Source organism: Chiloscyllium punctatum, chromosome 3 (assembly GCF_047496795.1).
Source record: "Chiloscyllium punctatum isolate Juve2018m chromosome 3, sChiPun1.3, whole genome shotgun sequence".
NCBI lineage: Eukaryota > Metazoa > Chordata > Chondrichthyes > Orectolobiformes > Hemiscylliidae > Chiloscyllium > Chiloscyllium punctatum.
Genome location: NC_092741.1, coordinates 100199606 through 100487963, shown reverse-complemented (window position 1 = coordinate 100487963; position 288358 = coordinate 100199606). Strand labels below are relative to the sequence as shown.

The window sequence follows — 288358 nt, the reverse complement described above, 5'->3', positions numbered from 1 at the left end:
TAAATTTTACTTTATAGTCCGTGCCCCATTTCAGAAACCCTAATCTGTTTTAGTTTTTTTATAACTTTACCTATCTGCACTGCAATTTCACTCAATATTTTTATCCATAACTCTAGAATTTGTTCTAAACAATCCTTGTTAATTGGCTGCAGAGTGAATTCACTGTCTTTTACAATTAGATTATTTATCAGGAAATCAAGCTCTGCCAATAATAATGATGCCATGTATGTTTAACTATAAAGACCCACCTTTAACTGCCTATTAATCTTTGGCTTTTAGCTGCATAATACCAACTTGGCTCCAATTTCAAAGTTTTTTTATATCTGAATGATATTTTTCTTATCTCAATGACAAAATTCTTTCAGATATAAAAGGGAGCAAATCAACTCCAACGGGTATGCAGAAATCATGAATGGAACTTCAAAATAAAATAGATAAACATACACCCAGTGCTGAAAATCTGAAACTGCAGCAACAAGTATTGTAAATAAAGAGTACATTGGTCAGCAGCTGTAAAAAGAAACAACCAGTTAATGCATTATGAATAATAACTCTGAAGCAAGAGGGAAGAGAGCCTCTCCACTCATGGAAACTGAGTTAATATTTTGATTACAAATTGCTGAACAGAAAACTATAAAATGATACAAGGTGACAGAAAATCATTAAAGGGCTGTCTCTATCCATACAAAGCAGCGCTAATAAGAAATCCTACAGCCTCTATTTTTCCATTCAAGTAATTTCAAATGAATAAGAAATCATGCACTGATATCCCTATAATCCAGAAATTGAACAGCTCCTAACTATAATATTAATATTTATTTCTGTGTCACCCAGAGTCTGAAGCTTCCGTTGACCTTCATCACAATTTATTTAGTTAATTAATTACTTCTGTCACTTGCTACAGGAAATTATTTCATCTGCACACATTTTCTTTTCATTCTTGCAAAGATAAACAAAGAACAATTTGTCCAAACGTGGAATCTCTGCTTCAGTTTAAGAAATATCTCCCCACCACCTGCACCCCCCCCCCCCAACTTCAATTTAGGTGGAGAATGGCTATCTGCATTTTATTCTGTTCAATATTTATCAATGACACCTTTATTCAAGGCTGCAGTGACTTTTTAGTTTCCCAGTTATCAGTTACCTATGCTTATTGAACATCAAAAAATTAATTAGCACAAAATAAAGGTGTTGGGATTAAAAACGTACTCCAGTGCTGGATCACCAAATCATAATATCAAATAATTAGATCATTAGTTTCAGATGTTGACTGAGCATCAAGCAGTAATCTTCTGATGCCTATCCAAAAGGTCCATGGATTTTTTTACAGCTCACATGCGAGGACATATGGGGCTTCAATTTGGCATCAAAGAACTCTAACAAATTTATAAGGGATGATCTGCCATGCACAAAGCCATGCTGACTACTTCTAATCAAACCATGACTTTCCAAATGCATACATATCTTATCCCTCAGAAGCTTCTCAAGTAACTTACCTACCACACACACAGATCTTAGACTTACTGGTCTATATTCTCCGGTCCTTCTTGAATAAGGGCTACCCTCAAGTCTTCCAGGACCTGACCCATGGCTAACAATGATGCAAATATTCAGCCAGGGACACCGCAATTTGTTCTCTAGCCTCTCTGTGTTATTGGATATATCAGGTCAGGACCAGGAGATTTATCCATCTTCCTACATTCTAATGTATCCAACCACCTTCTCTACTGTGATATGGTCTGTCCCCACTAACTTCCCCAAGTTCTCAAGTCTTCATGTCTTTCTCTGCGGTAAACACAGAAGAGAAATAATCATTAAGGACTTCGCCCATCTCCTGCAGTTCCACACATACATATCCACTTTGGTCCTTGAGGGGTCCTATTCTATCTCTAGTTATTCTTTTTCCTTTAATATACTTAAAGAACCTCTTTGGATTCAGTCTAATCTTCTCCAGCAAAGCTATCTCATGCCCCCTTTTTGCCCTTATGATTTCCTTCTTCAACAAACTCCTGTCTCCCCTGTATACCTCCAGGGAATCCGTTGGTTCCAGCTGCCTGTATCTGAGCCATGCTTCCTTTTTTTTAGTCAAAGCCCCAATATCTCTTGTCATCCAAGGTTCCCTATTCCTGCCAACCTTGCCTTTTACCCTTATAGGAACATATAGATCTCAAGCTCTCGTTATCTCACTTTTAAAGGCCTCCCATTTGCCAGAGGTCCCTTTGCCTGCAATCAAACTACTTCAATCAACCCCTGCAAACTCCTATCTAATTCCATCACATTTGCCTTGCCCCAGTTTAGAACTTGAACCTGTGGACCAGTTTTGTCCCTCTCCATAACTATTTTAAAATTAATAGAACAATGGTCACTGGTCCCAAAGTGTTGCCCCACTGTCACCTCAGTCACCTGTCCTGCCCTATTCCCCAAGAGTAGGTCAAGTTTTGCCCTTTCTCGATTGGGACCCTCTGTATGCTGCTTCAGGAAACCTTCTTGAACACACTTAACAATTCCACTTTTTCTAAGCCCTGAATGCTATGGTAGTCCCAGTCTCTGTTAGGAAAATTAAAAACCCCTACTATGACAACTCCATTGCCCCTGCAAGTCTCCCCAGTCTCCCTGCATATTTCTTTCTCTAATTTCCATTGACTATTTGGGGCCTTATAGTACAACCCCAATAACGTCACCATCCCCTTCTTATTTCTTGGCTCCACCCACAAAGCCTCACTGGATGATCCTTCAGTTATTTCATCTCTGACTACTGCTGTGATATTCACCTTAATCAACAATGCAACTCTCCCTCCCCTCTTTCCACCACCTCTGTGTGCCTAAAGCACTAGTACCCTAGCACATTAAGCTCCTAGTCCTGTTCCTCTTTTAGCCATGTTTCTGTAATTGCTATAATACCCCAGTCCCACATTCCTATCCATTCCCTGAGTTCAACCTTACCTGCCAACCTTCTGCAGTGAAATAGATGCAGTTTAATCCAACAGGTATTCCAGCTTTGCACTTGCCTCCTTGCTGTTGAGGATCTTACCCCCCTTGCCAATCTAGTTTAAAGCTTCCCTTGCAGCACTAGCAAACTGGCCGCCAAGATATTGGTCCCCTTTCAGTTCAGGTGCAAACCCATCCTTCTTGAATTGGAGACCTCTGCCCCAGAAAAGATCCCAATGATCTAAAACTCTGAATCCCTGACCCCTGCACTAATTCTTTCGCCACACATTCATCTGCCATATCTTTCTGTTCTTACCCTCACTAGTATGTGACACTGGAAGTAATCGGGAGATTATCACCATCAAGGTCCTGGTTTTTAACTTTCTACCTCGCTCTCCATAATCACATTGCAGGACCTCATCCTTATTTCTACCAACATGCACAGTGACTTCTAGCTGCTCAAAATCTCCCTTCAGAACATTCTGCAGCCGTTCCAAGACATCCTGGACCCTGGCACCCAGGAGGCAATACACCATCCTGGATTCCCATTTGCGGCCACAGAATCTCCCGTCTGTCCCCCTAACTATCGAGTCTCCTATCACTAAGGTCCTGTTTACCTTTACCCTTTCTCGCTGTGCCCCAGAACCAGTCGTAGTGCCTCCAACCTAACTACTGCTGCTTTTCCCGGAACGGTATCAAAAATGAAATACTTGTTTCCAAGAGGAATGACCACAGGGAATTCCTGCAATCTCTGCCTACTCCCTTTACCTTGCCTGGTGGTCATCCAGTGACTCTCTGCCTGCATCTTAGGTGTGACCACCTCCCTAAAACTCTTATCTATGAAGCGCTCAGCATCTCAGATGGTCCTGAGTGCATCCAGCTCCAGCTCCCTAATACATTCTCTCAGGAGCTGCAGTTGGGTACACTTCCCTCAAGTGCAGTCGTCAGAGATGATAAAATTCTCTCTGAGCTCCCACGTCCTTCAGGAGGAACGTGCCAGTGCCCTAACTGCCATCTCAATTGCTCTAAGACTAAAGAGGAAAGTTAAAAGAACTTTTCCTGAGATCACGGAAGCCTCTCGAGCTAAAGCCTTACTTCTTACTGTGCTGCCAACAAGTTTTCCAATAGCACGTCTCTCTGCACCCCCTTTTTTTATTTCAAAAATATACTTTATTCATAAAATATTTTGATGATCTGCACAATTGGTCATGCTATACATACGTAAATATTCCATTTCTTTACATACAGAGATCAGAATTTATCATTTGTATATACAGGTCTGTACGTTTACCAATCATATATCCATATGTTTAGCTGAGGCTTCAGTGAAGCCCACTTACTGCATGGGCCCCCTGTTCTTTGGCAGGCAGACGTTACACGGTGGTCTTTCCCCACTGAGCCTTGGCGGCAGCTGCCCCAAGCTTCAGAGCGTCCCTCGACACGTAGTCCTGGACCTTGGAACGTGCTAGTCTGCAACACTCAGTCGGGGTCAGCTCCTTCAGCTGGAAGATCAACAGGTTTCGGACAGACCAAAGAGCGTCCTTCACCGAGCTGATGATCCTCCAGGCACAGTTGATGTTCGTCTCGGTGTGCGTCCTGGGGAACAGACCGTAGAGCACAGAGTCCCGCGTCACGGAGCTGCTTGGACGAACCTCGATAAAGACCACTGCATTCATCTCCAGACTTCCTTTGCGTAGGCACATTTCAGAAGGAGGTGTGTGACAGTTTCGCCCCCCCCCCCCCCCCACGCCCCCCAGCCACTTCGAGGGCAGCATGCGGTGCGACAGAGTGTCCAGACGTGCATAAAGGATCTCACCGGCAAAGCCCTTCCCACCACCAGCCAAGCCATGTCTTGGTGCTTGTTGGAAAGTTCTGGCGATGAGGCATTCTGCTAAATGACTTTGACAGTCTGCTCAGGGAACCGCTCAATAGGATCCACCCTCTCCTTTTCTCGAAGAGTCTCAAGGACACTACTTGCTGACCACTTCCTGATGGACTTGTGGTCAAAGGTGTTTTTCTTCATAAATTTCTCTACGAAGGACAGGTGATATGGAACGATCCAACTACTTGGAGCGTTCTGCGTCAGTAAGGCCAGGCCCATCCTTTGCAACACCGGGGACAGGTAGAACCTCAGTACGTAGTAACACTTTGTGTCTCCGTACCGGTGATCCACACACAGTTTGATGCAGCCACACACAAAGGTGGCCATCAGGGTGAGGGTGGGATTTGGTGTGTTTTTTCCCCCGTTGCCCAGAGCTTTGAACATCAAGTCCCTTCAGATCCTGGCCATCTTTGATCTCCATACAAAATGGAAGATGGACCAGGTGACTGCGACGGCACAGGTTCTGGGAATAGGCCAGACCTGTGCCACATATAACAACACTGACAGTGCCTCACACCTGATGATCAGGTTTTTACCCGCAATGGAGAGCAACCGTAGCTTCCATCTGCCCAGTTTCTGCCTCACTTTCTTGATACGCTCCCCCCAAGACTTGGTGCATGCCCCAGCCCCTCCAAACCCAGCACCTTCAGGTGGTCAGTCCTGATGGTGAAGGGAATGAAGGATTGGTCGGCCCAGTTCCTGAAGAGCATGGCCTCGCTCTTGCCTCGGTTGACCTTGGCCCCCGAGGCCCATTCAAACTGGTCACATATGCACAAGAGTCTGTGCACGGACAGCAGATCCGAGCAGAAAACGGAGACATCATCCATGTAGAGGGAGGCCGTAACCTGCAGGCCCCCGCTTCCAGGAATAGTCACCCCTCTCAGGCTCGCATCCTTCCTGATGGACTCGGCGAATGACTCTATGCAGCACACAAATAAGGCAGGAGAGAGAGGGCAGCCCTGCCTGACTCCAGATCTGACTGGGAAGCTAGCTGATTCCCACTCATTGATTAAGACTGCTCTGACAATGTTGGTGGAGAGCAGTCTGATCCAACTGCAGATTCCCTCCCCAAAGCCCATTTTGGAGAGAACATCTCTCATATACGTGTGTGATATCCTGTCAAAGGCTTTCTCTTGGTCCAGGCTGATGAGACAGGTGTCCAATCCCCTATCCTGCACGTAGGCGATCATATCCCTGAGGAGTGTGAGACTCTCAGCGATCTTCCTGCCTGGTACAACACGGGTTTGGTCAGGGTGGATCACCAATCCCAGAGCAGACCTGACTCGGTTGGCAATCACCTTTGCCAAGATTATGTCATCTGCATTTAATAGTGAGATTGGTCTCCAATTTCTGATTTCCTCCATCTCCCCCTTCCGCTTGTAGATGAGGGTGATGATGCCTTTCCTCATGGATTCACTCATGGTACCTGCCCAAAGCATGCTGACATACACCTCCAGCAGGTCCTGGCCGATCAGGTCCCACAGAGCAGAATAGAGCTCGACCGGTAAGCCGTCACTTCTGGGAGTTTTATTCTTTTCGAAGGGCCTTGGTCAGCTCGTCCAGAGATAGCGGCTGGTCCAGCCTCTCCCGTCTTCTGTTGTCTAAGACCTCCATGATAGAGGACAAGAACGACTGGGAGGCTGCGCTGTCGGTTGGCTTCGAGTCATATAGACTGACATAGAAGGATTTGCTGATTCTCGGATGGCACAGTGGCACAGTGGTTAGCACTGCTGCCTCACAGTGCCAGAGGCCCGAGTTCAAATCCCTCCACACTGTCTGTGTGGAGTTTGCACATTATCCCCGTGGATGCGTCAGTTTCCTTCGGGTGCTCCGGTTTCCTCCCACAGTCTAAAGATGTGCAGGTTAGGTGAATTGGCCATGCTAAATTGCCCGTAGTGTTAGGTGAAGGAGTAAATGTAGGGAACGGGTCTGGGTGGGTTGCTCTTCGGAGGGTCGGTGTGGACTTGTTGGGCCGAAGGGCCTGTTTCCACACCATAGGTAATCATGACATCAGCCTGAGATGATGTTATTGAGCCATCTTCTTCCTTCAGGCTGCTGAGCACGGAGCTCTCTTTGTGCACCTTCTGGAAGAAGAAACGTGAGTACGTCTCGTCCTGCTCCACAGAGCGGACCCTGGACCGGAAGATTATCTTGGAGGCCTCCGAAGCAAAGAACGAGGCTTGCTGGCCTTCACGTTCTGGAGGTCCTCCATGACATTGACCTCCATCGTCTGCAGCAGGAGCAGGTTCTGCATACTTTCCTGGAGTTGGGACTGTTTTCCCTGCCTCTCTCTCACCTCCTGAACACCTTTGAGGATGAAGAACCTCTTGATGTTCCCTTTTACTGTTTCCCACCAATCTGCTGGAGACTCAAACAGAGGCTTAACGGTTCTCCAAACTGCATAATCCCTCTTGAGCTCCTCAATGTTTCCCGGAGTCAACAGCTTGGTGTTCAGTTTCCATGTTCCCTTACCAGCCTGCTGCTCGTCCTATAGGTGACAGTCAGGCAGCAAAAGGCAGTGGTCAGAAAAGAACACCGGCTTGACGTCAGCGGATCTGACCGAGAACGTTCGGGACACAAACAGGTAATCTATCCTTGAGCGTATAGACCCGTCTGCCCGTGACCAGGTGTATCTATGCTACACTCCGTCTGCAGGGGTGCTGAAGACGTCGTGCTGCTTGGCATCTTTGACCGTTTCCATCAGGACTCTGGACGTGGTGTCCAGTTTACCCCCCCCCCGCCGGATCGTCCATCTGCATCAGTGATACAGTTGAAGTCTCTGGCCAGAAGGACCAGCCTGGACGTAGCCAGCAACAGTGGAAGCTGCTGCAGGTCGGCCATTCACTCTTACCCGTTGGGGCATACACATTAATCAGTCTCAGGGGAGCGTTTCTATACATGACATCAGCGACGAGGAGGTGCCCGCCCATCACCTCCTTAACCTCAGAGATGGTGAAGTTGCCTCCTCGCAACAGAGTGCCCAGGCCACAGGCGCGGCTGTCGTTGCCCCCCAACCAAACTGATGGCCCATGGGCCCATGAGTTCGACCATCCCCTGTAGCTGCTGAGGTGTGGTATCCCACACTCCTGCAGAAACAGGACATCGGCTTTAACGTTGGCCAGGAAAGCCAACATAGAGACACATCGCGCAGCAGAGTTAATGCTACACACATTAAATGGCAATTTTAACCCCATTTCAACAGTTTATCAGGTTACCAGTGTCCATTTGCTGTTGGTCCAGCCTCTCTGGGGTAGCTATCTGCATTCCTGTGGTGAACACAAACTGCTGGACACTCGCAGAGCTGAGGTAGCTGTCCGGCTCCATGCTGCAGGCGTTTCCCTGCTCTGGTGTCTTTGGGTCGGGACCAGGGTTCACACAGTCCCAGTCTCTGTCTGACATCGGGGCTGTCAGAGGATCATTGCTCCCAGTTACCTGGAGCTGGGGGGCGGTGGGTACCTCCTTTTCTCACCGGGTGAGGGGTGGTCTTCACCAGCCCCCTCAGAGGGTTTGTCATTTTCTGTCTGGGGTGTGCCTGCCCTCCTTTCTCCCCGCGGCACTCTGTCTCTTCCTCTGTTGGTGACCCTCCTTACACCCGTCCTCACCATCTAAAGAGCTGCCTGTATCCTCCTCATGCAGGTGTCATTTCCCCCTTTGTTGGGTGGCTTTGGGGGCCTGGCGAAGTTTCCTCTTCCTGGTTTTTACAAGAATCCAGTCTTCTGCCTCCTTGGTTTGCTCCTCCTCCATCTTTTCCATCTGCTCTGTGGGAGCTTGGATTGGCTGCTGCACCTCCCCGCTGGCTGCCGTCTGCTCTGCTCCATCCTTCTGGGTGCCCCCAGACACCGTCCCCCTGGTACCTGGTTTGTGGTACCTTGCTCGCCTTTTGTGGTTCACAGCTCATATTGCCACTTCCAGCCATCTGTGCGTAGGTGGTGGCCCCTCGTCTTGGGCAGGCCTTGTACACGTGGCCCGCCTCTCCACACTCCTGTGGCCTCTTTATATTCCTTGGTCGGGTGACCCTCCTTCTTGCAGTTCTGACAAATAGTGACCTTACAGTCCGCTACCATGTGGCCTGACCTCCTGCAGGTTTGGCACACTTTTAGCTGCCCTGCGTACGTCAGGTACCCTCTGCTCCCTCTGATTGCAAAGCTGGAGGGTGGGTGGAGGATGTTCCCACTGGCATTGACCCTGAGAGTTATCCTGACCTGCCATTTGCTGGTCCATATCCCAAAAGGGTCGATGACATTGGTGCTTTCTCTCTCAACCTGGACTTACCTTCTCAGGAAGGTCAAGACGTCAGCTGCTGGGATGTGGGCATTGTACATATGAATCGAAACCACCCGACTCCTCTGTACAGGAAGCACACACAACGGGACTGCCGACAAGATGGAGAACAGAGGCTCCCCTTCCTTCTCCTGAAGGTCACATCAAAATAGCCTGCCCCAGGGAAATCCTGCAGCTGGTATACGTCTGCTGCATTAAACCCACAACACTCCAGCAGAACCTTCTTGACGAACACTGTCCGATCGACAGGTGTACTATCTTCCACTTCCTTCACAGTCACTCGGACTGTGTTGCGAATGCCCTGGCCTGGGCTGCGGGCGGCTGCTGAGGCCATAGCTCTGAGGTTGGCTGGTCCCTGAATTGGCGTTAGGCCGGAGCCAGCATAAAGATCCACCAAGAGCAGGTCAGTACAACCAAACGATCCTCCAACGTCCAATCACGATCCAGTGATGGTCTCCACTAGCTCTGATGATTCAAAGCTCCACTCTTGATCCTGGTAACTCCCCTGCCAGGTAAGTATCACCCCTTTTTTTTGGATTAGAGGGGGAGGGAAACACCACAGTGATGTAGTGTTTGGCCCTTAGGTACACCTTTATACCAGGCCCATGACAATCCACTCTTCAGTGCAGGTGACTGCTTCCAGGCTCAGATTTCTTCCTCAGATGGGCAATATCAGAAATAGAACAACGTATCAGTGACTGTACTTTTGAACCCTTTCATCAATAACTATGAAGTGACATTTTATGCTCTTATACAATATGGCAAGGAATCTTCACAAGGAGACTAATGTTATGCCTCGATGTGGATTCTGAGCTAGATAACCTTATCCAGATGAATTTTGCACATCCAACTGCTAATAAGACCAAAGACTATAATACATAGGAGCAGAATTAAGCCACTTGGCCATTCAGCCCATCAAGCCCCCTCTGCCATTCGACCATGTCTGATGTGTTTCTCAACACCTATCTTCTCCCCACAACCCTTGATCGCCTTACTAATTAAGAACCTGTCTATCTCTGTCTTAAAGACAGCCTTCTGCAACAATGCATTCCGCAGATTCAATACCACTTGGCTGAAGAAAGTCCTCCTCATCTCAGTCTAAAGTTGCCCCTTTACTGTGAGGCTGTGTCCTTGGGTTCTCGTTTCTCCAACTAGTGGAAATATTTTCTCCATGTGTGTTCCAAGCAGGCCTCTCAGTATTCTGTAAGTTTTAATGAGATTCCACCCCACACCCTCCTCCCTCCCCCACCCACCCTGGCAATCTTTCTAAATTCTTAATGAGAACTCAAGTTATCAACCGCTCCTCATATGACAAGCTCTTCAACCCCAGTATCATTCTTTTAAACCTCCTCCAAGTCAGCATATCCTTCCTGACATATCGGGCTCAAAACTGCTCACAATATTCCAAATGTCTGATCAGAGCCTTACACAGCATCAGTAGTGCATTTCTGTTCTTGTACTAAAGCAGAAATTCTGCTGAAAGTCAACAGGTCTGTCAGCATCTGGGATGCAGCAGAGGTAACATTTTGAGTCTTGTGACTCTTCTTCAGAACTGATAGGAACTAGGAGAAAGTGATATTTGTGATGAAAACAAGGGGGTTAGAGGGGTTGGATGTGAGCAGATAGGTGGAGATGGTGTCTAGAAGAGATAGAGACGGAGAGAGAGATATGAACAGGATAGACTGACACGGAAAATATTGATAGTCAGCCCAGGAGTCAAGAAAAGCTGAATAAGTGATAATGAGGGCTAGGAATAAGAGAGAATGAGTAGGCTGTCAAAGCATGACCAGGATGTGGAGATGGGTAAAAGCTATGGAAGGACTTTCACAGGTTCTCAAATAATTGAACTCAATGTTGAGTCCTAGAAGCTGCAAGTTCCCCAAACAAAATGAGATGTTACTTTATGAGCTTGTGTTGAATCTCATTAGAGCACTGCAGCATGCCTGAGACAGAAATGTTGGCTAGGGAACAAGGTGGTGTGTTGAAATGGAAGCTCAGGGGTCATTCTCACAGAAGAACATAGGTGTTCTGCAAAGTGATCAACCAGTCTGCGTTTCATCTCCCCAATGTAGACAAGACCACATGGTGAGCAGCAAATACAGCAAACTGGATTGAGTGAAGTGCAGATAAATCGCTGTTTCGCCTGGAAGCTGTATCTGATGCCTTGATTGTGAGGAGGGAGGCTGTAAATGGACATAATTTGTATCTTCTATGATTGTAGGGGAAGGTGCCTAAGGTGTGGTGAGTGGGGGTATTGGGTGTGAGGGAGGAGTGGACCAGGGTGTCCTGAGGGGAAAGGCCTCCGCAGAATTCTGACAAGGGACGGGATGGGAACATATATCTGGTGGTGACATCATACCGGAGATGGCAGAAATGGCAGCTTATGATCCTTTCAAAGGGGCTACTGGTGGGCTGGAAAGTGAAGACCAGCAAGACCCTCTTAGGGTTTGTGGGAGGGACAAGAAAAGGTGATGGCAGAAATGTGGGAAATGGGCCAATAACGGATGAGAACTGTGTCAACCGTGGCAGGAGGAATCTTCAATTGAGGATAAAGGTGGATATTTCTGAGGGCTCCCCTACAGAAGATGGCATCATTGGAGCAAATGCAATGGAACTGGGGAAACTAGGAGAATGGGATGGAGTCCTTACAGGAAGTAGAATTTGAGGATGTATAGTCCAGGTAACGATGGGAATCAATGGGTTTGTAATGGAGGTTATTGACCAGCCTATCCACAAAAGTAGAAATAGAGATGTCAAGGAATGGAAAGAAGGAGTCAGAGATGGATCACATGTAAGTATATTTTCCAATTCTAAAATAAGAGAGAGAGAAGCAGCACCAATGATGTCATCAACACTCTGCAGAAAGAGTATTGGGTAGGATTGGAATTGTTTTTGTATTCTAGCCCTCTTGAAATTAATGTGAATATTACATTTGCCTTCCTAACTGCCACTGAACCTGCATGTTAATGTTAAAAGAATCTTGAGCTAAGACTCCTAACTCCCTTTATGCTTCAGATTTTTGAAGCTTTTCCCTGTTTAGAAAATAATCTGTGTCTCTTCTTCCTTCCAACATGCACGACCACACCCTTTCCCATAATGTATTCCATCTGCCATTTCTTTGCCCACTCTACAATGCAGGTTCTTCTGCATCTTTCCTCCTTTCCCAAAATTATCAGCCATCCATGTCCTCTGTACTCTTAGCAATGATACTCTCAGTTCCTTTGACAAGATTATTACCATATAATGTGAATAGTTGTGGTCCTAAAACTGACCCCTGTGGAACTCGCCTAGTCACTGGTTCCCATTCTGAAAAGGACCCTTTTATTCCTACCCTCTGCTTTCTGCCACTCAGCCAATTCTCGATTCATACCAGTATTTTGCCCTCAACATCATAGGCTTAGTATCTAATTTATCAGATTCTTATGTAGCATCTTATTAAGAGCCTTCTGGAAATCCAAATAAATCACATGTACTGGCTCTCCTATGTCGAACTTGCTCAAAGAATGCTAACAGATTTAGCAGCCATGACATCTGCCTGAGTCAGCCTTATTTTATCATGAACTTCTAGGTATTCTGCAATTTCATCCTTAATAGACTCTGTAATCTTATCAATAACTGAGGTCAGATTAGTTGATTAGATTTGATTACATTACAGTGTGGAAACAGGCCCTTCGGCCCAACAAGTCCACACCAACCCGCCGAAGCGCAACCCACCCATACCCGTACATTTACCCCTTACCTAACACTACGGGCAATTTAGCATGGCCAATTCACCTGACCTGCACATCTTTGGACTGTGGGAGGAAACCGGAGCACCCGGAGGAAACCCACGCAGACGCGGGGAGAACGTGCAAGCTCCACACAGTCAGTCGCCTGAGGCGGGAATTGAACCCGGGTCTCAGGCACTGTGAGGCAGCAGTGCTAACCACTGTGCCACTGTGCTGCCCATTATCTGGCCTATAATATCCCATCTGCTTTCTAGAGGTGTTACATTAACCATTTTCCAGTCTTCTAGGACAGTCCCTGACTCCAGTAACTGAAAAGGTCACAACCAATGACTCTACAATCTCCTCAGCTATCTCCTTCAGAACTCTTGGGTATAGTCTATCTGGTCCAGGTATTTATCCACCTTCAGATCTGTTAGCTTCCCTATACCTTCTCTCTAGTATTGGCCACTACACTGGCCTCTGCCCCCTGACTCTCTTGGAGTTCGGGAATTTTACAGATGTCTTCTACCATGAAGAATGATGCAAAATACCTATTCAGTTTCTTTGCTATTTCTTTGGTCCTATTAGTATCTCTCCAGCCTCATTTTTCAGTAGTCCAATGTCTACTTATGCTGCTGTCTTACCTTTTATTTATGTAAAAAAAACTCTTGCAATCTTCTTTTATATTACTAGTTAACTTACCTCATTATTCAATTTTAATCTTATTTTTGTAGTTGTCCTCTTCTGAGTTTTAAAGACTTCCCATTTCTCTGGTTTCCCAGTAACCTTCACCACATTGCTTTGCCTTTTGTTTTTCTGCTGTCACCGGCTTCTCTTGATAGTCATGGTTGCCTTCTTCTCCCCTTTGTTTGATTCTACTTCCTTGGGATGAATTTCTGCTGTGCTTCCCAAATCAACCCAGAAACTGCTGTCATTGCTGCTCCACTGCCTTCCTTGCTGGCTTACCATTCAATTAACTCTGGCCAGCTCCTCCCTGATGTCTTTATTAGAATAGAATAGAATAGAATCCCTACAGTCTTTGTAGCTATTTTATACGATGATAATCCTATTACATCTGAATTAGGCTTCCCTCTCTCAAACTGTAGGTTGAATTCTATCATATGATGGTCACGGCCCCCTAAACGTTCCTTCATCATAAGCTTCTTAATCAATTCAGCCTATTTCACATCACCAAATCCAAAATTGCCTGTTCCTCAGTGAGCTCTACCATAAGCTGCTCCAAAAGAAATCTTGTAGACATTGCACAAATGCTTATTCTTGGGATCTGCTACCAACCTAATTTCCCAGTCCACCTGCATATTGAATTCCCCCATGATTATTATAACAGTCCTTTCTTTTATGTATCTCTTCTATCTCTTGATTTATTTTCTTTTCCCACATCCTGACTATTACACAGAGGCTGTACATTACTTCCATCAAGATTTTGTTTTTCATTTGTGGATCCTCAACACTCCCCACACAGATTCTATGCCTCTGACTCTATCTAACTGTTTGCTATCAACTTAATTTCATTTCTTACTAACAAGACAACTCCATCTGTCTATCTGTCTATCCTTTCAATACATGTATCCTTAGAGATGTACTTCCCAGACCTAATCCCCTTGCAGCCGTGCCTTTGTGATGTTTACAACATCGTACCCACCTATTTTGGTTTGCAGTAAAATCTTATTTCATATACTGAGTGCATTTACTTACAACATCTGAAATCCTGAATTGACTGCCCCTCTTCTCATAGCTATCCCCTTACCTGTTGTACCTGAAGGTCAATTCCTGACTCTTTCCGTTGTGTGATTTTTAATTTTGTACACCACAGTCCAACACCAGCATCTCCAAATCTTGACTTCTTTTATTTGTTCTGGAAATTTTAATAACCTCTCATGAGCCCTCCTCCAATTAAAAAATTTAAAGTCCTTGTGATCACCCTATTTAGCCTTTCTGCTAGGATCTTGTTTCTGATCAGTTCAGCTGCACCCCTTCCGATGCTACAATTCCCTTCTGTCCAAAATAAAACCCTTTTTTCATGCACCACTCCTTTATTAACACATTTCCTTCCTTTCCTTTTATGTCTATGCCAATTTGTACCTGGCTAGGGTAAAAATCCAGACCTTATAACCCTTGAGGTCCTATTCTTTAAGTGCGTACCTAATTCTTGATATTCCCCAACTAGAACATCTTGTTTGCTTTCACCTATGTTGTTAGACCCTATGAGGACCACAACAATTGGATCCTCCCCATTCCATTCTTCTAATATCCTTTCAAGCCAGTTCAAGATGTATCTTTTCTTGCAACCAGACAGGCAACAAACTATGTGGGACTTTTGAACCTGCTTTTAAGGGATGCTAGCTGTCTGCCTGATGCTAGAATCCCCTTCCACTACCCCCTTTCTTGTTGCGTCCTCCCCTCTCTTCCCCACGCACCCCCCCCCCCCCCCCCCACCCATTTGAATAGACCTCTGTGCCATGGTGCAGTGGTCAGTTTGCCTATCCTCCCTGCAGTCCTTTTCCACATCCAGCAAGTACCTCATACCTGTTGAACAAGGTCAAAAGCTAAGGTCCCTCCAGTGCTAACTTCAGGATACCTTGACCTGCATCAGTGACTACCTATAGTCACACCCTTTTATCCCTGACTACTGACCAAATCTGAGGTACTTAACCTAGAGGGTGTGATTGCCTCCTGAAACACAGCATCAAGGTAAATCTCCCCTTCCTTGATGTGTCAATCTGTTTGAAACTCAGACTCCTGTTCATCACCTCTTAGCTGCAGTTGCTCAAGCAACTGTATCTTGTTACTGATATGGTCACTATGAACCACAATGAGGTCCACCAGCTCCCAGACCATGCAGGTATAACACATCGCCTGGCCTGGCAGCTCCAAATTGCAAATTAGTTTTTTAATTATATATTTATATTTCATACTGGGTAATGCTGTATTAGGGGTGTGAAATTCAGGTACTTATCTACCATAATAGTATCCCTTGCCCCCAAAAAACTACAGACTATGTACCTGCATACATACAATTAGGGGTGAGAATGTGGCAGCTCCTAAGTGTGGTGCTCCAGTATCAGATATGAAATACAAAGCAGAATTGGCAAACACAGGTGAGACATTTAAGTCGCAGGTGCATAGTTGTGTCTGACAGGACAAAGGATTAATTGTTGTAAAGTATGTAATGGCCATGATTGCTTGAGGCCATAATGTGTAATGTTTATGGCTCCCAAAAGAATGGCCTTCCAATTAAATCCAATTTGATGGATGTTTGATCAATACTATTGTCTCTAGAAGAAATTATACTCTGCACAAAAGAGGAAACAGTAACTTTTTCCACCCATTCTTCATGTGATGGCAGTCATTTTGTCTTCTATTGTGCAATTGAGTTTGGTGCAAAATGGCAAGATTTCAACTTGTCCATTTGATGTCTCCTCTCCTTCAAGTTCTATTTTTTTGTTACTGTCCCTACTTCACTGATGAAGCTTCAGCCATGCCCTGTTACAATTCAGTCACTTTATACTATGGTCAATGATCCATATTTACAATGGCTTCAAGAGTTGACATGCCCTTTTAGTGGGCGGCACGGTGGCACAGTGGTTAGCACTGCTGCCTCACAGCGCCAGAGACCTGGGTTCAATTCCCGCCTCAGGCGACTGACTGTGTGGAGTTTGCACATTCTCCCCATGTCTGCGTGGGTTTCCTCCGGGTGCTCCGGTTTCCTCCCACAGTCCAAAGATGTGCAGGTCAGGTGAATTGGCCATGCTAAGTTGTCTGTAGTGTTAGGTAAGGGGTAAATGTAGGGGTATAGGTGGGTTGCGCTTCGGCGGGGCGGTGTGGACTTGTTGGGCCGAAGGGCCTGTTTCCACACTGTAAGTAATCTAATCTAATCTAAAAAAAACAGTTGAACCAGGATTAGGAGTAGGCCATCTGGCCCTCAAGCCTGCTCTGCCATTCAATAAGATCATAGCTGATCTTCTTGTGGCCTCAGCTCCACTCACCTGCCCTCTCACATATTCTTTAATTCTTTTACTGTTCAAAAAATTATCTATCTTAGCTTTAACAACATTCAATGAGGAAGTCTCAACTACTTCATTTGGCATGAAATTACACAGATTCACAACCCTCTGACTGAAGAAGTTCATTCTCAACTCAGTCATAAGTATGTTCCCCTTAATTTTAAGGCTATGCCCCCTTGTTGGAAACATCCTCTCTACTTCTCTCTTACCTATTCCCTTCTTCATTTTATATGTTTCTAAAAGAAACCAATGAATATAATCCCAGTCTCTCCTCATAAGTCAACCACCTCAACTCATAGCAGTCAAAATGACAAACGTGTGATCCCCCAATTAGTTTTATCTGACTGCACGACTGTCTGTGGCCCAATCCATGGACTTCAAGGAAACCAATCCTCCAACATCTGGTAGAACCAAGCACCTGGTAAACCCACTTGGACTGAGGTCAGATGAGCCTCTTGACTGACTGTGGTCAAATTCTCTGACTTATTATGGTCCCCCTTTCCTCCGCTGAAGACCGGACCTTTTTGACATTCAGAAATGACCACCAACTTAAAGAACATGCAACGTGGTTGCCATGTAAGTATTATGTTTGTGGTGCACTAGAATCATAAATAGAACATGAGATAGGTGGAGGATAAACTTGAACAGGGAATATATTGTTGTAGGTTTTTCAGCTCTATAGTCGATATATAAATACCAAACAACAGTTGAAATAACTCCACAGATTCTGGTATCCTATCCCCAGTTCATCCTTTAGTAACACATGGAGCGTCCTTGACACTGATCCAGCTTTCGCAGAGCCAGCTCTCAGAGTGAACAGGATATCTGACACTCCTGTTGTCTGTCAGCCAGGGCTCACTGATTGGACCAGATTAACAGCCCTAGTCAGGGAACTCACATTCTATGAGGTCCACCTGGCTGACCTCGTAATAATCACAATGTCTGCCTCCAGATCATCTGACCCACTGTCTTAAAGGGGCAACATACAGCCAACTATGTATCTAACACATACCTCTCCATTATTTCAGTACTCCCTTATTAATATACACATACATCAGCATGTTTTGAGAAGATTTATAGCTCAGTTTGAGGTTCTGGATATAGGTTTGCTTCCTGAGCTGGAAGGTTCATTTTCAGACGTTTCATCACCATACTAGGCACATCTTCATTGAGCCGCCAGATGAAGCACTGCTGTTGTTTCCTGCTTTCTATTTATATGTTTGGGTTTCCTTGAGTTGGTGATGTCATTTCCTATGGTGATATCATTTCCTATGATGGCATTTCCTGTCCTTTTTCTCAGAGGGTAGTAAATAAGATCCAAGTCAACGTGTTTGTTGATAGAGTTCCAGAGGTTGATGGAGTTGATGGAAGCTCACAGAAGATGTTACCTAGTATGGTGATGAAATGTCTGAAAATGAACCTTCCAGCTCAGTGAGCAAACCTACATCCATATACGTACATCCAACAATTATAATGATTATACAGGCATTGTAGCTAACACATGTGCATTGTCAGGAATCTTTAAAAAATGGAGAAATAAAATGATCCTTCTATAGTTAACATTGACATAATCAGTCTCTCATGGGGATGGCAATTCCTAGAAGACTGTCGCGTCTTCTCAAGAGCCTTTTCTAGTGTAGTCTCCCAGGTCTCTGGAAGCTCCTATTGTTCAGCAAATATGTGCCTCTCTGATTGGCTGTTGTTGCCCTTTGAGGCTGCTGATGTCCCTCCCAGGTTATGACCAACCCTGGCTTGGATACACGTGACTTTGTTAGACCCCATCAGGCCAACACAATCTCTCCTCTTTGGAATATCATTGGCCTTCTGGCCATCTGTCATTCTTGATTTTCTTCTAACAATTTGCTGGTTTGTTCTGGCCGCAGTAAGTCAAACGTGGCTTTCAGCTAGCAGTTGATTTTTAATTTTGTTTTTATTGTCACATGTAGTCAAGTGCAAAAGTACAAGAATATATTGAAAATATGTAATGTTGCCACACAAGTACAAGTACCTAGGTACAGAATTGTAAGAACAAGGTAGAAAGAAAGAACAAAGTTAAAATTTAAACATTGCACTTGTTATGGTAAATGACACCTTCTTACTTTTAAATAGAAAATAAGGAAATAACACTGGAAGTTCAAACTATGTATCTCACACTCTTCCTACTTTATTTCAGTACTCCCTTGCCAATATATACCTACATACAACAATTATAATGATTTTGCAGCATTGTCACTAAAATATGTGCATTGTTAGTCTTTCTTAAGTGCTTAGACATACTTCAAGGAAACCTTGAGATTGGAAGTCCATGCTGAGGCCACGCTGGGCCACCAGACTGCCATGACAGATCAGGAGGCCATCATGCCAGGCCAGGAAGTCATCCCACTAAGCTAGGAGGTCCCCCTGCCAGGCCACGAGGCTGCCGCACCAAGCCAGTAAGCCACCATCAGTGGGGCTGCATCGAGTCCGCGCCAGGCTGGGAGTCCATGGCCATGGGGAGAAAGAAGAGAGAAGGAAGAAAAAACACAGCAAAGAGAAGAAAAAAGAAAAACAGGAAAGGAAACGGATGGATTGGTCAGCTCCGTCTGAAGTGTCCTACTCCACTGCTATCTTGGACATAATTAAACAATGAGGACACCAGTGAACACTGGGTGAAGCATGTGGTGTGCTTCTGTACACACTGAAGAACTTGTTGATTTGCCATCCTAGTAAACCCTCCTGCTGTGAGGCCTTTTAAGTCAACTTGAAGGTTTGTACAAATCTCTCCATCTGGTCATTTAACACATGGCAATATAGAGCCTATCACTCATGTCTGACTCCATGATTTTCCAGGTACTCCTCGAACCTTTGTGCCACAAACTGTGAACCATTGTCACTCATGATTTCAACCACTAATAACATCTATCCCTCTATCAGTCCCATGAAATCGACGTGAATCCATTGCTGCTGTGATTGAGGCCATTGCCATGGGTGAAGGGGCAACAATGGCCTCAACCCTTGGTGCACTTGTTTCAGCATCTTTCCTCTTAAATGAGGAGGGATAGCAACTCTTATTCCCCACGCCTCTAATATGGACAATCCCCACCTCCTGGGTGGGGAAAGGCATAATTCTGGGCGGTTTCTATGAGAATTCCTTCCTATCAGGACCAAGTCCACTACTAGACTCAAGACAGGGTCATTCCAGTCAGCATTACACACCTGACTTGCTGACACTGGTACCTTGTCTTTCTGGGATAAATATATAATTTTCAGGTTCCATTCGAACACATTCTTATTTCCTAATTGCGGTAACCTTGACAGGCCTTCTGCATTGCCGTGCTTCTCTGATTCTTGTTATCTGATCTCATATGAGTAGGTTGACAGAGCCAGTGCCCATTTCTGCAGGTGAGCTGCCGCCATGAACGGTATTCTTGTATACGGCCCAAAAATGGATGTTAGCAGCCTGCTGTCTGTCAGCATTACAGGTCAGTCTGCTATAACGTGTGTTTTGTTCTCGCAAATTCACTATAATGTGATTGATGAATTGGGGCCACTGTTTCTAAAGCGCAAATTTTTAAATGTTGTGTTAGCTGTAACACGATTACATCAGCAACACCTTAAGCACTGTTTCTAAAACATGATTTTTCGACAAGGGGTTGCAAGAACACAACCATCACATTATAGGAGAGCTACCTGTACAAACTGCTTGTCGTAAAGAAAATGGGAAATTCTTAACACCAAACACGATGTCAAATTCTTCTTTTTCCACTTGGGCTTATTTCTCCTCCATCTTTGTTACGACCTCAGTACGAATGTAGTGGGGCTTTCCTCTCCATTTAATAAGATGTGTGATAGTGCAACTCCAATCTCATAAGATGAGGCGTTGCACATTAACTGCAGTTGGGTATGAAATTAACATGGAACATAGAACATTACAGTGCAGTACACACCCTTCAGCCGACCTGTGAAACCAATCTGAAGCCCATCTAACCTACACTATTCCATTATCATCCAATGACCATTTAAATGCCCTTAAAGTTGGCAGGTGTACTCCTGTTGCAGGTAAGGCATTCCATGCTACTACTCTATGAGTAAAGAAACTACCCCTGACATCTGTCCTGTATCTATCACCCCTAAATTTAAAGCTATGTCCCCTCATGCTATCCATCACCATCTGAGGAAAAGGACTCCCACTGTCCACCTACCTAACCCTCTGTTCACCCTATATTTCTCATTTAAGTCACCTCTCAACCTTCTTCCTTTAACAAAAACAGCCTTAAGTCCCTCAGCTTTTCCTTCCATACCAGGCAACATCCTGGTAAATCTCCTCTGCACCCTTTACAATATTTCCACATCCTTCCTATAATGTAGTGGCCAGAACTATATGCAGTACTCCAAGTGTACTGGCTCCAAAAACTCAACCCCTCTACCAATAAAAGCTAACACACCGTGCGCCTCCTTAACAACCTTATCAACCTGGGTGGCAACTTTCAGGGATCTATGCAAATGGACACCGAGATCTTTCTGGTCATCCACACTACCAAGAAACTTATCCATAGCCCATAACTCTGTATTCCTGTTACTCCTTCCAAAGTGAATTACCTCACATTTTTCCATATTAAACTCCATTTGCCACCTCTCAACCCAGCTCTGCAGCTTATCTATGTCCCTCTGTAACTTGCAACATTCTTTTGCACTGTTCACAACTCCACCAACCTTAGCATCATCCGCAAATTTACTAACCTATCCTTCTACACCCTCATCCAGGTCTTTTGTAAAAATGACAAACAGCAGTGGCCCCAAAACTGATCCTTGCAGTACACCACTAGTAACTGAACTCTGTCTTCTCACAACTAGCCAATTTCTGATCCAAACTGCTAAATCACCCTCAATCCCATGCCTGTGTAATTTCTGCAATAGCCTACCATGGGGAACCTTACCAAACATCTTACTGAAATCCATTTACACCACATCAACCGCTTTACCCTCATCTACCTGTTTGGTCATCTTCTCAAAGGACTCAATAAGATTTGTAAAGCACGACCTTACCCTTTACAAAACCATGTTGGCTACCTTTAATGAAATGATTCCTTTCCAGATGATTATAAATCCTATCTCTTATTCTCCTTTCCAACAGTTTTCCCATAACCAAAGTCAGGCTCACTGGTCAATGATTACCAGTGCTGTCTCTACTCCCCTTCTTGTACAAGGGGACAACATTTGCTATCCTGCAGTTTTCTGGACTATTCCTGTAGGTAATGACAACATAGAGATCAAAGCCAAAGGCTCTGCAATCTCCTCCCTGGCTTCCCAGAGAATCCTAGGATAAATCCCATCCAGCCCAGTGGACTTAAATATTTTTTAAACTTTCCAGAATTGCTAATATCTCCTCCTTGTGAACCTCAATCCCATCTACTCTAGTAGCCTCTTGGCTCTTCTTAGCTCTCTCTTTAGGTCTTTCCTGGCTAATTTGTAACTCTCAAGTGTCCTAACTGAGCCTTCATGTCTCATTCTTACATAAGCCTCCTTCTTCCTTTTGACAAGGGATTCAACTTCTTTAGTAAACTATAGCTCCTTCATTTGACTACTTCCTCCCTGCCTGACAGGTACACACTTATCAACGACATGCAGTAGCTGTTCCTTGACCAAACTCCTCATTTCGATCGTGCCTATCCCCTGCAATTTCCTTCCCCATCCTTTGCTCCTAAATTTTGCTTAATCACATCATAATTGCCTTTCCCCCAGCATAACTCTTGCCCTGAAGTATAAACCTATCCCTTTCCATCGCTAAGGTAAATGTAACTGAATTGTCACGGTCACCAAAATGCTCAACTACTTCTAAATCTAACATCTGGCCAGGTTCATTACTCAGTACTAAATCCAATGTGGCTCTCGCCTCTTGTTGGCCTATCTACATACTGTGTCAGGAAACACTCCTACACACATTGGACAAAAACTGACCCATCTGAAGTACTCAAACAAGAGCGTTTCCAGTCAACATTTGGAACGTTAAAGAGCCCATAACTACCACCCTGTAACTTTCACCCCTATCCAGAATCTCTTTACATTCCTTTCCCCTACATCTCTGAAACTTTTCAGAGGCCTATAGAAAACTCCCAACAGGGTGACCTCTCCTTTCCTGTTTCTAACCTCAGCTCATACTACCTCAGGAGAAGAGTTCTCACAAATGTCCTTTCTCCCACTGTAGTACTGTCCTTGACTAATAATGCCACACCACCCCCTCTTTTACCAACTTCCACTTTCTTACTGAAACATCTCAACTCCGGAACCTGCAACAACTATTCCTGTCCCTGCTTTATCCACGTCTTCGAAATGGCCACAATATTAAAGTCCCAGGTACCAACCCATGCTGCAAGTTCACCCACCCTATTCTGGATGTTCCTGGTGTTGAATCAGACACATTTCAAACCATCTTCCTGCCTGCCAGTACAATCTTTCGATCTTGAAACTTTATTTATGACCTCACTACTCTCAACCTCCTGTCCATTAGAACTACAATTCACGTTCCCATCCACCTGCTGAATGAGTCAACACTTCCAAAGTTTCTAGGGCTTGCTAACCTCTTGTAAACCTTCTCACATTCCTGGGTCAATTTCCATGGCCAACCTTTTCCCAGCAACCAATGCAAGGTTTTATAGCAGTTGTCAGATCAGACACGAATTTGCCACAGTCATTTACAAGTCTGAAGAATGACTTCTCTTGAGACACGTTCTCTAGTACAGGGGCCTTTTTGAGTGCCTTGTGTAGTCCCTCACCATCAATTAGATGGTCCAATTACTCTTTGGAGTCTTTAAAAAAACTCACATTTCACTCTTTTTACTCATAGCCTGTGTCCCCGCAACCTTTTTCAGGTTTCTTCTAGGTTTTTCAATTGTGATACTTCTAAGGATCCAGTAACTAAAATGTTTTCCAGATAAGACCTGATACCTGGCAATCCATTCAAAATTTGGTCCATGGCCCTCTGGAATAGATCTGGTGCAGACATGATGCCAAAAGGAAGTCATTTGTGTATCATAGAGTCATAGAGGTGTTTTATGTATATATAAAGAACAAGAGGGTATCTACGAAAGGATAGGTCCAGTCACGAACAAAGGAAGGAAATTATATGCATGAAGTGAGAGTACTTTGCAATAGTATTCACAAAAGAGATGGTGGTTGGTGAGTCTTGGGAGGTGTGTGTTAGCATTCTGTCAGTATAGAAAAGGGAGGGATTTGGGGTAGTTTGATAAGCATTAAGATAGACAATTCCCTCCAGTGTGCAGACTAGATGAGTTTGCTATGATAAATACAAAGCCTCTTTCCATGCTGAAGGGATTCTATGAAAAGCATTGACTGCTAGTTAATGCTTGCAAGTTGTAGACCATCATCAAATATTGCCCAATTTAATTGTGATGTGTAGGTTGCTAATTTTGGCATGAGACCAGAAAGTTTTGAAGAAACTCAACAGGTTTGCGAGTGTTTGGGAAGAGAGAGAGAGGGAGGGAGAGATAGAAGAGTTAAGGTTGTGAGTCTTATATGACTCCTTAAGGAAATGCCAATTTTGACCATTTATTTTCTATATTCAACTGATAAAATTCATCCTCAACATGAATAGGTAGTCCTGATATGACTACCAGAAAATAAAATCACATCAACAGTGACCCTTGGCAACAGTGGTTGCTGAGCATTCCTTCTGAATCCTGTAACTAAGGTACACCAATCAAACAGTGATTACAGGTTACAGAAGCTAAGCAGTGGAGGTCCAGAGTAATCAATGTGTGTCGGAAAGTTTGCAGCCCAATTAACATGTGAAGTATTGGTTGTCAAAAACAGTTCTCGTTTCCAGGCACCCATTCACCAACAGCAATCCAACCAGTCCACACAATTTACTTTAACTTAAAGGCAGCCACTTCATCACTGGTTAAACTGTTTCATTAATTGCAAATGATTGTTTTGAAAAGCTTATTAATGGTATATTTAATGTAAACTTGTAATTAGTTGCAGTGAATTAGATTTTTTTTGCACAGATGGCTGAAAAATCAGACTGGTCTTTAAAAGATTAGGAACCCTTAATCTGGGCAATTACTGCTACATTCCAGTGAATTAACTCCTTAATCCATTGATTAGACCATTTTGATTTCCTTACAATTAAAAACAAGAATATTTATGTTCTGGCCTCAGCGATTTGGAAGTCCCTGTGTAAAAATGTCCACACAGCTACATTGTTGTTTCATTCTATGATATAAACACTCTCCAACATTTGTCTCACCATGTCTGTTACTGTGGTCATAGATGCCTAGATGCATACATCGCAGAAGAGGCCCTTCAGCCCATCAAATCTGCACCGACAGTAGCTATCACTAAAGGCTCAATTTCTTGCACTTGTCCCATATTCTTGAATGTTAAGAAATTTCAAGCGCTCATCCAAATACTTTGGAAAGATTGTAAGGTTTCCGGCCTCCTTCCCAGGCAGTGCATTCCAGATTCCCAGCACCATCTGACTGAAAAAGTTTTTTTTTCAAATCCATCTGAATGTCCTGTCCCTTAATTTAAAACTATGCCCCCTCATGTCTGACCCCTCAACCAAGGGAAAAAGTTTCTCTATATTCACCCTGTCCATATCCGTTATAATCTTACATAACTCAATCATATCTCCTCTCAGCCTTCTCTACTCTAAAGAAAACAATCTAAGCCTATCCAGTCTCTCATTATAGCTCAATTGCATCATCCCAGGCAATATCCTTGTAAACCTCCTCTGTACCCCCTCTAATGCTATCACATCCTTCCTGTTGTGAGGTGACCAGAACTGCACACAGTATTCCAGCTGTAGCCTAACCAATGCTCTGTACAATACCAACATTTCCTCCTTGCTCTTATATGCTATGCCACCGTTGATGAAAGCAAGTGTCCCATAAACTTTCTTAGCTATCCTATTCATGTGCTCTGCCAACCTCATGGATCTGTGAATAATTTCCCCATGATCCCTCTGGTCCTCTGAATTACCTAGTGTCTTGCTATTTATTAAATACTTGCTTAGTGAATTAATTTAAAAAAAGAACTATATTAGGTTAAGGTAAAAAAAATAAATTAAATAAATTGGGAAATAAAAGCCAGTACTCAGTTGAAGCCATGGAAAAGAAAATGGGGAGGGAGTGAAATGAGCTGACACTCATTTTCCGTTTCTTGAAAATCTTTTCATGGAATTGGGCATTGCTAGTTGGCCAACATTTATTGCCCATACCTATTTGCCCATGAACCAAATGGGATGCTGGAGCTATTTCAGATAGCAGTTAAAAATCAATTACATTGTCCTGGGTCATGAGTTACAATCTAAGTAAGGATGAGACAAAAGAAAACTGCAGATGTAGAATCTAAAGTAGTCAAACAGGAGGCTGGAAGAATACAGTGAGCCAGGCAGCATCAGGAGGTGGTGATGTCAATGTTAAGGACATTGTTCCTGAAAAGATATTCATGATCCAGATGCATTTTTCATCCTTTTATATTGTGTTCATGCTGTTATGTTGTGTCTCACACTGTACAGGACATTGGTTAGGCCATGTTTGGAATATCGCGTGCAATTCTGATCTCCGTCCTAATGGAAGAATGTTGTGAAACTTGGAAGTGTTCAGAAAAGATTTACAAGGATGTTGCCAGGGTTGGAGGATTTGAGCAATACGGAGAGGCTGAACAGGCTGGAGCTGTTTTCTCTGGAGCTTTGGAGGCTGCGGGGTGACCGTATAGAGGTTTGTAAAAACATGAGGGGCATGGATAGGGTAAACAGACATGGTCTTTTCCCTGGAGTGAAGAAATCCAAAACTAGAGGGCATAGTTTCAGAGTGAGAAGGGAAAGATATAAAAGAGACCTAATGGGAAACTTCATGCAGAGGGTGGTGCATGTATGGAATGAGTTGCCAGAGGAAGTGGTGGAGGCCGGTACAATTACAACATTTAAAAGGCATCTGAATGTCTATATGAATAGGAAGGATTTAGAGGGATATGGGCCAAGTGCTGACAAATGGGACTAGATTAGGTTAGAATAACTGGTTGGCATGGACCAAAGGGTCTGTTTCCATGCTGTTCATCTCTATAACTCTAATGTATCAGTGTGCCTCTAAGGAATATGCACATCATATTATCATTGTATTAAAGACTATGACCTGGGGGTATAAAGATTTGATACTTCATCTTATCCTGGATCACTTGAACACAGTATTGTACTAGAAGCATGCTCCTCTGTTGTAATTTTTAAAAATATTAGCCCACTTCTGTGCCTGAGGAATGTAATGTTTGTACATAATAGTTCTAATAAATATCTGTTGGATTCTTCAATTTGATAATATCTATTCCCAGCTTCTTATATTATCAAACATAACGCAAGGATTGCTGCATCAGGTAAAACACTCTGTTGATGGCAAATACACAACACCCAAATTGAAAGAGAACTGAAGAAACTTAAAATCCAATATTAGCTTTTAGTTTCGAACAAAGAACAAAGAAAATTACAGCACAAGTCTAGGCCCTTCGACCCTCCAAGCCTGCGCCAAATCCATATCCTTTAACTAAACTTGTCGCCTATTTTCCAAGGATTTGTATCCCTCTGCTCCCTGCCCATTCACGTATCTTAAATGATGCTATTGTGCCCGCCTCTGCCACCTCCACTGACAACGTGTTCCAGTCACCCACTCTGCGTAAAGAACTTTCCATGCATATCTCCCTTAAACTACTCCCCTCTCACCTTGAACATGTGACCCCTAGTAATCAAGTCCCCCATTCTGGGGAAAAAACTTCTTGCTATCCATCCTGCCTGTACCTCTCATGATTTTGTAGGCCACAATCAGGACCCCCCAAACCTTGGCTCTCTAATGAAAATAATCCTTATCTACTCAACCTCTCTTTATAGGTAGCGCCTTCCATACCAAGCAACATCCTGGTGAAACTCCTCTGCACCCTCTCCAAAGCATTCACGTTCTTTTAATAATGTGGGGGCCAGAACTGTATGTAGTATTCCAAATGTGGTCGAACCAAAGTCTTATACAACTGTAACATGACCTGTCAATTCTTATACACAATACCCTGTCCAATGAAGGAGAGCATGCCGTATGCCTTCTTGACCATTCTATTGATCTGCATTGTCACCTTCAGGGTACAATGGACCTGAACACACAGATCTCTCTGTACATCAATTTTCCCCAGGGCTTGAATTAGATCTTCCCAAATCATCTCACATTTGCCCAGACTGAACTCCATCTGCCAGTTCTCTGTCCAACTCTCCAACCAACCTTTATTCTGCTTCATTCTCTGACAGCCCCCTTCACTACCTGTACTCCAACCATCTTAGTGTCATCTGCAAACTTGCTCATAAGACCATTTATACCTTCCTCCAAAACATTTATATATATCACAAACAACAATGGTTCCAACACAGATGCCTGTGGAACACCACTGGTCACAGTTTTCCAGTTTGAGAAATTGTCTTCTACTGCTACTCTTTGTCTCCTGCTGCCCAGCCAGTTCTCTATTCATCTAGCCTGGACCCCATGCAATTTCACTTTCTCCATCAGCTGAGCATGGGTAACCTTATCTAGTGCCTTACTGACATCTATGTACATGATTTATGCAGCCCTTCCCTCATCAATCAACCTCGTCACTTCCTCAAAGAATTCCCTTAAGTGGGTAAGATATGACCTTCTCTGCACAAAATCAAGTTGCATGTCACTGATAAGCCCATTTTCTTCCAATTGTAAATAGATCCTATCCCTCAGTATCTTTTCTAGCAGCTTCCCTACCACTGATGTCAGGCTCACTAGTCTATAATTACCTGGATTACCACTGCTACCATTCTTAAACAAGGGGACAACATTAGCAATTCTCCAGTCCTCTGGGACCTCACTCCTGTTCAAGGATGCTACAAAGATATATGTTAAGGCCCCAGCTATTTCCTCTCTTACTTCCCTCAGTAACCTAGGATGGATCCCATCTGGACCTGGGGACTCGTCCACCTTAATGCCTTTTAGAATACCCAACACTTTCTCCCTCCTTATGCTGACTTGACCTGGAGTAATCAAACATTTATCCCTAACCTCAACATCCAATATATCCCTCTCATTGGTGAATACCGACGCAAAGTCTGGGCAAATGTGAGGTAATGCATTTGGGAAGATCTAATTCAAGCCCTGGGGAAAATTGATGTACAGAGAGATCTGTGCGTTCATCCATTTTCTCTGACTCCACATACAACTTTACTCCTGTGTCATTGAGTGGGCCAACCCTTTTTCTAATTACCTTCTTGCTTATATATGAGACTTTGGGATTTCCCTTAACTCTGTTTGCTAAAGATATTTCATGATCTTTCAGCCCTCTTAATTCCTCTTTTAATATTAGTCCTACTTTCCTGATACTCTTCCAAAGCTTCGTCTGTTTTCAGTCACCAAGTCATTACGTATGCTTCCTTTTACCTCTTAGCTTTTTTAAAAAAGATTCCCTACAGTGTGGAAATAGGCCCTTCAGCCCAACCAGTCCGCACCAACCCTCCGAAGAGTAACCTACCCAGACCCATCTCCCTTTGACTAATGCACCTAACACGATAGGCAATTTAGCACAGCCAATTCACCTGACCTGCACATCTTTGGATTGTTTGAGGAAACCGGAGCACCCGGAGGAAAACCACGCAGACACAGGGAGAATGTACAAACTCCACACCGACAGTTACCAAAGGCTGGAATCAAACCTGGGACCCTGGTGCTGTGAGGCTGCAGTGAGCCACCGTGTCGCCATTGAGCCACCGTGTCGCCCTCACAATTTTGCCTGTTAGCTATGGTTTTGTAATCTTGCCATTTCTATCCCTCATTTTCATAGGAACATGTCTGTTCTGTACTCTTATCAACCTCTCTTTAAAAGCCTCCCACATATCAAATATGGACTTACCTTCAAACACCTGCACCCAATCCACATTCCCCAGCTCCTGCTGAATTTTGGTAAAGTTGGCCTACCCCCAATTTAGCACCCTTGTCTTTGTCCATGAGTATTCTAAAACTTATGGAATTGTGATCACTATTCCCAAAGTAATCCCCTACTGAAACTTCAACCTGGCCGGGCTCATTTCCCAACACCAGGGCCAGTATGGCCCCTTACCGAGTTGGGCTATTACCATACTGCTCTATAAAACTCTCTTGGGTGCTCCTTACAAAATCTGCTCTGTCTAGACCTCTACCACTAAGTGAATCCCAGTTAATTATCATCTCCTGATAAAATTAGGAGAAAAATTATCATCTCCTGTCACCACCACCTTGTTGCTCCTACATCTTTCCAGAATCTGTTCACATATTTGTTCCTCTATCTCACGTTAGATTAGGTTGTCAACAGTTTGGACTGAGGTTTACTGTCTCTCTGTGCCTTTCTTTTGAGATTTATTTATTATTAAAAGTCTAATTTGAATATAACTCGAGTTCAAGCCATCTAAAACTGATCTACATCCCTAATTCTCAAGCTTGTCGATAAAAAGGTATACTACCTAATTAATTACTCACTTAATTCTAACTTATGATTTTAGAATACCATCGACTGAAAAGAGATTTCAATTCTATGATTGAACACTTACCACGATTAGAGTCATAGAGATGTACAGCACAGAAACAGGCCCTTTGGTCCAACTCATCCATGCTGACCAGATATCCTAAATTAATCTCGTCCCATTTGTCAGCATTTAGCCGATATGCCTCTAAACCTTGCTGATTCATATACCCATCCACATGCCTTTTAAATGTCATAATCGTACCAGCCTCTACCACTTCCTTTGGCAGCTCATTCCATACACGCACCACCCTCTGCATGGAAAAGTTGTCTCTTAGGTCCCTTTTAAGTCTTTTCAAAGATAAGATCACAGTTATCGTGAGGGATTTCAATATGCACGGGCAAGATTATCCTGCTCCTTGGATGCTGCCTGACCTGCTGTGCTTTTCCAGCACCACTCTAATCTTGATTCTAATCTCCAGCATCTGCATTTCGTCCATTTCAATATGCAGGTTGAGTGTTGGTAGTGGATTGCAAGAAAAGGAATTTGTGGAATGTTTTTGAGATGGCTTTTGGTAGCTACTTGTTGTGGAGCCCACTAGGAAACAGGCAATACTGGATTTAATACTGGATTAGTGGTGCTTGAAGAGCACAGCAGTTCAGGCAGCATCCAACGAGCAGCTGTTGTGCAATGAGGCAGACTTGATAAGGGAGCTTAAGGTGAAGGAACCTGAAGGAGGCACTGACCATAACATGATAGAATTTACTCTGCAACTTGAGAGGCAGAAGGTGGACTCAGTTGTAACGTATTACAGTTGAATAAAGGCAACTACAGAGGCATCAGGGAGGAGCTGACCAGAATTGACGAGGAAAGGAGCCTAGCAAGAAAACAGTGGAACAGCAATGGCAGAGGTTTCTGGGAGTAATTCAGGAGGGAACACAAAAATTCATCCCTAGGATAAAGAAGAATACTAAAGGGAGGATAAAGCAACTATGGTCATCAAGGGAAGTCAGGGACAGCATAAAAGCAAAAGAGAAAATATAATGCGGCAAAGGACAGTGGGAAGCCAGAGAATTGGGAAGCCTACAAAGACCAAAATAGGACAATGAGAAAATAAATGTGGAGGGAGAAGATTAAATGTGAGGGTAAACTAGCCAGTTATGTAAAAGAAGATTGCAAGAATTTCTTTAGATATATAAAGGGCAAAGAGAGGCAAAAATTGACATTGGGCCATAGGAAAACACGCTGGAGAAGTAGTAATGAGGAAAGAAGAAATAACGGATGAACTGAACAAGTACCTTATATCAGTTTTCACAGTGGAAGACATGAGTAATATCCAAAAATATTCAAGAGTCAGGGGTGGAGGGCAGAGGTGAGTATGGTGGCCATCACTAAGGAGAAGGTGTTAGTAAAACTGAATGGTCTGAAAGCAGATAAATCACCTGGACCCTTTAAACTACAACCCAGAGTTCTGAAGGAGATAGCTGAAGAGAGATAGTGGAGGCATTAGTGGTGATCTTTCAGGAATCACTGGAGTCAGAGAGGACTGGAAATTCGCTAATGTAACCCCCCTGTTTAAAAAGGGAGTAAGGCAAAAGACAGGAAATTACAGAGTTGAAAAATGTGGTGCTGGAAAAACACAGCAGGCCAGGCAGCATCCGAGGAACAGGAGATTCGACGTTTCGGGCATAAGCCCTTCTTCAGGAAATTACAGGCCAATTAGCCTGACCTCAGTCATTGGTAAGATTTTGGTGTCCATTATGAAGATTGAGGTTTCTGCATACTTGGAAGTCTGTGGTAAAATAGAGCAAAGTCAGCATACTTTCAACAAGAGGAGGTCAGACCTGACAAATCTATTAGAATTCTTTGAGAAGGGAGAACAAGGAGAGCCAATGGATGCTAACCACCTGGACATCCAGAAGGCCTGTGACAAGGTGTTGCACAGGAGGCTGTTGAGTAAGATAGGGCCCATAAGATAAGGGTCCATGCTATTACAGGCAAGGTACTAGAGTCATAGAGTCCTATAGCACAGAGACAGACCCTTCGGCCCAAACTGGTCTATGCCGACCAAAATGTCCATCCACTCTAACCCCATTTCCCTGCAGTTGGCCCATATCCACCTAAACATTTCCTATCCATGTATTTGTCCAAATGCCTTTTAAATGTACCCGCCTCAACCACTTCCACTGGCAGCTCATTCCATGTGCATACCACCCTCTGGGTAAAAAGGTTGTCCCTCAGGTTCCCTCTTATTCTTTTCCCTCTACCCTTAAACTTATGTCCTCTCATGTTCGATTCCCCAACCCTGGGAAAAAGATTGAGTGCTTTCACCGTATCCGTGCCTCTCATGATCTTATACACTTCTATAAGATCCTCCCTCAGTCTTCTGAGCTCTAAAGAAAAATGTCCTAGCTTGTCCAACCTGTCCCTACAACTCAGACCATTAAGTCCGGGCAATACCCTTGTAAATTTCTTTTGCAGTTTAATAACATTCTTCCTGTAGCAAGACTGAACACAATATTCCAAATGCGGCCTCACCAACATCGTGTACAACTGCAACATAACTTCTCAACTTCTATACTCAATGCTCTGACTGATGAAGGCCAGTGTGCCAAAAGCCTTCTTCACTGCCTTGTCTGTCTGTGACTCCACTTTCAGAGAACCGTGCACCAGAATTCTAAGGTCCATCTGTTCCACTACACATCTTAAGACCATACCATTCACTATGAAACTCTTGCTTTGATTTGACTTTCCAAAATCCAAGACCTCACACTTATCTATATTAAATTCCATTTGCCATTTCTCAGCCCACTTCCCCAGCTGATCAAGATCCTGCTGCAATTTCTGATCACCTTCCTCACAGTCCACATTACCATCTATTTTAGAATCATTTGCAAACTTACTAATCAGGCCTTGTACATTCTCAACCAAATCATTGATATAGATAACAAACAACAATAGGCTTAGAATTGACCCCTGAGGCACCCCATAGTCACAGGCCTCCAGTCTGACAAGCATCCCTCCACTATTACTCTCTGCTTCCTACCAACAATCCAATTGTGTATCCAATTTGCCAACTCCCCCTGATTCCATGCAATCTAACCTTCCAGAGCAGCCTACCATGTGAAATGTCATCAAAGGCCTGACTGAAATCCATGCAGACTGCATCTACCACTCTGCCCTTGTCAACCTGGTTATTTCATCAAAGAAATCTAACAAATTTATGAGGCATGATCTCCCATGCACAAAGCCATGATCACCACTCCTGATCAAACCCTGTCTTTCCCAAAACATGTTATCTCATATATTAGAATCTTCTCAATTAACTTACCTATCACAGATGTTAGGCTCACTGAAACCACAAAAACTGGAGAAAAATTTTACTATTTCTGACAAAGAAATATTTTTATTCCTCGATCTCATTGAGGAGGGTTCTTCTCAATCTAAATCCACTAACCTGATCTGAAAACAGCTGTGACAAATTTCACCACAGCAGGTGAGACAACCACAACATTCCAAGTCAATCAACACCATTCTAAATAAAACAGCCCACAGATTTTAAGATAATAAATCTACCCTATCCCCTAATGTTATTGGATCCTTTAAAAAAATCCAAGACCAGATCAGCATCTTCACTAATCAGTATTTCCTTAAACCTAGACACCAGCTTGTAATTGTGAATAATTTCACTTAATATCTGATTGCACCAATGTGACCATCAGTGGTATATTAAGTTTAGGTGGAATTTCTCAGATTAATATAGATTACCAGATTGACTGGGAACACAAAATTCTTTAAAACACTTCAGTACTTATTACATTATTTATGCATCTTAACAGTGCTGGCAGTCAGTTTTACTATTTACTAGGTTAAAAACAATGACTGATGCTGCCTGAACTGCTGTGCTCTTCCAGCACCACTAATCCAATTTACTATTTACTATCTGTTACAGAACTGTACTCACTTTTCATTGCAACACATTTCTTGGCTTTACTGTTTCATAGTGGTGCAAGATCAATTGTGAACTGATGAGAGACTGTCAAGTTATTTTCAGTCTCCAAAGCATTAATTATGGAAATACGTGACGACTGATCAAACAGAAGCACATTCAATATTCTGTAACCACAAACATTTGGCACAAGTTCAATTTGATAACAGTAACTATAATGACATGCAAAGCATTTGACAGAGTACTCTTTTCATCCAATTAAGTAAATTTAGTTGCACTCATCAGGAAGTCAAAATAACTGACAATCACTATTTCACCTGCTGTCCAAACTAATTACTGTAAGTACTTTCAATGTTCAGACTTAAAGTCATAATAAGTAAGGAAAAACTGTGGGAATGCTGACAAATTATACATGGAACTGTCAAAATGTGCCGTTTAATCTCTGTACATAGTTGTCACCCCAAAGATCACTAAATCCGTTTGTCACAGGAGGTGACAATTAAACATCTTTGAATTAGTTCATTACAATACAATTTTTAGAAAAGTACTATACCGTTTAGTTGGTTTTTAAAAACAATTTTATTGACAATGGTTAGAATTTCCTGAGGACCCTTCTAATCTCCTTTTGTAACTTCAGAGATAGACAAGTGGAAATCTGAAAAATCTGTATAAGTTTTCATTTATAATATTCCTCTGAGATATCTGAGGACTGGAAGATTGCAAACATTACAGTTTTGTTCGAAGTAGGATGTAAGGATAAACCTAACAACTATGGCCCAATCAGTTTAAAATTGGGATTTGGAAAATTTCTAGGAAAAATAATCTGGGACTGACCTAACTTTTAATTGGATAAGATTAATTAAGGAAAATCAGTGCACATTTGTTAAAGACAAGGCATGTTTAACCAACTTAATTGAGAGTTTTTACATGAGGTAAAAACTGAAGGGTAATGTGGTTGAAATGGTGTACAAAGACTACCAAAAGACATTTGTGAGGTGCTGCACTAAAGGCATATAAAATTTTCAAATGGTGCAATAATTGAAAGTGTTGTGAACTATAAAAACTACAGGGATAGACTTCCAGACACATAGGAAGGCTGGTTAAATGGGAATACACCTGTCGACTTTTTATGGATATGTCAGAATTGGCTCCAGCTAATACCAATTCCCCAAGATGAAAATGTAATTGACAGGGCGACTTTCTCCCAAGTTGGCTTTGAGGAGCTGAGAGTTTTCCTGATTTTCCACTCCTAAGTAGAAAATGAAAATTCAGACTGATGATTTCAGTTTTCATTAGGTGATGGCCTTTTGGTGTTTCATTAGATTATTAATCTAGAAACTCAGCTAATGTTTAGATTAGATTAGATTAGATTACTTACAGTGTGGAAACAGACCCTTCGGCCCAACAAGTCCACACCGCCCCGCCGAAGCGCAACCCATCCATACCCCTACATCTACCCCTTACCTAACACTACGGGCAATTTAGCATGACCAATTCACCTGACCTGCACCAGGGAGTTCTAGTGAGAAAGTGAGGACTGCAGATGCTAGAGATCAGAGCTGAAAATGTGTTGCTGGAAAAGTGCAGCAGGTCAGGCAGCATCCAAGGGACAGGAGAATCGACGTTTCGGGCATCAGCCCTTCTTCCTAAAGAAGGGCTGATGCCTGAAACGTCAATTCTCCTGTTCCTTGGATGCTGCCTGACCTGCTGCGCTTTTTCAGTAATGTTCTAGGGATCCAGGTTTGAATCCCACCATGCCAGATGGTGGAATTTGAATTCAAGGTTAAAAGAAAATCTGGAATTAAGAATCTACTGATGACTGAAATCAAACCACTGCAGAGAAAAACCGGAAATGACAACGCCCACCTTACAGACCAGATTAAATAAATATCAAGCAGAGTAGAACAACAATGCTTATGGTGACAAAATCTCTGCATGACAACTGACCAGCTCGACGAGCAAACCAACAACCGCATCCACAACCCGCGCTATAAATCTTCGCAAAGCCCTGTGAAATTTTTGTTGATTGTCTGAAAAGCCCATCTGGTTCACTAATTATATTGGATTCAATTTTTGTCACCACATTAGCATGTGGAGGCTTTGGAAAGGATGCAGAAGAGTTTTACCAAGATGCTGTCTGGATTAGAGGGTATGAGCTATAAAGAGAGGTTAGAAAAACCCGATTGTTTTCTTTGGAGTGGCAGAGGCTGAGGGGAGACGTGATAGAAGTCTATAAAATTATGAGATGCATAGATAGGACTGACAGTCAGAACCTTTTTCCCAGAGTTAAAATGTCTAAAACTAGGGGGCATGCGTTTAAGGTGAGAGAGGGAAAGTTCAAAGAAGATGTGAGGAGCAAATTTTTTACATAGAGAGTGCTGGGAGTCTGGAATGCGCTGCCAGAGATGGTGCTGGAAGCCGATATAATAAGGACATTTAAAGGACTTTTATATAAGCACATTAATATGTGAAGAATGGAAGAATATGGATTAAGGGCGGGCAAAAGGAATTAATTTAATTTGGTGACATGTTCAGCACAACATTATGGGCTGAAGAGCCTGTTTCTTTGTTTTACAGTTCTATGTTCTATGTTCTATGTTCTAATGTCCTTCAGGGATGGAAATCTGCCATCCTCACCTGGTCTGGCCTGATTACAGACCCACAGCAATATGGTTGACTCTCAATTGCCCTCTGAAATGACCCAGCAAGCCATTCAGTCTCCAAGAACTAAAATCTGGCATTAACATAGGCTCTAGAAAAGACAAATGGCAGAAACAGCCCTGTTGACCCTGCAAAGTCCTCCTCACAATCATCTGGGGGCTAGTGCCAAAATTGGGAGAGCTGTCTCACAGACTAGACAAGCAACAGCCTGACACAATCATACTCATGGAATCATACCTTATAGACAATATCCCAGACACCACCATCACCATCCCTGGATATTTCCTGTACCACTAGCAGAACAGACCTGGCAGAGATGGAGGCAGAGTGGCATACAATCAGAGGGCATTGGCCTAGGAGTGGTCAATATTGACTTCAGATCTCATGAAGTCTCATGGCTTCAAATTAAACATAGGCAAGGAAACCTCCTGCTGACTACCATGTACCATCCTCCCTCAGCTCATGAATCAATACTCCTCCATGTGTTGAACAACACTTTGAGGAAGCAAAGACACAAAATGTCCTCTGGGTGGGGGATTTCGATGCCCACCGCCAGTTGTGGCTCGACAGCAGTACTACCGATCAAGCTGGTCAGGTCCTAAAGGACATAGCTGCTGGACTGGGTCTGCAACAGATGGTGAGAGAACGAGCAAGAGGTTAAAACATACTCAACCGCATCCTTACCAATCATGCCAGCTGCAGATACATCTGTCCATAATCATATCGGTAAGAGTGACCATCATACAGTTCTTGAGGAGACAAAGTTCCACCTTTACATTGAGAATATTCTCCATTATGTTGTGTGGCACTGTCACCATGCTAAATGGGCCAGACTTTGAACAGATCTAGCATCTCAAGATTGGACATCCATAAGGTGCTGTGGCCGTCATCAGCAGCAGAATTGTACTCCAGCATAATCTGTAACCTCATGGCCCAGCATTCCTTCACTCAACCATTACCATCAAGCCAGGGAATCAACCCTGATTCGATAAAGAGTGCAGAAGGGCATCCCAGGCGCAGCTTATGGTATACATGAAGGTGAAGTGTCAACTTGGTGAAGCCACCAAACAGCACTTCTTACATAAGCATAAGCAGCAAATGATAAATAGAGCTAAGTGATCCTACAACCAACAGATCAGAAGACAATTTTCTGATTCAGTATGTGGATGTACCTACTAGAGAAGGTGCAAAACTTGACCTACTCTTGGGAAATAAGGCAGGGCAGGTGACTGAGGTGTCAGTGTGAGAGCACTTTGGGGCCAGTCACCATAATTCTATTTGTTTTAAAATAGTGATGGAAAAGGATAGACCAGATCTAAAAGTTGAAGTTCTAAATTGGAGAAAGGCCAATTTTGACGGTATTAGTCAAGAACTTTTGAAAGCTGTTTGGAGGCAGATGTTCGCAGGTAAAGGGACGGCTGGAAAATGGGAAGCCTTCAGAAATGAGATAAGAATCCAGAGAAAGTATATTCCTGTCAGGGTGAAAGGGAAGGCTGGTAGGTATAGGGAATGCTGGATGACTAAAGAAATTGAGAGTTTGGTTAAGAAAAAGAAGGAAGCATATGTCAGGTATAGACAGGATAGTTCGAGTGAATCCTTAGAAGAGTATAAAGAAAGTAGGAGTATACTTAAGAGGGAAATCAGGAAGGCAAAAAAGGGGACATGAGTTAGTTTTGGCAAATAGAATTAAGGAGAATCCAAAGAGTTTTTATAAATACATTAAGGGCAAGAGGGTAACGAGGGAGAGAATAGGGCCCCTCAAAAATCAGCAAGGTGGCCTTTGTGTGGAGCTGCAGAAAATGGAGGAGATACTAAATGAGTATTTTGCATCAGTATTTACTTTGGAAAAGGATATGAAAGATATAGACTGTAGGGAAATAGATAGTGACATCTTGCAAAATGTCCATATTACAGAGGAGGAAGTTCTGGATGTCTTGAAACGCATAAAAGTGGATAAATCCCCAGGACATGATCAGCTATACCCTAGAGCTCTGTGGGAAGCCAGACAAGTGATTGCTGGGCCTCTTGCTGAGATATTTGTATCATCGATAGTCACGGTGAGGTGCCGGAAGACTGGAGGTTGGCAAATGTGGTGCACTGTTTAAGAAAGGTGGTAAAGACAAGCTAGGGAACTATTGACCGTAAGTCTGACATCGGTGGTGGGCAAGTTGTTGGAGGGAATCCTGAGGGATAGGATGTACATGTATTTGGGAGGTCAAGGACTGATTAGGGATTGTCAACATAGCTTTGTGCATGGGAAATCATGTCTCACAAACTTGATTGAGTTTTTTGAGGAAGTAACAGAGAGGATTGATGAGGGCAGAGCAGTAGATGTGGTCTATATGGACTTCAGTAAGGCATTCGACAAGGTTCCCCATGGGAGACTGATTAGCAAGGTTAGATCTCACGGAATACAGAGGGAACTAGCCATTTGGATACAGAACTGGCTCAAAGGTAGAAGACAGAGGGTGGTGGTGAAGGGTTGTTTTTTTAGACTGGAAGCCTGTGACCAGTGGAGTGCTACAAGGATTGGTGCTGGGTCCTCTACTTTTTGTCATTTACATAAATGATTTGGATGCGATCATAAGACGTACAGTTAGTAAGTTTGCAGATGACACAAAAATTGGAGGTGTAGTGGACAGCAAAGAGGATTACCTCAGATTATAACAGGATCTTGACCAGATGGGCCAATGGGCTGAGAAGTGGCAGATGGAGTTTAATTCAGATAAATGCAAGGTGCGGCATTTTGGGAAAGCAACTCTTAACAGGACTTATACACTTAATGGTAAGGTCCTAGGGAGTGTTGCTGAACAAAGAGACCTTGGAGTGCAGGTTCATAGCTCCTTGAAAGTGGAGTTGCAGGTAGATAGGATAGTGAAGAAGGCGTTTGGTATGCTTTCCTTTATTGGTCACAGCATTCAGTACAGGAGTTGGGAGGTCATGTTGCGGCTGTACAGGACATTGGTTAGGCCACTTTTGGAATATTGCATGCAATTCTGGTCTCCTTCCTATCGGAAAGATGTTGTGAAACTTGAAAGGGTTCAGAAAAGATTTACAAGGATGTTGCCAGGGTTGGAGGAGTTGAGCGATAGGGAGAGGCTGAATAGGCTGGGGCTGTTTTCCCTGGAGCGTTGGAGACTGAGGGGTGACCTTATAGAGGTTTACAAAATTATGAAGGGCATGGATAGGATAAATAGGCAAAGTCTTTTCCCTGGAGTGGAGGAGTCCAGAACTAGAGGGCATAGGTTTAGGATGAGAGGGGAAAGATATAAAAGAGACCAATGGGGCTACTTTTTCACACAGAGGGTGGTACATGTATGGAATGAGCTGCCAGAGGAAGTGATGGAGGCTGGTACAATTGCAACATTTAAGATGCATTTGGATGGGTATATGAATAGGAAGGGTTTGGAGGGATATGGGCCGGGTGCTGGCAGGTGGGACTAGATTGGGTTGGGATATCTGGTCGGCATGGACGGGTTGGACTGAAGGATCTGTTTCCAGGTTGTACATCTCTATGACTCTATGACTCTAAGTCCTGCTACATCAGGTCATGAATGTTAGTGGACAATTAAACAACTCACTGGAGGAGGTGGCTCCACAAATATCCTCATTCTTAATGATGGAAGAATGTAATAGAATAGTCTTTATCGATGGGTATAGTGAAAGGTTTATATGTTGCCATTTACAGCGCTGACTTAGATACAAAAGTATCTAGGCATAGCATCTTTACTTGTAAGATCTTAGACAATAGAGAAATAAAGTGATCAGCATTGTAGAAATAAAAGTTCAGCAGACCAGACCTTGCTGGCACCTAGTTCGCATTGAGCCCTGGCTCCAGACTGCACCAGCGACACTGAAGGCTGCTGCAGGAGGTGGCCACTGTGCCTGACTGGGAGGTCACCACAGCATGCTGGGAGGCTTCTGCGCCAGCGCTTCAGTGAAAAAGGTAAGGCTGGAGCTCTTGCAGCAATTTTCAGTTAGAAGTGCAGAGTTCCATCTCAGCCTCCTCCAGTGATCCCCAGCATTATAGACACCAGTCTTTAGCCAACTTGATTCACTTCACGTGATATCAAGAAACAGTTGGAGACATTGGATACTGCAAAGGCTCCGGGCCCTGATAAAATTCTGGCTGCAGTACAGAAGATCTGTCCTCCAAAACCTGCTGCTTTCTTACCAAGCTATTCCAGTATAGTTATGACACTGGCATCTCCCTGACAATGTAGAAAATTGAGTGTGGTGCTGGAAAAACACAGCAGGTCAGGCAACATCCAAGGAGCAAGAGAGTGGACGTTTGGGACATAAGCCCTTCACCACGTTCCTGATGAAGGGCTTCTGCCCAAAACATCAACTCTCCTGCTCCTCAGATGCTGCCTGTCCTGCTGTGTTTTTCTAGCACCACACTTTTTGACTCTAACTCTACAGAACCTGCACTCCTCACTTTCTCCCAATGTAGAAAATTGCCCAGGTATGTCCTGCATGTAAAAAGCACAACAAACTCAGCCAATTACCACCCCATCCATCTACTCTCAATCATCAGTAAAGTGATCAAAGGTGTCATCAACAGTGCTATCAAGCAGCACCTGCTCAGCAATAACTTGCTCAATGACTCCCAGTTTGGGTTCCACCAGGTCCACTCAGCTCTTGACCTTAGTACAGCCTCGTTTCAAACATGGACAAAAGAACTGAATTCCAGAGGTGAGGTGAGAGTGTCAACCTTTGACATAAAGGCTACATTTGACAAATGTGGCATTAAGGAACCCTAGCAAAACTGGAATTAATGGGTATCCAGGAGCAAATTCTCCAGTGGTTGGAGCCATACCTGACACAGAGGATGATAGTTGTTGTTGGAGGTCAGTCCTCTCAGCTCCTGGACACCTCTGCAATAGTCCTCAGGGTAGTATCCTAGGCCCAACTATCTTCAGTTGCTTCACCAATGACCTTTGTGGTGATGCTGTAGCTTTAAGAGTTTATTTTGTCCTGGTATCTTTTAAGAAAGAGATTGAATGAGGGGTTTCGAGCTGGCTACTGAAGAACACTTGAATAAATAGTTTGGGACTTGTTTCAAACAACCTAAATGGGTGTGGCCACCTCTCACAGATTAGGATTTCTGTGTTTTGGTTTTTCAGTAGTATCAGAAGCCTTTGGGGCCTCAACAGAGTTGGAAGCTTAAGTGAATGTTTCCTGGCTGCTACAGTCTCTGCATTTTTTCTTCATGATTTTTCCCCTTCCTGGATTGCAGAACTGCATGTGAGAATCCGAGTCTGCATTTCTTGTTTTTGCTAAGGTGTGTGTTTATAGGTAGCTACTGTATTAGAAGAGGTAATTAGTAATAGTTACTGCATCTATTATTCTGTTAAGTTTTCAATAGAGTTACGTTATTCTAAATTCCTCTTTCTTTGATTGTGTTTTAACGAGAGTGTTTAAACAAATTGTGTTTTGCTTAGCATCGAGTAGTTTGACCAGTTGCACTGCATCTGGACCAGACACTTACATTTGCTTTAAAATAAGAAAATAAGAAGATCTAGGCCATTTTCTTAAAATATTTTGAGGTGGTCTGGTCTGGTCCAGAACACCTTCCCTCCATTGTAAGGTCAGAAGTGGGCGTGTTTGCTGCTGATTGCACGATGTTCAGCACCATTTTCAACTCCTCAGATACTGAAGCAGTTCATGCCCTGTGTCCTGAGGTTATCACTGACCAGAAACTCAACTGGACTCACCACATTGGCTACACCAACGAGTAACTCATCTCCTGATTCCCCAATACCTGTCCACCATCTACAAGACACAAATCAGGAGCATGATATAATACTCCCCAGTGGAGAAGCAACACTTGAGAAACTTGACACCATCCAGGACAAAGTAGCCCACTTGACTGGCACTGTATCTATAAGTATCCATTCCATTCAACATTGACACTCAGTTGCAGCAGTGCATGCTATCTACAAGATGTACAGCAGAAATTCACCAAAGATCCTCAGATAGCATCTTCCAAACCCACAACCACTTCCATCAAGAAGGACAAGGGCAGCAGATATATGGGAACACCACCATCTTCAATTTTCCATCCAAGTCATTCATCATCCTGACTTGGAAATATATCACTGTTTTTTCATTGGCTCTGAGTCAAAATCCCTCCCTTATGGTATTGTGTATCAACCCACAGCAGGCGGGCTGATGCAGTCGAAGAAGGCAATTCACCACCACCTTCTTAAGAGCAAAAGGATGGGCAATAAATGCTGGCCAGCCAGAGACGCCCACATCCCACAAATGAGTTTAAAAAAATGATTAAATGAGAGAAATGTATGTTTATTCAGCATGAGATGTTGAATAATAGATTCAATATGTTGTCCGAACATAACACTGTGCTTTTTGATAATGTTGACAATGTTGATAATGTTGAGGATAGGCGAGACAACAGAAAGAAGAAAGAAGATGTGTCATTGCTGGAGAAAGAAGATATGTCATTGCAAGCAATGTTTTGTCTACAATTATGTAATTAAGAATGTAGAGACAGAAAGCAGTCCCACCCAGCCGGACAACAGTGGAAAGACGTTGAGGAGAATGGAGGTGATCGTTCATATCAAAGGTTGTGCACAGCTCAAAAAGCCAAGGAGGAATAGTTTGCTTTCATCACAGCCTCATACACTGTCATTTATGACTTCGGTGAGAGCTGTTTAAGTACTGTAACCTGATTGGTAGAATTCAAATATAACATTCCAAGAATGATGAACACAAATTAGTGACATGAAAAGAGAGAAAATAGGGAGAGTGGAGAAGAAGAAAGGAGTCCGATAGAAGAGATTAATGTGTAAAATTAAAGCTCATTGAGATGGATAGAAAATTGCTTAGCAGACAGGAAAGAAAGAGTAGGAATAAATGGATGCACGGCTAGTGGGGTATCACAACATTTGGTATGAGGACCCCAGCTATTTACAAAATATGTTAATGATTTAGATGAGGAACTAAATGTAATATCTCAAAATTTGCAGATGACACAAAACTGGGTGGGAGGGTGAGCTGTGATGAGGAAGTAGAGATGTTGCAGTGTGATTTTGATAGTCTGAGTGAGTAGGCAAATGTATGGTAGATGCAATATAATGTGGATAAATTTGAGCTTATCCACTTTGGTAGCAAAGGTAAGTTATTATTGAATGGCTATAAATTGAGAAGGGGGGATATACACTTGGGGCAAATGGGATCAAACATTATGGGGAGAAAGCATGATTAGGTTGTTGAATTGAATGATCAGCTATGATCATGATAAATGGCAGAGCAGACTCAAAGGGCTGAATGGACTCCTCCTGCCCTATCTTCTATGTTTCTATGTTTTTATGTATTCATTGGATTTTAGAAGAATGAGGTGGGATTTGGATGTAGGTTTGCTCGCTGAGCTGGAGGATTTGTTTTCAGATGTTTTGTCATCCTACTAGGTAACATCTTCAGTGGGCCTCGGGCAACGCACTGCAGAAAATTCCTCCTTTCTACTTATATATTTGGGTTTCTTTGGGTTGGTGATGTCATTTCCTGTGGTGATGTCATTTCCTGTGGTGAAGTCACTTACTGTTCTTTTTCTCAGGGGATAGTAGATGGGGTCTAAGTTGATGTATTTGTTGATAGAGTTCCAGTTGGAATGCCATGCTTCTAGGAATTCTCGTGCTTGTCTTTGTTTGGCTTGTCCTAGGATGGATGTGTTGTCCCAGTCGAAGTGGTGTCCTTCCTCATCTGTATGTAAAGATACTAGTGAGAGAGGATCATGTTGATTTGTGGCTGGTTGGTTTTCATGTATCCTAATGGCTAGTTTTTTGCTTGTTTGTCCAATGTAGCATTTGTTACCATGCTTGCATGGTAATTTGTAAATGACATTAATTTTGCTTGTTGTCTGTATAGGGTCTTTCAAATTCATTTGCTGCTAAATGACATCACCCACCCAAAGAAACCCAAACATATAAATAGAAAGCAGGAATTTTCAGTGAGCAAACCTAGATCCAGAACCTCAACCTGAGCTACAAATCTTCTCAAAACTGACTCTGAGGTGGGATGTCATAGAAACCTATAAAATTCTTGCAGGACTAGACAAGATGCAGGAAGGATGTTCCCAATTGTGGAGCAGTCTAGAACCAAGCATCATAGTTTAAGGATAAGGGGTTAAACTTTTAAGACTGACATGAGAAGAAATGTCTTCACCTAGAGAGTGGGGAGCCTGTGAAATTCACCACCATTGAAAGTGTTTAAGGGCAAAACATTATTTGTTCTTAAGAAACAGGTAGATCTTGTGTCTAAATAAATCAAGGATTATGGGGAGAGGTGGGTTGAGGGTATTGAGTTTGATGATCAGCCATGATTATATTGAATGGTGGAGCAGGCTCAAGGGTTGACTGATTTATTCCTGCTCTTATCTTCTATGTTTCTATGTTTGCTTCTACAAAATAAATAAATAAATATCACATTTACTTAAATAGTTTTGTTTTACGGTTTTCATCATAAGCAAAGATAACAAACTATCATAACTATTTGGTAACATTATCAAATCTAAATATTATACAGGCCTAAGTATGGACACTTAGTCATATGGTCAAGGATGCCTATTATCTACCCCCTGCTCCTACCTTACTGCTGCAGGGAGGCCCAAAGTGTGTTGAGAACCAGGCCTAATGTGCACAAAATGGTAAGCTGCACTTGCCAAACCAATGCTCTAAAGCAGTTTAGGGATATTGGGAAATTGGCAAACTCCTTCACAGAGTCAGCTAATCAGGGCCTGAGGACTATATAATCCAGAGAGGGAGAAATTCCGTTAGGGCCACAGCAGACTATAATATTTTAGTAACCTGCAGTAGACTTTGATTATGCCACACAATGTTGTTTGAAATGAACACTATGTATGTAGTCCATACTTTGGTTTTACATCAATAGTTCAATCAAAGTCCTATGTATGTCTTATTACAAGTGATAGCCTCTTATTTCAATGTGTACTCTTGCTACCTTTCTCTGAACATGGACGAGCATAGCAGTGGTTAAAGTCCTGCAGTATGTGCATCAAGATTTCAAAAACATTCTGGTTTGGCCTGATAAATGGCAAATAATATATGGGCCACACAAGTGATAGGTAATGACCATCTTGAACAAGACTGAATCTAACCATGTTCCCTTCACATTCAATAGCATACCATCATTGAATCCCCAACTATAAACATCTAAGAGGTCATCATTAACCAGAAACTTAACTAAAGTAGCCATATACATACAATGGTGACAGGACCACATCAGAGGCGAGGATGCGCCCTGATTCCTCAAAGCCATTCCACCATGTAAAAGGCACAAATCAAGGTTGTTATAGAATAATCTCCATTTATTGAGTTGGGTGCAGCACTAAGAAACACAACACTTCCATGATAAAGCAGCTTGCTTGACTGACACTACTAACATGATCTTAAATATGCACTCCCCCACTGAAGAACAATGGCAATGGTATATGATATGTACATGATGTGGCACAGTGGCTCAGTGGTTAACACTGATGCCTCGCAGCGCCAGGGACCTGAGTTCAATTCCACCGTTGGATAACTGTCTATGTGGAGTTTGCACATTTTCCCCATGTCTGCGTGGGGTTTCCTCTAGGTGCTCTGGTTTCCTCTTACAACTTAAAAATGTGTAGGTTAGGTGGATTGGACATGATAAATTTCCCATAATGTCCAGGTATGTTCAGGTGGATTGGCCATGGGAAATGCAGGGTTACGGGGGTAGGATGGGAAGGGTGAGACTTGGTGGGATGTTCTTCAGAGGGCTGGTATGGACTTGATGGGCTGAATGGCCTGTTTCCACACTGTAAGGATTCTATGATGACACATTGTAATCAATTATCAAGTTACTGTCAATAGCACCTTCCAAATCCACGCCATCTATCTGGAAGGGCCAAGTCAGAAAATGCATGGGTTACACCAATGCTCTGGTTTTACTCAATGGAGATAGTTAGAACAGAGCCCTCCTTTATTAAAGTGTAACTTGTTATTCATGTAACATGAGGGTTGACAATGTGGCCTGAGCCACGCACAATAAATGTTTATGTCCAAGTGCTTTGACAGTGGCATATAACGTGATTTCAACTGATTTATATAATTTACTGTTACTCGAGACACACCTTTCATGCAGCACTTTCAAAACCATGCCCATGTTGAAGTGCCAGGAGGTAATGAATTGTCTTTTACTGCCATTATTATATTGTTTATTAACCCAGAAAGCTAACAAGAAAAATAACAAGATGCTGAACCAAATAACTCCAGCTACAGATTCAAATCATAGGAGTAAGTCCTTGAGTAAGGAGTACATCCACACCGACCCTCCGAAGAGCAACCCACTCAGACCCATTGCCCTACATCTAACACTATGGGCAATTTAGCATGGCCAATTTACCTAACCTGCACATCTTTGGACTGTGGGAGGAAACCCACCCAGACACGGGGACAATGTGCAAATTCCACACAGACAATTGCCCAAGGCAGGAATCGAACCCGGGTCTCTGATGCTTTGAGGCAGCAGTGCTAACCACAGTGCCACCCGAGCTTGTGATTCCTTTGTTTACTTCAGCACCTGTTGTAAAAGTAAATGTTAGAAAATTGTTTCAGTTTCCTAATGCTTATTTTACATTGACATTCATGAACCAGATGGTTTCTTTTAATAATCAGCAATACTTACTTGAAGTCATAGAGTCATGCAACATGGAAACAGCCCCTTTGGTCCAACCAGTCCGAGACAAACATAATCCCAAACTAAACTAGTCCCACTTGTCTACTTCCGGCCCACATCCCTCCAAATGTTTCCTATTTATGTACCTATCCAAATGTCTTTTAAACATTGTAATTCAACCCACATCCACCACTTTCTTAGGAAGTTTATTCCACATGTGAACCACCCTCTGCGCAAAGAATTGCCTTTCATGTCTTTTTTAAATCTCTCTCCTCTCAGGCCAGTTTTTAATTCTATATTTGTATTGAATTAAATTCCATCATTTGCCATGTTCCAACTTGAACTGACATCATCAGGATATTAATCTGGGTTTTTGGGTCATTAGTCCAGTGATATTACCTCTACACCACCATCTCCTCTATATTGAGATCGATAACATCTGAAAAGAACTTCATAAAAATAATACAAATACTACAGGATATTCTACATTTAGAAGGCTTCACGAAGAGCTAGGAATCACATTCTGGTTTTCATCTTTAAAATCACAGAACTGAAGTCTATATTTGGCATAGCTCACTGCTGCTGTAAATTTCCTCCGGTGAAATATTACAAGATGAGTAATTTAGCAGATATTAACATCCTGTGTAATTGTTATCATAGTGACTCAATATGTTTGCCTAGTCACTGAAATACTTACATTACAACACAACCTGTTCATGGATCTGGCACTGAACCTGGGAAACAGCTGCTAGGAGAAAGTGAGGACTGCAGATGCTGGAGATCAGGGCTGAAAAATATGTTGCTGGAAAAGTGCAGAGGTCAGGCAGCATCCAAGGAGCAGGAGAATCGACGTTTCGGGCATATGCCCTTCTTCAGGAATGAGGAGGGTGTGCTAAGCAGGCTAAGATAAAAAGTAGGGAAGAGGGACTTGGGGGAGGGGCGTTGGGAATGCGATAGGAGGAAGAAGGTTAAGGTGAGGGTGATAGGTCAGAGAGGGGGTTGGGATTAGAGAGATTGGGAAGAAGATTGCAGGGCAAGAAGGCAGTGCTGAGTCCGAGGGTTGGGACTGAGATAAAGCTTTCTCATTTCCCCTCCCCCCACCTTATCTCAGTCCCAACCCTCGGACGCAGCACCGCCTTCTTGACCTGCAATCTTCTTCCCGACATCTCCGCCCCTACCCCCTCTCCGGCCTATCACCCCCCACCTTAACCTTCTTCCTCCTATCGCATTCCCAATGCCCCTCCCCCAAGTCCCTCCTCCCTACCTTTTATCTTAGCCTGCTTGGCACACTTTCCTCATTCCTGAAGATGGGCCTGAAACGTTGATTCCCCTGCTCCTTGGATGCTGCTTGACCTGCTGCACTTCTCCAGCAACATTTTTCAGCTATTTATAGATATGTCCATATTTGATCCAAATTTGCATACTCTCCTATGCCCTCCCCATATCCCTCAAGCATATTTCCTCCTGCAAGTATGTAACTAATTCTCCATTGAAATGGGACATCACAACTTGGCATGTTACTATATTACCATCCCTCAGAAAGTTGCAAAACATTTCCTTGATTTCTGTGATAACAGAAGCATTTACAGAGGTATGATGGGTTGATGAAAGTGTTTTATAAGTTGTCTCTACTACATGTGTTTTCATTGTTTTTTCTATTTTCTATTTGTTCGCCAATTGTTTTACTTCCTACGCATAATCTTCCAAGATCAGTGCCCATCTGTTCTTAAAGAAGGGTAGGCCATTATTTTCTGTCAGGTAAAAACAATGACTGCAGATGCTGGAAACCAGATTCTGGATTAGTGGTGCTGGAAAAGCACAGCAGTTCAGGCAGCATCCGAGGAGTAGTAAAATCGACCTTTCGGGCAAAAGCCCTTCATCAGGAATACAGGCAGAGAGCCTGAAGTGTGGAGAGATAAGTGAGAGGAGGGTGGGGGTGGGGAGAAAGTAGCATAGAGTACAATAGGTGAGTGGGGGAGGGGATGAAGGTGATAGCTCAGGGAAGAAGGTGGAGTGGATAGGTGGAAAGGAAGATACGCAGGTAGGACAAATCATGGGGACAGTGCTGAGCTGGAAGTTTGGAACTGGGGTGAGGTGGGGAAAGGGGAAATGAGGAAACTGTTGAAATCCGGAAGGGGAAATGAGGAAACTGTTGAAATCCACATTGATGTTTCCTCATTTCCCCTTCCCCCACCTAACCCCAGTTCCAAAATTCCAGCTCAGCACTGTCCCCATGACTTGGCCTACCTGCCTATCTTCTTTTCTACCTATCCACTCCACCCTCCTCCCTGACCTATCACCTTCAATCCTTCTCCCACTCACCTATTGTACTCTATGCTACTTTCCCCCCACCCCCACCCTTCTTTCATTTATCTCTCCAACCTTCAGACACTCTCCCTGTATTCCTGATGAAGGGCTTTTGCCCAAAACGTCGATTTTACTGCTCCTCGGATGCTGCCTGAACTGCTGTGCTTTTCCAGCACCACTAATCCAGAATTATTTTCTGTCAGTTTTCTTTAGATTTATGTGCTCGCTTGTGAAACATTCAGCAAAACTCCTATGCTGCACAAAAATCCTGTGAACGCTGCAAGTCAGAAACAAAAACAGAAATAGCTGGAAAAACTCAGTAGGTCTGGCAGCATCTATGGAGAGAAATCAAAGTTAATATTTTGGATCCAGCAACCCTTCCTCAGAACTGTTCTGCATTAGTTTTCATGTGTCACCCTAACACAGAATTGTACAAACATATGGTTTTATAGGGGATATGGCACTAACCAGAGTCTGATATGGGTTTAGCACACTTTTTTCTACTTTTCAATTCTATCTCTCCAGAAATAAAGCCAACTGCTTGGTTTCCTTGTTTATGGCCTTGCTAACATATGTTGTGGTTCAACATTTCGTGAATAGACTTTACACACAAGAGTAGTGAGTATTTTTTAAACTATCTATTTATACTCAGTTGAGTGCAGGACTAAAGATTATCTTCCTTATGTATTCCATCAAGGTTTATTCCAATCAAGAATCTGAATTGTGAACATTGCTTGGATTTTATCACGTGTTCAATGTGCAGCACTAATTATGGCCAGATCTTAAAACTCATAATAGTGCAGTTTGTTAGTTGTTTCAAAGTGTAAAAATGACCATCAGTACAGATACACTCTGATTAGTAATTTCTCCCAGATTAAAGGGTTGAATTTCTGAAGCAGACATTTGACCAGAGGCGCTCTTGCTAGATTAATATTCAAAAACTACGACAAAGCAACATTAGCCTTTCTTTCCCTGTTGAGAATATATAATACCTGTCTTACTTTATTTTTTTTTAGATTACTTACAGTGTGGAAACAGGCCCTTCAGTCCAACAAGTCCACACCAACCCGCAACCCACCCAGACCCTTTCCCCTACATCTAACAATACAGGCAATTTAGCGTGGCCAATTCACCTAACCTGCACGTTTTTGGACTGTGGGAGGAAACCGGAGCACCCGGAGGAAACCCACGCAGACATGGGGAGAATGTGCAAATTCCACACAGAGAGTCGCCTGAGGCGTGAATTGAACACAGCTCTCTGGTGCTGTGAGGTAGTAGTGCTGACCACTGTGCCACTGTGCCGCCATAAATAAGTTTATAAGTTTCTGTGTGAGTAATGTTGCATCTGCTCATTCCTCTAATCTTATTTTCCTTTATGTATTTTATGAACAGTCGTATTTATTGCTTTCCTTTGAACTCATTCTTAAAATCATTCAATTTCTTCCAGACTTATATCATCCCACCATATCCTGCTTGAACTATCCATGATGTTCTGTGGTGTTAATTATCTCCTTTATATTTTTAAAAGCGAAATTGCATTTCCAAAATGTAGTCCAGTGCCCTTCTTATAGTGGGGACCTATCATTTTGGGTCTCATCTATAAAATGGATAATTAAATCTGATTTTATTCCATTTATATTATACACAAATAAATGATTGATATTTATATCTTTTAGATGGCTTACTATGTGACATGCCATTTTTGTAAATGAATGCTCACTTTGTCTCTCAAAGTGAAATTACATTAAATTATATTGTCTGTTTTTAAATCATGAAAATTATAATTTGCAGAAAATATTTGGGGCCAGAATATTTCCAGTCTATGCGTAATAATGTCCAAATATGCGCTTGTTAAAATTTCCTCTGAACATTGTACAAACTGTAAATTCAGCCTTTTGCAAAAAGATATCATTTTATGTCTTGTAAATGTGTACTTGTGCCCTTGCAATGGATCTTTGCTAAGAATTTATGTCTATTTATTTACTCACATTGACCCCTGTTTCAAGTCATCATTGGCTGTCCTTCAATTTGAGAATGATGTATGTTCAGCGTGGCAAGTTTCTGCCTTGCGTCTTTATGTGATCCTTTATGTGGGCCAATTTTCAAACTTCAGATTTAAGCATAAATTCTGCAAGATCAACAAGATATTGGAATCCAAATCAGAGGATTTGTTCCTTTTTTTTCCCTTCTGTGTTGCCATTGTGCCTCATCATTAAAGTGTTTGGACTCAAAGCATAATGCAGTTGATAACTATGTTTTCCTGTTTAGAGACATAGAGTAATAGAGATCTACAACATGGAAACAGACCCTTTGGTCCAACTTGTCTATGCCAACCAGACATTCCAATCCAATCTAGTCCCAACTGCCAGCGCCCAGGCCATATCTGTCCAAACCCTTCCTACTCATATACCCATCCAGATGACTTTTAAATGTTGCAATTGTACTCGCCTCCACCACTTCCTCTGGCAGCTCATTCCATACATGTATCACCCTCTGTGTGAAAGAGTTGCCCCTTAGGTCTCTTATATATCTTTCCCATCTCATCCTAAACCTATGCTCTTTACTTCTGGTCTCCCCCACTCCAAGGAAAAGACTTTGTCTATTTATCCTATCCATGCCCCTCATGATTTTATAAACCTCTATATGGTCACCCCTCAGCCTCTGATGCTCCAGGGAATACAGCTCCAGCCTGTTCAGCCTCTCCCTATTGCTCAGATCCTCCAAACCTAGCAACATCCTTGTAAATCTTTTCTGAGCCCTTTCAAGTTTCACAACATCCTTCCGAGAGGAAGGAGACCAGAATTGCACGCAATATTCCAAAAGTGGCCTAACCAATGTCCTGTACAGCCACAGCATGACCTCCCAACTCCTGTACTGAATACTCTGACCAATAAAGGAAAGCATACCAATTACCTTCTTCACTATCCTATCTACCTGCGACTTTAATTTCAAGGAGCTATGAACCTGCACTCCAAGGTCTCTTTGTTCAGCAGCACTCCCTAGGATCTTACCATTAAGTGTATCAGTCCCGCTAAGATTTGCTTTCCCAAATTGCAGCATCTCACATTTATCTAAATTTAACTCCATCTGCCACTCCTCAGCCCATTGGCCCTTTTGACCAAGATCCCATTGTAGTCTGAGGTAACCTTCTTTGCTGTCTACTCCTCCTCCAATTTTGGTGTCATCAAGATCCCCCAATCATTAATGTCATTGCTGCCTTGCTTCAAAGAAAGTTTCAGAGTGCCTTTGAAGTGCTTTCTTTATCTTCTCTTGAACATTTGAGAGCTGCGAAAAAGAACCTGGAGAGAAATATACTTTACAGCCATCTGAGTTCAGATTGCCAGAACACTTGTAGAGCTGGCGTTAAGAAGGGGACTAATGCTTGTTTGAACATCTTCCCAACTTATTCAGAGAAAGGCAATACTGATGGAATTTCCCATATGTATCACTTATACACATTCTGGATCTCACTGCAATCCCAGTGTGTGGTGTTGACAACTGCTATACATGTTCATTGACTTTGTAAAGGTTTTTGTTATCAAACACTGTCATTGCCATAGTTTGTACAAAACTTAACTGGCAGAGCTGATACATCAGAGAGGCCTTTTCAGAGAGGACTTGATATTCTGAGACACTGACAGACTTCTGAATCACCCCAGACTCCCCATCCTCTGCCACCTCCAAGCACCACCACAACCAGGTCTGATTCTCTCTCCCCAATCATAGTTGGACCCAATCTCTGTGTCAGACCCAATCTCCCCACTGGACCCAACCTGATTTCTAAACCTCATCCGCTTCATCCCTCTAGTGTCACCACAAAGATTCACACATACCTGAACACCTCCCCCCATCCCCCCCAGATCCAACATCTACTCTCACCATTTTCTCTAACAGACCTAAGATGACCCCTTGCCCTCAGCATCTTATCCCCAGCACAGTTGGCACCTTACCCAGCTGGTCATCCCTCCCCTCCCCAGCTGTCATCCTATACAGTTGGCACCTTATTTACCTGACACCTTGCCACTCCACCCAGCTGGCACCCTACTTACCTCATGTATCACACCCTCCCTCACTGGCACCCTAATCCTTCGTACCCCTATCTGGCACCCAACTCTCCCAGCACCCTAACATCACACTTGTCTTATATTTTTGCCTTTAACTACAGCTGAAAAGTGGTTGTCAGAACCTTTATATTTCAGAATACAACAGCTGACCTTTTTGAAAAGGGACCATATTTTGACTTGCTCTGAAAGTTCTATGCTACAAAGTATGGCTCCACATTGCTCAAGAAGCCCTCAGCGGAATCTTCTTTCAGAAATGCAAAACTCCCTTCTTCAGTAAGAATTCGGGCTGAAGTGTATGGGATTGTCACTCACCAGAAAATCTCGCCCTTTGTCTCCTTTTAAGATGTACATTATGCACCTTGGTGAGAAAGTGAATGGCAATAAATTATTTGAATCATAAAACCTTTAAAGTGCAAAAAGAGGCCATTCTTTATGTTATATTCATGCTGGTCATCTGCAAAACATTATAGCTAGCCTCTGTGTCCCCTTCCTTCAAATAGATAATTGATATTTATATCTTTTAAATGGCTTCCTATGTTGAAGGTCATTTTTGTGAATGGATGCTCACTTAAGGCTTGCAGTTTCTTTTTCTTTCAGTGCTTATGCATTTTCTTTCTTAAGTCCAAATTACATTTGTTGCCACATCCTCTCAAGAAATGCTTTGAAATTCTACCCACTTTGCATACAAAAGTTTTTTTCCTCAAGTCACAGTTACCTTTTTGGGCATGCAGCATGAACTCTATTTCAAACAACCCTCTGTACATAACTATCCAGTCTGCTCAAGCTGAGCTATTTGTCTCATATTTGTTTAACCATAGCCATTAATCTGCTGACTGAGTTTATTCGTTCTTGTGCAATTATTGACTGATAACCTCCTCACTAATTAACTTAGGTCCTGTTGTTTCAATGATTAAGGTAGTCACAGATTCCAACAAAAATTGAATTATGTAATTTATGGCTTTCTGCTTACATTGCTTTTGACCTCATCTGCAGTTGTAAGGGGCACCGAACTGCACGAATGCACTTCAGCAGTAGCAATTTTCGGCTGTATTTTTAAATAATACAAATGAATGGTAACTTGCAGTTAGTAATAGTTTATTATATATTTATTGAACTTTATGTGCATTTTTGGCTGAATGTATACTAAATATTGTTAAAGTATTGACATGACTCCCAAGCTTTTCTACACACAGTTGATTAATCTATAAATTTGTAAAATTTTGTTTGTAGTCCTCTTTCGGTTTCAGAATTTCAATTTTAAAATAACCTGAAGCATAGCTTATGCTTTAAACAAAATAATAAGGTTAAATTATCACACAACTGTCACTGAATGTAATTTAAATATAAAAATCACACAGCACCAGGTTATTGTCCAACAGGTTTATTTGGAAGCACTAGCTTTCAGAGCGCTGCTCCTTTATCAGATGGTTGTGGAGCATAAGACCATAAGACACAGAACTTATAATAAAGATTTACAGTGTCATGCAACTGAAATGATATATTGAACAAACCAGTTCTTCCAAAAAAAGCTGTTGGACTATAATCTGGTGTTATGTGATTTTTAATTTTGTCTACGCCAGTCCAAAACTGACTCCTCCACATCATAATTTAATATGAAGGGATATTTGCAAAAGTTTAGGTACAAAGATCTGAATTAAATCAGACTAAAAGTGACATATGGAAATGAAAATGAGATCAGTCTCTAGAATCATAAAATCCCTATATTGTGGAAGCAGGCCATTTGGAATATCAAATCTAAACTGACCCTCTGAAGAGCATCCCCCCCAGACCTAGACCCAGTACTCTATCCCTGTAACCCATGGCTAATCCACCTAACCTGTACAACTTTGGACTGTGGGAGGAAACCAGAGCACCTGGAGGAAAAAGGGTGACACAGGGAGAAAGTGAAAACTCAACACAGGCAGTCACCCCATGGTGAAATCAAACTGGATTCCTAGCATTGTGAGGCAGCAGTGCTAACCACTGAGCCACCAAGTCGCCCATGAGACCCACATGTCACCCTACTGTCTATTCGTATGACTTATTTGAAGATCCTTTTTCTAAAGGAAAAGGTTTGAAAGCGTGAGGTCAGATTTAGCAGTTTCAATTGCTTCTGCAGTCAAGTAGTTGGAGTTGCCCCCGCATGTAGACTGAGCAGAGAAACTCCAAGGGTTGAGTGAAGACCCCTGTGTTTCACTTTTGTAGAACTGCAGGGTGTGGCTCCTGATAGCCTGGTTCAGTACAACCAATCTTCCTGTCTCCCTGTGGAGAAAAAAGTGGTTGGTTAAATATGTTTCTCTCATGGTCTCTGCACAAAATGGTTGCACACAGCCGGATCAAAACTTAAAATCTGAAACTGTTAAATTAGACATTTAAATATTGGTTTCTTCTGGATGTAAGGCACAGAGACATTAATTTCCCGTTGGGTGTTGTGATAATTAATTTCTTAATTGTCTCACTCATTAACTTATATTGCTATCTTCTTGTTGAATTATTCATAAAATTGGAAGAGCTACTCACACCTCCAGGGAACCATTGTGAAGAAGTTTCTATTGTTATGGAATAAGCCAGACCACTCAAAAGGCATCCCCAGACCATAATTTTGCAATTTGTTTCAGTAAGTGTACAGTGAAAATTACCCAGAGTAAGATAACTAGGATGACTACTAGATTTTAAAACAGAAAAATTTATTCACAAAATTACACAATGAAACACAGAAAAACAGAATGAAGAACTCCTACACAACTCAACCTATTCAACTAGATTTAATTATGCTGTTCTGAATATACACAACAGTCCCAATAAGCAAACTCCTGTTAAAAAACAGTATAAATGGAACACATGTTTACAGGTTGAAGTTGAAGAATAGAAAGAGAGAGAGAGAGTTCCCACGCAGCTCACTGTTGAACTTCCAACCAGATCAAGGCTCAATGAAAACTGCCCAACTCAGCTAGAGAGTTGACCACTCCCCTTTCATTATACAAGTCATTTCTAAAAGATGACCACTTTGGCCTGAAGTCTCATCTGCTTACATATAAACAAAAAGGCCTCTCAATACCCTTTAAACTCTGGACCAGACCAGACTGATTGGAGCCTGGCACGGTTTATTGGCCCTCTGAAGAAAAATCAAGGACAGAGTCTCCTTGAGCCAAGGAACAGCTTTTAGGGATGAGCTTTCTGACACCTCCCCCCTTAAAAAAATGAACCATTAATACCAAAAGATGGCTTCATTTTTAACCCTTCAAAATTTGCTTAGTAGTCTAAACACACATATACACTATACTAACTATAAACATGCAAACATGCACAACCCAATGCAAGTCCAGGCCACAGTACCCCTACTACCGAATGCCCTCATATCTCATTTGAGTCTCAATAACGCATTGGCAATCACATTCTTGCAACCTGCCACATGCACAATTGTCAAATTGAATGGCTGCCACAGCAAATTAATATCTTGGGTGGGAAATTTGCTGGTTCTATTTGGATAGGTTTAAACTAGCTCAGCAGGGAGATGGGAATCTGAAGTGTAGTTGCAGTGCACAGGAGGATGAGAGAAGGTGGGTCATTTACAGGATTTCACGGTCACAGGAATGTGCTGGCCGACAGCAAGCTGGTTTGAAGTGTGTCTACTTCAACATTTAGAACTATCCAAAATAAGGTAGGTGAGCTTGCAGTATGGATAGATATCTGGGACTTTGATGTTGTGACATTTCGGAGACATGGATAGAGCATGGTGAGGAATGGATGTTCAGGTTCCATGGTTTAGATCTTTCATTAAGAACAGATGGTAAATGAGGGGGACGTGTGGCCTTGTTAATCAAGGATAATATAATGGTGGCTGAAAGAACTTTTGACAAGGACTCATCTACTGAGGTAGTGTGGGCTGAGGTTAGAAACAGGAGAGGAGAGGTCACACTGCTTGGAGTTTTTATATAGGCCTCCACAGAGTTCCAGGGAGGTGGAGGAGAGGATTGGCAAAATGATTCTGAGTAGGAGTGAAAGGAACAGGGTGGTCATTATAGGGGTCTCTAACTTCCCCAACAGTGACTGGAAATGCTATAATTCTAGTACGTCGGATGGATCAGTTTTTGTCCAATGTGTGCAGGAGGATCTCCTGACACAGTATGTTGAAGGACCAACAAGAGGGGAGGTCACACTGGATCTGGTGCTTGGTAATGAACCAAGTCAGATGATTGATTTAGTTGTAGGTGAGCACTTTGGAGAGAGTGACCATAATTCAGTTACGTTTAGTTTAGCAATGGAAAGAGATAGGTACATGTCACAGGGCAAGAGTTACCGATGGGGCAAGTGCAATTATAATGCGATTAGGCAAGAATTAGAATGCATAGAATGGGGTACCAAAATGCAGGGGATGGGGACAATGGAAATGTGGAGCTGGTTTAAGGAATAGATACTGCATGTCCTTGATAGACATGTCCCTGTCAGGCAGGGAGGAAGTGATAAGGTAAGGGAACTGTGGTTTACTACAGAAATTGCATCTCTTGTTAAGTGGAAGAAGGAAGCTTATGTGTTGATGAGACAAGATGGAGAGTTACAGATTAGCTAGGAAGGATTTAAAGAGAGAGTTAAGAAGAGCAAAGAGAGGCCATGAGCAGTCTTTAGCAGGTAGAATAAAAGAGAACCCTAAAGCTTTCTATAGGTATGTGAGGATAAAAGGATAGCTAGGGGAGAAATAGGGCCAGTCAAAGACAGAAGTAGGAAGTTGAGTGTGGACCCTGTGGAGATCGAAGAGGTGCCAAACGAACTTTTCTTATTGGGGTTTTCACTCAGGAAAAGGAGAATATTGTAGAGAAGAAGAATGAGAAATGAGCTATTAGTCTAGAAAGGATCGAGGTTAGTAAGGAAGAGGTGTTATCAATTCTAGAAGGAATGAAAGCAAACAAGTCCCCTGGGCCAGATGGGATTTATCCGAGGATTCTCTGGGAAGCTAAGGAAGAGATGATGGAGCCTTTGGCTTTGATATTTGAGTCATCATTGTCTACAGGTCTAGTACCAGAAGACTGGAGGATTGCAAATGTTGTGCCCTTGTTGGGCAGTAGAGATGACCCAGGTAATTATAAACCAGTGAGCCTTACTTCTGTTGTAGGAAAGATTTTGGAAAGGATTATAAGAGATAAGATTTATAATCATCTAGCAAGCAACAATTTGATTTCAGATAGTCAATATGATTTCATCAAGGGCAGGTCATGTCTCACAAACCTCATTGAGTTTTTTGAGAAGGTGACCAAGCATGTAGATGAGGGTAGGGCAGTTGATATGGTGTACAAGGACTTCAGTAAAGCCTTTGATAAGGTTCCACATGGTATGCTGTTGGAGAAAATGCAGAGGCATGGGAATAAGGGTGATTTAGCAGTTTGGATACGAAACTGGCTTTCTGAAAGAAGGCAGCAAATGGTGGTTGATGGAAAATATTCAGCCTGGAGTCCAGTTACTAGTGGTGTACCACAAGGATCTGTTTTGGGACCACTGCTATTTGTCATTTTTATAAATGACTTAGACACAGCCAGAGGTGGATGGGTTAGTAAGTTTACAGATGACACTAAAGTCAGTGGAATAGTGGAGAGTGTGGAAGAATGTTACAGGTTGCAGTGGGACTCAGATAAACTGCAGAATTGAGCTGAGAGGTAGCAAATGGAGTTCAATGCAACTAAATGTGAGGTGATTCACTTTGGAAAGAATAACAGGAAGGCAGAGTACTGGGTCAATGGAAAGATTCTTGGTAGTGTGGATGTGCAGAGGGATTTTGGAGTCCATGTGCATAGATCCCTGTAAGTTGCCACCCAGGTGGATAGTGCTATTTAGAAGGCATACGGTGTGTTAGGTTTCATTAGTAGAGTGATTGACTTCCAGAACCACAATGGCATGTTGCAACTATACAAAACGTTAGTGTGGCCATACTTGGAATATTGTGTACAGTTCTGGTCCCCATATTTTGGGAAGGATGTGGAAGCATTGGAAAAGGTGCAGAGGAGATTTACCAGGATGTTGCCTGGTCTGGAGGGAAGCTCTTATGAGGAAAGGCTGAGAGACTTGGATCGGTTTTCATTGGAAAGAAGAAGGCTAAGAGGGGATTTAATAGAGACATACAAGATGATCAGAGGATTAGATAGGGTAGACAGTTAAAGTCTTTTTCCTCGAATGATGACATCATCTTGTACAAGGGGCATAACTACAAATTGAGGGATGATAGATTTAAGACAGATGTCAGAGGCAGGTTGTTTACTCAGAAAGTGGTAAGGGCATAGAATGCCCTACCTGCCAATGTAGTTAACTCAGCCACATTAGAGAGATTTAAACAATCCTTGGATAGCACATGGATGATGATGGGATAGTGAAGGGGGATGAGCTTAAAATAGTTCACAGGTCGGCACAATAGCAAGGGCCGAAGGGCTGTTCTGTGCTGTATTGTTCTATGTTCTAAGCTCCATCTCAACAGTCTGGCACTTTTGTCCTTAAATTTTTCCACAAATGTCAGTGGGTTATGATCAGCATATACGATTGTCTCAGATGTGTTGCTGGTAATATAAACACTGAAATGTTGTAATACCACCACCAAGCTTAAAGTCTCTTTCTCCACCATTGAATATTTCTGTTGATGAATGTTTAATTTCCTGGAAAAATACCTGATGGGTCTTTTTATCCCCTAGTCATCCTTCTGCAGGATTACCTCACTGACACCCACATCACTGACATCGGTAGCCACCTTGAAAGGCTTCATGTAATCCAGGATGGCTAATACTGGGGCAGTGGTTAACACAGTTTTTAGGCTGTCAAATGCCTTTTGACAGAATGCTGTCCACTGAAACTTCTTGCCCTTTTATAACAATTCCGTAAGTAGAGCAGCCACACTGCTAAAGTTCAGCACAAACGTTTGATAAAACCTACTCAATCCCAGGAACTGTAGTACTGTTTTTTTTGTCAACATTGTGGGAAATTCCTCAATTACTTTCGGCTTTGCATCCAGTGGGGCCATTTGTCCATGTCCAATAACATGGCCAAGGAAGGTGTCTTGGGCTTTGGCAAATTCACTTTTACCTAAGTTTACCACCAAGCCTGCCTTCCAAAGTCGATCAAAAAAGTCTGATAAATGCTGTAAATGTTCCTTCCATAGCTGACTAAAAATCACCAGGTCATCAATATTTACCACACAGTTGGGTGATCCAGCAATGACCTTATTAGTCAGTCTCTAAAATGTGGCTACAGCATTTTTCATACCAAGTGGCATGACTTTGAACTGAGATTGTCCATTTGGCGTTGTGCAAGCCGAAAGTGCCTTTGCTGTCTCTGACAGAGGTCATTGCCAGTAGCCTCTGAGCAAGTCCAACTTAAAAATGTAAGTTGCTTTTCCCACTTTTTCAACACACTCCCCCAACCATGGAATTAAGACATCATTTGCTAAGCAATAAAACATAGGAATGCATTCACTTTTTTTTTGTATATGCCTTTTGATATAACTGTTTTAACTCTTTATCTTGCTGCTGTAATTGAATCATCTTATGAGAGCTAAAGATACTGCCACGTTTACCTATTTGCTCCTTCTCTGTTCCACTTATCTGATCAAAGCAAGTCTTGGATAACACTGTCAGATTCCTTATCTGTGCCTTTTGATCTGTCCTGCATCAGCTTGTGCCTCTGTGAACTTGTGATCTGGGGTGGTACCAGGGGACTGGAGAGTAGCGAATGTTGTGCCCCTGTTCAATAAAGGGAATAGGGATAACCCCGGGAATTACAGGCCAGTTAGTCTTACTTCTGTGGTAGGCAAAGTAATGGAAAGGGTACTGAGGGATAGGATTTACGAGTATCTGGAAAGACACTGCTTGATTAGGGACAGCCAGCACGGATTTGTGAAGGGTAGGTCTTGCCTTACAAGTCTTATTGAATTCTTCGAGGAGGTGACCAAGCATGTGGATGAGGGTAGAGCAGTGGATGTAGTGTACATGGATTTTAGTAAGGCATTTGATAAGGTTCCCCATGGTAGGCTTATGTGAAAAGTCAGGAGGCATGGGATAGAGGGAAATTTGGCCAATTGGATAGAAAACTGGCTAACCGGTCGAAGTCAGAGAGTGGTGGTAGATGGTAAATATTCAGCATGGAGTCCAGTTACAAGTGGAGTTCCGCAGGGATCAGTTCTGGGTCCTCTGCTGTTTGTAATTTTTATTAATGACTTAGAGGAGGGAGTCGAAGGGTGGATCAGTAAATTTGCAGATGATACAAAGATAGGTGGAGTTGTGGACAGTGAGGAGGGCTGTTGTCGGCTGCAGAGGGACTTAGATATGATGCAGAGCTGGGCTGAGGAGTGGCAGATGGAGTTCAACCCTGCCAAGTGTGAGGTTGTCCATTTTGGAAGAACAAATAAGAATGCGGAATACAGGGTTAATGGTAGGGTTCTTGGTCAGGTGGAGGAACAGAGGGATCTTGGGGTCTATGTACATAGATCTTTGAAGGTTGCCACTCAGGTGGATAGAGTTTGTAAGAAGGCCTATGGAGTATTATCGTTCATTAGCAGAGGGATTGAATTCAAGAGTCGTGAGGTGATGTTGCAGCTGTACAGGACTTTGGTTAGGCCACATTTGGAGTACTGTGTGCAGTTCTGGTCGCCTCACTTTAGGAAAGATGTGGAAGCTTTGGAGAGGGTGCAGAGAAGATTTACCAGGATGTTGCCTGGAATGGAGAGTAGGTCGTACGAGGATAGGTTGAGAGTTCTCGGCCTTTTCTCGTTGGAACGGCGAAGGATGAGGGGTGACTTGATCGAGGTTTATAAGATGATCAGAGGAATAGATAGAGTAGACAGTCAGAAACTTTTTCCCCGGGTACAACAGAGTGTTACAAGGGGACATAAATTTAAGGTGAAGGGTGGAAGGTATAGGGGAGATGTCAGGGGTGGGTTCTTTACCCAGAGAGTGGTGGGGGCATGGAATGCGCTGCCCGAGGGAGTGGTAGAGTCAGATTCATTGGCGACCTTTAAGCGGCATTTGGATAGGTACATGGATGGGTGCTTAATCTAGGATAGAAGTTCGGCACAACATCGTGGGCCGAAGGGCCTGTTCTGTGCTGTATTGTTCTATGTTCTATGTTCTATCACACAAACGGGTAAAATTCCCGGATAAACATTGCCTACGTCTCTGCTGGCCTTTCAACTATAGAGCAGGCAGCATGCCTACCTGTGAATCAGCTATATCATTTATAAGGGCAAATTGTATTCCTGAAGCTGAAAGTTTGTCCAGTACTCCTACCACAAATTCTCCACTTTTCTCTGGACTCTGGTAGCCTCACTTTACATAATTGAGCACTTTTTGTCTCACCATGAATTCCTGTGACCAGTACCTTTTCTGCCAATAGTCCATCAGGAGTGCATATCTCCTCATCCCTCAGCATTACAGACTGACAGGATCCTGTCTCCCTTAATATTGTAACCTCCTGGCCTATCTGAATAAACTTTACCCTTGCATTTATATTGTTTCGGCAGATCTGGCACTTCTTCCTTAATCAACCTCTGATCATCTTGTACACACTGAGACAGTTGTCTAACTCCCCTTGTGCTTTTTGCTACTAGTCCAACAAAACTCCCAGGCTTGTCAGGTTTTCCTATATCTGGCTTTCTCCTAGCTCAAGAACACTGTGATTTTGTGTGGCCCACTTTATTACAATGAAAACACCGGAGCTTTTTAACTTCTTTGTTAAGGGTTTCACCTCCAGGGTTTGTTTTTTCCCCTGTGGTAAGTTATCCTTTCGACCCTCACTGAGATCTATCTTTCCCTTTCCACATGAGGGTTTCTTTTGCCCTAATTTGTATCCCTCATGGACTGAAATTGATTCTGGAAGCCAAACCGAGTTTTATGGACCAGCTCATAATCATCAGCCACTCCAGCTGCTAACCTTGCTGTTTTAACTCTCTGCTCTTCCACATGAGTTTGTACTACTTCAGGCAGGGAATTTTTGAATTCCTCCAAAATAATTACCTCTCTTAGGGCATCATAGGTTTGCTCAATTTTTAAAGTTCTTATCCATCTATCGAAATTACTCTGATCTTTTCAAATTCAATATAGGTTTGACCAGGGTCCCTCCTTCAATTGCTGAAACATTGTCTATAAGGCTTCTGGTACAAGCTCATATGTACTTAAAATGACGTTTTTCATCTCCTCTAATAGGGATGTGAATATCTCACTAACCCTACCTACACATTTTGTTTGGATCAACAAAACCGACGTTGCCACTGGCCACTGCATTTGTTTAACCACCTTTTCATATGAGAATATCAAATTTAGGCAATGCTGAACATAATTAAACAGTTTCTCACTAGGCTTCTGACTACTAGGGGCTTGCTCATCCTCACTAAGCTTGCCCTCAGCCTTTATCTCCAGCCTTTTAAGTTGACTTTCATTTTCAAGTGTCAGTTTTTGAAATTCAAACACTCTCTTTTTCCCTCTCTTCTGCTTCTACTTGTAGCTCAAACTGTTGCATTTCTGCTGCCCTTTCCTTATCTCTTGTCTCTAACTCAAGCTGTTTCATTTGCAATTGAATTCTTGCAATCTCTATAGATTCTGATGGATTCTCCAGCAAGTTTAAATGCTGAGCTATTGTTGTGATTATCTCTGCTTTCCTCACAGAAGCACACAGTTCAAATTCCAGCTTCTCTGCTAATTCTTGCAACTTGGTCTTATACAGTTTTTGCAAAACTTCCAAAGTGACCGCATCCACATCCAGAAAATGTTTGACGACTAAAAGAGCCATCCCTATCCTAAGCTTTGTCTACCCAACCAAACCAAAACCCAAAATAAAGACACTAGAACCCACCACTCACTGTTTAAAACCCGCAAAGAGCCCCCAATCTGTTATGGACTACGCCAGCACTCAAAACATTCTTAAGCAGGCAGCACCAATCCATAACTTTGCAATCTGTTTCAGTAAGTGTACAGTGAAAATTACCCATAGTAAGATAGCTAGGTTGACTACGAGATTTTAAAACTGACAAAAATTTATTCACAAAGTTATACAATGAAACACAAAGAACAGAATGAAGAATCCCTACAGAACTCAACCTATCCAACTAGACTGAATATACACAACAGTTTCAATAAGCAAGCTCCCTTTAAAAACCAGTATAAATAGAACACATGCTTACAGGTTGAAGTTGAAAGGCAGAAAGAGAGAGAGAGTTCCCACACAGCTCCCTGTTGAACTTCCAACCAGTTCAAGACTGAACTAAAACACGACCACTTTGGCCTGAAGTTTTGTCTCTTTATATATAAACAAACAGGCCTTTCAAAATCCTTTTCATCTCTGTACCAAACCAGACTGATTGGAGCCCGGCACGGTTTATTGCCTCTCCGAAAAACATCAAGGACAGAGTCTCCTTGAGCCAAGGAACAGCTTTTAGAAAAAAAAGGACTAGCTTTGTAACACTATTTACTCCTGGAAATGATCACTGAATTTCAAACCATCACTTGTATTTCTTTTTGAGATAATTACAGTTAGATCCCAACAGCAGCTGAATGCACAAGAGTATCATATGACTTCTGGGAGCTATTTTGTAATTGTTTTGTGTATTTTGAAAGACGGATTAGTTTTCTTTCCAAATTGAATGTTATAATTGCTCATTCATGACAGCATTTAAAGTGGACACTTAATAAATAGTGTTTCTTTAATCAAGGATCAAGCCCCAAAGCTGAAAGAACTTTGATGTTGAAAATAGTAAAAGCAGACAAGGAAACTCAAAAGATATTGGTAAGTGAATCATTGCAGATACATGGCAACTCTGCAGCCAAAGGAAAAGGGAATGAGAGAAGAGGGGAGATCAGGAAAGACAAAGTGGGTTGAGAGAATGATGTATGGAAAAATTTGGAAGAAGAAAATGATGGGGAGATGAAAATGAAAGATGGAGGGGTGATGCAAAGAAGCCAGTGTTGTCCATTTGGGAGTGATGGAAGGGAGATCCTTGGAACAGTATGTAGGGTGAGAAATATGCTGGAAATAGTGCTCTGGAAGAGAAGATAGAGGCAACCATGAGTGACACCTTATGTTTTGGATCATATATTGAAATATTGTAATTCTTGGGGAAACATGCGTCACATAATCTAAAATAAATGTGCCTACAACATTTGTTTATTCTCCTTAGGCTTTCCTATATTTAGATTTATCTCCTCTGAAATGAGTGATATTATTTTAAATATCCAAGAGGAAAAGGAATAATTAAGGCCTCTTGAGGCTGCTCCATTATTCAACTGCACCATTACTGATTTTTCTATCTCAACGCCATTGCCTCATATTATTCTCATATTCTTTGATGTGTTTACCATCCAGAAATCTATCTTGAACATTTTCATGAAAATATCAAATACTAACCTTCAATTTCATCAGCTGATATCACGTACCAAACAGTTTTTTAAAAAGCAATTTCATTTGGAAAAAGGACATTCTTATTAAAACAAAATAATTAATTAATTAAATGGCTGCAATTTGCATGACTGTGGTTACAAACAGTTAATGGAGCTGTAAGAAATTGTCACCCTGCTTTGCAGACAAGGACGTGGAGGTCCTGCTGGATGGACTATTGCAGAGACAGGACTTACTCATCCCCAGCACCAACAATGGATGCCATCCAGATTGAAGCAGTCTCCGCTATCTGGAGGAATGCATAACACTGTAGGGAGAAGATCAATGACGTAATCTACTCCACCATCTCCTCTCTGATGTCTCATGCTCAGCATCTCTGCTACTGGACCCACCTCGCAACAAGTCTCATGTCCTAATTATGCAATTCACCAGAACACGGAGTGCAGTGTAACCAAAATTGAACACAATACTTAAGTGTAGCCTCACCAATATCCTGTACAACTGCAACATAAATTCTCAACTTCTAGACTCAGTGCCCTGACTGATGAAGATTAGTGTGCCAAATGTCTTCTTCACTGCCCTGTGACTCCACTTTTGGAGAACCATGCCCCTGAACCCCAAGGTCCCTCTGTTCAACCATATTCCTTAAGGCCCTACCATTCGCCATGAAACTCCTACCTGATTTGACTTTCCAAAATGCAGCACCACACACTTATCTATATTAAACTACATTTACCATTTTCTGGCCCACTTTCCCAGCTGATCAAGGTCCTGTTACAATTTCTGATAACCTTCCTGACTGCCCATGATACCACCTATTGTAGTGTCATCTGCAAACATACTAATCAGGTCTTGTGCTTTCTCATCAAAATCATTGATATAGATTACAAACAGCAATGGGCCCAGCACCAACCACTGAGGCACTCCATTAGTCACAGGCCTCCAGTTTGACAAGTGTCCTTCCACTATTACCCTCTGCTTTCTATCAAGCCAATTGTGCCCACTCCCCCTTGATTCCATGTGATTTAACCTTCCAGAGCAGCCTACCATGTAGAACATTATCAAGGCCTTACTTGAATCCATATGGACTATGTCTACCACCTTGACATTATTTAACTGATCAGGTAAGCAGAAGTGGGTACTGCAGATGCTGGAGATTAGAGTCAAGATTAGATTGGTGCTGGAAAAGCACAGCAGGTCAGGCAGTATCCAAGGAGCAGGAAAAATCGGCATTTTGGGCACAAGCCCTTCATCAGGAAAGGGTGTCCTGATGAAGGGCTTTTGCCCAAAATGCCATTTTTTTCCTGCTCCCCGGATGCTGCCTGACCTGCTGTGATTTTCCAGCACCATTCTAATCTTGACCTTATTTAACTGATGCCTGTTTGCCCGTGGCTTAGGTAGGAATTCAGCAATAATTATCTTGGAGGCTATGCAGTTTTAGCTCCTAACTGTTCAAAAGCTTTTAGCAGACTCTATTTCTAGTCCTATCAACAGCATTGGTATCAATTTGGATTACTTGGATTCTTCCCCCTTATCTCTCTGTACAGATTCTTCTCCAGTCCCAGGAAGATGTTCTTAACCCTGGCACCAGGAAGGCAAGACAGCCTTTGCACTGCTGCTCATGGTTGCAGAGAGCAGTATCTATCTGGTAACTGTACTAACCCTACCACTACTGCCTTCCTGATCCCAACCCCACCACCAACCATCGCCCCCCCACTTGAATGCATTGTGATGTTGTGGTCAGCTCATCCAACCTGCAACATACCAAAACTTCTCTGCACAACTTCGAAAAACCTCTTGACTGTTGGACAATTGTAGGGATCCAGATCAAGGTCCTCATACTTGTCTCACCTGCAATCTTACTCCCTGTCCCTGATCACAGACTAAATTTGAATTACCTAGTCTGTGTATTGAGAATTCCCTCTGGAACAACGTGTCCAGGTAACTTGCCCTTCCCATGATGGAGCACAATGACTGATCTTGGTTTTCTGTTCCTTACCTTGGATTTGAAGTACCTCTAGCTGCAAATATTTGCTGCACAGTGGTTAGCACTGCTGCCTCACAGCACCGGAGACCCGGGTTCAATTCCCCCCTCAGGCGACTGACTGTGTGGAGTTTGCATGTTCTCCCCGTGTCTGTGTGGGTTTCCTCCGGGTGCTCCGGTTTCCTCCCACAGTCCAAAGATGTGCAGGTCAGGTGAATTGGCCATGCTAAATTGCCCGTAGTGTTAGGGTAAATGTAGGGGTATGGGTGGATTGCGCTTCGGCGGGCCGGTGTGGACTTGTTGGGCCGAAGGGCCTGTTTCCACACTGTAATGTAATCTAAAAAAAAGTGTTCATTCTAGATTATTATAGCATCCAGCAGCTTCCACATGTCACATCAACAACTCATCACCTGTCCTGCCATCACTATTGTATTTACAGACAAAAAAACTGCAGATGCTGGAATCCAAAGTAATCAAGCAGGAGGGTGGAAGAGCACAGCCGGGCAGCATCAGTATAACCCTGAAGAAGGGTTATACCTGAAATGTTGGACTTCTCCACCTCCTGATGTTGCATCACTATTGTATTTGATTGAATTTGTAAATTAATTACTCGAGAATTCCTTCTCTTTACACTTGACTATAATGATATTTCATTTTTATGAAAAGATCACCATTATAATCTTATACTTAACCATCTGCTTTTAAGAGAAGAGAGAAGTAAACCAGTGGAGACTTAAACATAAGCTGAAGACCTTACATTTACTTTAAAGACTAGAAATATCCACCAAGTCTACTCACCAATCAGCTCCTTTCCCTGCATTTGCATCACATTGCAGTTCATGAGATCACTCAGCCACTGGTCTCACCGTATGTCGACCTCTCGATCCATAACTTTTATCTTCTGTTTGCCTCTCATTTTAAAGAGCTTACTTCTTGTGGTAAAGCTTAATTAAAGCATCTCTGCCCCACTTTGCACAAGATTTTCACTTTGAATCAAATTTTCAACAGTCCACTCACATAACCTTCATCTCACTCTGCTGAAATCGTGTGCATACTAACTATGGTCCTTACATCAGTTTCCACAGCAGTGTTAAGACGTCAGCTACAAGTTGCCTGCCTATGGACAGCCACAGCTAGATTAGGCAATCAGATGCAACAGACGACTCTTACCTTTTCTTATTAATCTTTAAGTTACTCAAAGATTACCTCCTCTACTCTGCAAAATAATTTTTACCCTTGCATGTTTCATTTGAATGTATGCATTTGTGCATGAAGTCAGAATGCATTCTACAAAGACTTTTAATGTTTTTACCTGGGTAAGTTTCAGCACAATAAAATTAGATTTTTACATGCTTAACTCAAGAAATCCTGTCTAGCTAATTCTTTACTATAGCACATGAATTATTAAGTATACACACACTGACTAGAAATCAATACTTTGTAAAGTTCATAGCCTCTGCCACAATCTTAATATTATACGTATAAAATCAAATGAGGTGCAGCAAAAGAAGAAAACCATTCCATCTCCTTTCACTTGATTGTAACATCAAATGACTGATCCTCCATAGCCTTCTCATGTTGATAATTCCATGATTCATCACTCTTTGAATGAGCAAATTCCTCCTTTTCTCACTCCTAAATGGTCTATCAGTTACTTTGACAGTGTACCATGGTCTTAAAACACACACTTCCATTCCTGCCAGAGCAGGAGAAACAGACTTTCTGCATCTGCATTAATAAGCTCTGTGAAGATTTTGTGTGTTCCAATGTGATCACTTTTCATTCTTCCAAATTCTTGAGAATATCAGTTCAGACATCTCAGTCTCAATCTCTACATCTTCATTATTTTGTGTGTTCCTGATATTAATCCCATTACTCCTCCCACATGTGGTTGTCTAGGCTATTGGAAATGTTTAAGACTTCCTCCATGTCACAGGATGTACATTCCACATGAAGGAGCTACCTTTAGTTGACAAACTTTTTATTATAAACTGGAAACTGGAAGGTAAAAATTGAATTAATTATCAGTTTTTCACCAATCATCTCCTTCCCTTATGCTGTTGAATTTCAGTTATAAAGTCAATTAATCTATACAGGGCTTTCACCTTTACTGAGGATATAAAATTGATGACAATGGGATAAACAGCCTCTTGTATATTCTGCTGAATCTTTCGTTTCATCTGACTGGGACCCGTATAACAGGAAAACAATTAAATACCACCAACTCTATATCCCATAACAGCATCTTTTTGGCCTGTCTCATGAAAAAAGACATTAATTAAAAAATACCTTTCCACAACAAATTGTTCAAAAACATATCCAAACATTTATACAAAACTGAATTATACCCTTTTCTGTCCCTTAGTCCCTTTCTGTAGTTGTCTTTGCCAGTCTAGTGCTTTCCAGTAACAGCAGCATGACTGGTGGAAAGCTATTGATATGCCCTAAGGAAAGTTTCAGACAGCCTTGCGGGATAACTTTGAGCAGCTCTGTGTTTGGAGGGCTTGGTTTCACAATCTCACATCAGGAATGGTCATGGTCTAGGGTTTGCCAGGCATTGTACATGCCCATCAGTACTACTCCAAAGGCTTTATCTGAGTACCCTTCATCAGAACCTGTCTGTGTGCTCTCCTGGGAATTTTCCATGCACACTGCAACTTCCTCAGTTCTGTTTGGAGTTCACTTTGGTACCTGGTAACACACCACATGCAACCTCAACTATATGCTATCCTCTCGGATGGACACAGCATCAGTGCTTGAGTTTGTTAAAATTTTCAGATGAAGCGATAGTGATTCTTCCTCAGGGACTTGATATTGTTTTTTCTCTTCCTATTGGTTGTTGTGACTGACCAGGCAGCATCTCTTGTGTAGAAGGGTGGGTTGAATTGAGGAAGGCAGTTGGCTAGTAAGCAAGAGGTTCACAATCATGCCAACCCCAGCTTCCATTTCATCCCAGATATAATGATAAGAATGTCTTTGGATGTAAGGGGCATAATGCTAGAACATACCATCATCCTGAATGTTCTCAGTGTTGATAGAAACAATTGTCTCTTACCCATATCCAAACTCATGCTTCCTACTGAAGGTTAGTCCAGTACTAGGGGGCACTATTTTAAAATTAGAAGTTGGTCTGTCGATACAGAGATGAGGAAACGTTTTCTCCCAGAGAGTTATGCAACTTTGAAACCCTCTGCCTTGGAAAGCAGTGTATACTGGTGATTGAATACTTTTAAGATGAAGACAGATAGGTTCTTGTTAGACAGGGAACTTAAGGTTAGCAGGGTAAATGGCAATGTGGAATTCGAAACACAAACAGATAAGTCATGACCTTATTGAATGGTAGAGCTGGCTCAAAGGGCTAAATGGTTGAGTCTACTCCTATTTCACATGTTCATATATACAGTACTAGCTACGCAAGGCCGACTGGGTCTGCAAGTTCCACTTTGGGCTGTACACTGAAATCATGGAGATAAGAAGCAGCTCAACATTTGACCCCCACACTCCATTAAATAGCAGCAATTTAAGTTTTAGCACAGCAATATAAATGCTTAATAATTTTGTAAGTGTTCCAACAAACAATTTATGGGCTTGGGAGATGTGAATTGAAGTGGCACAATACATTGTTGGAGCACAAACCAGAAAAGTAATGCAGTGATGTTTTGCCAGGTACAGAGGCGTTACTTTCACTCTGAGGTGTGAAATCAAGGCTCTGCTTGCTATACGAAAAGTCCATAGAGAACAGCACAGAGATCTTTTGGTGACTGGGCTAACCATTCAACCTCTGCCAACATCAACAAATTTTAGCATCTAGTCATTTGTTTCCTGTTTGTGGCATTTTCCTTTGCCCAAGTCAACTGTCCTATTTTCATATTAAAAAAAATTCTGAAAATTGGTTTATTGCAGACTGTCCCTAAAATGAAAAAGGATCTTAATACTTGCAACCTCTTTCCTTTTGCTGTGGTACAAGCCACAGGAATATGCTAAAATGCATCATTATTATTGAAATCTCAGCTACAGAGAGAGGCTGAGCAGGCTAGGGCTGTTTTCCCTGGAGCGTCGGAGGCTGAGGGGTGACCTTATAGAAGTTTACAAAATTATGAGGGGCATGGATAGGATAAATAGACAAAGTCTTTTCCCTGGGTTCGGGGAGTCCAGAACTAGAGGGTTTAGAGTGAGGGGGAAAGATTTAAAAGAGACCTACGGGGCAACTTTTTCACACAGAGGGCGGTACGTGTATGGAATGAGCTGCCAGAGGATGTGGTGGAGGTTGGTACAATTGCAACATTTAAGAGGCATTTGGATGGGTATATGAATAGGAAGAGTTTGGAGGGATATGGGCCGGGTGCTGGCAGATGGGACTAGATTGGGTTGGGATATCTGGTCGGCATGGACAGGTTGGACCGAAAGGTCTGTTTCAATGCTGTACATCTCTATGACTCTATGAATCATTTCAGAAGAAAGCAAGCACCTGCAAATGGTTTCGACATATCTATCAGTTAACTTTAAATCAAATATAACAGAAACACGTATGAAATGGTCAAAGAGCTGAATCTGAAACTGGGGTGGGACATAACTAAAAATGTGGGAATCTTGATTAATATTGACACAGCGAAGAAGGTTACCTCAGATTACAACAGGATCTTGATCAGATGAGCCAATTGGCTGAGGAGTGGTAGATGGTGTTTAATTTAGATAAATGCAAGGTGCTGCATTTTGGGAAAGCAAATCTCAGCAGAACTTATACACTTAATGGTAAGGTCCTAAGGAGTGTTGCTAAATAAAGAGATCTTGAAGTGCAGGTTCATAGCTCCTTGAAAGTGGAGTTGCAGGTAGATAGGATAGTGAAGAAGGTGTTTGGTATGCTTTCCTTTATTAGTCTGAGTATTGAGTACAGGAGTTGGGAGGTCATGTTACAGCTGTACAGGACATTGGTTAGGCCACTTTTGAAATGTTGTATGCAATTCTGGTCTCCTTCCTATTGGAAGGATGTTGTGAAACTTGAAATGGTTCAGAAAAGGTTTACAAGGATGTTGCCAGGGTTGGTGGATTTGAGCTGCTAGGAGAGGTTGAATAGGCTAGGGTTGTTTTCTTTGGAGTGTTGGAGGCTGAGGGGTGACCTTATAGAGGTTTATAAAATCATGAAGAGTATGGATAGAATAAATAGACAAGGTCTTTTCCCTGGGGTGGGGGAGTCCAGAACTAAAGAGCATGGGTTTAGGGTGAGAGGGGAAAGATATAAAAGAGACCTAAGGAGCAACTTTTTCACATAGAGGGTGGTGCATGTGTAGAATGGGCTGCCAGAGGAAGTGGTGGAGGCTGGTACGATTGCAATATTTAAAAGACATCTGGATGGATATATGAATAGGAAGGGTTTGGAGGGATATGGGCAGGCTGCTGGCAGGTGGGACTGGTTTGCGTTGGGATGACCAACGAGTCTGTTTCCATGCTATACACCTCTATGATGCTATAACATTATGCATTTCACTAATTTGCAAGTAGAGTCTGGATTTTCAGAATATGATAAAAATCAACAACTAAATTCAACAGTAATGCAAAATAGCTGTGATATCCTAGCCATTAAATACATCATGATTTGGAGATGCCGGTGTTGCACTGGGGTGTACAAAGTTAAAAATCACACAACACCAGGTTATAGTCCAACAGGTTTAATTGGTAGCACACTAGCTTTCGAAGTGACGCTCCTTCATCAGGTGATTGTGGAGAACACAATTGTAAGGCACAGAATTTATAGCAAAACTTTACAGTGTGATGTAACTGAAATTATACATTGAAAAATACCTCGTAGAAGTGAAACTATCATGGTACTCGAACAGATGAAAGACTCAACAGACAACCAAGGTATTTTTCAATGTATAATTTCAGTTACATCACACTGTAAACTTTTGCTATAAATTTTGTGCCTTACAATTGTGTCCTCCACAACCACCTGATAAAGGAGCGGCGCTCCGAAAGCTAGTGCTTCCAATTAAACCTGTTAGACTATAACCTGGTGTTGTGTGATTTTTAAACATTAAATACATCCTATGGCACACCATCACTGCATAGTAAATCAGGCTTTAATTTTAGATCGGAATGACACTACTCAAACTATCATTGTTTTGACACACGCACGTTTAGACCCACCCCCACCTACATGTAGTTTTGGTCTTGACAGTCTCATTATCATTGGTTTGTGGCTGTGAATCTGAAATGATTGCCACAGGGTTGGGAGTTGAAGTTATATTACTTCTGTCTTTTTTTTAAACTTCCGCTGTGAAATCAGATTAAGTAGTATCTTTATTGCCTTTAGATTCAATGGTTAAAATAACAGAAATGTGGTATAAAAACAAGTAAAACGCAATGTCATCGCTATTTTCAACATAATGAATCTCATTTTTGCAGAAGGAACAAACAGAAAGAGATGTGACATATAGCCAATAGGTTGAAATATAGCCCTTCGTGTAGGAAAAATGAATTTGGCACAGCACAGCAATTTTTTTTAAACCTGTAACTGAATTCTTTTAAAGGGAGTTTTCGAAAAATTAAGTTAGACATATTTAAGGTTTTCCACATAAAATGATATTTTCTATGTGAGGTATAATTACACATTCAGAACTACTGCTTACTTCTACCATTATGATAATTATTTACACATTTATTATAGTGAAGAACCTAATGATGCTGAGATTAATTTCCAACACCAACTTCTTCAGAGAATTTGATATTGATTTTAAACCATGTCTCTCCATCAATAAGGAGGAACAGTGCATTGCAAGGGCTAAAATTTGTTGTGAGAAAAGGTTTATATATATATATATATATATATATATATATACACACACATATACACATAATGGTTATCATGAAATTTGAATATTAAAATTAATGCAAAAATTGATTTAGAGAGACCTTCTGAAACAATGATAAATCCAGAATTTGTCAAAAGCCTGATGGCATCAGACCCCTGTGACGTTAACAGAAAAATGTTTATACTTTTACATTTAAGACCAATAGGCTAAACATTTAAAGATGTTAGCTTTGATTTAAAGTCAGAAGAATCTAGGATTGAGTATTTTTTTTAAAATTCTGTTTTGTAGACACCAGAATTCAGAGGCAAGTGCAATTTCTCTCTTAGAAGGAACTCAGGGATTAAGTCACCTCAGCAGATAGGTTTAGTTTGTGAAATTTCTAAACCAGGAGAGTTTGACTATCAATCCGCAGGTTTTTAAAACTGAGAAAGTTTAGGTGCACAGGTTAGTGAAAAGTTCATGGTGGCACACTTGAAAAGGACTCTTTGAATTATCTCCACAAGAAAGCTACAAGTGAGATATCCATTCAGTCTGAAAACTGAAAAAACCTAAAGACTGAAGTTCTTACTGAAAGCAGACTTGAGCAGACCTGTAGACATGCAGAATTCAGCCCCTTTGCTTGGCTCAAAATCAGCATAGGTAAAAATTCCTGATGAAGGACTTTTGCCCAAAACGTCGATTTTCCTGCTCCTCGGATGCTGCCTGACCTGCTGTGCTTTTCCAGCACCACTCTAATCTAGACTCAGGTCTATAGGTCTGTTCAGGTCCATACGGGCCCTTTGGAGAAAAACTTCGCTTTTAGCTCCTTTTGGATCTGCTTGGGTTAGGTGAAGACTTTTTTCTCTAAGGACCCAAATGGACCTACAGTGGATCTAAGTGTAAATGCAAGTCTGTTGGTGATTATTTTGCACCTGATTCTTCTCCTCTGTGAATAGCTATTTGTACACACGCATGTAATTCCCAAGAGTTGGGTACAGCCATCATGGGAAGTAAGACCCATTCTGAATTATTTAATTGATTGAATAAGTCAGGTGACAAAGATTCCCAATGCAGTCAGAAGAACTTGACTGGTCCCAATAATTCAAACAGTCACTGTACCCTTGAACTTAACCATATTTGGAGAGCTGGAGCAAAAGATTAAAACTTCACAAAGCTATTTACTGCCTTGTATCTGAAAACTGAAAACATCCTCCATCTGATAAACAGTTGATTCTGATAAAGGATACTCAATAGCATAACGAGTCTGTTAAGAAGAACTCTGAAGAGTTGAGATAGTCATTAATTTTACTAAGGTGACAGTGAGGTCTGCAGCTGCTGGAGATCAGAGTTGAGAGTGTGTTGCTGGAAAAGCACTGCAGCTCAGGCAGCATCCGAGGAGCAGGAAAATCAACGTTTCGGTCTGGAGCCCTTCATCAGAATTTCACTCAGCTTAATTTTGTAGTGGATAGCGTTAGGAAACTTTGTTTCATTGTGGGTTTTAAGATCATTCTAGTTGTCTTCTGTATTTAGATAGCGTGTTTGTTTGTTCTTCAGAACAACTGACCTGAAATGTTAACACTGATTTCTCTTCACAGATCCTGCCAGACCCGCTAAGCTTTTCCAGCAACATTTGTTTTTGATTTTGATTTACAGCATCCGCAATTCTTTTAGCTTTTGTTTGTTATTCTTCTTTTGTGTGATAACATTAAATTCTACTATTAAAGAAAACCAGCAGCATTGTGTGAATATGTTTCAATTACTAACCACCTCAGTAACTAAATAAAGAACAAAAAAACAATGATTCATCAGCCAGTTTCCATTCTGGAATCTAACTTCCCCAGTAGTAACGTCAGCTGGAATCATAACCATTTGCTTAACAATGGATGTGTTCAGTCTGACTTTCAAGTTGGTCAAGATTCCTATCAGTTTGAAATGTAAGTATCATAGCCTGACAATGTCATGAGTTCCATACTTTTTTTTACTGGAAGTCAGCATGGTCAGTGGGGGATTTGGGTAGCGACAGGTCAGCCTAGAGGCAAATCCACCAAAGAAATCTCTCAGCAGACAACAGAATAGACAGAAATCCAAGGTAGGTACAGTTGTTTTATTTTTGGGGGGTTATTTTGCAGCTAGAAGAAACAGAGCTTTTCTGTGATCTAGCCTCTCTTTCCTCTGAGCAGCCTGTGCTGTGCCATTCCCCTTCCAACCACCAACACTCGAGCAGTTTTCCTCACCGAAGGGACTATTCCTTTGGATCAACCTAAGCTATTAGCTTCCTTCCCAATTCTATTTGTTCCTGAAGGTAGAAGGCAGAGGGTGATGGTGGATGGTTGTTTTTTCACACCGAAGACCTGTGATCAGTGGTGTTCCACAAGGATTGGTGTGGGGTTCACTACATCATCATTTTTATAAAGGATTTGGATGTGAACATTTGTGAACATTATATAAGTGATTTGAAGATATGGTTAGTAAGTTTGCAGATGACATCAAAATTGGAGGTGTACTGGATAGTGAAGAAGGTTACCTCAGAGTAAAACCGGATCTCGATCAGACAGGTCAATGGGCTGAGGAGTGGCAGATGGAGGTTAATTTAGATAAGTGTGAGGTGGTACATTTTGGAAAAGCCAATCAGGGCAGAACTTATACATTTAATGGCAAGGTCCTGGAGTGTGTTGCTGAACAAAGAGGCCTTGGAGAGCAAGTTCCTTGAAAGTGGAGTAGCAAGTAGATTGGATAGTGAAGGAGACATTTGATATGCTTGTGTTTATTGGTCAACTGCTGCAGTGAATATCTTTATTAAGTATAGGAGTTGAGAGATCATGTTGTGGCCATACAGGACATTGATTAGGCCACTTTTGGAATACTGTGTGTAACAGAAATTGAAGTTTTTAAAAGATATATGCAAAATCCCCAAATTATTTGATTTTCAGATCCAGGTTGATAGAAACAGATTGGGTTTCTATCCTTAACAAAGAATCACTATTTATTAGCGGTGATTAGGTGCTAGCTGTTGGTAAACAATTAAATTAATTAAGTAGCTTCTACAAATTAAAACTCTAAGCCACGTATATTCCCTTTTGCACAGACAGACAAACATACATAGGAGGTCAAAACATATAGATAGAAGGAGAAATGAAACAATAGTTCAGTAGTCTTTTTCCACCAGAAATGTTGGTTTGGTTCTTGCTGGTCTGAAGGTTTTGACTTGACCTTCCTTTTTCTGAATGGTTCCATGGTTTGCAAAAGGCATTGGTAGCTGCTTCACTAATGAAAGACTTATCCAATTCAAAGTCACAATTTGGAATTTAAAGGAGCATAAGTTGGTTTTTTTCTGGCTTAAAGTGACATATTGCAGAGAACTGAGGTAGTTTGTTTGGCTGCTGCAAACCTATTGATTTAACTTCTGGTCTGAACTAGCTTCCCTCTGACTTGCTCACAGCCCAAGCTGTTCAGTGAACAAGCAACCAGTCTCTTTGTAGGTAGGCAAGGAACCTTTGTCATTGATATTTGGTTCCTAGTCTACAAACCAATCAGCTTTAGTTGAAAACAAACGTGTAGGTACATTTCCCACTGCCTTTCAGAATCTGTGGATGACCTCAGGATGTGACCCTTTTTCTAGAGACTGATTCCCTCTTGTATCCCACTGCACCATCTCTCAAGGTCTATGAGCCCCTTCTCTTTGCTAACCACCTAAACGTCTTCTGACTGTCTGTAATGTTCATTTTTTTGTTTCTAAGTCTGCAACCTCGTTTAAAAAATAGCTTCCTCTCCCCGCATCTCAATGGCCTTGGAATGCCGGTTCATAGCTCCTTGAAAGTGGAGTCACAGTTTGATAGGATAGTGAAGAAGGCATTTGGTATGCTTTCCTTTATTAGTCAAAGTATTGAGTGCAGGAGTTGGGAGGTCATGTTGCGACTGTACGGGACATTAGTTAGGTCACTTTTGGAATATTGTGTGCAATTCTGGTCTCTTTCCTATCGGAAGGATGATACAAAACTTGAAAGGGTTCAGAAAAGATTTACAAGGATGTTGCCAGGCTTGGAAGATTTGAGCTATAGGGAGAGGTTGAATAGGCTGGGGCTGTATTCCCTGGAGTGTCAGAGGCTGAGGGGTGACCTTATCGAGGTTTATCGAATCGTGAGGGGCATGGATAGGGTAAATAGACAAAGTCTCTTCCCTGGGGTGGGGGAGTCCAGAACTAGACGGCATAGGTTTTGGGTGAGAGGGGAAAAATATAAAAGAGACTTAAGGGGCAACTTTTTCACGCAGAGAGTGGTGTGTGTATGGAATGAGCTGCCAGAGGAAGTGGTGGAGGTTAGTACAATTGCAATATTTAAGAGGAATCTGGATGGGTATATGAATAGGAAGGGTTTGGATGGATATGGGCCGGATGCTGGCAGGTGGGACTAGATTGGGTTGGAATAGCTGGGTCAGCAGGACGAGTTGGACCGAAGGGTCTGTTTCCATACTGTTCATCTCTATGACTCTATGTAAAGCATTCACCTTGTATCCAAGTAAAAATGCTAATTAATTCTCCTTGATCCCAACAGCCTTTAGTTTTGAAAGAGAATGAAGGTTTTGCAAAAATACTGTTTACAACATGATACCTTCAATACCGTCCTGGGCCTTTCAGTCTTCTTTAGCAATCTCTACCAGAAGCCACATCCTTGAACTCTAAGGATGAGAATATCAAGGTCTCAGATGAAGAATCAGCAAATTGCCTCCTGCAGTCTCTGACAGCACCTGCCCACTTTCTTCCCCACACCCTCACTCCAACCCAGCCCCGGGCATATAAGGTAATCATGTCAAGTGTGGTCATTTACTGTTCACCCCTTGATGTCAGGATACTCCTGACTATGGATGATCCTCCATAATCATCAACACTTTATAATACTCTCCCCCCTTTACAAATAATGTTTTCATCCTTCTCAATTGTCATTCCCCTCCTCCTCAAGCCTGCAACTCCCAATGCCAAAGAATACATTGCCAAGTTTCCATTCTATTGCGTTGCCCCACTGCTATTTCTCTCCTTATCCCCCTGTCCCCATACTTTGTGTGGATGTGTGCAGTGGACCAATGGTGACCCATGGTCTTGAGTGACCTAACCAACAAGAAATGCCCAGACTCCTGACTGGTGACTGTACATCTCCTCAGTTGTGTTAGCCAAACCGCCAGTTGGCTACTAGTAGTACACTGGACTAACCATGACCCACTGCTCAGACTACAGAGGCATGGACACCCCAACTGGAACCCAATTGTGGCCAGTTCCCTGGTCTGCCCTTAGAATGCCAAGCCAATACCTCCAACTAACAGATACTTCCATGTACTTTCATGCAGCCTAATAACCTAAGCCTTTGATATGTAGCTGTTTGCATGTTGTATATGCAGTGTATTTGTCACATAAGTTCATGGAGAAGGTGTGAGTTTGGTGTAATGCATTGCCATATGGCACCCTTGACAAAGACTTCTGACCAGGAAAGCAAGCTGCCTGGTTGTATGACTGCGCTGATTGGCACAGCAAGGCAAGGCAGAACTGCAGTGAACATCCAGGTAGGCGCTAAGTGAGTGAACGTTGAAAGAAACCAACCTGATTGAATCTATGAGCGAGGTGTCTGTCCTTGCAGCAGCCTTTCAATACTGGTTGTTGGTGCTTCCTGAAATGCAGGTATGTGCTTTCTAAGTGACCTACCAGCAGATCAGGAAAATGCCAGGATGATCTTGCAGGGATGTCAACGAACAGCTGCTGTTTGTGGATGAGGTGTGCTTTTGACTCAGGCCACGGATCATGATCTGAGATACTGTTTGGTGCTGTGCATCACGGAGAGCCTCAGAGTCAATGGAGAGCTGATATCACCAAGCTGATGTCCAGCCTGTTTGATGAGTTTCACAGAAAACTTTTGTTCAGTCAGTCATCTAAGGTTGTAACCTTTGAAACTAAATTATATAAAGTTCTTCACATATTTTGGGAATCTCTGTTCAGCACATTCTCAGTGAATGAATATGATCAAAGTGTTCATACTGGAGAACATCTTGTAAATTAACTTCATTATTGCCTTATTTAAAAATGATGTGAGATTATTGTCACTTCCAGCTTTGGAAATGAATGCAATGAAAGTGTTGTGGTATCAGTTACTGTTGTAACTATGTTTCAATGTGGATGCGATTTAATAACCACAGCAAAAAGGAGAAAGCACCGTCTGCAATCTGCCTTCACGCAAACTCAGGTAAAAAATTACTAAGAATTTGTGATATATGAATTCTGGAACAAACCATTTATCAATAGGCTGAGTTACCTCAGCAACCTAGTCCCTCAAGCCAAGCGCCATGTCATTCCCCTTTGACTGATTAATTAACCAATCACAGGACATTTTTCACAGGGAGCAGGATGGTTTATTTCAGCTAATGTTCAGTCTCTAATGGCGACACGTTACAGCCAACTCTGCTTTCTGGTCGGATAAACTGACGGAACAAAGGGCTGCCAATAAATCAAAGCCTCTCCCTTCAGCTCTGCAGTGGAGCTTAACAAAGCCCCAAGGAGCAAACAACCTGGGCCAAATCACCGCCAAAAAACTGCCACAACTGTCCGATTAAAAGTGGAGTTTCCAAGGTTTTCAGATGTAGATCAGTCATCCACTGAGAATAATTGTAACTGGAAAGAGTTGAATCAAAAAACAATGGCCAGGTCTGGCTCCTTGTGCCATTAACACAAACAGAGAGAAGCATTTCAAATCATTTGCTGAGTATACTTTGCTGAACAACCCAGGAAAACATGAGAGGGAGTTAGTGTCACTAATTCAATAGGATCAATGACTGCATTAAGTCACAAGCGAGGGCAAAGTGCAGTAAAAGAGAAAAGTTCAGATAAAATACAAGCTGAGACAGAGTTAATTGTCACAGTAAGTTAAAAAAGCCCCTCAACATCTGGGCAGCAAGGTTTAAATGCAGCAAATCATCTGAAGAAAGATTTGGGTGACTGTTCAGTCAGACATCTGATTTTTAATCTTGTGTTTATTGAATAGTTTGTTACATAGCAACATCCTCAATCACTTAGATGTAAATATTAGATTTTTTGTCAAATTTTTATCTCATTGATTTTGTTTTGCACAGGCTAACATTATTGCAGCATTGAAACAAAAGCTAGAAGTCTTGAAAAGAAACAGAAAATGCTGGAGAAAGCTGGCACCATCTATGGTGAGAGATAGAGTTGATGTTTTACATCTAGTATGACTCTTCTCATCCACTACCTTAGGAAAAAAAACATTTTTTTTTCTTTATTTTCATACATTAAGGAATACAGGTTCCAATGGCTGATGAATAATGTCTGGATTCTCTCTCTTATCCCATACGCTCTGACTCAAACACTTCTTCTAATCTCTTCTCTCATTGTGTATTACTCTGATACATGCGAAGAAATCCTGTCAGCATGGTATAAGTTGTGGTCATGTTTACTGGAATGATTTCAGGAACCTTGGGTAGATTCACTGTTACCAATCCTTAATCAGTCAAAATTACTGATACCAAATGGGGATCAATGCTTTCACAATTACTTTAGCAAAAGAGAACTTAGTCCATTAAACATGAGTTTATTACACAGCAGTTAACAGCAGAAGTTTCACTACTTCTGGGTAACATGATGGTCTATTCTGGCTAGAGTTAAAAATAAATGCAGGTAGTTCTTCTATAACGTGGTGGTTGCATTCTTATGCAACCCCACATTGTAGAAAAATCACACTTTAGAAACAGCGCTTCAAGTGTTGGTGATATAATCGCATTACAGCCAACACACATTTTAAAAGTTCACACTTCAGAAACTGTGTCCCTAATTTCTCAATTGCATTACAACAAATTAACAAATTCACATTAACAGAACACATGTTACAGCAGAATGACCTGTAAATGTTACTGTTTAGCTACAAAGAACTTAGCACTTAGAACAACAGCAACAACTGAACTGGTTACAAAAGCTCCTCCCATAACAATTCCTTCGGGTAGGGCTTTTCTTGTAATGTAATTTAGCACTTTCAAGTACTAACTGTTCTAACAAAGCTTTCTAACATTTCCACTCTCATCTGTTGAATAATCTATTGTGATGATATTATGGCTTTAAGAGGTATATTTTTTCCAGATTATTTAATGAAGAGAGGTTGAGATTGAGGTGATGAGCAATCTGTTGCAAGTCAATAAAGGAAACAACTTGTGAATTCTTGGTTTTTAAAGAAAAATTGGAAAAATAGAAGCAGCCTGAATGGGTGAAGTCAAAGTCCCACAGAACCAAGATTTTAGTTTTAGCTTTCAGTAGTAGCTACCAGATGAAGCTAGATGGGGAAGCTGTTTTTTCTCTCTCTGATATAGATAAAAGCTGGGGTTCTCTTACTATTGCTAGAATTGCATGTGAGACAATCTATTTTACTGATTTTGCCTTCGCCAAGCATGTGCTTATAGGATGTTACTATATTAGAACAGTTAATGAGAAGTTCATTATTTCTATAGAGTTACAGTTTCATTTTTATTTTGTCTGTTTTTTAACTACGTTATATGTACAAAGCATGTTTATCTTCAAGCCTGGTAGTTTGACCAATCGAATTGCATCTGGAATGCCTGGCACTTGCTTTTAAAATAAGAAAAAGTTAGGTTCTAAGCTCCCTCCATGATATGTTTTGAGGGTGTCCTCAACACGACGCTCAGCTGAAAACTCATCAGTTTCTTCAGAGAAAAATAAAGCATTGTATATACTGAAGTTCTGAACTAAAACAGCGCGTGCTGAAGAAACTGAACGTCTGTGTTCTGAAGCAGAGTCATTAGACTCAAACTTAACTGTTTCTCTTTCTGTAGATGCTGTCAGACCCGCTCAATATCTCCATCATTTACTCTTTCCCTTTCAGTTTTATTGTCTTCTACCCTGACCTCAATTAATTTTGTGAGCACCTCAATGTTGAGCACTTCTTATGTCGCCTTGCCTTCATGCCCACTTATTTGGATCGGAATCCTTTCCCCTTCCAGGAATCCTTTCATCTATCTCCAATACTCTCCCACCAACTGGAACCTTGGATCTGGCCTCTGACTCACTCTTCATCCTTTCATCACAAACTGTTGTTGCGGCTTCAATTTCTCTGTCTCAATTTCTTTGCTCCCTTTTCCCACTCAAACTTGTCACTCTCTGAATTTGTTGCACTCCATTCTCTCAAGTCTAACTCTGATTTTGTTACCAAATTTGTGACAAAGATGGTACTAATGTTGTCTGGAAACTGACCTCCAGATTTGGTAGGTTGAAAATCAACTTTCAGACACTTCCTCATATCTCCCTCTACACTGTGACCCATATCCCCACACTGAAAATCAAGTCATTGTTTTTAGGACTTACCACTGACTTCATCTCCTATGGAGATCCTCCCTTCACAGCTCCCCATCTTGTGTCTCCTAACTCTACAGCCTTCCTCTATCTTTTTCCCAAAATTCATAAACTGCTGTCTTCTGAAACTGAAGAAATTCATAAAATCTGCTTTCAATTTTTTCACCACTTCATCTGGTGCATCACTGAATCTTCTCTTCCTTTCCCTGACTTCTCTGTCTCCACTTCCAGAGATAAGATGTCTCCTAATATTTATTATAAGCCCACTGACTCTCATAACCATCTTGACTACACTACCTTATACCCAATAACTTGTGAGGACTGCATGCCAACCAAAGCCAACCAACACTGAAGCTAAATTACCTAGGTGGAAGATGAGGTGTTCTTCCAGCTTGCATTGAGTTACGCGAGAGTCCTGCTGGCCAGGGAACATGGTGGTGTGTGTTAAAGTGGCAGGCAACTGGAAACTTGGTCCTTTTCTAAACAGATAATAAGTGTTTCTCAAATCAATCAAATCAATCTGCATTTCATCTCCCCAATGTAGAAGAGACCATATTGTGAGCAGCAAATACAATAGACTGGATTGAATGAAGTGCAGGTAAATGGCTGATTCTTTCTAAATAGAATGATATCCATTTAGTTAGCCTGAGTGCTAGATACACATTGGCTATCGATGAAATGAACAACTGTATAGATATATGGATTAGCAGCATGGCCAGGCCATTCAGTCATTTGAGTTTGCTCCAGCATTCAATAAGATTAAGATTGATATGATTGTGGTATCAACTTCACTTTACTGCCAAGTCCTAATAAAGACAGTTTATGGATACAATAATAACCACTAATAAGGAAGTCAATCCACCTCAATATTAAAAATCTTCAATGGACCAATCTCTTGGATTTAGATTTAGATTTAAGTTTTATTTTCATGTATATACAACTATGGGGTACAAGAGAAGTGAAAAGTGTATAATGTCGCCACACATGCATCATCTTAGGTACAAAATACCTTGGTACAAAATCTTAGTTACAGAAGTCAAAAAGTAAAGAAGTTAGTGAAAAAGTTCAGCACTACAGTCTTCTAAGTATAAAAGTGGAAAATAAAGAAATAAAGTCAAAACGTCAAACATTGCAGTCATTTTTTTAAGCCATGGGCCTGTGCTGGCCAAAGACCCACCTGTGCTCACCAGCCCCCCTCAGCACCAACTGCTGCTGCCGACCTTCATTGGACAGGCCAGGCCTCATCGCCATTGGCAAAGCCTTGTAAACCACACCTGCCGCCATCCTTCTTTACTGACCACTGCCTTGCCACTGCCACCATCCAGGATCTTGCTGAGCCCTAGCTACTGCCACATTTGTGGCCACGTCAGTCCCCTCACTACAGAGTCCCGCTTGGGCACTGCTCCAGACATTGATGAAGCTATAATGTTGATGACTGCAACCAGTTGCCTCGTGGCCAACTATCAAAATCTCCTAGCCACTGCTATCACTGCTCCACCACAGAGCTCCAAAGACCAAAGAACCAAAAGGACAAAAGAGAAAAGAAGCAAGCGGAAGAAAGAACAGCAACCACCATTTTGATTATACTGTTGCTTATTATACTGAAAGAATTCCACAGCCAAATAACCCTCAGAGAAAGAAAGCCCTTCATACCAGTGTTAAATAGGATACCCTTTATTTTTAAACTGCCCCCATAGTTCTATTCTCTTTCACAGTGGGAAACCACCTTTCAGTATCACCCTGTCAGGGTCTTATGTTTCGACAAGGAAATGGATATAGTGACCTATTCAACCTTCCCTCATAAGATAACCTCTTCATCCCAGGAGTCTGTTAAGTATGCCTTCTCTGAATTATTCCAAGTGTAATTATATCTCAAATAAGGAGACAGAAACTGTAAAAGATACTCCAGGTGTAATCTCACCAATGGCCTGTATACCTATGGCAGGATATCCCTTTGTTTATATTCCATTCCTTTTGAAATAGAACACAGCATTCCATTTGTCTTCCTTGGCCTTGCCATATCATTATCTGTTGGAAGCAGATATCACAAATTTCAGCAACTGGATGCAATATTTAGGAAAATATATTTTGTACAATCTGGAAAAATAGGATAGGAAAATAATTGGGAAGCAATTTTTAGAAAAACAAACATTTGTGCCTTAAGTTTCCTGGTGGCACTGGTGTGATTTGGCAGCAATTCGTCACTCTTTTTGCTTTTTTTTTCAGAAATTACTCTTTCAAACTGATACTACATGTGAGACAAGTTTCTTCAGTGTGTTCAGATGTTGTTTTAATAGATGTCAATTTGACACTTGTTGAGAGGCTTAAAAGTAAAGACCAGCACCTCTATTTGATTTAGAATTTAATGTATTGTTTATTTGAGAGAGGTAACTGTAAGAAAGGATGTTTTTCATGAAACTCTAGGTTTACACCATATATAGGAGGTCTGCAACCATCATTTTTGTGGATCCATTAGCTACAGGAATTGACACAAAGCTCCACCTACTGTTCATTGCTGACCATTCAATCTGAGTTGTAAGGAAATGCAAAGAACAAACCAAATCTCTGCAAATTAATGAAACAGATACATCGAAGGAGAAAATGGGTAGTGTGTGCAATATTGAAACAAATCTGAAATAGGTGGAAATATTTTAATCTGATCAATTTTCTGGATAACTTCTAGAGTGATTTGCAACATTTGCTCAGAAATGGGGTCTGGAGTAGAGGGGCTAGACAGGGCCCAGGACAGAGTGTACATCATGGCCCAATAACTGGGGCTTAGGGGTCATCGTGTTTGATTTCACAAGGGGCCATGTGCTTGAGTCAAGGTGGGGCTGTCTGTTCAGTTCATGGTAAAGCCAATGGTCTAGGTCAGGGACAGCACTGGCATCCCTGATTTCTATTAGGGCTGTGGTCCTGAAGAATGGTGAGGAGATTCCCAATGTGTTTGCACTCCAGAGGTCCCTAGCCCTTCCACTTCCCAATTTCCTGTTATCCCAAAGCCTGCAGCAGTACCATGTGAAGCAGATGATCTTGCATCTAAACAGGAAACTGTCAGGAGACCCACTTTCTTTTTGCTCAAAGCCATGAGTGGATAACCTCTGAGGTCTTGGCAGAAGAAGAAAACATACTGAGGCCACAAAGATGATATATCCCTCCTTAAATCAATGTTTTTTGTACTGCTTTGCTGTCAGGCCAAGTTAAATCACACCCATATTGGGAATGAGCTGCCTCTTCAGACACCCAAAGATGAAAGATATTCCTAAAGATGTTCACAAGCAACTGGTTATTTCACTTCAGATAGCCTCTGACCTCAGGGATCATTATTTATGATATTGAGAACAGCAGCAGTTGGAGTTTAAGTAATATAACATTTAGGCTAAGTGCTATGTGAAGGGGAATGTGTTATGGTTCTGCCCTATAGATATTATTCCACATTTACACCCACTTTTGAGTGACAGCACAGAATCAGTGATGCTGCCATAAATCTCTGCAGGGAAAGCTTCATTCTGTTCATGAATCTTTAAGGGAGCACACTGCTATTAAATGCAGGGAGATGTACAGAGGACAGCTATCTGTGAGTCTGCACCAACCCTCCAAAGAGCATCCCACCCAGACACAGCCCCCTATCCTATCCTTGTAACCCCACATTTACAATGGCTAATCCACATAGCCTGCACATCTTTGGACTATAAGCGAAAACTGGACTACCTGGCAGTGCCAGGAACCCAGGTTTGATTCCAGTCTTGGACAACTCTCTGGATGGAGTTTGCACATTTTCCTTGTATCTGCATAGGTTTCTTCCCACAGTTAAAAGATGTGCAGGTTAAGTGGATCGACCTGAATTGCCTGTTGGTGTCCAAAGATGTGTAGTTAGATGGATTAGCCATGATGAATGTGGCGATAGTGTGGGGGCTGGGGTCTGATTGGAATGCCGTTTCAAAGAAAGACCACCTCATTAAAAAGATATATTCTATCAAACTAAATTTCAGTTTGGGATCTGACATCCATTTGGGAGGCTAGTATGCACTCGATGAGCTGAATGACCTCTTCCCACACTGTAGAGATTCTATTCTCGATGAATGCGTAATAATTTTCTTTCAGTGATCCTCTTTTGGTGAGTCTGTAACAATGTTCATTTTGTTGCTACCCAGTTGATGTTATTACTGAACAAGTTGGATGTCAGATAAAATTTGGTTTGATAGAATATGTCTTTTGTTTTAAATGAAGTGGTTTTTCATTGAAACACAAATGCACAAAGCCGCCGCTTCGGTTTTAACAATAAACACAAAAACAACGAAGAATAAAATCAAATAAACCACACCATTTGCATATAAGACAAATTTAAAGATTTCAAAACACAGAGTAAAATACAATTCCATAAATTCCCAACACATCTCCTTTACGATACTTCTTACACCAAAGACAGACTTCACTTTTTACTTAACAGATGCTTCAATTCCTGGTCTGTGAATCTGTTCGGCTCTTCCTTGAGTCTTCATACAACTGAATGTAGAATTTTTCAGCTTCAAATAACCCCTTTGGGGTTTTAACCAAATACTTCTGTACTAAAACTTTAAAATAAAACTCCTTACGCTGAGGTAATCAATTTCTTAAGTTTTAAACAACCTCTCTTCTTAAGGAGCAACTATTTTACACATTCAACTTCAACAAGAGTTTTGTAAAGATGGGCTTAACATTTATAATTGCTATCATTCAATGAAATGGCATGTTCTCTCCAGGTCATAAACTCAAGTCAGAATTTTTTGAGAGCCTAATGTCAGATTTCCATTGCAACCAGTTGAATCCAAATGGCATGTAAAGCACTATGGTTGGCAATGGCTTGGTTGCAGGGTACACAAGAAACATGTTATATTTAGACATCAATCTGCTTTGGGCTCTGTCCAGGGTTTATCCTCTTAGCTTTCAACTCTCCTCAGTTATTGACATGGCAGTGGAGTTATTTGGCCACATGTGAGAGCACGGTTCATGTGTGCCAGGGAGTACCAGTTGGTCTGCAAATTGCTTATCTGTCGGTATCTGTCGGTAAACCTTCTGCAAGTTCCTCTGAATCTTTAAGAGGATCCAGGTTCCATGTGTCCCAAGAACAGGCATAGCTGAGGACTTGTCAACAGAGAAAATGGGTACGGAGAGGGTACCCAGTCAGCAATCTGCTGATTGCCAATGTTGTAGCTGAAATAAGAAACTAACTAGCCCACAAAAAACAGACAGCATGTCCACTGTCTTTATAAATACAATAAATGAATCACTTCAACCTGTTGGGCAATGACATGAACTCTATGTTTTCCCTTTGAATCTCAGATTATTTCACATTTTGTATGGATTGTTCAAGCGTTTGATATATAAAAAATTCCTTCTCTCCTGAGTGCTTTGACTGTTTTTTGAGGTATGATTATACCACCATATATCACTCTTTAGCACTTTGCTCCAGGGGCCATTAGTCACCTATAAACCTGAGCAATTAACGTCAGTTGACTATTTGGCTTCAGAAGATATCAAAACTAAACCTAATTCTACCCTTATCAGATATTTGAACAAAAAGACTTGTACAAATTTTAAGCAAGCATTTTAATATGTAGTGACTATGAACGAGAATCCTGACAGAGTTGCACCTCCCTAAACCTACTTGGCTAATTCTTATGTCAAAAGCCATACTGAGATCAGTCAGTGACTCAGCACAGACAGGAATACAATCTGGGACTTTCCAGATTGACATAGCTCAGTTCCTCTATGTGTAAGCTTCCGGAACCAGGAGGGGAGCCGAGATGCCTTATTAAAGTCTTGAAAATGTGTTACATCATTTATGGACCAAAGAAAACTTTGAGACAGAAAATGCCTTCTGAATCAGACAGTTGAAGATCTGTAATACTAGCAAAACGATGGCAGACTTTAAAAAGATACCTAGTTGCTTACTTGCTGGTAGGTTGATCTTAGGGGCTTGATTGAGGTTGTCTTGCCATATCAATTTTTCGAATAGGAAATGTGGCCACCTACTAATTTCTGGCAATCTGCCTTCACATTACAGTTCCATTTAGGAATGAGCCATCAGTAGTCATGCAACAGCTCAAAGGAAATTGGTGTGTCAGGGCTGAAGCAAAATAATCTCCTCAACAAACGGCAATTCTGCAACTAATAAATTGTCCATTACTAATAATTTTTTCTTATTATGTGTAAAGTATTTTGTAATGCAACTAAACTCATAGTTATCCACAATCTTCCTCATTTCTTTGTGGTCATTAACTTATATTGGTCCAAGCTAAAGAAAAAGGGGTCTTTAGTTTTATCCATTTCAATTTCAAATTATATTAAGTTATGAGAGGGGAATTTGCAATATTGAAAACTTTATGCACATCCCTGTAGTGTGGAGGATGAATGATACTGAGTTTTTGAGTTTACAAAAAGCACAACAAAGCCTTTCTTAAAGAACTTAAGCTGCACCACAAGATGCTGAGGATTGCAAAGTTTGAGGAGGGTATATTTCTTAAGAGTTCTAATTTGCAATATAAAGAGAAATTGTGATTGTACCTAAATGTACAATGTATCTAAATCCCCGATAGTGTTTCTCACCCTTAAATAACACCTTAGGCTTCTTCATGATCATAAGACCATAAGGTGTGGGTGCAGACATAGGCCATTTGGCCCTTTTTAACCTGCCCCAGCCTTCATTTGAGGAGAAAGTAAGGACTGCAGATGCTGGAGATCAGAGCTGAAAATGTGTTGCTGGAAAAGCGCAGCAGGTCAGGCAGTATCCAAGGAACAGGAGAATCGACGTTTCGGGCATAAGCCCTTCTTCAGGAAGGGCTTCTTCCTGAAGAAGGGCTTATGCCAGAAACATCGATTCTCCTGTTCCTTGGATGCTGCCTGACCTGCTGCGCTTTTCCAGCCTTCATTTGATCTAGTACCCTCATCTAGAGAAAGGGTATGCTTTCCCTCCATACCCTTTGATTCCTTTATCCCTAATAGGAGTAACAAGCGTCTTTTTGAAAACATTCAATGTTTTGGACTCAACTGCTTTCTGTAGCAGAGAATTCCACAGGCTCACTCCTCTCTGAGTGAAGAGATTTCTCCTCATTTCAGTCCTAAGTGGTCTACCCCATATCATTAGAATGTGAACCCTGGTTTTGTCTCTGCAATGATTGGGAACATCCCTCCCGTGTATACTCGGTTAGCGTTTTATAGGTTTCTATGACATCTCCCTCACTCTTCTAAACTCCAGTCTATATTCTTCGAAACAATCCAGCCATCCAGGAATCTGTCTGGTAAAGCTTTGTTGCACACGTTCCATAGTCAGAACATCCTACCTCAAATAAAGAGATCAAAATTGCACACAATTTTCCAGGTGTGGTCTCACCAAGGTCCTGTACAATTGCAGCAAGGTATCCCAGTTCCTGTGCTCAAAACTTCTCAATATGAAGGCCAAAGTACTATTTGCCTTCTTCACCACCTGCTGCACCTGCAAATCACACTGAAGCACCTCCACATTGTCCTCATTCTCTCACCCAGCTTTATGTCATCTGCAAATTTGGAGATATGGCATTTAGTTTTCCCATCTAAATCATTAATACATTATTGTGAATAGCTGGGGCCCCAAGCACTGACCTGTGCTGTGTTCCAGTAATCAATAGCTGCCACTCAAGTAAAGATCCTTTTTTCCTGAGTCTTTGTTTCCTGCCTGTCGACCAGTTCTCAAGCCCTGTCAGTACACAGGTCCACAACTGCACCCCCCCCACCCCAACCAGCCCGCACCCCACTCCCGGTACCACCCACATCACTCCCCTCACCTGCATCCAAGGCCCCAAGGATCCTTCCACATCCGACAGTAATTTACCTGTACCTCCAGTAATGTCTCCATTGCACCTTATGTGGTCTCCCCTACATCAGGGAGACAGCATGCCTACTTGCAGATCTTTTCAAAGAACGTCTCTGGACACCCATACCAATCAACCCCACCGCTCCATGGCTGAACACTTCAACTCCCCCTGCATGCAGGTCCTGGGCCTCCTCCATCACCAAACTCTTACCACCCAACGCCTGGAGGAAGAATGCCTCATCTTCTGCCTTGGGACCCTGCAACCACATGGGATTAATTTGGATTTCAACAGTTTTCTCATTTGTCTTCCCCCAACATTATCCCAATCCCAAGCCTAGAACTCAGAACCGCCCTGTCCATCACCTTTCCCATCTATCTGCTCCACCCTCCTCTCTGACCTATCATCTTCTCCCTCACCTTCATCTACCTATTGCATTCTCAGCTACCATCCCCCCAGCCTCACCCCCCTCCCATTTATCTCTCAGTCCCCCAGCCCACAAGCCTCATTCTTGATAAAGAGCTTATGCCCAAAATGTCAATTCTCCTCCTCTTCAGATGCTGCCTGACCTGCTGTGTTTCTCTAACACCACACTCTTGATTCAAATACCATACCATTTTGCATATTAATCTCTTTAGAGTCCACAATTAAGTATGAAATTGGGGAGTATTTGGAAATGCATTATAAGATAGGGTTGAGCCAGCATGGCTTCATCAAGGGGAGGTCATGGCTGACAAATCTGCTGAAATTCTTTGAGGAGCTAATGAGCAAGTTAGACTAAAGAGATCCAGTAGATGTGGTCTATTATTTGCAATATACATTAAAGGTTTGGATGAGGGAAGTGAACACACCATCATTGAGTTTGTGAATGAAGCAAAAATAAGTGGGAAGGTAAGTGTTGAAGATGACACAAAAAGACTGCAGGAGGAATATAGACAGATTAAACAAGTGAGCAAACACTTAGCAGATCGAATCTAATGTGGGAAATGGATCAGTAGCAGATCCCAAGCACAGGAATTCACGGAATGTCTATGGGATGGATTTTTGGAGCAGTGTGTTGTATAGACAACTAGGCAATCTAATGAGGGACCTTAAGGTATAGGAACCCCTAGGGGGCAGTAACAACAATATGATAGAATTCACCCTGCAGTTTGAGAGGGAAAAGCTAGAATCAGATATGACAGTATTTCAATTGAGTAAAGACAGTTACAAAGGTATGAGGGAGTAGCTGGCCAGAGTTGATCTGAAGAGGAGCCTATTGGGAAGATGGGAGAATAGCAATAGCAGGGGTTTCTAGGAATAATTTGGGAGGCATAGCAGAAATTCATTCCAATGAAGAAGAAACATACTAAGGAGAAAATGAAGCAATTATGGCCGACAAGAGAAGTCAGGGATAGCATCAAAAGAGTAAGCATATAATGTGATGAAGGTTAATGGGATTCCAGAGGATTGGAAATCCTTTAAAAATCAGCAGACTAACTAAAAAAGCAATAAGGGGGAAGAAGTTGAAATATGAGAGTAAGTAAGCTAGTAATATAGAAGGAGATTGCAAGAGTTCTTTTAGATAACTTAAAAGTAAGAGAGAGTTAAGAGTGAACATTTGGACTGCTGGAAAATAAGACTGGAGATGCAGTAAAGGAAAATTAAGAAATGGCTGAGGAACTGAACAGGTACTTTACAAAAAAACAAAGAACTGCAGATGCTGGATATCTGAAGCAATATCAGAAAGTGCTGACAACATTCAGGCTTAATCTGTGAAGAGAAATCAAAGATAATATTTCAGGTCCAGTAACCCATCTTTAGAACTGATTGTTATGAGGAAAATGCTGGTATATATGCTAGCGAAGGTTGGGGAGAGGGGGAGGTACATTGCATCAGTTTCACAGTGGAAGACACCAGTAGCACACAGAGCTTTAAGAGAGTCATGGGGCAGAGGTGAATGTAATGGCTACCACTAAGGAAAAGGTGTTGGGGAAGCTGAAAGGTCTGAAGCTGGATAAATCACTAAGACCAGATGGACTACACCTTTGAGTTCTGATGGAGACATCTGAGGAGATTATCGAGGCAATGGTGGTGATCTTTCCATTATCACTGGAGGAAGGGAGGGTCTCAGAGAACTAGAAAATGGCAGAAGTGAGGGAGGCAGAAGACAGGAAAGCATAGGTCAGTTAACTTGACCTCAGTTGTTGGTAACATTTTACAGCTCATTGTTAAGAATGACATTGCAGATTAGTTGGAAGTTGGTAAAATAGGGTGGAGTTAGCATGGTTTCATCAAGGGGACGTCATGGCTGACAAATCTGTTAGAATTCTTTGAGGAGGTAACAATCAAGTTAGACAAAGGAGAACCAGCAAAGCATCTGCAAAATAGGGGCAAGGTATTGATATGGATAGAGGATTGGCTGACTGGAAGAAGGCAGAGAATAGAAATAATGGGTTCTTTTCTCAGATGGTTGCTGGTGACTAGTGGAGATCCACAAGGGACAGTGTTGGGACCACAACTATTCATGTTAAACATTAACGATCTGGATGATGGAACTGCAGGCATTGTAGCTCCATTTGCAGGTGACACAAAGGGCAGGTAGTGTTGAGGAGGTGGGAGGCTGCAGAAGGACTTGGTTAGGAGAGTGGGCAAAGAAGTGGCAGATGGAATACAATGTGGGAAAGTGTGAAGTAATGCAATGTGGTAGGAGGAATAGAGGCGTGGACACTTTTGTAAATGGGGAAAGGGCTGAAGTACAAAGGGACTTGGAAATCCTAATTCAGGATTCTCTTAAGGTTGACCTACAGGTTCAATTGGCAATTAGGAAGGTAAATGGGAGGTTAGCATTCATTTCAAGAGGGCTAGAATACAAGAGTAGGGATGTACTGCTGAGGCTGTATAAAGCTCTGTTCATATTGCATTTGGAATATTTTGAACAGTTTTGAGTCCGTCATATAAGGAAGGATGTGCTGACATTGGAGGGGGTCCAGAGGAGGTTTCCAAGAATAATCGCAGGGATAAAGGGCTTGTCATATAAGGAGTTATTGATGACTCTGAGTTAGAACTCATAGAATCATAGAATCCTTACACTGTGGATGGGGCCATTTGGCCCATTGAGTCTACACCAACCCTCTGAAGAGCATCCCAATCAGGTCTGGTCTCCCCTATCCCTGTAACCCTGCATTTCCCATGGTTAATCCACCTAGCTTGCACATCCCTGAGTACTATGGGCAATTTAGAATGGCCAATCCACCTAACCTGCACATCTTTGGACTGTGTGAGGAGACTGGAGCACCCAAACGAAACCCACACAGACACAGGGAGAATGTGCAAACTCTACACAGACAGTGGCCGAGGGTGGAATTGAACCCAGGTCTCTGGCGTTGTGAGGCACCAATGCTAATCACTAAGTCACTGTGCTGCCCTCAATGGAGTTTAGAAGAATGAAGGAGTGGGGGGGGGGGGGGGGGGGGATCTAATTGAAACTTACAGAAAAATGAGAGGCCTAGATAGAATGGACGTGGAAAATCTGTTTCCACTAGTAGGAGAAATGTGGATTCAAGGGCAGAGCCTCAGAGAGGAGACAACTCTTTAAAACTGAAATGAGGAGGATTTATTTCAGCCAGAGAATGGTGAGTCTGTGGAACAAATTGCTGTAGAATTTTGTGGAGGCCAAGTCATTGAGTTCATTTAAGACAGAGATAGATAGATAGATAGATTCTTGATTAGTAAGGGATACAGGGAGAAGGCAGGAGAATGGGATTCAAAAACATATCAGCCATGATCAAATAGTGGAGTAGATTCAATGGTCTGAATAGCTAACATTTGCTGGCCATATTATGGTTTTATGGTATTATGTGAGGTTATGCACTTTGGCAAGATGAGTAGAGCAGCATTCTTAGACACTATGGGACTAAGCAATTGCAGATATACCAGGATGCCATGAACTCTCCCATTAGTCACAATCCTTTATTTAAATGGAAAGGATCACAGAAAGATACAACACAGAGGGAATTTTGGGTCCTTGTGCATAAATTACAAAAAGCAAGCCTGCAAGTTCAAATTATCTGTCCTCAGAAAACTGGTGTCTATTTGTCATTGCCTAATAGCAAGTACTGATATAGAACCCCTGTGAATTCTAAATAAACCTATCCCCAGAGACATGGGAAACTGGTGAACCTACAAATATAAAACTTTCAACATACAACAGTGCAGCAATTTCACATGTAAGATCAATAGTGTTGGAATGCAAATATAATCAATCTACCTAGATGCTTGATTAGATTCCCTACAGTGTGGAAACAGGCCCTTCGGCCCAACAAGTCCACACCGACACTCCGAAGAGTAACACACCCGGATACATTTCCCTCTGATTAACGCACCTAACACTCTGGGCAATTTACCATGGCCAATTCACCTAACATGCACATCTTTGGATTGTGGGAGGAAACCAGAGCACCCGGAGGAAACCCACACAGACACAGGGAGAATGTGCAAACTCCACACAGACAGTCACCTGAGGCTGGAATCAAACCTGGGTTCCTGGCGCTGTGAGGCACCATGCCGCCATGTTGCAGATATTCTACATAGTAGACACTGTGGGACTAGCAATTGCAGATATACCAGCATGCTGTGAACTCATCCACTAGTCACAATCCATGGAATCAGTCAGACATCAGAGAGACAACAAAAGCCGCAGCACAGGCAGAACTGAATGTGAAAGGTGTATGGACACTCCACTTTCTTCTGAATTAGTGGAACTAAAGTCTCAGCTTTCAGCTGTGGAGAGTGAAAAATGTAAATTCAAGAGGAAAGGATAAATTCAAACTTGAGAATACCATCTCCGAGATGTTGAAGCCTTTAGGGGATATCTTTGCTCAGCTCACAAAGATGAATGAAGAGCTGAAAGAGAAAGAAAGGGACCAAGGTGAATTTAAAGTTCTGTATCATCAATCGAATGAAAAGACCAAATCCCTGATGAGCAATTGATTATTAGAGCATCATTAAAATGATAAATAGGACCTTCTTCCACTGGCAGCCTGTTGCTGCTCTCCTTTACACACTTCTCAGGTATGTCAACCTTCATGCAATTCCTGCTCTTAATATCCATGTGCCTGCCCCCCATTCACTCCTCCATCATGTCATTTGTTCACTCTCTATTTCATGCATGATTTTTGAAGGCATTCTCCCTTTAGAGTTTTCCCTTTAGAGTTTTTTTGTTTCTGCGGTACTTTACCTGACGTGGCCCAAAGTGCTAGGTATCCATTCAATGGCTGTCTGCTTTCTGGATAATTCTTTATGCTCTTCCATTTTTTAAATTTTGTTTTATCTTCTCTGCTCCAGTCTCCCATCTTACTCCACCATATCACCATACCTATGCCTAATCATAGATAGGCCATGCTCACAATCTCCCTGACAAGATTCCCCTTTAAGGGATAGTGTCAACCTTTTTAACCTCTGGTACTATCACCATAATACGATCCGACCAACATGTGCCAATTTTTTTCTGCATCCCTTGAGGATCACCCACCTTCTCAGTCGCCTCCACTCCCCAAAATCTCCCACTGCTGGTCAGCAATGGCCTCCACTCCCTAGTCTGAAACCAGGCATTAAGTTAACCCTTTCAGCCCTGCTGGATGGCAAGAATATTAATGCTGGTGGACATAAACTTGGTCTTGGATTTGAGTTTGAAGCATAATCCTGGAAATGGGAGAAACCTACAATCAGTAAATCCCAAAAATTTTTTCCACTGTAGTGACCCGAAGAATCTGCTGTTCCTGTGCACTCTCAAAGTGGCTATCATCTAGAGGGAACACTGAGGTTTCATTTTGTTATTATTTTAACAGCAATTGTGCAACCAGTACACTAGAAAAGATGATACAGTTACAAACATTGGTCCACTGACCCTAATAGATCACACACAAGGAATATCTCTCAGCCACAATAAAGACTATCTGAATGTACTTTACCACCATTTTGAAAATGAGCTGGTCTAGTAACTGTCATTCGCAGGTTCCAGTGGTTTTTCCTTCGAGGGCATAGAGGCACCTCTGCCATTTTCTCAGTTTTTATAAAATACAGACAGATATCCCAACTTCATCCACAACTTTCTGATTCAGAAAGATTACCAGATAAAATCAAAGGTTTGAGCAAAGATGGTCATACTGAGACTACTTATTACATATGCATCACTATATCCTTGAAAGCCTGCCCAAGTTCCTAATGGGATGGAGAGATGATGCAAAATGTACTATATCCTATTGCAAGAATGCAACCAAAATAATGAAAAATTTAGGATTGGATGTGGAAAATCTTGCCTTGTTTTTCTACTAGGAGCATAAATGACAAGAAATACATTATAAAACATGATTTTATTCTTTCTACCAATGTACAATATGCTTCCTCAGTCTTGTGTAGACAGTATAGAGCTGATCTCTGTCAGTCGGAAATCCAGAAGTGGTTTTGGGTGGCATACAGCCAGAAAAGCAGTTCCACAATTTGTTTGTTTTCCCTTTAGAGTTATTTTAGTTTCTGCTGCACTTTACCTGAAGTGGCCCAAAGTGCTAGATACCTATTCAATGGCTGTCTGCTTTTCAGATAATTCTTTGTGCTCTTCAGTGATTTGATTTATTTTGTTTTATCTACTCTGCTCCAGTATCCCCTCTTACTCCACTACATCAAGCAGAGACAAATGCCTCGTCATTGTATAGCCATGCTCTCAATCTCCCTGACAAAGTTCCCCTTTAAAAGATAATGTCAACCTTTTCAATCTATCCTTAGCATAGCCTACAGCTTCAACCATCCAAAAGTAATAGACTGATATTCACCAAGTTAAAATTATAGCGTACAGTCAAAACAAACTCTCATTGAATTCTCGTCTGGATTGGCACCCTCCACCATATATATTATGAACCCTGGAACCACTTGTTCTTATTCAGCTACTAGTATGTCCTGGGTACAAGTGAATGAAGAGATAATGTATTTGCACTGTCTGAATGGCCACTCTGTGATGTGCAACCTTGGGAAAGGGTGAAATGTGAAGACAGATGCCTGAACCAGTTTCCACTCACAATCACCACTCTCAATGCTGACTTTCCATGGGTAGGTAGGCAGGGGAATCCAGGTTCAAATCTGAAATCCAGCAACTGGATATTTCTGCCCAATTTTTGGCAACAGCAAGTTACTGATGATTAGAGTTGAAAGTATGTTGCTGGAAAAGCACAGCAGGTCAGGCAGTGTCTGAGAGCAGGAAAATCGATGTTTCATACATACTGATGATTAGAGACAATCAGGAGAACAACTCTGTAAGTGATCTGGCACTATAGAAATTTCCCACTGGAGATGTTCATTCATGTTGAATGTTTTGGTTCGTATTAGGTGTCGGCAAGTGAGGGTATGGTGTGGATTCAAAATAAATGTTAGTGATGTAAAATGTCTTTATGAATTTCAGAACATTCACCCTTTAACAACACGCGCTGACAATAATGTAGTTAAAGAAGATGATTTCAAATTTCAAAGGCTGTTTCCCTAAAATAAGAAATGACAAAGTAGAATGTCATTGTGAAAAAAAGAGACCATTTCTCCTTCTCACCAGTTTTCCTTAGTCCCTATCTTGGCAGTCGATGTTTCAAATGTCTCTTGTGAAAATAATGGTGCTCACAAACACAGAATAAACTGTAACATGACGAATGGCCAATATAAGTGCAAAAAAGGGATTATATATAACCATCAATCATAAAATACCACTACACTACTAACTGCCGTGACTTGCCACAAAAAAGTCTTAATGGTGAAAGGTTTCTTAAAAACTGAAGAAATTACAAAGCAAAGTATAACTTGGACACATTGAAAGCAAACCTGACTCATTCACCTTGTCATTCATTGAAATGTTTATTTATTGACCACAGTTTTAATATTTATTCTATCATTCTCTCAAATAACAATAGTTAGAAACAGGTTACTATGAAGGGAATTCAAAGCTGTTTTGTGGAGATATAGTGTATATTAACACTAACATAAAATAAAGAATTCTTTTGCAGTTTTTGATTTCCATCTGTGTGCTTCATATAATGAAGAATAAAATAAAAAGCCTGAATATTCCTGCCTGCGATTGTCTGAAAATTTGCCGGAAGTGAGATGGACATGGTCATTTGTTTTGCCAAGTCTTCAGTACCCCCACGAAACCCACCTCCCTTCAACCCTTGCTTTCTGTTCCCTCCCACCACCTCATAGAGGCATAACATCAAAGAGATGTACAGCATGGAAACAAATCCTTCGGTCCCACTTATCCATGCCGACCAGATATCCCAACGGAACCTAGTCAAACCTATTGCCAGCACCTGCCCCATATCCCTCCAAACACTTCCTATTCATATACCCATCCAGATGCCCTTTAAATGTTGCAATTGTACCAGCCTCCACCACTTCCTCTGGCAGCTCATTACATACACATACATGAAAAGGTTGCCCCTTAGGTCTCTCTTATATCTTTCCCCTCTCACCCTAAACCTATGCCCTCTAATTCTGGACTCCCCCACCCCATGGACTTTGTCTATTTATCCTATCTATGCTCCTCATGATTTTATAAACCTCTTTAAGGTAACCCCTTAGCCTCAGAAGCTCCAGGTAAAACAGCCCCAGCCTGTTCAGCCTCTCCCTGTAGCTCAAATCCTCCAACCTTAGCAACATCCTTGTAAATCTTTTCAGAATCCTTTCAAGTTTCACAACATCCTTCCGATAGGAAGGAGACCAGAATTGCACGCAATATTCCAAAAGCGGCTGAACCAATGTCCTTTCAGCACAACATGACCTCCCAATTCCTGTACTCAGTACTCTGACTAATAAAAGAATGCATATCAAATGCCTTCTTCACTATTCTATGAACCTGTACTCCAAGATCTCTTTGTTCAGCAACACTCCCTAGGACCTTACCATTAAGTGTATAAGTTCTGCTAAGATTTGTTTTCACAAAATGTAGCATCTCGCATTTATCTAAATTAAACTCCATCTGCTACTTCTCAGTCCATTGGCCCATCTGATCAAGATCCTGTTGTAATCTGAGGTAACCTTCTTCACTGTCCACTACACCTCCAATTTTGGTGTCATCTGCAAACTTACTATCTGTAACTCTTATGCTCACATCCAAATCATTTATATAAATGACAAAAAGTAGTGGACCCAGCACCAATCCTTGTGGCATTCCACTGGTCACAGGCCTCCAGTCTGGAAAACAACCCTCCACCACTACCCTCTGCCTTCTATCTTTGAGCCAGTTCTGTATCCAAATGACTAGTTCTCTCTGTATTCCATGAGATCTAAACTTGCTAACCAGACTCCAATGGGGAACCTTGTTGAACACCTTACTGAAGTCCATATGGATCACATCCGCTGTTCTGCCCTCATCAATCCTCTTTGTTATTTCACCTTACCACCTTTCTTAAACAGTGGCACCATGTTAGCCAACCTTCAGTCTTCCGGCACCTCACCTGTGACTATCGATGATACAAATATCTCAGCAGGGGGCCCAGCAATCACTTCCCTAGCTTCCCACAGAGTTCTGGGATACACCTATTCAGGTCCTGGGGATTTGTCCATTTTTATGCAGTTCAAGACAGCCAGAACTTCCTCCTCTGTAATATGGATATTTTTCAAGCTCTCACTCCATCTTGGTGGGTGGCACAGTGGCAGGGTGGTTAGCACTGCTGCCTCACAGCACCAGAGACCCGGGTTCAATTCCTGCCTCAGGCGCCTGACTGTGTGGAGTTTGCACGTTCTCCCCGTGTCTGCGTGGGTTTCGTCCGGGTGCTCCGGTTTCCTCCCACAGTCCAAAGATGTGCAGGTCAGGTAAATTGGCCATGCTAAATTGCCTGTAGTGTTAGGTTAGGGGTATGGGTGGGTGGTGGGACGGTGTGGACTTGTTGGGTCGAAGGGCCTGTTTCCACACTGTAAGTAATCTAATCTTTTTCCCTACATTCTATGTCTTCCATGTCCTTTTCCACAGTAAACACTGATGAAAATATTTGTTTAGTATCTCCCCTATCTCCTGCGGCCCCATGCAAAGGCTGCCTTGTTGATCTTTGAGGGGCCCTATTCTCTCCCTAGTTACCCTTTTGTCCTTAATGTATTTGTAAAAACCCTTTGGATTCTCCTTAACTCTATTTTCATTTTCCACTTGCCCTCTTAGTTGGAGCACTGCCAGCTATAGGCAGTCTGAAGAATGGCAGGTTATTGGGATGATCTGCCATATTTTCATGCCATCTTGCTCCAAACAGTTTAGCACCCACGGAATGAAGAGATTGCGGTGATTAGTTAATTATACTGGTGCCACATTTAAAATTCACTGATGTGAGATTCTATTACAATGATCTCTAAACTACACGGCAGAATAATGCTCAGCCCACTCTGGGTGGTTTCAGCTTTCCTTGGTTGGTGGCTGAATGGTGAAATTGAGGGGCTGATTGTATTTTCCCTTCACATTAGAACCTCAGAAGACTCAAGCCTTTAGCTGTTACTGTACTCAAAAAAGCAGCTGCAGATTACATCTCTGAATCTGACAATAGCACAATCTGACAGCAAATAAGTCCTGGGAGGGCTTGGCAAATCAGCCCATAGGAGCTGGATTTCTGGGCAAACACTCCATCTTGGGAAGTCAATCTGGAAACTTGCTGATGTTGAGTGTCCCCTTCACTGATTGGATGCATCTGGCAGCCAATCCGAACTATAAAATCCATTCATGTTGGGCTGCATCGGGTGACTGAAAGTATCATGGCAATATTGTGTGCTTCCTGGAGGCATTAGATTCAGAAGTGTGGAAATTCGTATTTATCCTTACATAAATCTACTCTGCAATCTGCCCATTCTCAGTATCACCTTCAGCTTGATTGGGCCATTGTATTATGCAGTGTGCAGAAAGCTTCCTTCTCTTGAAAGAGGGAGAGATTAACATCACAAGCTCAATTGATGGAAATAAGTGTGAACATGCTGCCTTTCCAACAACACAAATAGAAGACATGAAATCACTTTGTACCAATGTCAGAGTAAGGCACTTTCTGACTTTTAGCCAATTTCAATCCTATGATGTAGTAATTGTAACACATGTGGGATACATGTTATTTGGATTGTAAATTGAGTTAATTTTCTTTAAAAACAAATATCTTAGTTAAATGTTTTGGGTAGGTGTTCAGTGGGGTTAATATTGAGGGTTTTGAGGTCAAGGGAGCAAATCCAATGCAGCTCAAATGATGTAACTCAAAGTTGTTGTTACAAAATTACCGAGAATGGGGTGACTGATATGAGAACATAAGAACATAAGATCCAGGATCGGGAGTAGGCCGTCTGGCCCTTCGAGCTTGCTCCGTCATTCAATAAGATCATGGCTGATCTTTTCGTGGCCTGAGCTCCACTTATCCACCCTCTCGCCTTAACCCTTAATTACTTTACTGTTCCAAAAAAAATCTATGTTAGCTTTAAAAACATTTGCCAAAGTAGCATCAACTACTTTTCATGGCAGGGAGTTCCATTGGTTCACAACCCTCTAGTTAAGGAAGTTCCTTCTCAATTCAGTCCTAAATCTGCTCCCCCTAATTTTGAGGCTTTGCCTTCTTGTCTTAGCCTCACGTGCCAGTGGAAACATCCTCTCTACATCTATCTTATCTATTCCCTTCATATCTTTCAATGTTTCTAAATTCCAATGAATATAATCCCAGTCTATTCAGTCTTTCTTCATAAGCTAACCCCCTCAACTCCAGAATTAGCCTAGAGAACTTTAGCTACACCCCCCTCTAGCACCAGTACATCCTTTCTCAAATAGGGAGATCAAAACTGCACATAGTACTCCAGTTGTGGCCACACCCTGCATCCTATACAGCTACAACATAATGTCTCTGCTTTTAAACTCAAGTTTCTTTAGAAATGAAGGACAAAATACCATTTGCCTTCCTATTTTCCTGTTGTACCTGCAGACCAACCTCTGTGATTCATGTATAAGGACACCCAGGTCCCTCTGAGTAGCAGCATGCTGCAACTTTTTACCATTCAGGTAATAGTTCTTTTTACTGTTCCTCCTATCAAAATGGATGACTTTGCATTCATTAACATTATATTCCATTTGCCTGGCTGGTTGACAGGCAAATGGGCGGCACGGTGGCACAGTGGTTAGCACTGCTGCCTCGCAGCGCCGGAGACCCGGGTTCAATTCCCGCCTCAGGCGACTGACTGTGTGGAGTTTGCACGTTCTCCCCGTGTCTGCGTGGGTTTCCTCCGGGTGCTCCGGTTTCCTCCCACAGTCCAAAGATGTGCAGGCCAGGTGAATTGGCCATGCTAAATTGCCCGTAGTGTTAGGTAAGGGGTAGATGTAGATGTAGGGGTATGGGTGGGTTACGCTTCGGCGGGGCGGTGTGGACTTGTTGGGCCGAAGGGCCTGTTTCCACATTGTAAGTAATCTAATCTAATCTAATCTAAATTTCTACTCCATTGCCGGCTTCTTCTCCTCCATCCCGATTGGAACTGAACATAAGGGTTTCAATCTAAAATGGTCATTTTCCTAGTTATACTGAAGGATTTCAAACTCAACCCAAAATCATGCAGGAACTTTGGACAGCTGGTTCTGGCTCCCATGTTAAAGTCCACAATTGTTAACAAAGTGATAAGTTACAGTGACTTCATTGTGATACAGCCACTGCTCCATTAACACTTGTTAGACCCCATTGGTGTATTGTGTGGAGCTATGGATGCCATACTAAAGGAAAGAGTGCGATGTGCTTTACGTGAATGGTTCCAAGAATAAGAAACCTCAGTTATAAGTCATAATGGAAGAGTCATAATGGCCTCTGTTTCTATCGCTGTTGATGCTGCCAGACCTGCTGAGTTTCTTCAGCATTCTTTGTATTTGTTTAAGATTTCCAGCATTTATAGTAATTTGTTTTTATTCCATAATGGGGATAGAATGAAGAAGTTAAGATTGTTTTCTTTGGAGAGAAGAAGACTGAGAGGAGATTTCATAAAGGTTTTCAAAATCATGATCGGGTCAGACAGAGTAGATAGGTAGGAGCTATTCCTGCTCGTAAAATAAAAAAGAATCCAAAGGGAAGAATTGAAAATGATATGCAAAAGAAGCAAAGGCGATGTGAGAAAAAAGTTGTTTCATCCAGTGAGTAGTTAGGGTATGGTGGAGGCAGTTTCAATTGCAGGTTCAAGGTAGCATTGAATTATACTTGTGATCTCTTTTGTTTTACTATCAGTCACAATGAACATTCAGATCATGCCTTGAAGATGCACAAAAATGAATAATAGTTCAACCATATGACATATAAATTAACACATCACTTCACTCTCAATTTATGGAGTCACAGACATAAATTTAGACTGATCAGTACCCAACTTCTGCCTGTCCTAAACTATTTTCTCCTGTGGTAAAGCCACATCAGAAATGATGTGCAGGGATATGTGGAGAAGTCAGGAGATTAGCATGAGGCAATAGAACCAGTGCAGGCATTATGGGGGAATGTCCTCCTTCTGCGTTGTATCAATTCTGTGATATTAAGACTCTGTGCTTAAGGATCCTAATTTGAAGTACCTTTTTTGCAAACCCAAATTCAAATTAAAAATGAATTCATGTAGAGACAATTTTTATCTTTTATCTCAAAGCAACTTTTGTGTACCTCTTTAGTAAAAGTGAAGATTCAAATCACCATAAGCAGAGCAATGATATTCCCAATACAGACTGGTATGGTCCCTACGGTGCTGTAGGAAGGATATTATTAAATTGGAAACAGTACAGAAAATATTTATAAGGATGTTACCAGGATTGGAGGGTTTGAATGATAAGGAGAGGCTGGATAAGCTGAGACTCTTCTCTGGAGCATCGAAGGTTAAGGGATGACTTTGTAGAGATTTATAAAATCACGAGAGGCATAGATAAGGTGAATAGCCAAAGTCTTCTCCTCACAGTAGAGGAGTTCAAAACTGGAAGGCTTGGTTTAAGTTGAAAGGAGAAAGATTTAAAATGGGACCTGAAGGGCAAGTTTTTCATACAGAGGGTGGTGCATATATGGAATGATCTGCCAGAGGAAGTGATAGATGCAGGTATAGTTACAACATTTCAAAGACATCCGGACAGGTACATGAATAGGAAAAGTTCAGAGGGACAGGGGCCAAACACTGGCAAATAGGACTAGTTTAGTCTGAAAAAACTTGTTGGCATGGACGAATTGAACTGAAAGATCTGTTTCTGTTCTGTATGACTCCATGACTCTATGACGTGAGGATAGGGATTTCTGGGTGCTAGAAAGAAAAGTAAAAATGTCATGCTGGTCATTTCTTTTCTTTTACTGGCAGTCATATTGGGCATTCAGATCATTCCTTGAAGGTGCACAAAAATGAATAACACAACAAATCTCCTAGCTCAGCCTCACTTCACTCTCAATTTGTGGAGTCACAGACGTGTATTTAGACTGGTTAATACCCAACTCCTGCCTATCTGAAATAATTTTCTCCTGTGATAAAGCCACATCAGGAAACACAGCTGGGGGAGGAAGGAAATGGTGTTCAGAACAAGTGAAAAAAATCCAAGGGCTTCAGGAAGTTCAGTTTGATAGGAACTGATGGAAATTGTGTTTTCAAATTTTTTTTTTGCTTGCCTGTTGCTTACATTTTCAAGTGGAACGAAAGAACACAATTCTGGCAAATTGCTCACCGATCCAGACCTTCCGTGTCTCAAGAGGCATTATTGTAATGCCAATTCAACATTTTCAGACTTTTCATCAGCTTTGGGAAAACTGCAGCTGCTTCCATTTTACTTTAACAAGTGCAGCAGCAATTGTCCTTGTGAATCTGCTCCTGACATGGCCAAGTTGACTATAAACAGGTCCTGGCAGAAGTTCTGACTATTGCTGACTGTCTGTCCTGCCTCAGTGGCTATGCTTGTGCCCAGGTGACCGTTGAGAGGTAGTACATGGTGTCCATCGATACTCTTGAATCCTTTAGTGTCAGGTGGGCAGAACAGTGGGTAGAGCGCTTTATTCCCCCCAACTCAATTGTTCTTTATCACCCTCCCACTCTCCTTCTCTTTCTGTAGCTAAATGGGTCTGCACATAAATTAATCAGTTGGAAAACATAAGCGATTTCCTCGTGATGCTAATAGGTGAAAAAAATGGTTTGGTGCTGGGAAAACTGTTCAGTTGTGTGTAAGAGCACTTCTGGATGAAAACAAACTAAATGCAGCAGCAATAGTATTAATCATGAACCTTATTCAAACAGCACAGAACCTGCATCCCATTTATCTTTACTGAACATTTTAAAAAACTGCTTTAACTGTTTTGCAATAAAAAGCATTCCTATTCGCACAGATCTTCTGATCTCCAGATATTTGGTAACCATAGTTATGACCCAGTGCAAGTCAGTGGCAGTGCCAATGAAGTGATTCCATAGGAATTACCTAGGATGTTTGGACTTCTGGTGACAACTCCTTTGCTCACTGGGAGCCACCAAAGTGTTTCTGACTCTGAGTCAATGATTTGGACAATTCTTACCAGATTACTTAGCCAGGAAATGTAATACAGGAAATTCTAATCTATCTTCTAGTAACAAAATTGTTCAGCCTCCAATCACACAATGAGCCATGCAACATCTACCTCAAGCGCCAATCTACTCCCACTATCACCCTGACTACATCCAATTCTGACACCAATCCTTCTAAATCGACATTATCACCTTACCCGATCCAAACTAACCTGACCTGACCAGCCCCAGAACCTGACTGCCGAATTAAAAACCCAAAAGAACGATGGATGCTGTAAATTAGAAACAAAACCAGAAGTTTCTGGAAAAGCTCAGCAGGTCTGGCAGCATCTGTTAAGAGAAATCGGAGTTAATGTTTCAGGTCTGGTAATCCTTCCTCAGAACCTGACTACCTATCCCAACCAGATTGGATTAGTCCCTACCACACAATGAGCCTCTCAACCAAAGCTGACCATCCCCCAATCTGACAAATTCTCCTTACCTGACTATGAGCCAAAAACCTGCTCACTCATTCACATACCCACCTCATGCACTTGCCCATCAACCCAACCCTACGCACCTGCTGTATCAAATTCTTAAATGTCACAAGAAAAACCAACATTAATATAAATTAATTGTTATCAGATAGAGAATTGGAAATAGCGAAAATATTTGGTACAGGTTGAGTGAACATGTTTGGCTGCATGTTGACTTTACTCATGAAGTCATCCCCTCTTCAGCTCAATAGTTATTCAGCTGGTCCCTGTGGTGCCTGACATATGGGATTGAGCAGAAGGAGAGACAGAGGTACTCAACGTTGCCAGGACTTTGCGATGTTCATGAAGCTGATGTATACTTAAAACCCAGTTACACACTACTTCAAACACTGTGTGCTAGGAACTGCCTTCCTTATTGCAGAGCTCAACCATTACCACTAATAACTTGCTGCACAAGGGAATGCTCTGCTTTTTGAACAGGTACCTGGAGACGGCGGAGGGAAGGATCACCTCAAGCCTATAGACTGGCAAAGAAGGCCATGCTACCAGACACGGCCAGCCTGACCCAGATAGCTGCCTTTTGTCAGTGCGTTTTCTCCAATCATAAGAAAAGTCCAGCAGTATAGGAAGAACATCAGTGATTTGCAGTTCACAGAGCTAAATGATACCACCTTCTCCCTGCTACCTCACATTCAGTCTAACTCAGTCACTGCACAATAAAATCACCAAAGCTAATGGTGCACTACTTCCACTATTGTTTGCCACATTTCTACACAGTTGCTCCTCTTTCTCCCTAAAAAATTAACCCTTTCTACCCTATGTTCTTTCTGTGCCATTACCCAGAGCAATTCACCACCAATTCATAAAGCAAACTGCTTTTCCATTCACTTGCATTTCACCCAGTTCCTTTTTTGTGTCTTATTTCAGGAGAAACTGTTGTACAACCAGGTCAAGACAGCAAACAAATGTGAACAGCTGACAACATTCAACTCCTCAGCTCATCTGATAATGTCCTGGAGATGGCGGGAGAGGATTAAGACCACCATGTGGGGAGGCTGGAAACTTTGTATTTGCCAACCCAGTAAGTTTCTTTGAGTTGGGCTGTGCTGCTTTCCTATTACGTCCAATGTTAGCTCATTCTTAAGATACTTCAATGCTTACCCCGATTGCACAACTAATGCCCTCTCTGCTTTCATGCAGATACCAGTGCCATTCACATTACCACCAACTTGAAGAGGCTAACTCTTTCTGCACTGATCCAGAAAACCACTGTCAGATGATGTACCACTGAGGTTCCCTCACTTGCCACCAAATTGGAGACTTTCACTTCAGTAGTTATTCTACCTAGGTGAAAGTCAGGAGCATAATCTGGTGAGTGTATGCACAGCTGGAGGAAGAAGAAATATCCCGGGTCACTGGCACACAGAGGAACGCAGGAGACTAAGCATAGGCAAAAGATGATTAGATTAGATTACTTACAGTGTGGAAACAAGCCCTTCAGCCCAACAAGTCCACACTGACCCGTAACCCACCCAGACCCATTCCCCTACACCTAACACTACGGGCAATTTAGTATGGCCAATTCACCTAACCTGCGCATTTTTTGGATTGTGGGAGGAAACCCACGCAGACACAGGGAGAATGTGCGAACTCCACACAGTCAGTCGCCTGAGGTGGGAACTGAACCTGGGTCTCTGGCTCTGTGAGGCAACAGCGCTAACCACTGTGCCACCGTGCCATCCATAATACCATGCTGACCATGATACAATGGTCTTGGCTATTAATGACTTAGTACAATTGCACAGATAGAGGAACAGCAGGCAGTTTCATCACAGACCCTTTGAAAACTGGATTGAAGGTTGGAGCTGTCCACCAATATATCATGCTGGCTCCTTCTGGACACTTTCACAACCATAGTCATAGAATTAATCAGCACAGAAACAGACCCTGCAGTCCAACTTGTCCATGCCGACCAGATATCCTAAATTAATCTTGTCCCATCTGCCCTTGTTGAACAATAGGACCATATCAACTGGTCTCCAATCATCCAGCACTTCGTTTGTGGCCAGTGAAGTATTAAATATTTCCACAGTGCTCCAGTAATTTCCTAAAATGCTAAAAAGTTGTATCTGCCCCTGATGTTATCAGAACGCTACACCCTTTTCAACTAGGACTCTGATCCTCTGGGCAAGGTGGTTTCTGGTGACTGAACTTATAGTGAGGAACTGAAATACTCATGAATGATTCAACCTCACATCATTCCAATCCCATTCCACACTGTTTTCTCACTGATGGAGAAATAGTTAAAATTAGCTGTACAGTGCCTAATGAAGAATAGGTTCAGTAAGTGATCTGTGACTCATGTCAGTCACCAACCACCATAGGAAGCACAATTGAAACCAATCATTGTGTTGTCAATTAGAATAAAAGAGATCACTGAAATTCTAACCAACAAGCTAGATTTGATTATAGTGGCAACAGAAACAATGGAAACTTTTACAATTTCTTGTTTCACTTAAGATAAAGTGCTGAATGAGCAACCTGTAACTTAGGAGCACAAATTGAATTAAATGATAATTCATGGCCTAGATTCTGGAATTTAATAATAAAAAAAAAATCACTTGTGGCTTTCATGTGACATATTTCCAAACTGCCCGTTTAAGTTAAATAAAAGAAGAAATTCAGCAAACATTAATATTCACTGTGTTAATATCCTGAGGTTGTGAAAGGTGTTCAGTAAGTGAGGTTCCTTGCCTTAAAGAAAGTTGTGGACAAAAATGTAATGCTATTGCTACAAAGTTTCATGAGAACCATTGGCCTGATATAAACGCTGCCTGCGGTGGGAGGGATGGGTGGCTTGCTGGGTTGCTGGGGAGGTCTGTATTCAATGAACTGCTTTTTTAAATCTAATTGGACTGTCTTATATGTACTTGTTACTGTTTTGTGATGACTGAAAGTAGGATTTGAGGTTTGTCCTCATTTCCCTGAAAATTAAAACTAAACTGGTTGAACGGTAGGATTTGGGGCCTGGCTTTGCCACTCCTCTCCCTTGTAAAATTGCTGTTTCTCTGTATACAGGTGTAAATGTTAGCTGTTTTGTAAACTATATTGTTTAATAAAATATAAATGCTGCTTGTTGGATGGGAATGAGTCAAGTAGGTAGCTGAGAATGCAATAGGTAGATGGGGGGAGAAGGTGATAGGTCGGAGAGGAGGGTGGAGCTGATAGATGGGAAAGATGATGGACAGGTCAAGAGGGCTGTGCCGACTTGGAGGCTTGGGACTGGGATAATGTGGGGAGAGGGGAAATGAGGAAACTGGTGAAATCCACATCAATCCTGTGCCGTGGCAGGGTCTTAAAATGTAAGATGAGGTGTTTTGTCTCCAGGGAAGAAAGGGTGGTAAGGTTTTGGTGATGGGATTAGAGTATTTTGGTGTTAGTTGGCAGAGACATGGTAGGTCAGAAGGCTTGTTTCTATGTTGTATGGCTCTATGAACCACATCCCACATCTTGGTTTCAGACTTTCAGCATTCACAGTTCTTGATTTTACAAAACTGAACCTTGGGCTGTGAGTGTGAATTAGAAATATAAATATTCCAAAGGTTTCTAGAATATATAAGCAACACAGATCATACAATGTGATACAAACATTCTGTGTGAGGTTAACAATAAAATTGTCATCTTCTGAAACTTGTCTTTCACTTGGTTGACTCTCAACCTCATTACCTTTTTCGGATTTGTGCACCTTCTTTCCACTTTCCTTGTTAAGATGGCGGTGGAGTTGGAGGTGGAGTCCCACCTGCATTTTTTTTCACTTCTTTTCTTTTCTTCTCTCCTTTCTTGTTTTTTTTTACCTTTATTTTCTTTTACTTACCTCTTGTTGAAGAGCTTGATGGCAATGATGGCATCGGCAAGTCAGCCCAGCACAGACTCGCCGATTACTGCTGCGTCAATGAGGCTGTCCTGGAGCAACTCATGTCTGCTGTGGTGGGTGTGAGTTTGGATTCTCTAAGACATCTGCATCCAGCACAGGTTCATGGGGGTGGCAGCAGAGGCAGGTTTGGACCCAGTACAAGACCCAACAGCAGCAGCTGCATCAGCGAGGTGGGCCTGAAGCAGACTCATGGCTGTGGCGGAGTCAAGTTTGACTGGTGTGGTACCCAGTGCCATTGGTGATGGGCTGCATTAGTAAGATCCAGAGACGACTCATAATAACAGGGGCATCAGTGGAGAGAGTGTGGTGCTGGAAGAACACAGCAGGTCAGGCAGCATCCGAGGAGCAGGAGAATTAATGCTTCAGACATAAGCCCATCATCAGGAATTCACCCCCACCCCCACCATTCCTGATGAAGAGCTTATGCCTGAAACATTGATTCTCCTGCTCCTCAGATGCTGCCTGACCTGCTGTGCTTTTCCAGCACCATACTCTTGACTCTGATCTCCAGCATCTTCAGTCCTCACTTTCTCCTGGGGCATCAGTGTGCCAAAGAGTGTGCTGGTTCCAGTGACAATGGTGCAGCTAAGGGGACTTTGGGGCTGGTCACCAGGCCCATGGACCATGGCAGAGTATTTAAAGAAGGATTGTAAAGAAGAATGCTATTTCTTTATTTTTCTGCCTTTGTGTTCTATGTTTTGGTTTATTTTTCTGTGTTTTAAAATGGTCCAGAGAGTGGTAACACTGTGCATCACTTTCCATTGTATTTTGTGACAAAACACACAAGACAATAGATAGATAGATAGACATTTAGATAGATGGATGGATGGATAGATAGATAGATAGATAGATAGATAGATAGATAGATAGATAGATAGATAGATAGATAGATAGATAGATAGATAGATAGAAAGATATCAGTGTTATACTGTTGCACCTGTAAAGACTCTCACTATTTTTCTTTTACTATTTATGTATTTTTCATGAAACTCTGAGAGTTACGGGTAGTTGAACTTTAAACACCTGTGTATTTTTTTAAAAATAAGATAACAAATGCAAATGGTAACAGTTGACGACTGGCCTGGAAGATGTTGTAGCTTAATTACTCATCTAAGGATCATTGTAGACAATTTAGCACCATGTGTTGCCATGCCCAATGGGGGTAGCTGGTTGGATGTTAAGTTAGTGAATCAACGGAGGGCCAATGTTAAGAGAATATTGATTTAAAAATTAAAAAGGATGAAGTAAAATGGTTCTTGCCTAGCTTTGGCAGGTGCCAAGTGATTTTTGGAAACGTCAGGAATAGCTAGTTTTGACTCTCTCTGGTTTTCTGTACAATTAAAGAATTGTTGAATATTCTGTGAAAAGAAACCCAGACTGTACGAAAAAAACTTCTGACATTGTTTGTATTTAATATTGACTTTAAAATTAGATATACAGTTACTCAACTGTGAATAATTCATTATTCAAGGAGTGCATGAGGACTTGGCATCTATTGTTTGAAACTGTTAATTGCATTGGCAAATTATAATTCATTTATTTTTCTTTTAACTTATCCTTTAACTGTGTCTGTCAATCTGATTGTCTGTGGGTGAGTGACATTATGATCAAAGGGTTTAAATCATAGATATTAATTAAATGATCTTGTTCTTTAGCTTTGTCCTGCTAAAGTCACAGTATTAATAATAAATTGTTATTTTTTGTTTAAATTATAAACTTGGTGTCTAACACCTGTTATTCGTAGAGTCTGGTTAAGAATAACTGGGCAATTTTCTGGGTCATTAAATATTTTAATTTCACTGTGTTGTGAATCCAGTGATAGTCAGGATGATTTGGTTTGGCTTGCTATTCCTGGCCATAACATATCATTTTGTTGGCTATCTGTGTTTTGCTGTGGTGTCTGGTTTTGCCTTGGGAACAAAATTTCTTGCACATTGATGCCCAGTATTCCTTGATGTCACATGCATTACAGATATCAAGAAAAGCTGCATAGCTTCCAGGTTTGTGCAACAAACCACATCTACTTGATGATTTGATGCTCTTTCTGACCATTGTAATATTGTAGGCTGCTGCTAATGCATGCAATTCTTGTTGGCCTGCCACTATGGCTTTATATTTGCATTCATCCTCAAGTAATGTATCAATCCCATTTTTCTTGCCAAAACAATTCTTCCTCTGTGTAGGTGGTATTTGAGCTAAGAGGAAAGTGATGATATCACAGTAACATTACTTAACATCGATTTGGAGAAAGAAACTGACAGAACTGACTGATGTCTGAGCACAGACAAGACATTCTAATGTAGAAAACCACTTTACCACGTAGAATGTGTTTTTAAGCTGAATTTTCTTCCAGGAGTGCTTTGATGCTATTCTTTCAGGAGCATGTAACAGTTTATTTGATTAAATTAAATCAGCAGCCCCTCTTTTTTTTTTAAAGACAGATACTCATAATATTTCACTACGGATCTATACCTTTTTTGTATTTGTAATTGGAGCATTGTTACTTTTTAAGTAGGATGCTCTTAGAAATGTATTTTATCTTGAAGGAACTTGCATTGCAATCAGAAATAAATTAGTTCTGCTTTCTAGGTGATTAATGTAATATGTACAGATCAGTACCGTTATCTGTATTGTCAGGAGCTGACTGCTACTGAAATGTGAGAAACTGTCCCTTTTGTCCAACTGTCCCTGTTGTTCAAAGTTGCTGATTGTTGGTCTTCAATTACTTTTCCAAATATCAACCACAAACACATTAGACTTTTGTAGATACTACCACTGTTACCAATGCTAGATGCATTTTCGTCTCCAGTATGTTTCACCTGAACAATAATATATCTAACGTAAGAAATTGATCATGGATATTGAGGTATTGAAGAATTCAACAGACTTTATTATGTCTTGCTATTATAGGGAGGCAATGGCCTAGTGGTATTGTCACTGGACTGTTAATGCAGGGACATAGACAATTCTATTACAGTTTAAATTCTATCATGGCAGACAGTAGTTTTGAATTCTATAACTGTCTGGATTTAAGAGTTTAATGATGGCCCTGAGTTCATTGTTGATTGTCAGAGAAAACTTTTCAGGTTCACTAATATCCTTTTACAAAAAAATTCTGCAATCCTTACCTGGTCTGGCCTGTATGTGACACAGGCACTTAAAGATAAACAATAAATGCTGGCCTAGCCAGTGATACCCTCATCCTGTGAATGAATAAAAAGCCAAACATTCTTTACACTGGCACATAAGCTTCTTAGGTAATGTTAAACTATTAAATTGTAATACAACAGTATTGAGTAGCATTCTTTCAATAGGCTTTCATGCTTCAAGTGGTCCCAGTTTGTATGGCAAATGGTGCATCTGTTCGGCTGCATGTGTGTCAGTTAGAACATAGAACATAGAAAAATACAGCATAGTACAGGCCCTTTGGCCCTCGATGTTGCGCCGATCCAAGCCCACCTAACCTACACTAGCCCACTATCCTCCATATGCCTATCCAATGCCCGTTTAAATGCCCATAAAGAGGGAGAGTCCACCACTGCTACTGGCAGGGCATTCCATGAACTCACGACTCGCTGAGTAAAGAATCTACCCCTAACATCTGTCCTTTACCTACCACCCGTTGGAAAACTGGTAGGTAGGTCAAAAATACAGGTTCAATTTTTGTGCCAGTTAAGATTACCATGAAAGTCCTATCCTCTTAATCATGCAACTTGCCTGAGCTGTGGTGACCCTCAGATTAAACTAACAACCAGACATCTCACTGTCATAAGAAAGTGGGACTTTGGTGACTTTTACCATATGAAAGTCACAGATACAGATCATTGAACAACTGATGGGGTACTGGGCTAATGGTCGGATACTTGGTAGTGTGGATGAGCAGAGGGATCTTGGTGTCCATGTACACAGATCTCTGAGGCCACCCAGGTAAATAGTGCTGTGAAGAAGGCATATGGCGTGCTGGCTTTTATTGGTAGAGGAATTGAGTTCTGGAGTCCTGAGGTCATGTTGCAGTTGTACAAGACTCTGGTGCGGCCGCAGCTGGAGTATTGTGTGCAATTTCGGTCACCATACTATAGGAAAGATGTGGAGGCACTGGAATGGGTACAGAGGAGGTTTACCAGGATGTTGCCTGGTATGGTGGGAAGATTGTATGAGGAAAGGCTGAGGCACTTGGGGCTGTTTTCATTGGAGAAAAGAAGGTTTAGGGGTGACTTGATAGAGGTGTACAAGATGATTAGGGATTTAGATAGGGTTGACCATGAGAACCTTTTTCCACGTATGGAGTCAGCTATTATGAGGGGGCATAGCTTTAAATTAAGGGGTGGTAGGTATAGGACAGACGTTAGGGGTAGATTCTTTACTCAGCGAGTCGTGAGTTCATGGAATGCCCTGCCAGTAGCAGTGGTGGACTCTCCCTCTTTATGGGCATTTAAACGGGCATTGGATAGGCATATGGAGGATAGTGGGCTAGTGTAGGTTAGGTGGGCTTGGATCGGCGTAACATCGAGGGCCAAAGGGCCTGTACCGCGCTGTATTTTTCTATGTTCTATGTTCTATGTTCTATGATGGACTGGAATGACCGTTGCAACAATGAAACTCAACTTATTTTTCATCTGTGCCAATGCTGTTCTCAGCCCTACTTCTCAAATCAAAGATAAGTTGAGAATTAAGTTTCATTTTTATTCCTTTTTACATTTTTAATTGAGTCATTAGGAAAAAATTCATATTTGGTAATAGTCGAAAATTTGTGAAATCAGCTTCCACATTTGTTTCAATGGAAGCTAAAAATTGGACAGGACATGGAATCAATGACCAGCAGCATCACACATTTTACACTGCAAGCAATGGTCAACCATATCTCATAGGTTTAAACAGGTGGATACTCTGGTTCATCTTCATTTATTATTCATTTGGTTCCTGCCTTATAACAGTGACTATATTACTACTTTATTGACTGTAAACACAATGCAATGTCCTGGGGTAGTGAAAGGCCCTATATAAATGCAACTTTACTTTTGTAACATTTTTATATGAAGAAAAGATACAGAGTAGCAGTAGAAAGAGAAGATACATCCAGTTTTTGCTAGTCATGTTCGCATCTACTTTTTTTTTAGCATTCTAAAACCCCATAGGAATGCATGGCCTGAAATTCAGTTCTATTTCTCAAACTACATCGCTTTCATTTTATACATAAGGTTATCAATTTCCTGCTGAATCAAGCATTAGATATCAAAAAGTCACTTTCATTGTTTCCCATGAATTCAAACAAACCATGAATTCCATCAAATACAAGAGCAGCATTAAGCTTATTATAGAAGTCAATTTTGATATGACTCACAGTTATCAACTCCTCACCAAATTACCTGAGAGACAGCAAACATTATGACTAAGCATCAAGTGAATTAATCTTGTTTGAATTAATACATTTCAGCTCTAAAATAGCATACAATTATAACACAAATGCGCCATCCTTCCCAACTGCATACTATACAGCACAATTTAAGTTTAACCATATACAAGTTTTTTTTAACACTGAACTAAAAAACTTAAGAATAAGTTATAGTCATAGAACAATACAGAGCAGAACAGGCCCTTCGGTCCTTGATGTTGTGCCGACCTGTGAACTATTTTTAGCTCGTTCCCCTACACTATCCCAAAATTACCCATTTGCTTATCTAAGGATTGTTTAAATCTCCTTAATGTGGCTGAGTTGACTATATTAGCAGATAGTGCATTCCACACCCTTACCACTCACTGATTAAAGAATCTGCCTCTGACATCTGTCTTAAATCTATCACCCCCTCAATTTGTAGTTATGCCCCCTCTTACACACTGACGTCATCATCCTAGGAAAAAGACTTTCATTAATTATAAGTTGTTTCATGAGTATAAACTCAACAAGTCTCATGAGAGACGTTTGGATTAATTTTTCTGCAATGTTATAGTTATATGCCGTGAACTTTCATGAAAACATTTAAATATTACTTCAATTATAACAACTTTAGATATGTGTACAATTTTCATTCTGCACATTCTCCCCGTGTCTGTGTGGATTTCCTCCCACAATCCAAAGATGTGCAGGTCAGTTGAATTGACCATGCTAAATTGCCCATAGCGTTCAGGAATATGCATGCTAGGTGCATTAGTTAGGAGAGATTGTAGAGTAATACCATCAGGGAATGAGTTGGGTAATCCTTTGGAGGGTTGATGTGGACTTGTTGGGCTGAAGGGCCTGTTTCCACACTGTATGGATTCTAATTCATTTTGGATGAAAACTACATCGGCAATACGACACCATGCTAATGTCAGCTATTAAAAGTGAAGTAGTCACAGTTGAGTACTGCAGACTATTTTACACTTCTTATATTCAGTCGCAGGATGTGGTCTGTCACTCTCTAGGCAAACTTTTATTGCCCATCCCTAAAGTTGAAAGATGTGTGAATCCTGGCTAGACCAGCAATTATTGCCCTGCCCTAATTGACCTTGATAAAATGGGATGGGCAATTGTGATAGGTTAGTGGGGAGGATGGAATGGATAGGTGGAGAGAAAGATGGACAGGTTGGACATGTCAAGGGGGTGGTGCCAAGTTGGAAGGTTGGATCTGGGATGAGGTGGGGGAGGAGAGATTTGGAAACTAGTGAAGTCGATGGTGATGCCGTGTGGTTGAAGGGTTCCAAGAATCATAATTATCCCCTACTAACATCCATCTTGTCAGCTATCTTTCCCCCCCCAGCTCCAGCCCCATCCTCTGTTATCTCTCAGTCCCTTCCCCTCCACATTCCTGATGAAGGGCTTATGCCTGAAACATTGACTTTCCTGTTTCTCGGGTGCTGCCTGAGTTACTGTGCTGCTTTTCCAGAGCCACACTTTTCGACTCTGACTCTCCAGCATCTGCAGTCCTCGCAGGTTAGTGTTGTCCAACCTTCTCAAATGAGAGATCACACTTCAATCTTGAGGGACTGGTGAGGAAATTTCAGAAAGGTAGGGCTGAATCTGACTTTTTTTTGGCTGAGTGCAAAGTGTGATGAGGTTTTGGAAGGTTTTTCACCATCGGACCCAGTGGGGGTTCTCTTTCTGTACCTTATCAAACTTGTCACATTAATTACCTACCACGCACCATGGTGCTTGTCACATCAAAGTTCAGCCCCATCTTACCACCCATCATTCCAGAATAACTCAATATTCAATGAACATCCACCAGAAGACCAACATTCCTGGAGTACATGCAATCTTTGAAAGGATGCAGTGCATTGTCAATTCAGTGTTGTCTCTCACTGGCAACATAATGACATAATCCCCATGAAACCACACTGTCCGTGGCTGACTCTCTTTTGCATTACAACCCATCTGTCTCACCCTGATCATTGTTTAACCACCAGGGCACACACTTTACCTATCTGTAGCTACGTCCCACCTGAACACACTATAAGTCAATGCTAGCCTATCCACAATGACTAGAATGTTTGCCATACCAGTAATTTGTAAAAGTTCCAATCATTTAAATGAATAATTAATAAAAATGGCCAATTAAAATGCCAAGCAGCAGGGCTAATGATTAAAATTTCTTTACATCTTTTCAGATAAGCAGCAGAGCTATGGAGAGAAAGAGAGGATAGGCTTCAAGTCCAATCTTCATGACAGACAGTGGAATGAGCACCAAGATCAGGAGTTGGATGTAATAACGCTGACCTTGTTTCACCTCCAGTGAAGCACACTCTGAGATGGAACAGGAGAATCGACGTTTCGGGCATAAGCCCTTCTTCAGGAAGGGCTTATGCCCGAAACGTCAATTCTCCTGTTCCTTTGATGCTGCCTGACCTGCTGCGCTTTTCCGGCAACACATTTTCAGCTCTGATCTCCAGCATCTGCAGTCCTCACTTTCACACTCTGAGATGGCCTGAACAGCATTCACAAGAAAGCCTGAGTCAGAAATATATTGTCTCTCAGCTTATGTCTCAACCTTCTTTTTAAGTAGATTATTGGGGATGGAGGAGGAGGATGAGGTTTGGTGCATATCTAATTCAGTTTCACTTGCACATGCAGCCTCACCAACTCACTCACCCTTTCACCCACAATCACTAATCCACCCACCATACATTCACACACTCACACACACAATTCCTCACTTACTCAATCACTCATCCACCCAGCCATTCACTCAACCACCCACACATTCATTTGCCCACCCACACAATCATTCACTCTTCCACCGTGCATTCATACACTCACATGTTCAGACACTAACTCACCCACTGAACCATTCACACACTCCCAACCATTCACTCATACACCCCACCCATTCACTCACAAAAACACACTCACCCGCTTATCATTCACTTGACTTCCACCCATATACTCGCCCATCCACAAATTCACCCACCCATACACTACACTCTACATACCACCACACTGTCCTGGTTCTCATTCTTCGTTCATATCACAAAGCATCACTCCCAGCTCCAAATTTGCTCCACTCTGTCCCAAACTACTGCCCAACTTTCATAGTTTCACTAGCCCCACAGCCCAACTTCCATTTCCCTCCTCCCCAAGCCAGTGTCCCCCTGAAACTCTCACAATGCCAGACTCTAGGCCACTCTCATGGCTCAAGGCCTCTCAGGAAAGGTGAACCCACTCACATTACGCTGCTCAGTGCTCCAGTCACAGACGGTTTCTCTCTCATATTTGCTCACCAATGTGCCTATCAGCAGCAAAGCCAAACATGGGGGTTATATTTTCCTGGATGCTGTGCAGTTTTTTGAATGCTGTTGAAGCTATACCTTTCTAAGCAACTGGACAGTCCACCATTACATGCTTGATTTGCATCTTGTAAATGATGGACAGGTTGAGGAGTCTGGAGATGAGGTATTCACCACAGAATTCCAAGCTTCTAACCTGGTCTTGGAGCCATGTCAGCTGGACCAATTCAGTTTCTAGTCAATGTTAATCTTGAGGATGCTGCTCGTAGTAGCAGTGTAATTGGATGTCAAGAGGAAATAGTTGCATTCTCCCTTGTTAGGGATGGTCATTACTTAACACTTATATAGTGCAAATGTTGCTACATATCAATCCCAAATTCAATATTATAATACTGATTGAATATCCTTTGAGGACCAAGTGCATTTTGCAAGTCCTTTTATGGAATATTTACCTTCTTTGATTCACTAAATTGGGAAATTTCAATGTGAGCTACTGAGAAGATTGATTTGATGGGCAGAATTGCATATATCATTGCACATTTTAGGTTTTAATTTTGTTATGAGATTTATTTACTTGCTGTTCAGATTACAATACAAAGTGCTTACATTGGGAAACTTCAAAATGTTCCGTGAGTAAACTTAAGTTTGGACTTTGGACCATTTTCAAAAATATTATCACTTCTTTCATCATTTATTGAAATCAAAATGCTTTAAATCCACAATTTAATGATGATTAACTTTTAGATTTAGATAATTATTCAATTTAGAGGGACTTATTAAATAAGTTTATTACTTTAAATGCACAATAAAAATGAAAGCAAACACAATATAACATAGTGAATGCATTGTTGCGGATTAGAAAAATGAACATCCAGGTAAGTAATTCAAACACTCATTCTGCCAGCCAAGAGTGCAGATTAGAGAATAGCAGGTGCACTCCTCAATTTTCCAGTCTAATCTGTGGTGAACCTCATCACTGCAATAGACAAAAATCTGTAGAATGGAGCCTCATGTTTGAATTTTACCTATTGTACATTGGTGTATAGAATTGATTAGGGCAAATTCTGCTTCAAATCTTCCTTAGAATTGCCAATGCAAATTTCTCTGCATGCTTTTTGTTGTATCCTTGCAATTCTACATGTAATGGAGCTTTAAAAAAAAAGTGAGATAATACTTTAATCCATTAGACTAAATTCAAGACCAACAGAAATAGATAATTCAAGCTTTGAAATTCACTGCAACACTTTGCACCAAATGGTGTGTTTTGGGTTGTATCTGTAGTCGCTCTGCTGAGCAGAATCCTTCAAAGTTCTGATTCATTTAATTTACATATCCTTTGGAGAATATTCCATAAAAATTGGGAGTTTCATTCTGGCGGTGCTGGAGATTAGCGTACAGACTTTCAACAGCTAGATGTGTCTAAAGATTGAAGAAGTGGTCTGGGGAACAGCAGCTAACTAGAAATGTACACGGATCACAGCATTAACTTTAAGGTAGTGTCATGAATATATGATTAGAATACATTTTGCAAAAGAAGCTAACTACTCTTTACATGGAGAGAAAGAGCCAAAATCTATGTCTCTAATGAGACACCTGACTGTCAGAAGATAGCATTAACCAAAAAGGAAGATGTTTAGAATCTGTTTAAACCTAGGTCAACATAAAAGTGTGAAAGCTCAAAGTTTCAGAGAAAACCAGGGATTTGGAAAGACCTTTACAAGAAATTCCAGCATAGCTGACTTTAATTTGTGGAACAAGGTTTTATTACAGAATCACAGAACTTTTATGGTGCAGAAAGAGGCCATTCTGGCCTTTCATCTTGCATCAGTTCTTCAAACAAGACCATTATCTAGTGCCAAGCTCTTGCTTTTTCCATACACGCTATTTCTATACAAATTCCCTCTTGATGCCTCACTTGAAACTGAGTACACTACATTTCCAGGCAGTTCATTCCATACCCTATCTACTCACTGCAGAAAACGTGTTTTGCACATCACTTTAAACTTTAGTTTTTGCTCCTTTTGTCAGTAGAAATAGCTTCTGCCTATCTACTCTATCCAACAAGCTCATAATTTTGCAAGCATCTATCATATCTCCTCTCAGCCTGCTTCCTTCTAAGGAGAACAATCTCACCTTCTTCAATCTGTCCTCATAACTGAAGTTTTTGATTTCTGGAACCATTCTTGGAAATTATTTTTGCTATCTCTCACAATACTCCTGTGGAGGTCTTAACTAGTGCCTTATATCAGCTCAACATTATCTCTTCTCTCTTGTAAAAGTTAATATAAGTTGTAAAGATAATTAATAGCTAATATAGCAGCCATCTTGAGTTAATAAGCTACCATTTTAAAACAGAACATCAAAAAGCACTCTGAGACACCACATCAGAAAGAGGGTACTCAATAGGGAAAGGAATATACATCAAATCAGCTAAACAATGCTGCACTGAACCAGGCTGCCAAGGGCCATAACCAATCCCATAAAAGTGAAATAAAGGAGTTTTCACTCCCTCCCAGAACTTGTTCTGTTGAACCTGCCCATGCAAGCAACCTCCAACTATCAACAATCGAAGCGATCACAGCAGCCAAATCTGACTTTACGTTTCAACACGTTCAACTCAGAAAGAGAAACTTTGAAGCAAGTAACAGGCCTGTAATGATAAAAAACTAATCTTATTCCCATCTTTATAAGCATCTTTTATTAGCATCTACCTTCAATCTTTGCATGTGTGTTTTAGCTGTAGAAATGCCACATAGTTTTGGAGGCAGTGCGGTGGCTCAGTGCTGCTGCTTCACAGCTCCAGGGACCCAGGTTCGATTCCACCCTCGGATGACTATCTGTACAGAGGTTGTACATTCTCCCCAAGTCTGCATGGGTTTTCTGCAGGTACTCCAGTTTCCTTCCACAATCCAAAGGTGTGTAGGTTAGGTGGATTGGTAAAGCAGAAATTGTCAAGATTAGAGTGGTGCTAGAAAAGCACAGCAGGTCAGGCAGAGTCCGAGGAGCAGGAAAATCGACATTTCAGGTAAAAACCCTTTATCAGGAATGAGGCCTCTATTCCTGATAAAGGGCTTTTGCCTGAAACATCAATTCTCCTGCTCCTCAGATGCTGCCTGACCTGCTGTGCTTTTCTAGCACCACTCTAATCGTGACTCTGATCTCCAGGATCTGCAGTACTCACTTTTGCCAAAGCTTAGATTGTCCCTAACCTTAAGGATGTGCAAAATAGGTGAATAGTAAACGTGAGGTTATGATAGGGAGCTAGTTCTGATTGGAATATTTTACAGAGGGTCGGTACGAATTTGATGGGCTGGGTGGCCTCCTTCCACACTGTGGAGGTGTTATGATTCAATGAAATGTTAGGAAGTGATCATCTCCAACAAGAGATGATCTAACCACTGCATTTGACATTCAGTGGCATTATCATCACAGAATTACCCTGTTATTTCCATCCTAAGGGTTACCATTGACCATATGTGACTAAATATGTGACTACAAGTGACCTGTCAAGTTTAGAAATACTGCAGTGAATAACACACCTCCTAAGTCCTCAAAGCCAGTGCACCATCTACAAGACACAAGTCAGAAGTGTAGCGGAATACTCCCCAGTTGCCTGGATGAGTTCATTTCCAACAATATTCAACAAAATAGTCTGCTTTATTTAGCACTCCCCCTTCCCTCATCCATAAACAACCACCCTCTCCACCACTGGCAGCAGTGTTTATTATCTACAAGATGCAATGCAAAAATTCACCAAGGCTCCTTAGAAAGTACTTTGCAAATCCGTGACCACTTCCAGCTAGAAGAACAAGTACAGCAGATATATGGGAACACCACCGCCTGCTTGCAAATTCCCCACCAAGCCGCTCAACTATTCTAGATTGCAAATATATTGCTGTTCATTCACTGTCACTGGTTCAAAGTTCTGGACTTCCCTACCTCATAGCATTGTGGGTTTACCTACAGCATTTGGATTGCAAAGGTTCAAGAAGGAAGCTCAATACAACACTCTCAGTATAACAAGAGATGGACTATAGTGACGTATTAAAAAAAACAATGATTGCATCACAGTTTTTTACTTAGTAACTTTCAGTAATAATTGTGCAATAAATTTTTCTATTTGTTATTCACAATATATATCAGTGAGAGACACTGAGTTAATGACACTGACAAATTCAAAGTGGAGACCACAGGTCTGTAACATGTGTTAAAGGTTTTGAGAAGTTATTGCAATACCTCTTCCCAAATGACCCATCTGCCAGTTTACTGTGCCTGAGCTATATATATCACAAAGACTTCAGATGCTGTCTGTTTTATGTAAAACCGGAATCACTATTTATTACTAATGCAAAGTACAGTACTTTACAAAATTTTAGAAATGGCAATGACACAAACTCATAAAAACACTAACTAACTACACAGTCTATTACCCCAAAAACACCCTTTCTCTCGAGTCAGCATTTAAACTTAACAGACAAAACAAAAGTTCAGCAGTGGAGGTTAGATATCAGGTTAAAAATAGAAAGACAAAGCATTAGTAAGCCAGGTGGCTGGACTCAGGGTATTTGAATCTCAGGCTAACAGTTCTGAACTCTGAATATGCTAAACCCCTCTGACCAGCTCTAAGACAGTTTGGGGATGGAAGAGCTTAAGCTTTTGAAAGAGTTACTGAGTTGGGTTGATTCCTTCTTCTGGGCGGTCTTCTTGTGGTACTGTGCCAATTAGTCACTCACATCATGGCTCCTTGTTGAAATTGGTTTTCCAATTTGACCTTTACTGTTCCAGTTTTCTGTTCTTTGCTTCCAGCAGTATTCCCGGGATTCCATACCAAGTGGACATTCACAGCGTATCTCTTTTCTAGGATCGATCCTCTCTCAAATCTCACTGCTCAAGATCTGGCCATCAACTGTTCACACAGTGGTATGGGGTTAGTGTTTACAAATCTGCCCCCTTGTTTTTCCAACCAGATTGAAACTTTAGTTACTGTTCATTTTTGTACCTAATCTGAGGTTATAGGGTTAAACTCCTTCATAGTTTTATGCAGTGTGCAGGGCAAAGTTTAAAATACATATGAGAGGCAGGTTTTTTTTATTCAGAAGGTGGTCATGCCTGGAATGTGCTGCCAGAGGAGGTGGTAGAAGCAGATCCAATATTAACATTTAAGAGGCATTTTGACAGACACATGAATAGGCAGGGAATAAGGGATATGGTCTGCATAGAAGTAAAGGTTTTTACTTTAGAAAGGTGTTATGTGTCAGTGCAGGCTTGATGGGCCAAGGGCCTGTTCCTGTGCTGTACTTTTCTTTGTTCTATCAGAACAGGTGGACAATGTGGTTAAGAAGCCTGTATTAGTTGAGGATTAGAGGAGAAGAGTAGGGAACTACATAAAATATTGGTTAGGCCACATCTAGAATATTGTGTGCAGTTCTGAAATCCATATAATAGGAGGATGTGATAGCACTGGAGAGGGTGCAGAGGAGATTTGAAGAGAGATTGGACAGATGAGGATTGTCTTCCTTAGAGCAGAGGAGATTGAGAGGGACATGATTAAGATATAAAATTATGAGAGGCATCGACAGGGTGGTCAAGAAGAAGTTTTTTTCCTTCAGTAGAAGGATTAATAACTAAGGGGCATAAATTTAAAGTAAGGGGCAGAAGGTATAGAGGAGATCTGAGGAAAAACGCTTCCACCCAGAGGATGGTGGGGATCTGAAGCTCACAGCCTATACAATGGTAGAGGCAGAAACTTTCATAGCATGTAAGAAGTATTTTGATGTGCACTTGCAATGCGAAGGCATATAAATCTATGGCCCAGTATAGGAAAATGGGATTAGACTATTTAGGTTATTGTTTTTGCTTGGTCCAGATGGAATGAGCTGAAGGACCTTTTTCTGTGTTGTAGGTCTCTATGACTCTAAGTTTCTCTTGCCATGGATTCAGAACAAGGAGTCACAGACTAAGGATACACACTAAGTAATTTCAAATTGGGCTGAGGTGAAATTTCTTCATTTAGAGGGCAATGAACTTGTAGAATTCTCTACCACAGATAGCTGTGGAGGTGAAATCATGGAATATAGTCAAAAACAAATAGGTTTCTGGAAGCTAAAGGTGTCAAGGGGTACTGGAAAAGTGTGGGAGTATTACTGAGGTAGAGGATCATCCATGCTCATATTGGAATGCTGAGTGGGGTTAAGGGGCCAAATAGTCTCCTTCTTCTCCTTTATCTGTCTTTTGTTTAATGTTTTAACCTTTATATTGTTTTGAGACAAAAACTTCCCTGGAGTTTATTATTAAATTTGGATGTTTGAAAACTAAAAGGAGTGTTGTCAAATGAGGTACAGAAACTTGCAGTTCATGAACCAGTCTGAGGACATGTCTAGTCATGACTGTAGCTTCACTGGATAGATGATGTAAATAGACAATAGATGACAATAGTTGACGTTTCACGCTTTATATCTGGCACAAAAAACAAGATAAAGTTTCAAATGCTTTACAAGGGTGAGCAAATAAAAAACGCAACATTTCAGTGAGACTCACCTCCAAACCAGCATTGAGGAGCAACAGAAATACAGTACTGGATTCCCATGGGTTTAAACCAGAAAAAATACTCTCATAACAATCACAGAAAGTGAGAGTAATACCACACTTCAAACACGAGCACTAAGATTGGAGGAGTTCTCGGCTTGCTGCAGAAACCAGGCTTCCAGTCCTCAGCCTCATCTGATGCCAGTAGACGGGTATTGAGTCATTGAAAGCAGAGTGTGAGGAGGTGGACGCGGGGTAAGCGTGCTAGCCAGCCAGCTCTGCTGTCCATTCTGCGCTCCAATGTCTGCTCCATGGGCAATAAACTGGAGTGTATCTGACAGCGGCAGGCAACTCAGTGTGAGTTCAGAGACTGCTGCGGCCTTGTTTTCATGGCAACATGGCTTAGCAACAGAGTTCCTGCCACTGCAATTCAGCTAGACAGACCTGCTTTATTTCACTCCGACAGAAGTGCAGTTCTGTGCAGTAAGGCTCAGGATGGGAACCTGTGAGTCTACATCAACATAAAATGGTGCAGAAACTCTGAGATAGTCTCCAGTTACTGCTCATCATTGGTGGAGTTTGTGACTGTTAGATGCAGACCATTTTACTTGCCACGGGAATTCACCGTTGTCCTTATAGTCGGAGTGTATATTCCTCCCAGTGCTAATACGAAATAAGCACTTTGTGAACTGTATGTGGCTGTCAGCGGACTGCAGCACACACACCCTGATGGACTGTTTATTGTTGCCGGAGATTTTAACGATGCGAATCTCAAGACTGTGCTCCCTAAGTTCCATCAGCATGTGGACTTTGTGATGATAGGGGCAAACACACTGGGTCTGGTTTATATAAACATCCCCAACACATACAGGGCAGGGCTCCGGCCCTACCTCAGCTCCTCAGATCACATCTCTGTTTTGCTAATCCCAGCTCGTTACACGTGTCAAACTGGTTCTGAAGCAGGTGAAAACCTGGCCAGCAGGAGCGATTCAAGACTGTTTTGAGTGTACTGATTAGCACGTGTTCAGGGTGGTTGCAACCAATGATGATTCCATCAACTTAGAGAGTACATGGCGTCAGTGATTTGCTACATTAGCAAGTGTATTGATGAACGTCACTGTGTCCAAGACCATCCCTTCTCACCCCAACCAGAAGCCGTGGATAATCACAAAGGTGTGTGTGCTGCTGAGGACCTTCAGAGCAGATGACAAAACGGCCCTAACAACAGCGAGAGCCAACCTGACCCGAGCCATCAAAGAGGCAAAGCGTGCACACGCACAGAGAATACACAGTCACTTTCAGGACAGCGGCGGTATGCAGAGCATGTGGAAGGGTATCCAGACCATCACCAACCACAGAACAGCATCGCCTGCTTGTGTTGGTGATACCTTCCTCCCAGATGAATTGAACAACTTTTATGCATGGTTTGAGGCATAAAATGATGTGGCAGTGAGGAAGTCCACACAACCCCTTCCCTATGACCAGGTTCTGTGTCTTACCAGGGCCAATGTGAGGAAAACCCTATGCAGAGTCAACCCACATAAGGCTGCTGGACCAGATAACATCCCTGGCAGAGTGCTCAGAGGGTGCTCTGACGTACTGGTGGGTGTTTTCATGGATATCTTTAGCATCTCCCTGAGCTACACCATAGTTCCAACAAGGCTGTTACCATCGTTCCCGTGCCAAAGAAATCTTCAGCGTCATGTCTTAATTATTACCGCCCCATTGCACTTACACTCATCATGACACGTTTCGAGAGGCTCATGATGAAGCATATTAAGACCCTGCTGCCCCCCTCCTTGGACAATGTACAGTTTGCATATTGACCCAACCACTCAACAAATGATGCCATTTTTATCACCCTCCATCTGGCCCCCACCCATCTGGAGAAGAAGGTCACCTACGTCAGACTACTGTTCAGAGACTTCAGTTCTGCATTTAACACTATCGTTCCTCAGCATCTGATTGGAAAGCTGAGTCTGCTGGGCCTAAATACTTCCCTTTGTAACTGGATCCTGGACTTCCTGACTGGAAGACCTCAGTCAGTTCAGAATGGGAATAGCATCTCCAACACTATCACACTGAGCACGGGCTCCCCCCAGGGCTGTGTGCTCAGTCCACTGCTGTTCACCCTACTGACACACGACTGTACAGCGATGCACAGGTCGAAGGACCTCATCAAGTTCGCTGGTGACACGACGGTCATGGGTCTCATTAGCAGTAACAACGAGTCAGCATACAGACAGGAGGTGCAGCAGCTAACAGACTGGTGTAGAGCCAACAACCTGTCTCTGAACGTGGAAAAAACGAAAGAGATGTTTGTTGACTTCAGGAGGGCACTTTCCACTGGAATTGGACGGCTCCCTTGTGGTGTCCACCAGGGGGAGAATCTCACCTGGTTCCTCAACACCAGCTCCATAAACAAGAAAGCCCAACAGCATCTCTACTTTCTGCACAGGCTGAGGAGCAGATCAGCTCGGAAGAATTTAAAGAGAGAGTTAAGAAGAGTAAAGCGAGAACATGAGCAGTCTTTAGCAAATATTATAAAGGAGAACCCTAAAGCTTTCTATAGGTATGTGAGGAATAAAAGGATGGTTGTCCAATTATACATATTGGGTGGCACGGTGACTCGATAGCTAGCACTGCTGTCTCACAGTGCCAGAGACCTGAGTTCAATTCCAGCCTTGGGTAACTGTCTGTGTGGGTAACCACCTGATGAAGGAGCAATGCTCCGAAAGCTAGTGACTCCAAATAAACCTGTTGGACTATCACCTGTTGTGTTGTGTGATTTTTAACTTTGTGTGGAGTTTGCACATTCTTCCCATGTCTGTGTGGGTTTCCTCCAGGTGCTCTGGTTTCCTCCCACAGTCGAAACCTGCGCATGTTAGGTGAATTGGCCATGCTAAATTGCCCATAGTGTTTGGGGATATGTAGATTAGATGTTTTAGTCGGGCAGGTGTAAAGTAAATAGGGTAGGGGAATAGGTCTGGGTGGGATACTCTTTGGAGTGTCGGTGTGGACTTGTTGGGTCGAATGGCCTGTTTTCACACTGTAGGGTTTCTATGATTCTATGCTGTTTTGAAAGGACTGGCAGATGGGCGTGGGGGCAGAGTTGCCTTGTTAGTAAGAAATGAAATTACATCAATAGCAAGAAATGATAGAGAGTTAGAAGGTGTTGAATCTGTGTGGATCGAGTTCAGGAACCACAAAGGAAAAAGTATTCTGTAGGGAGTTGTGTACAAGCAGGAGGAGAAAGTGAGGACTACAGATACTGGAGATCAGAGTCAAGAGTGTAATGCTGGAAAAGCACAGCAGGTCAGGAAGCATCCAAGGAGCAGGAGAATCAACTTTTTGGGCATAAGCCCTTCATTAGGAATGGGGTAGTCAGGATGTGGAGAATTAAATAAGTCACAAGATACAAAATGCATGTAACAAAGCAATATTACAATAATAATGGGGACTTTAATATACAGGTCGACTGAGGAAATCACATTGGTAGCAGATCTCAAGAGAAAGAATTTGTGGAATACCTATGAGATTCTGTTTTGGAGCAGCTTGTTGTAGAGTCCAATAAGGAATAGGTAATCTGGATTTGGTGATGTGTAATGAAGCAGGTTGATTAGGACTGCAAGGTGAATGAACCCCTAAAGGGCAGTGACCATACTATGATAGAATTCACCCTACAATTTCAGAGGGAGAAGCTAGAATCAGATGTAACGGTAATGCAATTGAGCAAAGGTAACTGCAAAGACAAGAGGAAGGGGATGGCCAGAATTGATTGGAAGGAAAGCCTAGCAGGGAAGACAGTGGAGCAACAATGGCAGGAATTTCTGGAGGTAATTTGGGAGACACAACAGAAATACATCCAAAGGAAGAAACATATTAAGGAAAGGATGAAGCAACCATGGCTAACAAGGGAAGTGAGGGACAGCGTCAAAGCAAAGAAGGATGTATACAACGTGATGAAGATTAGGGGGAAACCAGAGGATTGGGAAGCATTTAAAATCTAGGAGAGGATAACAAAAGAAACAATAAGGGGGAGAAGTTGAATTATGAATGTGCTAGCTAGTCATATAAGAGATTGGAAGAGGTTATTTTAGATATCCGAAAGACAAGAGAGAGGCAGGAGTGGACATTGGGCCACTGGAAAATGAGGCTGGCGAAGTAGTAATAGGGAGCAAAGAAATGATGGAAAAACTGAATACATACTTTGCATCAGTTTTCACAGTGGAAGACACCAACAGTAACCAGATCTTCAAGAGAGTTGGGGGCAGAAGTGAGTGTAGTGGGTTTCAGAAAGGGGAGGGTACTAGGCAAGGTGGATAAATCACCCAAACCAGATGAACTACACCTTAGAGTTCTGAAGGATATAGCTGAAGAGATTGTACATGGTTAAGTGGTGAACTTTCAGGAATTAATGGAGGCAGGGAGAGTCCTAGGTGACTGGAAATGGCTAATGTGACACTCCTGTTTAAGAAGGGAGGGAGGCAGAAGACAGGAAACTATAGGCAGGTTAGCCTGCTGTTGGTCATTGGTAAGATTTTAGAGTCCATTATTAGAGATGAGATTGTGGAGTACCTGGAAGTGCATGGTAAAATAGGGCGAAGTCAGCACGGCTTTGTCAAGGAGAGGTCATGGCTGACAAATCTGTTACAATTCTTTGAGGATGGAACAAGCAAGTTAGGCAAAGGAGAGCCAGTGGATGTAATCTATTTGGATTTTCAGAAGGCCTTTGACAAGTTGTGGCACAGGAGACTGCTAAATAAGATGTGATGGGGCAAAGCGTTGCCCTCAATAGAGGATTGGATCAAGGGGTCCTTATCAGCGTGATGATACTGTGGTTTTAGGAAGTGTATTTTACCTTTTTTCTATGAAGGGAGATGGAGACAGAGGTGATGAGTAGTCTGTTGCAACAGTGAATACTGATGGAAAATATACATTCAGCACTTCCCCTATCTCCTCTGACTTCATGCACAACTTCCCAGTACTACACTCGATTGGACCTATCTTTTCTCTAGGCATTCTTTTATTCCTGATATACCTAGAGAAAGCTCTAGGGTTTTCCTTGAGCCTACTTGCCAACAACTTCTCATGTCCCTTCCTGGTTCTTCTCAGCTCTCTCTTTCAGTCTTTCCTGGTTAACTTGAAACTCTCAAGCACTCTGAGTCTTCACATCTCATCCTAACATAAGCCTTCTTCGTCTTCTTAACAAGAAATTCAACTTCTTTAGTAAACCACGGCTCCCTTGCTTGATCACTTCCTCCCTGCCTGACAGGTGCATACTTATCTAGGACACACAATAGCTGTTCCTTGAATAAGCTCCACATTGGGCGGCACAGTGGTTAGCACTGTTGCCTCACAGCGCCAGAGACCCGGGTTCAATTCCCGGCGACTGACTGTGTGGAATTTGCACATTCTCACCGTGTCTGCGTGGATTTCCTCCAGGTGCTCCGGTTTCCTCCCACAGTCCAAAAATGCACAGGTTAGGTGAATTGGCCATGCTAAATTGCCCATACTGTTAGGTGAAGGGGTAAAATATAGGGGAATGGATTTGGGTGGGTTGAGCTTCGGCGGGTCAGTGTGGACTTGTTGGGCCGAAGGGCCTGTTTTCACACTGTAAGTAATCTAACCGTACGCATTTCAATTGTGCCCATTCCCTGCAGTTTCCTTCCCCATCCTGTGAGTCCTAAATCATGTCTAATCGCATCGTAGTTGCTTTTCCCCCAGCAATAACTCTTGCACTGTGTTATACACCTATCCCTTTCCATCGCTAAAGTAAACATAACCGAATTGTGGCCACTATCATCAAAGTGCTCAACTACCCCCAAAGCTAACTCCTGGCCAGGTTCAAATCCTATGTGACCTCACCCCTTGTTGGCCTGTCTATATACTGTGTCAGGAAACCATCCTGCAGACATTGGATAAAAACTGATCCATCTAAAGTACTCGAACTATAGTATTTCTAATCAATACATGGAAAGTTAAAGACCCCCATAACAACTACTCTGTCTCATATCCAGAATTATCATTGTTATCTTTTCTTCTACATCTCTAGAACTATTCAGAGGTCTATAGAAAACTCCAAACAGGGTGACCTCTCCTTTCTTGTTTCTAACCTCAGCCCAAAGTACCTCAGTAGACATGTCCTCAAACATCCTTTTTGCTACCATAGTACTATCCTAGACTAACAATGCCACAGTTCCCCCTCTTTTACCATCTTCTTTGTTCTTACTGAAACATTTATATCCTGCAACCTGTAACAACCATTCTTGACCCTGCTCTATCCATGTTTCTGAAATGGCCACAGCATCGAAGTCCCAGGTACCAATCCATGCTGCCTGCTCACCCACCTTATTCCGGATGCTCCTGGTGTTTAAGTAGACAACACTTCAAACCACCTTCCTGCTTTCTGGTGAACTCTTGCAACCTTGAAACCATATTTCTGACCTCACTACTCTCAACCTCCTGGACACTGGAACGACAATTTAGGTTCCCATCCCCCTGCTGAACTCATTTAAACCCACTGGAAGAGCATTAGCAAACTCCCCCCCAGGATATTGGTACCCCTCTGGTTCAGGTGTAGACCACCCTGTTTGTAGAGGCCCCACCTTCACCAGAATGAGCCCCAATTATCCGGGTATCCAAAACTCTCCCTCCTGCACCATCCCTGTAGCCATGTGTTCAACTCCTCTCTCTCCCTATTCCTCACCTCACTAGCACCTGACATGGCAACAAACCAGAGATAACAACTGTTTGATCAAGCACTAAGCTTCCACCCTAGCTCCCTGAATTTCCACCTTACATTCCCATCCCTTTTCCTACTTATGTCATTAGTGTCTATGTGGATCACGACTTGGGGCTGCTGCCCTTCCCCCTCAAGAATTCTGAAAACACGAACCATGACACCTGGGAGGCAACACACCAACCATGATCTCTCGCGTTACCACAGAACCTCCTATCTGTCCCCTAACTATTGAGTCCCCAATGACTAATGCTCTGCTCATCACCTCCTTTCCTTCTGAGCAACAGGCACAGACTCGGTGCCAGAGACCTGTACCCCCTTGCTTACCCCTGGTAAGTTATTAACCCCACCCCACCAACAGTATCCAAAACGGTATATTTGTTATTGAGGGGAATGGCCACAGGTGTTCCCTGCACCGCCTGCCAGTTCCCTTTCTGTCCCCTGATTGTAACCCATCTGCCTTTTTCTTGTACCTGAGGTGTGACTACCTCCCTGTAACTCCTCTCAATAACCCCCTCTACCTCATGAATGATCCGAGGTTCACCCAGCTCCAGCTCTCATTCCCTAACATGGTTTTTGAGGAGTTGTGTGCACTTCCCGCAGATGAAGTCGACAGGAGACTAGTGGTGACCCTTACCTCCCACATTCTGCAGGAGGAACATTGAACTGCACTAATGGCCACCCCCACTGTTTTAAATTCCCAAAGAGACTGCAGAAAAACAAAGAATAAAAAAACTGGTTACCTTACCAATCCGGCGCACAGGTAAAGCTTCCACATCAGGGTCAATTCTTCCCATCCGATAAAGATCAATGCCACAGGTGATTTAAGGTAGGCTACTTTCAGTTTTTTTTTACCAAAGCAGCAATAGGAAATTTTGATTTTCAGCAAGCAAGTTTCACAACAGGCCACTTCAGTCAGCATTCATCCAAAAAAAGATGCTATTGAGAATCTCGAACTATTCGTCTTGACAGAAATGCTAGTTCAACAAAGGTATGCAGCTAATAAAAAGTTTTACAGGGTAATTCATACATAGGTACAGTTGAACCTTACTGTAGTGGTTGGACCCTCCTTGACTGAGATTGTTAGGAGGCACTGACTGACCAGTATCAACAGGGGATTTAGAATCTCCTTAGTTCAGGAGACTGACTCCGAGCTGGCTGGCCACAGCTAGTGTACTGTGCACAAGTGAATAAAGGGTGACTTAGTGACAGGATACAGGCTTCTGTGCAGTTATTTCACTTTCCAACATTAAACTTTCAAAATATGGAATCCTTTTTATTAATAAATGCTATATGGGTACAATCTAACCCTGAACCTGCAGGAAGCCAGTGATGGCAGCAAAGCCTAAGGCCTGCATAACCTTATTCACCATGTTAAGGAAATCACAATGAATTGTTGGACTCTTGGCATAAGTGTCATTCCAGATGCAATTATGTGTTGACATCTGTGAAATGCTATTGAGGTCTTCCATTACCCTGAAATTATTAACTGGCAAAGAAATTTCAGGGCAGTTCTTACTGATAGAGTTACCAGAATGGGATTGGTTCATGGAGCCACAAATCTAGCTGGTACTGGAATGAAATGATGGCTTGGGACTTTCTGAGGCATTTTCTGTACTGTTTTTCACCAACTGATGATTGTTGCATCAAAGTCTGTAGACTTTATATCATGCAAGAGCTCTTTTTTATTGTAGTGGTTCTTATTCTACTGCTTCTCTTCTGTAAGCTGTGATTTTTGTTTTCATAACACTGTAGTTGCTGCTGCCTTGCTTTCTGCACTAATCTGGCCCACTCAGGCTCAGATTCATCCCCAATTTCTGAGGGACAATAAATAAGAAATAGCAAAGGCAATGTTCACAATTTTTAAAGCTCCCGCTTTGAAACTAAAAATTGTGTTAAGGAAGAAAGACAAAAATCATTTTCTTTTCAAAACAGCAGGTAGAAATGTGCCAGGCAGTTATAGATCAATTAATCTGGCCAGGATTCTGAGATTTCCTGCTCCTGTTTACCAATCATATAATGGAAAATAGATATCCAAGAATTAAAGTACTTCATTTGATTAGAATGCTGCCCACCTTTGAACTCATTGTCTTATTTTATCTCTTTGTTATCAGTTAGTCAAAGAACCATCTTCCTTAAACTCTTTCACAGGATATGGTTGGGCCAGCATTTATTTCCTATTCCTAATTGCCCTTGAGAAAGTCTTGGTGAGCTCCTGGAACTGGGTAATCTTTGCAGTGAGGGTCACTCACATTGCAATTAGGTGGGGAGTTCCAGGATTTTGACCTAGAAAGAGGGAACGAACAGTAATACACATATGCAGGTGCAAGCATGATGAGGTGCATGGCTACTTATGCATTCTATTGATTATGTGATATATTCCCAAGTCAGGATGGTGCACGGCTTGTGTAGTTTGGTGGTGTTCCCACGAATCTGCTGCCCTTGTCCTTCTCGTTGGTAGAGGGTGTGGTTTTAGAAGGTATTGTTGAACGAACTTGATGAGACGTTGCAGTGCATCTTATTTCCATCCGCTTCCACCTTCTTTACCATTCCATGCTCTTTAATATATAAACCTGTTGTCCAGTACTGCCAATCACCACTGAAAGGCCACATGTCCATTCAAAGAGCTCAGTAAAAATTTTGAAATTTGCTGAATTTTTATTTTTCAATCAATGTTCATGTTTTAGAATATAGAACATAGAACATTACAGCGCAGTACAGGCCCTTCAGCCCTCAATGTTGCGTCGACCTGTCATACCAATTTGAAGGAGAAAGTGAGGACTGCAGATGCTGGAGATCAGAGCTGAAAAATGTGTTGCTGGAAAAGCGCAGCAGGTCATGCAGCAGCCAAGGAGCAGGAGAATCAACGTTTCAGGCATAAGCCCTTCTTCAGGAATGAGGAGGGTGTGCCAAGCAGGCTAAGATACATTGATGACTGTATCGGCACTACCTCATGCTCCCATGAGGAGGTTGAACAGTTCATCCACTTTACTAACACCTTCCACCCCAACCTCAAATTTACCTGGACCGTCTCAGACTCCTCCCTCCCCTCCCTAGACCTCTCCATTCCTATCTCGGGCGACCGACTCAACACAAACATTTACTATAAACCGACCGACTCCCACAGCTACCTAGATTACACCTCCTCCCACCCTGCCCCCTGTAAAAACGCCATCCCATATTCCCAATTCCTTTGCCTCCACCGCATCTGCTCCCAGGAGGACCGAACAACCCAGATGGCCTCCTTCTCCAAAGACCACAACTTCCCCTCAGACGTGGTTGACAATGCTCTACACTGCATCTCCCCCACTACCCACTCCTCCGCCCTTGAGCCCCGCCCCTCCAATCGCCACCAGGACCGAATCCCACTGGTCCTCACCTACCACCCCACCAACCTCCATATACATCGTATCATCCTTCATCATTTCCACCACCTCCAAACACACCCCACCACCATGGATATATTTCCCTCCCCTCCCCTATCAGCGTTCCGGTAAGACCATTCCCTCCCTGACTCCCTCGTCAGGTCCACACCACACCCCCCCCCAACCCAACCTCCACTCCCGACACCTTCCCCTGCAATCACAAGAAATGCAAAACTTGTGCCCACACCTCCCCTTCACTACCCTCCAAGGCCCCAAGGGATCCTTCCATATCCATCACAAATTCACCTGCACCTCCACACACATCATTTACTGCATCCGCTGCACCCAATGTGGCCTCCTCTACATTGGGGAGACAGGCCGCCTACTTGCGGAACGTTTCAGAGAACACCTCTGGGATACCCGCACCAACCAACCCAACCACCCCGTGGCTGAACACTTTAACCCCCCCCTCCCACTCCGCCAAGGACATGCAGGTTCTTGGCCTCCTCCATCGTCAGACCATGGCAACACAACGCCTAGAGGAAGAGTGCCTCATCTTCTGCCCAGGATGCCTCCAACCACAAGGGACGAATGCAGATTTCTCCAGCTTTCTCATTTCCCCTCCCCCCACCTTATCTCAGTCCCAACCCTCGGACTCAGCACCGCCTTCTTGACCTGCAATCTTCTTCCTGACCTCTCCGCCCCCACCACCTCTCTGGCCTATCACCCTCACCTTAACCTCCTTCCACCTATCGCATTCCCAACGCCCCTCCCCCAAGTCCCTCCTCCCTACCTTTTATCTTAGCCTGCTTGGCACACCCTCCTCATTCCTGAAGAAGGGCTTATGCCCAAAATATCGATTCTCCTGCTCCTTGGATGCTGCCTGACCTGCTGCACTTTTCCAGCAACACATTTTTCATACCAATCTGAAGCCCATCTAACCATGTACATCCAAATGCTTGTCCAATGACAATTTAAATGTACTTAAAGTTGGCGAATCTACTATCGTTGCAGGCAAAGCATTCCATACCCTTACTACTCTCTGAGTAAAGAAACTACCTCTGACATCTGTCCTATATCTATCACCCCTCTTACGGATAACTGAGATCTCCTTACAAATTTGTTTCTCAATTTCCCGCTGACTGTATGGAGCTCTATAGTACAATCCCAAAAAGGTAATAATCCCTTTCTTATTTCTCACTTCCACCCAAATGACTTCCCTCAGTACAGCTGTAATGCTATCCCTTATCAAAAATGCCACTCCCCCTCCTGTCTTGCCTCCCTTTCTATCCTTCCTGTAGCATTTGTATCCGGGAAAATTAAGCTGCCAGTCCTGTCCATCCCTGAGCCATGATTCTGTAATTGCTCTGATATCCCAGTCCCATGTTCCTAACCATGCCCTGAATTCAACTGCCTTCCCTGTTAGGCCTCTTGCATTGAAGTAAATGCAGGTTGATTTATCAGTCCTACCTTGTGCTCTGCTTTGTCCATGCCTGCCCTGACTGTTTGACTTGCTCCTCTTGTCAACTGTACCAGTCTCAGATTGTTTCATCACAATCTCCCTGGGTCCTACTCCCCCACCCCACCTCCCCACCTTATGAGTTTAAATCCTCCCAAGCAGCTGCAGCAATCTCCTTGCCAGTATATTTGTCCCCTTCCAATTCAGGTGCAATCCATCCTTCCTATATAGGTCACTTCTACCCGAGAAGAGCTTCCAATTATCTAAAATGTGAACCCTTCTCCCATACACCAGCTCCACAGCTACACATTCATCTTGGACACTGCCTTCCCTCCCCTTCCTGGACCTCTCCATCTCCATCAACAGTGACCGAGTCAACACTGACATCTTCTACAAACCCACCGGCTCCCACAACTAAACAAGGACAGAACCCCACTGGTCTTCACCTTCCTCCCCACCAACCTCCGGATACATTTCATGATTCTCTGCCATTTCTGCCACTTACAAATGGACCCCAGCACCAGAGATATATTTCCCCCCACACCCTTATCTGTTTTCCATAAAGACTATTTCCTCCACAACTCCCTTGTCAGGTCCACACCCCAAACTCCACCTACCCACCCTCCCCTCCCAGCAAACTTCCTCTGCCACTGCAGGAATTGCAAAACCTGTGCCCTCAACTCCCTCTCAATTCCGTCAAATGCCCCAAAGTAGCTTTCCACATCCATCAGAGTTTTCGCTGCACTTCCACACATGTCATTTACTGTATCCACTGCTCCCGATGTAGTCTCCTCTACATCAGGGATACAGGACGCCTACTTGCTGAGCGCTTCAGGGAACATCTCTAGGACGCCCACACCAACCAACCCCACCAAGTGTGGCTGAAAACTTCAACTCCCCCTCCCACTCTGCCGAGGCCATGCAGGTCCTAGGCCTCCTCTATCACTAAACCCGAACCACCCAACGCCTGGAGAAAGAACGCCTCACATTCTGCCTTGGGACACTGCAACTGCTATCAGTGTGGATTTCACCAGTTTCCTCACTTCTCCTCCCCTCACCACCACCCCTCCAACCTCAGTCCCAACCTTCCAAATTGGCACCAGCCTCATGACCTGTCCTACCTGTCAATCTTCCCTCCCACCTATTCACTCCACCCTCCCCTCCAACCTTTCACCTTTACCCCCAACTCCATCCACCTAATGCACTCTCAGCTACCTTACACCCAGCCCCACCCATCAAGCAATGATCTGAGGGATCAACATTTTCACAGGTTTTCTTCGCTGCCTCAGTGGCAAGGGAGATAAATATTCAAGTCCAGTTTGTCCTGTTTTGTGGTGTCAGTGAGGTCCGATCTAGGTTACCGAAGACTCCTGTAAACTGTAGCCACAGGCACCTGGCAAATGCTGTTGGGTACTCTCCCTTTAGCCTACACTTCTTTACTCCCTCCACAGGCTCTCCTCTATTGTATCCTACAGCCGCTACAATTGCTGTTTTCATGGCCTGCGGTTCCCATCCTCCTACATTCTGAGGATTGGATAAAGCAGAATGGATCACGGTGCTCAGACACATTAATATCAATTTTACCTCCTTAACATCATCGAGTCTGTGGAGAACTTTTTTGGTGGACATTATTGTAAAAGATATGGAAAACAGTAATGGAGTCAAATACAGGAATCCTTTTTGTTATCTCTGCCAATTGTGCCATTGTAAATGAGGGTGTATAAGTTATTGGATTATGGTTCTAGTCATCCTGATAGGTTATCGACAGTGGGTTCATTAGGGCAGGGAAAGATCCGGGGGGGTGGGGAAGGTCCCCAATCTTTACCATTCTTGGGCTATCTACAGATTTGCTATTCTATTTCCTCCCAGTCTATCCCATAATCATTGTCCCCATCTCATGCCATTGTCCCAAATATGTGTTGTATTCCTTTTTGCACAAAAGTTGGGATTTAATTTTTGAATTCATTCTGGCATCTTGAATGCTGGACAGTGGGGGCCCTGTTTTCTTTGCCTGCTGTTTACAGGACTCTGAGCTCAACCTGTAGGTTTTTGTATTTCTCGGTCAGCTCATTGACAGCTCTTTGGGCTGCATCCTGATCACTGACTGTGCACTGCTACTTCTAGTACCCTCTACCACACTGGGTCTGAAAATGTCCCAAGTACATCGGTGGGCGGCATGGTGGCACAGTGGTTAGCACTGCTGCCTCACAGCGCCGGAGACCCGGGTTCAAATCCCGCCTCAGGCGACTGACTGTGTGGAGTTTGCACGTTCTCCCCGTGTCTGCGTGGGTTTCCTCCGGGTGCTCCGGTTTCCTCCCACAGTCCAAAGATGTGCAGGTCAGGTGAATTGGCCATGCTAAATTGCCCGTAGTGTTAGGTAAGGGGTAGATGTAGAAGTAGATGTAGATGTAGGGGTATGGGTGGGTTACGCTTCGGCGGGGCGGTGTGGACTTGTTGGGCCGAAGGGCCTGTTTCCACACTGTAAGTAATCTAATCTAATCTAATAATGTGCACCTGGACCCTGTGGTCTTGCTCTGCTGCTATGACTCTTACTTTCTCCAATTCCTGCTTCACTTCCATCATTTCCTTACTTAGCTTCAGCTTCTCCTATTCTCTCCTCTCAACTGCTCCATGTAGCTAGCTATCACTATAGCCTTGCTGAGTTGTAAAACACATTCCCCTTCAACTTTGAGAGCTGCCTCCCAGCATGTCTGTCTTGTGAGACCCAGACTCATATTTGCTCACTATAATGATCAATCTACCTGGGCCAGGTCTTGTTTAGGCACTTTTTTTCACATATCTCCCACTGTAGGCACTGTGCCATTTCTCTTATTGTTTCCTTCTAATTTATTTCCCTCTTGCATGGGTTTGTGATCCTACCCTAGCTTCTTTGTATCCTCGCGAGTTCCTGAGCCTATAACAGCCTATGCTAGATTTCCTTTTCCATGTGTCCCCAACCCTACACTACTCTGCTTGTCCTCTTCATGTTACAAGCGCTTGTTATATGGGCAAAAAACTGGTCGGAAATGTTCATCCATTTTCATCTACTTGAATCCTGGCCATTACATGGGGCAGCTACCCTCTTAACCAGGCTAAAGCTGAATGTCTGAGAGTCTGAGATTGATGGAGTTCAACTCCGGAGGTTATACAAACTAATTATGATCAACCAGGGATGTCAATATTGTCCATGCTTTGGACACTTCAACCAGTTTATGTATTAAAAACTCTTCAAACACTTTTGTCAGTGATATGGAGAAAGAGACATAGAATTTGGTTTGTGGTTCAACTTGATTTTATTAACAAAATATTCTTTACTAAAACTACTATGTGTGCAATTCCCAAATGCTGACAATATTTCCTCTCTATCAAGCTCTATCTGACTGAACAAGATATTAGCTGCAATGGTCCACAAACTTGAGCTGGGCTGTTGGGATTGCCCTCTTCTTTAATATAGGGCTGACTCCCTTGCATGAGGGTGGGTCTTGCAGGACAGGGCAAATCTTCTCCTGGGTCTCTTTGGGTTGCCACATGGTTTCCTGTGAAGGTCTTCCCTGTATGTCTTTGCTGAGGAGGTCAATTCCAGGTATACGCTTTTATTCCCCCTCACCCTGAACTTTCCTGAATGTTCTGTGGCCTTTGACCAATGGGGTGATGAGTAGGCTTCAAATCATCCAGTGGAGTCCCACCAACACCCGACAGAGTTGTCACACTGGGGAGGTGTAAAGCGCATGTCCTCAGACACCAGCATGCAAGAAAAGGTGCCAGAAAGTCTCATGGATGCTTCTCGAATTCACAGTTGTTCTCCTGAACTTTTGTAACTTCTTTGACTTTGGTTTCAGTTGTTGATTGCTGTTTATTTTACTTTGATCAATTTTCTGTTAAGCCTGATTTCTCTGGCTGTGTGTCAATTTAGAATGTTAAATTTTGGACCCATGGTTGCTTGACTACATTAATTTGTTCCTTTTTAATGGTCTCATTAAACTGTGTTGCTACTCTTAGTAATTTGTATATTTGTACACTAAGAACACTCTAGATTTCATTTTCCAAGTAGTATGTAATGTCCTAATTTTTCTTTATTGAAATGTAATATCTCTTATCTTTTTGCATTCATTCACAGAATGCATTATAAGTGGCTCGATCCACAATTATTGCCCAACTCTAATTGCCAAAGTCGAATGTGCTACTAAAGGTGGGTCACCTTTTGAACTGCTATTCTGTGGCATAGGTATACAAACATGCTGCTACGAAGGGACTTCCAGGATTTTAACTCTGTGACAGTGAAGTAATGGTGTTATAGTTCCAAATCAGATTAGTGTGTGATTCGGCGGGGGTACCAACTTGACTTGCATATTGACCAATTATATGCACATTATTAGAAAATTAGGGACAAGAGTAGATTACTTAGCCTCTCCAGCCTGTTCCACCATTACAATTAGTGTCTTCTTGACAAAAACAAAGAAAGACTTGAAAAACTGGGGCAATCTTCATTGAAACAAAAGAGTATATGGGGTGATGTGAGATGGATGTTTAAAATTGTATGGGATGGGACAGAATAGAAAGAACCAGTTTCCAATTGTTAAGGTTCTAGACAGAGAAATAGGGACAGATTTAGGATAGAGTGCTAGAGAGACTTACTTAACACAGAGGTGTTTGAAACTGTGGGATGTGCTACTAAAATTAGTAGAGTTTAAATTTGCTTTGCACAGCTACCTTGTTTTATGTTCCACCTGGTATTTCTTTTCTTAATTTATTGCCTTGTATTGAAGTTTGATATTCACAATAATGAGCTATCATTACAAGAAAAAAGCTATAGCCTGACACTGATTGACCTAACTTTCCCAATAATCCCTATTCCTTGATCTGTCTACAATACAGTCTGCTTTGATGAACAGATTTAGATTTTGTGGTGTTGTGCTTTGCAATTTGCACTGAAAGTGAGTCAATGTCATTCACTTGAATGTGGATTTCCTAATATCTGTCAAGTTAGTCTGATGTTTGATGAGCATGTCACATTACATGCTGGGTGGGAGTAATTGTCACAACAAAACGCAGCAGGATATTATTTTGCACTGATACCCTTCGGTCATCCAAACTTTAGTCTAAACTTGTACATAGCACTAATACTATTTATTAACAATTTGCTCACAATATTATCCTCTATTGTGCATGTAGAATTTTCCCATTTGTGCACATCATGCAATCTCTACATCTGCATAGAACGTTTTTTTGATGGTTATTGTAAAGCTGCCTTATAGGAAAACACATTCAAACATTATTAGGTAGTGATGAGCTCTTCTGAATTCAATTTGATCCATAATTTTTATTTAGTTACCTGTGTTCACATTAATTGCGTTACTCAGGTAAGTTTAGAATTCCGAGTCCTGAATTTCCACAGGATCATCCCACTTTCCAATGGCAAGCATGGCTGGCTAAACGGAATAAACTATCAACTTCTCACCTGAGATCCTCTGAGAAAATCACAGTTATATGTGCTATTTTACCCAACTGTGAAAAAAACAGGTGCTTGCGCATGCAAAAAATCCAAAATATATTTCAAATACTTTGGTTACACAAGGTCTCACTGGTGTCAAAGAGCCAGAGTGGTTGCATGAATTGATCATAGAGAGTGCAAATTATTGAGAGTATTCTGAGAGCAGGAACCCTTTGATAAACATTGGCGAGTATGCATTGAATATTTCCTCATGGAAGGAGGTCCTGCTGCTAGAGACAAAAGCAGGTCCCAAGTCCATTTGACCAGTAAGAGGACCAGAAGCTCAGCTACCTTGATGGTGCCACACATAGGGGTCATTGCAGGTGAAAAGGATGAGAAGGAGAGGGTGTCTTAATGTTGATCCAACTTTGAAAGATGGGTAGTGAATTTTATCAATGTGCAATGTGAGAGGTATATGAACATAATCTGATAGTGCACAGGGATGGTTGGAAAAAAGAGTGCATTGTAAATAGAGTGCAACATGTATGGGTTTGGTAAGAATGGGAATTTGGAGCAGAGAGAAAAGGCAGTATTGTTTTCTACCTCTGATTTTTGTAATGTTTACATAAACCTAACAAATAAGAAGTTAAAGTTTTCGTCTGGTACTTTAATGCTTTAGTGAAATGTTGTGCATAAAAAAAACATTCAAATGTAAAAGGAGATATAAATAATCTGGTCTAAGGTATGGCAGAGTAAGTTGTGGTTCTAGACTGCAGAATGATGTTGTAACTATTACACAGACTTGGTTGACAGAAGAACAAGATTGGCAGTTTAACATTCTGAGATTTAGATGTTTCAGACATATTAGAGAGTAATGTAAAAGAGGTGGAGGATTGTGTTGCTGATTAGGGTAAATGTCACAACTGTACTGATGTAGAATACCTTGGAGGGATCATCCAGTGAGGCCATACGTGTACAGCTTAGGAACAAGAAGGGTGCAATCACTTTGTATGACAAGCCTCCCAACAGCTAACAGGTGGCAGCGGAACATATATGTGAACAGAGTATGGAGAAACGTGAAAACATCAGGGTTGTTATGGTGGGTAACTTTTAATTTGTCCTATACTGACAAGGATTCACTTAGTGCCCAAGACTTGGCTGGAGGACAATTTGTCAGGTATGTCCAGGATACTTTTTTGAAACAATATATAAATAGTCCCACTAGAGAAGAGGCCACTGGGCAATGAGCTTGGCCAGGTGATTGAAATCTAAGTAAGGGAGCATTTCTGGAACAGTGTCATAATTCTCTAAGTTTTAAGTTATGGATAAAGTTAAAAGTGAAAGTACTAAACTGAGGAAAGGCTAATACCATAATATTAGGCAGGAACTGGGGAATGGAGACTGAGACAGCTGAGACATGTGGGAATCTTTTCAAAGGCCGGTTGATTAGAGTTCAGGATCAGCATGTGCCTTGAAAATGAGGGGTAAGGACGGAAAGATTCATGAACCTTGAAGGACAAGAGAAATTGAGAACTTGGTCAGAAAGAAAAAGGAGGCATACAAATGGAGGTGACGTGGTGGCTCAGAGGTTAGCACTGTTGTCTCACAGCACTAGGGACGTGGGTTTGATTCCTGTCTTAGGTGACAGCCTGTGTGGAGTTTGCATGTTCTCCCTGTGTCTGTGTGGGTGAGCCAAGGGGATGAACAGATAAATGGGGTGGGGCTAGGGGGAAAGTAGCTGAGAGTGCGAAGGTAGATGACAATGGGGGTAATGGTAATTGGTCGGGGGGGGCGGAATGGAGTGGATAGGTGGGAAGCAAGGTACATGCTGGTCCTGAATGTTAATCAACTGGCCTTTAAAAGATTCCCACATGTCTGATGGAGATTTATCCTCAAACAGCTGTCTTAGTCTTCATTCCCCAGTTCCTAATATTGTGATAGTTAGCCTTTTCTTCCCACCTATCCACTCCACCCTCCTCTCTGACCAATCACAATGACCCCTATCGTCATCTACCTTCATCCCAGCCCCACCCCCCCCTCCCATTTATCTGTCCACTCCCTTGGCTCACAAGCCTCATTCCTGATGAAGGGATGCTGCCTGACCTGCTGTGCTTTTCCAGCACCACACTCTCGACCCATGCCCTTCTAAATCTTTCCTATCCATGTATTTGTCTAAATATCCTTTAAGTGGTGTAAATGTACCTGCCGCTACAACTTCCACCAGCAGCTCATTCCATATGCGTCCTCTGTGTAAAAACGTTGCCCCTCTGGTTCCCATTTATTCTTTCCCCTCTAACCTTAGAGTGATGCCCTCTGGTCCATGATTCCCCTACTCTTGGAAAAAGATTGAGTGTATTCACCTTATCCATGCCTCTTGTGATCTTATACACTTCTATGAGATATCCCCTCAAGAAAAAAGTCCTAGCTTGTCCAACCTCTCCCTGTAACTCAGACCCTTGAGTCTTTATAAATTTCTTCTGCAGGCTTTCCAGTTTAATAACATCCTTCCTATAGCAAGGTGACCAAAACTGAACATAATACTCAAAGTGTGGCCTCACCAAGGTCTTGTACAACTGCAACATAACTTCCCAGCTTCTATATTCTGGATTAGTGGTGCTGGAAGAGCACAGCAGTTCAGGCAGCATCCGAGGAGCAGTAAAATTGACCTTTCGGGCAAAAGCCCTTCATCAGGAATAAAGGCAGCCTGAAGCATGGAGAGATAAGCTAGAGGAGGGTGGGGGTGGGGAGAAAGTAGCATTGAGTACAATAGGTGAGTGGGGGAGGGGATGAAGGTGATAGGTTAGGGAGGAGAGGGTGGAGTGGATAGGTGGAAAAGGAGATGGGCAGGTAGGACAAGTCCGGACAAGTCATGGGGACAGTGCTGAGCTGGAAGTTTGGAACTAGGGTGAGCTGGGGGAAGGGGAAATGAGGAAACTGTTGAAGTCCACATTGATGCCCTGGGGTTGAAGTGTTCCGAGGCGGAAGATGAGGCGTTCTTCCTCCAGGCGTCTGGTGGTGAGGGAGCGGAGGTGAAGGAGGTCCAGGACCTCCATGTTTTTTCCCAGTTTCTATACTCAATATCCTAACTGATGAAGGCCAGTGTACCAAAAGCTTGCTTCACTGCACTGTCTACCTGCGACTCCACTTTCGGAGAATCAAGTACTTGAACTCCAAGGTCCCTCTTTTCCACTACACTCCTTAAGGCCCTACCATTCTCCCTGAAACTTCTACCTTGATTTGATTTTCCAAAATGCAAGACCTCACATTTATCTATATTAATTTCCATTTGCTTTTTCTCGACCCACTTTCCCAGTTGATCAAGGTCCTGCTGCAAATTCTGAGAACCTTCCTCACTGTCCACAATACCACCTATTTTAGTGTCTTCTGCAAACTTACTAATCATGCCTTGTACATTCTCATCCAAATTATTGATATAGATAACAAACAACAATGGGCCTAGCACTGACCCCGAGGCACTCCACTAGTCACAGGCCTCCAGTTCGACAAGCATTTTTCCACTATTACCCTCTACTTTCTACCATCAAGCTAATTGTGTATCCAATTTGCCAGCTTCACTTTGGATTCCATGCAATCTAATCTTCCAGAACAGCTGACCATGTGGAACTTTATCAAAGGCCTTACTGAAATCCATGTAGACTATATTCACCTCCCTGCCTTCATCAATCTTCCTGGTCAATTCATCAAAAAAATCTAACACAGTTGTGAGGCATGATCTCCCATGCACGAAGTGTGCTGACTGCTGTTCTTAAAACGCCTTTGGCAAACAGGATTAAGGAAAGAGGTAAAAACAATGACTGCAGATGCTGGAAACCAGATTCTGGATTAGTGGTGCTGGAAGAGCACAGCAGTTCAGGCAGCATCCAAGTAGCTTCGAAATCGACGTTTCGGGCAAACGCCCTTCATCGGGAATAAAGACAGTGAGCCTGAAGCGTGGAGAGATAAGCTAGAGGAGAGTGGGGGTGGGGAGAAAGTAGCATAGAGTACAATGGGTAAGTGGGGGAGGGGATGAAGTTGATAGGTCAAGGAGGAGAGGGTGGAGTGGATAGGTGGAAAAGAAGATAGGCAGGTAGGACAAGTCCGGACAAGTCATGGGGACAGTTACTGAGCTGGAAGTTTAGAACTAGGGTGAGGTGGGGGAAGGGGAAATGAGGAAACTGTTGAAGTCCACATTGATGCCCTGGGGTTGAAGTGTTCTGAGGCGGAAGATGAGGCGTTCTTCCTCCAGGCGTCTGGTGGTGAGAGAGCGGCGGTGAAGGAGGCCCAGGACCTCCATGTCCTCAGCAGAGTGGGAGGGGGAGTTGAACTGTTGGGCCATGGGGCGGTGTGGTTGATTGGTGTGGGTGTCCCGGAGATGTTCCCTAAAGCGCTCTGCCAGGAGGCGCCCAGTCTCCCCAATGTAGAGGAGATCCATGGCATTTTATACACATATAAGGAGTAGAAGGGTAGTCGGGAAAGGGTAGATTCACTCAAGGACAAAGGATAGAATTTATGTGTGGAGCCTGAGGAAGTGGATGAGGTTTTTAATGAATACTTTGCATCAGTATTCATAAAGGAGAAGGATTTGGTGGGTGGTGAAACTTGGGGGGGGTATGTTAATGTTTTGGGATATGTCAATATAAAAAAGGAGATGGGGTATTTTAAAAAGCATTAAGGTAGACAAGTCTCTAGGACTTGATGGGATCCATCCCAGAATGCTGAGGGAGAGAGGTGAGGAACTTGCTGGGGCCTTGTATGGAATCTTTGTATCCTCTTTAGTCACAGGAGAGGTTCCAGAGGACTCAAGAATAGCTAACTTTGTTTCTTTGTTTATGAGGGACAACTGGGATAATCTAGGAAATTTCAGGCCAGTGAGTCTTACAGCAGGGTAAAGAAATTACTGGAACGATTCTTAGGGATAAGATTTACTCACATTTGGAAAAGTATGCATGTATTAGTGATAGGCAGCATGGCTTTGTATAGAGGAGGTCATATCTCATAAGCTTGATTGAGTATTTGAGGAAATAATAAAGAAGATTGATGAGGATGTTATCTATATGGACTTTAGCAAGATCTTTGACAAAATCCATCATGGTAGGCCAATACAAAAGGTGAAGTCACATGGGATACATGGTGAGCTGGTAAGGTGAATACAGAACTGACTTAGTCATAGAAGACAGAGACTCATGGAGTAAGGATGTGTTTCTGAGTGGACACTTGTGTTTCACAGGAATCAGTGCTGGGACCCATTTTGTCTGTATTATGTATAAATGATTTGAAGGACAATATAGGTGGCTTGAATAGTAAGTTTGCAACTGACACAAAGATTGGGAGAGCTACAGGTAGTGTAGAGGATTGTCAGACGATACAGCAGCACATAATAAGCTAGAGATTTGAGCTGAGAAATGACAGATGGAATTTATCACAGAATAGAAGCCCTACAGTGTGGTAGCAAGTCCACACCAACCCTCCAAAGAGTATCCCACACAAACCTATTCCCCATTACTCTATATTTACCCCTAATTAATGCACCTAACCTACACATCCCTGAACACTATGGGTAATTTAGCATGACAAATTTACCTAATCTGAACATCTTTGGACTGTGGAACGAAACCAGAGCACCTAGAGGAAACACATGCAGATACAGAGAGAATATGCAAACTCCACACAGACAGTCGCCCGAGGCTAGATTCAAACTCGGGTCCCTGGTGTTGTGAGGCAACAATACTAACCACTGAGCCCCTGTGCCACCCCAGACAAATGCAGACTAATGCATTTGGAGGATTTAATTCAGGAGAGAAGTACTCAGGAAATGACAGAACCAGTAGCATCAACATACCAGAGATTTAGGTGTGCTGTTCCCTGAAAGCGGCAGCACAAGTGGATAAGATGGTCAAGAAGGCATGTAGCATCCTTGCCTTCAACAGTCAGGGCATAGAGTATCAATATTAGCATTCAGTTGCAATTGTATAGAACTTTGATTAGGCCACATTTGAAATATTGTGCACAGTTCTGTTCACCAAACTACAGGAAAGATGCAGAGGCACAGAAAGTGTTTACCATGATGGTTTGGAGATTATTAGCTATGAAAACAAATTGGACAAATTCAGTTTGTTTCCACTTGAACATTGAAGGAGGAGGGAAAACCAGACAGAAGTTTACAAGATTTTGAGAAGCATGGACAAAATGGATAGTCGGAGTCTTTTCCTCGAGGCAGTAATGTCAATTACTTGGGAATCTAGATTTAAGAGGGTAAGCTTAATGAAGATGTGAGTGCCAGGTTTTTTTCTTTCCCTTGCACATGAGATGGCCAAAATAGGATGAAATAGCACAGATCCACAGATGGCTAGGCATCTACACTTCCTGGCCTTATAAGAGATCAAAAATCTTTCTATCCCAGCCCAGATCAACCCATCAGTGTCCCTAGTCTTTCCTGCAGTGGTAGCATCACAGTAATGTCAGTGAAATACTAACACCGGGAGCCAGAGTTCAAATTTCAACACAGCAGATAGCAACATTCAAATTAATTAATTAGCAAATTCAATTGTAAGAAACCAAGTCTACTGTCTTTACCTAGTTATGTCTGCAAGTGAGTCAGGACCTCAGCAATATGGTTGACTTTCAAATACCAGCAGAAGCAGCCTAGCAAGCAACTCAACTTATTGCTCTCTGGTGTTTTTCTTTTGCAACAAATGCTGGTCTTACCAAGAATGTCCACATGCTGTAAAAGGAATATTTTTAAAAATACATAACCCTCTGGGATACAAAATTCCAAAGACCCATGTCCTTTTGGTGAAGAAATTTCATCTTATCCATTCTAATTTATCATGGTGGCTCAGTGGTTAGCACTACAGCCTCACAGCACCAGGGTCCCAGGTTCAATTCTGGCCTCAGGTGACTGTCTGTGTGGAGTTTATACATTCTCCCTATGTCTGCATCAGTTTCCTGCGTGTGCTCCAGTTGCCTCCCGGAGTCCAAAGATGTGCAGGTTAGATGAATTGGCCATGCTAAATTACCTGATGCATTAGTCAGAGGGAAGTAGGTCTGGGTGGGTTACTCTTTGGAGGGTTGGTGAGGACTTGTTGGGCTGAAGGGTTTTTTCCACAGTGTGGTAATCTAATCTCTTTGTCCTGCAACTTGACATTGTATTCTAGATTCCCAGTAAAGGGAGATTGGAGGCCTCTGACCAGTGGTGTTTCACAGAGATCGATGTTAGGACCTCTATTGTTTGTCATTTATATAAACGATTTAGATAAAAATTTAGGAAGAATGGTCAGTAAGTTTGCAGATGACATCAAAATTGTTGGTATAGAAGACAGTAAAGAAGGTTATCTAAGATTATAAAGTGATCATAATCAATTGGGCCAATGGGCTAAGAAGTGGTAGATGGAATTTAATTTGGATAAATGTGAGGTATAGTATTTTTGGTAAACAAATAAGGGCAGGATTTATACAGTTAATGATAGGGCCCTGGGTAGAATTGTCAAACAGAGAGACCTAGAGGTTCAGGTACATAGTTCCTTAAATGTTGGATAGGCAGGGTGGTTAAGACAGTGTTTTAGCATGCTTATCTTACTGTTCAGACCACTGAGTATTAGAATTAGCTTTATTGTCACATGTTCTCACATGAGTGTTATGAAATATTTACAAATTGCCATTTATGGGGCCATCTTAAGTACAAAGGCAGCTAAGTAATGTATAACATTAATGTATAATGTTCACATTATATATTAATGATTTGGATGAGGGAACCGGGGGCATTCCAGCGAAGTTTGCCGATGATACAAAGTTAGGTGGACAGGCAGGTAGTACTGAGGAAGTGGGGAGGCTACTGAAGGATCTAGACAGGTTGGGAGAGTGGTCCAGGAAATGGCTGATGGAATTTAACGTGAGCAAGTGCGAGGTCTTGCACTTTGGCAAAAAGAATAAAAGCATGGACTACTTTCTAAATAGTGAGAAAATTAATAAAGCCAAAGCACAAAGGGATCTGGGAGTGCTAGTCGAGGATTTTCTAAAGGTAAACATGCAGGTTGAGTCCGTGATTAAGAAAGCGAATGCAATGTTGTCTCTTATCTCAAGAGGGTTGGAATATAAAAGCAGAGATGTACTACTAAGACTTTATAAAGCTCTGGTTAGGCCCCATTTGGAGTACTGTGTCCAGTTTTGGTCCCCACACCTCAGGAAGGACATACTGGCACTGGAACGTGTCCAGCGGAGATTCACACGGATGATCCCTGGAATGACAGGTCTAGCATATGAGGAACGGCTGAGGATACTGGGATTGTATTCGTTGGAGTTTAGAAGATTAAGGGGAGACTTAATAGAGACGTACAAAATAATACATGGCTTGGAAAAGGTGGATGCTAGGAAATTGTTTCCGTTAGACGAGGAGACTAGGACCCGTGGACACAGCCTTAGAATTAGAGGGGGTCATTTCAGAACAGAAATGCGGAGACATTTCTTCAGCCAGAGAGTGGTGGGCCTGTGGAATTCATTGCCACGGAGTGCAGTGGAAGCCGGGACGCTAAATGTCTTCAAGGCCGAGATTGATAGATTCTTGTTGTTTAGAGGAATTAAGGGCTACGGGGAGAACGCTAGTAAGTGGAGCTGAAATGTGCATCAGCCATGATTGAATGGCGGAGTGGACTCGATGGGCCGAATGGCCTTACTTCCACTCCTGTGTCTTATGGTCTTATGGTCTAAGTACAGATTCTTAAGTACATTCTTAGGAAATAATTAGAAAAATTAAGAATTAAAAAGTCCAGCATGACCAACATTTACATGCCATCTTAGATACAAAAGTACAAAATCATAGGAATAAATTAGAAAAAAAATAACAAAATAAAATGTTGAGAATAACAGTCCTTCCAACCCAGTCCGCAACGGCACCATAGATGCACCAGACCTGCTGAGCTTTTCCAGCAATTTATAATTTTATCTCTGATTTACAGCATCCGCAGTTCTTTCAGTTTTTATCTAGAATCACATCTCCTGTCACTGGGCTTGTCACATATTGATTTTTTAAAATTTTCCTGAACACAGCACCTGAAGCTTTACCTTCAATCCTCCTTATATTGTTCGAAACCCAGTTGATACTGAGATTGTTAAAGTCTCTTCCTATTATTGCCCTCTTATTCCTACAGGTAGAATCATATCTATATGTATGTTTTTCTATCTCCCTTCCCCTACTTGATGGTCTATAGTATACTCCTAGTAGTGTGACAATCCTCTTTATTCCTAAATTGAACCCATGCAGCCTCATTTGTTAACCCATTTAATATACTGGGACCTCTCTCCATTTTATCATCAGCCACTCAATTCTTAGAAACAAAAAAAAACTACAGATGCTGGAATCCAAAGTAGACAAACAGGAGGCTAGAAGAACACAACTAGCCAGGCAGCACCAGGAGGTGAAGAAGTGAACATTTTGGGTATTAACCCTTCTTCAGTCCTATTAATACCCGAAACGTTGACTTCTCCACCTTCTGATGCTGTCTGGATTGCTGTGTTCTTCCAGCCTCCTGTTTGTCTAGCCACTCTGTCCTGCCTGAAAACTCTATATCCAGGGGTAATGAGCTGCCAATTCTGCTCCTCCTTTAGCAAAGTTTCCATTGTAGCATGCTGCCCTGTTTCCATCAGTGCTGTTAAATCATCTGCTAAACTTGTAATACTCCTTACATTGAAGCATGGTCAGAAACTCTTATGGGATATATTTTTCTCTGTGTCTGAATCCCAATGTCTGTTACTATGAGAATGCAAATTAACACAATTTGCTTGGATATACATGGCCTACACAAAATAGTTAAGTGTGGTTATTATGGTACTGATGTGTAACACAAAAGTATAATGTTAACAGTCTAAACTTGTGTGGAAAACACAAAATAAAGTCCCTTACTTTATCTAAATTCTTACCATCACTTAAAACTGGTTGTTAAGAAACAAAATTTGTCCCAAGTCCTCTCCTACTGGGGTCACTAGTTGCAGGTGATATTAAGCAGTGAGCACTTTTCCCCAGATTTGTTCATTCTTCCATCTGATGGACGTAGTAAAATAACTACAAACATCCTGATGGAGAGGCAATGCAGAGTAGAAGCAATGTTATCAGGCAGGAAACAGAGCTTTGTCCACATCCGCCAACTTCAGAATCAAATTCCCAAATTCAGGAAAACAGTCAATGGCCGCGAATAGTCAATTGCATTCCTTTTTATTCTAAATCAGTTAAACAGATTTTAGTTCAACTTAGTTCAGTCATCAGACTTTAAATTACAATGTAACTTCTACTTCACAAATCTATATGAATTAAGAAGAGATCATTTTCTGGATTTATATAATTATTAGTAGTTTCATCACCATTTACAACGCAGTTGTGAATCTGCCAAAAACATTATTTTATCATTTTAAGTGTCAGTATTTCATGAAATACAGATTTAAGGTTTGGTGCTAAGCTGAAATAGGAAAGAACTATACATACGGGGTTCAGAATAAATTAGGACATTCATATCTTTTAATCACAGATTTTTGAATATTTAAGATATTTCTGCTTTAAAGACATTTTCACATTTTGTTTCCTTATATTTAGGCACACCTTCCAAGCCCACAACTGTTACCATCCAGGTGGACAATAGCAGCAGGTACATGGCAACACCACCAGCTGCAAGCTCCCCTCTTGGAACTCCCCTCTCACCCTGACTTGGAACTATATCACTGTTCCTTCACTATTGTTGAGTGTAAATCCTGGAATTCCCTCCCTAACTGAATTGTGGGTACAGTGGCACAAAATTAAGTATCTATTCTTGATCAAATGGAGTTTTACTTGTTACTATCAAGCGATATACCATCTTCTTATCTAGGCAAAGTGCCTCTTCTGTAGATCTTCTACAATGGAATATCCTCTACTACTAATCAATACAGCCATAGAGTGATACAGCACAGAAACAGACCCTTTGGCCCAACTCATCCATGACAATCAGCTTTCCTAAATTGAACTAGTTCTATTTGCCTGTGTTTGGCCCATATCCCTCTAAACCTTTCCTATCCATGTACCTGTCCAAATGTCTTTTGAATGTTATAATTGCACCCACCTCTACCACTTTCTCTGGCAGCTGTTCCATCTATGTATTACCCTCTGTTTGAAACGCTGCCTCTGAAGTCCATTTTAAATCTGTCCTCTCTCACCTTAAACCTATACCCTCTAGTTTTGAACTCCCCTATCCTATGGAAAAGACTTATCGATATCCCTCATGATTTTATAAGGTACCCTCAGCCTCCTGCACTCCAGTGAAAATGTATCCAGTCTCTCCTTAACCTTCCAGTCATAGTAAATCCAGCTTAATAACATCTTTCCTGCAGCAGGATGACCAGAATTGTGTGCAGGATTCCAAATGTAACCTTATCAATGCCTTGTACAGCCGTAGCATGATATCCCAACTCCTGTATCCAGTGCTGTGACTGATGAAGGTAAGCATACCAAATGCCTTCTTCACAACCATGTCTACCTGTGACACTACTTTCAAGAAACTATGTACCTACACTCTGGGGTCTCTCTGTTTGACAACCCTCCCCAGGGCTGCACCATTAACAGTGTGTGTGGTGCCCTGGTTTGTCTTGCCAAACTGCAACACCTTGGATTTACCTGCATTAAACTCCAGCTGCTGTTCCTAGGTCCACCAGCCCATTTGATCAAGATCCCATTGTGCTCTGAGGTAACCTTCTTCACCGTCCATTATACCATCAATTCTGGTGTAATCCACAAAGTTACTAATCATTCCTTTCTATATTCTCATCCAAATTGTTTATACAAATTACAAACAACGGTGGATCCAGCACTGATCCTTGTGGAACATTGCTGGTAACAGGCCTCCAGTCCAAAAATCAACCCTCTACCACCAATCTCTGTCTTCTACCATCAAGCCAATTTTGTATCCAATTGGCTCACTCTCCCTGGATCCCAGGCGATCTAATCTTACGACCCAGTCTACCATGCAGAACCTTGTCAAAGGCCTTGCTAAAGTCCATGTAGAGTCGATAAAGTGTGGCGCTGGAAAGGACAGCAGGACATCAGTACTGGATGAAGGGTTAAGCCTGAAATGTTGACTGTCTTACTCCTCAGATGCTGCCTGACCTGCTGTGCCATTTCCAGTGCCACACTTTATCAACTCTGATTTCACCCGCATCTGCAGTCCCCACTATCTCAAAGTCCATGTAAACAACATCTACATTCTGCCTTCATCTATCTTCTTGGTCACCTCTTCAAAAAAACTCAAGTTGTAAGACACAATTATCCATGCCCAAAGTTCTGCTGACTATCTCTAATCAATTCCTAGTCTACATGGAGATCTGCATGTAGATCTGGTCTCTCAGAGTCCCCTCCAAATACTTACCCACTACTTATGTCAGGTTTATCAGTCTGTAGTTCCCAGGCTTTTCCTTGCAGCCTTTCTTAAATAATAGCACAACATTAGCCATCTTCCGTTCTTCTAGTAACTCACCCGTGGCTGTCAATAATATAAATACCTCTGCTCGGAGTCCCACAATTTATTTCCTAGCTTCTCATAATGTTGTGGGGATTTAACGACCTTTATGTGTTTTATGGCCTCTAGCACCTATAATACGGACTCTCTAAGATGTCACTATTTATTTCCCAATCTTCCCAGCTTCTGTGTCTTTTCCCACAAGAAATACTGTTGCAAAATATTTGCTTAGTATTGGATCAAAACAAGGCAGAGACAAAGGAGGGTTGGTGGCAATGAACTATGTCAAACAACACTTAGTCAATACCACAAATTGAGAGACATGCCACCAACAGTCATCTAGGAAAACACAGATGATTGCAGTGGTTGGATCTGACCTGCATCACAAGGGGAAGAAGTTCGACAGACCCAGAAGAAAAGAAAGAATGATTCAAGTGAATTTATCACTTTAAGAGTATTACCATTTTAGAATAGTCATGATTTGGAGATATGAAAGGCTACAACAACGGATGAATGGGCACCACACAACAATCAACAGACAGGAGGGTTCCCTCCCAGTTGAGGAACACTTCAGTGGTCCAGGACATTCAGCCTCGACCTTCGGGTGACCATCCTCCAAGGTGGACTTCGGGACAGGCAGCAGAGAAAAGTGGCCGAACAGAGGCTGATAGCTAAGTTCGGTACCCATAGGGAGGGCCTCAACCGGGACCTTGGGTTTATGTCACATTACAGGTGATCAGCATTGCACTGCACTACACACACACAGATATTTCTACATCCACACACACACTCTCACATACACACACACACACACCCACACACACACTCTCACATACACACGGACACAGGTACACACAGGCGCGCACACAGACACCCACACACACCCTTATAGACACACACACTCCCACACGCACACATGCACCCCCTCACAGACTTAAGACACTCTGCACTCACTACACACACACACACACACACACTTTCTCACACTCACAACCCCCAACCCAGACAGACACACACACACAGATAGACAAAGACCCTCATGCACACATATATTTTGTGTGGTGAATTTGTACTTGCAGAGTTACATTGCACTTTGCTCAAAAACTGCATGAATTTATGTAAAACTCCGTTATCTCACTTTTTAGATTAGAATCAATCTAAACATCAGGTCATTGACAGAGAACACTGGGGGCTAACACCTTCAACATATTGTCTAGCTATCACCATTGTTAACAGCTAACCCGAGAATGCAACTTTTAAAAAAAGGGTTTTATGATTTACACATGAAAGAAGTGAAACTATCACTGTATTCTAACAGATGAAAGGCTTAACAGACAATCAATTTTTCAATGTATAATTTCAGTTACATCACACTGCAAATTTTTGCTATAAATTCTGTGTTACGATCGAGCCCTCCACTATCACCTGATGAAGGAATGTCGCTCCGAAAGCGAGTGTGCTTCCAATTAAACCTGTTGGACTATAACCTGGTGTTGTGTGATTTTTTAACATTTTAGAATACACAGACAATTAGTCAGCAATTGAAACTGAAAATCACTAACAGAGAGTCTGTACTTGTGCATGCAGCAAAAAGGCAAGCTTAGCATTGCAAGTGCTTTATACAGAAACTGTAAGCACTGGGGCAAATATGTGAGCTAGTAAGAGAGAAAAGTCACTGACACTTTGACATTACAGAGAGTCAAATGAAGAAGGCTTTGCAAAAAGCATCTAACTCCAGGAGCTGTAAAAGACAGTTCTCATCTTCTGCAATGAAGATAGCTGCCATCAACAATTGTCAAAGCAAGGCATGGCTGCAAGGAAGAGTGAAAGAGCCAGAATAAGATTAAACACTTCATTTTGAAGAAATAGAGAAGATTTAATATTTTCTAGCAGATTCAAGGTCAAAAATGTTCCACATAACACACAGGATTGGACTTCATGGAAGCCACAGTTCGTAATATACAGCATTGCCTCAAAATAAAACACTAAGGACAAATGTGGCATGCAATGACAGAGGTACAGGTCAGAAGGAGGTTACACACAGAAAGACATTAATATGACAGGGCAGTCACTTTTAGAAAAGCTAATCAAGGCACTTATGGGGCAAATTGGTGATTTCCAACAATCCAGGATTCACATTGTCAATGGGCATCGTATTAAATTTAAGCTTGATACCAATTCTAAAATCACGATCCTATCAGACCAATTCCCATGGCTGAATAAACAGAAGCAGCGGTATGTAGAGATGAGACTATGTGGTGCATGTGGAATAACTGTCAACAGCAGAGAAATAATACCAGTTCCACTATAACACAGGCAGTATAGGACAGCTGGAAAATTATTAAGTCGTTCCTAGTCAACATGTAGATGGGTGGTTTACTAAGTTTGCAGACAATACCAAGCTCAGTGGAGTTGTGGATGGTGTAGGAAGTTATCAAAGGATACAATGCAGAATATACATCAGTTACAGATATGGGCAGAGAAATGTCAGATGGAGTTTAATCCAGGGATGTGTCATGTGCTGCATTTTAGAAGATCAAACGTTAAGGAAAAGTATACATTTAATGGCAGGACCTTGACAGCATTAATTATAAAGGGATCTTGGGATTCAAGTCCATAGCTCCCTGAAAGTGACCACTCAAGTAGATAGGGTGGTGGTTCAAAGGAGATTAGAGGGGCAAGTTTTTTACACAGAGAGTGGTTGGAATCTGAAACGTGCTGCCGGGATTGCGGTGGAAGCAAATATGATAGGAGCATTTAAAGGACTTTTAGATGGGCATGTGAATATGGACCAAAAGCAGGCAGAACAGTTTAGTGTAATTTGACATCATGCTTGGCACGACATCATGGGCTGAAGGGCTTGTTCACATGCTGCACAGTTCTATGTTCTATATTCTGCAATCCCTACCTCTGAGCCAAAAGACCTGGGTTCAAATCCCACCTGCTTGAGAGGTATCATAACATGTATGAACATGTTTATTAAAAAAATCTCAACACACCTCATTTTTGAGATAGCATACTGTTTAGTCTTCAACATTTTCAAGATGTCAGAAGGAGTCCCACAATTACAACAGAAAAACTGGTCCAGAAACCATCACTTGCTGTCTACCACTTTCCTAATACCTCACACAATCTGATTGTTTGGTGACACTCTCTGGTGGGACCTTCCTCTGAGAAGGGGAGGAAACCTTGCCTTAAAACAATTAACCTTGTTTCCTCTTTAAACTGTGGGGCAGCCATCAGAAATGTGGATGGATTCCCATGAACTATTAGCTAGAATTGGGATCTGATGAAACCCCATAAAATCAGTCTATCTATGACTCTATATGCTGCTTTGGCAAAATTCCCTGCTGATAACACATGATCAGAAAAATAACAAATTTACCTTTCAACTTTGGGGTCTCGGTTGGAATTGTTCCAATTGGAAGGGTTGAAATGATCAAGAACTATTCATAAAGCAGAGCTTGAATTTTCTACAGAATTGTACCTCTAGCCTAGTTCTACAAATATGCATGGTATTCTGTTGATTTTAAAGTTAAAGATTTCCATTTTTGGGAACAAACATCTTAAAAACCTGAATCCATTCTTAGGAAGAGACAGATATCATAGTCCACACAATGGTAACTCACCTGATACTACCTACCTCCAAAAATGGATCTGATGATCTGTTTTAATCCTGTTGAAGATCAATGTTTTTGACTGCTCAGCCTTATCAGCATGGTAATATGGCATTGGTGGGAGGATGACATTACATTTCAATAATCAGCAACAATGTTTCTCTGTATGTAAAATTATCAATACGTTTAATTTCTTTGTACCAAGTGATACATTAAAACATTGCTGTAACGACAAGTGACAGTGCCCCAATTGCTCAAGCCAACATTTACATCTTGGAATGAGGTCAGGCGATCCAGCTGCTACAGGCATTCTCACAATACCTGGAAGATTGTGGTGCAAAGCCATGTATACAGGCGATAAATGAAGCCTTCAAAACCCAGAGAGAGCACACTGCCCTACTGAAGATTGAGGATGCTTATTGCCACAAAGAAACAGAATTTCACCTGGGTAAGAGATATGCTTATGTCTACAAAGCAAAGAACAACACTGTGACTCCTGGTGGTAAAGCAAACAAAGCTTGTGTTATTTGGGGTAAAGTTACCCATCCTCATGGACACAGTGGCATAGTACATGCAAAATTCAGCTGTAACTTGCCCACTATAGCTATTGGGCACCAGGATTTGTGTGATGCTGTACCCATCAACGATCAAAAGTCTAAAACAGAATTCCTGGCCTCTGTAGGTAAGGTATTACACCTTTTTCAGTTTTAACTGTTCCTGCTCACACATGCTTAATGTATCACCTTGGAGATGAGTACATAAATTAACAATATGTAGTAAAATGATTTATAAGGAAACATCTACATTAAGCTTTCTATGGAAACTGGAAACGATCTGTCGAGAATTTTTGGATCCTACTGGTATTTTACAGAAGACATGATTATGATTGGGCCAAAATGGAATTATATTAGATCCAGTGAAGTCATGATAGAGTGAAGAAGAATTCGGTGCAGGAGATTTATGAATCACAAATCTCGTCTTGTTAAGCCCTAGCTGGAAGCTTCCATGTAATAGACATTGTAGCTCATATGGGAGTAGATCCCAGTGATCTTGGTGAAGTTTTGAGTTTTCTCTGTCCAGCCAAATCAGCCTAGACAATAAGGAGTGCTCCAGAAATTGGCAAAATAGTGTCTATTGGCCACACATCCAGAAGATGGACTGTTATATTCTATCTGCTATGTGCCAGAAGCTGCAAAGTATATTGCACAACTCCAATCATGTGTTTTGCTCATAGGCATTTTTCCTTTGAATGTTAGGGCTTCAGAACAGAATTCTTGTCATTTGTGGGTAAGGAATCCTGAGGAATGGGGATTTCTATTACACCTTTTCCAGATATCACTGTTTCTGCTCACTGTTGCTTAATGTATGAAACACCCTCAAACTGATATTTTAACATCCTCGCAAATCCTATCTCTGCATTGTGAGGGTATGATGTAATATTGCATTGTCAGCTAAAGCGATTCTATGAACTGATCCTTCAAGGAAGTCAGAAATGTTTCATGTGTTGTACCTGAGAATATATAAAGAAGCAATGGTTAAAAGAGGGGCTCAGATGACTGCCCAGAACAGGCAGCTGATTGACTATAGCAAGTGGTTCTTAGCTTGTATGGAGTTATATCTACTTAGGACATGAGCTACTATCATTTGCTTTATACAGAGATATGTTCTCTAGTTTTACTGTCTCAAACCTCCTAAGAACATAAATACTCAGTGCTCTTTTCAATGTATTAGTAAAATTAAGTATTCCCAATGAGCCTCCTCCAATTACAAATCTCTCCTTCTTATAATGTGTGTACTTCTCATAATCTTTCTGCAGTTGCAATATTGTGCGAGTTAACTAATGCTGCCATACAATTTGACTCCGACAGGAGAGTGAAGGTGTTTGAAAGGGAGTAGAAGAGACCTTTTGAAAAAGACTTCTAAAGAACATTACTTGTCTGCAATGAAGGAGAAATGTGTGGTGAAAAATATGGATAAGGTGCACAGATCTTTCAAGGGAAGTTAAAAGATGCTGCAGGAAACTAATGAGGAAAAGGTTCTGAAACATGGCTCGGCAAGTGAGATCTCTGGGCATTCATGCAAGTGCTATGCACTGTGCTGCTCGTTCAAGTGTTTGTGCTAGCCACTATCATGTGCTTGCAATTGTTCTGTGAAATACCTGGGATTCTTATCAATTGAAATTCGATTCCATCAGTGATCAGGTGGTCTGTAACTACCACGATATACAAATCTGTGCATGGTTTTTTTCCAGCACTACTCTAATCTTGACTCTAATCTCCAGGATCTGCAGGAGCCACTTTCGCCTCATTGATTTCTGCAAGCAAGTGTTGAGGGCTTTGCTTTCTTGGAGGAAAAAGTTTAACGAGAGGATGAGGAATGCACTCATTGCTGCCAGGGAAAGTTGGGACAGGCTGGTTCAGTCACATTTCACTTAAATTGGTACAATGTAGCCCTTCTCACACAAATTTCATACTGTCTGAACATCCCTAGCCCACAACACTAAGGTCTCACTGCCAACAATTCATCTATGTCACAAACACCCATTGCCTGTCTCTAGTTCCCGTCCTCAGACTTTCAGAGTGAGTTTGCTCATTTTTCTGATGTGACTGCTGTTGACCATTATCTTGTGGTGTTGCAGCCAGAAGGACCCTGCCAATGATTGCCCATGTGTGTTTCTGCAAGGGCAGAATCATCCATCAAGACAGGACACTGAGTTTGATTGGGGAGGAGGGAATATGGAAGATGTGGTATCAGAAATGTATTTGAGCAGATTCACACTTCAATGCACTCTTTCTTTGTTTTGCCCCTCATGACCTATATAATCCCCCTTTAGATCTGATAACTGCTTTGTTGCAATTCAATGAGGTACTGAAAAGCAATGGTGAAGTTTTCCTCAACTTTGCTCAAGGTGGCATTTGAGTTTTCCAGTGCAAGCAGTTGTCCTTGACAGTATGTTGCAGATCAGCATATTCCAAGGTCCAGAATTACATTCTGAGGGACACATTAAATCATAAACAGAGACACAAAGTTCATTGCCTGGTACCTTTCAGCCACACAATACACTAAAGGACTTCAAAATGTAATACTCTTCTGGCAGTGGTCCGTACAAATCATGTACATTATAAATCAAAGCACAGACCATAAGTGACAGCCAGGATTCACTTAGAGTAAAGATATGAGACTTTCTGGTATTCATGCAAGAAATAGATTTCTCTAATTTTTCTAATTGTGTATGTTGCAGCTGGAAATACTGCCACTGATCCAAAATTCTCATCTTCTTTGACAGCCACCAGAGCTCAGCATTTGCCTCCAGTGAAGTAGAGCTTGAAGGATCCTATGCTGTCCAAGGACTCTCCACTGCTGCATCTGTCCCAGCACTTGCTCCTATTCACAGGTAACATGTGCTTCATCATAGGACAACACACCGACTGTCTGGTAGTTGGAGAATTTGCACTCTGACTGCTTTTTGTTTAGGAGTTTTCATTTATTCTCCTCCAGCACCACCTTCTGAGGAATGCTTGAAGAACATAAACAAGATTAGAACTAAACCTAAATCATCCTGTCCATACCATCACTTTTCATTGCCTGGTTATATCAAGATAATGGGTATCAGTGATATATTCCATATGACTGTTGCTGTTTTATTCTGGAACCATAGAGCTGAGAACCTCTTGGTTCTTCAACTCCAATGACCATGCATGCCAGGATCCAATTCATCCCAGCATTTCCTCCTCTTCAGTGGTTAAAGTGGAGGTGGCTGGAGGACGACTTTTACTTTTCTGCTTTTTCGTGGTATCCACATCTTTCTTCTCGAACAGGGAGAGAAAGAAAAAGCCAGAGTGTGAAATGTAAAATGTTTGAGAGGTTGGAAAAATAGAAATTGTGGGGGGGGGGGGGGGAATCACTGTGAAAAATGGGTGTGCATTTGCATTAAGATGAGGGTGAACAGCAGTGATGATTATTTAGATGGAGGAGTGAGGAGGTGCCTCGAGAGAGAGAGAAAGAGAGCGAGAGAGAGAAAAAAAGAATGGGTGAAGCTGCAACATCAATGAGGAATGAGTTGCAGATGAAGGTTTGAGAAGGAAGAGTAAGGATGATTCAAGTTAGAGGCACATTAAGATATAATTCAATAAGTCAGGCTATTCATCTTTTTCCGCCCTAAGTACAAACACTCTATGCTACTTTCTCCCCACCCTCACCCTCCTCTCATTTCGCTCTCCACCCTGCAGGCACTCTGCCTCTATTCCTGATGAAGGGCTTTTACCCGAAACATCGATTTTCCTGCTCCTCGGATGCTGCCTGAACTGCTGTGCTTTTCCAGCTCCACTCTGATTGTTTTCCGAGACAGGCCTCTTCCTCCAATTCACAAGGAACAGAATCTTAAAGCCCAAAGCATCATGTCAGAAAATACATTGCTGAACCAGGGTGCTACTGTGACAGTTGTACCTGTATTCCTAAAGCTTTGGGCTCTGTCTGAAGACTTTTACTATGCTTCAACTCTGATTTTTACATGGTTCCATAAAGTGCTTCAGCTGACTGCAGGTCATCATCAGACCTGCATGCTTTGATTGCTGGGAAAACTTGGAATTCTGGCACAAAAAACAGTGACTGGATTGAAAAAATGGTGACAACAACAGTGCTCAAACACATTCTGACACATAGCTCCCCCCCCCCCCCCCCCCACTCCCCCGCCACAGTGAGCAGGTCAGAACATTAAAATTCAGCTCGTGATTTCACTACTTACAGCTATACAATGTAAGTGTGTTTATTTTAACCTATTTGTGTTTGTTGGTAAAATGGTACAACAATCAGCAGAATATGTTCTTTGATCATTACGTTTGTTTCACTTTCCTTACTTTCCAAGTTCTAAAGGGAAAAGCAACAGATTTTTTTCAAGGTTCAGCTGGAGCAGTTGTGTTCTACAGGACATTCCCAGAGATAAATGCCAACATAAGCATCAACAAGAAAAGCTCCTTGTTCTGTCTGAAATTTGCTGGTTTTCCAATGCAAGAAGTTGTCCTTGACAGAGTATTACAGGTCAGCACATTCCAAGATCCTGAATTACATTCTGAAGCATGCATTAAATCATGGACAATGGCACAATGGAGAAAGGTCTTTGCCTGGTACCTTTCAGCCACACAGTACACTGAGGGGTTGGAAAATGTTACATCCCTCTGGTAGTATGCTTTTCAAAACATGTATGTTGTAAATTAAGGGTATTGAAATGTAATGAAGCACCTCTGGGTGAAACACATTGAATAGAAAACTTTACACAATTGCACTTTCTGCAATGTTCAATTTGCAATGTTTTTGCTCTTGGGTTGTATACCTGACTTGTATACCTGTAAATCATAAGGCTATTATAATCATATTGAGTGGAGTATGCTTTACAGGTGCAAATTGAATTTTCATTCATGAGATGAGGGCATCACTGGCTCGCTCAGCATTTAATGACTGTCCCGAATTGTCCAGAGGGCCATTAAGAGTCAACCATGTAGGCCAGACCAGACAAGAATGGCAGTTTCCTCCCTTAAGGGGCATTAGTAAACCAGATGGGTTTTCCCCAATAGTTGGCAATGGATTCATGGTCATCATTAGACTCCGAATTCCAGATTTTTAATTGAATTCAAATTTTACCATGGCAGGATTAGAACCCGGATCCCCAGAACATTACCTCAGTATCTGGATTAATTGTCCAGTGATATTACCATCAACTCCCTGAATATTGTAATATTTAAGCTGAGATGTTTTGTGTATGTTTACAAAGTTTATGAATAAAGTATATTCTGGGAAAACAAATCCTATTAATTGGTTACCTGTTAAAATGGTGTATATACATGTAAATGACAAACTTTAGCATAATGGAAACACAACAATGCTATAGGGAGAGTGGGCTGTTGTTGTGCAATGTATTTAAACATTCCATGCCAGCAAAAAAAAAACTCGGAAATGAATGTTCCAACATTGCAATAAACTGAAAGTAGCACCCAACTTCTGGATGAAGAATAGGAATGTGTCTGGTGCATCTCAATGTTCAATTTAACCTCAGGAATCACATATAAAGCAATAATGTCTCTTACAGCATGCTGGACAACAAAAACAGTATTTACACTACAGTGTGTTGTGCACTTTAGTCCTCATATTCTGTACTATTTCAATTATGCCAGGTTATTTGGATTTAATTATCTCCTTGCCTTTTCAGGATGGCCTCCAGGATCTTAGCTTCTTTCCCAAAAATTCCTCATCCACTACTTACCTCTATCTGGCTAAATCTGTTTACACACTGATTAGCTTCACTTTGAACTCTGTATACTTTCCCTACATAAAAATATATCAACTTAAATGAGAACAGAAAATGCTGGTGAAATTCAGCAGGTCTGCAATATTTGTGGAGAGAGAAATTGAGTTAATGTTTTGGGTCCAAAGACTGTTCTTTGAAACTCTTCAGTTCCCAATCACCCCTCATTTGGTTTCATTCAGTTCCAATTGTTTTTCAGATTTTCATCATTTGGAACTTGTTTACTATTTTAATCAAGCTATCTTAAGTAAATGATAGCAAAATGTCCTACCATTTATACTTTTGTATATTTCATGTCAAAGTATTTCACTGCTAATCATAAGGCCAATATTGCCTGGGAGAATACTACAGTGTAAAACAGCTCCATATGTTTTGGAAGGAAGCTTGCTGTGAGTAAAGCAGGTGTTCACAAACTGAATACTCTTGTGATCTCTACAAAATAAAGTTTCTGCATTGACACACATCCAATAACCTCAGAAAATATATGATTCTTACCTTTTGGTATTGACTATTCTATTTTTGACACTTCCTAGATATCCATAAGGCCATAAGACATAAGCCCAGACTCAAAAACAACCTGAAAATTTCCAAAAATATTTTTTCTGGTCATTCCAGCCTCTAAATGATATCTTCTTCTTCATCTCTCCTCTATCCTTATTCTTCATCAGAAAGGATGTGCTTGTAAATATAACTTGACTTCTTGTCTACATATTTTAGTGAGCTTATTGTGAACTTGCAGCAACTCCTGTTTCTATTAGAGAACAGAAAGTTGTGGAATAGGTTTGGAGAAATTTGAATGAAATACTTAGAAATAAAAAAGAAGGATCTTTTTGAGAAATTCAGAGAAATATCTTCCATGCTATAAAGAATTTAGTTTTGCACTTTGATTGTTAGGTCATCCTCATTGCCTCACATCACATATGTCCTGAGCATTATATCTTCATACTCTTGCCAATGGAAGCAGTACTGGAAGATTTAAATTCTTATTTGAACTTTTTCTCCTTCTGTGAGGGCAAATCCTCACTTCTCAACAAATTGGATTAAGTGAATTACCTGCCACATGGGATACTGTAGAACTTAGTCGTTAAAATGTACCCAGTAATGCAAGCTTTTCATTGTGCAGAATTGTTCAGGTGAATCATAATTGATGCTGACTTCACAGATCCCACACACTCATGCATCCCCCACACTCTCACCCACGCACACACCCTCTCAAAGACTTATACTCCATCACACCCACACACACTTTACCAAGCTTTCACACATGCAAACTCACACTCTCTCACATGCACTCACACTCACACACGCTCTCTCTCTCTCTCTCTCTCATGCACACGCACACACATATAAGTCTATGGGTGAATTTGTATTTGCAGAATTATATTTGCAGATACATTCTATATTGCTCAAAAAATGCAAAGTTTACAGGCAGTCAATGCAGGCAGTCAATACATGTAATATTTTGTAAATTCCACTTCAGAAATAGAACAAGTCCGACTCAAGATTGGGATACAGCCAGATTCTATCCTTAGACCTTGAAATGCATTGTCTGAGCTGAGATGTCACCTTTTGTTATAAAACCTTAAGTTATCTCGGGAAGGTGATGTAATAGAAGTTCTGGGATTTACATATTAATGAAACCTGCAATGCATTCTATAAAATAAAAGACTTAACAACAATCCAGTTTTGTTCAAAATATCATTTCAGTTGCATGACAATGTAATCTTTTGCTATAAATTCTATGTCTTATGATCCCGTTCCACAGCTACCTGATGAAGGAGCTGTGCTCTGAAAGCTAGTGCTTCCAAATAAACCTGTTGGTCTATAATCTGGTGTTGGGTGATTTTTAACTTTGTCCACTTCAGTCCAACACCGGCTCCTCCACATCACAGAGATCCCAAATGGGCAGATGCCATGTGTAAAATGGCAACAATGCTCTGATAGTTACAAGTAAAAATTGAATCTGACCAAATATGGTAATGTTTTCATTGGATGGCATTGTGGATATTTATGAACATTCAGCAAATTGAAAATAAAACAGCAATCAATGCTCCATGAAATATTTATTAGATTGAAAGCATAGTAATTCATTCAGTATTGGTTCAGTAATTTCAGATCAGTTAAATTTTCTCAATCCACTGGATGAATATGCAAACATTTGAAATGAAAAGGCATACAATAACCAAACAGAAAAAGGAAGAAGCAATTACTGAGGATTTAGATATATCTCTTGCAAACCCTTTACAAGCACAAACATTTCAGCATAATGTTTGGAAAACAAGCATCCAAATAGCAAGCAACTTTAAATTTTATCTTACAAATGTTGCAAAAATTACTTCAAGCCAATATAAATATGTTGGTCATCATCTATGAGAAAGCATGACTATTTTAGTTTACCACCCTGAGGATATTTCCATGCCCAGAGATATTTGTAAATAATACTGTTGTTACTTTAAAAAAAGTACAAGTCTATTTGTTTGTTCTAGGAGCTACTGTAGCTGTTGTAATAAGCTGCAGTAGCATCTGCTAATACAGATATAAGGCTCCTCTCTGAATTCGTGCCTCCTGGTGAACAAATATCAGGTAGATGCGAATTAATTACCATTCCTGCTTGATTTAGATGACTAGAGTTGTTCAAATACTGATCGAACTCATTGCGGTCCACTTCTCCTAAAAGCTCAGCTTGGGTGATATGTTCCAGATTATCGAGGTGATGGTGATCATGGGGAGGAGAAAGGTGAACTGATGTGCTCGAGTTCATGCACTGTGGAGCCGGCTGCTGGATCCGGTTATAATAAAGAGGAGGTGGAGGATGGCTGGCTGCAGAGTGCATCATGGTAGATCTATTCTGGGGAATTGAAATCTGACTGAGATGTCCACATTGGATAGGGCTTTGACTGTAGTCTGAATGATACATTAGTCCGTTCATCTGGGAAGGAGAATCTTCTGTACACTGAGTTGGAAAGAAGCTGTGATCGGCATCAATCACATCTAAAGGGGACATCTCAGGAGTGGGTAGCCCATAGTTGTCAAAGCTGTTGTTTGTTGTCTGTGTTTCCCTGAATCTGCTGATTACAGGAAGTCTTGAGGCTCGTGGATAGCCTTTATCCTCTTCCTCCTCCAGAGGTCCCCTGCACATTCTTCCACCGTGGACAGGAGGCTGATCATGCGGGATGTTGGTGAGCAGGAAGCTAGGATCTACACGTTTGCAGAGACGTTTGATCTGTTTTTTCCTCCGAGGCCTGTACTTGTAATTGGGATGATCCTGCATATGCTGGACTCGTAATCTTTCAGCTTCCTCTACAAAAGGCCTCTTCTGTGAAGGAGTTAGTGCTTTCCATGATTTACCTAAAATATATCCCATGAATTCAATCAGAGGTAAAAATTATAAATCAAATTCATCTCCAACTCATAATTAGACATCATTCCTTCTATACTTACTTCTTTATCCATAAGAAAAATTCTTCTAAAATTGAATATACTTTTACAGTTAAAAAAAACAGAGTTTGTGCTGATAACAATAAACACTAATGCTTTATTTAATACCTTGTCACATGAGATTGTAATGGAGATTAACTGCTTTCAGTGTAAAAATTATGAAAGAAAAGCAATATTGTTAAAATAAAGACATTACTTATTGGTTTTTGTTTACCCAAGTGAAATGAAATATATGGTGAGCAAGATGAAAATCTTTATTTCTGAAGTTTAAAATATCAAATAGAAGGAGTTAGATAATTAATCATTTCTTCCTAAAGGAATTGAATGTCAGACAGATAAAACAATTGTATTAGGCCTAATTCTTCACTTCCAGTTCTTTCCACAATGATTAAAGTGGGCGGCATGGTGGCACAGTGGTTAGCACTGCTGCCTCACAGCACCAGAGACCCGGGCTCAGTTCTCGCCTCAGGCGACTGACTGTGTGGAGTTTGCACATTCTCCCCGTGTCTGCGTGGGTTTCCTCCGGGTGCTCCGGTTTCCTCCCACAGTCCAAAGATGTGCAGGTCATGCTAAATTGCCCATAATGTTAGGTAAGGGGTGAATGTAGGGGTATGGGTGGGTTGCGCTTCGGCGGGTCGGTGTGGACTTGTTCGGCCGAAGGGCCTGTTTCCACTCTGTAAGTAATCTAATTAAAAGTCTCTCTGTTGATAGCCCACAGGTTTCACACAAGTCTTTAACACGGTTAATTGCCAAAATTGTACAAAATATTTTCCATGCCTCTCCTCCTTCTCAAATTTGTCCAAACCATTTCCTAAAGTACCAACTCATGTAAGGTGCAGTCCCCTTAGCATCAGGAACCGTTTTGCCTCTGGCACAAGAGGACCTTAGATGGTCCGTATTGGCAAACCACTCAAGTATATGAACCAATCTAGTCAAGTCCATTCCTTCTATTACCTGATGTCCACATAGATGCTCTCTCCAATGGGTATCTTTGGAGTGTGAACTCCATGAGATCAATCACCCCAGCAGGCAGTAGAAAACATTGTCTTTATAGAAAGTAAAACTTATTTTTTAATTGAATAAGAAACACTTTTGTGAGGAGAGTCCGAGTTCAGAAAGGACTCCAAATAAATATATTCAAGAAACAACGAATTTATTATAATTAATTTCCAAATTCAGTTTCCTCATTTTATTAGAATAGAAGTGCTTTCTGTTATCAAGAAAATTATTCCTAAAACAGTATTGACTATTGATCTGTTGTATATTGGTAGAAAATACTCTTGTTTCTAAATTAAGACTATTTCACCATTTTTTTATAGCAGACATATTTGCAGTGTTTTGAGTCATGGAATGCCTATCCACTAATGCTGAATGCTTCATACAGGCACTGGAAACATACTTGTTGTAAGTAATTATGTAGATATTGGAAAAACTCCTTCCACCTTTTTGCATTTAAACAGGAAGAGGAATAATACCCTACTATAACTAGTTATTATTTGTCTGCAAGGAAAATACAAAGCAAAATAGAAATTTAGAAGGAAAACCCTCTCTTGCTTACAAAGTAGCATTTGACAGGGTGTTCAAGTCAATACCTTTTCTGTGCCATAAGGCTATTGTTTAAACTTTGTTATTGAATTATTGAAACATTAAAAGAGATTTGCTCTTGGGTATATTTAGAATACAATCAATGCTGTGATGTAATTTTGTTCTGAAATCTATCATGTCTCACAGGTTGATAAATTACTCAACAATTTTGCAGTCTGTAACATCTAATCCTTAAGAAAGTGTTTGAAGAAAAGCTGATTGAAAGATTAAGTTTAATATAATTCCATCCCCACAAATATGAAAGAAAATTTGCAGTCTATTTAGACATATATTTTAGGTCGCAAATTAATTGACTTGAGATTCAAGATGATGACTCCACCAGATTCAATAACAGTGGCAAGAAGTGGTTTGCCAGAACTAAAAATAATATGTCAGGGGAACATCCTGTGCGTATACCGTGTAGATTTCCAGCAAACCCTTTGTAAACATATTGCCTCAGCTGTGGCTCCTGCTCAAAAGGCAACAAAGCAATGATAAAAGCCGTAAATGACATGTTTTTCTATGCACTGACAACTGAATATGAATTATTACTGACTTTGATTGCCTACTATAAATTGTAGAAATCTATCTGATGAAAAAAACTCTATATCAACTTACTGCCACCCCTGAAGTTGATATCAGGCAACTGCTTGGGAAGGGAGGTTGTACACTAAATATGCAAGAACTGGAATTGTTGTGAAGATCAAGTGAATAGGAAATAACTAGAAGGTCCCAGGTAATTACAACTTGGGTCAGATTCTGCAATCTATATTGAAAAAGGAGTTTGATCTCTAACTTGGATTCAGAATTTGGCTTTGGCTATTTGTATTTCATTCTGTAACATTTTTCGAAGAAGAATTCAGCTCTTTTAAAGTAACGTAGAAATGGCCCAAAGCAATCTTAGTTGGTCCATTTAGCCTTGATGATTGTTTCATTGCCAAAATGCGTCAAGGTAAGATAACATCAGTTTTCCAAGCATGTGCTCTTGGTGCTTTCTCTAATATCATTCATTGACTAATGCCAGGGAAAAGGATATTTGGTGATTTAAACGTTTACATAAAAGTAGCAAATGCAATATTAATTACTGCTCAGATTTTGCAAAAAATCACTGATACCACAGATAATGATTTGGGGTTGTTGCAATTTGGAACTTTTTAAACTGGAATAGTTAGCTATCAAGTCCATAACATAGGTTTCAATTTGGACAAATCTGCTGCACCATTACTTCTAACATTTACTAATTGAAAAAGACAGGTAAGAAGTACAGAAATTGAAGATCACCTTTCCAGAACAACCTACAGTGCAGATAATTTGATTGCTTCTGATGTGCTTCCCAAGTTTGTGCATTTATGACTCTACCTGACCTCAAATCTACTGTAGGTATTGATGCTTGACATCAGTTCATGCTTGTCTATTGCCATTCTAAATGTATGACCTTTCACATAACTTAATTTGAGGTAGTACTTTAGATTTACTTCATTCGTATTATTCAACACTTCCTAAATTTTTTGAAATGTTGCTTCATTTCAAGATACAGGCTTCTCAATTCTTTCCCCCTAAATAATCATTAATAATCATTACTGCTCTTTACACTACTTCTTCTGTATCTTGTTCACCTAAACTGTATTCAGGGCACAGGGGTACCACAAGCTTATACGGTCTCATCACAATATCTTCAAGCAGCTACTCTGTTAATTTGGCAATTCATCTCAGCTTCTTATGTGATAGCTTTTGATTGCAGCTTTATAAGGACTGGGTATGTTATCCTAGATGTTCCAATCGCCGTTATTTTTGTACTGGAATTAACCTGTTTAATATAAGTGGGTCAAGTGGCGAGAAAACCACCAATGGAAAATCTAGGCTGTTAAATGTCAAGTCCTATTTTTTTTTCAATTTCACCAGTATTAATGCAATTCATTGAATATGTATGCCACAATTAATTTTTCTTCCAATGTACATTATGTTGCAATTATCTGTATGGACTTTCATTTGCCACACTCTGTCTACATTTTGTAGCACTATTTAGCTTTTGTGGCCTCTATTGTCCGCTTATGAAATGAAACTTTTTCAGCACTCCAATCCCTAATTTAGTTTATTGTATGGGTTTTACTAATTTACATTGAAGTTGAGTCCCAGTTGTTAGTTACAAATGGATTCATATATCCTGGGGCGGAGGAGGGGGGAGGGGGAGCGGTGGGGGGCCTCCATTCCAGTAATTGGAGAAAATGGATTATCCGTACTTGGCCTTGCGATTTTGTTTTCAATTGCTTTAATTAATTTCCCTTGTTTTCCTTTTTAAACCCAAGATTATACAGGTGTAACCCCTTAGATAAGCTTTAGACACCCTACTCAATTCAAACTCTTCATTATATTTTCCTTTATGTGGAATATATTAAATGATGATCCTTGTGGGAGATGTTTAGATGCCACCTAGTGGATTTATAAAAATTCATTCAAATGCATCACTCAAAACAAAATCATGATTTGAATTAAAAGTCCATGACATGTTGCAGACTGAATTAAAGGTTATTTGATACACATGGAAGCTATCTATACAGGAACATTTTGGATACACTAAACTGTATTCTGTTAAAACATACTTTTACATCCCTTTGGGATATAAGTACAGTAATTACATTTCAATGATCGTGTTGTTATGTAGGAAGGCCTGCATAAACTAACATGTCAGACCCATTTCAAACCAAATTCCGGCACAAACAAAAAAACATTATTAGGTTAAAATTATTTTTAAATTAATTAAGGATAAGCAAAAACTGGAGGCTCAACATATTTTTCTTTTAATCAAGCCGTCTCTATTTTATTTTAAGAACTGAAACCTGCAGTCCAGTGCTCTTACAGGTTATGAGGTTAACATCTTACAGAAGGAAAATTTATTTAATTTTTAGTTACATTCAAATTTTCTTGGGGTTATCTTTTTCCTTAGCACACCATCAGATGGATTTGGTTGAAAGCAAAGCAAGAAGAAAGCTAAAACAAATCAACAACAAAACTATTCCAGCCAATCCAAAGCAATAGTATATACCTCAGCTACAAACTTAGCTATGTTAATTTTTTAAAAGTCTGAGTAACAGCGTTTTGGTTTGAATGCAGAAGGTGGGACAATTCAGTGTTCAATGTTCAAAGGAATCACATCAGCATCTACGTACCTGCAGTCTTTAGGGTTAAAGCAAGATTAAATATAATCCTGAACAGGATAAGTTTCACTTAGTATCATGTCACAAAAGACAGTTCATTTAATAGTAAAAATGGCAGGATTATGTTATACTCAATCTGCTTTAAAATTATTCATGTACCATAATGTGTCATTATGTTTCAGAATTTTAGAAATTTATTACAGTCATTAGAAATTTAATTTGTCCCAATACAGCTTTTGTAAAAAGAAAGGATCATTAGTCAGCAGTGTAATTTTAAACAAAAGATTCTGGTAATATTTTATCATCAATGATATGGTTGAGAAATTAACAAAGTTGAGAAGACAAGATAATATACACACTTCAGTAAAGGGCCACATCTTGGTTCTGAAAAGAATAAATATAATTTTATATATTAACCACACTTTTTTCTTAACTTATAAAAGCATGTACATTGAAAAATGTAACCTTACATATTTAATTAAAATGTAAACTTTAAAAACTAAATCATTACCGTTGACCATTCACAAAATTACTTAAATTTAGGAAGAGGCGGTAATAAATAAGTGTGTGTAATTAATGATGTTCCAGATTTGTTGTATTCAATTTTCTTTTTAATTGCAAGCAGTCTTCAATCAAAATGACTATTAATAGTATTCTGTGTTTCTATATTCTAAATAGAGTCATTTCCAGAAATTAAAATAAAACTGAGTTCATCAGTAAAATAATTTCAAATATTTAAAAATGTGACTTTTTACTTATGGTGAATCAATTTTCTGGTTTGCTTTGGCACAACTTTAGATACAACCTTGTCTATCTAAGTATAACTTGTGACGAATATGTTTCAGTTAAAATTATATTTGATTGATTTTTGTTCAAACTTCTTGTGTATACTTACCCAGCATTTTGCTGAGCTCTGCATTGTGAAGGTCAGGATTTTGGATTGCTAGCTTTTTTCTCTCGTCCTTAGCCCAGACCATGAAGGCATTCATGGGTCTCCGGATTCGTGGTTCAGCTCTGTTCCTGCCTGAAGATTCGTGAGCTGTAAGCCCTGCCCTGGGCTTTCCTTCCCCAGCAGGAGAGTCCAAACCCTCTGTCCATGAATATGGGCTCATTATTGTAGCCATTACTGTGGATCAGATCACTTCAATTAAAGATAATCTGTCTAACTTTTGGAAATGTATGTAAAAGTGAGTAAGATTAAATCACAGTGGTGCTGATGCTTAAAGCTGGTGAGATCAACTCCCAGATCAGGAAAAGAGTCCCACATTCATTTATTCCCTTAGTGTCAGTTAGTGGCAACTTTAACCAATGACCATCAGGCTGTTTTAATAAAAGCTCCTCCCTTGACTGGTTCTGCAATCAGACAGCTTTGACTTGTAGGAACAAACTTAGAACTACAGAGCAGAAAAAGGAAGTGTTGCATTTGAACCTCAACATCTAAACAAAGCAAGTGATTTTGACTACGAGAGACTGCTTAGTATGTGTTGGATTGTGAATTACCGTAGGATATTGTAACTATATTTTACAATAATTGCATTGCTTATGTTACATTGAACACACTAGAAAGAAACAATAGTCAAACAAAACCACTGGGGGCTCAATTTGACAGCATTCTCAGCAACCCCCCCACCCCCCACCCTCCATTTCCTAAAACACGTGAGGGGATTTTGAAGTGTGATTAATCCATATCCATTGACCGTACAAAGGCAGCATTTGCTTTTCTTTGTTTTAAACAATTTCTGTATCGAACCTGTACAAACCCTTCAGTCAATTAGCTGCTTGTTTAAGCAGGTAGCCCATTCTATGAATGGCTACCAGCAGTTAAAGTTCGCTGCCCTGTTTAAAGATAGCCTACAATTCTTAAAGGGAAGGTGCACTGTAGCTGGCAAGTTCTGACAGTCAAGCAACAAGTGAATTTCACCTGGAATACATTGAATAACAGTACAACATGGGAAACTGTGGGCTCTAAGGTTTCAGACATGCACTGGAAGCCTTGGATGAAGAAGTAAAAGGGAACAGAGGCATCCTATATCAACAGGGAGGCAGGAGATCCTGCTGATGCAATCTCAGAATAGGAGCAAATAGCTGTAGAGTCAATGCTCGGAGTTAAACACTGAAAGTCAAAACATAGTGCGAGAAAAGGTTCAATGACCTCACAAGAGTGACCAAGGTCACTGAAAGCATCTTCAACTGCCATTTCCTAGCAATTGCACAAGCTTAACTCACCACACCTTGATTACTCACCTAGCAACAATTTGTATCAATTTCACCGCACATAGCACTGCTGCAAATCACACTCAACAGTGCTGCAAGCCACACTCCCACACTGCACAGCTTCTACAGACTGCCAGGCATTCAACCATGACAGTCATATCATCTAAACAGATTGTCTAATACTGACTGACAATATTTCCCTCTTTCTTATAAGCCAAGGTGGTATATGGCTGAGGTATCAGGAACTAACCCGTAGGGAAAAGGCCACGAGGCCACGTGTATGCCATGGGGGAGATGATGCTAACCATTATTGGGATGCTTATTGATATAGACGGTGGAGAAACTGACATGAATGATAATTATATCCTCATCTGTAATCCCACTCACGTCCTATTTCTGCTTATATCATACACTCTGCTGATTTAGAAGGTGCAAGTATTGTCAGCCAACACCCAGGAGCTTGTGGTTTAAACAAATTGTTCTCTATACAGCATAAAGTGGGCAGCATTGTGGCAAGCACTGCTGCCTCACAGCGCCAGAGACCCGAGTTCAATTCCTGCCTCGGGCAACTGTCTGTGTGGAGTTTGCACATTCTCCCTGTGTCTGCGTGGGTTTCCTCTGGGTGCTCCAGTTTCCTCCCACAGTTCAAAGATGTGCAGGTTAGGTGAATTGGCCATGCTAAACTGTCTGTAGTTTTCGGTGTAGGGGTAAATGTAGGTTCTGGGTGGGTCGCTCTTCTGAGGGTCGGTGTGGACTTGTTGGGCCGAAGGGCCTGTTTCCACACTGTAAGTAATCTAATCTAATCCTCCCCTTTTCCTTCCTCTAACCATCATCTGTGAAACCCCCACCCTTATGTCTTTCTTCTTTCATATAACCAAGCACTGCAGCATTGGAGAAATAGCAACATGACACACAGTCATTCAATTTTATACTTGCAGCCACAAGTTCAGGTACAGATAAAAAATATATTTTACAGGAGAATAATATCTGGACCAAGCATGAGTCCTGCAGCCAAAGCAGGGGCAAAGTGCAGCACAAATGGCAGTATGCCAGATTCTGGTCACCCTGTTATAGGAAGGATATTATTAAACTGGAGTAGGTTCAACAAAGATTTACCAGGATGTTTCTGGGAATGGAGGGTTTGAGATTTAAAAATAGACTAGAAAGACTGAGACTTTTTCACTGGAGCACAGGAGGTTGAGGGGCAACCTTTTTGAGGTTTATAAAATCTTAAGGACATAAATAAAGTGAATGACATGGGTCTTTTCCCTAAGGTGGTGGAGTTCAAAACTAGAGGGCATATTTTTAAGGTGAAGCAGAAAGATTGAAAAAGGACATGAGGGGCAACTTTTTTTACACAGAGTGTGGTTCATGGGTGAAATGAACTTCTAGAGAAAGTGGTGAATGCAGGTATAGTTACAAAGTTTAAAAGACATTTGGATAGGTTCATGAAGAGGAAAGTTTTGGAGGGATATGGGCCAAGTGAATGTTGGTGGGACTAGTTTACTTTGGGAGCATGGTTGGTGTGGACTAGTTGGACCAAAGGGTCTGTTTCCATGTTGTATTTCTATGACTCTATAACAGTGAAAACTTAATGGGTATGTGCATCTAAATGCTTTGTGCATTGGGAAACTTGGCAGAAGTCTGTGATCAATATCAATGAGAATGGAAGAGTGCAGCACCAAAATGACACAGGGCTTTGTGCAAAGGTGCCCATCCTCTCCAGCATGAAAGTGGATGCCAACTTCAGAAGACTTGCAGATCTAACTGTGATGCAGTATCGGATGGTTGTTGACTCAGTGTCCATTGCAGCACAGCACAAGTTTGAATGCTGCATTGGAAACTCAGACTGCTATCATCCAACATTGCCTTACTGACATAGAAGCTGCAATGTTTCACAGCAATGCATACAAGGGTCGCTGAGGGCCTGTTTCGCGAAATACATGCAGGAGGGTGTTCAGAAAGGTAGCATTCATCTTCCTAACCTTGCTGTTCCAACCGTCTCTGTTGGCTGATAGTGAACCAATTTAGACTGTCAATTTCAAAGCTGAGATATTATTGCCTACAGCAAGGCTTTCTAGATCCAGATCTATTCCAGATTGTCCTCCTAAGCCATCTGTGTCTCTTATACCGAAAATCAACAGCCTTCCACTAGCCATACTGTGACCATTGGGTCAACATATAGTAAACAGGCACTAAGGGAATAAACAAGCATAATTAGTCGACTTCTGCACTTAGATTTACTTTATTTAAAAATGTGGTTTGGAATGTATATTTTATAGTGGCTTTTACTTTTGCATTATGACCGAGTAAAACATGTGACAGTCAGTAGCAGAGGCAGGTTGAGGTATGTTGGTGAAAAGAGATTGAGCATTGCAACTACTGGTGTCACACATAGGTTTTTTGCAGACAGCTCATCTTGAAGGGGGCTATATAGATTGCCTGCACTCTTCTTCTTCCTCCAGCTTTTTGTAGCCACTCGCTATGGAGCTGGATGTTAAAGCTTTTGATTCGAGATGAATGGAAATTCAGAGCTGCTCTAGTAGACCCTGGCTATGAAAACACTGTTTCGGCATGTAAAAGCCCTGTCTCAATCCCTTTTTTGGGGATGCACAGTTTATATTATATGCATGTTGCATGCAAGTGCATGGGTTGCGCATTAGAGGCAGCAAACGTTTGGTAAGTTGCTGCATAGTAGCCCTTGCTGCATAGTAGCCCTTTATTTTGTTGTTAAACATTGAACTGCTACAGAATGAAAGCACCATGAATATATCAGGATAGCAAGCACTGAAGTGAACAGTTGGTCACTGAAGCGGAATCCCTTTTCGCTCTGATGTAGGACAAAATTGACGTACAGCAGTTACCAATCATTGTACAATTGTCAAAGAAGGTCTGCACCAGAGGAAAGCATATAGATCCATCAAAGCCACATGCTCATTCCACCTGCTTGTCTCTGATAAACAAGGAAAAGTTAGTAAGCAATGAATAAAGTATCAATGACCCCTGTTAAACAACACTGTGAAATGTTACAAATTCCTCCTGCTGCAATCTGGAAGGAGTTAGATGCATAAGAGTTCATGGCTACATTCACTTACACAGCCAGTGACAATGTTGCTCATGTCCTACTCAAACACTTCATTGTAGCTTCAGGAGGTGACATATTTCAGTGAAGACGTCCTTAATGAAAAGCAGATGTCAGAAAAGCTGTACCTGGCTGAAGTACTGAGAAAGGTGAATAGCTCTTTTAATGAGTTAGATTTAGATTTTATATACAGGAATATAGTGAAAAGTGTATAATATTGCCACACATGGCTCCATCTTAGGTACCAAGGTACCTAGATACATAAAAAGCTTAGGTACAACGTAGTAAGAGAAAGAAGAGTTAAAAAGTTAAGCATTATTTTTCTACTATTCTATGAAGTAAAGAAATAGGTAATAATTTATGCTTAAGACTTTCATGGTTTAAACTAGGAAAATAAGGGAATAAGTTAAAAGTTGTAGTCTTTGATGAACCCTCTGCAGATACTATCGCTGCTGCTGAAACTGCTGCCTCTCCGATTTCCTTCGGTGCCTCAGGCACATGCCCGGCCAGGATCCAATTGCACACAGAATCGAGACACTGCCAAGAGACTGGCTGACATACCACTGAGAGGCCAGGCTGAGAGCCACCATAAGCTGTCAAAAGACCAGGCCAAGAACCACCACGAGCCTCCAAGACACCAGGCCGGGAGCCACCACGAACCTCTGAGAGACCAGGCCGAGATCTACCATGACCCTCCGAGACACCAGGCTGGGAACCACCGTGAGCTGCCGACAGACCAGCCTGAGATCCATCACAAATTGCCAGGAAGCCAGGCCAGGATCCACCACGGGCCACCAAGAGACCAGGCCAGGACCCACTATAGGCTGCCAGGAGACCAGGCTGAGATTAAGCGGTACAGCCTAACAGACTCTGTCAACTTTGACTGTAGAGAGGCATTCCAAACAATGGAACATCCTAGAAAACCGCGAAAACCAGTCACATGAAAAAACTGCATCCTTTTGAACAGGACATTCTGTCTCCAGTTCTTAGTCTAACACATGGTCTGCATGAACTTGTACGGGTACTGTGGGCTAAGATTTCATTTGATTATGACCCAAACGATTTGGATCATTTGTGAGCTATTTATGAGCAAATAATAATGAATACTTGCAATAAATGTCTCTTCTAATTGAAGACTGCCGACTCATCAATAAGTGAGATCTTATGCCATCTCAATAACCTGCTCACTAACCTTCAGATTCAGTTCCACTCAGGCCATTCAGTTCCTGGACTCATTAGAGGAGAAATGAGGACTGCAGATGCTGGAGATCAGAGCTGAAAATGTGTTGCTGGAAAAGCGCAGCAGGTCAGGCAGCATCCAAGGAACAGGAGAATCGACGTTTCGGGCATAAGCCCTTCTTCAGGAATTCTGAAGAAGGGCTTATGCCCGAAACGTCGATTCTCCTGTTCCTTGGATGCTGCCTGACCTGCTGCACTTTTCCAGCAACACTTTCAGTCCTGGACTCATTATCCACATTCAGACCAAACATGTAAACAGCTGAACTGCAGTGTAAGGTGAGGGTGACTGCCCTCAACGCTGACACAGTATTTGAATATTCGTGGCACCAAAGAGACTTAGCAACTTGGAGTCAATGGGAACCAGATGAAGAGAAAATCAAGGCAGAAATAATTGATTAGTAAAAGGAGATAAGGTATCTTGTACTCATGCAGATTATGACATGAAACAAACTTGAAAAAGGGGACACAACTTTATACAGCGTGAGAAAAGGATGCTGATTGGCTAGACCAACATTGGCATGAAAATGCAGCAAGAACGGTCAATCTGAATTCTAAGATCAGGCAGGCAGACTCTGATTGGTCAGAGCATTGCCAAGGGATGCAGCAGAGATTGACAGTTCTATTCAAGAAAAAGATGCAATGCATGTAAAAGTTCATTTTGTCTACATAAACTAGGATCTTGTCGATTAACACACGTAGCTTCCAGCACAGACAAATGCAACACACTGCAAGCCCAACTGATGATCTTAAATTGATTTATGGTGTACTCCTAGCACAATTCAGCTTATTTAATAAATGATGCCCAGCATCAGAATCATATCTAACAGTGATGCACTTTTATGAGACTTGTGAGAACGGTCAAAAGCATTGCTGCTTGATATGCTCTACCTGTCTTGGAACGCATGGCCTACATATCTGGCATCACACCAGCATCCACAGCCGGAGGATCATTAGCCACCATTTCTGCCATCTCCAGTGAGATGAAACTATCAGATAGATATTCCACTTCCCATCAGCCTTCTGCAATGACTGTTCCCTCTAGGGCACCCTGATCCATTCCTCCTACACATCCAATATCCCTCACAGCCCCATAATATCTTGACCTGATTATGCAGAAGATGTAACAATAACCATTTAGTTCCACTCTCCTCAGTATCCAAGTACCCAAACACACCTCCAGGTGATGCAGCACTTTACCTGTTCTTCATTCAATTGATAAGGTTCCCCACGGTAGGCTCATTCAGAAAGTAAGGAGGCATGGAACACCGGGACATTTGGCTGTCCGGATACAGAATTGACTGGCCCATAGAAAACACAGGGTGGTAAGTGATGTAAAGTATTCAGACTAGAGCTCAGTGACCAGTGGTGTTGCACAGGGGTTTGTTCTGGGATCTCTGCTCTTTGTGATTTTTATAAATGACTTAGATGAGGAAGTGGAAGGGTGGGTTAGTAAGTTTGTTGATGTCATGAAGGTTGGTGGAGTTGCGTATAGTGTAGATTGGGCTGTCGTAGACTGTAACGGGACATTGACAGGTTGCAGAGCTGGGCTGAGAAGTAGCAGATGGAGTTCAACCTGGAAAAGTAATTCATTTTGGAAGGTCAAATTTGAAGGCAGATTACAGGGTTAAAAGGCAGGATTCTTGGCAGTGTGGAGGAACAGAGGGATCTTGGGGTCCACATCCGTAGATCCCTCAAAGATGCCACACAGTTGATAGGCTGATTAAGGTGTGTGGGCTTTCATTAGCAGGGGAATTGAGTTCTAAGAGCTGCAAGGTTATGCTGCAGCTCCATAAAGCCCTGCTTAGACCACATTTGGAATACTGCGCTTAGTTCCTTATCGGATGTGGAATTTTTAGAGAGGGTGTAAAGGAGATTTACCATGATGCTGCCTGGACGGGACAGCATATCTTATGAAGAAAGGTCGAGAGAGCTAGGGCTTTTCTGATTGAAGCAAAGAAGGATGAATGGTGACTTAACAGAGCTCTAAAAGATGATGAGAGGTATAGATAGAGTGGATAGCCAGAGACTTTATTCCAGGGCAGAAATGGCAATAACAAGAGGGCGCAATTTTAAGATGATGGGAGGAAGGTTTAGGGAGATGTCAAAGGTAGGTTCTTTACGCAGAGAGTGTGAGTGTGCAGAATGCACTGCCGACAGCGGTAGTAGAGTCTGATACGTTATGGACAATTAAGCGACTCTTGGATAGTCAAATGAATGATGGTAAAATGTTACGTATGAAGGTTAGTTTGATTTTAGACTAGGATAAAAGGTCAGCACAACATCGAAAGTCAAAGGAACTGTATCCTGGTCTACTGTATTCACTGCTCACACTGTGGTCTCCTCTACGTTGGAGAAAAAGGTGTAGATTAAGTGACCACTTCGTAGAATACCTATGTTCTGTCTGCAAAAAAGACCCTGTGCTTCCAGTTGCCTGCCAATTCAACACACCAGCTTGTTTCCTGGACAACATCCCTGTCTCAGGCTTGCTGCAGTGCTCCAGTGCCAGTCAGCATATGCTAGAATATGCACTTCATTTTCCACTTAGGATTTCTATGGCCTTCTGGATTCAGTATCAAGTTCAACTATTTTAGGGTTTGAGGCACTTTCTCCCAACCCCCAAACACCAGGCCTTGTTTTCACATGGTCTGCTACTACACACAACCCATTGTTAGTCACTAATTGCCCCCATTAGTCGCTATTGATTTTCCTAGGCTGATGGTTATCCACTCCATTGTCTGTGCAACTGATTTTCTCTCTTTTAGCTCCATCTCCGCATTTCATTTATTCCTTGCCCCCTCCCCCATGTACCACATAAAAATCAACATTTTCCTAGCTACCAGCAGTTTTGAAGGGTCTAGATCCAAAATGTTAACTCTGATTTTTCTCCACAGATGCTGTCAGACCTGCTGAGCTTTTCCAGCGATTTCTGCTTTCATTTCCAATTTCCAACACCCACAATTCTTTCTTTTTTTTTACATGGAATGTTGGATTGGGTGGAGATTATGAGAGGATGGCAGAGAAACATGGGGCAGATGCAGTGTAATTTAAATAAATGAGAGGTTATCACTTTGTTGGCAAAAATAGGAAGGCAGATTATTATTTGACTAGCTGTAAATTGGTAGGAAGGTTGAATGAGACCTGGGTGTCCTTATATGGTTACTTTCAGTGAAGGGTGCACAAATGCAGCATCAGTAAAGAAAGCAAACTGTATGTTGGCCTCCATTGTGAGAGAATTTAAGTATAGGAACAAGGATGCCTTGCTGTAGTGATACAGGGCACTGGTGAGGCTACACCTGGAATATTGCATGCAGCTTTAGTCTCTTTGCAGGATGCTCGTGCTAGAGAGGAAGTGCAGCAAAGGTTTACCAGATTCAAATCTTGGGATGGTAGGTCTGATCCATGATGAGGAGTTGAATCAGTTTATGATTATATTGGTGGAGTTCAAAGGAACGAGGAAGAATCTCATGGGAACCTATAAAATCATAATAGGACCAGACAAGGTCGATGCAGGAAGAATGTTTCTGATGGTAGAGAGTCAAGAACCAGGGGCTACTGTCGAAAAATAAGGGTAAACCATTTCGGAATGAGATGAAGAAAAATTGCTTACATTGGGAGCAGTGAGCCTATGGATTTCACTACCAGGGAAAGCGGTTTGAGGCCAAACCATTGCATAATTTCAAGAAACTAAATAAAGTATTGGGGGTGAAAAGGATCAAAGGATATGAAGGAAAAGCAGGGCATTAAATTGATCAACTATAATCATAACGAATGGTAGAGCAGGCTCGAAAGGCCAAATGGCCTACTTCTGTTCCTTTTCTTTTGTTTCAACGAGTGTTGAAACCAACAGTTTCCTTTGTTACATTCTGTGGAGTACAGTCAAGGACATGAAACAGGATCCAAAAGGAAGATAGTGAGATTGAGGCTGGAGATGTGAAATGAAAATGGCTTGGCATTGTAGGTTTGCTGTTGTGGACAGTCAAGCTAAGAAATAAGGGTTAAAGAACATTTGCAACAGCACTGTTGAAATGTAGAGGCCCCTGGCATTGTCAATATTTCAATTATTCACACTGATTTGTTCTACATTTCAATTGTTCCCAATGAGAGTACATCTGGACAAAAGTTTCTGCAATGGAATAGATGGGAAGGCCAGCCCTGTCTCCGTAGTGACTACAGTAATGGCTATTAAAATATATATCCAAAACACAACAAGGTGCATTCCCACCCCCTCCCCCATCACAATAAAGAAATGCCCTTAATTCTCCTGTAATCAATGTGCGTCAACCATGAGTCATGCCAGTAAATTTAATTCTCTGAGCTAACCTTAACAAATAATGATGACATGTGTGAATAATTAGATTAGATTATTTACAGTGTGCAAACAGGCCATTTGGCCCAACAAGTCCACACCGACCCTCCGAAGTGCAACCCACGCAGACCTGTTCCCCTACATTTACCCCTTCACCTAACACTACGGGCAATTTAGCATGGCCAATTCACTTAACCTGCACATTTTTGGACTGTGGAAGGAAACCGGAGCACCCGGAGGAAACCCACGCAGACAAGGGGAGAATATGCAAACTCCACAGAGTCAGTCGCCTGAGGCGGGAATTGAACCTGGATCTCTGGCGCTGGGAGGCAGCAGTGCTAACCACTGTGCAACCCAATAATGTGAAACTAATTTAAAGTGAAATTTAAAATTAAGATGACACCATGCCATTTTTGTGCTTTCTACCTGCACAGATTCCACGGATTGAATCTAGATAATTCTGATGTTTATTAGATGATTGCCAGGTGAGATTTCCAATTGATCATCAAGTTGAGGGTGTAACCCATCACCACAGAAACTTGCAAGCTCTTTCAAAGATTTTGGCAATAGTTATTCATTTACCACTTCGGATAAATTAGGGGCAAGCAAAACAGCACATGATCCATTATGACGTGCAGCCTCATCTTTAATAAATACATCTACCTTGGCCTGGAATCTGTGACTATAACAACATGCACCATCCTCTACATGAAAAAGTTGCCCCTTAAATCCCTTTTAAATCTTTCCCTCAACCTATGCCCTCTAGTTCTGGACTCTGCCAACCCTCTTTTTCTAGAATGGTCCTAATATTGCATCCGCTATATTTTGCTTCTCTTTTTTTCTTGATTTGCTGCAAGAAATCTTTTAACTTTTTTAATTCTCACAGACATTGCTCGCTGGCCAGCATTTACTGCCCAGTTGTCCTTGACAAGGTGATGATGGTGGTGAGCTACCTTCTTGAATGGCTGCAGTCCACATGCTGTGGGCAGACCCATAATGCCTTTCGGAAGGGAATTCCAGGATTTTGACCTCTAGCAGTGATAAGTCCAACAACAGAGAATCTTAACCATCACCCAAAGATGATCAATGGCAACACCATCACTGAATTCTCTCATTATCAATATCTTAGGGGGTTACCATTTCTAGAGCGGAACTGGAATAGCATATAAATAGTTTGGCTACTAGAACAAGTCAGAGGTTAGGAAATCTGCAGTGAGAAACTCATCCCCTAACACCTAGAGGTTTATAAAATCATGACGAGCACAGATAGGAAAAATAGACAAAGTCTTTTCCCTGGGGTGGGGGGAGTCCAGAATTAGAAGGCAGAGATTTAGGGTGAGAGGGGAAAGATATAAAGGGACCTAAGGGGCAACTTTTTCCCACACAGAGGGTGGTGCATGTGTGGAGTGAGCTGTCAGAGGTGGTGGAGGCTGGTGCAATTGCAACATTTGCATTTGGGTATTTGAATGGGAAGGGTTTGGAGGGATGTGGGGCAAGTGCTGGCAAATGGGACTAGATTAGGTTGGGACATCTGTTCGTCATGGACGAGTTGAACTGGAGGGTCTCTTTGCGTGCTTACCTCTCTATGACTCTAAAGCTTGTTAAAAAAGCACATATCAGAAGTATGCTGGAATACTCGCCACTCACCTGGCTGAGTGCTGCTCCAACATCACTCAAACAGCTTGACATCATCCAGGAAGAAAAATGTGCTTAGCACCACATCCACAAACATTCACTTCCTCCACACTGATTTTCAGTAGGAGCAGTGTGTACCATATATAACATGCACTGCAGACATTTACCGAAGCTCCTTAGGACAGCACCTTCCAAACCTATGGTAACACCAACACCTGTAGGTTCCCCTTCAAGCCATTCTCCACCCTGATTTTGAAATATATCACTGTTCCTTCAGTACAGCTAGGTTAAAGTCCTGGAATACCCTCCCTAAATGATACTGTGGGTATATCTACACTGCTGCAGTTCAAGAAGGCAGTTCACCATCACTTTCTCAAAGGGTTCGATTTCAGCTTCCTACGACTGTCTGTGTGGAATGTGCACATTCTCCGCATGTCTGCGTGGGTTTCCTCCCACAGTCCAAAGGTGTGCAGGTTAGGTGAACTGGACATGATAAATTGCCCATAGTGTTCAGGAATGTGTAGGTTAGGTGCATTAGTCAGGGGTAAATATAGGATAATAGGGTAGAGGAATGCATCTGGGTGGGTTACGCTTCGGAGGATCGGTGTGGCCTTATTAGGCCAAATGGTCTGTTACCACACCGTTGGGATTCTATGATTCTAATGGGAAATAAATGGCGGCACGGTGGCACAGTGGTTAGCACTGCTGCCTCACAGCGCCAGAGACCCGGGTTCAATTCCCGCCTCAGGCGACTGACTGTGTGGAGTTTGCACGTTCTCCCCGTGTCTGCGTGGGTTTCCTCCGGGTGCTCCGGTTTCCTCCCACAGTCCAAAGATGTGCAGGTCAGGTGAATTGGCCATGCTAAATTGCCCGTAGTGTTAGGTAAGGGGTAGATGTAGATGTAGGGGTATGGGTGGGTTACGCTTCGGCGGGGCGGTGTGGACTTGTTGGGCCGAAGGGCCTGTTTCCGCACTGTAAGTAATCTAATCTAAAAAAAAAATGATAGACCAGTCAGCAGAGCCCACATGCAAAGGATAAATTTTAAAAAAGAAACTAAATAGGTTTTAAGCCAAATTTAATTGGGAGAGGCTTTTTGGACCTCTTGCTTCAAAAACATTTGCTCCAGAAGTAAAAATGTAGAATAATAATTAGAAAAGACAATTGTTTCTGAAATTGCAAACTGAGTAAATGAGTGAATGATCAGTTCTCCATATCCAAAATATATTTACAAATTTCATTTTATGCATTTAAGAGAAATTGTTGTAACTTAATAATCAATCTTGCTGCTTATGCTTAATTAAGAACAGCAGTTGCATTAAGATCACTGTTTGATAAAGAAGTTTAAGTACATGTTGCTTGTAAAATAATTAATCGTTTGGAAGGTTTTCAATAAGAAATGTGCACAGTTTATGCAAGCCTCAATTCTTCTGTTTCTTTATTTTCTTCTTCCTTCTTTCTGTTGAATCATGACAAGATTGAGAAATCTCATTAGTCAAATATGGCACCTTCTTAATCTTCCTCTGTTTGTTCTGATCCTCTCTGCATTCCTGTTCATTGTGCATCGCTGATGACTCATTGACCATTGAGTACTGTTCAACTGGAATCATTGATTCAACTTCTTCTAAAGGACAAACTTTCTGATCGAATGACACCAAAAGTTTTGCACTATTTTTTCTGGACGACTTTTTACTTTGGCAATTTTCCTTAACCGAGCTATCTTCAATCAGATCATTATTTATCTCCGCACATTCTCCACTTTTGGCTTGCTTTGAGAGTATGGGCTGTTTGTCAAGATTGCAAACCCTGTTGGCATCTCCTCTGCTACATTTCTTTCTCTTCCTTTTTACTTTTTTATATGAGCTCTCATCATCTCCTGCAAGGTCTTGAGTAGCACAAACTTGATGGATCTCATGCTTTGCTTTAGGTTTTTTCAGTTGTGCCATCCTATTGGCAAAGTACTCCTGCATTGTAAGAGAACTGGTCACAGTATTTATTTCAACTTTGGGCTCTGAGTCACCAGGAACTTCTGGGTCATTGTCAGGCATGAAACAGGTGTCACTCTGAAATTTCAACACAAACATATATCATTAAAACATACTTCTATGAATATTAATGAACAAATTATGAATATAAACCATAACTGCCACAAGATTTAATATGTTTAAAGCAATATTTAGGATACCTAAAGGTTCAACACCTCACATACAAAAATCACTTGCTCAAGAATCTGTTATTTATATTTAGTAAAATCAGTAATAATACACAAGTCTAGTGCATAAATATATAATACAAACAATAAATTCCATAAATATATATATATCAGATTTGGCACAGCATGTGGAGAGAGGAAAACTTAATGTCTTAGGTTACTGAACTTTTGCCAAAATCAGAAGATATCCATGTAACAAATTTTAAGTTCAGAAGTAGTGGAGGAGGGAATAAAGGAACAAACAGAAAAGTCTATGGTCAGATGGAAGGTTGGAGTGATCAAAATAATGAAAGGAATAATTGTTGCAAATTGAAAAAGAGATAGAATCAGTCAAGAAATAAAGGCCAATGGGAACTGCAAAATAATTGCAATACAAAAGTATGGAGAAATAATTGAGTTCAATAGTTTCAGATCATAATGTTGAGTCTACAAGGTTCTAAAGTGTCAATGAGATGCTGTCAAGCTTTCTCGGAGCTTGACTTGAAGGGCATAGGAGACTGAGAGCAGTCAGAGTGGAAATGTACACAGAATTAATGTGGTAAATAACCTGAGTTCAGGGTCATACTTGCAAGATGGTCAGAAAGTAATTATCCAATCTATATTTGGTCTCCTAAAATTTATAGTGTGACAGTGAGGTCTAACATTTTCCTCTAACACCAAAATTGAGAGAAGAACCTTTGCCACAATTGACTCATGTGCAACCAATGAATGTCTCCACATCCAGTCTAAAGATGGAAGGAAGGTTATTGAAGAAGCAGCAGAACAGGAAGTGATGGCCTCATGGTATTATCACTAGATTATCAGATCGGTGACTCAAATAATGTTCTAGGGACCCAGGTTTGAATCCCTCCAGAACAGATGGTGGAATTTAAATTAGATTAATAATATCTGGAATTAAGTGCCTAATAATGGCCATGAAATAATTGATTGTTGGAAAAACCATTACCCTCTGGGTAATTCAGGATGGACGACTGGTAAGGACAAAATCAACTAGAGTTTTGCTGCTTGTTGTCGTCTAACCACCTGTTGCTGGCCCTGTACGGCAGCTACAACTTTCTAGACTTAGTGAATTTGGTCAGTAGAGATACTGCAAGCTATAATCCAAGTCTCATTGCCCTCTGTGCTTCTTCCAAGTGGTGGTCCACATGGAACAGTGATTAATCAGTTAAGGGAAACCAACAAACAGTAATATCAGGAGCTTTTCTTTTCTGTGCTTGGCCTCAATTTAAGGCATCCCAACTCAGTATTGAGGACTCTGAGAACCATTTCCTCCCGACTATATAATCACTGTGTTGCCATCTCTGATGGGCTTGGTGGTGTCATAAGACAGAACAGGAATGGTGAAGGAGCAATATGCAGTATCAGGTGTAAGGGATGAATCATCGAATAAGACGACTTCAGGTTTTTGCTCAAATAGTCTGTGTGGCAGCTGTTGCAATTTTGGCAGGGTTTGCAGAGTTACAGGTTAAGAACGCAAATTTAAATATCACTTTGATTAGATTAGATTACTTACAATGTGGAAACAGGCCCTTCGGCCCAACAAGTCCACACCAACCCTCCGAACAGCAACCCACCCAGACCCATTCCCCTATATTTACCCCTTCACCCAACACTACGGGCAATTTAGCATGGCTAATTCACCTAACCTGCACATCTTTGGACTGTAGGAGGAAACCCACGCAGACATGAGGAGAATGTGCAAACTCCACACAGACAGTTGCCTGAGGCGGGAATTGAACCCTGGTCTCTGGCGCTATGAGGCAGCAGTGCTAACCACTGTGCCACCATGCTGTATAGAGAACAATTTGTTAAAACCACAAGCTCCTGGAATGGGGGAAAAGATAGGTAAAGAGAAAAACATTAAATCACATCTCGCATCTCCAAACTATGCAAATTTTACTTGCCTTCTCTAGATCTACCAGCAAGTAAAGCCAACAAACAGTGGTTCCCAAAGTTGAATAGCTCACAAGGGCATGGTGCACTGCAAGATTGTGGGTGGGGGGAAGCAGTGGTACATGCATAAAAAAATGCTATTACCCTACAACAAATACATATAGACACAAAAGTACATTTGATCAGAGAATTTTGCTGTAGTTACCATGGCCACTCAAAGAATAGGCCTCAGCTTTAAACAATTTGGTTTATCTTAACATTAAAAGATAACTAGGGTTAAGGTTTCAGATAGGATTCATTCCTAAAAAAAAAAGTAAGATCTAAACTTCAATTTTTCATTCAATTGTCAGAACATAAGTTTAGGTGAACATTGTAATCTGTATTAAAATATTGAAGGGATTATCAAACATCAAGATCAGGAGATTGAAATAAAGTTATTCACAAATGCACAGTGATACGAGCGAATCAGGATATCAGGAATACCAGCAAAACTGTACAGTCTGAATTATTTTACTGAAGCAAACTGTTCAGTATTAGAAGAAACCACAAATTTCTGGGAGGGTAGGAACAGAAGCTGAAGCAGACACAAGCATGACTGAAGTCACAAGTCCTGCAAGTTTATAAAATATTCTTGTAAAGACAGAACTTTTGGCTACAGGAAATGTGTACAGTACTTTGGCTTCAACCATAAGTACAATGGAACCAATCTGGATGGCATTCCAGACTTGCTGTCTGGTTTGGTTATAATATATCGAGTACGCATTCACCAAGTACACCTTCATCTCTTACTGTGGAATTTTTCATCCAAAAGTAAGTAATTGTAATGAATCACCAAGTACATTTAACATGACTGAAGCTGACGGAAGATCCAAAAGAACACAAAGGGTGGAATTTTCCTTTGGCTTGCAAGTGGTGTACTTTTGTACTTCTTAAATCTCAGTACTGATTTGAGTACGGGGGAGAATCTGGAGGAGACATTTGGATGCTTACCCGGCCCTGGGTCAACTGAGGTACTTAAATGACTCACATGCCTGCTTTGAGTGTACCCTGTGCCAACCAGAAGCATTCCCCATCTTTCCCTAAGTCATGCTCCCCTACTTTTAAACTTGCCTCACCACCTTCATCACTGGGTTGTCTAGCCAGTCAAAACCTGCCAATACCCCAAACTTAGCTCCATTCACTCCTCCTGTTCACAAACTGCCTGTAGGTCCAGCATGGCCATCAGTCAAACCAGCTGGATTGGCTGGCAGGACTGCAAGGCAGTAGCTCAGTTAGATTAATTGAATTTTTGGAGGAAATAACAGGGAGGATTGATGAGGATCGTGCAGTGGACATTTGCTACATGGATTTTGACAAGGTATTTGACAAGATCCCATGTTGCAGACGAGGACACAGGGGAACATGGCAAACTGGATCCAGTGCTGGCTCAGTGACAAGAAAAAAAGAGTAATCATCAACAGCTTGTTTTCCATTTGCAAGAGCAGATTCCAGTGTGATCCACAGGGCTCAGTATTTTATTACTTGATGTTTGTGACATTTATTAACGATTTAGTCTTGAATGTGGAAGGCATATTTGGGAAATTTAAAGAATACAGAAAAATTTTCTTATAGCTAAATTTTGAAAAGGTTGGCTGCTGACCGCAATAATGTATCACTCAATTAGTTGACTGGGCAGAAAAATGGCAAATAGAATTCAATCCAGAGTGCAAGGTTATGCAGTTGGGGAGGATCCAACAAAAAAAAGGGAATTGGAAGGTACTGAGGGTGATAGCGGAAGTTAGAGACCTTTGACCTATGGACATAAAGTGGTAAAGACATAAGGATGCTTTACATCACGATGCAAGGTATCAAATACAAATGCAGGAACCACAGAAGTCATTAGTTAAGCCACAGCTGGAGTTTCATGTACAATTCTGGTCACCACATTATAGGAAGGATATAATTCTATAGACAGGTGATTTACAAGAATGTTGCTAGGCTTGAAAATTTCATCCATGAGCAAAGCTAGGAGAGGGTTCTTTTCCTTAGAACAAGAGGAAGCTGAGGGGCAACTTAAGTGAAGTGTGCAAAATGGTGAGGAACTTGCAGAGAGGTAAATTATCAAGATTTAAGGTGATTGCTTTTTGTCACCTCAAAGGGTGCTGAGTGTCAGAATTTGATTCCCAGTTTGACAGTTAAGTTGTTTTTGATAAATGCCCAATAAGAAATGATTGGAAGATGTAAGAGATATAATACGATATGGTAATTTCCTAAAATTTCAGTATTTATATATCTTAAAATATTTAATGTCGAAAACAGTAAATCCTCTCACCTTTTCAGTCACCATGTCACATTTTTAAATGAATATAACCTAGTCAATTACCGCCCTAATAGACTCCAACATCTGTAAATGAGATTTACCAGAATGCTGGCTGGACAGGAGGGCATGTCATATGAAGAAAAGTTGAGGAAGCTAGGGCTTTTCTCATTGAAGTGAAGAAGGATAAGAGGTGATTTGATCGAAGTGAACAAGATGATGAGAGGCATAGATAATGAACAGTCAGGCACTTTTTCCCAGGGCAGAAATGGCTATCACAAGGAGACATAAACTTAAGGTGATTGGAGGAATGCTTAGGGGAGATGGCAGAGAGTGGTGGGTGCATGGAATACACTGCCAGTGGTGGTAGTAGAGTCAGATACATTAGGGATATTTAAGCGACTCTTGGATAGGTACATGGATGATAGTAAAATGAAGGGTATTAGGATAGTTTGATCTTAAGTGTAGGATAAAACGTTGACAACATCAAGGGCTCAAGGGCCTGCACTGTTCTATGTTCAATGACAGATGTAATTAACATAATTACAATAACCTGACAACCTTCAACCAATAACCGGTTTATAAACGGCCAGCGTGAATTTCTCCAGGACCATTATTAAAGCCTTGGTCTGAACACTGACATGGACAGAGTACAGAAATTCCAGGAAGTTGCCTGTAATATAGATTGCATTTGATAAACCATGACACCAAAAGAACCCTGGAAAAATTGCTTGATGGAATTTTTTTTTTGATTGGGAGGGTGGGGGAGGGAAAGACACATGGGATGCTGCACAGGTTTAAGGCATAGCTGTCTTCCTCTGTGCCAGCTATGTTGCTGATCATCAATTACTTTTTACCTCAGGACGTCGCTACAGGAGATTTTCGTACCATTTTATTCCCATTGTCATTTTCTTTTAATTTCCAAGAAATGGTTTAAATATCAGTGCCCTACCAAGCCAAATCTTAATCAAATCCAGCTCTATAGCCAGAATGCATTGACCACATTGCCTTGCAAGTTCAACTTGTGTCCAGAAGCAAAGGCAGTAACTTGCCAAAATAGCTACCTAACGACAGACCTATTTCTAAAATAAACTCTTGCTTTTTCACTGCTACATAAATCTGAACTTATAGGCACAGATATATAAGCAGCATTATTTTTCTAAATATGCAAGGTTCAAAGACGATATGCACACTCCAAATCTGATCTAGGCATATTATATGATTGTTTTCACTAAACAAAAATCACAGAATCACAGAATCTCTGAGCGTGGAAGCAGTCTATTCAGCCATGGAGGAGATAACAACCCTCCGTAGAGCATCCAACCCAGATCCACCCCTGTAACCCTGCATTTCCCATCGCTAATCCACATAGCTTGTATATGCCTGGACACTAAGGGCAATTTAACATGGCAATCCACCTAATCTGCACATCTTTGAATTGTAGGAGGAAGCCAGAGGACCAGGCAGAAACCCATAAAGACACAGAGAATGCGCAATCTCAACGCAGGTAGGCTGCAATCAAACTCGGGTCCCTAAGCGGTGAGGCAGCAGTGCTAATCACAGCAGTGCGAGTCACCATGCCATCCAATGTTGTACTAACTTCCAACAGTAATATAGCACTGCAAAGCCACGATGGTCAAAATAATGTTATTAAATTACTAATTTTGCGCAGCACTGCAGAAATGTTATGGCCCAAGGAGTTCTTTATCAGTACTGTTCACATTATTCAACTGCAAACCGCTGCTTGAAAATAATTCAAGTTTATATCTTAAAGTAGAAAAGCTTGATCACGCGTAATGTGCTCTCAAAAAAAAAGCTAACTATCTTTTCAGGGATAAAGATCAGGAAAGGCTTTATAAGAATCAACTACTGGTGATTTGTTTACCACATCCCATAATAGTTGCATGATCCAGAAATGGAACAAAAGCCAAAAAAGCTCTTTAGCATTAGTTACACAACAGTAGTTGTTTTGATCTCTGATATAGTAACTCCAGTAGCATACACCTGAATTTATGGGAATGCTGGGATTTATGCTCCACTAAGCACAGAGCTAGCAGGGCATGGAGACAGGTAGGGGACACCTCCCTCTAGTCAAACAAATTCCTGGCAGATGAATATGGAATATTTTAAGTTATCAAGGAACAGTTGAGAGTTTGTTTTAAACAAACAAAAGCAGGCCATGGAATATTGTGATTATAAATTGAGTTCACAATCATTAAATACTTAAACTATAATCTTCAAAGTTTCACTGCAACCACGGGGATCATTAACGTACGAATGCATTCTAGGCTATAATATTTTCAAAGCTCTGCTTCCTTAAACAACTTCAATCCAATACCTTTTTAATTATGCCTCTCTGAAGAAGTTGGGGTATAATAATTTTTACATCATTATATAAATGGGTTGTTGCTGTCCTTCCTTTCCATAACTGTTTGATTAAGCACAGATTGAAACATCTTGTTTCATAGCTCTACAGACAATTAAAAACAACAACCTTGGTTCAAAACAATAACCACATTCTGCATGGTTATTACATTCGCAAAATATTAATAGGTTGAAATTGTCCAGAGCAAATAAAAGTTCAGTTTTTTCTACCACAATTAAAATAAATAGATTAAGAATAGTAAGCCAAATAATGAACTTCCAGAGGACGTGGTGGATGTAGGTACACTTATAACATTTAAAAGACATTTGGTGAAGTACATGAATAGGAAAGATTTGGAGAGATATGGGCTAGCAGCAGGCTAGGATGAGTTTAGTTTGGGATTATGGTCAGCATGACTAACTAGACCGAAGGGTCAGTTTCCATGCTGTATAGCTCTATGACCCTTGCCTGCATCCACCTTTAACAGGGCTGCATTTCTTTTTCATCACACACTTACCCTAAACAGGAAATTTCAAAAAAGGGTAGTCACTAATGATCTGAGGAAGTTAGACAGGTACCATGGCGAAGTGAACCTCAGAGAAAAAAAAATTGGCCAGTGAAACCAAGTCATGTTCTTGTTGTCATTTTAAGGAATCATCAGGATCAAACGAAATCCAAAAAAAGGTACATAAACACCCTTAAAAAGAAAAGGCAACTGAATTGGCTTAAACTTCAAGTATTTAAAAATTCATCCTAAAAAGGAGGATGGCAATAAGCTGGTTAGGTCATTATAATAAAAAGTGATGACTTTGAAGTTGAGGAGGCTCTTACCTGACAAATTTACTACAAGTACAGAAGAAAATTATAGGTTTCCTTGACAGCATATACTCAGTGTAACATGTTCACAGATTCCAGCAAAGCTTTTGATTGCACTTTAGCAATCAGTCTGGATGATAGAAAAAAGGTAGATTAGGAAGCAGATGTTTGAACGGGACTAAAAAGTGACTACAGAAAGCAAAAAGATGCTTACGAATGGAGCTGCTGTGAAAGATCAAGATGCAACTTGCATGTTGCCACTACTTTCTATAATGAACATGAACTTTACAGAAGTGGGGTCATCATTATACTGTGATACATTAAATTTGGCCAAAAATATGACCGGAGGTTGGGAACAGACCAAGTCACTCTATTTCCATCATTTAGCACTGAAACTGATAAGTTATTTTCCAATCTAATTAGGCTTGTACTTAAGATGAATTTTATACCATTTTATCATGCTTGTATAATGTGAATTTTGCCTTAAAAATTGTTAACTTTGTTTGGAATATCAATTGTGAATTCACATTGGACATTAGTGGTTTCCTCCGGGTGCTCCGGTTTCCTCCGGGTGCTCCGGTTTCCTCCGGGTGCTCCGGTTTCCTCCGGGTGCTCCGGTTTCCTCCGGGTGCTCCGGTTTCCTCCGGGTGCTCCGGTTTCCTCCCACAATCCATAGATGTGGAGATCAGGTGAATTGACCATGCTAAATTGTCCATAGTGTTAGGTGCATTAGTCAGGGGTAAATATAGGGTCGGGCACAGGGTCTGGGTGGGTTACTCTTCAGAGGGTCAGTGTGGACTTGTTGGGGCGAAGGGCCTGTTTCCATACTGTCGGAATCTAATCTAATTAGTTATTTAGAAAGGGCTAGAAAATGAGCTACATGTTCATATCTTATTTGTGAGTGACAAGAATCTGGTTTCATATTAGTTTTTTTAGATTAGATTACATTACAGTGTGGAAACAGGCCCTTCGGCCCAACAAGTCCACACTGACCCGCCGAAGCACAACCCACCCATACCCCTACATTTACCCCTTAACTAACACTATGGGCAATTTAGCATGGCCAATTCACCTGACCTGCACATCTTTGGACTGTGGGAGGAAACCGGAGCACACTGAGGAAATGATGACCAGAAGAAAAGACCCATGAAAATCATGATCTGTAATTAATTTGGGATTTCACATTTAGATCAGGTTTTTCTGGATTATAAATTTTAAAAATAGCTATGGAAGAAGGTGCAAAATGATTTACAAGGATGATAGCAGAACTGAGAGTTTTTACACAACTGGAGTGATTGACAAGCTGAGACCTTAACACAACTGAAGTGACTTGGTACAGGTCTTTAAAATGATAAAAGAATTTGAAATGGTTGGGGTAGAAAAGTGGTTTCCACTGTGGAGGAGAAAGTCTACAGCATAAGAAAAAAAAACAGCCATTAGCATATAGAAGATACAAATAATCTCAAACAGGGATTTCCACAGAAATGTTCTTTATCCAGAGAATGGTTAGAAAGTGAAATTTGCCACCACAAGTAACAGGTGATTTGAGCAGTAGAACCATATTTAAGGGGAAACAAAATAAACACATGATGGATAAAAGAATACAGGAATATGTTGAAGGGGTTCAGTGAACAAAAGGAAAATGCTGTTTGGATTAAGTGCAGTGGAGAAAGGGCTCTGAAAAGCATAAACATCAGCATGGAACAGTTGGGCTGAATTGGACTTCTTTCACTGGAGCATGGAAGGTTGAGAGGCAACCTTATAGTAATTTATCAAATAAAGAGGGGTATAGATAGAGTTAATAGTAGTTGTGCTTTATGTAATTTTACATGACTTGAAGTGAAGGCTAAATATCTTCAGCAGCAACAGAAAACAGGTTTTTGATTGTAACTTCCATTCCTTTCAAAGTCACAGATATTGGTTGAAATGTGTCAAATGGTATTTATTAAAATATTTAAATCGGTGAACCAAAAGCTCCAACAGACAACATATCTAGATAATAACAATATTTCCTTTGTCATCACAAGCCAACCTATGTGCTGACAAATAAGACGAACTGCTAAAATCTGTGTTGTATGTAGGAGGAAGCTTTATTTGCTAGTTAAAAAAGGAAATTAAAATCACTGGCTATCATTACCAACATATTCTTCCTGTGCTTTCATCCTTCAAAAACTGCTGATTCCAAATATTTCTTGCAAGAGTTTAACATATTATGCTTGAAACAGAAGACATCCATCTCACATGTATACAAGATAATGAGTGGAATAGATAGAGTAAATAGCCAGACACTTTTCCCCAGGGCAGGATGGACTGGTCCGAGGAGTCATAGTTTGAAGATATTAAGAGGAAGGTATAAAGGAGACATCAGAGATAGGTTCTTTACGCAGAGAGTTGTGAATGCATGGAATGCGTTGCCAGCTGTGGTGGTGGAAGCAGAGTGATTGGGGACATTTAAGCGACTGCTGGACATGCACATGGACAGCAGTGAGTTGAAGGGCGCGTAGGTTTAAGTTATTATATTTTACATTAGGATTAAACCTTGGCAAAACATTGTGGGCCAAAGGGCCTGTTCTTTTCTGTACTTTTCTATGTTCTATTTCTTGTTGCTGTTTAACTCCAGTAATATCAATTACCAAATAGCTCACACTATCAACAGAAACAAATGCAATCACCAGGCTCCATCAGATAAAACTAGATACAGGATCACATGACATTATTTGAAATTGCACATTTCCATACTTCACAAATACCTGGCAAGGAGTGATGAGATGATTTGTAAACCACATTACGGCTAAACATATGAAACAATCCAAAGTAACAACTAAAAATGTAATCATAATCAAAACAACCAGATGTGGTTTATTTTAAACAATCCTATATTTTACCATCTCATCCATGCTGCAAATAATCATTGAAGTGCCTATTTCATAACATTACTTTTATAAATTAAAAATTAACAATGCAGTACAGGATTCTGAGGAATGCAGCAAAAACAGAAAAATACAACCACCAGAACATGATAATGTTCGAAACCATAATGTACACACAAGGGGCGACAAGAGTTAGGTTGAGAAGACAAGACATTTGAAATTCACATGAAATGAATACTAATTTAAATTTCAAACTGGAAACAGACTTTTCCCAAGATTCAAATCATCTAAACCAAATTGTTAATTTGGACAGGATTAAACTTGCTTTCAATCTAGGAACAATAGCAAAATACCCCACATTTGATTGAAGTTGTGTTTTCAGTAGTGGACTTCAACCGTTATTCTAGATTGCACCTGCTTTCTATGGCCCAAAAAGCAACAACTCCCACTACAGAACTAGTTTGCACAGTTTCTATTGCACATGGGTGATTACTGAATACCATCTTCCCTGGTCCTCCTAGCAGTTCTCAAGTCCACACCAGTATAGTGCAGCAGGACCAACCACAATGAAATTCACTGTGACTGCAGCAACCCTCCTGTTTGCTAGATTTCCATAAAGAAAGTCTCCATTTATCTTCGGAACAGCCTGAGTTTACTCCTACCTCCCCATTCTGAATGTCTTGACAAACCAATAGGGAGAGAAAATGCAAGCGTGCTTTAAATTTTAAAAAAAGCACATCACCCTCAGTCTTTTCAGCAATGGTCAGGAGCTGCTAGTTTCAGACAATATAATGTTCCAGTTTACTGCTCAATTACAATTTAGAGACTTCAGTATTTGCTGCTTTCTGTACCTGTCCTTGGAAATTGCTGGTGTACCAGACTGAAAGAGATTGTTGGTCTGATGTTCTGCAATTTACTTCTTTTGAAGTTTGTGAAAAATCAATAGGCAAGACATTTTGCTAGCCTGTTTGCAAAAAGGGTATTCTGCTGCAGGTTAATTAAAGGGAAATTTTACTTATGTGCCAGAAAAAGTATATTAAGCTGTTAAGACAGAGTTTGGATGAGTCTTTCTCTCATCCCACTCCCCCCTGGGCACAACAAATATAAACACATCACCCATTTACTGATTAAGCCAGATATATACTGTAATTTCGGTTTAGAATAAACAAGGTCCATCAACCAAGCTTTTTCTAAATAAACATTGATTTGTAATAGAACCAGACCTTTTGACAGGGATGCAAAGCTATTTAGCAGAGTTTGATATATGCAAGTATAAATATTTATCCTTCTAAATAACCTACACAATTAAAGAAATAGCTTTCTCTGCAAAATTAATTTTGGAAGAAGTTGAACATTAATGGTTAGCTCTTGAAGGAAAAAAGGAAAGGGTATGAAATGTTCAAGTGGCTTGCAGTTGGCATTATAGTACACTGACTAGTGCCACTAAAAACAGGCAGTTGTCACTGGAACTTTGGAAAATTCAGAAACTTTCCATAAGAAAAGTTGGATTTGTGTTTCAGATATCACACAGACTCTCTTGAAGGGCTTCCTAAAAGGCAGAAAAGCAGCTAGAAAGCTTCTCTCACACGCGCGCGCGCTCACTCTCACTCAACAGACTGAAATTTTCAAGAACACCAAATCGGGACAGCTCTTGTAGCCATAAACCCAGATATGTGACATCCAGTAAATCCAGCAGCTACCAATCTTAGCTTTAAGAATGTAATTTCCACTAAGTATTTTTAATTTAAAAATGCTTACTGTCATTTTAATCATTTTACCTTAAAAGAAAATCAGTTCAGGCACCTAACATTTCCTGAGTTACACAGCCAAAGGATCCACTCATGCCAGTCAGGGGGCTGACAATGCCCCAGCATTGATTTCATATTTGCAAGTCACTGCCATGCATGGAGGTCCATGCAGGAGAAAACAAACTAGAAGGAACATAGAAGGTATCTTGGTCTTTTGAAAAGAACCGCTATCCACAATCCTTTAAACATTGACCCCCAAATTTTTAAAAAAGCACTGTCATAAAGTGCATCCAGAAAATCTCGCTTAGTGTGGCACAGTAGTTAGCACTGCTGCCTCACAGCTCCAGGGACCCAGTTCTATTCCAGCCTCGGGCAACTGTGTGTGGAGTTTGCACATTCTCCCAGTGTCTGCGTGGGTTTCCTCCGGGTACTCTGGTTTTCTCCCACATTCCAAAGATGTGCAGGTCACGTGAATTGGCAATGCTAAATTGATCATAGTTGTTAGGTGCATTAGTTAGAGGGGGGTGGATTACTCTTCAGAGGGTCGGTGTGGACTTATTGGGCCAAAAGGCCTGTTTCCACACTGTAGGGAATCTAATCTAATCTTCAACATCATCCCTGAGACAGGCAGAAACTTGCACAGGATCGCTCTGTATAGTACAGATAGCGAATGCAATGGATTGTCAACAGGTCCTGGTCAACAGGAAACACAAGGTGGTGATTAGATCTTCTGAGCACGCAAGTTCTTGGGCAACGCTAAATAAAGCTATAATCAGTAGTTGGTAGTCAAAATATAAAAAGGGCCATATTATTCCAAAAGGAACATCTTTGCCAAGAATGGTGAGAATGGTGATTAGCACAAGTACATTTAAGGGTAAGCTAGACAAGTAAATATGAAAAAAAAAAGAGATAAAATAACTTTGACAGGGTATAATTCAAGAAGGTTCATGTGCAAGACAAATACCAGCATAACCTAATTGGGCTGCATGGCCAGGTCCTGTGCTGCAACATTTTCATTCTTTGTAAAGCAATTTGACACTGGGGTAGTAACTTAATTGCCAGTTATTCCAGTGGTATAACCTCAATACCAATTAATGCACAGCATTGAGCTGTTTTGTATACAATCTCCAACATGAATAGACTTCTGGGAAATGAACAGGTCCGTGAAAGTTGGCATTCTGGAGAAATAGTGCACTATAACAGACAGAACAGCACCATATTTTTCAATAGTTAAATTCAACAACCTGTAACATAAACTTTAGAATCAATCAATCATTCACATGCTGATTATTGCAGAATACCAAACAAAATATGATCGCCAGTCACAAATCCATAATTCTCATTACCCATAAGAGTTGAAAATATTATTCCTAGAATAACAGGTCAAAAAAAAAGCACTGAAGCAATAAAAGCAATGGTTCAAACAGCTCACACATAACATGAAATAAACAAGATGCATATTTTAGGTGTGAATAACTCTGTGTAGTTTGATGATCTAGGCTCACATTATGAACACTAAATATTCAGCTGAATATCTTATGAATGACAATGGTTCTCAACTGCAAGAACTGCTGCAGGAAAGCCTGAAATAAGAGACTGCTCACAGCACAAGATCCTGTCCTTGATGACCAGGTGGACTTTCCACAGAGTTAAAGTGACTTGTAAGAAATAGCTGTTAAACAAAAAAAGATTTACAAGGATGTTACCAAGGTTGAAGGTTTGTGCTATAGGGAGAGGCTGGTTGGCTGGTTTTTAACCCCTAGAGCACTGGAGATGGAGGAGTGATCTTATAGAGGTTTGTACAATCATGAGGGGCATGGGTAGGATGAATAGTCAAAGTCTTTACCCTAGGATAAAGGAGTCCAAAACTGGATTTTGGTTCAAGATGAGGGGGGGAAGATTTAAAAAGGTTGAGGGATAACACTTTCATGCAGAGTTGTGTATGTATAGAATAAGCTACCAGAGGAAGTGGAGGAGCCAGGTACAATTACGATAGTTAAAAAGCATCTGGAGGGATGGGTTTATAAATAAGGGTTTAGAGGGATATGGGCCAAATAGTCTCCCAGAAAGATGTTGTCAAACTTGAAAGGTTCAGAAAAGATTTACAAAGACATTACCAGGGTTGGAGGTTTGAGCTACAGGGAGAGGCTGAACAGGCTGGGACTATTTTCCCTGGAGTGTCAGAGCCTTCTACAGTTTTATAAAATCATGAGGGGCATGGATAGGGAGAACAACCAAGATCTTTTTCACTTTTATGGGAGTCCAAAAACAGAGGACATTAGGTGAGAGGGAAAGATTTAAAAAGGGACCTAAGGTGAAACACTTTCATGCAGAGGATGGTGCACGAATGGAATGAGCTACCAGAGAAAATGGTGGAAAGTGATACAACCACAACATTTAAAAGACCTCTGAATGGTTACATAATTAAGAAGGATTTGAGGAGGATATGGGCTAAATGCTCACAAATGGGACTAGATTAATTTAGGATGTAAAGTTGGCATAGACGAGCTGGACCAAAGGTTCTGTTTCCACGATGTACATCACTATGACCCTATAAATGGGACTAAGTCAGATCGAGACGTCCGATTGGCACAGATGAGTTGGACCAAAGGGTTTGTTTCCATGCTGTATGACTCCAAGTCTCTTGTGGTACAGTGGTAGCAGTTGGTTGATTTTTGGTGGGTCCAGTTTGAAAACCTTTGCCTCTTTTCAGTTCAAAAATCTGTACCAGCTAGGTATATTCTAATTGTTAAAACATGTTAAAATCTTTCAGACAATTCTGCTGACATCAAATTGTCAATGTGAGATATTAAGCATTTTGTCTGATTAATACATAACATGCAGACAAATGCTGTTTAAAAAAATGAGAATTAATTCTATAATCAACTGATGAACATTTGATTCTTCCTAAGCTGCAGAGAAGTGTGCATCAGACAACATCTTATTGACTTTGGAAAAAACAGGGTTAAACAGCAGACCAATTAGCACTTGACTGCACCTCGACTTTAACTCACAGGAGGGAGGAAAGCCTGATAAAGCTGATGTGCATTTTTAAAAAGCTTATCTCTGAGAACCAAGCAAGAAAATGAAAAATGACCCCTTCCTCTCTAGGATTAAACATATAAACTCTCCTACTGACAAAATGTATTTGAAAGGTCACTTTAGATTGTTTTGAATAGGATTAATCCCTTGGGAGGTTTCCAGCTCTCAAAAGTGTACACAGGGGAGTGGGATACTGATAAACCATTTAAACTTTGCAAGTTCAAAAAAATCATTGCATTATGTTGTACATGAAGGTTGCTGCAAACTTTAAAGAAATCAACAATATCTTTGGCTCTGTTGTCCAACTAAGGCTATATTCCTACTGTTAGAAGCACCAGTTACTGATCACAAAATAAAAACAGCAAATTCTAAGAACATGCATCTTGTCAATCAGCTTCCAAAATCACAAGGAGAAAGGTTAATTTATCCAGCAACTAGCACTATGCAAGGAGGTACTACGTCAATGATCTTTTCCTCATCACTGTTTTGGATGGAACCTTTGGACAGATGAAACAACTAATCAGATTATTTAAATCTGTAATTGCTAACCTTAATATTGACTAATCTGGTGTAAATTTCCAAAATGTGGTCTGTTCTCCCACATTTGGACACTTCCTTTCAATCATAATTATTCCATTAGAAAGAATGTGAAAAAACAGAAATGCTTAATTTAGATTAGATTCCCTACAGTGTGGAAACAGGCCCTTCGGCCCAACAAATCCACACCGGCCCTCTGAAGAGTAACCCACCCAGACCCATTTCTTCTGACTAATGCACCTACCACTATTGGCAATTTAGCATGGCCAATTCACCTGACCTGCACATCTTTGGACTGTAGGAGGAAACCCACACAGACACGGGGAGAATGTGCAAACTCCACACAGACACAGTTGCCCAATGCCAGAATCGAACCTGAGTCCCTGGTGCTGTGAGGCAGCAGTGCTAACCACTGAGCCACCATGCCGCCCATTTTAAAAAGTCTTTGGTACATTCTGCAGAGCCATTGTTTTTCAAAAAAAAACTTACAGATCTTGAGATTGTCCCCTCTTAATTTACTCACGCCACAATGCTTGGTTTTCCATTCCCATTGATGGAGAAGTATAAACAGAGAGTGGGTGGTCCCAGATATGCCACCAGTGGAATGGTTTGCAATCCGAAATGTGGCCATTCATACAGCCAAGCATAAAGGTAGTGGGGGTAGAGACTCACCAAGGCCAGATCCCAGACGGCTGTTATGATAGTGGAGAGGTGATTCTATTTGAGCAGAATTGGATGGGTTGGGGGGAGGAGGAGATGAGCCTTCAAAACGGGCACAGGGGGTCCACTAAAGACTTATGCTGCCCTGCCACCTGCCCAGTCACCAGCCCAAGCAGGGAAACCTCCCCTCCCCCAGGATCCTGATAAGAATGAAAACACGCTCCTGAAATAAAACATTCTAAGTTATGTACATCATCAAATCTCACGTTTCCAACATAGTTGTTGCTGGTCAAGCATATTCTACCTTCCATAAATTTGAACCATATGCTGTCCATATTTTAGTTCACAACCAAGTCACAACCCTCTATCACTCTTGTTCTCACTGACCTTTACTAGTTCAGAATCAAAATGATGGGGAGGCAATGGCCGAGTGGTATTATTGTTGACTGTTAATTCAGAGACCCAGATAATGTTCTGAGCACCTGGGATTAAATCTCACCATGGTAGATGGAATTTGAATTGAATAGAATTCTGGAATTAAGGGGATCTAATGATGACCATTAATCCATTTTCAATTGTTGAAAAAACCCATCTGATTCACTGATGTCCTTTAGGCACAGAGACTGCCATCTTTACCTGGTCTGGCCTACACGTGACTCCAGATCCACAGCAAGTGATTCACTCTTAACCGCCCTCTGGGGCAATTAGGGATGGGCAATAAATGGCGACCTGGCCAGTGATACCTTCATCCCATAAATAAACTAAAATCTGTATCCTTGTTTTCAAATCTCTCCATGGTCTCAGTCCTATCTCTAATCTCCTCAAGCCTCACAACTTATCTTCCACTCCTTTAATTCAGATTTCCTGTGCATCCCTTATTTTAATTCCATCACTGCTTGCTGCACATGAAGTTACCCTAGGCCCTGAGCTCTGGAATACCATTCCTTGTAAAAGAATGTAATCAGCACAAGGAACAAATATCTGAACATAAATAAATGTGAAGCTTGAAAATGATTGTAACCAGACTGGGCTCAGCTTCTTGAACCTTATCCTGACTGCCTTCAATGTCAATATATCTTGGGTAAGGGTACCAAAACAAGTTATCATGCTTATTACCTCAAGTTCCAATGAATTTATCAAGCATGATTTAGGTGTTTATTCTCTAGAATTTAGTAGGTCAAGGAGTGATCGAATTGAGATTTTTTAAGACACTAACAGGGAAAGAAAGGATAAAGGTAAACTATTTCTACTGGTTGAAGATTCTTGAACCAGGGAACATAGTCTAAGAATTAGGGCCAGGCCATTCAGAAAAGATGTTAGAAAGCACTTCTATATGCAAGGAGCAGTGAAGGTTTGGAAGTCTCTTTTCCAGACGACAGTCAGTGCTAATTCAATTGTTATATTTAAATCTGAGAAATACTTTTTTTTATTAAAATATGGGCCCAAGGAGTTAGACTACAGATCAGCCATGATCTTATTGAATGGTGGAGCAGGCTCAAGGGCTGAATGACCTACCTATGTTCCTGCGATTTCCCCTTTGTAAAGCTATGTTGACTCTGCTGGATTATACTATGTTTTTATAAATACTCTGCCATTACATTCTTCATAACAGAGTCTAACAGTTTCCGAATAACAGATGTTAAGCTAACTAACTTTTTTGACTCCTCTTTGAAAATGAAGGGCCCTTTTGCTTCTATTGCAAATCACATCAAATGAATGTCCTCTCATTTTGGCTCCATTTACAAATGGGAATAGGTTCTCCCTTTCTCCTCAACCTAGCCCACCCATGAGTTTGAAAACCAATATCAGATCTCATCTTAACTTTTTGTCCAAGGAGAACAGCCCCAACCGTTCAGAAAAGATTTACAAGGATGTTGTTAGGGTTGGAGGATTTGAGTTATAGGGAGAGGTTGAGTAGCTAGGGCTGTTTTCCCTGGAGCATTGGAGGCTGAGAGGTGACCTTATAGAGGTTTATAAAATTATGAGGGGCATGGATAGAATAAATAGACAAAGTCTGTTCCCTGGGGTTGGGGAGTCCAGAGGGCATAGATTTAGGGTGAGAGGGGAAAGATATAAAAGAGACCCAAGGACAAATTTTGCATGCAGACGTTGGTACGTGTATGGAATGAGCTGCCAGAGGAAGCGGTGGAGGCTAGTACAATTGCAACATTTAAAAGGCATCTCGATGAGTATATAAATAGAAAGGGTTTGGAGGGATATGGACCGGGTACTGGCAAGTGGGACTAGATTGGCTTGGGATATTTGGTCGGCATGGACAAGTTTGACCAAAAGAGTCTGTTTCCGTGCTGTACATCTCTATGACTCTATGGAGCTATTAATCTTTAGACTCTCTCTTCTGCCAGTCCACAATAATTTTAAGGTATAATGATTCAGCTTTATCTCTCAGAACGTATGTAAATCATAAATATATTGGTTCACTCTGATTTCTATAAATTATTTACTATATTTATTTATTGAATTTGAGTATTTTATAAACACTTTGTACGTTATGGACCACATGGGATGTTTTAAATTCTGTTTTGCCCTGTTAAGGGCAGATAATACTGGATTTTGTCTCTGGTAGAATCACTAATACTCAGTAATAAATATTAACAATTTTCGCAATTGAGAGATATGGAGCAAAAGAAATGCCCTAACATCAGATTATGTCAGGACTACATGAGACGTCACATATAGGAGCATAAAATTTGATCTACCGGGGGTTTGTTACTTTGAACACAATGTGCAAACAGAGAAGTAAATTATATATAGAGCTCCCTTGAACCTGGAATTGTATTTTATAGTGTCAGGAACAATGAAGGAGAACAAGGGAGGGGGCATCCTGGGTAAAGAATAACACCGATCTAAACTGGGAGAAGAAGAAAACAACATTTCCCAGTATTCTCCCCTCTCATTTTGATAAGCAGATTTTATAATTAAACAAAGCCATATGCCAGATACATACAGCAACTGGTGTTCTGCCACTCAATGCAGTAAAAACAACCACTGGGATTTTCAACTGTCTTTCAAAAGAACTTTTCATTTCAAGGAAATAACCAAACTCCGTACTGCTGCCAAGTCACCTTTTCACCTCAAGCTACATTATTAATACGAAATCTGAAATTCATGACAGGACCACTGAAATTAATCATTTAATGTTCTCAAACTGTGCAACAACACATGATAAGTTTAACGGTCATTTTCAGAGGCAGTTGTCCCTTGATTTGAAGATGGCACCTACTCAGGCTCAGCAGTTTGTGTCTTGGGTCTTCAAATGACTGAACATGCTGACTTGTCACCTCTAGTAATTTTGGGCATGTAGGATGCCCACAAGGTAGTGAAATCCAAAGTGCAGAATCTGCTTTCTCTTCTTTCCTTCTCTGTTGCCGCTCATTGTTAAGATATGGTGACTCAAGTCAGGATACAACTTGATGGACAAGCTGTACCATTCTAAATGACTGGTATAATTTTCCACCCAGTCATTAATGTCAACTGCTTAATTTCATCAATTTAACATCTCATTAGAAAGATAGAACCATAAACTGTGCGGCATGGCCTTAATACTGCAGAAAATGTCAGCCTTGATTTTGTGCTCAATCTGCAGAATGAGGTTTGAACTCAAATTTCTGACACCGAAAACGGTGGTCAACATTGAATGAAGGTTAACATAATTGAAGAGAATATGGACCAACTGCTACAGAAAACTGAAGAACTAGTTTGATAAAACAGAGACAGAAGCAACACAACCTTCAACAAGCGCATTACATTACATGACTGTGAAATAGCTAATGTTCCATCGTTGCTGAAACGGAGGAGAAATGGTACTGTTCAAATTGAGAACTGGCTGAAAATGGTACATCCAAGAGGATCCAAGTTGGTCAATGTTTGCTTCCGTTATATATAGATGCTTTGAATTTTAAGACTTGTGCCACACAAGCCAAAAATTTGATGCACAAATAATGCCAACAAATAATGCACAAATATGGCCCCATGCCAACTTTGTACCAACTCATGCCCCTATTCATCCACAGTTGCCTTATAGCTCCTCTGCCAACTTAATGTCAATTCAAGCCCACTCAGCACTCATACACCCCGCATGCCAACTCACCCAGTATCCATTAAAACAAAAGCACAATACTGTAGATGCTAGAGATATGACATAAAATACGAAGTGTTGGAGGAAGGGCAATAGCACAGTGCTCAGCACTGCTGCCTCTCAGCGCCAGGGACCAGTTCAATTCCAGTCTTGGGTGACTTTCTCCCAGTGTCTGCATGGTTTTCTGCCGGATGCTTGGGTTTCCTCCCACAGTCCAAAGATGTGCAGGTTAGGTAGACTGGTAGTGCTAAATTGCTCTGTTGTGTCCAGGGATATGTGGACTAGATGGATTAGCTGTGATAAATGCAGGGTTATAAGGATATGTTGGGGTGAGTAAGTCTGATAGCATGCTCTTCCCAAGGTTGATGCACACTTGATGGACCAAGTGGCACCTTTCTGCACTATAGGGATCTATGAAGTCAGCAGAGTCTGTAGAGAGAAAAACAGAGTTAATGCTTTGAGTCCAATATGACTCTTCCTCGGAACCACCACGTGTAGATCACAGGAACAAAGGCATTTTGTGGTGGAGTCATATCTGGCACAAAGGAAGATGCTGGTGGTTGTTGAGCAGTTATCGCAGCTTCAGGGCAACTCTGCAAGAGTTCCTCAGGATACTGTCCTTCGCCCAACATCTTCAGCTGCTTCAATAACCTTCCCTCCATCGTAAAGTCCGAGCTAATGACTGAAGTGTTCAACATCATTTGCAACACCTCGTATACTAAAGCAATCCATTTCCAAATGCAACAAGATCTGGACAATATCTAGGCTTGGGCTGACAATTTCCAGGCAATTATCATCTTCAATTAATGAGAATTTAACTATTATGTCTTGACTTTCAATGGTATCAGTATTTTTGAATCGCACATTACCACTGACCAGAAACCAAAGTATTCTGGTTACAAAAACTAGTCAGGCGATAGTAATTTTGCAATGTGGAATTCACATCCTGATTCCCCAAAGTCTATCCATTACCTACTTATGCCATTATAGATAATAGAATATTCCCCAGTTGCCTGGATAAATACAGTTCCAACAACATTCAAAATGCTTGACACTATTCAGAACAAAATGGACCACTTGATTATATCCACTATATCCACAAAGATGCAGTCCCTCCATCACATTGTAGCAGCACTGTAGAAATTGACCAAGGCTCCTTAGCAGCTTCCAAACCCATAGCTGCTATCTAGAAAGGCAAAGGGCAGCAGCTGCTTGGGAACACCACTATCTGCAAGTTCCCCTCCTTGCCACTGGGATACTGTAAACATCAAAACTTTAACAAACACAGGCAAGTGAGATCAGTTTAGTTCGGGAAACTTGGTTGTCGTGGACAAGTTGGACCGAGGGATCTGCTTCTGTGCTGTATGACTTTAGGACTGTTCAGAGATTGAAGGAGTCAGAATAAATTGCTTAAGATGAAAGGTCTAAGGATAAACTTAAAGGAATTAAAAGCAACATGCTAATTAACCTTTGCAGGGAGGAGTCATTGAAGCAATATAAACAAGTTGTTTCCTGGGACAGAGAAGGTAACACTACTTGATAATCTGCTGCCTTGTAACAAATGGGCAATGCCTGCAGAAGATGCCTTAAGGGAAAGGGGTTAAATTGCAGCAAAGTTGTGTATTGAACAGACAGTTAATGCCAAATGTAACAAGGAACAGGAAAGCTACTCTGATAAAGGCAGCAAGCTGCAGGCTTGATGACTCCAGATAATTTAATCAATGTTAAGGATGAACAAATATAAAGGATCAATAATGCCACAACAGAAACTTCACCACATAGAAATTCCTGTAAGAATTCAACTTCTTCAGTACCAGAACACTACCGCACAAGTACCAAATCCTGGACTAAAGTCCAGATAGCTAAAGTCCACTATGAATTGGATAATAGCAAGGTTGAGTTGTGAGGCTTAACTTGTTTAGTAGAGGGGCCTTATTTTGGTTGTTATATGCAATAACTATTTCAGTATTTGTCTGAGAGATTTCTTAATAAGTAGCCAAATTAAAAGGTAGAGGTTTATAAAATCATGAGGGGCATGGATAGGGTGAATATCCAAGTCGTCTTCTTCCTAGGACAGGGGAGTCCAAAACTAGAGGGCATAAGTTTAAGGTGAAAGGAGAAAGTTTTAAAAAGGACCTGAGGGTTAACTTTTTATGCAGCGGAAATGGAACAAGCTACCAGAGGAATTGGTGGAGGCTGGTACAATTACAACAGTTAAAAGGCACTTGGATGGGTATATAAATAGAAAGCGTTCAGAGGAATATGGGCCAAATGCTGGCAAATGGAATTAGGTAAGATGGGGATGTCTGGTTAGCACGGATGAGTTGGACTGAAGGGTCTGTTTCCATGTTGTATGACTAGCTTGTGGTAATTAACAGAATACCACTCAACACCCTGACTTGGAAACAGATCACCATTCCTTCTACGTCACTGAGTCAAAATCATGGAATTCCATCCCCATCAGCATTGTTGGTCTATCTTCAGCACATGGATTGCAGCTGTTCAGGAAGGCAGATCACCATTACTTTCTCAATAGCAACTGGAGACAGGCAATAAATGCTGGCCCAGCCAGTGATGGTCACCTCCCATGAGCAAATGACTTTTAAAAACAAATTAATCCCCTGCACAGAAGCAAGCGGAGGTAGTAAGGGACCCCACCACTTTCCATCCTCTGCCCCAATTTAGTCTGGAACAAGAGGACTTACTGATGGCCTTCCCAGTTCACTGCTAACAGAGTTCCTTTTGTGGGTGGTTAAAGGATAAAAGTAAAGTCACTGTAATCTTAGCAGACCATAGGGATGTTCTCTCATTAGAAAGAGGCAACTGCTGGTGATTTAGCCTGAAGGTCAGCACACTCAGGCAAGGGGAGAGGCTGGGAAGGAGAATCCTCAGATGGTAGGGGATTTTTTCATATTGTTGGCGTTGCTCTGTATTGCAAACCAGCCACCAAACCAACTGAGCTAACCATCCCGCTGGGCGATTGATGCCTGTTGACAGTCACCCAGTGGCAGACAGGATCTTGCAATGTGGGAAATTTAGAAATGGGTGTCAAAGGCACCCAGTGACTGAATAACAGACCCAGTATTCGGACAGGGGAGACCTGCTTTGAGCCAACCCACTGTCCTTAACACACTCCAGGATATCTTTTCCACCAATGAACATGGTGACTGCATTCCTTAGCAAACTTGGGTTTTCGCTAAGGACAACACTGCAGCTTCTGCTATTCCTTCAACAGTAATGTCAAGCAATGAATAGGTACCATCCTCTGATAGGATGGTTGTACCCAGAGGGCATTATAATCCCTCATTGACTACTTAAGTGCCTGACTGAACTTAATTCCATGGCCTTCACTGAAAGAGGCAATACAGTGCTCTCACTGGGCGAGACCACTGATCTTTCTCCAGCATTAAATATCACCTAAAGTTTCCAGAATGAAGAGTGAAGTCTATTAGATCTGAGAAGATTATCAATGCATTAGTCTATTGTACTGAGATTTCTATGGAAACCATAGGCTCCTCTCACTTCAAAAAGGTTAAGAGTACCCAATGCAACCACAAATTCCTCCTGTTTTGAACTTTACCCAGTTATAAAGATACAACTGTTTGCCCAAAATTTGCATTCAAATTTGTTAGCTTGCTCCTTGATAAAGCTGCAAATCCACACTCACTGTCTGATCAGTCCGGATATAAATTTAATGACTTACAAGAGAAAAGCTAGATCGTAGGGAAATTGAGTGAGTGCTTGGAAAATGTCCTGAAGGTTTTCAGCAAAAAAAGCCTCAATCATCTGAAGATTGTCTAAAAATTCCATTTCTTTCTTTTGATAATTCTTAGTCTAATCCATCTCATCTTTAACTGCATAAAAAGTACCAGTCACTGTTCAATGAAATTTATATTGAGGTGATTGTACTGTTCAACAAGCGAGTTTAAACCTACCAATGAACCAAATGAGTCACAGACATACTTTGTGAACGACCTCCCAGGTTTGGTCAAAGTGACAGCGAACAGACTATAGCAAGTAAACAGAAATCAATTTAAAATCCTGGATTAAAGGAACATGTAAAATAAGCACTGTAAACAACATCTTGGAAAACTGACAGATGACAATGTTAACAACTGAAATAAGATTCTATTTGGATTCAAACATTGAAGCTGCACCAAAAAAAAACTGACTCTGTCTCTTTAAAATGTGCTCTGAGCTTGAATAGGTAGCCCTAATACAACTGCCAGAAAATAAAGTCACGTCAACAGTGACCCTTGGCAACAGTGATTGCTGAGCATTCCTTCTGAATCCTGTAACTAAGTTACACCATTCAAACAGTGATTACAGGTTACAGAAGCTAGGCAGTGGAGGTCCAGAGTAATCAATGTGTGTCAGAAAGTTTGCAGTCCAATTAACATGAGAAGTATTGGTTGTCAAAAATGGTTCTTGTTTCCAGTGCCTCTTCACCAACAGCAATGCAAACAGTCCACACTATTTACTTTAAATTGAAGACAGCCACTTCATCACTGGTTAAACTGTTTCATTAATTGCAAATGATTGTTAAATATACCATTAATAAGCTTTTCAAAACAAACTTGTAATTAAGTGGAGTAAATTAGATTACATTTTTGAGGAGATTGCTGAGAAAATAGTATGGTGGTTAAAAGATTGGGGATCTTGATCTAGGATAGAGACGGTTCTGATATAACACAATAGGCCCGTTCTTGTGCGGTCCCACGGTAAGAAAATTGCACAATAGCCATGCCACTTATACTAGTGGGGCCAGAATCAAGTTATAGCCAAGACAGGTAAGGAAAGTTCATGTTCTACAAAGAACAAATTCTTGAATCATGTTAAAGCCAATCGGCATTGAAGCAACACACGTTATAGAAGAACTGAATTTGCATTAATTCGTTGAGCAACAGAAAATTGTTTGGACATTGAGCCAAACAATGCAGCTAAATTACAAACATTAAATTTTATTGAAAATGATAGATCTTTTTTGATAGCTGAAAGCATCTTCACAAGCAGTGCTTTAGATTTAATATTAAATGTTGCATTTGAAAATTTCAGAGAAGGATATCAGGACTTTGCGGACATTCTTAACAGCAATTTGTATCTCTAAAGCACCTCTTGTGTACAGCATAGCATCTCACTTTTTCTTATATTGAGAAATAAAGGACTGAGTGCCAAGCAGGAATAAAGGCAAGGAGGAACGTTGGCCAAAGGTATGTAAACACATTAATTTTAAGGACAAGTCAAGAAATTCCCCAAACATTTTATATCTCCAGAATCATTCCAAACATGAAATCAAAACTATATAGAAACTGATTCTTGTAGAAATAAAATTCTATATTATTCCAGCATTCAAATGGATTTTGCTTGTGCTCTCATTTATATTCCCTATTCCCATAAATTTGCCTAAACTAAAATACTGTTAAAATTTAAGAGTGACTGAAACATGGCATAAAATTAGTCTGAACATTTTAACATAAGCACCCTAATATTTTAACATAAGCACACTGAGGCAAAGGTGTCTTATAATTTGATAAATCAGATGACAATTTTCCATGCACTTCAAATGATGAAACATAAATGAGGTTTAATTATTAAGATGCTATAAAATTGTGGTTTTACATTTTGTTCAGCTACCTTTGTTAAGCTGCCACCTTGACTGATGCGTCCCTTTAATTTCTATTTTTGGAGCAGGGTACAATGGCAATAAAGAGTGTGGCACCAACAGTCTTGAAAAGAGTCTGAAGAAATATACTAAAGAAATAGTCAAAATACAAAATAGACCTAAAAAAAAAATGGAACTGTCCTTTTACTTTAAAGGCAATAACTCATTTATTTTTGGAACCTATAATGTAATGAAATATCCCAAGGCACCATCAAACAAAATACGATACCAAGCCAGACAAGTGATATTAGGTCAAACAATCAAAAGCATGATCAAAGGTGTATGTTTTAAGGATGATTTTAAAGATAATTAGTGGAGGTAGCAAGGAGTAGGGGTACAGGATGAGAACTAGGCAACTAAAGACATGGTTATCAATGGATGCATTTAAATTTGGGGGCATGCAGGACATCAGAATTAGACAATTCTTGAATCAATTGTAGAAACATACTTCAAAAACATTCAATATGGGTGATATGCTGGCTCAAAATAAACAAATTAAATAGCTAATTGTTCCAATTTGGTTTGGGTCTAATAAAAAACTGTTTATGCAAAACTTTCAGGTTTCCCTGACTTGAGAATCAAACTAAAAAGTTTTAATCAGAATGAACTACCATCACACTTTCTCCATACATATGTACCAAGTTTTGTTTCAACAGCCTGGAGCTGAAAATGTATATGTCCCAGACAAAATGAACTTTCAAGTATGCATATTTGTTCTTTGCCTAAAATCTGCAGTGCAGTAAGACTTCATTTCAAATTTAGAAGACAAAATTCAAGAGCAAATGTAGCAAACAAGTAAACAATTAAAACAATGGCACATTTTAATTTACACACCAAAAATAATAAATTAAATAAAGCATAGATATAGTCCATCATACTTAGCTATTGTCCTTTCTTCATGAACAAGAATTTGGAGAATTCATAACCTATCCAATTCAGAAAAAAATTGCTTGACTGTAAGGCCATAAGCACATCGATCAGTATTACAATGATTGTTATTGCATTAAAAATTTCAAATGCTTTCTGGAAGGTCATGATATAAAACGCAGATTAACAGACTTCCAAGTGCATAATACATGTTAAGATTAACTCTCTTCATACAACAATTGTACCATTTGTGCTTAGTAATAACTTGACTGAAATATAAAAGATTCTGAGAGGTTTTGACAGACAACGTGGAAGGGATGTTTCATTCGTGAGATAATCTAGAATTAGGGTTCACCATTTAAAAATAAGGTGTGGCCCATTTACGATAAAGAATATCCCTCCCCCGAGGGTTGAGTGTCTCTGGAACACTGCTTTCGCTGCCTTTTTGAGGAAATCTCTGAATATTTTCAAAGCAAAAGTAGATAGATTCCGAATAAGCCTGTGGTGAAAGGTTATTGAGGTAGACAGGAATTGAGAATACTCAAATCAGGCATGACATTATTAAACGGAGGAGTGAACTACACTTGCCCCTAACTTGAATGTTTGTATGTATCATAGCACGTTACTTTACATATAATTTCCACAGTTAAAACACTGCCAATATGCTGCCTCTGTTTCACTAACAGATAGTCAGTCTATTCTTTTTATTCGCTAAGAAACCATCTTAATACAATTACAGAAATTAAAATTAATTTCATTTTAATCAGTATTTTAGTATGCAATTATGACGATGCTGGACCAATCCCATTTTGTCATATTTTAAAATACCACTTTTATGAATTTCTCAAAATAATAATCCCATCCTCCTCAGTCTTTTTTGAAAAAACTCAATTTATACTTCCTATATAACTAAGATGCAATTCGCAGAGTATGGAATGCAAAACAGCAATTAATCAGAGGGAATTTACATCTGCAGCCAAAGTGTTCCATTGATCTCAGTACAGTAATTAGGACGCAGAGAAATCCCATGCTTTCTCAAAGCACTTCAATTGTTCTGATAACTCTATTATTTCATTAATAGTCTAATCACTGCTATCCAATTACAGCAAACATTGATAACATCTGGAAGCAAACATCTCTAAGTACCACCTTTAAAATGTAGATTCAATTGTCAAATTTATGACTAGTTGATATTAACTTATCTCACTGGCAGGGCTTCATCTGGAAATTATACATACCTCCCAATAATGTTTTGATATCAAAATCAAATGGCAAAAAATTAAAGAAAATACTTGACAAAGACAAAACTAAATTGACAGATTTACTTTAAATCCAATTATGGGCAATTGGGCTTCAAAAGCTTGAAAATTAAAAGGCAATAAAGAAATAGAGCAGTAAAGAGTTTACAAATTAAATCATATGATGAGACTATGCAATGAGTTTTATTTTCACAATAGCAGGGGTATAGAAAGGAAGTAGTGTAGGCATAAGGTAAGCGTAGAGATAAAGAATAAATATTCCAGCCTTGGATAGATTTGAACTTTATAGAATTACTAATTGTTGAACAGAAGAGGTATTTGACAAGGAAGAAAGAAATTTCCTGGATGCAAAAACACAGAGGATGGGAGTACCACGCACACCCATTTGTGGGACCTTTGTCAGTAACAGAGGAGATCAGATAATTCAGCTTAGACTGGGGATCAAGGCAGTAATTTTTCAGTCTGATTGACACAGTAAATAAGCCTACTGGGTCATGGGAGCAGAGACCAAACATTTCAGTTCCAATTCCAAACTATTCATTAATGTGATGCATTGCTGTGCACTAAAATTCATAATGCAGCAAGACAAACATTTTACTAATTGGAAACGACATAATACAATTCAAAAGCAAAATGTGATCTTGACCATTTGGCTTGTTAATGTCAAGATATTTCTGATCAAATGCTTTCATCATCATGTAAACTCTATTAAATGACAGTTACTACTTATGATAGTCAGAACCTTCTTCCTCTCCTTAGGCAGTCCCTTGGGATCGAGGGTGGCCTGCTTCCACCCCAGTTCGAAGAGTTCTGAATGTTCGGAACAACTGAACAATAACTGCCCACCAGGAAACAATTGGAACTAATGAATCAGCTTCACAAGTTAATCATTGATAGCTTTAATATTCAACCTGAAAGGTGTAAATTATTTTAATGAGATGGAAAATATGTTCTGTTACTGGCAATCTATCCATGGTGCTGTCAAAATATTTAATGCCAAAAATTTGTTCAAGTCCATTTTTGGATGCAGGGTTGTCACAAAACACAATCTACCCATTACCATTGCAGCAGGCAGCACGCAAGTGCACCTGTGGCCTCAGTGGGGCATGCACCTTACAAGTACACAGCCGGGGGCCATACAATATGCACTAATATTATGAGGTACTGATAGTCTGCTCCTCCCAAAGGATGTCTGCTTCTCCTAAGGTGGGTTACACCCATCAGAAAGGGTGCTAGCTGCCTACATAGATGCAGGTTACACAAAGCACCTACAAAAATGAAGGAACAGGAAAAAGAGAAATAATGCAATACTAGAGGCGTTGGTTGCAGAGGCCAATAGGAAGAGAGAAGTCATGTTGCTGTAGGAGGTCCAGAATGAACAGAAATAACAAAATTAGTAGATACTTTTAAAATTTCCACTTAAGAAGAACAAAACTTTCACTGCTGGCAAAACAAAATTAGAGCTCACTGCAGATGCTGGCGATCCAAAACAAAAACAGAAATTGCTGGCAACTCAGGTTTGGCAGTATCCGTAGGGAGAAAACAATGATTATTTAAAGTCTGGTGAATGTTTCATCAGAAGTTGGAGGGTGGGGGGAGCAAATAGGTGGACGCAGAGCCCAGACAGAGAGATATGAAAGGCGTATACAGATGAAAGGTTCTTGATTGTAGGCCAGAACAGAAGAGAAAGTGAAACAGTCATAACAACTACGGTTGGCTCTGCTGAAAGCAACTCACGTCATGACAGAACAACATGGAAGCTCAGAATCAGGCTCTAAAATTAGTGAACTCAGTGTTGAGCCCTCGAGACTGCAAGGTCCCAAAGTAGAATACTGATCTTACAGGTTGTGCTGAGGCTAATTGGAATAATGCAGCAGGCAGGCATGTGACAGATATGCCAGTGCGGAAACACAATGGTGAGTTGAAATGGCGGGGAACTAGAAGGTTCAGTTCATTTTTACAGACAGAACATGAGTATTTTGCAAAGCAGTCACCCATTCTGTTTCATCTTCCCAATGCAGAGGAAACCACACTGTGAACAGCGCATGAAATGAAGTGCCAGTAAATTGTTGCTTAACCTTGAAAGATATCTGGAGCCTTGACTAATAAGGGAGGTAGTGGTGAATGGGCAGGAGTTACACTCTATGATTGCATGGCAAGGTGTTGGGAATGGAGAGCACGTAGACCAGAGTGTCCCAGAGGAATCGGTCCCTGCGGAATAGGCAAAGGAGGGGAGAGAAACAGGTGTCTGGTCAAGACATCCTGCTGGTTGTGATGTTTTCTGATGAAGAGTCACTGGATTTGAAACATTAACTCTGTTTTCTCCCCACAGATGCGGAGTTTCACTAGAATTTCTGTTTTTGCTACAAGTTACTCTAACAGGTTAGAACAAAAGTTTGAAATTCCTGCTGTGAGACAGTGAGGACATGATTATTTATCTATTTGGCTGTCAAAAAACTATAATTTACAGCCTTGTTGCCCATTACATCTAAACCTAACTCACCACTTTCAGCTGATTAATTACATTCAGTTTGATAAGACACAAGTCACCTATCAAGCTGTGTGGATGATTCCCGTGACACCAAAAAAACTTTTAACTAGATATAGTGGAATTCATTAACTTTTAACATAATGTTAAATTATTACAATGTATGGATCAGTTATCGAATTGTTGTTTGAGACACTACCACGCCAGATCATCATATGCCACGGTCACCAAAAAAATAAAAACACTTTGAAGGAAGTGGTGAAGGTGGTGCAATTGTAACCTTAAAAGGCATCTGGATGCGCACATGAATAGGAAGGGTTTAGAGGGATATGGACCAAGTGCTAGCAAATGGCACTAGATTAGGTTAGGGTACAGCACAGAAACCGACCCTTTGGTCCAACTCGTCCATGCTGACCAGATATCCCAACCCAATAGAGGCCCACCGGCCAGCACCCAGCCCATATCCCTCCAAACCCCTCCTATTCATATACCCATCCAGATAGCTTTTAAATGTTGCACCACTTCCTCCGGCAGCTCATTCTACACATGCACCACCCTCTGCATGAAAAGGTTGCTCTTAGGTCTCTTTTATATTCTTCCCGTCTCACCCTAAACCTATGCTCTCTAGTTCTGGACTCCCCCATCCCAGGGAAAAGACTTTGTCTATTTACCTTATCCATACCCCTCATGAATTAATAAACCTCTATCAGGTCACCCCTCAGCCTCCAACGCTCCAGGGAAAACAGCCTCCACCTATTCAACCTCTCCCTATTCTCAAATTCTCCAACCCTAGCAACATCCTTGTAAGTCTTTTCTGAACCCTTTCAAGTTTCACAACATCTTTCCAATAGGAAGGAGACCAGAATTGCACACAATATTCCAAAGGTGGCCTAACCAATGTCCTGTACTGCTGCAACATGACCTCCCAACTCCGTTACTCAATACTCTGACCAATAAAGGAAAACATACCAAACACCTTCTTCACTATCCTATCTACCTGCGACTCCACTTCAAGGAGCTATGAACCTGCACTCCAAGGTCTCTTTGTTCAGCAACACTCCCTAGGACCTTACCATTAAGTGTATAAGTCCTGCTAAGATTTGCTTTCCCAAAATGTATCACCTCACATTTGTCTAAATTAAACTCCATCTGCCACTTCTCAACCAATTGGCCCATCTGATCAAGACCCTGTTGTGATCTGAGGTAACCTTCTTCGTTGTCCACACACCTCCAATTTTGGTGTCATCTGCAAGCTATACAACTTATGCTCACATGATCAGATATCCCAACCCAAGCGAGTCCCACCTGCCAGCACCCAGCCCATATCCCTCCAAACCCCTCCTATTCATATACCCATCAAGATGACTTTTAAATGTTGTAATTGTACTATACATCTTATGCTCACATCCAAATCATTTATATGTATGACGAAAAGTAGTGGACTCAATACCGATCCTTGTGGAACTCAACTGGACACAGGCCTCCAGTCTGAAAAACAAACCCCCACCACCCTCTGTCTTCTACCTTTGAACCAGTCTGTATCCAAATGGCTAGTTCTCCCTGTATTCCATGAGATCTAACCATGCTAAGCAGTCTCCCATGGTGAACCTTGTTGAATGCCTTACTAAGGTCCATATAGATCATGTCTACCGCTCTGCCCTCATCAATCCTCTTTGTTACTTCAAAATAAAACTCAATCAAGTTTGTGAGACATTATTTCCCACGCACAAAGTCATGTTGACTATCCCTAATCAATCCTTGCTTTTCCAAATACACGTACATCCAGTCCCTCAGGATTCCCTCCAACAACTTGCCCACCACCGTCTGGCTCACCAGTCCATAGTTCCCTGGCTTGTCCTTACCACCTTTATTTAATAGTGCCACTGCATTAGCCAACCTCCAGTCTTCTGGCACCTCAACTGCGACTATCGATGATACAAATATCTCAAGCAAGAGGAAAGGATGATCAAGAAAAAGGATAAGAAAGGGATGGTTTTGCTTTTATAGGAAATGGAGCTTGAGTTTGATTGGGAGAAAGTGAGGACTGCAGATGCTAGAAATCAGAGCTTAAAAATGTGTTGATGGAAAAGCGCAGCAGGTCAGGCAGCATCGAAGGAACAGGTGAATCGACGTTTCGGGCATAAGCCCTTCTTCAGGAATCTGGGTTTGACTGTACTGGGAATTAAATCCGATTTAGGAACCCAACATCATCCCATTCCAGGTATGATTAGGGAACAATGGATGAATAGAGACATTGAAGCTCTAATCAAGGATATTTATCAAGGATAAATAATCTATTAGATATAGACAACTGGGACCAACAACCTCTTCGACAGTAAAGAGTGTCGGGTCAATCTTAAGGAAATCAGGAAGGCCAGAGGGTATACGAGATAGTCTTGGCAGATAATGTTAAAAGATAATCCAAAAAGACTAAATCTATTAAGAGCAAGAGAGCAACTAGAGAGAAAGTAGGACCCACTAAGATCAACAAAATTGTCTTTGTGTTGAACATCAGGAGAATGAGAGAGCTATTAGTATTTCATGTCAGTTTTTATTATTGAGAAAGAAATGGAGGCTAGAGAACTCTAGAAAACAAATACTGATGTTTTGAAAACAGTTCATATTATAGAAGAGAAAATGCTGGACATCTTAAAAAGATGAGGTAGATAAACCTCCAGGACCTGATCAATTCTATCCCAGGACATTGTGCGAAGTTAGAGAGAAAAATCCAGGCCACCTAGCAGAAATATTTACATAATCTATAAACATGGGTGATGTAACGGAAGGTGGCAACTGGTGCGGCCTTGCTTAACAAAGGATGTAAAGAGAAGCCTGTAAACGACAGATCTGAAAATCTGACATTGGTAGACATGGTTTGGAGATGCCGGTGTTGGACTGGGGTGTACAAAGTTAAGAATCACAACACCAGGTTATAGCCCAACAGGTTGAGTGGGAAGCACTAGCTTTCGGAGCGCTGCTCCTTCATCAGGTGGTTGTGAAGGACACAATTGTAAGACATGGAATTATAGCAAAAGTTTGCAGTGTGATGTAACTGAAATTATACATTGAAAAATACCTTGATTGTTTGTTGAGTCTTTCATCTGTTTGAATACCATGATAGTTTCACTTCTTTCATATGTAAATCACAAAACTTTGTTTAAAGCCTTACATTCTCAGGTTAACTGTAACAATTGGTGTTAGCCAGACAAATTAGATTACTTTTTAGATTAGATTAGATTACTTACAGTGTGGAAACAGGCCCTTCGGCCCAACAAGTCCACACCGCCCCGCCGAAGCTCAACCCACCCATACCCCTAACCTAACACTACGGGCAATTTAGCATGGCCAATTCACCTGATCTGCACATCTTTTGGACTGTGGGAGGAAACCGGAGCACCCGGAGGAAACCCACGCAGACACGGGGAGAATGTGCAAACTCCACACAGTCAGTCGCCTGAGGCGGGAATTGAACCCGGGTCTCTGGCGCTGTGAGGCAGCAGTGCTAACCACTGTGCCACCGTGCCGCCCAAAACCATCATATTAGATTAGATTACTTACAGTGTGGAAACAGGCCCTTTGGCCCGACAAGTCCACACCGACCCTCTGAAGAGCAACCCACCCACACCCATTCCCCAAATTTACTCCTTCACCTAACACTATGGGCAATTTAGCATGGCCAATACACCTAACCTACACATTTTTGGACTGTGGGAGGAAACCGGAGCACCCGGAGGAAACCCACGCAGACATGGGGAGAATGTGCAAACTCCACACAGACAGTTGCCTGAGGCAGGAATTGAACCCAGGTCTCTGGTGCTGTGAGGCAGCAGTGCTAACCACTGTGCCACCGTGGTCTCTTTTGTTGAAGGTATTAGCCCCGTGTTCCCTGTCTGTGCCATAATGTTTAGACTGATTCTAATCTAAAAAGTGAGTTAACAGAGTCTAACATGAATTCATGCAGTTTTTGAGCAAAGTACAATGTAACTCTTCAAGTACAAATTCACCCCACAAACGTATATATATGTGTGTGTGTGTGCGCGTGCATATGTGCGCCTGTCTGGGATGGGGGGTTGAGAGTGAGAGTGCGCGTGTGTGCGCGTGTGTGTGTGCGCGCGCGCGTGTGTGTGAGAGTGTAGAGTGTCGAAGTCTGTGAGAGGGTGCATGAGAGAGTGCAGGAGTGTGTGTGTCTGTAGGAGTGTGGGCGCGCGTGCGCATGCGTCTGGGGTGGAGGGGTTGAGTGTCTGTGAGAGAGTGTGTATATGTGTGAGTGTTAAGTGGTCTAGGTCTGTGAAAGGATGCATGAGAGTGTGTCTGTGTGGAGAGGAATGTGCATACGCATGTGTCTGTGAGAAAGAGTGCGTATGCGTGAGAGAGTGTAAAGTGGTCTAAGTCTGTGACAGGATGCATGTGAGTGTGAGAGCGTGTGCGTATGCATGTATAGGAGTGAGTGCGTGCGCGCGTGTGTAGGCGTGTGCGCACGTGTGTGTATGTATAGTGCAATGGTGGTCACCTGTAATGTGACATGAACCCAAGGTCCCGGTTGAGGCCCTCCCTATCGGTACCGAACTTAGCTATCAGCCTCTGCTCGGCCACTTTCCGTTGCTGCCTGTCCCGACGTCCGCCTTAGAGGATGGTCATCCAAAGGTCTGAGGTCGAATGTCCTGGACCACCGAAGTGTTCCCCAACTGGGAGGGAACCCTCCTGTCTGTTGATTGTTGTGCGGTGCTCATTCATCCGTTGCCATAGTCTTTGCTCGGTTTCCCCAACGTACCATGCCTCAGGGCATCCTTGCCTGCAACGTATAAGATGGACAATGCTGGCTAAGTCACAAAAGTACCTGCCACGTACATGGGAGGTGTCCCCACGTGTAACGGTGGTATCCATGTCCACACTCTGACACGTCTTGCAGCGCCTACTGTGACAGGGTTGTATGGAGTTGTCCTGAAAGCCGGGCAGCTTGCTACAAACAACATGGTTTGGCAGTTGTTTAAAGGTGAGTGGAGGTGTGGGGAAGATCTTGGTGAGGTGCTCATCCTCTTTGATAATTTGTTGCAGGTCACGAAGTACATTGCATTGTTTTTCAGCTCCTGGGGAGTACTGGACAACGAAGTGTACCCTGTCGGTTGCAGCACATGTCTGTCTCCTGAGGAGGTCATTACAGTTCCTTCGGTAAAAACAAGGACTGCAGATGCTGGAAACATCTGGTGATTAGAGTGGTGTTGGAAAAGCACAGCAGGTCAGGCAGCATCCTTGCTGTGGCACGTCAGAACTGGCGGTCGACAAGTTGAGCATCGTACCCAGTTCTTATGAGGGCATCCCTGAATACTTCCAGATGCCCGTCATGTTCCTCCTCATCTGAACAGATCTGGTGTACGCGTAGGGCTTGTCCACAGGGGGATGGCTATTTTAATATATTTTGAGAGAAAGCTGGAGAAGTGTAGCATTGAGGTTATCTGTGGGTTTGCAGTAGAGCGTGGTGCAACATGTCCAAGAATGAGACAGATAGTCGAGAGTAGTCCATGGTGAGTTTGAAAGTGGGATGAAACTTATTGATATCACCGTGTAGTTTTAACGGTGACTCCTCGCCATGAATCCAGAGGACAAAACCTACATGCACACATACGTATACATTTGTGGGGTGAATTTGTACCTGCAGAGTTACATTGTACTTTGCTCAAAAACTGCATGAATCCATGTAAGACTCTGTTAACTCACTTTTTAGATTAGAATCAGTCTAAACATTATGGCACAGACAGGGAACACGGGGCTAACACCTTCAACATATTATCTAGCTGACACCAATTGTTACAGGTAACCCGAGAATGTAACTTTTAAAAAAATGTTTTGTGATTTATATATGAAAGAAGTGAAACGATCATAGTATTCTAACAGATGAAAGACTCAATAAACAATCAAGGTATTTTTCAATGTATAATTTCAATTACATCACACTGTAAACTTTTGCTATAAATTCTGTGTATTACAATTGTGTCCTCCACAACCACCTGACGAAGGAGCAGCGCTCCGAAAGCTAGTGCTTCCAATTAAACCTGGACTATAACCTGGTGTTGTGAGATTTTTAACGTTGACATTGGTAGAGGGCAAGTTGTTGGAAGTGATTCTGAAAGATAAGATTGACCTGCATTTGAAGAGGCATGGTTAGAGAGAGTCAGCATGGTTTTGTGCAAGGAAAATCATGTCTAACAAACTTGACTGAATTTTTTAAAATGAACATAACAATTAGGAGCAGGAGTAAGCCACCTGGCCCTTGAAGCCTGCTCTGCCATTCAATAAGATCATGGTTGATCTTTTCATTGACTCAGCTCCATTTACCTGCTTCTTCATCATATCCTTTGAATTGTTCCAAAAAAAAATCTATCTTTGCTTTAAAAAAGTTTACTGAAGTAGCATCAACTACTTCTCAGGGCAGGGAATTCCATAGAATCACAACCCTCTGGGTGAAGAAGCTTCTTCTCAATTCAGTCCTAAATCTGCTCCCCTAATTTTGAGGCTGTACCCTCTTGTCCTAGTTTCACCTGCCAATGGAAACATCCTCTCTTGGCTTTATAGTAGGAGATAGAGTGGCGATGGTGGGTTGTTTTTCAGACTGAGTCCTGTGACTAGTGGTGTTCCACAGATTCAATACTTTGTTTGTCACTTATATACATGATTTGGATGAGGATGCAGGAAGCATGGTTAGTAAGTTCGAAGGTGACATCAAATTGGTGATTTAGTGGACAGTGAAGAGTGGACAGTGAAGAAGTTTATTGAAGATTACAAAATGAGGTTTAATCAATTGGGTCAATGGGCTGAGGAATGGCAGATGGAGTTTAATTTGGATAAGTGGGAGGTACTGCATTTTAGTAGTACGAACAACAACAGGACTTATGAAATTAATCATAGGGTCCTAGGTAGTGTTATAGAAAAGAGCAGCCTAGGGGGTCAGGTACATTATTCTTTGAAATGTGTGTTTCTGGTATGCATGGTAGTTAAGAAGGTGTTTCACATGCTTGCCTTCATTGCTTAGGTCTTTGAGTACAGGAGTTGGGACATCATGTCGGGGTTATACAGGCCTCTTCTTGCATACTGTGTGCAGTTCTGGTCATCCTGTTATAGGAAGAAGACTACTAAACTGGAGAGAATTCAAAAAAGATTTACCAGGATGTTGCTGGGAATGGAGAGTTTGAGATATGAAAGTATACTGGGACTTTTTTCACAGAAGCATAGAAAGTTGAGGGGAGACCTTATTGAGGTTTATAAAATCATGAGGAACATAGATTAGATAAATAACCAGGGTCTTTTCTCCAGGACAGGAGAGTTCATAACTAGGGAGCATATTTTTAAAGGGGAGGAGAAAGATTAAAAAAAAAGACAATGTGGGGCAATTTTTTTAATATATGGTTTTCTTGTTGGAATGAACAGCCAGAGGAAGTGGTGGATGCAGGTACAGTTACAATGCTTAAAAGACATTTGCATAAGTTCATGAATAGGAACGGTTCAGAGGGATAGGAGCCAAGCACAGGCAGGTGGGACTAGTTTAGTTTAAGGATATGGTCACTGTGGACTGGTTGGACCGAAGGGTCTGCTTCCAAGCTGTATAACTATGATTTCTCTCTGTTTAGCCAGGGGTCTTGATATTAGAAGACCTGTTTCCCAAATATCAACAACTCAAAGCACTGAACTTACAGCCTAGTGAAACTATTCAGGGAGAAGTAAACCGATGGAGGGAAACATGGAGGAACATTTGGCAAGGTTAGCAACTAAGTAAATGGCCTCGATCTTTGAGGGAATGATTTCTCAATGTTTTGCACATCTTTAAGAACACAGTAAGTCAAAATTCTTGGCAAAATCATCAAACTTATTGAATGACATAGATAATACAGTACTAATGTTTCTATATTGAAAAGCAGGTTTCAGTCAATGTCCGTACTACTATCAGGAGCGACACCACAGACACGAGAGCACTCTTAGATTCAGGATCAAGGGATTCAAATTTCACTAAAACTTAAACACAAAAGTTCAGGCTGTAACCAGAGCAAATGAGTCACCATTGACTTCTGGGACAATATTTATCCTCAATCAACATCACAAAAAAATTTAATTTGACATTATCACTACTGTTGTTCATAGGAATTTGCAATATGTAAATTGGCTACAGCTGGTCCTACATTACAAATCCAACTACACTTGCAACATTTCATCATCCCTAAAGCACTCTTAGGAATGTCTAGAGGTCATGAAATGTGGTTTATATTTGCAAACCTTTCTTTCTTTGCTTTTCATCTTCTACCCATCTAATTTCTTTTACAGCTTTAAACTGTATTTCTAATATTTGTTATGTTAAACAAAGCTGTTCCTTTAGAGATTCACAGTTTCAAAAAACTAACCTACGTCAGCTATAAAATGTTTTTAAAATAGTATTTTTAGTTTATGAGTTTTTGAACAATTAATCACTTTTAGTTTAAAGTGCATGACATAAAAAGAGGCACAACATATAGGGCTAGATTTTCCCAGGGCAATCACATACCGATTGTCATCCTGCTCCTTTTTACGTAAAGGATGAGCAGCTCATTTCTGACAGGAGATTCCAACTGGGCCGCTTTCAAAAGTGCAGAACCAAAGTTTCATTCTGGTGGGTCCCTCAGCACAAAACAGAGTCAGGAGAAGGCAAACTATGCTCTTTTCTCTATAGCAGTCTTTTGTGATTTCAAGGTCCAGCATGACAGACAACTTTCGCAGGAGCTGTCAACGTAGCTAACTATATAAGGCAAATCTGAGATTAGGATTTGGAAGTGTAGGTGCCATGGTCATGGGTGGGAGGGGACAGATGTCAGGTAAGGAGTGTTGGGTTTTGGTGACAGGAGAAGGCATAGATCAGATCCTGTAGGGGAGACAGGGGTGTCAGGTCACAGGCCTAGAGAGAGTTTATCAGATCAGATGCTGGACAATATGTGGGGTCTGTGAAAAGCTGTTATTGTGGAGGTTTGTATTAAGGAGAGGTCAGTTTAATTGTTAAAAGTTGCCACCCAGGTTGATAGGGTTGTTAAGAAGGTGTATGATGTGTTGGCTTTCATTAGCAGGGGAACTGAGTTTAAAAGCCATGAAGTTTATGCTGCAGCTCTATTTAGACCACACTTGGAATATAGTGTTCAGTTCTGGTCACCTTATTATAGGAAGGATGTGGAAGCTCTGGAGAGTGTGCAGAGGGAATTTACCAGGATGCTGCCTGGGCTGGAGGGCATGTCTTATGAAGAAAGTTTGAGGGAGCTAAGGCTTTTCTCCTTGGAGCGAAGAAGGATGAGAGGTGATGTGATAGAGGTCTACAAGATGATGAGAGGGAAAGAGTGACTAGCCAGAAACCTTTTCCCAGGGCGGAAATGGCCATCACAAGGGGGCATAATTTTAAGGTGATTGGAGGAAGATTTAAGAGATGTCAGAGGTAGGTTCTTTACACAGAGTGATAGGTGTGTGGAATGCACTGCCAGCAGTGGTAGATACATTAGGAACATTTAAGCGACACTTGGATAGGCACATGGAAGTTGGTACAATGAAGAGTATGTAGGTTAGTTTGATCTTAAGAGTAGGATAAAAGGTCGACAACATCAAGGGCTGAAGTGCTGTATTGTGCTGTATTGTTCTGTGCTTTATGTTCAGCAGTTTGACTAGATTTTCAACAGTCTAATCTTTTCAGAGTAACAATTTACTTAACAGTAGTGGAACCCGCTGAATGATCAGATTTAAATGAATACTTTCAGGGGATTCCACGCTTAAAGGAATTGCTCTGCAGACTCTTCAATTTCCTGGGCAATTCCTTTGGAGTCTGCTGTAATGGGGATTCCACAAGCTCCCTATGGTCAACTCCCATCAAGGCTACCAAAATCACAGTCCAGCCATTGGAAAATCTGGGCCAAGTTTTTTTTCAAAAAAGAAATGGCTTTAGTTAAACATGGTAATTTTAAAAATTGAGCTGAACTGAACTAGCCATTGCATCAAAGCTCCCACACTGTTGAAAGATAGTACCTTGAATATATGTGAACTGTTCACTATAATGAAGCTCAAGAATAGGGTCAAGTTTCATTTTGTAATATTTCTTTTGCCTGAACGGTGATCCTTTTTACATCAGAGATACCAGTACATTCACTAAAACACAATTCAGGGGAATTCCTAAGTAGTAATTAGAAGGTTCAAATGCTGTTACTACAAAGCACAATTTCATGTCAAGAAGTTTTATTATTGTGCTTCCGTAATTGCAATCCTAAAAATCATTACAGTGTAACAAATGTCAGTTTGACCTGTCTACAGTACATTTGATAACTTCTATTGCTACCATTTATTATTTCACTAGTGGCTAAAAATCAATTTATTTTTGAGTAATATTAAGTTGTTGGAAATGTGAGCTAAGGATCGAGTGACCCAATTGCTCTAACTTTTTTTAAAAACACACTTATTTTGCAACAGGTATAATTTCATCATTGTTTTCAGAACAGCTTCCTTGTATTATTATTTTGACAAGTTAGTGTGACAGAAATATAATCTAACTTATTTTTAACACATTTCTATCCTTGTTTCATTCAAAATATTTGGTTTCAGGATCTCAAACTATAAGCAGTCCCCAGGGTCAAGAATTTGTGCCCACTCCTACACTGAATTTCCACCAGCCATTGAAAAAATTCTGCCTCAAAATAAAAACCAGAAGAAATACGTGGAATGAGCAATTTCTCAGTTCTAAATCAAACATTTAGAATAAATTAAAATTTTAACTTTGATCCTATGCAGATGGAAGACACTTTTCCTAGCTTGGCAGAAAACATACAACTCAAGTGTGCAGCTTAAAAGCCTGAAGAAGTTTTCATGAATCCATTAAGATTCCCAGTGGGGTTGGATTTTCCTTTCCAGCTTTTAAATCCCATCACCAGTGGACTGCAATGTGTGCTCACATGCTCCAAGGGCCAATTCTTTGCCATAGGGCAGTTTCACTGTGCAATTCCACAAGCTGGCAGACCAATAGGAGGCCTTCCAACTCGAAAGAAAAAGCACCTTCGCCACCCTTTTCAAACATATAATTGAAAAATAGCTTTTGCAGCTGGGCCAACACAGTGGAAAGCTTGAACACCTCTACTGGGGTCAGGCAGAGTGGTTCTGAGACAGGCAGTTTTTGACAGTCTCTGGATCTACCTGGCGCGCTGGCCTTTCTAAATCTGAAAGATTGGCCACCTCCAGGCAGCTAAACTGATCCAATTAACTCAATCGCATCAACACCCAATCACATCTTCAGGAAAACAGCCATTGAGTGGATCAAAGATGGTGAGCTAACACAATGTTCACTGACCATCTTGCTTCCTGTCCCAGCCTCAACCCCACAGGTCCTCTGAATCCAGTACCTATATTCACACATACATCTAATTTGTATTACCGTACTTTGTGGATCCATGCTTTTTTTTAATTCCAGCAATTAAAAACAATGTACATTTATCATTAACATTCCTCTCCAAAATTATAACTTAAGGTTTAGGAAATCCAATATACATCTTTGGAAAATCTAATTACAACACATTGAACTGCATCACACTGAAGCACAACTACTTAAAATGCTTGCTTTGCTATTTAAATATCTTAAACTGAATTTGAGATATTAAAAGTATCTGGCAATGTTTGGACAAAACATAAATCAATATCAGTCAGATTAAATGTAATTTAAAATGTTAACTTCATTTGCATGAAACAGCATTACACAACAACATGCATAAATTATTTTCTACCTCCCCAAAAAATGGAGCTGAAAGGGACACAGGAAGTAATGTCCCTTCCCAAGTCACATGACCTCACATATGCTTACTGCAGTAAATTTTCGGTTTTACAGAGTCAGAGCTGTACAGCATGGAAACAGGCCCTTCAGTCCAACTTATCCATGCCAACTAACATTCTAATTAAATCTAGTCCTTTTTGCCAGCATTTGGCCCATATTCCTCTAAACCCCTCCTATTCATAAAATCATGTTAGAATTGTATTAACCTCTACTACTTCCTCTGGCAATTCATTCCATATACTCACTACTCTCTGTGAGCAAGTATCACCTTAAACCTATGCCCCCCCCCCCCCACCTAGTTTTGGACTCACCCACTCCAGGAAAAAGACCCTGGCTATTTATCCATGACCCTCATTATTTTATAAACCTCTACCAAGGTTACCCTTCAGCCTCAGATGCTCCAGGAAAACAGCTCCAGCCTATTCAGGCTCTCCCTATAGCCCAAGCCCTCCAACCCTGGCAATATCCTTGTAAAACCTTTCTGAACCCTTTCAAGTTTCACATCATCCTTCCTATAGCAGAGGAACCAGAATTGCACGCAGTATTCCAAAAATGGCTGAATCAATATCCTGTACAGCCGCAATATGACCTTCCAACTCCTGTACTCAATATTCTGACCAACAAAGTAAAGCATACCAAACACCTTCTTCACTATCCTATCTATCTGCCACTCTACTTTCAAGAAGCTATGAACCTGCACTCCAAGGTCTCTTTGTTTGGCAACACTCCTCAGGACCTTAGCATTACAGGTATAAATCCTGCCCTGATTTGCCTTTCCAAAATGCAGCGCCTCACATTTATCTAAATTAAACTCCATTTGCCACTCCTCGAACCACCAGCCTATCTGATCAAAATCCTGTTGTACTCAGGAGGTAACCTTCTTCTCTGTTCACCTACCAATTTCTGTGTAATCTGCAAACTAACTATACCTATGTTCACGTGCAAATCATTTATATAAGTGACAAAAAGCAGTGAACCCGGTACTGATCCTCGCGGCACACTCCATTCTGAAAAACAACCCTCCATCATCACCCTATGTCTTCTACCTTCGGTTCTGTATCCAAATGGCTAATTCTCCCTGTATTCCATGCTTGCTAACCAGTCTACCATGATGAACCTTGTTGAATGCCTTACTGAAGTCCATGAAGATCACGTCCACCGCTCCGCTATCACCAATCCTCTTTGTTACTTCTACAAAATCTCAATCAATATTTCAATGTTTTAATATTTGCAAACCTCATTTATATCCCAGCTCAGAAAACAGCACAACTGAACTGATCCACAGGAGTTTGATCGGCCAGACAGTCCTGTGGATGGACACCACAATCTTCAAAATTGTGACTTTAAATACTTCCATATTACTGCCTCATTTTCACACACTTCAATATGATTCGCAAATAAAGACTGTGCTCACAAGAAAAGTACGCTGGTTTAGTTGCTGCCATATCCAACACAAACAAATGCAGAAGCTTTGAAAACTAGTGCACTGGAAGTATTGCGGTGTCAATTATTGTTGTAACTACTGTTCAATGCAAATGCAGTTTAATAACCACAGCAAACAAAAGGAGAAAGCACCATTTTCAATCTGCCTTCACGCAAAAACTCAGGTAAAAAAATTTACGAAGAATTTGTGATATATGAATTCTGGAACAGACCATTTATCAATAAGCTGGGTTACCTCAGCAGACTAGTCCCTCAAGCCAAGCGCCATGTCATTCCCCTTTGACTGATTAATTAACCAATCACAGGACATTTTTCACAGGGAGCAGGATGGTTTATTTCAGCTAATGTTCAGTATCTAACAGCAACGTGTTACAGCCAACTCTGCTTTCTGGTCGGATAAACTGACGGAACAAAGGGCTGCCAATAAATCAAAGCCTCTCCCTTCAGCTCTGCAGTGGAGCTTAACAAAGCCCCAAGGAGCAAACAACCTGGGCCAAATCACCGCCAAAAAACCGCCACAACTGTCCGATTAAAAGTGGAGTTTCCAAGGTTTTCAGATGTAGATCAGTCATCCACTGAGAATAATTGTACTACAAAGAGTAGAAACCAAAAACAAAAAGGTCCCGGTCTGGCTCCTCGTGCTATTAACACAAATGGAGTGAATAAGTTGAAACCATTTGCCCACTACACTTTGCTGACCAACTCAAGAAAACATAAGAGGGAATTAATGTTACTAATTCAACGAGAGCGATGACTGCATTAAGTCACAAGCAGGAACAAAGCACAGTAAAAGAGAAAAGTTCAGATAAAATACAAGCTGAAACAGAATGGGTTACCACAATAAGCTTAAAAAAACCCTCAAGCTTTCAACATTTGGTCTGCAAGTTTTAAACGCAGCAAACCGATTGAAAACAAAACCGAGTGACCGTTTAATTACTCCATTTGGCTTATTAGATCACAAAAGTACTTGCTAACCATTACTGCTCAAGTTGCAAATCTCATACTTGTTACTAACCCCATCCTTCCCATCATCGTGTCTACATTTTTTAAGCTTTAACTGGGCTTGCATGAAGACTGCAGAAATAGTACAAAGACAAAGTTTCAAAATATGGACCAAAATTAATATCATGAAGACGGTGTACTTTTTTCCACCAACTGAAAGGCTTAGAATTTATATGCTTTTTGTTTGATAAGATACAAAGGAATTATGTGCCTGTTGTGGCAGGATCACAGGCTGAAGTTATCAGGTAGGAGTCCTATAAATACGTATTTATGATAATTATATGCACATGCTGGTTTTCTGGCAGCTGTTTCATGTATAGTTTCAATTTATTGCTGATACTGGCTACTAACTTCTAAAACGTTAAACTTGATAACTGATCTATTATAAGCACTCCTTTTCTTCCACCCAATTCTCACAAATGAGAACATTTTACATAATTTATTTTGAGATCCTGTTCATAAACATTTTGACCAATTTCACTTAGGTCGTGTGCGGGTCCCATTTCAAATTTTAAAAACACTATTTAGGCACTGCATACGTAATTTGACAACACCTGACATTGCCATTCAGTTCAATAGCAGGGATTTGGCAGAAGGATGGAGAATCCAAATTGTTCTGCTTCTTCCCTTCTCGTTCCTCCTACACTTAAATGTAACAACTCATTGCTGCGAAGCTGTTCGAGAAGCTATTCTGATATCTTGCACCATCAGCCACAAGTACACATCAGGCTAATGGAATCCCTGTAGCACACACTACCCTCACTTGACATCAAGACTTCTAGTACAATCCCTTGGACAGCATGGAGATGCAAGACATGATTAGAGTGGTGCTAGAAAAGCACAGCAGGTCAAGCAGCATCCGAGAAGCGGTAAAATCGACGTTTCAGGCAGAAGCCCTTCATCAGGAATGAGCACTTGGTCAGTTTTTTTTATTTAAAACCTCAATCCAGGTGTACTGAAGCAAAGCAGTATGGAAATAAATTAGCCTAGAGTGGCAATCCAAGTAGTAAGTTTCCAAGTCTGCACATCTCAGATACTCCATGGATATGATCCATTTGGAAGCTCTAATTGGAATTTTACCCACAGTTGTGCAGGGTCCAAAGCAATTAATCACTTTTCATGCTTATTTAAAACTACATCAAGAGATGAAATATTTTAAAAGGCATATGCACTGAAAGTTCAAGTTTTGACTTTCAAAAACAGAAGCAGTTATCTCTAACATTTTGATTTGCTGTCTTATGGTTAGCATTACTTCCAAATTCAAAGTTATAACAAAAATGCAGTTTGAATTAGACAGCAAGTTACAACATACAGTTATCAATACAATTTTCTTCAAAAAAAATTATTGATAGAGCAGAAAGGAAAACAGCCAAGTTATGTATTTAAATCGAAGAATGTCAAAAGTCATTATCTTGCATCTCATTAAAACTTTGGGTTATAGAAATGGCTCCCTCTGCTGTTCACAACAATAAAATTGACAATGAAATTCATCATACCACATATAGAGAATGAACCAAAACATTCAGGAAGATTTCTTTTTTGGTATTTGCCCCAGATATTCAGTATTTAATGAAATCAGATGTATTTTAAATAAAGGCAGGTTGAGACCTCCCATGGTTATGCTGTCAACAGTGGTTTGCCCAGCTACTAGCTAAACCTTCATCTTTTTTGCTGGTTTTCATTTGGTCGTCATTTTTAATTTTAAAATGAGGTCCAGTTTTGATGACATCAGCTTTCCATAGCCTAGACATAAATTACATTCTCTGATATTGTAACTACTAATAAGCATCAATCCAGAGATATACTGGGTACGTCCAAATGGAATACATGCTTTAAACAAGGAGGCACCACCACACTTGGAGGAATTCTCGCATGTGTTTCTTACTCCTCCATTCTGCGCAGCATAATAAACTGAGGTTTGAATTTTTCATCCCAGGTTGGGAGCCCATGCCTGCAAACTGGACTCAGAAGTGACTCAGATACTGGTTTGAAGTTTGGGTATGTGGGTGTCTACATTTCCACTAATTTTGTTTTTCCATTCCAAGTATAGAGAGAAGAAATATCAAGAAACAACATCTGATCAGCAAAAGTATCACCTCAGCAAACCAATGGACAGGAACCACTAAACTTCCTTCCCAGTGTTTTCCCCTCTGCCCATACTACCAAAATTTAATACTTTTGGTGTCTGTCAGCATGTGTATAAGGGATAAACTTGAAGAAATCTGGAATGGAGCCCATGAGGAACGATGTCTAAATAAGTCATATTTCCGGTATACTCTGCAACCAAGCCAGGGCCATCTATGGTGCTTTAGATGCCATTTGTTTTTTGATTCAACTCTTTCTAGTTACAATTATTTTCAGTGGATGGCTGATCTACATCTGAAAACCTAGGAAACTCCACTTTTAATTGGACAGTTGTGGCAGTTTTTTGGCGGTGATTTGGCCCAAGTTGTTTGCTCCTTGGGGCTTTGTTAAGCTCCACTGCAGTTTAAAAATAGTGATAGAAAAAGATAGAACTTCAGCTTTTAGATCTGTCTAACTTGGAGGAATTTGACAGCATTAGACAAGAACTTTTAAAAGCTGACTGGGAGCAGATATTTGTAGATAAAAAGGGACAGCTGGAAAATGGGAAGCCTTCAGAAATGAGATAACTAGAGTCCAGAGAAAGTATATTCCTGTCAGGGTGAAAGGAAAGGTTGGTAGGTATAGGGAATGCTGGATGACTAAAGAAATTGAGGGTTAGGTTAAGAAAACGAAGGAAGCATATATCAGGTATAGACAGGTTGGATCGAGTGAATCCTTAGAAGAGTATAAAAGCATTAAAAGTATACTTGAGAAAGAAATCAGGAGGGCACAAACAGGACATGAGATAGCTTTGGCAAACAGAGTGAAGGAGAGGCCAAAGGGTTTTTACAAATACATTAAGGACAAAAGGGTAACGAAGGACAGAATAGGGCCCCTCAAAGATGAGCAAGGCGGTTTTTGTGTGGCACCGCAAGAGATGGGGGAGATACTAAACAAGTATTCTGCATCAGTATTTATGGTGGAAAAGGACATGGAAGAGATAAAACATAGGGAAATAGATGGTGACATGTTGAAAAATGTCTCAATTACGAAAGAGGAAGTACTGGATGTCTTGAAATGCAAAGAAGTGGATAAATCCCCAGGACCTGATCAGGTGCACCCTAGAACTCTGTGGGAAGCTAGGGAAGTGATTGCTGGACTTCTTACTAAGATATTTGTATCATCAATAGTCACAGGTGAGTTGCTGAAGACTGGAGGTTGGTTAATGTGGTGCCACTGTTTAAGAAAGGTGGTAAGGACAAACCAGGGAGCTATAGACCAGTGAGCCTGATATCAGTGGTGGGCAAGTTGTTGGAGGGAATCCTGAGGGGCAGGATGTACGTGTATTTGGAAAAGCAAGGACTGATTAGGGATAATCAACATGGCTTTGTGCGTGGGAAATCATGTCTCACAAACTTGATTGAGTTTTTTGAAGGAGTAACAAAGACGATTGATGAGGGCAGAGTTTCAGTAAGGCGCTCGACAAGGCTCCCCATGGGAGGCTGGTTAGCAAGGTTGGATCTCATGGAATACAGGGAGAACTAGTTATTTGATACAGAACTGGCTCAAAGGTAGAAAACAGAGGGTGGTGGTGGGAGACTGGAGGCCTGTGACCAGTGGAATGCCACAAGGATCGGTGCTGGGTCCACTACTTTTCATCATTTATATAAATGATTTGGATGTGAACCTGACAGACACACCAAAATTGGAGGTCTAGTTGACAGCGAAGAAGGTTACCTCAGAGTATAATAGGCCAATAGGCTGAGAAGTGGCAGATGGAGCTTAATTTAGATAAATGTAAGGTGCTGCATTTTGGGAAAGCAAATCTTAGGAGGACTTATACACTTAATGGTAAGGTCCTAGAGAGTGTTGCTGAACAAAGAGACCTTGGAGTGTAGGTTCATAGCTCCCTGAAAGTGGAGTTGCAGGTAGATAAAATAGTGAAGGTGGCGTTTGGTATGCTTTCCTTTATTGGTCAGAGTATTGAGTACAGGAGTTGGGAGGTCATGTTGTGGCTGTACAGGACATTGGTTAGGCCACTGTTGGAATACTGCGTGTAATTCTGGTCTCCTTCCTATCGGAAAGGTGTTGTGAAACTTGAAAGGGTTCAGAAAAGATTTACAAGGACATTGCTAGGGTTGGAGGATTTGAGCTATAGGGAGTAGTTGAATAGGCTAGGGCTGTTTTCCCTGGAGCGTCAGAGGCGGAGGGGATAGAGGTTTATAAAATCTCAGAGTCATGGATAGGATAAATAGACAAGTCTTTGCCCTGGGGTGGGGGAATCCAGAACTAGAACGCATAGGTTTAGGGTAAGAGGGGAAAGATGTAGAAGAGACCCAAGGGGCAACTTTTTCGTGCAGAAGGTGGTACGTGTATGGAATGAGCTGCCAGAGGAAGTGGCGGTGGTTAGAACAATTGCAACATTTAAAAGGCATCTGGATGGGTATATGAATAGGAAGGGTTTGGAGGGATATGGACTAGGTTGTACTAGATTGACATTGGGATATCTGGTCGGCATGGGCGAGTTGGACTGAAGGATCTAGTCGGCATGGGCGAGTTGGACTGAAGGATCTAGTCGGCATGGGCGAGTTGGACTGAAGGATCTAGTCGGCATGGGCGAGTTGGACTGAAGGAACTAGTCGGCATGGGCGAGTTGGACTGAAGGATCTAGTCGGCATGGGCGAGTTGGACTGAAGGATCTGGTCGGCATGGGCGAGTTGGACTGAAGGATCTGGTCGGCATGGGCGAGTTGGACTGAAGGATCTAGTCGGCATGGGCGAGTTGGACTGAAGGATCTGGTCGGCATGGGCGAGTTGGACTGAAGGATCTGGTCGGTATGGGCGAGTTGGACTGAAGGATCTGGTCGGTATGGGCGAGTTGGACTGAAGGGTCCGTTTCCGTGCTGTACATCTCTATGACTCTAAGACTATGTGCAAAGGTCCAACAAGTGAAATGCAACAATGTGTGAAAGACAGACTGATCAATGTGGAGCATAACAGGCTGAACACTGTCACAGGCTCACCAGGCATGGATTACGAAAGAAAAGCATTGCATGTTAATCAGGCAAGCTAAAGTTCTGAGGAAACAAAACAGCAAGGAATTCGCTACTCTCGCTGACAGAATCCCTCAAAGATGGGTCAGAACGTGTCCCCTTCATCTTTGATATGCCTCTCAACTGAAAGATAGTCAGTTAACCTCATGAAAATTTAACACACTGCTCCACTGCAGAAGTGAAAAACCAATTCAGTGAGGGTCTTTACATTTATCAGCACAATCCCTTTCAGGGAATTTCTACACAAGATTGGCCCTAACCATAAGACATAGCCTGCAACTTGATTGTACAGACAAGATTCAGCATTCTCAGAAGTGTAACTGTGAAATGGAACATACTTGGAAACACCCATCTGCAATCTCAACATACAAGAAGCAAAAGCAGAGAAATGTTGACTGATCCAAGGCTAACATCACGGTGAGAGAAGCTGTCATTGAAACAAAGTGGTCTGCTCTCTTGGTACATGAGAAACCCAAGAGAGAATAATGTGACTGCACTAATATCCACTTGAAGTCCAAGGAAGCTCCTAGGTGCAGTGTTGGGCTTACAACTTGAAACTAATATCTAGATTTTCTTCAGTGCAGAGAACATTGGGGTGCTTATGAAAAAAGTCAAAAAGCAACAATTCAAATCAGAATTGAGGCCATCACCAGAGAACACTATCAGTCACAGACAGATATCAAATCCATAGTGCAGGAACTTAGCCAAGTCATGGATGAACTTCCAGGTGTTGATGTGTTACCCTGATTCCTATCTACTGGATAAGTCATGCCTTAGACTAAGCTTGTTTGAGGTCAGTCATCTCAACTCCAAGATATCACTGCTGGAGTTTCTCAGGACAGCATCTTAGGCCCAACTCATCTTCTGCCATTTCACAACGGTCTTTCCTCCAGCATAAAATTATTAAGCGTGCTGTTTACTGATAACTACATAATGACATTCAACAGTATTGCCATCACAGAATTCCTCACTATTAAAATGGAGTTACCATTGATCCGAAACTGAACTGGACTAGCAATATAAGTACCATGGCTGTCAGAGCAGGTCAGAGGCTGAGATTCCTGCAGCAACTAACTTCCCAAGGCCTGTCCAGCATTTAAAAGGTAAAGTCATCATAGTCCAAGAAAACCATAGGATCATCTTTAATTAAACAGAGATGAGTGATGGTGATTTAGTCTGAGTGTCGCCACGCCTCAGGCAAGAGAAAAGATAGAGGAGAGTCCTTCATGGTAATCTTAGCCAGTGTGGAAATTATTCCTATGTATATGAGAAGCCAGAGGGTTACTAGGGAAACAGTAGGTCCACTCAAGAACAAATGAGAGAATTTAGGCATACAGCCACAAGTGGATGAAGCCCTTATGAATATTCCACATTGGTTTTTAGCAAGAAGGACATGAATGATACAAAGATTATTGAGTTATGCTGATATTCTGGAGTATGTTGATATTAAGATGGTGGTGTGGGGGTTTTAAAAAACAACAAAAATGGTACATCCCCAGGGCTTCACTGAGTATATCCCAAGACACTGTGGGAGGTAAGGGAGGCGATTTCTGGGACAGTGACAGAGATCTTTGTGTCCTCTTTAACCACAGGAAATATCCCACAAAACAGAAGAACAGCCAACATTGTTCAAGGAGGGTGACAGGGATGATTCAGGGAATTATAAGCCAGTAAACCTTACATCAGTGGTTGGGAAATTATTGAAGATTCTTAGCAAAAGGATTTCCTCGTATTTGGAAAACAAAGGACATATTAGGGATAGTCCGCAGGGCTGTGTGGGGGGGAAGACTTCTCTCAAATTTAATTTAATCTTTTGAGGAAGTGTTGACTTGAGTGTGTAGGGCAGCGGATATTGTCTACATGGACTTTACTAAATCATTTGACCAAGTCCCTCATGGTCAGCTAGGGCAGAATATAATGCTGCATTGGATCCACAGTGAGTTGGTAGGTTGGAAACAAAATTAGCTTGGTCATAGAAGCCAGAGGGTATTTGAGGAGGGTGTTTTTCTGACTGTAGGTCGGTGACCAGTGGTGTTCCACAAAGATCAGTGAACTCTGATGTTTTTGTGTAGCATACATATATACAAAAATGATTTGAACACAAATATAGATGGTTTGTAAGTTTGCAGATGATATGAAAAATTGGTGGAGTTGTTGATAGAGAGGTTATCAAAAGATACAGCAGGAAAATGAGGAGTTGGAAAGCTGGGTGGAGATTTTATTGATGGAGGTTAATTCAGGCAAGTTTGAGGTAATGCACTTTGGGGGGGGGGGGTCAAATGCAATAGGAAAGTACACAATAAATTGCAGAAACTTAAGGAGTATTGATTGATATTGGGATCTTAGGTGCAAGCCCATAGCTCCCTGCAAGTGACAACACGAGTGAATAATTTGGTGAAGAAAATGTACGGCTTGTTTGCCTTCATGTTGCAGCTCTATAAAACCTTAGTCAGGCCACATTTGGAGTACTGTGTGCAGCTCTGGTCACCACACAATAGGAAGGGTGTTCTGAACAGGGTGCAAAAAGAGGTTTGCCAGGATGTTGCCTAAATTGGGGTATAGCACCTGGAAGGCGAGGTTGGACGAATTTGGATGGTTTTTGATAGGACATGGAGGCTGAGGGGAGACCTCATAAAAGTCAACAGAATTATGAGAAGCATGAATAGGATGGATAGTCAGAGTCTTTTCCCTAAAGTAGAAATGCCAAATATTTGGGGTCATAGGTTTAAGGTGGGCTGGGAGATGCACAAGGCGACTTGTTTTATACAGAGGTTGGTAGGTGCCAACAGCATGCCGATGTTGGGGAGGGGGTGATAGAAGTAGATATATTAACAAAGTTTAAGAGGCATTTAGACAGACATGAACAGACAGGGAATAGAGGGATATGGATCATGTACAGGAAGATGGGATTAGTTTACAATGGCATCATGGTCGACATAGACCTGATGGGCCTGTTCCTGAGATGTACTATCCTATTTTCCTGTCCAAGCCACTCATATATTGCAATTTCTTTATTGTCCTTGGTTTAAAATCCTGTCTCAATATTACATTCATAGTTTTTCCAACCTTGGGCTTAAGTATGCAGCAACACAAATGCAAAGAAAGTAAGTCTACTGCCAATAGAATGAAGAGTCTTTTTTTAAAAAAACTTACGACTAATGTATCAGGAACTAGTTAAGTTACACTGAATTCTATATTCATGATATGCCGTTTTCCAATATTTTGCGCAGTGTAAATGGCTTTATCCATTTTTTCATGGAAACTCAAAATTTATGACAACAGTAATAACTTTTCTTCCCATAAATAGGAAATCCGTATAAACATATAACATAAGAGTTATAGAAATAAAACTTTAAAACGAGGTATCACAACATTTCATTAGCATAACTGTTTCCTTCTCTTTTGTTTCAGTCATACCTGTTATTGAATTTGAAAACTGCTCTACAAGAATATCATAAATAACCATTTAAAGAGAATGTCTCTTCAAATCTGTGTGCATTTGTTGATATTAACAAGAATGGCTGAAGTGGAGATTTCCTGTGCCAGTCAAGATGGGCCCACCTTTACAGCCTACTGTCATTTTATTAAAGCAAAGGTTTTGTTGAACATCTGTACCTTTCACATAGACCAGGGATGTATTTGCTTAAATAGGCATTAGAAAATAATAAAAACCTTAAAGAACTGCAGATGCTGTAAATCAGGGAAAAAGACCAGAAGTTGTTGGAAGAGCTCAGCATCTGTGAAAAGAGATCAGAGTTAACTGTTTGGGTCCAGTGGCCCTTAGAACATAATTCTTAGAAAATTATCTTTGTTTGCCTGAAGATTCTGCCGAGTTTACCAATCTCACAAGAGCAGTAGCAATGGAGAGTCAATAATTGCCCTTGGTAATGGTGATCTTGTGTGTTTGCAGGGGGGTCGGGTTAAGAATAAAATCTTTAGGTGGCAGTTAACCAAATGCTTCCTCATGATTCTCAGATGAAAGGTCCACTAACTCATTTGCCCAGCAGTCAAAATGGGCATAGCGCTGGACAGCATCCGGACCCCATACAAAATGTGCCAAGTTCTCAAACTTTAAGGGAGATTAGAAAATCTTATGTGAAGCAAAATTAATGGTTTGCATTTAGCAAAGTTAGTTACACCTTCATCTTGCAAGAGCCTACTGTTTAACTTTGGATCAATGTTCACTGTAAAACCAGTGACTAGAATATGGTGAAACCAGTGTATCAGTAACCACAGTATTTCAGTACCTGAGCATTCTAATTGATCGATTAAATAAATGAACAATTCCAAATGAAGGAAATTTCATCTTCAAAAGTTCATGGGGATAATCAATACAGAAGCCCGAATTTCATAGAAAATTTGAACACATTCGTACATACTATCAACCTTCTGAAACTTTTATATATTCCGTTTTGAACCTCAACTATGTCATTACTTAAAGTCACTGCATTACAAGTTTTCAGGTAACCTGTTACAGTGAGAATTCATGCCATTGAGACATTTATGTTTTTAGTAGCTCACACTGACAGAGTAAATCAATTGCATAGTTGAAAGTAAGTTCCTGTATTTGCACCACTCAGATGAAAATAGTAGTAGTGATGGGGACATCAAGCAGGTGAACCCTACTTTTAAAATAAAGCAAGATGAATAATTAAATTGTAAATCTTTATCAAACCAATATTATCTTCCAAAACTTTATGAAAATTATTCTGAAAAAGCAGCAGCAGCTTGCACAAGTAGATTATTGTGCTTATATTGCTAACACTATCATAGTAACTAAAGTCATACTATACAGTAAATTGTAGCTGCCTTCCTCAAAATCACAATCTCAAGTGAAATGACTAAGTGAACCTGATTCCCAAGGCATCAGTGTTAAAGTCAGTTACATTCTTGTGGACATTTTTCAAAGAAAAGCATGCTCAGGTTGAAACTCTGTACCATGTCAGTACAACACTATACATTTCTAACTGAAATAACTTTCAAAATAATGTCTAACTTAAATAGGAAATAAACAATATACTCTCCACACAATATTTTAAAATTATGTTCAAACATATACTCGCCAGTATTTTTAGACTGACCAAGTTCCATCTAGTGGCAGGATTTAGTCAGTGCAGAAAACTGCACAGTCCCAGCATTGGCCAAATTTCCACCAGATGGCGCCCTTCAGTACAATTTCAGAAAGGTGCTTCAACAATAAAAGGGAGCAGCCAAAGATAAGGAGAGGGTGAGATGCAAGACCAGGTCAACAGCCAAGGGAAGCAATGCTGGGGAGATCACAGAAGCAAGGCTACATGTGGAGATGACTGGAAGACAATGCCAGAGGGAAGAAAACCAAAGTGGTGGGGAACCAAGGGTAGGAACTCCAGGAGATAAATTCTGGGAAGTGGCAGCTAGCAAAGTGCAAAGTCATTAAACTGGAAATGGTAACATGATTACATAATTAAAAGGAAACAATAGACAATAGGTGCAGGAGTAGGTCATTCTGCCCTTCGAGCCTGTACCACCATTCATATGATCATGGCTGATCATCCTTAATCAGTATCCTGTTCCTGCCTTATCTCCATAACCCTTAATTCCACTATCCTTGAGAGCTCTATCCAACTCTTTCTTAAATGAATCCAGAGACTAGGCCTCCACTGCCCTCTAGAGAAGAGCATTCCACACAGCCACCACTCTCTGGGTGAAGAAGTTTCTCCTCATCTCTGTCCTAAATGGTCTACCCCGTATTTTTAAGCTGTGTCCTCTGGTTCGGCACTCACCCATCAGCCGAAACATGTTTCCTGCCTCCAGAGTGTCTAATCCTTTCATAATCTTATATGTCTCAATCAGATCTCCTCAGTCTTCTAAACTTAAGGGTATACAAGCCCAGTCGCTCCAGTCTTTCAGTGTAAGGTAGTCCCACCATTCCAGGAATTGATCTCGTGAACCTATGCTGCACTCCCTCAATAGCCAGAATGTCTTTCCTCAAATTTCGAGACCAGAACTGCACACAATACTCCAGGTGTGGTCTCACCAAGGTCCTGTACAGCTGCAGAAGAACCTCTTTGCTTCTATACTCAATCCCTCTTGTTATGAAGGCCAGCATGCTATTAGCTTTCTTCACTACCTGCTGTACCTGCATGCTTACCTTCATTGACGGGTGAACAAGAACATCCCGATCTCTTTGTACTGCCCCTTTACCTAAATTGATTCCATTTAGGTAGTAATCTGCCTTCCTGTTCTTACCACCAAAGTAGATAACCATACATTTATCCACATTAAACTGTATCTGCCATGCAACTGACCACTCACCTAACCTGTCCAGGTCACCCTGTAATCTCCTAACATCCTCTTCATATTTCACCCTGCCACCCAGCTTAGTATCATCAGCAAATTTGCTAGTGTTATTACTAATAGCATCTTCTATATCATTAATATTTATTGTAAAAAGCTGCGGTCCCACCACTGATCCCTGCGGTACCGCACTGGTCACTGCCTGCCATTCTGAAATGGAGCAGTTTATCACTACTGTTTCCTGTCAGCCAAGCAACTTGCAATCCAAGTTATTACTTTGCCCCCAATACCGTGCGCCCTAATTTTGCTCACAATAAAGTTATTTAACAAAAAAATGTTAAAAGAAGGTACTTCAAGTGAGAATTACTGTACCATAACAAAAAGGAAATTTTATACTGTATTTTAAGAATCAAAGACCCATTGTCCAATAAAGTAACATGAAGGATATTTTGGCTGCTTAAAACTAGGTCACTGTTGTAACATATTGAGAGGATTCCCTGTCCCAGTTCGGATTGGTTAGCTAAGCAGCTATTCTATGACAAGTTTACAACTGATCATAGGAATGAACAAAATAAAGCTTAGTGTTACATATTGAAAGAAAATCCCACAGTCAACATACACACGGAGAACTTGATTCAATCTGGATCAATGTACTTTGCTGCAATAATGATCAACTTTGGCTACTGAAATTCTAATCACACTAGATAATGGAATACATTACCAGCCTTAGTACAGTATAATGGGCTGGATTTTACAGGATGCTGTGGCCCCTGCACCCCTACCCACACTCCAAGCAAGCTCAGTGGCAAGCTCGACAACATGCTGCATAGCAACCTAACTCAGAGCAGCATTAATTGTAAGATGAGACTTAGCCTTATCTCAGGAGGAAGTCCAGCCTTAGAGGACTACCAATCAATCTGAAGATCAGCACCTCCATAATCCAACTAATGGACGAGTGGTAGCAGTCACAACTGCTGGGACGACAGCTACTCCCAATGAAGAGCAGCCGGAACTCAGTGGTAAATCCAGGCTATCACCAGACTGTGCTGGCAGGCAATGTGGATAAGAGGGTTGGGAACCTGGGACTGATGTGCAGGAGGGTGGGTTAAAGGGGGCAATGAAGTCTGAGGTGGTCAGTGGAGGGGGGAAACATGGCCTCTGCCAGGCTGAGGGACCCTGTGAAAAATGTTCCTAGACTGTTAATTGCCCAAAAATGAAGCTAAAGCTGCTGGGCCTTTTGTGTAGTATGGCCTCCTCCTGCCGTGGATCAAATACCACAATGGTTATGCTTCTGCAGATCGGCCAAGACCAGGCAGGCTGTCTGATGCTTACTCCACCACTCAAAATTTCAGACAGGTCTGGGGCTGACAGGTGGAAAGACACTTGTTGGATTTTGCAAATACTCCCCACCACTGCCCTTAAAACCACCTGCAGGGGAGTGTAAAGTTTAGGAGAAAGTGAGGACTGCAGATGCTGGAGATCAGAGCTGAAAATGTGTTGCTGGAAAAGCGCAGCAGGTCAGGCAGCATCCAAGGAGTAGGAGAATCGACGTTTCGGACATGAGCCCTTCTTCAGGAGCGTAAAGTTTAACCTTTTATATAAACATTGTATATTTAACCAGAACAATCAAACTTTGTCATTCATATATTATGCAGCTGGATCTAATTCTTCCTTAAAATGTCAGCACTGCTTTAACATCGACTAGAGATATTAAAATGTTTCAGCTGAGCATTAAGTCAGATTGGTTGAATTTCTCAAATTCTCAGAACAGCCCAGAGCAAACATATGCACTATATAAATATTGAGTCACAAATTATCACAATGCAAAATTATGAACTTTAAGGATTCAGTCTAATTAAAATTGACATGAGATCCCCTCCGTCCCCCCACCTCTCCAGTCATAATTCTCCTTCAGGAACATATTGTTTAGTTATAAAGCTTGAATGTGGTCTGTTCTAAGCTCCTGTCTATCGGACGTTATTTTCTCCAGTGATAAGACCACATCAGGAAACTTAACTCAGAAAGGAAGGAAATGGTGTCTGGACCAAGTGGAAAAACAAAACATGGGTTTCAAGAAGTTTAGCTTGTTAGGAACTGATAGAATTGTACTTTGCATTGGTTTATTCGATTTGAATACGAGAGCAACAAGCATGCAAAATCTGACAGACTGAACACTGCTTCAGACGTGCATCTCAGGAGGGAGCAATTCCAATTTTAATTCACTACTTTTCAATTTATCCAATCAGCTTTGAGAAGTTTGCAGATGGTTCTATTTTTGTTTCTGTTGAGACACAGAAGCAGTCATTTGTATTTAATACAAATAAATAATAAGTCTTAGACAAGCAGCAAGCTTATTTCCATAAAATAAAAGCTAGATTTCCTTTTAAAAAAAAGTGGAAAATGGCCCAACATCTACTGGGTGTGACAGAACAGCACTGAAACAAACAATTCAGGCTATCAATTCTGCACAGATGGTTTTGCCCTTCATGAATTTAATCACTTGCTCTCCATGCTCTTTAAACATCCTCAAGCAACAATACCTTTCTCTATAAAATTTATGTATTGTTCCAGCCACAGTTTGCTGCAAAGTCTCCATAAAAGCTTTCTTCCATCTAAAATTCATTATCTTAAACTTGTACTCTCTCACTCCCATTTCACCAACCAATGGAAACCACCTGTCAAGAACTTGCTTCATCATTACTTTTCTACACTGAATTTAACATGCACTTCAGGACAAACAGGAATATTTACTTAGCCAGTAAAACAATCTGTAGAATATTATCTGGTCTCTAAATAAAATGCAGTGGAGGAAGGGAAATTAGTACATTAACAACTAAATGTCAAAAACCAATACATCTTACCATCGCTTGCTCTTCCTGACCTCTGGATCTTTTGACCTGTTTGCCACGTTTTCCAAAAATGCAGGCAAGGTCTATCGCACTACGAGAAGAGAGATCCTTTCCTTCAATCCAAACATTTAAACAATACATGTATTTATAAAATATCAATGCCAAGTAGAAACCATACAGAAACAGATTAAAAAGGCCTAAATTAATTAGGTCACTTCAGAGACAGTGAATCATCATTAACTTAACTGAACATTTTTGGTAAAATATAAAGTTTAAGTCTAGGACTAAGTAGACTCCAATCAACTCATTTAACTGTCAAATTCTTAACCAAAAAAAAATTATTTTAAAATTTGGACAAGACCATCACATTATTCCAATATAACTTTAAATATAACAGGTTGCAAATACTCCCAAAAGGCATTGTATTTGTAATCAGCATATCCCCTGATACTTGCTGGATGATATGGAACTTTTGATCTTGCTAATGGAGTAGAGAGAAGGGATGATCAAAAGGGCTACTGCTCTAGATGACACAAAGGGCTGTTCAAAGTACTGATACAGAAGCATGCCATCCTGAGCACAAGGGAGTTTTGCAATGCTGTAACAGAAAACAAAAGATATGCTGGATGTAAAAAGAAAATGGCTCTCATCACTATGAGGTACAAATGTATTCACCTACTCAGTAAATAATCAGAAAAATCTTGTATCAACATTTAGTTGTATTAGACTTCTAAATCCTAAGCTTGACATTCACAAAACCAAGATATCATCTATAATTATCACTGATTTTTGAGAAGCTACTAAATGAACCAGCGTGGTTCATTGCAAAACAAAGATTTTTGAATCAGAGCTATTTGCAGCAATTATGACATGCAATAAGAGTCAAGGTTTAAGGAGAGGATATTGGTTTCAAAAGACCATATATGTAAAATTGCAAAATGAAACCAAATGATTTCTCATGCTCATTTTTTATGATTTGGTTCTAAAATAATAGAGGCAAAAGAGAAACTAACAGGTAGGATTTGGGCAAAAGGGATAGAAGCCAACATCTTTTATAAATTAGACATCATTATTCAGATTCAAGGACCAACTTTAGTTTCTCACAATACGCAAAACTTTTTGACTCAGCTATGCCAGATGTGAAAAGTATTTGCTCAAATTTGCTCAGATATCTGATCGCCCAGCATTTTAGTAACTTCTCCAATTTAAAATCTAGCAAACAAAATCTCAAGAAGTTGGAATCTTCCACACTGCAATGTCTACTGTGATAACTTATTTTAAAAGTGTGCTTAGGATTTGGGCAACACTACCTCAATGTTGCACTTATTGTCAATCCTTTATTGTCACCATCACCCTCAGTGGGACATTCTCCTTGGAACATTGTAGCCCTGTTGTTACTGGACCACTTCAGAGGGCCTTAGGAGACAGGTTCCATCCCCCAACAGACAATGTTTAACCAATTGATTGCCCACTTCAATTTTCATTGTCAGCCCCAACCTATTCTTTCCTTTTACTGGCATTTTACAATGTTGTGTGATATTAGAAGACTTTAAGATTATTCTTCATCATTGAAGAAAATTTGATTGAATAAAGTTCTAATACTCCATTTTACCTCAGGATCACTTAAGTTGTAAACAACTAATGTTGTAAACAAATAGCTTTATGTTAGTCCAGGCTCTCATGTGCCTCATGAATGTAGAGTTTGTATGTAACAATTATTAAACATCTGAGCAGTGCTAACCATTGAAAGCAATGGCTCAATGGTTAGCACTGCTGCTTCACAGAGCCAGGGTCCTGGCTGCGATTCCACTTTTGGGCAATCATCTGTGGAATTTCCACATTCCACCAGTATCGAGTGGGAGTTTCCTCCCATAGTCCAAAGATGCACAGGCTAAGTGGATTGGTCATGGGAGGTAAGGCTGGGGAGTGGGTCTGAGTGGGATGCTCTTTGGAGGGTCAGTGTGGACTCAATGGGCTGAATGGCCTGTTTCCACAATGTAGGGATTCTATGATTCACCAATGCCACAATATTCACACATTGCAGGACAGACTATTAGCATTGCTGCATCTGAAAATATCTTACAGGCTAACTCACACCAGCACTGATACCAGCAGAATTAGTAAATAACCAGGACAATAGGCTCATTTGCGAGATGCCTACATATCTTAATGAGGAAATGTACAACAACTGTCAACAGGATCTATCAGGTCAAAACATTTTCTGCATCTTAATCTACTTTTGTGAAGCAGACACAAACTATAATACAACAATCTAATTATGTTTAACAATGCACAATCAATACTCTTGAGCCTCAAGTTATCTTTTCTAGGTTTGATCTACTGTTGAGAAAGATCCTATGGGAAACTGGAAATATGGCTCTTCATCTGCACAGGGGGGTCTATGAATCTATGACTTATTATCTGGGCTGAAGGAGTCATTTTGCTAATTTTGTTCTCTATTCTGACATCACGATCACAGATGAGGACAAAACCGGGATCACAGACCAAAGTCAAATTGAAAATGAAAACCTCGGTCTCAAAAGAGGACCAACAGTACAATAATTAATTATTGTTCTAATTAAACAATAATTCTTAATTAAACCATTCTGCAAGGGCGATACCGCTTTAAATTCATCTGCTTCCTTCATGCGAAGGAAGCTTCCTCATTCCTACCATGAGCTTTGAGGAAAAGTAATTATTTCAACAAAATGTCTTGAAGTAGAGTGTTTCACACTTCCTGCAAATTCAAATCTGTTGCAAGACCAAATATAAATCATCTGCTTCACAAGCTAAAATTTTAAATAACACCCAAGTTAGGTTACGTATACATTTTACCCATAAATGGAATATTAAATGATAACTAACAATATGTATTTTAATGAGTAGCATTTGAAATTGCAAAGTCTTATCCAAAAGCATTCTTTCAACTTTTAAACCACAAGACACTCTCGAGTCGCTTGTTAAATAATCAAAACGTCCAGAATGGCAACATTTCAATAATTACTAGACTTAAAGGGGTGTGCAATGACCACCTGAGGTAAACAGTTTACCTGAGTATTTTGGAAATAATAACCATGATCTGCTCCTATAAAACAGCAACTACAAATATTCATAACTTGTCCATAAGTTACGCTGACACATATCATACTAGATATATAAAAGTTACAAATCTGCTGCTTAATTAGGAAATATCACACCACAGGTACTTCAAAGATATCAATATTGGAAACTCAAATGTCAGCATCTGGACAAATTAAATATCTATTTTAATTATATTGTACAAAATTTTGTTTCTCATGGAGTCCTAAATCACTTAAGTCATTGTTGAAACATTAACACTGTTTCCCTCCACAGATGCAGCTGGCCCTGCTTGGGATTAGTCAACATTTTCAAATACATTTCCAGGACCTCCAGTATTTTTTGCTAGACCTCACCTTTGGTAAATTTCTGGTAGTGAACTCGTTTCTTGGAAGATTTAGATTTCTCTTCAAGACTAAATGCAGTTTTATCCTCAGCCACTGATGAGCCTGTTAAAAACAAGAGTCCATAATATTTAAAAAGGATTAAAATTATCTACTGTAGAGTTAACTGATGCTATGATAGTACTAACTGAGGCAATACTATAGGGGGCACTCAGAATTATAATTTGTGAGCATTTAACCAATTACCCAGCCTTACAGGTTGCAATGAAATAGGATAACATTAAGTGTTGATGATCAATTTCAACCATAACTTCCATTCCCATTTCCTGACTCCCTTTCCAGCCCCTCTCCCTCCCTTCCATTCCTCTAACTGACCCTTCCTTCCAGCTACCAACCAGATTCATTCCTCCCATCAGTCAACCAGGTCATACTTATATTCACCTATTCCTACCTCCCCTCCCGCCACCCTCTTCCCCTCCCCCCCACCAAAACCCTCCCCTTTTATCTGCAGTTCCCCTTACACCCACCATAAGTTCTTAAGAAGGGTTAAACAAAAAAAAGTTAACTTCTCCACCTCCTAATTCTGCCTCCTGCTTGTCTACCTTAGTTCTAACCAGTAGAAAGTTCAAAAATAGTTTTGCAACAGTACACTGATCTCTCAGTCAGTAATTATTTTGTGAAAATAAACTTTTATTTACTTGTAATCAGTGCTTAGGGAACTAAACATACTATTTCACTCCCACTGCATTTTGATCATCAGTGTAGAAGTGCTGTTATAATGGACATACTTGCTAATAAGTTGTAAACTAGATTAACACATACATATCACCATTCAGGATTAGTAAGAGCAAGATTTCCAAGCAAGATACAATGAGCCATTTCAAATTCATGAAAAATGATACTGGATTTTGATGTCGGTTATCTGTTTGGTTCTAAACACATTATAGATCATATTTAACCCTTTGTTTGCAAAAATATTCTTTTTGCTGTACTCACTCTTTTGTAGTCAATTATAAATTAACATTCTAAACTTAATTCAAATGATTTTTAAAATGAAATAAGGAGGGGTGCCTTTCAATGTCAATTGGAAGATACAAATAGTAACGAATCTGATGATGTAAGTCTTTCAAAAGGTTACAAACACAAAAGTAACTCACATATTTGACATCAATACTGTTGAAAAGAGTCTAAAATTAACCCATACCATAAATGCTTGCTCAGAAGATGACTGCAGGAACACTGATTTAGTAAAAATAAAATCTGTTTAAATTTGGTTTCTGGAATATTTCCAAATACAGAATTAGATAAAACGTATACCTGAACACACTGCATATGTAAAATGCAAAGTTATTCAAAATTAGTCAACGAATGACTTTGGAACAGTAACAAGTAAGTTAAACAACAGTTGTAAATCTCAACAGAGTTGATTAAAATGCCAATCTACACTGAAGTAACTCAACAGATATTGTTAAACTTCCTACAGAGGACTGCTCCAAAAAAAAAAGACGACATTTTGCAATCAACGGCAAAAATTATGTTTCTGCTGTTCACTAATCTGGCAGTTGCAAATAAATTTTTCACATGCTTTTGAGCAACAAAATAAGTCATTGGGAGACCAAAACGATTAAAAAAAAAGGGGTTATGGTATCTGTAAAACAAGACTAAGAACATTGTTTCCTCACAGTGAAGAATCCGCATTGAGGCAATGTACAAACCAAACAATAAAAACCAAGTTGAAACATTTCATTCAATTATAAAATTAGAAATCAAAAATAAATAGATGGGGAAAAAATGGAATTAAGACAGAAGAAAAAGTAATATTACTTAAATTGTTGAATATTCAACAATAATCAAAATCTGAAGCAATGAAACCTGACATTCCCCAAAATTTTCTTTGGTGCTGGAAGAATGCAGACTCTCTTCCACTCAAATGGACACTCCTTCCATGTGAAACTGCAACTTTCTTGAATTTCTTTTAAAAACTGCATTCACTCCTCACAATGCAGTCTCTCTACAGTGGGGAGTCCAAATGCAGACTAGATAATTATTTTGCAGATCACCTGCAGTTGTGGGCGGCACGGTGGCACAGTGGTTAGCACTGCTGCCTCACAGCGCCAGAGACCCGGGTTCAATTCCCGCCTCAGGCGACTGACTGTGTGGAGTTTGCACATTCTCCCTGTGTCTGCGTGGGTTTCCTCCGGGTGCTCCGGTTTCCTCCCACAGTCCAAAAGATGTGCAGGTCAGGTGAATTGGCCACGCTAAATTGCCCGTAGTGTTAGGTAAGGGGTAGATGTAGATGTAGGGGTATGGGTGGGTTACGCTTCGGCGGGGCGGTGTGGACTTGTTGGGCCGAAGGGCCTGTTTCCACACTGTAAGTAATCTAATCTAATCTAAAAAACCTTTGCTGCTGAATTTCTAGTCACCTGTCATTTTAATGTTCCGCCCATTACCACTCTTGACTTAGTGTCCTTGACCTCCCACACTATTCGAATAAAGCAAGCTGCAGGATCATTTCAACTAATGACTTGGCACTTTACAACCTTGCAGAATTAAACACAGAGCTCAACAATTGCATAAACCCGCCCCAGTATCTTGACTACAGTTGATTTTCTTCCTGTTTACACTTTTGCACATCTATTGATTCTCTTGGTGCCCAATACCATCTCTCTTTGCCTTTCACTATCTTCCCTTCTCTCCTTTGATCACAGGTATTTTCCACTCTATCACAGACCTTCCCGGTGTCCTATCCTCCTCTCCCATCTTTCCCTGTCTTGCTTAAAAACTCACATCTTTAAGCCTTGCCACTTCTGGCTCACATCATTGACCTGACACATTATTTAGAGAGGCTGAAACATTCCTGATTCCTATTTTGCATGGGTTAATTTTCAAAGATTGAGAAGTGATCATTTTGAAAAAGAAACTTCTTTACACATGGAAAGGCTAGAACTAGGGAACGTAGTCTCAAGCAACATTCCCTCTTAGATGTACAATTGGTGTGCCTCCGTCATTTGCAGCACTGATTTCTGGTTCCTGAAGTTACTGCCACATATGGGCCTCAGAGGTTCTGTTAAGTGAAAACTAAATTAATGTGACATTGGTCACTGCGTAAAGGGTCAGATATTTAGGACTGAGAATAGGAGAAATGTCTTCTCTCAAAGGATTAAGATTTCTTCATAATTCTCTCTCACAATTTTGTGGACGCTCAGTCAATGAGTCTAACAAAGTGATGGGATAAAAGGGTTGGGTGGAATGGTAGAATTGTAATAATCATGAACAAATTGAACATAGAGCCAGGTTCAAGAAATACCATTTGGCCTACTTGTTACCCAGTTTCTTGTATTTTCTGTTCACTTCAGATACCATATGGTGCAAGATGTTAAATGTGAAAAAAAATGAAGATGCTGTCAGTCTCTTTCTTGAATCCATCAGCAACACTCCTTTGAAGTCTGCACAAGAAATGGTGCTCTTTAAAACTGGTTGCAACATAAAATCTATAAGACACAGTTCCATTTCCACCATGTTCCACTTCCTCTTAAAATGTCATAACATATTATCCTCCCTTCTTGCATATTGGTCAGCATGAAAAACAAAATATTTCATGGCAATGTAAGATGCCTCTCAAAGAGCACCAGTGAATTTCCCACTACATCCATAATCTAACTTTGGATGCAATACAGATGGCAGGAATGAAACCCGAATAAGAAATGGATTCCTAGCCTTTACGTTGCCAAATAATGAAGACAGGACATAAAGAATATATAATACAATGCCTTATTTAAGAAGCATCTGCTCCAGACAGTGAAGATATCCAGAAATGCCAAAATGTGAAGAATCATATCAAGTGTTGGAAGAGTCTATTTAAAAAAAAAGGAACTTCTAAATACCAAAACAGAAATAATGAGAATACTGACAAACCAAACATTTTCCTGTCTTCTTGTTTATTTAAAAGTTATTTCAGAACTATTTAAAGGCTGAGATTCTTTTAATGCTATGGTACATTTCCTCACACTGTTTCAGCTCCTAGTGATTAATGTGTGGATACAAAGGACTGCCAGCATAATTAGTTGGAAAGGAACAAGATTAATTTAGAACATAGTCAAAGTAGATCTAACCTCCCATTGCTACCTAATCCAGGATCTGGCTTATGCCATGGGTAGTTATATCTGTTGACAAATGACGTCTGTTCGTGCATAGGGATTATAAAATCACATTGCACAAATACTTTTTTGCCTTTGGCCAGCCAATCTTTTGCTATAGTTAGAAAGCACCAATAAATGAACTGCTACAAACAAGCTATCAATCTTTCTACACTCAGTTTGAATTTTTATTCAGCAGCATGACAGAATTCGCAGTTTATTTGCACTTTAATCCATGAAAAAATTGGCAGCAAGCTGCAGGCAAAACTGCAAAATGGGGATCTTTGAAATTGTTCCTTCTCCTTTCCATCAGAGAGCAGATTGTCTCGAAATTTGATGGCAGCACACTTACTTTATTCAGGAATAAAGTGTATAATACTATGGGAGCACGTGCACTGCTTGTCTGGCACCTGTAGCATTCCATCCTTCTCAATGATTAAGCATTCCTGTAGATTTTCAGGAGCATGTACCTTTAAATAATCGTTCTCTACCGAAAGCAGCCAACTGTACTTCCCTGGTGACCGTGAAAACACCCGCTGGAGAATTTATCATGACGTGCATTACTGTTTTGTTCATGGAACTGATTGCTTGGTCCACACTGAATGAGCTTCATTCTCTGCATGAAGCAGCAACACAAACTGGCAATGGACTCTTTCAATGGCCCTAAGCCACTGCATTCCAGCTGATGGACAGGCTGCCTGGTGTATCCAATATTTGCTGGTGCATGTCCATTGGTCTTCAGGCATACAGTAGTTTTACATGTAGTTTTATAATGAGTTCCTTGGGAAGTGACAACAGGTAGTAGTTAAGGAAAGAACAAAATCTGGACAGAGTCACTGATGGCTCTTCTCATATGGCTCGTTGTTAAAAACATGCAGTGACACTGGTCAAAAAGCTACAGACAGCACACAGAAGGGGAAGATCAGATACCTTAGCATGAGAAGGTTCACGGCCTACCCAAAAAGATAATGTTATCTGTCTTCTACATTAACAACTTTTGGCATCCAATTCATTTGGCTTATTTGCTAAGTGAGAAAGCTGCATATAAATGAAGCAATATGTGTCATTAATAATGTCCTTAGTGAGTAATAATCCCACCTTAATAGGCAATACGCCACTGCCTAGTGAGAAGCATGCTTCATTGCCTGGCAGAAATGTCAAGGATGCAGAAAGTTGCTCCGGACATCAAGATAGGCCTCACAGGATTTCTTGTGCGATTCTATCATCAATCTCATGACAATCCACATTGTTGAATCCCCTGTTACATTTCATCTATAAACACAGTACTATAAAAGTAGCTCAGAGACTGAGAACTCTTGCCACCCAAATTCCCAAAACTTGTCCACTCCATACAAGACTTCATCAGGAATGCAATAGATTAGTCTCCACACGCCTTGATGGTTGCAACGCCAACAACACAAAAAGCTCAAAAAAAAGTTCCGTAGAATCTGGAAATCTGAAATTAAACGCTAAGTGCAAGAAATACTCTCAGGAGTGGTTGTATCTGCGGACAGCATGTCAGAGATAATACCGAGTCCAATGCAATTCTTCAGTTGTAACTCCCACTGTAGGAACCATAAATTTATGGGAAAGACAAACTCCCTTGAAAACATGGTCTTTGTAACAACCATGACCTAAAATAGTTTTAAATGCCCTTTTAACTTGTAAAATAAAAGTCACAGTTAATAAAAACTCTCTGCTTAACAGCTTTGTTTGAAGGCTATATGGCACAAGTTAAGAAAGAAAGTATCATCTGATCTTACAGCTTCAAAAAGGTGCTCTTTACTGGCATTTCCCCCCAAGGACTGTTTTATCATTATGAATGCTTGGCTGTGTTTCAAATGTCATAACTGTGCGCAGTTCTTAATTTACAGGTTGATTTACATTTTAAAGATTCATTAAAGGATTAGCTGTCTTTGATGCAGCAAAGCTTGCCTGTTTTATGATATTAACCACATTAAATTAAAGAGCTTTGAATAGATTTGCAAATGGAAGTTTTTCTCTCTCCTCCCCCGGACTCGAAACTATCAATTGTTTATGATGCAGGCTATGTCACATTGTCAGTTTCTTTTCTTATCTCTCTGTTTCCAGGGATTATGCCATGTGGATACTGGTTGAGTCAATACAGAGTTGGCATGAGGGGGAAGAAAGAGCATGAGTTAGCACTGTTTTCATACAGGATAAGAGTGGTTGTGGAGCAGGTGGGGAGTAGTGGTGAGTCATTATGGGTGAGGACTAGAGAGCCTTACAGCCTTTGAAATAAAGAAGTGAGTCTTCTGACTAGCCCACTGCTGTACTAAGGGCTACGGGGAGAACGCTGGCAAGTGGAGCTGAAATGCGCATCAGCCATGATTGAATGGCGGAGTGGACTCGATGGGCCGAATGGCCTTACTTCCACTCCTATGTCTTATGGTCTTATGGTACTCCCCTGTGGACACCTGTGCTCTTCTTCAGTGGTAAGCAGGCTCAAAGCCACCAACTATGCTGTGCTCAACTCTCCTACCTAACCTTGGCTGGATATACTCACCTTGGTAGTGAAAATCTAGTTCCTGGTCTCTGCTTTCTCAAACAAACATTCTATAAAATGTAAAAACAATGGCTGCAGATGCTGGAAACTAGATTCTGGATTAGAGTGGTGCTGGAAAAGCACAGCAGTTCAGGCAGCATCCGAAGAGCAGAAAATTGACGTTTCAGGCAAAAGCCCTTCACCAGGAATATTCCTGATGAAGGGCTTTTGCCCGAAACGTCGATTTTCCTGCTCCTCGGATGCTGCCTGAACTGCTGTGCTTTTCCAGCACCACTAATCCAGATTCTATAAAATGTGCCAGTTTAATCATGAAAACCAATAGAAGTTACACAACAGTGCCCTCTTGTGTCAAACCTCAAGATTGTGTTTCAACATAGTATGCACAGTTGAAGCTCCCAAGTCTTTTATTAGACTGCTTTGAACATTCTTGGAAAAGGTAAACCTTTGTGAATCAGAAGTAATCGGATTTTTAAGAACATATTATCATCATAGTTGCTGAGCCTCAGCCACAAATTTCATGGCATGAAATGTTAAATTGCTCCACTATGATGAAAAATAATTTTTGAAGTTTATGATATTACAAATTATGTCTTGTTCCAATCATTTATCTTTTCTTCCTGTAAGTTTTTAATTAAACAATTGAAAAGTTCAGTCTATTTTACTTCCTGATTAAAATATTCCCACAGAAACCAACATAATCACATGCCAATTGATAATATATTGTTGGATATTTTAAGCTTCTTGGTTTAGCAGCAAATTCTAACTAACATCAAGATCTATACCACAAAGATCACCAAAATGTTGGGGGTAGCTTTCTTAAGGGCAACAGTGAGTGCAGTTGCTGTGCTGCTGACTGTGAAATTTGAGCCATTGTGGCCTAGAAACTGAATAAAGGGCAATTAACCAGAAGTGGTTCATATTCTTCACCTACAGCAAAAGCACGTTTATAGCTGCTTTCCTCTATAAGCTGTGGTATAGTGAAAGATATGGGGAAATCTAGTATTGCTTGTCATTTTGTGATCAGAGGGTTTGGACAAATATAAGGAACCAATACACCAATACTCACCTTGAAAAGTTAGTAGTATTTTTTCATATGCAGAATACAAATCTAAACAAACACTTTGTAACTCAAAACTGTTACTACTTCGATATCAGTAAAACAAATGTAATTCCAGACGTATGCTACACCTATCAAGCGTAGGATCTGACCAAACAAAGGAGCACTGAAATTAGAAGTGATATATTCCATGGCAGGAAATACTTTTACACCACAAAACATACAATACCAATGCAGAGGCACCAATTCAAGATTGAGAATAAGACAAATTAAGTTTCTATTACAATGTTGATTACTAATATCATTAAGCTCAAATTTTATTATTTCCAACAGGAAACCAACCATATCATTGGCCCTCACCACTTTCAAATGTTCAGGTGAACTATAATATACATTTGATCTCCATTTTACATTTACGCACAAGACGTGGGCATTACTGGCAAGTTCTCCAAGTTGCCCTCAGAAACTAGTTTTAGATTCTACTTGAACTAGTACAAGTAATTTTGTTCAGCTGTTCCGTACAACTGATTCCAAAAATCCTGAAGACTGAGCTGCATGGTGAGGAACTACAGCTGCACATTGCCAGATCTGGTTAAGAACAGTGGCTCTCTTTCACCAAAGAACAAAAGAAGTTGAAATGCAGAAGGAAATGGGAAGTAAACGTATAAGATTTAATGCAGATAGTAGACGAACTAGAAAATGTGTACACCAATACTGAGAAGTGGAAGCTGCATTGTTTGGGAGGATTGTTCAAGAGGCTAGGATATTGGGAGCAGTGTACTGAGGTGTAGTGCATGGTTTGCAAAGGCAACAGAAAGATCAATATGCAAATCTGAGAATTTGGACACATTTAAGAATAATAAACATATTGACTTTTATAAGATAAACCAACTTTCCATTCCAGAAAAAGGTCTAATCAGTAATTCTGTTCAAAAGCAACATAAGAAATATCTATTTCGTGTATAACCAGCGAATATACAAAATTTTGCCTCAATCATATCACTCACTTAGGAGGGAGGAAATGGTGACCACTGGGCTTCATTCTAGCTGAGTTATTACTCAGTGACTTTTACTGTATCATCAAAATGGACTAAATTAAATACTGACCATTCTGTTTGTGGCAGGCGTTGAGCTCAGACAAAAGCTGATTAAACTCATCCTGGTGCGCAATCCAGTTGTCCTATCAAAAACAAAATAGATCTCCACTGAAACTTCATTGCTTTTATCAGAAAATATTCATAGTCAAAACTCAAGACTTGAAAACAAAACACACAAGAGTACAAAACAATTTAATCAGCATCTGAAAGGAGAAAGAGCAATATCTCTGGTGAAATATTTCACCAAAATCTAGATTAAAGAATGAAACCAGAACCACTATTTTTCTTTCAGATAATTGCAAAATATCAAAGGTATTGAAATCTGAATAAAAACAAAGCACTGGAAATGGTTCTTTTAAAAACAGGGGACAGCATGTTCAAGAAACTTAACTGCTCGATGTCAGTTAGACCCTTTAACTCTTGCTGAGCCCAAGGGAAGCAAAGTTTCATGTGTGCGCATGTTGCATCTCTTATACACCATTCCAGTGGTGCATAATATCATCACTGAATAGGTTGATTAAAAAAAACTCTCAAGGGGTTAACTGAGAGTCTTCCCATGCCTTTTGAAGACTACCTAGCAAGCCAACTACTGGAAAGCAAGGATAATTCTTTGTTATCAGACACTGCAGGCCTAATCAAAAAAAACATTCAAACATGGAATACGAGGAGGCCATCTGATCACTTGTGCCTGCTGTCATTTAAAAAGACTATGGCTGATCTGATTTTAACTACAAATCCATATCCCCACCCACCGATGACCATTCATCCCCTTGATTATCAAGAATCTATTTACCTCTGCCTTAAAAATATTCAGAACCTGCATCAGCATCTTTTCAAGAAGAGAATTTCAAAAACTCATTACACTCGGTGGGGAGGGGGTGTTGGAGAGAAGCTGCCTCATTTGTTTTAAATGGATGATTGCTTATTGTTAAACTGTAACCATTATTTCTAGATTCTCCCAAATAGGAAACAGCCTTTCCACAACTATTCTGTCAAGACTTATCAGGTTCTTACGTATCATAATCAAATTCACTTCTTATTGTTCCAAACTCCAGAGAATACAAGTCTAGCTTGACCAACTTTTTCTCCAACAACCCGCTAATTCCAGCTATTAGTCTGGCAAACCTTTTCTAAACTGCTTCCAAAAATCTTAAAATTCTTAAGAGCGAGCGACCAATTCCTTATACTGTACTTCACTGTTCTCAGTGTCTTGCATGATAATGAAACATTAGCTACCCAATTTTGTATTCAATTCCACACTCAATTAAAACATTCCATTGGCTTTCCCAATTACTTGCTGCATCTGCACATTAGCCTTATGAGGATACCTAGGTCTCTCTGCACCTCACCACCTTGATAACATGCTTTTTCTTCCTGCCATAAAAAACAGCAGCACTGTGAAGAATGTGGGCCACTGAAATCCATTCTTGTACTCACCTTCAGACCCTGTGCATCTCCCTCACCAATGAACATCTCCCTGCAAATGCTTCTCTGCCTCACTTACCTACATGATACGATCCAGTGATGTTCCCAGCAGCACAGCCGACATGGTCAGACCTGACTCGACCAGCAGCTCTTGGTGGATGGGAATCCACCCCAAGGTTCTCAATCTCAAGAAAGGCCTAACACCTGCTAGTTACATGCTTGATGAGTTATTGATAAAGGCCAAGGTCCCAACAGAATAATGCAAGGCTGTCACCAGTTCGTCAACAGATGGGTGAGATGCCCATTGACATAGTAAATCCTGTAAACTTGACCTTTAAGCAGAGGGTTGGGATGTCATGGCGAAGTTGTACAGGATGTTGGCGAGACTATTTCTGGAGTACTGTGTGCAATTCTGGCCACCTTGCTATAGCAAGGTTGTTACTAAATTGGAGATGGTTCAGGAAAGATATACTAGGATGTTGCTGGGAATGGAGGGTTTGAGTTACAAAAATAAACTGGAGAGGCTGGGACCATTTTTTGGTGGAGTGTAGGAAGTTGAGGGGTGACTTTATAGAGATTTATAAAGTCCTAAGGTGAATAGGTCTTTCCCCTAGGTAGGCAAGTTCAAAACAAGGGGGTGTATTTTTAAGATGAGAGGGGAAAGTTTTAAAAAGGACATGATGGGCATTTTTTTTGTTGTTGTTTTTACATAGGGAGATTAGTGTATGGAATGAACTGCCAGTGGATTCAGGTATAATTACAACATTTAAAAGACATTTGAATAAGTACATGAAAAGATTTGGAGATATATGGGCTAAACACAGGCAAGTGGGACTAGTTTAGTTTGGGAACATAGTCGACAAGGATTAAGTAGATCTAAGGGTCTGATTCCACGCAGTATGACTCTATGACTGTTTCTCTCACTACAGATGCTGCAAGACCTGCCGAGTATTTCCAGACTTCTCTTCATCTTTCAGACATTGGTTGTGTTCCAACAATTTTTGTTTTAAATTATTGGTATTTATTGGTTCAGCTTACACGCTATGTTATTTTTAATCCCAAGACTATATTATTTAAGTTTTATTTGCATAAAGAAGTCTTTCCAGCACAATTTACTTGCTGAATTATTGCACTTTTGAATATACATTTGTCTTCACTGAATTCCTTCTTAAAGGCACAGAGTACTTCACAAGTTTTACTTTTTAAATGAAAACAGACAATCATTCACGAATCAAAATTTGAACTTGACAATCTATTCTGTAACGCAGGAATACTTTGTTTTAACACAGCAGAGGAACTTCAAAAGAACATTTTAAAGTTCCATAAAGGCTTCTGGTTCCAGAAGTATTTGGAACTATAAGCCTTCATTTTCTTATTTTTCCAAAAATCATCAAAAAACCCTTTATACCTAAACGAAACTTTATTTTTGGGAGAAACTAAGAAAACTAAAAGAACAAAAGACCACACACCCTGGTGACTCTAATGAGGATACTTAGGGGCACTACACTAGTTTAAGAAATGAATTTATGTATCTATATTATTAGAAGTTGGAGGTTTCTGACTTGTTTCCTGAGTGATCTGTCCATACACAGTTGGCAGGGAGAAATTAGATCGGTCATAGTCCAAAGCAAACACTGAAAGTAATTATTATCAAAAAACTGAAAATGTTTATTGAAATTATATACCAGAAATGTTTAAGTTTAAAGTAAGCAAGTAAAGGCACTTGCAAATGTCTGACCTCTACAACTCAATACAGAACCTGCAATTGATTTGCATTGGTAACCACTACCAATAGCATCAGCTACTTTTCAATCTTGGGCAATAAACAAGCTCATGCAAGATCAAAAACATGAATTACTTGAATACATTCAAGACACTTATGAATTCAAAGTTGTGTAGCATATTGGAATCTTGGCAACAACTTGGTTAGCACTGCTGCCTTAGTGGCAGGGACCCAAATTCAATTCCACCCATGGGAGACTGTCTGTATGGAGCTTTCACGTTCTCCCAGTACCTGCGTGGGTTTCCTCTGGGTGCTCTGGTTTCCATCCACAATCCAAAGATGTACAGGTTAGGTGGATTGCCATGCTAAAATTGCCCATAGTGTTCAGGGATGTGTAGGTTAAGTGTTAGCCATGGGAAATGCAGGGTCATAGGGAGAGGGTAGGGATTGGGTCTGGACAGGAGGCTGTTCAGAGGGTCAGTGTAGACTCTTGGAACGAATGGCCTGCTTCCAGAATATTGGGATTCTACGGATAACTTAAATATTGCTATAAAAATTACCTCATGATCTTTTGTTGCTCCCAGGCCCACTGTGTTGTTCTTTATTTGAACTTTAATGTTTTCCGTAGACCCCTGTTCATGAGCCCCAAGACCCTAGGAACAAGAAAGAAAAAAAAAATCACTTATTAATTAATTAGGGACACAAATTAAGTCAACAGTTCAAAAGTAGCTTTAGTAGCCTACCTTCCTCATTCACTAATACTAGGTGGATTTCAATTGTAAGAAAGATTAGCGTTTGCCAGTAAAATCAAGGCAATCGCCCTCAGTATATCATAACTATCTCCAGACCATTTTGCCTCTTCTCAAAGTACCCAACAAGTCAAAAACTTCAGACCCTTAACACAAAAATTGCTCATTGAATCAGTTTTCAGCCCTAATGATCATCTGATTTAGCTTGCACAAATGAATAATTATTTTTCATACTTCACATAAATTTGTCACAAGGATTAGATTAGATTACTTACAGTGTGGAAACAGGCCCTTCGGCCCAACAAGTCCACACCGCCCCGCCGAAGCGTAACCCACCCATACCCCTACATCTACATCTACCCCTTACCTAACACTACAGGCAATTTAGCATGGCCAATTCACCTGACCTGCACATCTTTGGAGTGTGGGAGGAAACCGGAGCACCCGGAGGAAACCCACGCAGACACGGGGAGAACGTGCAAACTCCACACAGTCAGTCGCCTGAGGCGGGAATTGAACCCGGATCTCCGGCGCTGTGAGGCAGCAGTGCTAACCACTGTGCCGCCCAATATATCAGCGAAATATACAGCAATCCACAAGTTCCATATAAGTGAGGTTTCACAATGTCAGAACAATTCTACAAAGGCATCTGATTACTTTCAGAACAATTATAATCTCATGATGCATAATTCCTATATTGATGTTAGGATTAATTTCTAATAATTTATTATAAAAATATTTTGATTCAATTTTTGAACTCCACTTCAATCAAAAATAATTCTATGTTGACAGATTTGATTTTATACACTGAGCAGAGGAACATGGAAGTGTGGAAAATGATTTTGTTCTCAAAAGCACAAGAAACATATTTTAACATCCAAATAAATGTAGTTTTATTTTCTTCACGAGGGCTGTTTTCCCTGGAGAGTCAGAGGCTGAGCAATGACCTTATAGAGGTTTATAAAATCACAAGAGGAATGAACAGGGTAATTAGACAAGGTCTTTTCTTTGGGGAGGGTAAGTCCAGATCTAGAAGACATAGGTATAGGGTGAGGGGGGTGGTGTGGAATTTAAAAGGGACTTAAGGGGCAACTTTTCACACAAAGGGTGGTGCGTGTACGGAATAAGCTGCCAGAGTAAGTGGTGGAGGAGGCTACAATTACAGCATTTAAAAGGCATGTGGATGGGTACATGAATATGAAGGGTTTAGACGGTATGGGCCAAGTGCTGGCAAGTGGGATTAAATTAGGTTAGGGTATGTGGTCGGCATGGACAAATTGGATTGAAGGGCCTGGTTGCATGCTGTGCATCTCTGTGTAATGTAAGTAACTTATTTACATTGTTTACTTTTGATTTTCTCTCAAATGATAAAGCTCTCCTTTTTGTCCTATTCAGTTTAAGATTTTAGCAACTTAACAGTTGCTGATTCTAGGAGCCAAGCAGAGGATACTTTAGATGGAAGCGCCTTGAAAACAGTGCATATCATAAGGTTTCAAGCAGATTTTGAAAAGGTCAAGAAAGAATTAAAATTTTAAAATACTCAAATCAAGGACAGCTAATTTTAGAGTGAAAAAGGGTTCAAGACTGGCAGGTGAATTGGAATCAAAGCGTGACAAATAAAACATGAAACAAGTAATACAATTTCTTCAAAAAAGGATTGGTTCACCACAGAAAAGGCAAGGAAACACATTTATGTTAGAGCTCTCAATGACTGAGATTATATGGATTGAAATTAAACAGAAAAAGAAAGCTTCTGACATACTGCAGACTTGTAATGCAATATAGTACCAAGCTGAACACAGAAAATGCAACAGAGAACCAGAAATAAAAAGGAGGGGAAAAAAAAACAGTATATATGAGATTTATATTTTTGGCAACACGGTGGCTCAGTGGTTAGCACTGCTGCCTCACAGCACCTGGAATCCGGATTCAATTCCGGCATTAGTTGAGTCTGCACATTGTCCCTGTGTTTGCATGGGTTTCCTCCCACAGTTCAAACATGCGCAGGTAGGTGGATTGTCCGTGCTAAATTGCCCTAGGTGTTCAGATATGTGTAGGCTAGGTGGATTAACCATGGAAATGCAGGATTACGGGGATAAAGTGAGTCTGTGAGATGTTCTTTGGAGGGTCAGTGCAAACGCAGTGGGCCAAATGGCCTCTTTCTACACTGTAGGGACTCTTTGATTCTAACATAAAATGGAACCCAAAAGTATATTTTTAAAATATAAATAGTAGGCAGAGACAAAGTTAGGGTGGGAATAATTAGGGATTAACAAAAGGATTTTATAGTGAAGAAAAGCACACGGTTGAGATAACAAATAGAGACTTTGCATTCATCTTCACTGGAGAAGAAAATATTGCCAACGTCAAAATCAAGGTAAAGACACTGAGAAGATGAAATAAATAAAGAGCAAAACTTTAAAAGATTGACACTCAAAAACGAAAAGTCATTGGCCTGAGTAAAGGGCAGAGATAGAAGTTCTGACAACAGTTTTCCAATCTCGTTTAGATATGAGAATTATGAAATTAGAGGATTACAAATGTTAGTCCTGTTCAAAAATAAAGGAGAAGAATAAACACAATACATCAGCCTAAAGATTATGCTGGAAAAACTTTTAGAAGCAATAATCTCAAGACAAAAATTTATTGTCACTTGACAATCATCAGCAAGTGAAAGAAAAATTGCCTTCAGCTACATGGTTTGAGTTATTTGAAGTTACAGAAAAGTTATATGAGAGTATGGTAATATGTAGTACAGCTTTCAAAAAGGGTTTGAGAAAGTCCCACTCAATAGACTGATTTGTAAAGTCAAATGCCATGTGAAGAAAAGACTGCAGCAGCATGTATATAAAACTGACTCAAAAAATAGCTCTAGGTGAAAAGTACATAGTGGTTAATTGGACTACCGTTCTCTCTGATGTACATTAATCACTTGGTTTTAACTTTCCAGTGTAAAATTATAAAGTTATACTACAGTGACCTTGGAAATTTATAAAAATTAAAAGGATAGAAACAGATACAGGAAGATTCACAATGAATGAAATTTAACAAACAAGAGTTTGAAGCATGGAGGGATCCAGATAGACGATGAGGATCTGAAAAGAGGTGCTGAATGATCTAGTAGATTTGGTTGTGCTAATTTCCCTTGATTCAGGAAAAGGTTCCACTCAACTCAAAAAGAGTAAATATAAACCCTCTATTCAAGAGAGGAGGAGGCAGAAAAAAGGAAACTATAGGCCAGTTAACTTGATGCCTGTCATGAGATTATCAGAATTGAAAATTAAAGAGATTAAAGCTGTGCACTTAGAAAATGAGGTAATCAGCAAGAGTCAGAATACTTTGTTAAAGTAAATCATGTTTAACCAGTTCAAGACTTTGAAAGACTAATGTGTTATGGATGAAAAGAGAGCATTCTCATGGTACAAGAAGTTCTAGAAATCAATTGATAAAATGCCATTTCAAAAGGTTACTGTAAAAAATAACAAAATCATGCTACAGGGCATAACATGAATGGAAAGATTTGCTGGCTAGCAAAAAAATACAGTAGACATAAATGGTCTTTGTCTGATTGCCAGAATATGAGTGGAGCTCTGCATGGGTCTCAGCTTTTTTACAATTTATATCAATAACTTCAATCAGGGAAGCAAAGACATAATAGCTAACTTCACAGACAAGATAGACAGTGTGCTGTGAAGATAATATAAGGAGACTGCAGATGGGTATAGATAGGTTTCATGGCTGATAGAGTACAATGATGAAAAATGTGAATTGTTCCCTTAGGTGTGAAGAAAAAAAATACATAAATGGAGAATGACTGCAGAATTCAGAAGTGAAGACTCCAGATGTTCCAATCCAAAAAAATTAACATGCAGCTACAGCAAGTGATTGAGAAAGTTATTATGAAAAAAACTGAACATGAAATAAAAGATGGTATAGTTCAATCATACCAGGCATTGGTGAGACCACATCTCAAATATTAAACGAAGGACTAAAAGCATTAGAAACAATTCAGAGAAGGGAGAAAGTGAGGACTGCAGATGCTGGAGATCAGAGTTGAAGAGTGTGGTGCTGGAAAAGCATAGCCGGTGGTGCAGCATCTAACAAGCGGAGAGTCAATTCTCCTGCTTGTTAGATGTTGCCTAACCGATTATACATTTCCAGCACCCCACACTTCGACATTTCAGAGAAGGTTTACTAAACTGATATCTGGAACGATCAAATGGTCTTGTGAGAATAGGTCGGACAGACAGAGCTTGTTTCCACATGGGGTTTGAAAGAGCGAGGGGTGACTTAATTGAAGTTTATACAATCCTGAATGATCTTGACAAAACAGGCATGGAATAGATGTTTCCTCTTGCAGGTAAGCCCAGAACTAGAGAACTAGGGGTCATCCTTTCAGTACCAAGAGGAGATTTTTTTTTTCTGAGGATAAATCAACTTTGGAAATCTGCCTCACAAGGTGACTACAGAACCATTTAGTATTTTTAAGGCAGAGATATATTCTTGGGAGGCAAGAGAATCAAAGGTTATTGGGGGAGAGATGGGAATGTGGAATTCAACCTGCAAACAGATCAGCCAGGATCTGGTTGAACTGCAAAGCAGACTTGACGAACCAAATGGTCTACATCTGTCCCCCTTTCATATGTTCAAAGGTTTTATTCTGGTAAGATATGAGTTGAAGCAATACGAACTGATACAATTTCAAGAGGGGTAAAAGAAAGACTGGTGTGTGTACGATTAACATTGAACTGAGAGAGGGCAAGTTGGAATGCCGTTTAAAAGGAAACAAACAGGAATGTTCATGTTTTAAACAGCAGCAAATTACTGAAACAAAGAGGTCATGGGAATAGCACAGAAAATAGCATTGAAGTAGACAACAATCATGATCTAAAATGGTGCAGCAGACATAAGGGGTCGAATGGCCAACTCCTGCTCCTATGTCTGTGTTATGTAACCTTTCCAAACAGTTATTTAGGTTCCAGCTAGAAAATCACATTGGATACTTCACGAAGGATGTAAAGCAGGTGTAAAGAGATTTTCACGAATCTTGGAACCAGAAGCTTAAAGAAAAACACCTGTTAGGTACTTTACAGCTTCCTGGACTCAACAGATTTTAATTACGTCAGATGCTTCCTTTTTTTGAAAGAAAGCACCTATTAGAAATTATTCTGTTTTTGTCATTTTCCCTGCTCTAGACCTATCTTTTGCTTCTTTTCCTGTCTCATTACCCTTATTTGTACTGTGATCCTTTGCTACTTAAAACCACCTGCCTGTCACCCTGTCACAGACCTACCATTTTCTTCTTTTCTTTCTTTCCTTCAAGCACTAACTCATCCAACTTACCAGCCTCTGTACTTACCTAAACAAGTATTATTTCTAATTTCTTCCACATCTGCTGATTCTGACAATACCCAGCTGGGCAAGTGGCAGGTGACATGTGCCAAGCAATGATCTTCTCTAACAAGAGAGCATCAAACCATCTTCCCTTGACATTCTAAGGCAGTACAATCGCTGAATCCCACACCATCAACATCCTTGGGTTACTATGGACCAGAAACTGAACTGGACTTGCCATATGATCTGCCCTTGTAGTTACAGCCCCTGGAGTCTGCTCAGATTTTAGATAGATTATGGCTGATCCTTCACATCTCACATCTACTTTCCTGCCCTTTTTCCATACCCCTTGATTCCTCCTCTATCAAGAATTCTACCTATTTCAGCCTATTGTGAAATATACACAAGAACACTGCCCCCACATGTGTCTGTGGCTCGAATTTCTAAAGACTCTCAACCCTTTGAGAAAAATTCCTCCTCTCCTCAGTCTTTAATTTGCACCCCTCAATTCTGAGACTTCACCTGCTGGTCCTAGACTCTCCCAAGAGGTAAAACATCATCTTAGCATGTACCCTGTCAACCCTTGAAGAATCTTGTATATTTCAATGAGCTCAGAAGATCGCAGCAAATAACTCACTTTCTTACTCTCCAAAGCCTGTCCACCATCTACAAAGCACAAATCAGGAGTGTGATGGATTATTCCCTACTTATCTGTAGATATGCAACTCCAACACCACTCAGGATTTTGACACGATCCAGGGCAAAGCAACCAACTTAATAGTACTACCTCTACAAACATTCATACTTTCTACCTTTGATACTCAGTAGCAGCAATACGTACCATATTCAAGATGAACTGCAGAAAATCACAAAGATTACAGAATATTCCAAACTCATGAGAGGACAACGGGTACATGGGAACTCCACAACCTGCAAGTTCTCCACCAAGGAATGTGCCTTCCTGACTTGGAAATGTATCACTGTTCCTTCATTGTTGTTGAGCCAAAGTCCTGGAACTCCCTCCCAAATGAATTTGTGGGTCTACTTACACTAAATAGCTTGCAGCTGGTCACGAAGGCAGTTCACCACCACCTCTCAAAGGATAATAAGGGATGAATAGTAAGCACTGTAATGAAGCCCATATCTCATGAATAAATTACAAAGAAGCAATCAACTGGAAATATTAACTTTGCTCCTTTTCTCCACAGATGCTGCAAGGCCTGTTAAACATTTCCAGCATTTTCTGCTCTTATTTCAATTTCCAATATCCACAATACTGTATTTTTGACTAGGTGCCAAGGGTACAAACTTTCATCTGCATGTAGTAGTCCAGGAAGCTATGATTGTTCTGTTTAGAGCAGAGAAGGCAAAAGGGAGATTTATTCAAGATATTCAAAATTAGAGGGAGTTTAGACAGAGCAAATCAGGACAAACTGTACCTGAGAAGGTGGATAATGTTTTAAAAATCATCCTTAAACATTCTAATAAAAACCAAACAAATTATTCATAATTCACACATTTCACTTTTTCACCTTTCCTTTTGACCACCCCATTTTTTCCAACATCTTCTGCCCAAATCTGGACTCATCATTGCTCCAGGTGTTGTTCCTTGGATCCACAGACCACTTCTGCTTTCTACGGGCTACAAAATAAAAAAGGAAACCAGATTGATATTCCATCTGGTCTTGCAAATTCCGTTCCTGTTACACTTACACCAGAGACATTAGTCCCACATCTGTCACTCCATACAAGTCCCCAAGTACAAGTCAAACAAGATAATAGGTGGGATATCAACGAAAAGTCAATAAAGTGTGGCACTGCAAAAAGCATAGCAGGTCAGGACCTGATGAAGGATTAAGCCCAAATCGACTGTCTTGCTCCTCAGATGCTACCTGACCTATGCTTTTTCCAGCACCACACTTCATCGACTCTAACTTCTCCAGCATTTGCAGTCCTCATTATCTCCTGGATATCAAGGGAAGGGATTGGAGGAAAAAAAAGAGAAAAGTGAAGGGAGTCAGGTTAGAAAGAAGCAACTTATTTTGCACATCTGAATGTACATTTGCTTTTTCTCTTCAAATGACATATTTGCTGTGGACAGCAGATTTAGCTTCACATTTCTTGTTTTAGCTCAAAATGTTACACAAGTTGCAGGATTATATATCTGGCTGCACATATCTGTTGGAGATGAGGTCATCAGAGTCAATTAATTCTTTAACACTTTCAATCACTTTTCAATTGATGCACCTGAGACTATTATTTTTAAACATAACTAATTTTTGACACGTTTAATGCCTAAGTATTTGTAACAAAGCACAGTGGTACCATTATATCCTGTACTGAAGTAATTTCTGTATAATTACTATCTAAATTATGTGTCCCAAGTATTGTCATGTAGTCAATGCAACAGCTAATACAAAGTACAAAGAACAAAGAACAAAGAAAATTTACAGCCCAGGAACAGGCCCTTCAGCCCTCCAAGCCTGTGCCGATCCAAATCCACTGTCTAAACCTGTCACCCAATTCCTAAGCATCTGCATCCCTCTGCTCCCCACCTACTCATGCATCTGTCCAGATGCATCTTAAGTGAATCTACCATTCCTGCCTCTACTACCTCTGCTGGCAACATGTTCCAGGCACCTACCACCCTCTATGTAAAGTAATTGCCGTGTGTATCTCCCTTAAACTGTTCTTCTCTCACGCTGAAAGCATAACCTCTTGTTATTCAATCCTTCACCCTAGGAAAAAGCTTATCTCTATCTACTCTGTCTACACCCTTCATAATTTTGTAGACCTCAAATCAGGTCCCACCGAATCTCCTTTTTTCTAATGAAAACAATCCTAACCTACTCAACCTCTCTTCAAAGCTAGCATCTTTCATACCAGGCAACATCCTCGTAAACCCTCTCTGCACCCTCTCCAAAGCATCCACATCCTTTCGGTAATGTGGCGACCAGAACTGTACACACTATTCTAAATGCAACCCAACCAATGTCTCATACAATTTTAACATGACCTGTCAGCACTTATACTCAATATCCCGTCCGATGAAGACAAGCATATCAGATACCTTTCTGACCACTCTATCCACCTGTGCAGCAAACTTCAGGGTACAATGGACCTGAACTCCCAGATCTCTCTGCTCAAAGTTTTCCCAAGGTTCTTCCGTTTACTGTATAATTTGCTCTAGAATTAGACTTCCCAAAATGCATCACCTCACATTTGCCTGGACTGAATTCCATCTGCCACTTCTCCACCCAACTCTCCAGTCTATCTATATTCTCCGGTATTCTTTGACAGTCCCCTATGCTTTCTGCTACTCCACCGATCTTCGTGTCGTCTACAAACTTGCTGATCATACCAACAGTGCCCTCTTCCAGATCATTTATGTATATCACAAACAACAGTGGCCCCAGCACTGACCCCTGTGGAACACCACTGGTCACCTTTCTCCATTTCAAGAAACTGCCTTGAACTACTACTATTACTCAGTCTCCTGTTGCTCAAACAGTTCATTATCCACCTAGCTAGAACACCCTGCGACTTCACTTTTTCCATTAGTTTACCATGGGGAACCTTATCAAACACCTTACTGAAGTCCATGTATATGACAGTTTCATCCATCAATTTGGTCACTTAAAGAATCAGAGATGTACAGCACAGAAACAGACCATTCGGTCCAACACGTCCATGCCGACCATATATCCCAACCCAATCTAGTCCCACCTGCTAGCATCCGGCCCATATCCCTCCAAAACCTTCCTACTCATATACCCATCCAGATAGCTTCTAAATATTGCAATTGTACTAGCCTCCACCTCTTCCTCTGCCAGCTCATTCCATACACATACCACCCTCTGCCTGAAAAAGTTGCCCCTTAGGTCTCTTTTATATCTTGCCCCCTCACCCTAAACCTTTGCCCTCTAGTTCTGGCCTCCCCCAACCCAAGGAAAATACTTTGTCTATTTATCCTATCCATGCCCCTCATGATTTTATAGACCTCTACAAGGTCATCCCTCATCCTTCGACACTCCAGGGAAAATAGCCCCAGCCTATTCAGCCTCTCCCAAAAGCTCAAATCCTCCAAACCTAGCAACATCCTTGTAAATCTTTACTGAACCCTTTCAAGTTTCACATCTTTCCAATAGGAAGGAGACCAGAACTGCACGCAATATACCAACAGTGGCCTAACCAATGTCCTGTACAGCTGCAACATGACTTCCCAACTCCTGTACTCAATACTCTGACCAATAAAAGAAAGCATACCAAACGCTGCCTTCATTATCCTATCTAGTTGCAACTCCACTTTCAAGGAGCTATGAACCTGCACTCCAATGTCTCTTTGTTCAACAACATTCCCCAGGATCTTACCATTAAGTGTATAAGTCCTCCTAAGATTTGCTTTCCCAAAATGCAGCACCTCATATTTATCTAAATCAAACTCCATCTGCCACTCCTCAGCCCACTGGCCCATCTGATCAAGATCCCGTTGTAATCTAAGGTAATCTTTCTCGCCGTCCACTACACCTCCAATTTTGGTGTCATCTGCAAACTTACTAACTTATGTACACATTCAAATCATTTTTATAAATGATGAAAAATAGTAAACCCAGCACCAATCCTTGTGGTACTCCACTGGTTACAGGCCTCCAATCTGAAAAACAACCCTTCACCACCACCCTCTGTCTTCTACCTTTGAGCTAATTCTGTATCCAAATGGCTAGCTCCTCCTGTATTCCATGAGATCTTGGTTCTGGATTCCTGATGAAGGGCTTTTGCCCGAAACGTTGATTTTCCTGCTCCTCAGATGCTGCCTGAACTGCCCTGCTTTTCCAAAACCACTAATCCAGAATCTAGTTTCCAGCATCTGCAGTCATTGTTTTTACATTCCATGAGATCTAACCTTGCTAACCAGTCTCCCATGGGGAATCTTGTCAAACACCTTACTGAAGTCCATATAGATCACGTCGACCACTCTGGTCTCAATCCTCTCTAAACTATTTGCAGTAATTCAGCTGTGGTTGGAGTAGTGCCTTGTACAGATTTAGTAAAACCTCATGAGTTTTATACTCCATTCCCTTTGAAGTAAAGGCCAACATTCCGTTTGCCTTCTCAATACTCACGGAACCAGGATGCCAGCTTTTTGTGATTCATTGATGTGAACTCCCAAAGCCCCCTTGCCTGTAGTCTCTCTTTATTTAAATAACATTCAGCTCTTTCATGCTTCAGTTTTTCCCACAATAGATTCCATCTGGAAAATTCTTGTCCACTTCTTAATTTGCTTATCTCTCTGCAAAATCTGTGTGCCATGATTACCACTTGCCTTCCCACCTATTTTTGTGCCATCTGCAAACTTGGCCATAGTACATCCACTTTCGTCATCCAAGTCATGAATGCATAATGAAAATAATTGTGGTCCCAGTATTGTTTCCTGCAGCACACCACTCGTTCCAGGTTACCATTCTGAAGTTATTCCTTTTATCCCAACTCTGTCTTCTATTAGTTCGCCATCCTCTATCCATGCTAATTTACCACCTCCAATGCCATGAGCTCTTATCTCAATCACGTGGTACCTTATCAAACAAAAATCCAAATGCATTACATGTAATGCTTTCTATCTGTCCTGCATGTTACCTCCTCGAAGAATTCTGGTAACCCTGTCAGGCAAAACTACCTCTTCATGAAGCCATGCTGACTCTGCGTTACCATATTATGCATTTTGAAATGGTCTGCTATTACATTCATTATAACGGATTCTAAAATTTTCCAACAACAGAGGTCAAGCTTAGTAGCCCATGTGTAATTATTGTTGTAAATTTCTTTTCCTTTTAAATCGAGGTGTTACTATTGGCAGTTTTCCGATCCGCTGGGATTGCTTCATATCCTAGGATGCCATTAGGTCCAGGCAACCTATCAATTTTTAGCATTAGTTTCCCTAGCACTTTTTCTCTAGTGATAGTTATTTTGTTTACTTGCTAGCCTTCTTTTGCCCCTTGATTATTTCATAATTTTGAAATACTGTTAATATCTTCTACTGTGAAGATTGATGCAAAGTATTCATTCAACTCCTCTGCCATTTCCTGGTTCTCCATTATTATTTCTACAGCCTTTTTCTTTAAGAGGCCTATGCTCATTTTGGCTTCTCTCTTTTTATATAGTGAAAGAAGCGCTTGCTGTTCATCTTGATATTACTTGCAAATTCTGGCATGTTGCCATCAGACACAAAGAATGATTCTGAGTGAGAGTCTGATGGGTTGTATTTATGAGTGTAACCGCATACTGAATACAAATCTTTGTCTCCATGTTGGGTGCAGAGAAGAGGTGAACCAAATAAATTAAAAAATTAAAAATTGCAGTATTTAACTGAATCAGTTAAAATATTTCTCAATGAGTTTTAAAAGAAACATAGGAATAATAACAATAACATAATAACACATAACATTATTACAGGAAAATAAAATGTACAATAAACATATTGGCATGTCATTTTTAGAGTAACTCACCATGGTCAATATCTAGTTCCCAGAACTTACAGTAAATAACAGAAATGTTCATAGGAGAAGTAGTCTGTAATTTGATTTGTATCATCTTCTTCCTCCAAAAGGACAGAGCTTGTAGGACTTCCTCAAAAGCTCTATTAAGTTGGTTCAGCATGATCTCCGCCACACAAAACATGTTGCCTATCACTGATAAGCCCATTCTTTTCCAAATATAAATAGATTTTATCCCTCAGCACCTTCCTTCCCCAGCAACTTTCCCACCACTGACGTCAAGCTCACTGGTCTGTAGTTATCCAGAATATCCCTACTACCCTTCTTGTACAGGGGGACAATATGAACAACCAAGTAGGCAAAGTGAGAACTGCAGATGCTGGAGATTAGAGTTGAGGGTGGGGTGCTGGAAAAGCACAGCAGGTCAGGCAGTATCCGAGGAGCAGAACAGTTGAAGTTTCCAGCAAAAGCCCTTCATTAGGAAGGGGGCTATGAGCTGAGGGTGTGTTGAGACAAGTGGAAGGGGAAGGTAGCTGAGAGTGCGATAGGTAGATGGAGGTGGGGGTTATGGTGATAGGTCAGAGAGGAGGGTGGAGTGGATGGGGGGGGTGAAGGAAGATGGACAGGTACGACAGGTCATGAGGACAGTGCAGAGTTGGAATAAGGTGGGGGAGTGGAAATGAGGAAACTGGTGAAATCCACATCAACCCCACAAGGTTGGAGGGCTCCGATGCGGAAGATGAGGCATCCTTTCTCGAGGCATCGGGAGTTTAGGAAGTGGCGATGGGAGTCAGCCCAAGACTGTTCCCTCCGCAACTCCCTCGTCAGGTCCACATCCCCCACCAACCCTCCCTCCCCTCCCGGCACCTTTCACTGCCACCGCAGGAATTGCAAAATCTGTACTCACACCTCCCCCCATCCCCCGCTAACCACCACCACCTCTGTCCAAGGCCCCAAAGGAGCCTTCCACATCCAAAGTTTCACCTACACTTCCACATATCATTTACCGCATCTGTTGCTCACAATGCGGTCTCCTCTACGCTGGGGTGACAGGATCCTTGTAGAACACTTCAGAGAAAATCTCTGGAACACCTGCTCCAACCAAACCCACCACCCCAGGGCCGAATGCTTCAACTCCCCCTCCACCAAGGACATGCAGGTCCTGAGCCTCCTCCATCGCCGCTCCCCAACCCCCTGACACCTGGAAGAAGAACACCTCATCTTCCACCTCATTAATAGCATCAATGTGGATTTCACCAGATAATACTAAGTGCTTACCTCTTTTTATATGTTCTCAACATAGCTAAGCCTGTGGGGGCTTATTTAACCAATCATTTTCACATTATTAATTGAGCATCTCAATTTAACAACAACTGCCCACCCAAACCAGGTCATAAAATTCCTGGCTTTTCATATTTAACTCCTGTCAGCTCACAAACTCCCCCTCACCAAACTCAGCTGACTAGATGGTTTGTGTGTGGTTCAGCATAATGCTAACAAGTGGGAGTTGCTACCTTTTTGATGGGATGTTAAACCAAGGCTCTGTCTTCCCTCTGACAATGTAAAACATTCCACAGCACTATTTCAGAAAGCAGAAAGTGAACAGTACGCTGGCCTACAGTATTAATCCCTCAAATGGCAGCAAAAAAAAACTGTCAGACAACATTGCAGTTTGTGGTATTTTGCTGTACGGATTTCTTACATGACGACAACATTCGGATGAGAAAAAGAACTCCATGGGCTATGAAGCATTTTGGGACAGGCTGGGATTGTAAAACGTGCGGTACAAATGCACTTTTCAGTGAGACACTGTAATGAACACCCATACCCTCACCCTCACCCTCACCCAGACCCTCACCCTCACCCAGACCCAGACCCTCACCCAGACCCAGACCCAGACCCTCACCCAGACCCAGACCCTCACCCAGACCCAGACCCTCACCCAGACCCAGACCCAGACCCTCACCCAGACCCAGACCCAGACCCTCACCCAGACCCATACCCATACCCTCACCCTCACCCAGACCCTCACCCTCACCCAGACCCTCACCCTCACCCAGACCCAGACCCAGACCCTCACCCTCACCCAGACCCTCACCCAGACCCAGACCCTCACCCAGACCCTCACCCAGACCCAGACCCAGACCCAGACCCAGACCCTCACCCAGACCCAGACCCAGACCCTCACCCAGACCCTCACCCTCACCCAGACCCAGACCCAGACCCAGACCCAGACCCAGACCCTCACCCTCACCCTCACCCTCACCCTCACCCTCACCCAGACCCAGACCCAGACCAGTAACTCCGGGGGGGACCTGCTAAAGCGGGGCACGTGCCAGTCCTATACTCACGTTCTGCCAGCATCGCCATCGCCACCACAAAACGAATGATCACAAGGAGTTTGTCGGAAAGGCACCACTTTGTCTGGAACCAATCGTTTCCTTGCCTCGGAATGAAAACCAACGTGAGAGCGGTAGGCCAGCGATGAGACTGCGCATGTCCGACCCTGTGGCGTGAGCAAAGTGCGGTGACTGCGCATGCTCCGGTTTCCAGCTGGAGCTGCATGTTGGGAATTTTACCAATATCAGGGGTGACTCAATTGACTGACTTTTCGAATTTTGTAACCAGCCAAACGCAGAATTCAGTCAAATATGCCAATATTTTAAAGGTCTTAAGTTTTTCTTTAAATGAGTGCGAACTAGAGAAAGCATTCTCAATACCATTACATAAAACAAAGAACTACAGATGCTGGAGATCTGAAATTAACAAAAACAGAAATTGCTTGAGAATCTCAGCAGGTCTGGTAGTATCCCTGAGAGGAAGCAGAGTTAACCTTTCAAGTCCAGTAGCCATCACAACTAGGAGCAGCAACGAATAGTATTCATTCTGTGAGACCATGGGGTGGAATGAGAAAGGAATGAACAGGTAGGTGCAGACGTCTAAAGGTAAAAACAAGGACTGCAGACACTGGAAACCAGAATATAGATTAGAGTTGTGCTGGAAAAGCACAGCAGGTCAGGCAGCATCCAAGGAGCAGGAAAATCAACGTTTTGGGCAAAAGCCCTTCATCAGGAATAGACAACTAATGGATTGTTGATAATAAGACAGAAAAGAAGAGAAGCTAGATTCCCTCCATTCCATTACTTCACTTCAACTTCTACGTTTATTTCATGTGTATGCTGCATTCCCAAGGGCAATTAGAGATGGATAGCAATTGATCTTTGGTCTGATTAACTGTTTAGTCGAGAGTGTGGTGCTGGAAAAGCACAGCAGGTCAGGCCTAAACTTTCCTGATGAAGGGCTTTTGCCCAAAACTTCAATTCTCCTGCTCCTCGGATGCTGCCTGACCTGCTGTGCTTTTCCAGCACCACACTCTGGACTCTGATCTCCAGCATCTACAGTCCTCACTTTCTCCTGATTGGTTGCTTAGTCTGCTTGATATATTCACTGTTACTGGACATCAGAGATTCTCCTGTAGGTAGTGCCAGAATGATATAAATGTAAAAGGAGAATCAATGCCAAAAGCATTGTACAAGACTGATGGTGCCACACTGCTAAAAGCTAGATTGTAATGTTAACATTTCTTAAAATTCATTCACAGGATGAGGGCATTGCTGGGTGGACAGTATTAATTGCCCATCCCAGAAGGCAGTTTAGAGTCAACTGTATTGTTGGGAGTCTGGAGTCACATATAGTCCAGACTAAGATGGCAGCTTCCTTCTGTAAAAGGCATTCGTGAACCAGATGGGGTTTTCTGAGAATCGATAATGATTTCATAGCTATCATTACACTCTTAATTCCAGACTTTTTATACTGAATTAAAATTTGACCACCTGCCATGGGGAGGATTCAAATTCTGATCCCTAAAACATTACTTGTGGCTCTAGATTAACAGTCTAGCGATAATACCATTAGGCCATCGACTTCTAAAATACTGTGATGTCGACTGTGTATGCAAGTCCAGTTTCTGGCCACAATGTTATATAGAGCAACTTAACTTACTTAGTCAATAGTATAGTACTTATGGACCTCCCCTCTCCTACACTCAGTTTTCTTTCCCCAAACCGTTTTTAGCTTACACCTTCCCTTCCCCTCTTCCATCACAAATGGTTCAGTTGACCATTGTTAGTTTTTTTAAGTCATTTTAAAATATTAATTGCTGCCTAATATCATACACTTAACACCTTAAATCCTATTTTTGCTCTTTGTTCATCCAAGATATCTCAGGATAATGTTCCAGGCCCAACCATCTTCAGCTGCTTCATCAATGACCTTCCCTCCACCATAAGGTCAGAAGTGGGGATGTTTGGTGATGATTGCACAGTGTACAGTACTACTCGTGACTCCTCAGATCCTGAAGCTGTCCATGTCCAAATGCAACAATACCTTGACAATATCCAGGCTTGGCTGAAAGAGGGCAAGTAACATTTATGCTACATGACTGCCAGGCAATGACCATCTCCAGTTCGAAAAATCTAACTACAATCCTTTGTTATTAAATGGTGTTGCCATCACTAAATCCTCCACTATCAACATTCTGAAATTACAGTTGACTAGAACCTCAACTGGTCTCATCACAGATATACAGTGGCTACAACAGCACCTCAAAGGCTAAGAATACTGTAGCAATGTAACTCATTGCAATTTTTGAGAAGATGTGTACGTCAGGTTGAGGTTCAGGTTGTAAGTTTGCTTGCTGAGCTGCTAAGTTTGTTCTCAGATGTTTCGCCACCATCATCTGCGAGCTAAGTAACATCATCAGTGAGCCTCCGATGAAGCTTTGGTGTTCCATCTTGCTTTCTATTTATGTGACTTGGTCTGTTAAGGTGAGTGATATCATTTCCTGTTCTTTTTCTCAGAAGTTAGTAAATGGGGTTCAAATCGATTTGTTTGTTGATGGAGTTTTGATTTGAATGCTAGGCCTCCATGAATTCCTGTGCATGTCTCTGGTTAGCCTGTTCTAGGATGGATGTGTTGTCCCAGTCGAAGTACTTCTTTGTGTGTAAGGATACTAGGGATAGTTGGTCATGTCTTTTGGTGGCTAGTTTGTGCTCGTGTATCCTGATAGCTAGTTTCCTGTTTGTCTGTCCAATGCTGTCATCCTTGCAGGGTATTTTGTATGTGACATTTGATTTGTTGGTCGTCCTAAAGAACTCTGTACCAACAACCGGTCAATTATGATTGACACTATATCCACAAAAACCCAGTCTCTCTACCACCATTACTGAGGGGCATCAGTGTGTACTTTTAACAAAATGCAATGCTTAAATTCACGAAAAAGTCTTAGATAACACCTTCCAAACCCACAACCATTTCTATCAAGAAGAATCAGGGCAACAGATGCATCTGAACACCCCACTGATCTGCAAGTTCCTCTCTAAGCCACTCACCATCTTAACTTGGACATTTATCATTGTTCCTCAGTGTCACTGAGTCAAATCCTGAATTTCACTCCCTAATCAGATTGTGGCTCTCCTACAGCATGTGCCATGCGTCAGTTTAAAAGCTCACCACCACTTTTTTGAGTGCATCTAGGAACGGGCAATAAATATTGGCCTGCCAGTGACACCCTCGTCCCAAGAGTCTTATTAAACTAATAGCTCATTTTCATGACCCATTCAGCGTATTACCTATGTCTGCCTTTGCCTAACTTGCATGCTATTCTTTGGCTCAACCTAGTTGTTCACACAATTGAGCATGCAGAAGAGTAGCTTCCCCATTAAGACGGACATCAGATGCCACGGAGAGCTGTGGAGGCAGAGTCTTCATGGTATATTTAAGACTAAGGTGGATAGACTCTTGACCATTTACGGGTATCAAGGGTTATGGGGAAAGGGCGTGCAAGTGGACGTGAGGGATGTTGGATTAGCTATGATCCTAGTAAATGATGGAGCAGGCTCAAATGTCCAAATTGCCTTCTGTTCCTATTTCTTATGATCTTGTAGTCTTATGGAGGTATTGCTGGCAAGAACCAGCAGTGTAACCTGCAGGAACATGCAGTTTGGAGGTGAGATCATTTCTTGGTGTTTTCCACAATGCACAAATTGATCCATGCAACAAAGTCAGCCTGTCAGGTGATGGGGACAGTGAGAATAGTAGTCTAGGAAAGTTATTACCGCTAAAGGAAAAAAACAAAATAAATAATTTGTCTTAACCTTCTGCCTTTTACAACGTAAGGATGTCACAGAGCACTTTAGAACCAATTAGATACATCTTTATGAAGTATAGTCATGGTGTAATGCAGGAATGTAATTGCCACATTTTCAAATAGAATATTTGAGTCAGATTCCAGACCGAAATCTATCTTGACAGATCAGATTTTGTTTTGGTTTTAGTTAGCAAGGTGATCTTTCACTGATCAGAAGCACAGAATGCCTCAGCTTTGATTTTAACAATAAAACAGTAATTTATTACACAAAAGAAATAAAGATAAAATCAAATAAATCAAGCTGTAACACTTAACAGGTTTCAGAATGCATGGGACAATGTACAATCCCATTGATCCCAACACCACCCACATTAGAGAGTACTCACACTACAGTATCCACGCTAGAGAGAATTCCCTTCTCTCACATTTTTAGGTTTGACATCCCTGTTTCTCTCAATTCCTAGTTTTGAGAGATTGTTAGCCTTTTTTGTGATTAGATACAAACTGAGCTTAAATTTAAATAACCCGATCAGAGTGCTATCCAAACACATCTGGCCTGGATCTTTCAACTCAAATCTCTACAGTGAGGTAACCTGTTCCCTAACTTTACAGAACAAGCTAAGATAAGCTGTTTCATACATCAAACCCCAATACTTTTGCAAATTGAATACAATGGTTTCCCAAGGCATGGGTTTGATTTTTCTAACTGAGAGAAACTAATGCTCTTCAATTTTTAGCCGATCCAATCGTAAAACTCTCACAAAGAAAATAAATTCCCATTATCATGTCAAGAACACTCACAATCATACTGATTTTTTTTTAAAAGTCATGGGTCCAGAAATACTGACAATCATTAAATCATCGCCACAGACTAAAAGTCAAAGCCGACTGGGCGCAGATGTTCGCAAGTAAAGGGATGGCTGAAAAATGGGAAGGCTTCAGAAATTAGATCACAGGAGTCCAGAAACAGAATATTCCTGTTAGGGTAAAAGGAAGGGCTGATAGGTGTAGGGAATGCTGGATGACTAAAAAAATTGAGGGTTTGGTTAAGAAAAAGATGGAAGCGTATGTCAGGTAAAGCCAAGGTAGATCGAATTAATCCTTAGGAGTGTATAAAGGCAGTAGGAGGATACTTAAGAGGGAAATCAGGAGGGCAAAAAAGGGACATGAGATAGCTTTGGCAAATACAATTAAGAAGAATCCAAAAGGTTTTTACAAGTACACTAAGGACAAAAGGGTAACTCGGGAGAGAATAGGGCCCCTCAAAGATCAGCAAGGTGGCCTTTGTGTGGAGCCACAGTAGATGGGGAAGATACTAAACGAGTATTTTGCATCAGTGTTTACTGTGGAAAAGGACATGGAAGATATAGAAAGTAGGAAAATAGATTGTGACATGTTGAAAACTGTTCGTATTACAGAGGAAGCTAGATGTCTTGAAATGCATAAAAGTGGATAAGTCCCCAGGACCTGATCAGGTGTACCCTAGAACTCTGTGGGAAGCTAGGGAACTGATTGCTGGGCCTCTTGCTGAAATATTTGTATAATCGATAGTTACAGGTGAAGTGCTGGAAGACTGGAGGTTGGCTAACATAGTGCCACTGTTTAAGAAAGGTAGTAAGGACAAGCCAGGGAACTATAGACCAGTGAACCTGACGTCAGTGGTGGGCAAGTTGTTGGAGGGAATCCTGAGGGACAGGTTGTACATGTATTTGGAAGGCAAGGACTGATTAGGGATAGTCAACATGGCTTTGTGCGTGGGAAATCATGTCTCACAAACTTGATAGAGTTTTTTGAAGAAGTAACAAAGAGGATTGATGAGGGCAGAGTTGTGGACATGATCTATATGGCCTTCAGTAAGGTGCTTGACAAGGTTCCCCGTGGGAGACTGGTTAGCCAAGGTTAGATCGCGTGGAATACAGGGAGAACTAGGCATTTGGATACAGGACTGGCTCAAAGCTAGAAGACAGAGGGTGGTGGTGGAGGGTTGTTTTTCAGACTGGAGGCCTGTGACCAGTGGAATGCCACAAGAATCGGTGCTGGGTCCACTACTTTGCGTCATCTATATAAATTATTTGGATGTGAGCATAAGAGGCATAGTTACTAAATTTGCAGATGACACCAAAATTATAGGTGAAGTGGACAGCAAAGAAGATTACCTCAGATTACAACAAGATCTTGACTATGGGCCAGTTGGCTGAGGAGTGGCAGATGGAGTTTAATTCAGATAAATGTGAGGTGCTGCATTTTGGAAAAACAAACGTGAGCAGGACTTACACACTTAATGGTAAGGTCCTAAGGAATGTTGTTGAACAAAGAGACCTTGGAGTGCAGTTCATAGCTCCTTGAAAGTGGAGCCGCAGGTAGATAGGATAGTGAAGAAGGTGTTTGGAATGTTTTCCTTTGTTGGTCAGAGTATTGAGTGCAGGAGTTGGGAGATCATGTTGCGGCTGTACTGGACATTGATAAGGCCACTGTTAGGAATATTGCGTGCAATTCTGGTCTCTTTTGTATCGGTAGGATGTTGTGAAACTTGAAAGGTTTAAGAAAAAATTTACAAGGATGTTGTCAGGGTTGGAGAATTTGAGCTATAGGGAGAGGTTGAATAGGCTGGCACTGTTTTCCCTGGAGCATTGGAGGCTGAGGGATGATTTTATAGAGGTTTATAAAATCATGAGGGGCATGGATAGGATAAACAGACACAGTCTTTCCCCGGGCTGGGGGAGTCCAGAACTAGAGGATTAGGATGAAAGGGGAAAGATATAAAAGAGACCTCAAGGGCAACTTTTTCACGCAGAGTGTGGTACGTCTATGGAATGAGCTGCTGGAGGAAGTGGTGGATGCTAGTACAATTGCAACGTTTAAAAGCCATCTGGATGGGTATATGAATAGGAAGGGTTTGGAGAGATATTGGCCGGGTGCTGGCAGGTAGGACTAGATTGGGTTGGGATATCTGGTCAGCATGGACGAGTTGGACCCAAGGGTCTGTTTACATGCTGTACACCTCAATGACTCTATGATTCTATAATTGTCAGCATTTGTCATTATTACTCCCAGAAGCTCAGAGCAATATTTTGGAATCTAAATTTGCACAGTTGAAAGTGGAAATATAGGCGCTGTCTGTGATTGTGTACTGGCCATAGGGTGGCCTGTTACAAAGCTGGATAGTCTGTAATCAAATCACTAAACTCAAATGTTAAGCAATGTTATAAAATTGGACTTTTAAGTGTGGTAAGTCATAATTTCTGAAGAAACTATATGATCCTGAAAAGCTAATCTTATGCTTCTATAACGTCAGTTCTTACATTGTTAGAATCATAGCTTTAAAAATAGCAAAATGCTTTGTACTTGTCCTTCATCTTTAAATATCACAATTATTTTGTTCTTTGTAAATAAATATAAAAGTAAAGAACCATCAGTGTATTTTACTTGCTGATTTACTTTTTGTGAGTATTCATTAAGTGATTGGCAGGTTAACCTGATTTAAGACATCACTGTTGTTAGACAGCTGGAGTTCCCATTGACTTGGTACAAGATACAAACTAATTTTTGGAAGAGTGAATCCATACCACGTTACATTTTTTGAGGTCGTGGTCACAAAATCCAACCTCAATTTGTTACTGCGATGCTGGTTGAGGAATACTTATATTGGTCAGGAAACTGGGGATTCCCTGATGCTTTGCATCAAATGATGCCATTAGACCTTTTACATCTAATTTCTTGCAAGCTGGATCCCAGTGTTCCCCAATGCTAATCAGTTAGGTTTCCAACTTTCAGTTACTGTCCTGTATATTTGTTACAGTAACTACAGTGGCTCGGCATAGTGGCTCAGTGGTTAGTACTGATGCCTCACAGTGCCAGGGAACTGCCACCTCGGGCAACTATCTGTGTGGAGTTTGCACATTCTCCCACTGTCTGTGTGGGTTTTCTCCAGGTGCTCCCGTTTCCTCCCACAATCCAAAAGAGGTGCAGGCCAGGTGAATTGGCCACGCTAAAATTGCCCATAGTGTTAGGTGCATTCGTCAATGGTAAAAATAGGGTAGGGGAATAGGTCAGGATGGGTTATTTTTCAGAGGGTCAGTATGGACTTGTTGGGCTGAAGGGCCTGTTTCCATACTGGAGGGAATCTAATCTACCAGACAGTGGCAACCTCTGTTTTTCCAGCTGCCAACCCTGCACATTCCTCCTTACCAACATCATATGTCAAAATTGGGAGAGTTGTCTCAAAGATAACCATACTCCTGGAACATACCTTGTGATGTTTCAGGCAGCACCATCATCATCTCTGGTATATTCTGTCAATTTTTAAGACAAATGCACCAGAGATGAAGGAGTGACAATGGTAATCATAGCATTGACTCTGAACCCCATGAAACATATTGGCATCAGGTCAGGAAGTCTCTTGTTGATTACCCCTTATCATTCTCCCAAGGTTGATGAATCAGTGCTTCCTCATAGTTCATGCACTAAAGGTGGCAATGTTCTCTTGGGTTCGGAAATCAATGACCATCACCAAGAGTAACTTGGCAGCATCACTACCAACCAACACTGAAAAGACACAATTGCTAGACTGGATCTGTGGATATTAGTAAGGAAACCACTGGCAAAGGAAGAATGTAAGGGAAGGGAAGGGAAGGGAAACACAGGTAAGGGAAAAATGTACTTAACTTCATTCTTATCAATTGGTCTATTGCAGATGCATTCATCCATTACAGTATCAGAAGGAGTGACCACCACGTAGTTCTTGTGGAGACAACATCTAATCTTCTCATGAGGATACCCTTCATCATGTTGTGTGTCACAAGCACCCTGCTGAATGGGACAGACTTTGAATGGATCTAACAATGCAAAACTAGCCATCCAAGAGGCACCTTTTGCCTCAATTGCAGCAGAATTATATTCAATAGCAATCTATAACTTCATGGCCCAACATATCCCCCACTCTGTAATTACCATCAACCTTGGGAGATCAGCGCTGGTTCAGTGAAGCGTGCAAGAGGCTATACTAGATGCAGCAATAGTGAAACTACAACATAGGGACTTTTGCATGCCAAACAGTGGAAGCAACAAGTGATGGATAAAGCTCTTCAACTTACTCAACTAATGGGTCAGATCTAAGCAATGCATTCCTGTCACATTGAGTTATGAATGGTGTTTGACAATTAAAGAACCAACAGATGGTACATACTCCACAACTATCTCCATTCTCAATAACTGGATATGCAGCATATCAGCACAAAAGACAAGACTTAAATATTTGCAAATATCTTTAGCCATAAGTGCCAAGTGGATGATCCATCTCAGCCTCCTCCTGAGGTCTGCAACAAGCACTTGCAAGTTGTCAACCAACTCAAATCTATTCATGTCATATGAGATGATAAAACTGATGGAGACAATAGTACTGAGATTTATGCTCCATAATCAGCTGTGCCACTAGCATAGCTGTTCTAGTACAGTTACAACACTGAATCTACTTAACATTGTGGAAAAATGCCCAGGTATTTCCA

The 288358-nt window shown here is 41.2% G+C and overlaps 2 protein-coding genes, 1 long non-coding RNA gene and 1 pseudogene across 3 annotated transcripts; 2 read left to right on the top strand and 2 right to left on the bottom strand.

The window, feature by feature from the left end:
- Nucleotides 1-160772: 160772 nt before the first annotated feature.
- On the top strand, nt 160773-161176 carry LOC140454282 (large ribosomal subunit protein eL33-like; annotated as a pseudogene).
- A 7675-nt stretch (nt 161177-168851) lies between these two features.
- Nucleotides 168852-176223, bottom strand: LOC140463485 (transcription factor Sox-7-like). Its single transcript, XM_072557507.1, has 2 exons — nt 175865-176223; nt 168852-170140 (listed from the first exon to the last, which is right to left on the bottom strand). Exons 1-2 carry the CDS (start codon nt 176091-176093, stop codon nt 169275-169277), a joined length of 1095 nt encoding a protein of 364 aa, XP_072413608.1. The 5' UTR covers nt 176094-176223; the 3' UTR covers nt 168852-169274.
- A 12280-nt stretch (nt 176224-188503) lies between these two features.
- Nucleotides 188504-279225, bottom strand: pinx1 (PIN2 (TERF1) interacting telomerase inhibitor 1). Its single transcript, XM_072557493.1, has 7 exons — nt 279058-279225; nt 271748-271857; nt 264693-264785; nt 260995-261067; nt 252180-252272; nt 248758-248858; nt 188504-189505 (listed from the first exon to the last, which is right to left on the bottom strand). The coding sequence occupies exons 1-7, from the start codon at nt 279074-279076 to the stop codon at nt 188864-188866; spliced, it is 1131 nt and encodes a 376-aa protein (XP_072413594.1). The 5' UTR covers nt 279077-279225; the 3' UTR covers nt 188504-188863.
- A 47-nt stretch (nt 279226-279272) lies between these two features.
- On the top strand, nt 279273-288046 carry LOC140463478 (uncharacterized). Its single transcript, XR_011954687.1, has 3 exons — nt 279273-279631; nt 280925-281532; nt 287548-288046. It is a non-coding gene; the product is annotated as an uncharacterized lncRNA (long non-coding RNA).
- The last annotated feature ends 312 nt before the right edge of the window (nt 288047-288358 follow it).

Bases quoted from the DNA above. Each gene is read 5' to 3' on its own strand.
- LOC140463485 (XM_072557507.1), bottom strand. From the start codon at position 176,093: ATGGCTACAATAATGAGCCCATATTCATGGACAGAGGGTTTGGACTCT. The intron at 170,141-175,864 runs GTAAGTATACAC...GATATATTTTAG, and splicing joins AGAGCTCAGCAAAATGCTGG to GTAAATCATGGAAAGCACTA.
- pinx1 (XM_072557493.1), bottom strand. The intron at 261,068-264,692 runs GTAATTTTTATA...TGTTTTTGATAG, and splicing joins GAGCAACAAAAGATCATGAG to GACAACTGGATTGCGCACCA. The intron at 252,273-260,994 runs GTCAGTATTTAA...TGTTTTTAACAG, and splicing joins CGCCTGCCACAAACAGAATG to GCTCATCAGTGGCTGAGGAT.